This window comes from Streptopelia decaocto, assembly GCF_964273445.1.
Source record: "Streptopelia decaocto genome assembly, chromosome: 9".
Classification (NCBI taxonomy): domain Eukaryota; kingdom Metazoa; phylum Chordata; class Aves; order Columbiformes; family Columbidae; genus Streptopelia; species Streptopelia decaocto.
In genome coordinates, this window is record NC_138664.1 from 6,701,491 (window position 1) to 6,958,865 (window position 257,375).

Here is a 257,375-nt window from a genome sequence, read left to right on the forward strand (position 1 = left end):
TCATTAAAGTCTCAAATACAATTTACTTCTTAATCTTACGTAGGCAGCCCTGTAAAGCCTCCATCAATGAAAATCGGCCACTTGCACTCAGAATAAGCAAAAGGGTAACAACTTATTTAACACCCTCTCAATCTATCTGCTCAAAGGCCCTTTCTTTTTGTATTTACTGCAGACAAAAGACTCTGGGATAGCCAAACAAACTGTTGGTACTTATCCAAATTGAATGAAATCTTAGAAAGTTTCCCCTCTTGCGAGCAAATCCTGGCCACACTGACATGAAAGGCAAAATTCCTGTCTCTTAAATGGGACTTTAGTAATTCAATCCCCATGTTCCCAGCAATTACTCTATGGCCTGATGCCTTCCTTTTTCACGTAATGAATTGTTCCTTCTTCAAGGCACAGAAAGGCCCCAGCACCAAATGTGTGGAAGGAGCACGGGCAAGGGTTGAATGGCCTGGAATAAGATGCTCTGCTGAGCCAGACATTTTCTGTCAAGCTACCCTGCATCGTGCCTGAGCAGGAAATCAGCTTTTTTCTTTCTTTCCCCCAATTCTAGTGTTTGTCACCAAATTAAATTAGACAACCTAAAATAATGATCTAATAAATATCTGTGTACCATATCTTCACAGTATTTTATGAGCAGTAATTATTAACGCATTAAAATAACGTGTACATCTCTTGTTTTTCTGCACAGTGAAATGTGTGAAAGAAGCATCCACCTTGAATATTAATGGATGAATCATTTAAACAGTCTACAGCTCCAGTCCAGGTAAACAATTAAGTGGGTGACTAGGGTAAAATCAGGAGATATGGAAAAAAGATGGGGAAAAAAATGTTTTGAGAGCTGAACGAGCCTGTGTCCTCAGCATCCATGTGTTGGGTGCACAGAAAGGTGTGTCAATTACTGAAAATAAGTCTCTTCCCAAGACTGCCTGATGCTGCCCTTGGCCAGGCAGGCTGAGATCAGCCCAGGATTGCCTTTTCAAATCAGCATTGCCGTAGATTGTCCTACCTTCACTACCCGCAGAGAAATATTGAGGAAATGCACTCAGTCTAACTCAGTCTAACTCAGTCTAACTAACAGAGAAGTCTAAAATAAATCTTCTTGCCAGGTCTGGGTTAACATTCAGTACTTCCCAGTTACAGAAGGATGTTTGACCACCAGGATTCTTGGCATGGGGTTGTTCCAGATGCACCAGTGCAAGATGGTCAGAGGACAACTACCCCAAGATGTGTCCCATGGATGACAAGCATGGGAGATGTCCAGGAGTCATGTGAGTTGGGTAGATTTTAGGGCTTTCTGAGAGAGCCATGAGCCAGAGAAGTCCAGTGAAACAAGGAAAGGAAGGTTCATGTCTAAATATCTGAGAGTATACTACTGTCAGCAGAAGAAGGACCACCATGTGGATCAAATTATGACGAGAAAATCAAGGGCATCCTGCCCTGGAAACTTTATTTGGTCTACTTCCTTGGCATGCAGGTTACAGGCAATTTGAGTATGTGCCAGGAGGAAAAACACTCTGACTGGGGACACAAATCCTGCATTTTCAAGAAGTCCAGCCCCAGTCCTTTATCGGAGCAAGGCAGCTTGAAACATCACTATTTTCAACAGCCCTACAAAAATTCAGCCAAAAGATAAAATGCTCTGCTATAATATAAAGGAACATGCAACAATGAGCTGTGCTGGGAAAGCTTGAGAACAGACTTACAGCTCAGTGGATGGGATTAGCAAGGCCTGGAATTGCTTTTACAACCTGGCTTCTCATTAACCCTGTGGTGCACAGGGGTCCGCAGCTCCTCAGCAGCTCTGCATGAGCACCACAGGATGGGATACAGCTTCTGAGATGGGGAGCGAGCCTGTGAAAATATATTTATCGGCAGTGTGAAGGAAGGAAAAATAAGCTGGCTGTTTTCCCAAGGTGAAGTATTTGTCCATCTGTCTGGCCACAATCTTCTTTCTTATCCAAATGAGGCTGTGAAGCATCTTCCACTAAAAAATACAGTTGCCTAAAGAGCTAGGTAAAGAATGAACATTTATGCGCACACACAGAGATTTGTTCAATAAGCCCATTTTCAGAGCCAATAAAGCTTACAAAGGTTTATTTAATGTGTTTTCTGTCATTGTCCCTAGAATACAGCTCTGTGCAGCGTTTCAGAGTTCCGTTGAGTGAAAGCCTCTACTACAGTTATTAATTTATTAATTTGATACTTTTATTATGTCTAGGTCTTCGGTATTCTGTGCAAATGCTCCCCACCTGTTGGGATGAATATCAGGACATCTGCGTCCTCATCTGTGGGCTGTGTTGTGCCAGTTCCCAACAACAGTCTCACTGCATCTGCATGAGGAGATGCAAGTTGATGCCATGAGCAGTTCTGGTTTATTCACTAACAGGGTTTGTGTTTTTCTGACAGACAGCAGCATACAATAGCCATAGGTTATGAGTTAGGACTTAGCAAATATTTTTAGGAGCAAGAAACCTTCACAAACAAAAGGAGCTTTATTAAACTCAGAGTAAACACTGAAGCAACACCATTCATTATAGTATTTACAATTCATGTGACAACTGCTAAGAGAAGCGTAAGACAAAACATAGGTGTTACTGGATCAAAATTTCCTAAGTGGTATCCAAGATTTCCTGAATACAAGTAAGATCTATCTTGTGCACTCTAATGACCCCAGTGCATTTGCTGTTACACAAACACATCTGAGATTTCCATGTACTCTGGACAGATATTGGACAAAATGAGATTTCAGCTGTGTCCAGTTCACTAATTCCAATAAGGCAAAATTTTTTGTTGAAATAAAAACATATCCGGAAACTGAATTTTCACAAGCTTTTGGAGGATCACATAAAAGAAAATAACCTCTTTTCTCTCCCCTTCTCAGGGATGTCACCCACGACCACCCTGGAGAACACACATTTCTAATTGGCTTGATTAAGACCAAGGCAATGATCTGCTCTGAGAAGGAATTACAAACTGATCTCAGGTGTTGCCTCCAGCCTTCTTCAATTCGTTAGGTGTGAGCAAACCAGCTCACACCACCGTGCTTTTAAGGGCTAGTCAGGGCACACGTAGTTATTTGGGAGTTGTGATCCATGAAGTATTAGCAGGAGAGGAGAGTGCCAGGGCAGAAGCTGGAAGCACTGCTGTATTTCAGCTCTGGTGAGTTGCTCCCATTTATTTTAGAAAGCTTATCCAACAAGTGTTGCTGGCTTAGTACTTTGTTGGTGGTGGTGGTATTAGCTGCAGAACTACTTACTACCTTTCTGGTTCTGTGCCTTATATCTGCACTGAGAAAAGGATAAAAGAATGAAAAGAAATTTATTATTGGCTTAGGGTAGTGCCTGTTACGGGCTAATATGGAGACAGCAGGAGTCACCATGTAGTTGAGAATTTATAGCTGTTACTGGTGCGAGCATTAGTGTTGCTGGAGGGCCCTGTTCTATAGTGGGGCATGTCCATGGGATGTGTATGTGCTCCTGAGTTCCACCGTTTGTAGGCAGAGTATTAAGAGCAGCTGAAATGAGAAGTGGGGTTTTCTTTGTGAATGTGCTGAGGTGTAAACTGCAACAGTTCCGCCAGAGAGGCAGATGGCTGCTGCACCCTTCCCAGCTGTATCTGACTCCAAACATCCTTCATCTCAAACAGTAGTGAAAGCTGCAGAGTGTACTTGCTTAAATTGGGTTAGCTTCTCATGCTCAGCCCTATGCTCTCCTATGGGCTTGGATACAAAATGTTTGGTAGGCTGTTGCTGTAAGGAATGCTCATGAGTGGGTGACATAAACCTTAAACTGAAAGACCTTTGGGTATCAAAGTGGGGGGAAAATGCACAGCTATGATTACAGCTTAATGTAAGTACAGATTTTGCAGCAACAGCATGGAAAATGGGATGGCTAGAAGCCCCTGCCCTACTCTGAAGTTGCAAGGTAGGGGAAGTGGATGGGGAAGTTGGATATGGATGGGACTGATGCCAGAGAGCACTCTAACAGTGCTGGTTTAGGAGCTTTATCCCTCTTTTCAAGCTATTTTATTTCTTAAACTTGTTTTGCTGTGTTTTGAGGTTTTCCTTGGAAAGCACCACTCTTCCTGCAGAGAACAAAATCAGTGCTTAATGTGTACCCTAATGAAATTACCCATTCACTTACTCTGGATATTCCTCCTCTGTAACCCATTGGTCACAGCTAGGGTGAAAACCATGTTTCTCTCTACTTCTGTTGTCACCAATAATAAACCATAGAAGTTGTATTAATGGATCAAATAATGACCTGCTGTGAAACTTCAGACCTTGGAAGGGGATATTGATTTGAGTGTGCTGCCTGCCAGTGTTAACAGGCCTAGGACAGATGCAGTGGTGTTTGTTCTCACCCTGCTTTGTGTGCATGATTTACCCCTTGCAAAATCAGACCAGTGTAGCTGCAGAGAATGGATGGTTTTGGTTTGGAGTTCCAGAGACTGGGATTTAGGGGATTTCTGTGCCTCCCTGGCTGTCATGCCACTGGGGCAGATGTCTGGTAAATACATTGACTGTCACTACCTGCTTGACCTGGTGTCAGGGCCGTGTTTTTACTATCTCCGTATGTACAATGATACTCCGAAGAACTGGAATCAGATCTCATGTCCACATTGTGTGCCTGAGGCTACAAGGCATGCAGAAATTCCTTTTTCATTCTCTTTCGGTTTTCCCTGCCTTTCCTAGCACCAAAGCCTGCAGCTCTGTTGAACTTCACCTGTTCTATTCAGTGGGAGAAAGCTCTTTTAGAATTATTTATGGGAAATCATCATAGGTCTTATAACTTGTCAGGAATAATTAAGAAAAATGAGAATCTGAGCCGCAGCAAAAGGGATAAATCAGTGTAATGGGAAGTACCTAATTTGAGGAAAAAAACAAAGGCCTTTGCCAAAGTTATTTATAAGCTATAGCTCCTAAGTATCAATATTTCCTCTTGAGACAAAAGATCTCTGAGGACAGAGACAGGAAGATGTGAATCCTCTTGGGGCTGGTTAGTAACTAAAGTGCTGGCTGTCTGCTTTCCCAGGAGCTTTTGGGACTTGTGATGGAAGAGATAGAAATTGTGTTTCTCTCTTCAGTCTAAGCTTGACCAGCTTCTATACTGGGTGGGTCCTTCCCATCACCCCCTTGGAAACTTGCCTGCTCCCTATAAGTGAGTCTTCAGCCTTTACAGGCATGATCCTGGCAGAGCAGAGACCCCCAGAAAAGACTGGTTGTGTATTACTCTGCTCAGCTACGTCTGGTTGCAGTGGGAGTAACAGTCCACATTAGATCAGGGGCAGCAGCAGCAACAATGGTCAAAAAAAAAGCTGTCCCCATATTCTGGGACACCCTGTGACAGTTTTTCCCACTTGAAGTAGCAATACTGCTAAAACAATATGTAAGTCAAGTGTTCTCTTCACAATAGGCACACAGATGTGAACTGGTCCTCTTAATGGCGGACAATGTAACCTTAAAAGAATGCAATAGCTGGTGTGTAAATGCTTTACCTGGTCCTTAGTGCCTAAATCCAATATCTTTATCTTTACTCCTTAGCTCTGTCTACATACTTCTCCTAGATTGGCCTCACTGCATATTTTATTCTCCTTACTTGAATAATTGCCCACTGAGCTGTAATGTTTCGTCTTGCTGCAAAGGTGCAGAGAAAGATAAAACAAAAGCCCTCTAGTGAGACATTGAGAAACCTGACTATGAGGAAAGGTCTGTTCTGTGTTTGCAGTGTATATATCAGCCATGCTTGGCAAACCAAGAGAAATGGTCTCTGGCCTTTATAAATATGAATGATGTAAAAGGAGGATTAGATGCAGCAAAATACCCTGGTTGTTTCTGTCTGCCTTGTTTAGTCCCTTTCATTTGCATTAGTAAGTATCCTGTGGAGAGGATAGGAGCGGTTGTAGCTATTACTTTGCAAAAGCATATAAACAGGTTTAAATAAAAATATTAGGGGAAGCTTACTCTAAATTCCAATTTACTGTGGCCTTTGGCTAAAGATGTATATTTATGATGCAGTGACAATGTGGGCATGCATTAGTTACACTACTCAGACAGGAAAACAGATGTGGGGAGAGATTCAGGGTGTGATTTGGTGTTACATCTAACTAGGATCCTGTTACTGAAAAGTGCAGCCATCACCTTTCCCCACCAGCTCTCAGCTGCACCTTCCCCCTGCTTCCCTTTCACCCATTCAGGACAAATTAGGTCAAGAAACTGATCTCCTGGAAGATGTTTTTGTTTTTTCTTCCCCCTCCTGTCAGATCAGCTCACTGAACTGACTCATTCAGGCTCAGCAGCTGAATACCCTGAATCTGATGTCCCAAGCATGGCATTTATTCCTATATAATTTTATTTGCCAGCATAGATGCACCTCCTCGGGAAGCTCTTTTTGCAGTGGAGGGCAAACCACAAAGGAACTGAAAGACCCGGGGATCAATAACTTCCCGTGCTGGGAGGAGTGGAAGCTGCCAGTGTGATGGAGAGGGAAGAGCAGGACAAGGTGGCTGCAAAATTATCCCTGACCACAAGAGGGTGGCCTAAGGTGGCATTTATTATGAAAGGTCTTGTATTTTTGAGGGTAGAAAAAGCCGTTTATGTGCATTTTCGAATTCCAGCCAGAAGCACGAGCACTGGAATATAAGACAGACTGATTTAGCTGTTATTTTCCTGCTGTGATTTGTAGATCAAAGAGGTTTAGATAGTTTATTCGGACAAGTTTTGCGTAAGCTTTCAAACTTTCTGGGTGCTTATCAGCATGATGTTAACTCCAGCAGGAATGAAGGATGCTCAAAATCCTAAACAGTTGGTGAATTGTTCATAATCTCCAGCTGAGCAACAGTGCCTAAGAAGCTCCATTTGTCATCTGCAGAGCTGCAGAAAGTGGGATGCTTTTCTATTTCCACATCTGAAAAAAAAAAAAAAAAATGGGGGGAGAACATAATAGACCAGTTTAATTTCTTGGAAAGAGAGAAGGGGAAAGTCAACTCCCCCCCAAACACTCTTCTGTTCTCTCCTCTGCCTTTATTTGGCTATTATCTTCGTTACCTTAGTTTTCAGACCCCATGAAATACATTATCTTCAGAAGGCAAAACCATGAGATTTTTTGTGCTTCTCTTAACTGGTACAGACATAACTGCAATTAGAGATGACTTCTTTTTGCATTGAACCAACAGCTGAAATAAACCCTTTTGATGGGTGTTCTCTCAAAGATAACTGATGTCAGTCACATCATTATCATGGGCTTTGTTACTTGTTCAACAGCACCGAGCTGCAAAGAATATCCTATTATCCTGAAGGTTTTTGTTAAGGATTGGTTGTGTAGAAATGACTGGGGATGTATTTTGTGCTAAACTAGTACTTAGTTTATATTTATGCTAGATTTATTTCTTATGAAGAACAGCTATCATTATAGCTGATGGGAAAAGCTGCAAAGATCCCGTTTAGCAGCAGGCAGCCTGTAGTTAAATAGAGGTGAAGGGTATTTGCAGGAAAGGGTGAACTTGGTGGCTGGAAATATTTCCTTCAGAAGGGCTACAACAGATGGCCAAGATGTGGTGGGTGATGTCTAAGGATGCCTCAGCTGAGAGGTGATAGTCTTGGGAGAAAATGTAGGAGTCAGGTGGCCTGTGAATTGAGCCTTAAATAAAAGGTAAAGGGGTAGCATTGGTGGTTATGAAGCAAGATGAGAAGTGAGAGTTGCCTTTTTGCACCACAGGGTAACAGTTCAAATGTGAGCTGTGATCAGATCCTCTGTGGAGCCCTCAAGTCAAGCAGCTACACCCTACAATGCTTCTGAGGCTGGTTATGCTCATAGTAACACTTGGCTGCTTCACAAAGCAGCTAAGGCAGATGTTCAGGCCCAGGAAAACAGGTCCTCTGCAGGGGGTTAATTTTCCTTTTTATTGCTTTATTTTTTCCTTTGCTGAAAAGGTGTTTTGATTTGCAGAGCAGAGAAACCATCATGTGCTCTTAAAGGGGACAGACCTGGAGAGTGCAGGTTTTGAGAAACTGTTCCCTGTGGCTTCACAAACAGCTGCAGCCTGTGCAGGGTTTCCATGCCTGTCTGACGATTAGCAGAGTACTGATGAAAAGCAGCTGAAGAGAACCTGCAGCCATTGTACCAGGGAATTTGGCAAAGATGAATAGAGCAAAACAGGTTCTGCTTCTAATTTCCTCCTTCAGTGCCTAATGATTACTAATGGAGAGGTACTCCCCTGGAGCTTGGGCTCTGAGCATCTTCCCTGCAGCTTGCTGGGACTTTTCTATTTGAGGTGAGCTCTGTGTTACTTCAGGTGCAATGCAAATCAAGCTTTGAATGCTAAACACTCTCATTAGGATGGGTAGTAATGATGAGGAAGATGCCTTCAGCTTTCTTTGCTGATGGCTTTCTCCTCTGGGAAACAAAGAGGGATGTTACTGAGCTTGCACCCACATCTTGCCAGCCTTGTCTCACATTTTGGAGTCAGATAACAGCAAGTGAAAAGCTCAGAGCAATGTAATTTGGTGGAATGCTGCATCGTCCCAAAACCTACAGTAAAGGGAAAGTCACCAGTGCCTTGGCTCTCTGTAGTGAGGAAGGATGCTTGCATGAACTGAGCATTGCAACTGCATCCCCTGGCCTGGGGGAAAAACAGCTGCAGTTTTGTGCAAGGACAGGAGGAGCAGGAAGATCAGAGGCTGCTGTGTGGCAGCCAGGACAGTTTGGATTTATACTGCAGCAACTATGTCAAGGGGACTCATCCTTCTAATGCACAATTACGTCACTCTGAGCCTTTTGCTTTCTGCCATCACAGCCCAAAGTGTGAGATAGGGCTGGCAAGATGTGGATGCAAGCTCAGTAAAATCCCTCTTTATTTCAGCTACGCAGAGAAGAAAACCATCAGCAAATAAAGCTGAAGGCATCTTCCTCGTTGTAGTGCTGTGCAAGCGGACTAGAGAGGTGAAGTGTCCTTGCTCCTGCAAATTGACATATAAAACTCCTGCCCCTCATTACACTGACAATTATGCAGAGATAAAAGAATTCTTGAGACCATTGGAATAAAACTTCAGGTCTGCTCTTGTAAGCTCATTGTAGCCTCTCTTGTAGAGGCAGATTCAATTTTTAGGAGGTGAGACAATGTCATAAGGAAGAAAAAACAAACAACAAGCAAACACACACACCTGGCAAAGTGAACATTATGTCCAAAGAACTACCAAAATTAAACACCTTGCCCATTTTGCTTTCTGTCTAGATGTCATCCATCATTGCAGCTGTTCTCATATGCAAATATATGTTCACACCCTACATTTTTATCTTAAAGAAACAAATTCAAATCAGATGTAAATGTGGTGATTGCTCTGAATTTCGTTGATCTCCATGTACTTGCATGAACTGTGAATTCATGCTGGCTGAAGTAGACTTATCACTCGGTCATTAAACACCTCTCTGCTGAAAATGTTGGGGCTCTTAGGCTTTCTTTTAAACCAATATTGCTGTGATCTCATCAATTTTATACACATTTTGCATAATTAGCTTTTTTTATCCCATTAGTGAATATATAACAGCAAGAAAAATCATGAGACAAAAAATATGCCAGTGGCCAGCTGTCTTTGCTTCTCCAGCACAAAAGATCCTGCCTCTTTTAAGTAAAACTTCTGTTTGTCTGTAAGTGAACCTGCTACAGGATTACAATAATGGACTCTTTCAAGGGAAAACAATAAATATGGTATCAGCTGACAGATGCTGTCCTTCCTGGCTGCAGTGTTATATCCATTATTAAATAAGATAGACATGATGTTCAGGAGAGCTGGAGCAGTGGGGTGTAACTGTATCTTTCTGCACCACAGAGGAACCTCCAAAGAGATTAATGGAGGAGGAAGGAGGGGAAATTTTTCCTTTGGGTTTCTGGTGTCTTATGACTGCGGCTCTTGGTTTGCAGCCAGGACCTTGGAGGAGCCTCACTGGATGAAGACTGAGATGCACAGAGCTGCTTGTAAGCTGTGCCACCACTTCTCCAGAAAGTGTTTTCTTTCTTAGTGTTGTTTTTCAGAAATGGTCTGCATAAACTAAAGTCAAGTTGGGTCCAGTTCAGATAATCTTGAGACTATTGAGCAGAAGGAGGAACAGGGATAAAAGCATTGTTACTAACTGTCAGAGTTGAACAAATAGCTGTGATGTAGCTCTATGCTGGAGGTGCGGGATAAGAAGATAAATCAGCAAACGTGGCTTGCTCAAACATCAGCCATTCGTCTGAAGCTGCTAGCAGAAGGTACAGTGGGGTTTTCTCAGGACTGGCTGGAATGCCTTGGAGAACATTAATTCTGGAAAACAGAATGAATATGAAATGAGAATATGTGTTCTGAAAGTAGCTTTAATAGTTAATGAGTGGTGGTGTGACTTAGGACAACAGGTGGAGTGTTTTTGACCAAAGAAGGTGCATGCTTAGCTGTGCTATTTTCAGCTAGCTGAAACTGGGAAGGCTTCTAGATTCTGGGGAAGAGATCAACGTCTCATTTCTAGGAATTGATCTGATACCGGTGGTTTATTCCAAGTAGTCTTCTAAATGAACTGCTAATAAATACTATGGACAGGTGTGAACTAGTTCTTAGATCTGAAAGACAATGATGTTCAGATATTAGATCAAACATAGCAGGTAGTCCATATGTCTAGAGTGGAACTCAAACACATACCAAACCCCTTGGTTCATGCAGGTCAGATCTATTTCAGAAGCAGGCTTTGTGCCTGGCTACTAGAAAATAAAGTTGATTTGGGTCCTTGACAGCAGAGAATGATCCTCACCCACAACCACCCCTGGTTGTTTTATCACAAGCCAACGTACTCCAGGCATGCCGACTGCCTCTGATCTGGCTTTAGGTGTTCAACCGCCAGCAATTGGTCTGCCTAAATCTCATTTCTTGAGTATTACAATTCTAAGGGAAGGGCCAGTGCCTGATTCATAAGAGGGCAGGGGGTTAACATGCTTAATAAATGTTCTGTCACTATAAAAAGATGGATCCTTATCTCTGAAAGCAACATATTCTATTACCCTGGAAATGACTGATTGGCCCTAATGAAGCTCCATGGGGAGAATATACAGCAATATGGCTGGCTCTGGTTACCTTAGCAACTCTATCCTTGAGAATTCGGGGGCTAAATTTATGTAAAATTGGAGATCTAAAAACATCTGACAATATTCCAACAGAGAAAAATGTTACCTACCAAAATTAACCTTGATTAAGAAGGATGATGTTGCTGCAATTGAGTCAGCGTGTGCTTCCAACAGGAGAGTTTTGGATGGTTATTGTTGTCATGAATTAGGGAAAACAGGCAGCTCCAAAGGACCCCAAAGGAGCATCCAGTGCAAATCAGTGGGGAGGCTTGTGGAGTAAAAAAATCAGTGAGATAGGGAGAAACTGCCTCCATGTAATTTGGAGCTATTCCCCTATGCATGTTGTTTAGCTCTTGCAACCCTACAGCCACGTTATATTTTTCAATTACTTCTAGTGCTGTTCTTTAGGTTAAAACTTTTTGTCCATCAGGCAAGGTCTATTGCTTTGCTTCTTGAAGCACATACTTGGGTGTTGAGCTAGACTAAGAGAACTGAAGTTTGTCTGTAATGAATACAAATATTGGACCAGGCACTCTGGTAGTACAACTAGTCATATGTGCATTGACTTAACTGATATATAATAATGTACTTCCCTGGATGTCAGTGCAGGTAAAATCTTTTACAACTGCTAAGCATCAGCATCCACAATAGTGCAGTGTAACTTCGAGGGAAGTTTCTGAGAAAAATGCTTTCAATTCCTTAGCTTTTAACCACCTGGAGTTTGTAGATCACTTTAAAGGCAGATATATTGCTGCTGCTTCTTTAATACTTTAAAGATGGTCTGGACTGACTCAGTTTTGGAGGACTGAAATGGAGACGTCTATAGACTGAGTGGGGAAAGCTAAAGTGGCAGGAGAAACTCTGAGCTCCCACAGATGATGCTCAAAGTGCTGCTGGGAGGAGGGACAGAACTGCTCTGGGATGCAGAAAGTGATGGTGTTAATTCTACTTGTGGAATCTGTTGCTGGGGAGGTCAGCAGGCCAAATACTCCAGTTGGGTTTTAAATAGGGCTGGATAATTTCATGATGTCTAACAACATTTGCAGCTCTGCAAGGCAAGCTAACGAGGTTAATCAAATCTTATGCTTCAGGGAGCTGCCTTGCCACACAGGCTTGCTTCTGTGTAAACACTGCAAAATGGTGCATTATGGGTGTTTGACCAAAAATGTCAGTAATCTAGTTCTTAAGCTAGAATGATCAAGGATTTGATCTGAGATGGAAAAATGGAATACCCCTCATTAATTCTTAGCTTATCGCTCCCTGAAATGCAGTTGAACTGGCCTCTATTAGAAGAAATGAGGGTAAATGTGCAGCCACAAAACCTTGAGGAATTAGCAGTTACACTCTGGTGCTCTGTGACGAGAGAGGATCTTGGTGATTGCAGTCCCTGTTGTACTTAATGCTAATACTCTTAGGGCAGCACTTTCCCACTGCAGTGTAACTTGCCTTTTGCTGGGTCAGAAGCTCAGTAACAGATTAGCAAATGGTGCTAAGAAATGAAGGGCTTGCACAGGTGAGGCAGGGCATGGTGGCACGAAGAATTTTGTCCCCTTTCTCCTTCACCTAGTGAATGAGGATAATTTCAGTATAATTTCATTTAAAGGATTTCCCAGGGAGGTTTGCAAGTGACCCTGGCCCCATCAGCAGACTGAGCTCAGTGCAGGTAGTGGGGGTTTTGGGGACGTCACGGAGCTTGGGACCACCTGGGCCCACTGTAAAGCAGAGTAGATTCCGTGCTGTATAAATGTGGAGTACCGTTTTGATGAGCGCCTGACTTGTTTCCGATTTAGTGATGTAATGGAGGGAAGATCTCAGCCTTTTGTTCCTATTTGGATCATTCACAAAGGGATTATACTGGTATAAATCTATTGACTTATTTAGGATTTATGTGCTGAAAAAGGAGGGCAGGATTTGGCTGGCTGCATTTTGTTTTTCTTGCTGCTTGGCTCCTGGATGCAATGCTAGAAAATGAGAATGGAGAGCAAATGCAGAGAGTTTAGCCATGGAACAGCTTCACTTTTGGTCTCACTGTCTTCAAAGGAATCTGGAAGGAAAATGTTCCTGGCTTAATCATGGCATTAATCCAGGCTGAGCCAGGTGGGCTCAGGCTAAGTCTGGCTCTTCAGCTTCATCTAACAGGTCCAGAGCGGTGAGATGGGGAAGAGCAGAGCTGGAAGGCAGCACCTGGTTCTACATATTCACTTCATGGTGTCTTTCCTTTGCCCTTGTTTCTTAATCTCTCTTCAGCTGGTGCTGGGCATTAGACTGAATGGTGGGTTTGTGATGGTTGAAAAAAGCTTAGGGTTTTCATAGGGTTTTTGGTATTCTAGATGAAATATTTAAAGGCATGAAAATCTTAAGTGATGTCTTCTGGACTTTCTTAAACTGTCATGTCCTTAAAATTCACAATAAGCCAAGATATGTTTGAAGTGGGAAACAAAAAGGATTAAGGTTCCACAAAAACCAACTGCCAGATAACCACCAGATCTGTTTTCTGCTTAATACCCTGTAACCAGTTTTGATTGATGACCACTCACCTGATCTCTGGGTGCCCTTGGTGCTTTTGATTAATATTTTGAATGACATTTGATGATGAGATGCCCAGCTGTATGGCTCAATACAGACAAACCTTTTCAGACAATCCAGAAACTCATCAAGATATTTCAGTTTGCAAAGTAGGTTTTGAGATGTTTCGTTTTGGTATCAGCCACACACATGGTGTCTGTCACCTTCCAGCACACACTTGTCACTCAGTAAAGAGTGTGGAGGAGCAACCTGAGCATAATGAAAAACCCTGGATAAAGAAAATTGAAAATGAAAGTCGCTGGCCTTTGGAATTAAAGGATGAAGCAATCACTGGTTAGCTCATTTTCCTTAGGGAAGTTCTCCAGCCTCTTGCAGCCTGTACTGTAAAGAGGCTTACAGTAAAATATGCATTTCATTTTATTTTTGTTGAGAGGCAGAAGGGCAAATGAAATGACCAGAGGAAAGGCGGATGGAGAGTGGAGTCGGCACTTTCCATTATGTTTCGTTTGTCAAGCCAGTTAGTCTTGCTGCAGAAATAATCTCAGGTTCTCTGGCCTTTTTTCCTCCAGACACCTGCTGCCCTTTTGCAGTGATTTATCTCCTTGCCTTGTTCAGCCTTGTTGAGAGGGAAAGAAGATGGTTTAGGGAGCCTGGCTGGACCCTCAGCTCAGAAACAAGCCCTGTCTCTGCAATTTTGGTTTGAGATCCTTGCTGCTTCTGTGGGGAAATTAAGATTTCTGGTGGGGTTTTGTTTGTTTTTTATAGATGCTTGCCAAGAGCTCTAAGAAATACCTATCCAGATGTGTTTTGGATCAGATTTGTCAGAGTACATCTCAAAAATACTTGGGTACAACTCCACCAGCAACTGGTAGATTGGACATGCTCCAGCTTGATTAAATCGCCATGTGCTGCTCCTATACAATGGAGCTTGTGAAATAATCGAGCTACAATTCTTCCTTTCTCACTGCTAATGACATTTGTCCCCCACATGCCATCCTCAAGGTCTGCTCATGGTGGGTACACTGGTTGCGTTCTGCTACTTGTAAATACCTATATGTCCAATCTGAGCTATAGGCACTGCAGTGTCTTCCCTAGCTGAAGCTTAATACAGTTTTAATAGTTGGCAGTGCTGAACTGCTGTGCTGCTGGGAGAGGTTAGAAGCTGCTATTTACAGAAAGGCTAACAATTAGCAATTTTTGGTAGGGACATGAAGTATATACTTGTACCTGTGCTCCCTGCAGGAGCCAGTTTACAGTCCAATTAAACAATTACAAATCATTAAACTGAATTTTCAGAATCCTCTGGGCTCTCTAAATTGCTATTTACATAATACTACAACAAAAAATAATGAAGATAAAGCAGTCAGGTGGCTGTGGAACATTGTTTTCAAATATACAAAAAGTTAATTGTCTTCACTTTATTCCCAAATGTGCAAACACTGTCTTGTTTGATAGTGACAAATATAATTCAAGGGGTATTTCAGCCACCTGGTGTTTTAAAGAGGGAAGGCTGTACTTAGTTGGAAAGGCATCATCATGGAGAAAATATTATTGCTCTATACAGGTTCACCACCCTGTGGTTTCCTCATTAAGGGAATATGAGGTTGCTGAAAGATGTAACTTCTGAAATAGCCTCTGCTAGACTTGATAGCACAAGGAGAAGGGAAGGCTGGAGTGAACTTTCCACATCTACATCCTGCTAAATGGGAGGTTTGCATTTTTTCTTTCCTGTTGATCGGCAAGTACATGCCACCAATCCAGCCAGAAAAAGCCCTCTGTGCTCACAAAGGCAGCACATTTTCTACAGCTTCACTTCAGATTTTCTTGACTGCAGTTTGGACAGTATTCAACCCAAACTCTGGAATAGGAAAAAACCCACTAAGCTTACCATGCTTTCATCCATTCACTTTGCTGAAGTGGAAATACAAGACTGGAAATAAAAGGATGAAATTTGTCTTAAAGGCCACACTTGATTTTAGCTGGATCTCCCAAGTCCTCAAGTACTTACTTCAACTGATGACTTGATGACCTATCCCATACAGGACATGCTTAAATATTTTATAAAATAGATAATGGCTCAAAGATCTCATTTAATGACTTGCTGAATACAGAGCTAAATAGTTATATTTTTCATGACTCAGTTTCTCTATCCACCCAGAGGAAGGAATAAGAGTCTTGAGCCCTCTCTGCAGCATTACAAGGAGATATATCATGCAAGTGAACCATTGTACAGGTACAAAATACTATAATTGGCATTAGATTTGCTGAACTGTGAGAAGGTCAGATAACTGTTCTTTGCTGTCACTGTCTGTTTCTTCAGCGTGACACCAGTGCAAGAACAAAGCAGAAGTGACCATGTTCCAGGTGGCAGAAAAATGCTGTGTACTGAAAAATAAATGATTTTTCAAATACTTATTTTTCAATGCTCTAGGTATGGTTCATCAAATTTTATAATAAAGTCAAGTCAGTTCTAAATTAACAGTACTGATGACTGGCACCTCAGCCATGAGAAAGGTTTGGGGTTTTTTTGCATTATGTTTCTGGGAAGGAAAAATAATCATCAGATAATTAATGTGAAGAGGACAGATCTGACTTTCCAGTTGTTCCTAGGATTGGCATTTTGGTATCTCTGCAATGCCATGATGACTTATCTTTGTAACAAAGCTTTTTGAACTCTCACAAACTCAGTTGTTCTTGGAGCCACTGGTGCTGGCTCTGGTTCTATGCTTCCCCTCCAGGAGGAGGGTGATCCACCACAGGGAATGAAGCCAAAAGCCCAATTTTCAACACAGAAGCAATCCTCTTCTCCTGACACAGACCTAGGGAAGGACTGACAGACACATTGCTGCGATCTCTCCATGTTTCCCTGATTGTACAGTAAATTATATACTTGATACTACAGATTTCAGAGTTGGTTGCTGCTGTGGTCTTTCTGAAAGTTTTGTTCCTTTAGTCAGTGTGTTTAACTGATCACTTGCAGCACCCAAACTCTCCAGGGCAGCAGGGACCCTGGTCAAGTTTAGAGCTGGTGTCTAGTCTGGTCTGTGCAGAGATCACATGTGGTATAGGACTTGCTGAAGAGAAAACGCTACAGGACTAGATCTGACTCTATTTCCAACCCTTCTTCTACTGAGGGACACAAAAAGAGGCAGAGATGTGTTTCAAAGGAGAGTGAGAGTGGCACAGGGAGCATCTGGAGATTTGATGCTACACAGCATCTGTTCCAATCAGTCTTCAAAGTGACACCGAGTGTACGTACCCCTGGGACACTGAGCATCCCACAAGCTGCATGGCAATGCAGATACCTGTGTGCATCCATCACTTCATCACACCTTGATGCTGGTGAAAGCGGATGGCTGCAGGGTATGTGTATTGGCTGCACACAGCTCTGCTGACAGACGGCAACTCCAAGAGACACAAACACCTGAATTCTGCGACTTCTGAGATGCTTTACTATCCTGAGCTGACCTGTGCTCCTCCTCAACAAGTGACAAACTGCTGCAATTAGAAGAGTGTCGTCACTCCCGAGTGAACTTGTCAGGTCACAGCATGTGAGGTGCCCTATAAATCACAAGAAACAGTAATTGCCAGAATTAGGCAAAGGATTTAGGGTTGTTCTGGGTAAGAGTCTCAGCTTAGGAAAAGCAAGACCCAAGGTTCCTTCTGGTGTCCTTTGCTAAGCCTTTTATTGTATCTTTTGAGGCAGATTTTATGATGATCCAGCTTTTGTCAGAACTTTGACTGTTGCTGGCTGGTAATGGTATCAAGAGGCTTTTCAAACTTGAACAGTGTGATATTTTGTTTACAGCATCCTTCTGCTTGGCTATGGTCTTGAGTGGAGAGCTACCTAACCTAGGAAGTTGGAGTGAGAGCTATGATTTCAATAATGTGAGGTTTTTCCTGATTTATGCACCATTTCAGTAAGATTTTCTTACCTGACTTTCAAGGATAAGTTCAGTTGGCACCATATAGTGTTTGTAAGCACAGCACAATTAGAGGAACAGTGCCTGTTGCCATTTGATAGGGTTGAAGTCCACAAGAATGGAGATCAAATGAGAAAAGGACCAGTATTGCCCTGCAAAATGGGAAATAGCACTTTTTATTTGACCAGTGTAATCCTCCTTGGTCTCACACTTCCAGGTGGATTAGAGCCCCTGAAACACAGTGTATTCCTTGTCTTCTTAACTTACGGAGAATTTAACCTGCCTGCGGAAATGAATATTTGCTCAGTCTTGGACAAGACATAATTTACTGGGGATTCCCAGTGCAGAGATGTGAGTCAGCTGCTGCCCTCAGCTGCCTGTTCCTTCCGAGCAGTTCCAGCTCCCCGGAGATGTGCCATCTGGCCTGCCAGGGAGGATGAATTGGCACCAGTAGTAATAAACAGCGAAAAGAGTTAGTTGTCTGGAAGAGGAATAGGAAACCCTGGTAATGACTGTTGAAATCCCACATGCCTGCTGAAATGCTATCCGTGTCTCCATCTGAGCTCTGTTGAGACATTATTTAAAGGTTTTCAATATTTCTCCCAAAACTTTTCACTTGCAAAAAATCTAGGTTTCCAGTACAAAAATATAATCTCTAATGGAAAACATCTTAGGAATGATTCAGAAATGGCTTCAATAAGCTTTCTTGGGGGAAAAAAAAAAAAAACAAACAACCTGCCCACACCTCCCCAAAAAAGGTCCATTAAGAACCCTTGAAGAACTGATGCAACCTTAACCTCATTCTATTGTGAAATCCTGCTCTTGGTTTTTCCTTCAGTGGAGCTGTCTGAAGCCACTGATGCACTCGTCTCCAGCTGTGAACATCAGCATTGTGTGGCTCACACACCCTCCTGCTTCACAGGGAGCCTGGCTGTGCTTCCACTGGGCAGCCACACTGAGCAAAGACCAAATAATACAGATTGTGTGCTTGACACGGGTCATGGGAGTGAAAGATAGTCTGCCTGTGAGTTATATGGCTAAACTTAGCTCCTGTGCCAGAACATCGTCTTGCAGGGGCTAAAGTGTGAAGTCCTTACCTTCTGTTTAAAAGGCCAGGGTAAATCTTGCATCCTGCTTTCTTGGATAAAATAGCATCCTAAAGCAAGATCCTGTACTCCATGTCTGACCTGCCTGACCCAGGATGTCTGTTGTAGAGGCCATGGGCTTTTTGGTGGGGCTTTCCTAACAATAGGAGAATTTCAAATAAAAGCCTCTGCTCATAGACATGTGTGGCTGAAATTTCTCTCAACTGTTCAAGGAAGGAAGCCAGGCCTTAAGAGGAAAAGTCTGTCTTTGAGTCATGTTTCTTATACTTCCTATGGTTATTGTGGAAGCAACAAAGAAAGAAAGGGGAGTCTGGAAGGGTGCAAGACTTCAGGGTTTTTTGGTGGTGTTTGTTTTTGTTCTTGTTTGTTTGTTTATTTGGTTTGTGAGGTGGGTTTTTTTGTTTTGGGGTTTTTTTTTTTTTTTTTTTTGATCCAGCATTGCTAATGTTAGCAGGGGCTTTGCCATTCATTTCAGTTGAAGTCCTTATCACTGCATTTCACATCTTCAGTTTGTCTCTAGCACTACAAAGCAAACTGCAGTGTGTTTTGCCTTTACTGGGGTGTGCACTGAACCCCACATTTCCTCTTGCTGCTTCTCTTCTCCTCAGGAACAGGAATTTTCCACTTATGAGTTGTGAGCCGACATTGTACTTCATCAATAAACACGGCAATTCTGTGAAGTCTCTGGATTGTAGCAGCCTCTAACTTGTATAGCCACATATGTTCATGTAGGGACAAAACATCACTGTCTGGTGCTAATGTAAAGGACTTGCTGCACAGATATAAAGGACCTCAAGCTATAACACACTGTAGAGTTGTGCCTGTGGTGTTGTGAATGTTTTGCAGTAGTAATCCAAAATCTGTAGGAGTGTTACTAGTATAGGAAACTTGCAGTGGGGTGTACAAGGTCTGTGTTTGAAAAGAAGGAAATTTGCAGTTGTAAATCTCAAGGCAGTTGTTATTTCATGGCAAATGCCTCCTTGTCTTCCTCCAAAAAAACAAACACCTGTCTGCCCTGTGTTGCTGGATGTCTCCAGCCAACAGTGAGGACCCTCTTTAGGGTTGAGGTTAGCAAAGCTGGAAAACTGCTGCATTTTTATCCTAAGCATTGAGATCTTTAGTAGGATCCAGATCCTGAAGTTATAAGATACACAAAGAATGACATCTTAAATTCATAAGAGGAAAGGATATTTTTGAACCTTATGGCTAAGGGGGAAAGCTTGCAACTGTGTCCTGAGGACTCCGAAGGAATGAGTAAAGAACTTGGAAATTGTTTTCAAATCCTGAATTGCTAAGAATGAAGGGGAGGGGGAAACACAACACATTCTTGGTCTCTGAACTTCAGGCCCATATAAACCCCTTTTTGTGCACATCACAAGTCATTCTCCAGCTCAGTGTTCATTGCAGAGACAGCAGGTCCATCTGCCATGGGCTCAGCAGCCATCTCCCACATCTTGCCTCCAACAGGAGCTGCCTGGCAGAGCCATTGCAGTCTGAAAACACTCAAATACAGGACAGATAAGAACTGCTGTGCCCAGGCATCACCCTGACCCCATTCTTTTAAGGATGGTGGATCCAGTTTTCCTTGTTTAACTCTGGGTAACTTCTCTAGCCCTGATAATTTGCTGACTGCAAAGGACTTGTAGAGAAACCTGCAGGGACCAGCTCATTCCCATGTATCACCCACTGCTTTTTTTTTTTACCCTGCTCTAATATTTCTCACCTGTCCCAGGCAGCAGATTCAGGGAAGTCATATAGGGTCCAGGTCTGCAATTCCATTTATCATGTCAGACAACGTAGAAAATTGCGTTGCCTCAGAGCAAACTACTAAATCACACATAATTGCTCTGATAACGATTTAAGGAAGGTGACAACAACTAGGGATCTTTTTCATCTCCCAAGGTTAAACATCTCAGAGGTATTTGATCACCTTCTCTTCATGTGAAAATATATGCTTTCCTCCCAGCTCTTTTCTGCACAGAGCAAGTCGTAGAAAAATGCTTCAAAAGAGGTTTGGTTATTTCCCGGTGTGTAACTAAGGGAGGACTGACTGTCCCATGGTGTGTATGACACTGAGGTCAGCTCCTATTGTGCTAGTCTTGGAGAAAGAGATGGTTCTGCAAAGTCTGTGTCACTGCAGAAGGCAAGTGCAAAACGGTGACTGTCCCTGTGCTATGAGTGACAGGGTGCAGCACATTGAGGTGATGGGTCTTGCTCAAGATCTCCAGAAGTATTTGACAGATGTCAGAGAAGCACCCTTGTCCCTAAGGCTGGCATCTTCCCATTTTGGTTTCACTGATTTCAAAGCCACCGTTTCCGGTAATTGAAATCCATTTCTTTTTGTGTGTGGAAAGTTACAAGTGTTTTATCTGTACAGGACTAGAAGAAAAGGCCATTCAAGCTTTTAGCTGCCCCCCCACACACCCTCTTCTCCAAAATAGCCTTTTTATTGCCCTGCAATAATTAAACTTCAGCAGCTAAAACCAGTCAAGATGCTAAGAAAACCAGAAGAATATCATTGTTTGAGCTTTAATGAAGTTTTTTTTTTTTGTTATTAATATTTTTTGGCACTCACTTTAGCTTGCAGCAGCCAAAAATAGAGCTGCCAATTCAGAGTTGTGCAAGTAACTTGTCCTACTGCTGGTTCCCATTTCCCCCAGGCAGTGGGTGGCAGGGGCACGGACAAAATCACATCTCTGCAGTGAGCTCTCTCCCCCTGGACATGTGAAATCTTGCACAAACTCCCATGAGCAAGTGTGTGTGGTTGCATTGAAAGTGGTAGAGGCATTTGGCTGCTCTTTGTGCTGGTGGCTGGCTGGGCTCCAGCACAACACGCTCACCCTGGTGTGCTGGGGCTATTTCTGAGCACACAAGTGGGGTGGCAAAGCCAGCCAGGGGCTTGCAGCCTTTGGAAATGCTGTTCCCAAAGGTTAGAGACAGGGGGGAGGTGGAAACCCCACCCCATCGAGGCTGTTTTCCTTCATTGTCTCTGGTTTTATGTCCAGCAGTGGAGCTTATCTCAGAGGAAAGGGTGGAGGTTTTGCAAACAGCTGATTCACTTCTAATTTTTCTCACTATTGGGAAGAGGCTGTGCCACCTCCTTGTAACTCTGCTCCATGTATTTCCGAACTGCTCGTGAGAAAGTCTGCAGGAGGTTGCCTGGGGGGAAGTTGAACAGGGGGATCTGCCCCCCATTTCTCCCAGAGAGGGACAACCTAGAAGTCATTTGTCTGATATTTAAAAAAGAAAAAAGTAAACAAGTGGCTTAAGAAAGCAAAAAGTCTGCAAGAAAGAGGTGGGGAGAGCATGTCACTGACTGTAGTGCACTCTGTCTAATTAATCATCTGTGTTAATTAGAGAGCTTATCGCATGGGTAAGGAGAGAGGGTGGTGTAAGTGTAGCTGTGGGCCCTGATGCTGCTGTGTGTGTGCAAGATGGTGCTGGGAGGAACAGAAGTTGACCTCACTTTGGCGTGTATTTCCCAGATTTAGAGAGTGAGGAAGTCAGTCTAAATACAGACCCAGCACTGATGGGACAGTTGGTGCCAATAAATTAATTCTGGAGCTGTCTCAGGCACACAGCTCCCCAGAGGACAACTTTGCTTCTCCCCCAAGGAGATCCTTATATTTGCATCATGATCACATACATCATTACAACACCCATCCCTTACTGAAGGCTTATAACCTGTAAATAACAGGTTTGCATAATACTGGACTAGATCCATGTCCTCAGCCAGGCTGCTGACCCTCAGGGTAGCTTCTCTGGACTCAATTTCCTGATATACAAAATGACATAAATAATACTTTATTCTCAAGATGCTGCAAACCTTCATTTTTGTTTCAAAGCTGCTCTGGGACCTCTGGGTGAAATTCACAGCTCAGCTACAATGTCTGTCTTTGAGTTATGTAATTCTATTTCCTGTTATGATGATATTTGCAATTCTTTATACAGAAAGATGCTTCCCTGGGCCCTATTGAAGAATAGGTGCAACTGTGATAAAAGAATTTCCAGCAGTTATTTATTTGACCTTCTGAATTTTCGTGGTTTATATATGGTTGGGGATTATTTCTATGCCTTCTTTTGCTCTGGGCTCCAAAGACAGGTACTATCTATTTTCTAAGGCTTTGCTAAGAATTACTCTTATGTCTGATTTCAGTCCTGGGGGTAGGGCATAGAAGGTTACTGCAATATGGAATATTTTATGAATAGTTTACAAAAAATGGCATAGATGTATTTCACACTTAAACTAAGAATTTGACTAAAGCAATGAAAACAGTCTTAAAAATGACCTAGGCTGGCAAGACTGAAAGGGATCTTCCAAATCATCAAGTCAGACATGGTATTTCATAAACCCATTCATCCACCTATTAAACTCCATTAATTATATATATATATAGAGAGAGAGGGGGATTTTTTAATTTTGTTTAATTAGTGGCTTTTCTGTGTGTCAGGTACACATTTTTAAACCATTTTCACTACCTGGGTTTTGTTTTGGAGGTTGTTTGGTAAGAGAATTGGCTCCAAAACTGACAGTTGTTTCCCCTTCCAAAGGCAGCATCACTCCAGTTCTGCAGCAGGTATGTGCTCTGTGGGGCAGGGAGGCGAGACACAGGAGAGGCACCTTCTCTTCCTTGAGCTCTTTAGAAAAGCAGCACAAATTTGTACTAATAATGGTGATGTTTTAAATCCCATGCAATTTGTAAATGTACATTTCCATGGTAACATGGAGGTAGCGAAGTAATCCTCAATTCATCATCTTCCATGAAATTCCAGCAAGTATTCCTAAACATTCATCCTTTTCTAATCCCAGAGCCGTTGCCATGGAAATGATCAGATAAGATACAGGCCTTTAGGCAGATGGGTTTATAAAGGATGCTAAATCTTGGCCCATTGAAATCTACAGAAGTATTTAGTGTTTCTTCTTATTTAAAAGCAACATAGCTGGCTGTGAGTGTTTCTTTTGATTGTTTCAAGATTGATTAAATTAACTTCACTTTACAAAAGGATTCTTTTCCAGTGACCCCGGGAACTAAAAGTGTCTCTGGTCACACATGTGTTGTTTGGGTCTCTCTTCTTCTGCCCTGGTGAGCTCTTCAGGGGCCTCTGCTGCTCCTGTTCACTACTCCAGCATTTCTGCTCCTGTCTCCACACAAGCATAACTCAAATTCTCACCGGCATTGCTCACGGTCTGGGTTTTAGGCTTGCTTTTCAGATATCTTGTTCTGCAAAGGAGCTTATTTTTATTTTTTTTTACCATTTATCAGAGCAAAGGACAGCATCCAGGAGATTACATCCCAGAGGATCGCTGCTTTCCAGCGCATTAAATTTTCAATTCCAAAAGCTGTGCAGAATGAGATGTTTACATGTATGGAGGCACCTTTCGAGCACTTTTCCAGGCTGAGCCTGGAGGTGTGTAGGTGACTGTTAAAATGGAATTTGGTGTCTAAATCTTTAGGTCATGAAGGTGTGTTGAAAGCTGTCTGTCTTCTGTTGTCACTGAGAAATTTCAGTGCAAGGAGGAGCCACCCATTTTTGCCTCCTACTGAAATCAAAAGGAGAGCATTTTAAAGACATCAACCACTCTTAAGCACCAATTTTGCTGACTTTTAACATGGGTGGGAGATCCAACTTCCACATATAACTTAAGCACTTTTCTGCAATGTTTCTTTCTCTATGCACACAAAAATACCTGTAAATTAATCTGAACAGAGAATATCTGAATGAAAAGTCTTTTTTTTTTAAATTTTTTAATTAGCTTTTAGGGGCTGGAGGTTGCCTCTTACCACCACACTTAGACAACTGCTATGGAGATAACAGTGGTGATTATGAAGCCCCTTCTCAAACAATCTGCTTGTTCTCAGTTGTTTAGTGGAGTTTATCACCTTGTGAAAGGCTGTGAGCTTAAGCAGTGAAGGGCTACCTGGTGTAATACCTGAGCTGGTAGAGAGGTGTGAGTGTTGCTCATCTGCTCCAGCACAGTCCACTTGTGTATGTGCATTTGTTAAGCCCAAGTGGGCGTTCTCTCTCCTGAAGCACTAATGAGAAGTGGAGATAGGATGGACTCTGCCAGAAGCTGTTTGGTATGTGAAACTCTAGGGAGAAGGGCAGAAAATCTAACAATATCTATCAGTGCCTGCACAGTCTGTTCCTGCATCCCCTCTGCAAGTTTCACTCTCCGCTCTTAGTGGCAGTTCTGTTCTCATTATAGGGTGGAAATTACAGAAATTATACCCCGAGAGCCGCTGCCTTGTCCCTACAATGCTGCTGGCAGTGGCAGCCCAGTGGGTCCCCAAAAGAGCCTCTGCAAATCAGAAGCTTCACTATTTGCATTCTTGCAGACTGGTGTTTTGAAGATTCCCCATGGATGACCTGGGTTGTCCTAGTAACACCCATTAAAAAAACTTCATGCAATTCTTCACAGGGCTTAAAAAAAAAAATCAATAGCAGTAGTTCTGCCTAGGTTTTAATCATTCCCTGGCACTGTTCATTGCCTAATAATAATACGGCATTGATTGCAGCTCCTGTGTGAAGTGCACCACAGTCTGGGTGAGAAAGGGGAGAAAATAAATTCAGTAAATTCTCACCTGAGAATGGCATGTGGGGCAGCCCATGGCCTCCACTGGAAAATCTGGTCAGTCCAACTTATCCTCACAGAAGAGGTGGTTGGCAATCATACCCTGCATTTATATGGTGCCCTGAATCAAAGGGACACATGATCCCTATTTATTTTTTCCCAGCTTTAGCTTGTAAATGAAGAAGGAGCATCAGTGAGGGGCTTAGTCATGAAATCTCATGAACACTGGCAGGAGTGAGACCCAGGTGTCCTGGGCTCTTCTCTGCAGCTGTAATTCAGCATGTGATATTTATCTGGAGATGACCAAGAGAGTTTGAGAAGGGAAGGGCTGATGAAGGCAGAGGAGGGCAGGAAGCAGGGAAAGGCTGGGGGTGATGAGCACAATGGGATGAAAACAGAAAGGGGAAAACCAACAGAGGCAGCAGAGATGTATGCAAAATTGGAAGGAAGATTTCTAGTGTCTTCAAGTTAGTAGGAGCTGGAGGAAGAAAGGAGCTTGGACTAGCAGGGGGAGAAAGAAAATAAATATTGAGATGGTGTTTAGCAATGGTGTTTAGCAAGCACAGCAAAGATTTCATACTGCAGTAGCCAATGACCCCTGTATCTCCCTATCTGTTCCTGGAGCTCAGGAAGATGTGAGTGGGGCACCATCAGAGCCTCCCACGTTCCTGCAGGAACACTGAACATTCTGCAGGGAAGGGAGACATCCATCTCCAGGGAGGCAGTCAGGCTAAAGCCTCAGACAACATCTCAGTCTCTGCCATTATACTTTAAGTAGCAAACTGCTGTGATTTCAGCAAGACTTAATAAGTTCCCTAAAATATCCTCTTGACTAGGCCTGGCCATAATTGCCTTGATTTGCAGATGTGCAAAAAATAGATGAAAAGACAAGTGTGAAACAGGTGCTCTCATGCAAATGAAAGGATAGGAAAGCAGTGGAATTTTTTTTTTCTGGCCTTTCTACTTCTCTTTCACTTTAAAGATATTATCTGTTTGTAGCAGTCCTGCCCAAACACAGTTTGGTGATCTGCTAGGGCTTTCAGGGTGGCTGGAACTGCTGCAGACTGAAATACACTTTTGTCCCTGCAGTGCCTGACCCCTTTCTCTCTCAGGGCTTGGAGAAAAGGGCAACATTTGACTCTCACCTTTCTGTAACCTGCAGGCACTGAAGTTTATTATCAGCTTTCAGAAAGGTTTGTGGTTTTATCTCTAACTGTTGCTTGTGAGAACCTGTTGCCCTCTCCCTCCTCTGTATATTTCAGGGACAATCAGGAAAAGCTGCTGCTCTTTTAAAACCCCCAACACAAAGAGACAGAGGCATCACATCATGTTGAATTAGGGTTTGGGAGAAGCAGCATCTCTCCCTACAATGTGAAAAGTGTTGACCCACAAATGCCACTGCTGCCCACAGACTGACAGTTACTCCTCTCCCACTGGCCACTGAGACATTTGGTTCTTCCACCATATATTTTGATGTCAAACTTCATTTATAAGTGAGGATGCTCAGTCAGACAAACATTAATAACCAGGGTTGATAACTCCCCATGAAGATTCCCTGGAGAGTCCCAATTTCCCTCCTAGCCCATGAGACAGACAGGACGTTGCAAGTGCAACCATTCCTATGGAAAATAGAGGAGGTTCATCACTACAGACCCAGTTCCTGCTGGGAGAACATTGAAACAGTTATGATTTTGCCATTTTCATCAGAGCCTGATGCTATTGAGAGAAATGAAGAAATCTCTGGAAATACAGACCTGGTTGTCAGAGAAGCATACCTGTTTCATAGGTGCCATTTGGTTGGAGGTGATGGCAGCTTCACCACTCAACTGTCTTCATACAGTAAGGCCTCATCCTGACACAGAAGTACCTGCCCTGGGAGGGAGAGGGACATCTCCCTCCCCTATCTATTACACCAGTGCTATTAGCAAAGGCCGTGGAGATTTGCAGGGCATTTTTCACTTTGAAACTTCCAGGCTGCTTGATTTGAGGGACACAGGATCACTAACAGGGTCAAAGATGTAGGAGGACTTTTTTTTTTTTTTACAGAAGGTTCTTTTGTTAAGTATTTCCCAGGTATCTTATTTTCCGATTGTCATTCAACAGCAGGGTACCTTAAAGAGTCTCTGGTGCTCCTGGTGGCACGAAGTCTGGTTGGCAGTACAGCAACAAGTGGCATCACCAGCAGCATCTGAAGCCAGAGCCTTTGGCACCATCTCTCCTGCCTGAGCTCAGGGAACAGCATCTCATCTGATAGCTGCTGAAAATTGTTCTTGTCTACATTTAAAAAATAAAAGTCCCACTTTCTCTGGAAGTAAAACACTTTGGGAGTTTGATAACAGAGGCTCATCATGTTATCTCTGTTTTAAAGCAGACGCATCTGTGTGTGCTCACAGTCAAGTACATGACGGGCTGCCTGGAGTATGGGTCTCTGAGCTGAAAACTCTGGAACAAGTAGCTTATCACTTAAGCTGCTTCGAGGATTTAGAGTGGTTTAAATTACTTAAAGTGCTCCAGGGACCTGATCCTGCACCTATTGAAACCACTGGTGACTTTGGAGACTTACAAGGGACCAGGATTTGACAGTAAAGGCTTAGAGAGCTGAAGTGGATAAAACCCCTACAGTCCTTTAGAGATGGCTAAACCATTCCAAAGCCTTAGACCCTTTTACAGCTTGCGGAGGTTGGCCGGTGATGGAAACACCATAGGAATGTATGCCGAAGGTTTTGCTGCTGTTCACATCAAGCATCTCTTCCAGCCCCTGTAATTGCAGCAACTCATCCTTTTTTTCATTTTGTATTTGACAGCAATGGTCCAGTCCTGCTCACAGCAGAGTCAGCAGCAGAACTGGGCTACTGAAGTCAGTGACACAAAGAGAAATGAGGTGCCTCATACACAATATTGCAAAATCCCATTCTGGAAGTTTGGCTGGTGATAATTAGGCAGGAGCAGAACTGGGCCCTGAGATGGCAGTTCAAGTGTTTCCTTATTTTGACTTTTGCATAAGGACTCTTCTTCAGTCATTTTGATATATTACATTAAAGCACTGTCATTTCCTAAGTTCCTGTCTTCCTTCCACATACCTCTTGGATTATTTAAAACCATATTTAATACTGATCTTTCCCTTCTTATCTAAGAAAGTACCAGAATGAATCCTGGCTTTCAAGTTATTAAAGTACTAGACATTTTTTTTTCTGTGAGGTCTCACATGCAGAAAAAAAATCTGAAACCCTTCAATTTTTTCAGAATAAAATAGTTAAGAAGAAAAATGAAAAGGGTTTTTTATTTTTTTCTACCAAATGCAAACCTTGGAGGAATACTGCTCTCCAGAGATCCAACCTTCCGTTTGTGCACAGGCTTATTCTGCTTTTCATGCAGAAGTTGAATATGATCTCAACTACAGTGACAGGCAGCAGCGTGTTAAGGGACCTCAGGCAATGTCAGTGTGGCCTTGCAGGCACAAGAAAATTATCATTTGCTGAAGACACGTGAAATCGGGGGGCTGAGTCAGACCTTCCCATTAGCACACACAGCACCCAGGGACCTTCAGCAATGCTCTACAACCATGGTATCTGAAAGTATGTTTTTCTTCTGTCTTTCTAGCTTTCTCTCACATCACACCCCCATGGGAGAGAAAAGCAGAAAAAGTAATTTTTTTTTTTTTTTAAGAGAAATTCAGCCATCCAGGGGATGAACTCCTGAGCTACCCCTTCTTGTACAAGACCTAAGAGGACCTGGTGTTGTGGTGATAAGGAAGTTTTAACAAACCTTCTTGGTTCTGCATCCATTGCCTGCTAAGCTGTTCCTCCTTTTCTAGATGCCCCCACCACCTCAGCAATCTCTCCTTATTTAGATTCTCAGATCAAAAGAGAAGAGCTGCAGCAAAACCAGAATGGGGGGGACTCCGTGCACAGGGCACTTTGGCATTATTTCTTTCCCCACCAGCTTCTAGAACCTACTGAAATCTTCTCAGTGGAGTAAAAGCCAAAAGGATTGTAGAGAAGCATCTCAGAATCATCATACCAATAGAGATGCTCTTGTGATATTAAAAGAAATATATAATTTAAACCTTTTTCTGCTCAATAGAAGTCCCTTCATAGAAGACTGTAATCTGGACAGACTGACTAGAAATTTAAGTCAGAGAGACTAATCTGTTTTCATCTATACACCAACTTAGATGTATATATTTTAGATTTATAGGGGGTAGCTCAATAGTGTCTCCTGAAGGATGTACTGTAAATATGAGAGGTTAATAAAGAAGTAAAAACTGATAAAAAAAATATAAGAGAAAGAAGAATAGGGAGGAACTTCTGAAAATTCTTGGGATAAATACTTCCAGCTACTTTTCTTGCAGTGATGACACACTTGTGCAGTTTTATGGGAGATCAATTAGTTGCTGCGGTGATGTCCAATTAGCTGGATTTCATGCTGGACTTTAACTGGTTGTGCCTAAGAAACTTCTCTGCATTTCCAGAGGGCACCACTGTAACAGCAAGATGAGTCTGATACAACTCCCTCTTCAGCTGACCAGGGAGACAATATCTTTCTGCAGGGTGATCTTATGAAAAACCACCAACTCACTGTGCACAGGAGATGCACTTGGTGACTACCCAGGGGATGTAAAAAATCTTGTCACACTGATGCTGAAGTCACCCAGGCGAATCTAAATGGACTGGGCATGGAGAGCCACACCAGCCTCCCCAGCGATGTCCCTTAGTGCCACCAAGCACATCTTGGGATTATTTGGGAACAGATGGTTCTGCAGCATCTTCCTTTGAGCACTGAGATGTCTATGCAGAGCCAGAGTTGCCCTCATGCAGCTGTGTTCAGCTTGAGGCTCTAGTCTCTGTGCACGCTGCAAATTCATTGTGGGAATGCAGCTATCAATAACAGCCACAGCAGGATTAGGAAGTTCCTTCTATTCATTTAACATCATTGTGGTTTTTCAAATAACACCATCAATGAGGCTTTCATTTTTTTTCCACAAAGGAGAAACAATCAGCTGATGATGAGTTCAGCTCTGGGAGAGTTTTCTGTGGGGAATCCATTTGCTGAGCCATTGAGTCCATTGGCACTTTGCAATAATGCCAGCACTCGGTAAATATTGGCCAATGTGCCTCTAAGTACTATTAATGAAGTTAATTAGCAACAAAAGTTTTCAAATGTGAAAAAGCTACAGGCATAGCCATGGTTCATTAAGCTTTTTGGAAGCTTCAAACAAATCTTAACTGTATTTCTCAGAGAAAAAGAAAAAAACCCACCCTATTTCTAGTCTAAGCATTTTAACAGCTCTGTTCTACTTTATCAAAACAGTGTCCTTTATGCCAGTGCTTCTCACCTCTGTCTTTACCCTTCCTCTCTCCATCATTAAAGCAAAAGGATTTACTGCTGGAGATCCACCAGTGAAAGACAAAACAAGAGCAGATGCTTGGGACTGTTCAGCGAGGCATCTTCTGACCCTCATCTTCTCTTGGAAAAAAACAGAAGAGTGGGTGTCTACTCCTTGCCTTACAAAATAGATGCAGTTTAAGAATATAAAGCATTGTTTGGTGGAAAGGAATGTCTTTTGCTTTGTAACACCTGTGGGTATGAGGAAGACTGTTTCTGCTTTCCTGGTATGGCCAACAGTAGAAGAAAGCCTGCAGGCTGTCCTGGGGGAATAGTCACCTGCAGGTGACCTCGGTGATGTACCCTCTTTCCATTCAGATGGAGCTGATGGAGCATTTAAGAAGTATTTAGGAAGGAAAAGAAAAGAACATAATCTTTTTAATAAGCAATTTGCCTATAACAGTGCTGGTCAGTCCAGCATATCCTTCTCACATAATTAATCAAGACCAAGTGCTAGATTTGCTATCGTCCTATTTAATAGCATTACAGCAATCCAAGATTTAAGCCAGTGCTTTAATGTCCCTGCCTTGTTTAATACCATTAGTGCATTATAGATTTAAGGTAGCACTTAGGTGGTAAATTTTCAAAGCCATGCCTGGGATTTAATGTCAACAGAAGTTCCACTGCTAAATCTTCTGCTCTGCTTTGAAAATGTTCCTCTTAAACTCTTACCTGCTGCTTAATACCTGAGCTAAGTGGGATACTTTTAGGGTACTCCTCATGTCAATTAAGTTCCTGGTGAATCAAGCCTCCATGAGAGATTTTTACCCTGATGGTGCAGATCTGAGGTGACAACTGATAAGCAAAGACACTATGCTCACCTCTTAAAGCTTCAATTCTGTTTGAACTAAATGGCTTTCATCTTCATCAGCAGAGAACAGAGCAGGATGTAAGAAATGGGAGAGGGGGAATTACCAGGTAACTCCTGTCCTCTTCCCCCATCCAGGAGATGCAGGTTTGCACAGAACTGGTGGTGTTGTTGCTGCTTCATGTCAATGTTTGAAGTCTTCCTGATTCAGGTACGACAGCCACGGAACAACACGTTTCCTTCTTGCTGCTTCCCGGCTAAAAGCAAAATGAGGTTTCCTTTGCCGTGCCCTGTGAATCTGATTTGCTCTCTTTTTAAGTCTAAGCTGGATGTAGCAAATATTCATCTAAAAACAGGGGTCATTGTACCACTAGCAGCTGTTTAGTTGAAATATTACCTAAACCTTTTCTCAGCTGATAAGTTTGTATCACAGTGTCTAACCAGGAATGACTCTGTTTCCCAAAGAACATCTCTCCTTAAACAGAAACCTAATCAAACGCATTCACCATCCTCATTGGTTACTGGAGCCTATTTTCCAATAATCCATCTTTCTGTGCCAGACTATTAAGTTCAGTAAACTGAAAAAAGAAATTATGTAGGAAATTAAAGTTAGTTCATTGTGGCAGCTATCACTTTCAGCTCAGCTGGCTGCATCATACTTCGCTGCTGTGAAAATTATTTCAGAAGCAAAATTCTGTTATTGCACCCTGATATTTCCCCAGTAGTGCCCTAAAATATCTCAGAATACAGAGCTGTGACATTGTCAAACTAAAGATGCCCAGGAAAAGTTAATATGAGGAGAAGCAATGCCATTTCATGATCTGTGTCCCTAGAGCACTACACACACACACAGAGACACCCAGCAAGTAGATTTTGACACAGCTGGCAATAGTTGTACCTGAAAGTCAAAAATTATACATTATTCTCAGCCAATTGGGAGACAAAGCCAGTATCGTGTTGTCTACATATTCAGTAAGATTTAAGCCCTGTTAATCTCCTTGCAGATGATACACAAATAGTATTCTTGTATATAACAAGAAGAACACAAATCCTTCACCAGAATTATTTACTGAATTACCTTCCATGACCAGTCATCAAAGTAAAAAGCAAAGTAGTAATGAATTGTGAAAGAGGTGATGGGAAGCTAACAAACAATCCATGTGGTTTTATTCCTTTGGGCAAAGCCTTTATTCCACCAAAATCAATGAGAATAGAATAGGATGAGTTATGATTTATTGCTACAGTCAGATCTCATTGTGGTGCCTTAAAGAGGTCTTGATGATTACACGTTTTCTCTCAAAATGCTACAAATACAGCGATGTTTTCAAAAGTATCAGATGTCAAACACTAAACTGTTTCCAAGGGAACTTATAATGCATCACATTACAAAATGAATCAAAATGGTGCCTTGCCCAGTTTTTAGCTTGTTTCCTTTTGGCAAGCACTGATTTCTCAACATACACTAATCCAAATTCTTCTTTGATGCAGAGCAATTGTAGTCAGTTCTGAGGACAATGTAGTCTCACTAGCCTGAATTTGGCAGAGTATGTTGTATCTGGAGCATAAATCAACTTGACTTTGCTGTTTTCCTTTCTTGATCATGCACCAGATAATCAGTGATGACTCAGGATTACTCCAAGAGTAGATATTGCTAGTTCATTTTGTTATCCTCAATGTTGACTTGTCTGTGTTTGCACTAATCATGCTCCAGGGTAGCTGGATTTAATGATGGTGTCATCAGAAAGTGGCAATGTCTTTTTTTTCAATTCTTTGTGACAACATAAGCCAGCTGATGTATCGTTCATGATATTTTTCTGCTTATATCCTTAGCATGAGTGGTACAAAGATGAAAGCAACACTGTCAAGCCTTTTTGATTACAGCTAAAATTCCTATTTGCTATCAGAAGAGATTATGTTAAACTAGCCATACTTGGGCCGGAGGTACCTTAAAGACATACTGCAATGACAAGAAGCATTACCAACATGAAGATGCAATTGCCTTTCATGGGAGCTTAGCTTCCAGGTATGACTGATTGTTTTAGGGTAGCAGCACTGACAGGCTGTGCCAACTTTACCAGCTGGAAATTTTCCTCTATTTGATTTATTATTTTAATTTTTTTTTTTTTAATGTTCTCAAAATGCTGGTGTAGGCATCTGGTATGTTAAGCAGTTTTCTTTGGTAGAAGGGATGTGTCAGGACATTGAAGTCCATCTGATCGTAAGAACAAGGCAGTGACTTTCACAGGGAGAAGAAAGGTTACAGCTCGGAGGACCTGAGTGCTGCTCTCATCAGTTTTTGCTTGTCACCAGGAAGCAAGTGAGTCTGCAGGGTGCTCACAGTGTGTGGACACAAGAGACTTTCAGACGAGCCTCCTTCAGGCTGGGAAGCTCAAACCCTCGCTGCTGCCAATCGCCCACAGCATCTGCAGGGACCTGGGCCGGTCCCTCAGACCTGCCTCCAGAGCACTTCATCTCAACCAGCACCTGCTGCCCATGGATGCTCTGGTACCTCTGCAGAAGAAACCAGAACACAATGGCAGCAGAAACAGAAAATGATCAGGAGCTGATGACTAGCAAAAGCACTGAATGAGGGCACAGAGTGCCATGTACGATCAGTTATGGTTTGTGAATGCTTTGGTGCACCGGTAGAAATGTGTCTCCTGTTAGACAAGAGCTGATGATGCTTGAAAAGATTCTGCGTGGCAAAATAAGTGCATAAACTTGTATAAAGGTTTGACCTGAAATAAATTAATGAACAATTTTATTCCCTTAGGTGGCTATTTTATTTGGAAAGCTGAGTTCCTTTTTTTAAATCCTGTAAACTGTTTACAGGGTCTTCTCAAGCATCTTTTTTATCTGAAATATACCCAGATGTGTGTGTGCATGGTTGTTGGGGGGCATGATACAAGGACCTTGCAGAGCAATGGGCTGCTAGTGGGTTGGCATTAGACACGGGGAGTTTCTGTCTTCAGAGTCTGCTGCAAATCAATGGGCAAAATTTGTGTGGTGCCGAGTAAGGAAACAAGGGTTTGAGTAGCTCTTGGCAGAGAGATGTACCCAAAGCCCACAGGCACACTGGTGTGCTCATTAGAACTCTGGAGAGATATAAAGGGTGGATTATTTCTCCTTTTCCCTGAGGAAATACTTCCAGCTCTGGGCTGGGACCCTGCACAGGCTGGACATGGTCTGGAGGATGCTACCCCAGCTATGTTCACAGCTGTTGACTGAGACTGAGCCTACTTCCCTATTGATTCACCATCTTTAAAATTAAGGCACCATCTGTTCCTAGGGTGGAACAAGGGCTGCTAAACTAAGTGGCGCTGAGGTTGTGTTTTACAACCATGGGACTATTTCCCTGATGTCACAGGCAGGTGTTCAGCCTGTGTTCCTCAAAGCAAGAGTTAACCTGTCTGAAGCATTGGGCATGGACTCACTGGCTGCCCTCTTCAGATCAAATATTTCAACCCTTTGATCTGCTTATGCAGTGTCTCCTGTACATGGCTGAGCATTTTCTACTGTTGTTAGGTAATATCTACTGGTATTTTGAACAACACATCCCCTTTGTGATCTTTGCAAGGGACCAATATTCAGTAAACTTTGTGCTTCCTAAATGAAGAAAATAGTTAATCCTTGAACAATACAATGCAAGAAAAGTTCAGAGATCTGCAGTCACATGAAGAAAGAATAGAGGCTGAGGAGAATTTTGCTCAGGCATTTAATTATCTGAGTCTGCCTAAATAATTGGTCATCCTAGCAGACAGCTGGGATCCGGAATCACAACTATCTTCAGAGGTCAAACAGCAAACATTGTCGTCTCCCAGTTAGTGCTGCTCTGCTGGCGTAGAGTCTCTGTCTCGGCCTGAAAAGGGGCCTTCCCTGGAGATCCAGTGAAATATTGAACACAGGGTTATAGATGACAGAAAAAGAAACGTATTCTGATATAGTAATAACACTGTGTGTCTATGCAGTAATGATAGTGCATATCTAATGCTTCACAAAGATACCACAGCGTTTTATCTGGAGAACAGTGATACTCTCATTACAGGCATCATTAGCGGTGATGTTCATGGAGAAGCTGCTGAATGGTTTTCCTCATAAGACCCCTTCAGATCAGTTCCTGTAATGAGGGAAAATGTAGCTTTTACTTATTCAAAATTCATATGTATAAGAGGACTCAATTAAGATTGGTTAGGCAAACTGAACTCAGGGCATATCTTACACATGAAGCACCTGACTATACGGTCTCTATGTCCTCTTAATGCTTTTTTTTTAAGACAATTTCACAGATGAAGAATGAGGAGTATGAAGAGCTGTGTTCATGGAGGAACACAGAACAAGTCAGCAGCAGGTGGAAAGCAGAGGAGACAGCCAGAGGCAAACTTCTTCAGTGAGAGAAGTCTCAGGTTAAATCCTGATGTGGCTCAGCTGCAAAAGATATGCCCCACAGTACTTTCATCTGGGAGGAGAACTTCTATAAAAAATGAGCTGTTTCCACTCTGTATTGAGCTTGATCTGTTAAACAGAGTGCTAAGTTTGAGGTCAAACTATAGAGAAATACCCTTAGATCCTTTTTTAAAAAAATTGCTTTTTAGAGGCAGATTAATTTTGGGAAGTAAAAGAAAGACACTGACACAACATTTTAAGGAAAGATGAATTTGATTTTCAAGGAAGAAGTATCTTCCCAAGTTCTTCCTTTTTCCATTAAAAATAACAATCAGGAAGGCTGATGATTACCTGTGGTTTGTAGCTCTCAGACACTAGACAGCAAGGAAAGATTGCCTTTGCTACAGGATGATAATTCTGACACTTGGTTACATGTCAGTGGATTATAGATTTTATCCTAAATTAAATGAATCATTACATGTTCAATATTGTGCACTTAGCGAGCTGTAAAACTCTGAAATGAATTTAACAATAAAAAAGAGAAATTATCTAATGAATATGGGAATGTAACAGGGTTGCAGAACTTCTCTGTCCTTGCTGGTTTGCTTCATGAGTAATTACTTTTTTCTTTCTCCCGTGCTTAGTTACCTTAGGCTCTGATAACAGTGTGATCGCCGTGTTACAGCCTTTAGCAAGCCCATACAGGGTTTTGTGTAAGAATTCAGATGACGATAGCTAGCTGAACTTCCTGCTGCTGTTATTATAATCAACTAAATAGAAACTCCTGGGAGAAGAAGGCTCATGCTGGGCTGTAATGTAGACACGGTCTCTGTGCAAGGTGTCTTCTGCTGGTGAGAAGTTTTGGATCAACGTGATGTCAAACTCCTTCTTTGCATTTAGAGATCAAACACAGCAGTTTAGCTCAAGATTAACACTGACTTCCTGAAGACTGCTGGATGGAAACTGGTATTTTCGTTTACCCCTTTTAGCAGCAGTCTAACCACAAATAAGCACTTGCCAGTGGCCAATGTACTGATCCATGGCTTAGTGATCAAATCTCTCCATGACTCTGTGTATGTGTGCACATGTGTGAGATCGGGGGCGTATCATTTAAATTTTCTGTATCTTAGGTCTCCATCACTAGGCAACAGTTAATATTCCCTTTGGTACTCTGATAGAAATGCCATTAGGCTGACATTGTAAAGGCACCCATAGCCAAACTTTAGAATTACATATGCCTAAAGGCAGCGTTAAATTTCCATGTTCTCTGCTTCTTGCAAGCTCTTCTGCAGAGGAAAGGTTTTAAGAAAAAAAAAAAAAATGTCATTCAATTTGCCTCTTTTTGTCTTGTTTTGCAGACACTTCCAACAATGGGAAGTTTCACAAAAAGTACACCCACAAGAGAGCAAGAAGGAAAGAGAATGCTCTAAATACATCTTTTGCCAGGAAAAAAAAATGAAGTACGTACATCTTAAAATACTTGTATTTTAAGTTTTCTTCTTGATCACACTGTAAAAATCTTATTCATTTCAACGGAATTACCCACGTGTAACTTCAAGGAGAATTTGGCTTTCGTGGGCTTGGAGCAGGAGCTCAGGAGTGGCGGCTGGCGGGATGCCAGAGGTGTTGCATTCCCTCTGGCTCCTTTTTCTGGGAAGGAGACTGAAAGGGAGAAAACCCCACAGCATATGTACTCAAAATATTTCATCAGATAGACTGCTCAATCAAACCATAGTCAAGGAGTCTGTTCTCCATCTACTGTGATAAAATACACAGAGCTCTGACCTAACAGATACTCTCTGCATTGGAAATCTGGGGCATCACTGGATGTGGTTCAAAATGAAGTCGAGTAGACAGAGACAAGAAATAGCATTTCAAGGAGGGGGATTTCTGATTGAGTACTGGTGGGTCACTGTGCTGCCTAATGACACATGAAGCATCGAACCAGTGCCCCTCTTCAGCTCCCAGTGCAAACCACAGCCTGAGCTGCTGAACCAGCTCTGCTCAAGTGTGGCTGCAATAAACTCCTGATCTCTGCACTGTATATCAACCAGTGGATTAAATATTCACCACCAGTACCTAATCTACAGCTAGAAGTTATCACGGCTTGGTTACACATCTGGCTGACTAAAGCCCTCAGGTGGTTTCATCCAAACCTCCCACTGACAATAGCCAGACGTGGTCTCTGTGTGGGGTCAACTGAATCCCCCTGTGGGTGAAAGATTACAGCAATCCAAAGGATTAAAGCTAAACTAGCAGTGCTTATGGCACTGGGTTCATTGAAAGATTTATGAAGGTTTGGCAATTGCAGCCTGCCGGTGAAAATACATGTTTTAACAGTACAGTGACTAAAACTAATGTTGTATTTCTGCTGGCTGCTGCCCACACGTTTGCTGATGTATTTAGTTTCCAGGTTCAGGGCTAGAAGACCTTACTCATCACAGCTCTTAATGCTCCTGTCCTGTTGCAAAGCCTTGCACCTGACTTGATGAATAGTTACTGGTATTAATCATTGGAATGGACTAGTATCTTCTTTGTACATTTTTCTGAAAAATCGCTCTCTTTGTGGAAACGTTTAATGGATTTCTCAAGTCTTTCTCAACCGTGACACATAATACCTGAAATTCAATGGCAGCAACAAATGAAAGGGACAAAAACTGAGATGGAAGCATAATTACTGTGTATCAAAATAAAGTGCTTTGGTAACTGAAACTCACAGGTGATGTAGCATCAGTTTAACATTGCCAGGCACTGGGGGTGACAGTTCCCTTCCTCATGGCCACCCATGCTGCCACCCTCCTCTCCCTTCCCAAACTTAATTGCCTTGCAATTATTGGTTAGGAAAAACAAAACAAACTGTAATCACTGGAGATTGATTGCATATCTCTGAAACAGCCGTCCCTGGAACTGACAGGGAGAATGGTCTGAGTGCTTCTGTCCATAGCATCATTTAGCAGCAAAAGTAGAGTGAATTTTTTTTGAAATGTCAGGGAGAAGTTGCCAGCTCTTCTCTTGGGCTTGGACAGCTATGGGAGCATCATGAGCACTTTGCTCTTTCCACTACAATGGGGCACAAATAATCTCATTTTCACTGGCAACAATGAGAAACCACCTCTGGATCTGCAAGAGATGCTACGTTGCATATGGCCCCTGTGGAGAGGCAGGAGCAGATCCTGTCTTGTTAGAAGCAATAGAGGGGAGAAATGATGCAGAGCATTCACCTGGGTGGGACTCCAGCCTTTTTTGGAGAACTTTGGGTTGGGATCTTACTGAACCTTAGATCTTCTTCCTTATGGCATTTATACCCTGGACTCCACCACAATTCACAGATCTACTTTTCTTCTGTTCAAAACCTGCTTTGGTCTAAGCTAAGGTTTCAGGCTCTCTCTGCCCTCTCTCCCAAATGACAGGTTCTCACCACAAGCTCAGTTTGGCTGAAGAAAATCTTTGAGTCTTTCCTAGCTACCTTTTAAAATACCACAGATGACACCACTGTTTTGTTGGCCAGCCAGAAATATGGGGGACAGATTTCCTTTTAGGTCATCATACTCTGGGTATTTCTAATTCCAGCATAGAGGAGCAGACTATAGCTCTTTGCTGTATTTCTATACCCATTCAATGCAACCTGTATTTTAATTTCACACCTTACAAGCCCTTCTGTCTTTCTGTATGTGAAGCAGTATCCAGCATATTGTCAGTTATAATCAAGCAATTAGTATTGCAACAATTGATGCAGGAAAGCCCTGTGTCTGATTCAGAGGTCTCCAAGCGACTGGGGAAAATCTTTACAAAGAATTTTACCAACCACACATACAAGGATCACATTATGGGAGTTATGGAAACAGAGCCACCACATCAGTGCAGTAGCATAATTTAGAGGCTGAAATTCTCATTCTGGGGTATGTGCCATAATTTTTAATAAAAACAATTCTAAAATAGAGCTGCTGCCAATAAAGCATTACCAGGGATGCCAGAAGGCCTGAGGTGCCAGCCCAGCAGAAAACCAGGCAGTGTTTAAACATGAGTGGTAAGGAAGGTTTCTTCAGATACCTGGTGGGCTTGAACAGGAATTCCAGCAGATTGGGGTACTGCTTCTTCACTGGTTTGGCAAACTTCTGATGGGGGAAAAAACTGTGTCTGAAAATTTCTAGCCTGCATTACTGTGTTTCACACAGCAGCTGAGAACAGCTCATCCAGATGGTTTGAGGTAGGAAAGGAAAAGCACATTTGCCATATTACACTTGAAAGTTCACAGAGGTAGATGATAGAGGTGAACCTGGTTTGGGGACAGGACTCAGTAACGATACATGGAAATCACAACTTTTCCCATAGCACTTTCTGGTTTCTGTTCCAATAGCATCTCACTGTTACTCCTGAAACAGGTAAAACCTTCTCATGGGAGTCTCTTGTACTAGAAGATATCCAGACAATTAAAACCAGACTACTACAGTACAGAAAATATATAAACATTTCTAAAACGTGCACCAAGTGCATTGTCAAGTGCTTAAATCCTGCAGCTTTTGTTCACGCCAAGCCCTCAAGTAATGCTAACTGGATACCAAACTAAAGAAAAGTCTTGTATAATATTATCTTTAGTCTGGTATACTTGCTGCCTGTATTGAACACAAAGTCTGTTCTAGAGAAGGTTGAGAAGAGTTGGTGACAACAAATCCTGGTGTAAGCCTCTCTGATTGCCCTGTGCACTGGCTTTTTTATCTCACTTGCACATCGCTGAAGCTGTGCATTGTTAAATGACTGAGACCAAAACATATATATGATAAGCTACTGGGCCTCTCTTTTGTCTTGATAGTTTATGTTACGTGACATGATTTTTCTCCCTGCTTTGCATCTTAAAAACGAAGATCAATGTTGTGGAGATTTTTAAATTGGCTCACATAGCAGAATAGATTTCATTACCTACATATCAGGCCTCAAGGTAGATAGTAATTCTCTGCCTTACATTACTGGAATTTTTTGCATCTTTTCTAGGAACTAGGTATTGATCCCTGGAAAATGAACAACAATTAAAATAAAATATAGACAACTGCAGTCCCAGTGGTCCCATTAAAGGATGAAATGCTTCATTAACACCTCATAAGACTATTCAGAACATGAGCAGAGGGCAACTTTCCTCTTTCATCACTGGTGCATGGTATTCAGAAAGGAATGGCTTTTAAACTCCCCAGGATTAGTCTACGCACAAATTACTCTAGTGTAACTAAGACAGCTATAAACTGCAGTGCTCTTTCCTACCACCTCAAGACATTTTTTCTACTTTGAAATTGTTTTCTCATATTCCAGCCTAAATCAGTTGCTTAGCAGTTTAATCTTAAATGAAGGAAATGTAAACCATCACGGAAACCATGATTAGTTTGATAAAACTAGGTCATACTGTAAATTAAAGCAACACAACTCCATATACCCATATGCCCTTAAACTTCTAAACTGTGCAGAACCCATACCAAATTGTTGGACGTGATCTTCCTCAAAACTTCAGCTCTGAGGTTTTGACTGTGAAAAAGCTCTTCAGTTCAGGAGAGGCAGCAAATCTGACTGCCACTTGAATGTCACAGAAATACTGAGTCTCTTTGCATGACTACATAGTTTTCTTATGTTTATTTAAGAAATTATGGGAAGAGAAAACTGAGCCTTATGCTATACTCCTGCTGATTTCCATGCGGCAAAGTTACCTCTGAAAACTGAGACCCATGCTATAAGAGTCATAGTTTTCACATTAAGTGGTGCCTACATGGAGTGACTGGAAACACGCACTAAGTTAGCGTGATCCAGTAAAGTACAGGTGGTTGCTGATGAGGAAGCCAAGAGAATAAGCCTCTGACACTATTTTAGGTGAAAAATAAACTGTAATCAAGCCCAAGAGATAATAATTCAGCATGCAGACAGGATCTGACTAGCTAGAGTTTCCCATGTTGTCTCCCATGACTGTGAGATGTGGAGACTGTCCTAACTCCTCCTTATCCACCCACACAGGGTGTAAATGATGCTTGTATCACATCCATCCTCCTGAATGAAAGAATGTCCCCCTCAAACACTCTCTCAGCCCAGAGAGACAGAAAATGGATCCAGTTATGGATTTGGCTTCCTAATGCCCAGAACAATCTCATTCTGTATTTTCCACCAGGTTTCTTATTGACTGTTTCATCCAGCTAGAGACTGATAACACCTGAAACATCAATGGTGTTATGTAAATATCTGTCATATAGAATCAGGGTTATCCACCTAAGGCTTCTGAGGTTTCTAGTTGACTTCTGAGAGGTTCATGAAGAGTAACTCCAACTAATGCTCCTTGTCAGCAGGCTTAAATTCCTCAGCTGGGAAATGCTATAGGGGGCTGCAAATCCAGAAAGGTTGAAAACCGAGGCAGTCAATAGACAGATAATGTCAGTCAGTCAGATACTGTTAGTGTCTGACAGAAGAAATATCAATAGCTGGCATGACGGATTGGGAATGAAGGAAACACCACCCACAAACAAAAAGGATTTGAAAGCTCTGTGTTGCGTTCATTTTGAGGCTTCTTTTTTCCCCCTGATTCAATTTCACTCCTCAGTGTAATCCTCCGATCCAGGCATCCTTTATAATAAGTAGATAAATACATAGTGGCCCTTATGGCAGCACCATTAAAAAGGGTGCTGTGACAGTTATTGTGTCCCCCTGAACATGAACCACCACGGAGGGGCAACCTCTGTGTAATCAAGAGTGTGTTGCTTAATGCTTTGGAACCATGTAAAGAAAAAATAAAGAAATTAGCAAATTATTTATTAAAAAATGAAACAACAACAACAACAAATCCTGGAGCACAGGAAGAAATTATGGGTAATTTAATGTGTTGGCTTTTTGCGTGTGTGTATGTGGTGTTTTTTGTTTTACGTTTTTTTTTAAGTCCTTTTTGTACATGTTCATATCCTGGTGTTTGAGATTCTGAAGTGTTTAGCCACTTAAAATGATAGATAACACAGAGTTTTTGGCTGGAATCTGGGTCTTTCAGTTCTGCCAGGCTATAAATAAACATAGATTGATTTACATATTTATTAAATTCCTTTTTACTAGGTTGCAAACATTTTAGACTTTCACATACTGTGGTCAAAATGCCAGCAAGGTCATTCTAAGAAATACACAAATTCACAAATACGTTTCCCAGTGCCAGAAATGCATCAGTTTAGGAGCAAAGGAAAAAGAGAGACAGTAACACTTGGGGTCTGTTGTGAGTACGTGTGGGGAGGATCTGAAGGAACTTTGTGGATGTGTTATATCATTAATAGGGAAGATATTGATGGATATGTCTCAATTGCTGTCATTGGAATAATGTGACCTAGATTAGTTTGTGGAATAGCAGATTAGATTATATTGAAGACCATGCCTGCTGCCTCACAGAAGCATAAGGAACCTTAAGGTGGAGAAAGGAAAAAAGAAAGCATATGAGTCCAAACATACACAACTATTGTTTAAAATGTGGCCCTTCCAGGCATGTTTGAGAAAATAAACCCACCTGAACCATGAGTTCAGCTATTGGTGGCAGCTACGTATCAGTTGCACAAAACCAAACATTTCACCAGGAGGTTTTAAGCAAGAACTCAAGATGTTATTTCCAAAGAGACTGAAGCATAAAAGGGCACCTCATGGCTTTTTTCCAAGGCCCTGTATCTCTCCTCATGTGGAATGAAGTGTTCTGATTTCTCCAAAAATCCAACTAGAGACTACTTGCATCTTTAGCTGGCTTCCAACTAATAAGAATTTCATGGACTGTAAGACATATCCATCGCAGCTTGGGCTTTAGCTCACATTTAAGCAGGTCTTCAGTATTAACCACATTGTCTCTTTAGAGCCTGCAAGCTACCTGGCTGGCTGAGTGAAGACACTTGGGTATCATGAGAGAAGAGAAATACTGTTATACCCTCAGCAGCACAGCGGTGAGCAGATTGTGCCACGCGACGTGACAAACTCAAGTGCACACTGGTACGTTTAACAGGGACAATATAAACAGTGCCAACACGAGTTATGTTGGGAACAAGTGATGCAACTTTCTGTTGCTACTTTTTTTTTCACACCTTCAAGCCTTTTGACCAAGCTGCGCCACAAAAATGTGAGAAACATGTCATTCACTGGAGGGGTGAGGAAACACTGCTATTCTGAGCAGAAAAGAACAAAGTCAGTCACCGAGCCAATATGTAGATCACTGAAGAGTTTACATATTGTCATCAAGTATGGATGCCAGAACCTGATGTATTTGATGGCACATCAGCAGTCTCATCAGCAACATGAAGCCATCTCAGAATGGAAATTGTCACACTCTAAAAGACTGACACTTGACATCTGCTTTGGCACATTATGAGGCATCACAAAAACGCCCTCATAAATGAAGAAATTCAGTTAATCCATCAGAGCCTACAAACGACCCTGCTGTGATCCCAGAGGCACTGGTACTCTCAGGAACATCTGAGGGCTCTGCTGCTGCAGCAAAGGTGAATTTGGCCAGTTGTCCCCCAAGGCCACCCAGCATGCTGCCACCCCAGTCTTCACATCAGGAAACAGAATTTCTAATTTCTTTTCTACTTACACTTCTGAGAACACCCTGAAGCCAAAGGATCAACGGGCATGAGGAAATAGAAGAGTAGGTAAAAAATTGACCAAAATGTACTGTGATCAAACTACCACACATAATGGTAATGCGTCACTACAGTGGGACATAAATCAGTCAGTCATTAGTATACTCTTCACTGCAAGATGCTTTTAAATACTGACTCGTGTAGAAGCAAATGGCTTTTCAGTACCAGCCCTGGTGTGACTCGCAGTTTCTTAGGGATGTAGGGACTGAGACATAGTTTAATATCTGGTGCTACTGAGAAATATAAGAACATGCAAAGCAGTGAAGCACTTTGCAATAGTTATCAAGAGATAAAGGCACTCTGCTTGGCAGCCATAAGAGAGCAACAAGGTTATGCCTGCAAGCACCAGTTCACCCTAATTGGATTATATTTTTCTTTGAAAGAATAAAACACTCGTGCTAATCTCCTGGTTGTGTGCAGGTGGTTTCACAGCACTGCAGTATGCAGAAAAAGCTCCATCCTCAAGGTCACTGCTGATTTTGTGTCCAGGGATGTTCAGAAGAGTTTTGATGGGGCAAAGACCTCAGAATTTTGCCTCAAATCAATTGCCTTGATAGGAACTCGCACAAATGGCTGCATGGGATGAGAGCAGATGTCTAATTCTGTATCCCCTTCCTCATCAGGATGAAAACCAAAAGATATGCTGGGTGCCATGTGATAGCCTTCCTGAGGCAGAGTCAAACTCAAGTACATTTGCTTTGCACTTGTGCATCAAGAGACTCAGATTCTGGGTAAGTAACAGGGGACATATATTAAAAGCTGGGGGCTTTCCAGTAATAACTCCAATAAACCAATCACACCCATTTAAATCAAATAGGCATGCCATTTAGTTGGTGTTTTGATAAATTATAGCTCTGGGGTGCACTAAGGGCCAGGTTTTTAGAGCTATTCAGCTGTTTAACTCTCATTGATTCCAGCATAATTGATTTCAGTGGGAGTTAGGTGCCTGTATTGCTTCACACTTTGGGGCAGTCCCTTCTATGGTAACTGTACCAATTAGGCAGGGGAACTATTTATCAGGAGCCCCATTAAATAGAAACAGTGGTGCCCAATTACATCTAAATTACCAGTTCACCTACCCTGATGACTGAACAGGAGGGGCAGCTGTTGCCGTTACAATGGCACCAACATCAACAGGGAGAATCTCTTCTATTGTATCCCACTTATAGTAATGCTCATCCAGGAAAAACATCCTGCTTCTTCCATCAACCCAGGATTTTTTTTACCCTCCCACCAGGTCATTCTGGTGTGACAACAGACTAATGGTGTAATGGATACTAGGAAGAAAAGCAGGCTGAATCCAAACCCGAATTAGTGGGTTTTACATAATTAGAGGGTGATAGGAAGAGAAACTAGAATTAGAGACATAGTCTTTTCAAGATTTCCAATGCAGCAAGTGGCTGCTTCTCACACAGCATGCACCACAATTGTGTTTTCAATTCTACAGCACCAGTTTCCCCTGTGATGAGGAGGAAAAAACTCCAAAAAATGTGAGTGCTTTTGAAATGATACAGAGAAGGTCTGGGACATTATGCTCCACATGAGTAGTTGTGGTAATATCTTCATTTATGTGATATCATCTACTGACATTTTGTTCCATTTGCAGGCAAGTCATTTGTAATGTTACGTACAAAGGATTCTGGTGTCATGATCTTTAACTTTTGCCCTGTATCTAATACTGAAGATCATTCAACCATGATGAAACCAGCTGGAGGAAATTCCTCTTCTGCAAGACATGAAGGCCAATAATGGTATGAAAGATGTGGGGCTGCTTTGTCATTTATTGCTCCATGTTCCATATGTTTGTCTGATTGGTGTAGGAAAAGGTTAATTTATTAATACAGCAGTTCATGTGAATCACAGACAGATGAAAGAAACAAACAAAACAACAACAATAAAAAGAAAGAAAGAAAAATCCAGCCAGGAAGGCAATGCAATGACAAAGGCAATGCTGCTGTGCATGGTAGGTCTGGATGGCTAAGCCTCCCCTAGCACCATGCTTCAGGCAATTATCTTGGGAGAAAGGGCTTCCAGCAGGGGAATAGAAGAAAGACCCTTTTGGCAAAAACACAGAGAATTTCTGAAAAACTGTCAGAAAACTAACAGGTAAAGCAGGTGAAGAAGCTGACTCTAGGAAGTATAGGAATATTTCTCTCGACAGATGGATCTTTCTATATAGGTCAAACTTTTGTTTTCCGCCAGCCTTCCTTCTCACTCCTAGGATGACACCAGCTGCACCACACTGTACCGCTGGTTCCTCATTCTTGAAAGAAATTATTTCCAGGTGCCAAATCCAATCAGAACAATGTAGGTAGCTCAGGTGAGGAGAAGGATCCTGAGCCAATGTGCTGTGAGGAGTAAAAGGCACAGAGAGCATTCCCATAATCTATACCACCAGGAGACAGACCTCCCGGCCAGCCGGTACCACCAGGTTTCCCAGGACATCCTTCCCAGCTCAAGCAAGCTTCCCATCTTTCCCAGAAGTGTGTGAAAAAGGTAAATGCTGATGAAAACTGCTTTCTTTTGAGATCAGCCTTTAATGGGAGCTCCTTGTTACCCACAGCCTTGCTTTACTATGAATGAGCTAGTTAATGCACTGATGGTATATCAGTGCCTCATTGTATTACAATTCAGTATCACACGCTTATTACTGTTAGGGAAAAAAATATTAATAATAACTTAGCTAGATTTCATTTCCTTACTCTCTGCAAGGTCTACAAATTAATTCCTTGGTGGGCTTTTTTTTCCCAGCACTTAACCTGATCTTTTCAGCTGCACCAGTGATCATTTCTCAGTTCCTGCCATATTCTGTAAGAAAATAGCTTCACACTGCCCTGCCTTCTGTGATCTACTCTTGGTAGAGCTCTCGGGCAGCCATGCCAGACAGGTCAGAAAACAAATTCATGTATTTGGGTGGAATTTGTAATACCACAGTGGTTGGTTTTTACCAGAAAAAGAAGTCCTTGTTTTTCACAGGAGCAAGATCAAGTACCACCACTGTGGGATTTCCCCCAGCAGGCATCCAAGCACTCACCCAGCTTCAGCTAAAGCCAGGGAAAATAATAAATATGACTCATTTCTGTTAAAAGCAAGGGAGAAAATAAAGAAACTATTCTTTTTTCCTCCACCATCCAACCCCAATCTATTTCTTCTCTGTTCTTTACCCAGCTAAATTGTTCATTCACTGTTGAGTCCAACTGACTCTTTTTATAATGTGCTGGTCTTGATAGGTGTGGGAAGGAGGGCATGGAGGCCAATGAAGTAATTACTCCAAGCCTGTTACTTGTAGAATCTGGTACTTAGGAAAACCTTCAACTTTTTTTTTCTCTTGTGATGAGGAAACAAAAAAAAAAGTGGTGCTGCTTGGCCAAAAGCTTAGTGAGTGAGGAAATCTGCTCCAAATATCCATACCTCAGGGTGAAAGCTGGCTTTCTCCTTCCTGATTAGCTAATGTTTTCACATGTTAGGCTGTAAAATCGCTAAGTGGAATATTAAGGCTTCTGGTTTCTCACTGCGAATGACACATAAGGGTACCTTCTTGCCATGGTAACAAGCAAAAAACACAACATTATATATATAAAAAAAAAATCATGCAAAAGTAAAGTTAAAACAGAAACAGTACAGGTGGATAGGAAATGGTTTCTTCATCAGGGAGCGTTATCAAGATTACAGGTAGGAGGAATGGGAAAAAAATCACAAAGTCATCAATATTGCCTGTTCTCACTGAAGTAAAACATGCCAGGATCTGGTGTTTCCATAGATGTTGGAGTAGAAGCAAAATGAGGCTCGGATTGCTGAGTCCTGCCTCTAAGGTTGTCTCAACCCGGAATCTTGCAGGCTTCTTTCCTCAGACATTTTTTAATACATTGTCTTTTACAATTGTAAAACCTCTCATCTATTATCCTTCCTCACTTACTGAATTTATCCATTTCTCAAGCAGTTTTTTCTACCCCATCCTCCTTAAGATAACACTATCTTGAGACGTCAATATGCCTGTTTGGTTTTTTGAGATCAAACTCCTATTGCACTTAATGAGCACTTGGCCCAAAACAGGAATGGCACCCGGTCCAGGAAATCTCCAAGCAAGACTTCAGCCCAGGTTAGCACTTTTATTTTTACTATTAAGTATGACTAATCTCCAGTGCCTCCAATGGAGGAGTGAATGTGCTAGCCAAGAGTTTTAATACTTCCCAAAGGGCTTTTGCAGTTGGTCCAGGCTGGCTAATAAGCCTATAGCTTGTGTACAAGCTTTTAAACATCTGCTCTAAGTGCACCATTTTAGCCCTTTGAGTTTGGCCTTACACGTGTTATTTTTGGCTTGTGCTAGTGACTGACATGTTGTCCTGCTGACTGTGTTATTTCACATCCTGGAAACACTGCAGGCTGTGAGCTATGGGATTCTCAGTTTGGGAAAAAGACGTTTCTTCTTTAAATCTCTGTAGTCTGTGTGTGTCCCAGTGAGAGTCACCTAGCAATGACAAGAAGGGGGAGAAATGAGAGGGGTATTGAAAAGCATCAATACATAATAACTAAAACAGTGTCATAACAGGCAGAATTTGATCAGCTGGAATCTCAAATATTGGTGTAGAAGAGGAGTATTTATAGATATGGGCTGCTGCAGCCCTGTTTAAAAATACCGGCAGAAGTTAGAGGGAGAACTCAGATTACTGCACAGGGTGGAAATGGCCAACCTACAGTGTAACATTTGCGATTCTCTGGAAATCTTCGGGATTTCAAGCAGCTTGGGGCAAAGGATACTTCACACACATGGTGCCTGCCATGTGTTCAGCCCTCTCTACTCGGGAGGCCAACTGCCAGGATTTGTGGAGCATGTGTGAGTATGTGTTTGGATAAAGCATTACTGGAAAGGGAACTTATGCAAACTTCTCTTCGTTGAGGTCATCTGAAAATTTTCTACACACAGCTCTAACACTGTAGCTGTTTCATAACTCAAGCCCAAATAATGCCACTATAGAACTTTTAACCTTTGTGACTGTCCATTCATTTCCAGAGAGGGCATTTTTTTTTTCCTGTACTTCACTAGCTAAAAATTTAGGCTTCAACAAACAGAATTACCTATTGCATCTATTTCAGGTTCCCATGTAGATGACTCCAACCCAGAGCATACAACACCTGCAGCAATGATGTATAGGTTGTCCCTCAGTATTTATCACTAAATAGCTCCCATTTTCTCAGGCACATGCAGCAATAAAGTGCTCAGAGTATTGGAAGGACAGTTGAGTTTGACACAGGTTTCATTGATTCAGAGGATAATAATCCTTCCTCTGGCAATGTGAATAGCCTTGGCAGTGCCCAAAATGTCTCTGTGAGTGCTGAGGAGGTGCCAGCTGCTGACACGGTGGGAGATTGAATTCAGCCCGGGGAAGGGGGAAAGATCATTTCTGGTTGTGGCTGCAAAACAATACGGGGTAAAAGAAGTGCAGGAACATCCATCCAGTTATGTGGGTTTTCCCTGAGGTGACCCCTATGGATACATTTGTTCTGATTTCCCTGAATTTAGCATTTGTTTGCTTTTTTTTTGTCTTTTTTTTTTACTGTTCGCTTCTTGCTGAGCTTCTGAAGGTTCCTGAGATCATTCTGTCTGCATATCCCTATATCTACATGTCCCCCTCTAACCTGTCATCAAACTATGAAACCTGTGGGTCAAATCCTGCCAGATTTTAGCGGAAGCCAAGTTTCAGCTGAAGGAAAGGCTGAACTGTGGTCTCAGTCATTTTTAGACCACGAGGCAATGTGCAGAGAAAAGAGACACCAAAAGATCAGACCAGAGTTCAAACCTCTCAAAATGCTGCAAAATCCAACTGCTACACACACCATTGTAGAAAGCCAAGTTCTCTTAACGTTGTGTTTGACTTTATTTAAAAATGCAGATGGCTGTACCGCCCCGTCTGTCCAACCTGCCAGTGAAGATGAGTTTGAGGAGGTACAGCAGCCACCACACAACAGTGCTTTCATTATATCTGGTTATGCTTCAGCAGAAAACCTCAAAATTAAGCCTGAAGATTTAATGTATTAATGAAAACTGGGTTTGCCTTTCACTGAAGGTGCAGAAGAAGATATAAACACTTCTGTAAGTGCAGAGGAGAGTCCTCACAGTTACGTTTGCAGACATCTCCGAAGATGATTAACGAACAGCAGTAATGGGTCTGTGTTCAAGCACAATGCTCCTGGAACTAATATCCAGAGCCTTCCCTGTCTGAGAAGGGCGTTTTCTAGGTGTTTGAATATGGGCTGGTTAATCATCAAAACTGGAGTCATTCAAGCAAGAGTGTCAGTGGAAAGGAAAAAGGCTGCTGTGTTTCCTAAAGGTGACAGGAGCTCCTGTGGCAGGCTCAGGGATTTGGGGAAATAGAAATCATCCACGGAAGAGAGGGAGAACAGAAAGAGCAAGAAATGGTCAAACAAGTTAGCAAATTTCTCTGTTCAGTCTGTTAGCCCCCAAATTTCCAAAGACGGGAATAAAAACAAAAATTAAAAAATCCCAAAACAAAACACACACACACACACAAGAAAAAAAACCAACCCACACCAATAAAACACCAGACTTGAAATCTAAGGATTTGGTGGCTCCAGGGAAGGATCCAGCTAAAGTATTTGCAAGAAGAAAATTTCCCTTAAAATAGAAATTCATGTGGATTGAGACGGTACAATTGAGCTGACTTAGGCTAACAATGAAGGCTGGAAAAAGTGAGGGGAGCAGTTATGTGCTAACTTTCATGTTCACATTTTTAAAACAAAATACCTCACTGCAGACGTGCCACTTGCAGGAGTATATTTTCAGGCTGAAAAGATTTGTGTCTTCATGCTGAGACAGGAATTTGTACTGAAAAATTGACCTAGAACTTCTTTTTCAAAAGGGAGAAAAGTTTATAATGGTAAAAAATCCAAGCTGAAAAAAACTAATTTTTTTTTAATATCCATTTTTACTTGCCCTAAACTGATTTTCTCCAATGCTCTTATTTTCTATTTCTTCCATTAAATCCAAAAGTCAGGGGTTTACTGTGCTTGAGCCATTTGGGCCATGCTGTTCTGACTCCTCAGCACTCCAAGGGTCTTTGCGGGAATTAAGTGCATCTCACAAAAGGACACATTTCTTAGGTGAAAGCTGAATTTTATTTTGGACTGTGTGACTGTGAGTGGCTGAAAAAGTAAACAAGAATTTCCTTATGCCTCTATACCAGTTCTGTTAATCGGAGCTTTAAATGAGTTGATTTGCTCGGTTACGGGTGGGAAATGAACTGAAGCAATCCTCCACTCGCCAGATGTCCAGCCAAAAGTAACCCAGCCAGGTAGGAAATAAGGAAAACAACGATGTCCTGCTGGTCCAGGCCAACCATACACTCTTGTCCTCCTCAGGCAGAGAGGTAATATCATGAAAGTTCAGATCAGCAGGAACTCCATGGCACCATGCTTTAGTTAGAAGAGCTAAACAGTGAACATAAGAGTGCTTCTTGGTTTAGACAGATGGGATGGCCATGGCTTTCTGGTATAGCATATTCAATTTATAGTTGTTTGAACTTATTCAGAGGTACAGTGAGCTACTTGGCAAGTTGAATATCCCACAGCCTTTTCCTTTTCCTTCTTCTGAGGAATCCTTCAGTGGTCCTTCCCTACTGGACCTGTCCAGTGACAGCCCCACAATTTATCTTCTTGGATCACAATGACAGATCCCCAGAGCCTATATTGTGCTGGCAGCTCTGCAAACATAGGCAAGGGAACACCCCAAGGCAATCTTTCTCAAAATGGGGAGGCAATGTTGCTATCCCAGTCAGTCATCCCTCACAGAATCCATCTGAAATAGGTTAATGCATTTTTTTTTTTTTTAATATATATGGGTACGCTGGGTTGAGGTGGTCATCTCAGGGGCACATTCAGAGTGGGCTGTCCTGCTGCACAGAATGTACTGAGCAGAGCAGAGAGGCCAAGGTGTGACTCCCAAAGCTGTGCACTCACATTTCCTGATATCTTTTAGTCGTCTTTGTCAGCTAAACTGTACTTCTGTCCTGGGAATACCCCGGTGATGTATAACTTCAGCTGATGAGCTAGGATTAGAAGGACTTTATATAAGGCCTCTTTGATTAAGTGGCTATTATCAAATAAAAACTTGGTGCTTCCCATTAAGCACTCTCAAGTTCGTGTCCTCATTTTACTTACTCTGTGCTTGCATTATGCTCTGGAAGAGGCAGCCTGGCCTTTTTGCCTCATCCAGGCCCACTTTGCCAACACTAATAAGATGCTCTGTCTTGTTGAGTGCTGATGTAAGAAATGCAATGCCCTGATGGAGCCTTTCCTTAACGGTGTTTCTCTAAAATCACCACATCACCTTGTAGTTTACTGCTGTAGTTTACTGTACAAATTAGCCCAGCCCCTGTGCATTTTCTGCTTCACCAGATCCTTCAGTGCCTCCTCACCAGGCAGCTCTCTGCTTCCAGCAGAACAAAGCTTGTACCACTCACAAAAGACTAAAACAGTAGCACTCTCACCTTTTGTCTTTGTTTCTATCGCTGTGCCAGTGCAGTTTGATTTGTCATCTTCTGCAGCATCTGTGCTCAGGCTTCAGTGATTTCCCATAATAGCCCAATATACTTTTCGTGATCCATGTTCAATTTATACGCACACCCCACTTTAATCCTTCTGTCCAGATCAGTTATTTCATACTTTTGTACATGAAATTGCATTCACCATCTGTTGGCCCAGTTGCCCTACATAAGCCAAACCCTCTGAAGGTATAATTGCAGTATTGTTCATTATTTGCTCACTCCCTTTCCTCCCAATATACATAATGACAGCAAAATTGAAGAAATATTTTAAATCTAATTTGAATTCCCTTCAGGTTTTTTACACTGTGCTGATCAAAATAGTAGCTAGGGTCTTCAAAAGAAGAAGCCATCCATCTCAGAAGAGCCTTGATGCCCTCAGATAGCTATCTGTGAAAATGAGTGAATTTTTGTAGAACTGGAGCGTGGTGTACCAGCATTAACTGAGCTGATGGCAAATGCTATCAGCACATCAGCATGCTGTTAAATCATTGCACAGAAGAATTCCAATCTGGTTAATCAGGATCTGATTTTATACTGCCACTTCCATGAATTAAATGTACCCAAAACATTATTTTCTTCTTGTCTTATCTATTCTGATCTGTATTTCAGCCAAATCCCGTTGTTCTAGGACTCTACACTATACACCGTGATTGGGCAGTTTTTCAAGCATCTAGAAAGAAAGCTTGTAAGCACCAACCATCTTCCCCAGGGATAACTATTCCTTGAGCTTTGATTTAATTTTTCCTGCGGTCAGGAGGCCACCCACAGATCTTCAGTTCTGCCTGACCTGCTTCATTTCTGCCTCAGCATTAATAGCAAGGGCAGGGGGATGGGAATTGTTAAGACTCCTAGGTTGGTCCAGACCTGGGTTTGCATTTACCTTTAGGACTTACGGTGGGGAGGAAACCGCTGCAGAGCCACGGGGAAGCACCTCTGACAAACATCAGAGGCACACGCTCCAATGCAATACATTTCACCTCCTGGAGGAGCAGCTTCAGTGGAGATAAATAAGACATGTAATTTCTTGTCAGGCTGTTGCATTTCCCACTGCTCGTTTTAACAATTACACTCCGTGAATTTTTTTTTTTTTTTTTATTAAGCAACTGGAAAGGATAGATTCTTGTAACCTAGGAAGAAAAATTGCCTGGAGAAAGGAAACATACCCAGACTTAATTTTCTCTCTTGTGCTTTTTGAGGTGTTTGCAATGAATGTGTTTTCAGTACGGCAGCCAGTAACAAGACCTGTGGCTTTGGCACTTCTTTGCCACACTCACCTTTTCAGCAGCCAATTTCCTTGCAGCCAAACCCAGGTGCAATAAAAGGATCCATCCAAGCCATTACTTTGATTTTTGCTGTTAAAAGGAAGAGCACAACTTTCTCCCCCGAAGTCACTGGAAACACCGCCATAGATTACAACAGGAATAGTTAGAATCCCATAATTATTTCATATGCAGCTTTCTGTAAATCTTATTTTTAAAGCAATTAATGAAAGAAGTGATTGCCCTTTAGTGAGAGGTGTCCCAATGTGAATTGTAATCAATGCTTCTTCTGAGTGCTTCTTTGCACTGCTATCTGTAGCAATTAGAAGCTTCTTCTGTAAAAAGGTTAAGCAAACACAATTTTAGTTCTTATTATTAATTATTTTTCAGACAGGGCCAAGTTTTAAGAGTGTGTCTGGACTTACAGCTTTAGTATTGGAGTTACTCTCATAAAGAAGAGGCTGCCTTTAAGACTGACCTGGAAAATATATATTCAAGGAGCACAGATGCTAAATGCTTCAGCACTTCTCTTTGCTTTCAAGACCAGAAGGTTGTACATAAAAGACACTTCAGTATTCATGACTACAACTTCAATGCTTTTTTAAACAGTGATGCTTCTAAACTCTAGAGCAACTGTTGTAAACAGATAATAAGATCAATCTGAAATCCTATTTGTTTGCTCAAGCGAGGCACCTTTGAAACCAAAATAAAATGTAGAAGAAAAAAAATCGAACTGTCTTTGAAGAGCAAATAGAGAAGTATACAACTGAAAAATAGATACTGAGACAGACATCAATCTGCCCTCAGTAAACATCCATACTTAACTCTGATTCAACAGGATGTAACATAGTATTACAGTGACAAAGATTATTGAAATTGCCAGTGATGTATTTGCTTGTTTTGGTGCTGAGCACGTTAAAAATGGGAAGGGAGAAAGGACAGGGGGAATAAAGGCTTTTGTTCCACACAACATGAGAGTCATTAAAAATGCATCTAGCTATACTTGGAATATTTCTCTCGTGAGGGATAGAAATACAATCCCCTTGACACAGCTACAGCAGTTTTGTTGGGGATATTTTTTTCCAAGCAGAGCAACCTGTATCTTCCCCAGTATGGCTATTTCTGCTGGAGTCGGCGCCCGAACAGAGCTGGTCCCTCAAGGAAGGGGCAGGATGGCTCAAGGTCTCCAAGGAGGAGACTGATGCTCAATAAATAAAGTACATTGATAAACCTGAAGAAAGGTTTGCAGGAGTAAGTGTTCAGCATTGCCAGCACTACTGAGTTTCAGGGTGATATTTCAAGGCAACATCCAGGTTACGAACATGAAAATATGGCACCCCAGACTCTCAGCCATCTGAACACCGCCGATGGTGAATGCTCATTTCTAACATTTCTCACCAGGGTGAGTATTGATTTCATTTCTCACACTACACTAGTCACTCAACCAAGCTGCAATCCAATGTTTCATGTGTTAGTCACACAGGCTTGTGGGGACTTGCGGTCTGTAGTCTATCATATGGTGACCTTTATGACTGGCATAGTCTTAATCATGATAGAAAAGGCTGATATAGAGCTATTCACATCATTATTTCCAGCAGTGGGCAATGGGATAGTTGAAGAAGTAGTAAGGTATGAATAGAGTGGCATTTACTGTCCCCTGTGGATGAATGTAGTGATTTGTTGTACAGTTAAAATGTTTTTTTAAGGACAAAATATTGGCTGGATAGGCAGCTGAGAAGAGGTAAATGCTCTGTTTTAGGTGGAGTGCTCAGAATAGAGGCATCAAGCCTGAAATTCCTCACATTAACTGCTCATACATCTTTTCCCAGCATCCTCATTCCCCTCCAAAAGCACAGAAAGTTTGTACCTGAAAATGAGGGATGAGCCAGTGACATCCTGGAGTCCTGTAAAAGCTTCATGTTTGTTAAGCTCAACATGGAAGATGCTCAAATACTCTAGCAGCATATAGACATTAGAAATGACCAGGAGAGTTCAGCCCACGGGGAGTTTGCAATATAAGATGCTGACCTTTGAGACGGAAGGTCTCTGCTCCCATGAGGAGCCCTAATAGCACATTATTCTGTATTCTTCATCAAGACTGTTCTTCACTCAATGTCCTCCCCACAAGAAATAAATAAAAGGGATCAATATTTCTTCATTCTAATTTTGCTATTTGCTAGATTTCCTTGTAATTTTTGACCTCTTTCCACCTTCCAAACTGTCCCTACTTTCTACGAACATTATCACCTGTTCAAAACATTTTCCGGTTATTGCACGAGTTGTATCAACATCCTTCAGAAGATGCTGTGATTTATGATGAGATCCACTCCACTGTGAAGGGTTAACCTGAACCTTACATGCTACTCAAGCTCCCAGGCTGACCCTCAGTGAAAATTAATAGCTTGTGTCTGTTTAATATTCTTTTCTAGTACATTCTCAAATCATTTCATCTGTGTTTAAATGGATCAGTGGTTTTCATATTCAATGTTTCCTCATTCCTCTTTCATTTTTTACTAACCCTTTGCTGTATGCAGGTGTTTTTAAAATCATAGAAGAAAGTCCTTTTGTTCATTGCTTTTATTTGTACTTCATAAGATTATTATAAAGTTGAAGGTAAGGAAGATGCATCACATTAACAGTTCTATGTTGTCTTGCTCCAACTAAAATGTGGACCACATCTATCCATTTTATGAGTTACATTACAGACGTGGTAGTGTCATAATTTGCTGCTAATCAAAACATGCCAGTTGGGCACAGATTTCCTAAACACATGCATCAGTATTATTTGTCATGTAAGTCATTCATTTAAAACTGATGCATCTGTTACAATCAAAGGTGCTCGAGATAGAAAAGGTCCTTAGGGAGGCTTTCAGCTTTCCATTTAGCACTAAAGTGGAACTGAACTCAATCAGATGTATTATTATTGTCATTATTATTTAATATCCCACTCTGCCTCCCCTGTGCGCTAGCCACTTAACGGAAAATGTGAGTACAAACCTTGTTTCAGATTGCTTGCCGTTTGAGCGATGGACTAGAAGTCCAAGTGACAATAGAACACATATGACAAAGAGAATGGCAGGATCCTGTTGGAAAGGCTGTGCAGGTGCTTTGGAGAGGCAGTCCAGCTCGTTGCTGGTCATAAGGGATTTAGGGTTTGGGTTTTTTTCTGTTGAAATATAAACATGGTGGTACAGCTGTGAGTTTTTAAGAATGGCATGATGGTGAATGAACTCAAGGAGTGTATTTGAGCATTGATACTTTATTAGCACAGACACTAAAGCTCGCTAGAAAGAAAGAACTACAATGCAATATAATGCAGATGCTAACTAACAGAGAGATGGTAAGACTAACTAAACTGCGGCTGTAAATTCCCTCTTTCTTACTGGGGTCAGATGCTCTGCAAGAATTGGGCAGTGTCTAAGTCTTGCATGCCTTCCAGCTTGTATTAGTCATGCTTACAAGCTCAGGAACTTCTTGATTTCAGCAGTGCTCATGACATCTCCAGCTTGAGGTCTGCCCTTGTGCTGTTTCTGCAGGACTCGCGTGCCTGACTTTGAAAAAAATCAGTTTGGAAGCCAAGGCTGGGACCTACATGTCTGTAGGAATGTACTTATTATGCTTTGCAGGTTACAGAACTGCAGAGATACTGAGTTTCCAAGAAAACCTTACGTACGTTAACCTTGGGCAAAGGCAGGGGACACTCTTTGTGCTCCCAGGTGACCCCTGGGCCCAGTGATGGTCACATTCATCACCCAGCCAAGCTTTCCTCAGAAAAGCATATTTTGAATTTGTTTGGATCTTATTGAGTTATCTATGAACTACCAAATATTTCACATTGTATGGGGAACATTTGAGTTTCTTAAATGACACCATCAGCTGGGGTGACTGCAAATATCCTAAATAATCTCCCCAGTTTAGTGAGGAAAGGCTCGTCTACCAGGTAATGAGTTGCAGCTTCACTTTGTTGTAGATCAGCTGAGACACTTGATTTTCTGTGAGGACTACCTGTATTAAAACTAATCAGAGGCTATGTAGGAAACCCAGACAGATCCAACCCACCATAATTTAATCTTCCCCACAAACAAAATGTACTCATAAATCAGGGCAAGCATGTAAATGTGCCCCTCTAATGCTTCTATTAGAAAAACTGAAACTACAAAAAGCCCAGTAGGATGCGAAAACCGTGGTAATGTCAGCAGTATTAGACTAATTCATAACGCACAAGGAGCTGTGAGATACATTCTGCCCTTACAGCTGGCTAATTAGTCAAGATAGAGAGAGCAATCTGACAAAAATGTTGATGTCTCAGTTTCCATTTTGAAACTTAAAACTGACATATTTTTACATCTTTTATTGAACTTCCCAGATAAACACGGAGAAAAAGATAGAGAAAAGGTATTAAAATCTTCAACATAATTTTAACTTACTGAAAGAAGCATTCTGACAGAAAACCAAGTAAACAAAATATAGTGCTTTTGTTAAAAATTTGCATAAAAAGCTGAGTTTCACATAAATATGCATATTTATTACAGGGAAAGCATCTCTCTTACTAAAACACAACAGTAAGGAAATTATGATAGAAACAGTTTGATCAGATCTGGTACCAAGATATTGTCGGGCAAACTACAGCTACTACAAACTACTAGTTCATGGATGGTATACTCAGCTTGGTCAAGAAAAGGCATGTTCATACAACTGAATGACTACAGTAAAAATCACCCTCTTGAATGATCATTATCACATCACGTTTTCCAGGTGGTAAATAAACGTCCATGCAGAGGAGAGTGGAGACCCAGACTTTGTACTCAGAAGTGTGGCACCTCTAGAACTTCAGTCCACAACAGGTCAGTTCAGCACTGCTGCAATTTATGTAAGTCAACGAAGTTGAATATTATCCAATCCAAATATTTTTTAAGACCTTGATTCTCATCCTCTTAGCAGATGTACAACTTCACTACTCTATCCAGAACTGTATTATTTTTTTATGCTAACAGAGGGAAGAATCAAGCTCTTTCTCCTTGTCAAAAGATTAATGATATATGTCCATATGGAGGAAGTTATGCAAGAAAGTTCTGTATAAGTACACTGGTTGTCTTAAGTTTGTGTGCTCCATTTTGCTTCAATGTGATGTGCATAGACTATTAATAATAGTAAATTATTGCATTTAGGACAAAAACTCAAGGAAATAATTTATAACAAAATCTGCATTCAAAGCCACCTCTCAGCTTCCACATACTGGTCATAAATCACTGAAGAGACATTTATGATTGATTTACAAGAAGATTTTTATATTACCATAGATATATAAAAATAACAGTCGCCTTCTGAACAACTGTCCTTCATCCTAATTATGCAGCCAAACATACCCTTGGTAATTGATAGTTAGGATGTTTTCAGAAAAGAGACTTTGAAAGTCAAAAAGGAAGCTAAGGTACAGCTGCAAAGGTTGATACTGGATAATATTTACAGGTGGTTGTCTTTATTCACATACCTCCCGGGCAGATCACAAGAAGAAACTACATTGCAGGATGATATGAGAGGTAGAGTAGGCAATGGGACACAGTTCCCACCCTTCTGGTGAAAATATTGGTTGTGTTGCCTTTACAGCATCAAATCCCACTAAGCCCCAGGGAGTATCTCTGAAAACAATGTCTCAAGATCGTTTCTTTCTTTGGGTTAGGTGCTATTTGTAATTTTCTTGTTTAAGGGCATATGGTCTCCTCTGGGAGAATGAACAATTTTAGTGGAGGAGTGAATCCCATCTCTTGATGTCCCATCACTTGTACAAGAAGCAGGGACCAGTTTCTCAATCTAAGGGGAAGGGAAATTTAAATGAGTTGTGAAAGATTAATTATCTTTCAGTCCATTAGAACTATCCATGCTGTTCTCTGCTGTGAGATAACAACATCCAAACTTCTCCTGCTAAGCTCTCAACATTAGCAGAATGTCATTCATGTCTTGCAGACAACCCTGCATGCTTTGAAAATGTAGGAGACAGAAACTATGGCTCTTTCTCAATGAAAAATAACTGCTGAGTGCTCACCTGTGGGTCATTCTAGCTAAACAGCAAACATTCACATGAGAGCTTTCAGGTTATTTTCTGCAACCTAATTATTTTCTTTTTAAAATAGAAATGAAAAGTAGAGCAGGATATAACTTTGATAAGAACTTGTCAGGCTTTTCCTCTCCTTGTTGCTGCTCTTCATTTTGCTCCATTTTCTCCATGCTCAGTAACACCTTCCTCTTCCACACCCGGACTTTTCTGCGGGGTAGGGCATTGATGGAGGGCTGTCCTGTTACAGCAACCAAAAATGTGGGTTTTGTTAGCTTTGCAATAAGTACATGAATTGGGCATGTTTTCCCTGATGGCCTTGCTTATTTCAAGGTCAAGTACAGCAAATCTCCACTGCCTTACTGAGGCGCTATCAAATTATTTGTTTTTATTTTCTGACCTCTAATTGCGTTGCCCTGTTTTTGTATCGGAGGTCAGTGCAAGAGCAAGCAAATTCTTTTTATCTTCTACTGACTTATCTGAGTTCCAGTGAGGTCAACAACTCCCCTCTCCCCTGCATTCCTCCATCCTGCATTTTTATCATGACTTCAGAGATATTAGACTCCTTCATACCAAACACTGCAAGAATCCTTCACAAGAGGAAGTTCCTGCTGCTAAGAACTTAACAACGAAAAAGATGCAGCAAGACTCAGGAAATCTGCAGCAAGTTCTGCAGCCAGTCTATGCAGTGACTTCAGTAAACGTTCCCCTTACACTTGATTAAGTGTTTATACCAGACGACCCTTGCGTTAAATGCCAGTTAGTATACTCAGGTATTATTTATTACAACAAGGTGTTATAGACATTTCAGTTTCATGTGATTTCACAGATCCAGAGTAATTTAGGGATCCTGTTAATTTTAAAAGCTGAACCAATATAGCACAGTAAGGGTTAATCAGTGTTCTCCAGAATAAAATAAGTTAAAAAAAAAATCCAACTCCTCTTCTGGGGGCTCCTACTTGTTTCCCTTAGTGTGTGTGCAAACCTTTTGAGGACCAAAGGCTGTCAAGAATTCTGCAAGTTAATTACCACAGACTCTTACAGAAGAGTATAAGACAGAAGAAAAACATTTGATTTGTGTAAAAATTCTCACAGTATTCTCAGGTTTCTTCCAGTTTTCAAGGGCACATTGTTGCTCATTAATATGAAGCCAAAAGATTACTATTCAACTCAGGGATACGTGTCCAGTCGTAAAGATTGTGTCTGACCTTATGGTACCTAAAGGCATCGGTATAGCTAAGGTGACAACAAGGTGTTCTTTTACAGCAAGCTAGCTCAACTGAAATTACATAAGTATATAAAGTAACACCCAATAATACTATTAGCTGCTGCTAAGAAGAAGCTATTGAATGGAACTGGCAACATGCATCAGTTGAAAGGGTGAGAGAATTCAGTTCTGGCCAAAAAAGAGGCAAGAAAAAGGCTGTTTTATGGGAGCTGGTTTTGTTTTGAGAAGTTACCATGCAACATCACAACACTGTCAGTGCAGTTCTCCCTTTTCTATCTGTATTGGTCCTACTTTGTGTCGGCTAATTGTCTTGATTCTTTCGCTGACAGCATAGGACACTGTTTTAATTGTCATCTGCTCAGTATTTAGCTTCAAACTGTCCCATGAACGCCTTTACAGAATGCCTGACAGAAGTAGCAACCTCCACAGTGGCATTTGGCAGGTCTTTCATCTGCAACTACAACGTGTTACAGAGACTCTAGTAGTACAAATTCACCACAAAATCACACAGGAAAGTCACTTCCACTGAGAAGATCCTGCTAATCCAGCAAAGCCCTAAACCAGGTTTTACCAGCTCAGAGGTGTTAATGAAATCTTTTCTTCAAAAAGATGCACCAGTAATTTCAACAAACTCAGGAACGAGTATCATGAGACAGACACAGGCTGCACATCATGGCTACAGAAAAAAATATGACTGTGTTGAATAAGGCAAGCATGAATGGTAGATTGAAAGCATTCACACAGAAGTCCAAGATCCACAGAAAATACAGTCATGGACAGTAAACAAACAGCTCGATGGGAAGTCAGTCTGTGTATACAGGGCTAAATTTCAAGATGCCATTGAGTATCTCTGTAAACAGTTTCTTTTTTAAGGAAACAGTTCGATTTACAAGTATTGGGTCTGTAAAGTTATTATCGAGCAAGATGCGTCAGGGTACAACTGTTCAGTGTCTGGCTGGAACTTCGCTCACTCACAAAGTGCTTACAGCCCCCTTGGTCCATAGCACTTCACAAACTTTCACATAAAAGCTCTGCTGCATTTTGCTATTATAGGAAGGTACTTACGAGGTGGAAAGTGATTGGTGTTTGACAGCATAGAGCATACTAAAGAACCAAATTGCGTCCAACTAGCACAAGAAAAAGCAAAGTAATGAAATACCAGGAATGAAATTTGGGCTGACCCACTAAGACTAATGCTCAGAGTTGGGCAGAAGTGTCCATGTGTCACCAGCAACTGCGACTGTGTGAGAGCTTGCTGTGGCTTCCTACACAAAAGATGGCACCATCACTCCCTGTCCTACCCCACCACCTGGTAGACAAATTCTTACTGACTCCAGGGAACATTCCCTTCTGCTGCATCATCAGCCACGGATGATTCTGGCCAAGAATGTTTTCCAAAGTGTGACAGTGTCAGGAAAACAGAACATTTGTAATAAGGTGTTCCTACCACTGGTATCTTAGTTTCATAAATGCACATCAATTTGTAAAATACAAACAGATGAAATTATTTTTTTTTGATTGACTAAATAGAATTATCTTCTAGAATTAGAGCTTCAAGGTCTCATTCTTACCATAAAGAAATTATACAAATATTTTTACTGTATATTGACTTATAGTTTGGACAATCATTGCTTTATGAGAAGCTGATTAACAGTCAGGAAAGTGGTAGTCTACTGTCCAGTAATTTGCTTTTCATTTTCTGATTCTGCAAATTAACTTTCTCACTAAATGAGGCGTTAGGCTGATGTCAATATTTGCAGGTACTCCACAATTATACTGTGTTTGCTAAATCACATTGCTTTAATTCCAGAGTCATTCTGATTTCCATTCACACCATGGTCCTGCTGGGTGCTTAGCTCTCCTGTAAAAGTGTCGCATGCCCTCAGGTCTCATGGAGTCAATGACATTAGAGATTACTCAGCTGCGTTTAGATCTGAGTCTCGTTTGTTTGGGAAAAGCATAATTAGAGGTTAGGAGCCAGGTTTACGCAATGTAGATTGTAGACAAGTCATCCAATTTTTGCATTTAAGAACCTCCTCTCTTTTTTTAACTGTTTTCATAGTGAAAGATCTCAAGGTGAACCTGCACCTCTTGCTAAACTAATGTATCTTAATTTTCTGCAATTTTTAGCTTCAGTGAGGTGTTCTCCAGCCTTTCATCATCTCGGGGAAGGAAAGCTATCTAATCAGCTTGTCTGAAGGAAATGCCTCTTTAATGAGTCCAAGTCTCCAGCAGGACTCAAAATAGCAAGGCAGTAAAGTCGGAAGTGTTTATAGAAAGAAACTGCATTAAAACTGTTAGCATTGTGGTATCTTGGATATGACAGCTGCTGATACATCCACAAGCTGTCCCAATCTGAACCCTCCTTACTGCTGCACACCCTTGACTGATGTGAATACTTATACTCCCCATTCTACACTGCCAGATGATTAAAAACCTTTCCTGTCACCTCCCTCCTGTACCAGCTGATCTATAGGGTTCTGCACCAGACACTCACAAAAGAGAATTTCAAAGCTATCCCAAGGAAAACTGTCTTGCCTAGAGTCCCAGCATTTCTTACTTATTTATGTGTACTTCCTTGCTCTTTGAACATATGTGAAGTTATTCTTCGTTTTCTTAATATGTAAGCCTTCCCTCAGACAAATGCACCAAGTAGGACCAGACAGGGGTGTAGATCTGGTGCCGAGGAGACATGATTGATGCTGCATGCAAATCCACCTTGGCAGCACATGAGATTTTCTTTCATCCAAATGGCTTAAAGCAAATGAAAACTGGCCTCAACATGGCTGGAAAGAAACCCAAATGGGTGTAGTCTGAGAGTGATATTTGAGGCAGCTGTGCCTGTTTTTTAACTTCACTGGCATAATTTTGAATGGAGCAGAATACAAACCTCTCAGCAACATTATTTTCCAGCACTTAATGCAGCACTGTGACATTCTCAGAGCCAGGTGAAAAGCATCTACTCCATGATCCAGGAGCAGAACAAGTGTCAACCTGGCAGACTGTAGCAAGCAAGGTGGCTCTCAAGATGATGTTCCTCAGTCATTCTTGTACTTACACCAGATTAACAGTGATTTGCAGCTGGGTTGGCACCCAGGGCCACAGGACAGAAACCCTAACGCTGCACTGCACAGTCACCTGTCACAAAACCATGGGGAAGGGTGAGAATGCAGACACTTGGGTGAGAATCAGACTCTAAGAGCTGCTCCTGCCCTACAGCAGTGTAGAGCAAGAAAACACACAATGGCCCTGTAGAAAATGTCCAGAGGCCTCTGGTGAGCAGTTTTGGTGAGAGAAGGTAATAGTTATGGTTGCAGCACTGCTTTTGTTGGGGTTTTTTATTACACACCACAGGATCGATATGTCTTCTGTGAGAACATCATCTTCTCTTAGCACCTGTCCTTGATTTCCTCTGCTGCATCCTCAGCAAGTATAGGTACAATGGGTGCCCACCACCGCTCCAGTGCAGCTGTACTGGATGAGGCGCACATTAGCTCCCTGGACTGTAAAATATGTCCGGAAGGTTTGGGATTTTGATTCCAATAGCAATTATAGAGATGCCTAACGACACAGATCAGCTGCTTGCCTTGGCATGTTCCACAGAAGAGGTTTCCACCAGCTCTGCTTAAGGAAAATCATCCTCTGCTGTTTCTCCTCCTGTTACCAATGGTGCTGATGGCTAAGCTCGGATTTTAAGTTTGCACTTTTGCCCCTTGAGGTGTAGGATTTCAGTTGAGTGCTTCACTGAGGTCCTCACCTTCATGGCCCTCCTTCAGGCCTTCTTCTGTGCCAGCCATGCACCCCACATCCCATAGGCCCTGATTCTAGACATGGATGAGAAAAAATTATGCCTGTCTGGTATCAAAATGCATGACTACACAGTTAATTTTCAATAAAATTAGCCAGAAAGAGGAGGAAAAAACATGAACTAAAGCAGAAATTGTTTTAGGATGGTGACAGATCAAGAAAACTCCGCCTGCTAAGGTTACCCAAAGGTGAATGTTGACACAAGCCCCCAAGTACTCAACAAGGAGATGTCCAGCAGACAAGATGCAATTAGACTGTCTCAAGGGAGCTGACTTGTTAAAGATTGTAGTGTCCAACCTTATCTGTGACAGCACGACACCTCCCAGCTATGAATGTTCAAGTGTTTATAAAAATCTGACAAGGTATCTGCAAGAAATTTAATACAAATTATTGTGAGGGAAAAAGTTGCTATGCTTGCTTTGGTTGTCGAAATAGCTGAGAATTGTGTTGGCAAAACTACTGAGCCCTGAGAGGAAGGGACTATTCAAGCTATAAAATCCCTTTTCATTGAAGGGTGACGATAATCCAAGAACATTAGTATTCCACACATTAGTAGTTAAAGCTGGGTCAATTTGGTTCAGAAAAACTGTTTGGGTATGGCAATAATTAACTATTAAATCCAAACAGGTCACTTGTCCATCCCTGAAGCACTTTGCTGAGATCCTTCAGGAATGTGGTATGTTGAAAGCAAACTCAGGTCTACTGACATAGGACTGGAGGTGCAAGACCCCCATTCTGTCTTTCAGCTGAGCAATCCAGGAGGAATTTTTCTAAAGGAAAAAAATGCATGTTTATAATATAAAGAAGAGGAAAAAAAAAATCCAGGCATTCCATCTCTTCTGGACAGAAATTTAACTTATAACTGTATTCTGCTGCAATAACCAACCAGATGCTTCAGATCATTAGTATTAGTGTCAAATTTTTCTAGCAGCCATTTTCCTTGTGGCAGACAAGCAGTAAATCTGCTTCCTCAGCCTGGACAAACTCTTCTAATGGGATGTCTAAGTTGTGATCAAGACACATGACGGCACTCGTGTATATTAAATATATTCAAGAGCTTTAAAGCACTGATGTGAATATTGGTAACTGTGGTAGCACATGCAGAAGTTTACTTGGGTCTTCAGATACACATTTGGTGAGTTATATGAGTTTGCAGAGCTTTGCTGCCTTTAGCACCCAACATAGAGCAGACAAAAGCTGACTGGAAAGACCAGCATGCCCCCCCCCAAATTTTTCTTTTTTCAAGGAATTCTAAGACTTCCCCTGCCATAATTCTATATGCTCAAAGTTTTAAGATACTCTGTTTTCAGCTATTGAAAAGCCCGTTAGATTGTCCATCCTATTTATAACGCACCATAGCACCCATCTGGAGCAAAGCATCTGTCTAGCCATGCTAATTGAATTAGTCTGCGAATCTATCCATCAAGACATAGAGACCTCGCTAGCTTTGTAACTTCCGAATTTTTATAGCAGAGGTCCCTACATAAACACGCTACGAAGGAGATGAGCACTTTTGTAGTCTAAAGAGATTTCCGGAAAATTAGCTTTTTCTAGTTTCTTTTGGCAGAAGAACCAGTTTTTCCTGAATGGAAAACAAACACCTTGCAAACTGTCAGAACCCTGTAAGGACGAGCCAGTTTTTCATGACCTGATGCAAAAACATCAGCATTTGAGGCCTCAGGTAGCTTGTAACGTGCATCTTGTGAGGTGAACAATGTCTGAAAGACTGATATGTATCTCATTAAAACTGAGACTACTCAGCTACAAGCACCAGATTGTTCTCCCCACTAATTGTTTGATACTGCTGCCTCAGGCCATCTATGCTGGAGACGGTGTCCCTGGGGTAGATGGAACTATTGACACCTGTTGATAAGGCCCAGACCTGCTGGAAAAGCTGTGACAAGTCAAAGTTCAGGATGAGAAGGAGCTGCTGGCAGCTGATGGGCAAAGGGCAAGAGCTGAGCGTGCCAGGTCTCTTGCATTTCTTGCCAGTAATGGTCTGAAGTTCTGCTGGGGCAATGGGCACCAGCTGGGCTTGGTAAAGGCTCATCAACCTAGGCAGAGACTCTGCTCAGGATTAATTTTCAGTATCAATTTATTAAAGGTACTCATAGGAAAGAAGGCCAAAATAAAAACCCCCAAAATATGAAAATATTCTGGGAATAGAAACTCAGAAAGGGTGCTGGGAAAAAGAAGGGCTCATTTAAAATGTCTGGGCTTCCTGGTATGACTGGTGATGACTGGCTTATGCCTTGAAAAATTAGGATGTTCTTAAGTTCCATTTTCAAAACCATCTTCCTATGTATTCAGGAGGTTTGAAGCCCCAAACACCTTTGAAAAATGAAATTTACCATCCAAATCATGCAATTATTTTTGAAAAATGTAGTTCCTGTTTCTACAAAAAACTGTTCCTCTCAAAGGCCACAGACAACCTAGTATTAAGTGGATCAAGTACCTAAACTTCCACTTAACTGGAAGTTTAATAACATAAGGAAGTCAGGCAGCAGCCCCAAGTGTGGACCCAGAAATGAACTGGAAAAGTGCACTTGAAGAGCAACGCAGATCAGGTTTGCTATTACGCCAACAAGGAATGTGATCTGTAATAGTAGAAGTGATGATTAGTGGTTTTTAAAAGAAGATATCTCCTGAAATTAGAACTGGAGGTGGGGTGACAACAAAAGGCACCATCAGAAAGACGCGTGGCTGGGGACATGGAGCAGGGGGCCGAGAGCTAAAGCTCACCCACCTGGCAGCGGCAACGCACGACACCTCCTGCCGTTTGATTTTTCTGAACGTGCAATTCTTACATTTGCCCTTTAAAAGGGAGCAGTTGCAGCAGTACGAAATTAGGGCACCCAAGCGGGGGGACTTAAGAATTAGATGCGAGCCAGGCTCATTTGGGGACATCACCCTGCGTGAGAAACTTCCAGCCCCGTGCGGGAGCGCTCTCCGCTCAGAACTGCGTCCCACGGGGGGGCAGTTGCGGTGGGTATTGCAGCGGCCGCCCCCTCCCGCGGCGCTAAGAACCGCCGGGCAGCCTCGCGCACCCTGGGACGGGACCGCCCCGCCCGCCGCGGAGCCTCCGCCGGCGCCAGCCCCGCGCTTTCCCCCGCCCCTCGCCGGCGGGGGCGCGGATCCGGCCTGCGCGGAGCTGGCGGAGAGAGGGAGCGCGGCGGGGCGAGGGGAGGAGAGACGAGAGGAGGCGGCGGCGAGCTGGCCATGGCAGCAGCCCGCGGGCGGAGAGGCAGCCGCCGTGGGCTGCCGCTGTGATTGGCACCCCGAGGAGGAGGAAGGCGCGGAGCAGCCGCGGGGCCCGCCATCCCGCGGCGGCGGTGCCCGGGAGGATGCCGGGGAAGCGGGGCTCGGCGAGCGGCGGCGGCGGCGAGCTCCCGGGGGCCGGCGCGCCGCGGCAGCGGAGGCGGCGGAGGAAGGTGTCCTGCTTCTCCAGCATCCAGCTCTTCCTGGTGTCCGAGTGCGCCCTGATGCTGGCCCAGGGCACGGTGGGAGCCTACCTGGTGAGTGGCGGACCGGCCCGCAGCCCCCCGGCGTTACCTGCCGAGCCGGCGCGGCGGGGCTCGGCCGGCGGCCGCTGCCGGGCGGGGGGCGCGGAGCGGGGGATGCGCTGGCACAAGTGGAAGTTTCCCCGTGGCCGGGGCAGCTCGGGGGGCAGCCCCCGTACCCTCCCCGGGTGGGTTTGACACCAGCCCGGTGTTTCAGGGCTTAAATGACTCAGCAGTGCGGAGGGGTTTCCCTTCTGCCGTCTCTCTGGCGTGTGCGGCGGTAACTTGGGCAGCCGGTCCCCCGGACTCCCGAAACGCCGCTGCCCGGCCGTGCATGCGGGCTGGCGCGTCACTGCTGCTGGATGCCGAGCTGGCCGGTAACTCGGATCAAGTGCCAGCCTTTCCAGTTTATACCGAATAAACAACAAGAAAATCTGGTGGGGCATTTACTTCATGCCTCCTGCGTTTACTAATTTTCCTCGTCCTCTTGAAGTGATGCAGTGGTGTTAAGTACACCAGCCCCGTAAGTCTTGGTGTTAGGTAGAGAACAGTCAAAATAAGACTTTGCACTGAATCTGCATAGTGAGATCTGGTGTCAGAGGCAGAACTGTAGTAGAAGAGTTGGAAAGATGTCCATACGGCAGTTCTTGTGCCTTTGAGTACACACTGAGAGAGAGGCAGCCTGTGAAAATCAAGTCCTCTTCCAGCAGATGTAAGTGTATAGTTGATTTAAATTTCTCAAAATAGCATGCTGGATTTGAGAATTATAGTTTCCATGGAAAAGAAATGTATTCATAATCTCTGAGGCTTTTTGAGGCCATACACGTAATATGTTATACAGTAACACATGTGGTACTTTTATTGAGTATTTAACGCTGCTTCTCATGCTTAAACTGCTTATGCAAATTTGTACTGAACGTGATCTATAATTTTTCAAGGTACGTGGCTAAACTAACCGTGGTTAATATTCCCTGCTAATATGAAATGGAAATTAGCAGTCAACTCCAGATAATAAAACACATAAGTTTAGTTTGGAACGTATTTTAATTGCAAAGGCAACTACATCACATCTGTTGAGAGAAAATCAGGAATTCTATACCCTGTGTGAATGTAGGTGGATATCACTTAATTTGGAGAAGCCAGACAGGCACATGCGTCTTTTATGTGAGTAACACCTTAGTAAGTAAATATGTTGCTTCTAATGAGTTACTTGCAAAATGAGCCGTCAGCATGAATGAATGTGGGATAATCTTCCGTCAAAGTAATGGCCAAGGAAGAGCCCACTGAGGTGATGTCACCCAGTGGGCACCAGTGTGCTGGAAATGCATAGATCTGCTACAGGACTCTGTACTGGCACAGTTCGCTACAGCATCTGAGCATTGGATCAGCAGTAATAGTCCCTCACATGGCATTTTCCTCTAACTCCTTTGCATCACTCTCTCCTTGCCAATTTAGCTTTTCTTTTCCTGTTTTCCCCCACTCTTGCGGCATGCTCCGGACTGCGCCTACCTTCCCTCATGCACCCCAGCCCCACCGGATGGAAATCCCTGCTGTCATCACCGTTCCTGGAGTCCTGCCTCCCTCCCCGGAGGGATTAACTTGACCGAGGTGCTGCTGTCTTTGTCCTCTCTCATTCTCCAGGACTGTATCCTGACCAGCCTGACATTGTGTCCCCATGACCAGCCAGATCCACAAACAGTAACAGACAACTGGCCAGTGGGGGGGAGAAAAAAAGGAAACTAAACTCAAAACAATCCCTAGCATGCATAAGCGGTGGCCCAGCTGCACTGGGCAAGTGTTCCTCCGTTCGCTGTATAATTTATCTTCCATCATTGCAAATACCACGCAGCTCTTCATACAATGAACAGATGCAAATGTGGAATTATCTTTGGAGGATAAATCTGTGCTTAGAGTGAATCTGAACGAGCGCTGCACTTACAGGTGTCGTGGGGGAGCGAGAGCAGGAGCAGGAAAGATGCTCAGTGGGAAGTGTGGAGGACCTGATCATTTCTGCAGAGCAAGTGTCCTGTGGGGCCAGGTGTGGTTCTCAGGTGCTGTCTTGGGGTGAAATCAGTGGAGACACTGCAGAGTTGCCCAGGTGTAACTGCAGGTGGATATTCATTTACTCGGGCTCCTGGGACGAGCAGGGGCTGTTGGGCTCAGCAGTGGAGTGCCGGGCTGCTCCCCAAGGGACAAATTAGCGGGTGTGACAAAGCGGAGAGCAAACAGAAAGACAAATAGGGAGATGCTGCACAGGACAGACACAGCGTGTAGTTCTGGGCAGTTGAATAAACTGCTAATTTTAGCCTCTCAGCAGTGAGCTGCGTACTGTGGTCATGCTTCTGCTTTGCTTGGCCACATGTGCGACTTTTCCTGGTTATTTGTAACTCAGGAAGAGACATTTGCCTTATACGGTGACAAGTTGGTTTCCTCAGTTTTGATCTGTCTTGTGCTGCACAGGGAGACTTTGAGGGTAAAAACTCAGCTTATTAAGAAAACAAGGCAAGGGCTTGGCTGCTTAGGAGTGGTTGAACAGTTCCATTTTGATTGGCCTTGGCTTTCATGTCAGTACATTTAAAAGTGAATATTGCTACTTCTTTTTAGATATGTAAAAACTTCTTTTTTCCATGTTCTCTGCACAATAAACTAGTGGCACCCACTTGAATGTATGTACAAAGTAGACATTAATTCATTCATTATGTGGTTTTGAAGCACAGATCATTCACGTTTATTTGTTCATAAGACATTGTGCTTGCCAAGAGGACTTTATAAATAATAAATGCTGATAAAATCTATAAAGTCCAATTCTTTTCCCACAGAGCTCAGCAGTGAAAATACCCCAGGATTCCAACAGTGAAGGTTTATGGTTAATTAGTCCCGTGTCTCTGAGGTTCTTCATGTGAAATTTTAGGGAGTATTTGATCAATGTCGTGTTCCAAAATATTTGTCAATTTTGTTTGCAAAACGCACATGTTCCAAAATGACTTGGTGCCATATCCTGCATAGTTTATGCAAATGCGAGTCTGTGCTGCTGCCTTCATTTCTGGGGCTGCTGAATACACCCTATTATTTGCATATTCCTGTAAGGTTTTGTGTATGCATTTATTTGGCTTTATCTAATTACTCCTGCGTGCTTTTGGAAACTTGAATTTCCCAGCAACTGCAGTGGCAGCGGGGAAAATGCTGCTTGTAGTCTGCAGGCGTTCCTGCTGCAGAAGTTACTCAGGGATTTCGCAGCAACTTTTAAAAGCCCAGATGATTTCCACCCCCGGTTGCTCTCCTGCAGTGTGGGTCCGTGGATTAAAGAGCCGAGCGCTACTGGTGCAGATGGCACCGGGAGGGAAGAAAGGCTGCAACCTGTGTTTTCCAGCCGGAGCCTTGTGCCTCTCAGGCGAATGCAGCAGTGTGATCAGTCATGCCGGCCGTGCAGCGATGAGGATTTCGATAAGGCTGATTCACATACCTTGGCAACACTTCCATCCCTGTGTCCCCCCCTCCCAAGTTCCTACATGCATTATATTTTGAAATATTTTAACTGGTAGTAACGTTCCAAGTGCTCCTGATGGTTTATCGCTGAGGCTTTTCGTCACCCTGCCAGTCAAATCTTTTGCTTCGCCAGTGGTGAAATCATTGCTTTAGCAGAAGGCGAAGAGCTCTGGGTTTGACAGCCATAGTTTGTGGAGCAGGAGCACAATTTAATTATTTTCTCTCCCTAGCCTTTAGCCTCAGCTCGCTCCGCTTCAAACTGACCTAGTTGCGAGCATCCAACATCTGCCAAAGTCACGGGCTTCTTTAGATAAAGGGCATGCATATGGGAAGCGTGTTGAGAAACAGTTTTTTGGTGTGCTCGGGATAGCTGTTTATACAGAGCTTTACTGAGATGTCTCTGCTGCAGCTTTGAATGCAGCTATTGATGTGTTTTATCCAGTGATAGAGGATGACTGGCCTGAGCATGAGATGGAAAGGAAAAGAATTGGTCCGTCTCAAGGAAGGTACATTGGTGTTTGCATGGGAATGAATGCCAAATTGCTTCTTGTTTTGCTGAATGAAAACTTTTGAGCCAGGCTTAACTTCCCAGCTAGAGCTTCGCCCATGCAGCAGTGTTTGACTGCAGCTTGCAAAAGCTCTCTTAACTCATCTGCAGTAAAAATAGTTCTGTGTAAATCCAGGTGAGATTGTATGTGTGTAAGTGGTCTCTGACCAGGTTCCTTCTGTTCAGTTTTTATTGCTATTTGGGTTTGGGATATTAATGAAAACTGTAACATTCAATTTTCAGGAAAAAGTAATTATCAGAGATAAATACAAAAGTTAATCATCAAAGGGTTTCTGCTGGAACAAACACAAATAGAGGTTTTGTTAGACGGACACCAGGGAACTGAGGGATTAAGAGCAGAATTTGGCTTGTGTTTAAGTTGCTTTGGTGTGCGACCCTTTCCCCTCCTATGTTAAATGAGGCAAATACAATACTGTTTTCCTGTTACAGAAAGCAGTTGTCTCCTCTTGTAGGGACGTGGTCAAACCCTTCTTGAAGTCAGTGGAGATGTCTGTATGGTGGATGTCAATAAAGACAATTTTAATATAGGAGTACTGGAAAGCTTCAAAGCCTTCAGTTGTGCTTGGTGCTGTACAATAGAATTTGTTATTGAGTGTTTGCAATCTGAGTAGACTGGCTGGGAGAAATGTCACAGGTGGGGAAACTGAGGCAGGGATTAAGAGCTTGATTCTGTTGCTGAAGCTATTGATAAAGCCTTTTGCTTGATTAACAGCAATAAAACCCAGATGGCTCAGGCGTGGGCAGAGGAAGAGCCTGGTAGAGCAAGGAATTCCATTTTCAGGTGCTTCAGTCTAATGACTTAGCTGCAAGAACAGTATTTCCCATTGAATTTATTATTGTTTTTATTAAAGTATTTATTTTCCTAGAATAAGAATCAGCTTTAAAATACTGCTGTCCTTTTTTTTTTTTTTCTTTCCATCCTCAGCAGTGCTGAGTAATAAATTAGCTGTAATGCTCATAATTTATTTGTCACTGGGGTATTTAAGGGGAAAAAAAAAAAGCATGGAGTGAAAATAAATGTTTTAGTGAGGATGAAGATTGCCAAGCATTGGCTGGTTATTGCTTACAGTTCATTTTCCCTTAATATATCTTTGCTAGCAATGTTATTTCTGGAAAGTTGTTTCTAGTATGCCTTTCCCATTAGAGAATATTGTCTGTTTTGCAGCTGAGTTGTGTGGAAAGTTATTCTAAACTAGATCTTTTGACTGCATTCATATTTCTTCTCTGAGAAGCCTTTTGATGGTTTTTTTGGGTCTCTAACTGCAGGGTGTAGGAGAAACAAGATCCAGCTCTGGGTTTTGATGCCTTCAGCCTCCTGTGGGGCTTGGGGCAGGAGTGTGCCATTGACTCATTAACGTAGAAGCTTTATACGAATTAGTAGAAACTAATTCTGATCCAGATGTAAGTTTGGTTTATTTTTAATACCTGGAAGACTTGTGAGTAACTGACATTTATGCCTTGGTTTAAAGTTTTCTTTTGTCTAATACTAACAGATGAAAAGGTGTAGAGATAATGACATGTTTATCTCTTACATGTTATATTATGTGCAATTTGCAAAGAAAACCGAAACTTACGATCTGATGCCTTCTTGTTTAAATGCATTTAAAGACAAAATGCACTTGATGTATAAGAGTGTGGACTAATCGATTTTAGTGTTCAATTTTTTGATTATTTTCAGTGGAAAGTTTGGCCGTTCTTCCTTTTCCCTTGCAAGCCCTGAAAGAAAGAGCAGCCTGTTAGAAATGTTATGATCCCTCATAAAACCAGGGTCTCATTTATTTTGGCCGGCCTTCGCTTCCAAAATCCCTTTAGCATTTGCTGTGTGCCTGTGTCACAACGAGCTCTGCGAGTTTTAACTGTCTGCAGGACTAATGCTGCTGAGGTTTAGAGGGATCTTGAACTACATCAGAGAATGCCTTGGTTTGAAGGTCTGTGGTGTGCTTCCTTAGGAACTGTTGCAGCATGACTCTAAATTGTAGCATAGCTGCTGTCCCAGAGAGAACTGTCCCTCTCCTTCTCTGCAAGGGAGAGCAAATGCTCCAGTAAAGGACTGTCTCCTCAGTTGCATGGGCTTTCTTTTCCCTGACTTTCAGGATATTGTAAAGAACCAAAAGCCAGCTTCTGTTCTGCTACAGCAGTGTGAATTTATCACTGCAAAAGAGTTATTCTGCAATTCGTCAAGAAGAATTTGTCCTCTGTGTATAATAACCCAAAATGTTTCCTTACTGTACGCTCCTTGGTCTCTAGTTATTCCTTCGCGGTAGCAAGATTAAACAATGGCATACTATTTCGTGGGTGAGGTCGCAGCTTGGATGAATCAGTGTAGCTTTGTCTTCTGATCAACACCAGATGAAGCTGCAAGTGATATATTTTAAGCATCATCCAAGGAGGTTTAAATAAACGCATGCTAATATTTTGTATAGTAACTCCTTTAAGTGCTCCAGTGAAGTTCAGAAGAATTAATTTTTCCTATTGCATAGAAAAATGGGCCGCTGATTTTGATTTACAAGGTTTCATTATAATTCTGCAGCAAAACCAGGACTAGAACCCCAAGAGGTCCCGTCTCCAGGTCACCTTGGAGCAACCACTAGACTCTGACTCTTTGTACATACATACTGCAATGCAAATAGTATCGCCTGCTCCACTGAGTAGAGATTTCACGCTGCCACTCTTCATATGCTATGGATGCAATCAATAGCGATAGCAAGCTGCTCAGGGAGTTCCCGGAGTGTCTGGCAGTTCTTCCATCGGTGTTTGGAGGACTCGTTGCTGAGGAGGATTTGGTAATGTTTAGAGAGATGATCCTTGCATCCAAGATGTTTCAGTTTGAGTGGATGGAGCAAAGCATGGGGAAAAGGAACCGTTCCTTTTTCCATTTTAAGTGGGGATGCAGGTGTAATCATGTAGGATGATGTACAGCACAGGTATGACTGGATCTGCCCCTCCTCACTTAGCAAATCTAGGAAAGATGTCATAACTAAAATAAGATTTTTTTTTAAGCTCTCCAGTTAGCACCTTTCTGTTTTTCAGCCTTATTCTGAATATGATGTGCTTCTGCATTTTGATACCCAAATATTTCTTACTGAAGTGAGGGGGCAGGTTTCATCCTGCTGTTGCACGGTGTCTGTTGTGTTGAAGCTGCAGATCTCTTGCTGGGGCTGGTATCGCAGCAGTGCCTGAACACAGTAATTTTAGATGACCGCTTGCAGCATAAAAGCAAAATATTTATTTCACATTTGTTTGAATATTTGTCGTCATTGTTATTTATTTTCCATGGTTCAAGAAGAAGAAAAACAACTTGCCGTGGTTTGGAGTTTGTTTTTCCTTTCTGTTGCTTCCCCCTTCATAGTATCCATTCCTCTCACCAAGCAGCCAGTTAATGTCTCTGTGATTTTTTTTAACTTCTTAATCTTTTTGGTGACTCCAGCTATCTCTTGGATGACTTCTGCATGTTTGCAGCCCCACTGACTTTTAGATAAGTAGCTGTGATGGCAGGTGTGGGAACACAAAAGTTGATTTCCATGCTACGTAATCTGTTTTCTGGGCAAGGATTGCTGGAATTGTCTTATTTTTAATATTAAAATGTCCTTTCAAAACGCTTACCATGCTGTTCACCTGTATAATTCATAATGTCTTAGTTTACTGGAAATGGGAAAAAGCCTAAAATTCAGTTTTATGGTGATCCATAAAATGACAGTGAAATGTTTGAAGGAACACAGATAATTCAGTTGTTTTGAGGTCTTCGTGACTCACTCCACTTTATGGTTTCTGAAGCAACTGTGTCAAATTTGCTTTCAAGTTGGTGGTGGTTTGGGTTTTTTTGTTTGGTTGGGTTTTTTTTGAATGCTTTGATGTTTGCATCTGAATCCAACATTTTCTCTAGTGTTTTGTTTGTTTGTTTTTCTAATAAAAAGGCAACTACGAACTCTGTCAAAAAGAGACTAAAAGAATGCTTGGTTGTTTGGGAAGAATTGTGGGGCATGGGTGTGCAAGAATGCAGAAACCTTTCAGAAATTTTGCACTCTTCATTTCTAAAAATGTATAGTGGTATATTTTTTTCCCCCACTAAAAATTAGATTTTTTGGCTGAACTGAAATCTGCATTGGTTTCGGGTCAGTATATAAGAAACAGTCTTGAAGTGTATGTTGTATGTGTGTATTTTAAGGCGATAATTAACAGTTTAATGCCTGAGGGATTGAATGACAAGATTTGGAATTGCTTTGCGCTCAAGGTGTCATGTAGTGGTGCCCTCTATGTTCCTAAAACAAATGGATTATTCTACAGATGTATGTAAGGTGAAAAGTAAGTATTTTTCCTTGGAACCTGCATTAAGTGGAGCTTCGCATGCTTTCAGCTGGCAGGGAACACCTACACTCAAATGCAGGATGGGCAGAGCTCAGCAGTGATGAGTATATTTGCCATATCAGGACAGAATTCTGAGTTTTCTGTAGTTTCACATGTGCTTCGTCCCTTTATTTCTCCAAAGGGATAACGGGGAGAGAGAAAACACCACAACTTCATAGGGTTGCAACTCATCTTGTTAAAAAATGACTGGTTTTTGTTTTCTGCATTAGAACTTCAACAGGAAGGGCTGCAAGAAGGTCGTTTTGGGCTTCTTGTTTTTTATTTCTGAAAAGGAGGATGTGAAATAGCTGCTACCTCTTTCTACTTCTCTCCTTGGCTTCGTGCAGACGTAGGTGGGCACATCATTATCAGTAGACCAGAGGGTTGGTTGGGGGTGTTATGATGCTGGACTGTGGGCCAAACTTCATGCTTTGGCTGCAGGAAGACCACAGAACCATAGAATAGATCAGCATGTGCCTTGCTTGATGAAGTAGCAGGACAAATCCCCTTCACCTTTGAATAATACCAGATGCATGTCTATATTGAAAAATGTCAATGGAGATGAGGGACAACATTTGGAGCTTCCAAAAGAGAAACTAGAAATACTGATGAAGTGAAAATTATTTTGAAAAATTTGAACAAGAAATGCCCCCAGTATTGTCCTGCTGCTTCTTTGCCCTGCTGATGACTTTCATCTGCTGGAAACATGCTTACTTCTCTTCCTGATGTGGCTTGGGTGTTGCCTGATGGACTGAGATGCCAAATTAGAGGGTTGATCCTTTCTTTCCCTGTAACTAGGAAACAAGGGAAAAATAACAATATGTACCGAGGTCTTGATTTTTAGAGAGGAAAAACTTCAGTTTAGGTATCCAGTTTTTCAGTCTTACAGCTTGGTTCTGGTCGTTCCTCTGAGCTCCAGGAAAAGCTGTAATTGCTGTGGTTGAGTAAAGCTATTTTTGCCAAGTTTTTCTTAAAGCTTTAACTTTTCTCTTTTAAAGAGTATCCATCTTGCTTTGTAAGGTGTTATGGTGGGGTTAACCTTGGACTGCATCCAGCTGCTCTCTCACTCCCCTCCTCAATAAGGTGGGAGCAGAAAGCGAGATGGAAAAGCTTGTGGGTTGAGATATAAAGACCTGCAATTACTGTCAGGGGCAAAACAGACTTGACCTGGGGAAATTTAATTTTTAATGCCAATTAAAATAGATTTGGATGTTTAAAACAAAGGCAAAAATGAAAACACCGCCTTCCCCCCATCCCACCCCTTCTTCCCAGGCTCACTGGGAATGTCTCCATTGGATGCTCTCTGCTGGGAGAGCATCTGCCCTCACCCCCAAGCTAAAGTGAAGTGTTAATCATGGTTGAGCACCGATGTGCTCTTTGCAGAAATGTTGGCTGGCATTGGGTAAATGGTTTTCCCGTGCTTGGGTCCTCTCCGCACTTGGTGGTCAGTGGTGTTTTTTTGTGGTTTGCTGCTGGGCAACAAGCAGGTTCAACCCAAGGAGAAACACGTGTCTGTGTGACTAAAACATGGTGATATTCCTTCTGTCCTGCAGGCGTTGCCTGTAAAATTTGATTATTGTGGGGATTAACCTTCCTCATAGCTTTGGCTAAGTGCTGTGGTTTGTGTGATGGGCAGAGAAAGCGCTGGACATATAGGCCCTTTATGAGAAATAGTGGGCAGCTTTTTTAGGGCTTACCAGCAAAAGAAAACTGTGGTTTTTGTTTTTGTCTTGTCCAACGTACAGGGCTGAGAGCAATTAACTACAATGGGCCTTTCAGCCCCTGCATGAGATGCACACTTTGTTTCCTGCTGCCTATGGCTCTTTATAATGCAGGTCCTTATGTCTGAAGTCAGCGCAGCTGCTGGTGGAGGGACAGGAGCTTCAGTTGAAGAGACGCCTTGTCTATGGGTGCTTGTTTGTGAAGGGTGCTGATGTTAGTTTTGTGATGTCAGATGGTTTGGGTGATCCTGTGGTCGGTCTTATCCGAGGTGCTCAGTGCAACGAATGCCCACTGAGTTCACTTGTGTTCCTGCAGGAACCTGCTGCGTCTTGTGATCTTGGTTTTGGTCCAAAGAGGGCTGCTTTGGCCCCAAGTTTGTATTTCTGATATTGAAAGGTGGTATTAAAAGCCACAGGGCTAGCTTGAGCCTTTGGGTTGCAGTGCTATGATGCTAGTCTAAGGTTGGATTTTGTTTTTTGTTTATTCTCTATCTATAACCTGTGATATTTAATACTATTTAAAAAAAAATGGAGCTGGCTTGGGGTTACTCAAGAGCTTTCCCATAGTCTTTGGGATTCAAACCTACCAACTTTAAAGAATTTGAAAACAAAGGCTGAAAAGGGAAGATTTCAAGCATTCCATGGAGCTAGATAAACAATTTGCTTCCAAGAGTTTATTTGCTCAATCGAGGCCACTTCTGCATTAACAAATCTCTGTGAATGAATGGATTCCAAAAACAGCTTGGGAGTTATTCAGTGGCTATTGAAGTTAAGCCACAGAAGCAGACCATGTGCTAGAGGCACAGCTTTGTGGGTTTGCTGTGTCATTTGGCGCAACTGTACAAGCTTTCTCAAATGCTGGCCCTATACAGAAGTCCAGTGTTTTCTGTGGATTAGGATGTGTCAGGGCTGCTGTGTTGCTCTTAATCTCAGTGCTAGCCCTGACCAAGAAGGCAGAAGTTTCAAATTCCTTCCTGCTGTGTCCCGTGGAAGCATTTGGGGTTTATGGTGTAGCCTCTCATAACTGAGATGGCACTTATTGATTTGAATCATTCAGCTTAATTCAATGCTGGACAAGCTTCTTGCCAGATTTTTTTATTTTGCCTTCTTATTTAAATAGATCCCTATTGAATTACTGTAGTTGTTTATAATGACTCTGGGGAAATATTGGATGCAGCCTCTAGAATCGGTTCTGTGCCATTTTCAAACAGCAAACTTTTGAATTATATCTCTAAACAGTGCCCAGGGTTCCTTGTTGTTATCTGAGTTTTCAAGATGCTCCCATGTTAATATGCTGCCTCTTTGTTGTGGGCAGGTATCCAGTGAGCAGCTGGTTAGCAGGGTAGCAACTCAGAGGTAAATCTGGATGCAAAGTTCTCTCTGCTTTCACTGCATTGCTGGGATGGGAGGTTGCTGGCAGGAGAAACTGGCTTATTTTCATCCAGGACACAAAACTTATTTCTTAAGGGTCAGAGCCTGAAACCAGTTGAGGGCTCTGCTTAATTGGGATTTTGAGTCAAGGGAGGGAGAGTCTGGGATAGATGAAGGAGGGCAAAATTTAACTTCTTGGGGAGCTCCTTTTACATATGAAGAGAGTCCTTCAAGTGGGGCTGCAGCAAATAGTCACTATATGGCTTCATTGAATTGGGTTTCTTTCTTCTGTAAGCCATAGTGAGTCTGAGAATCAGTATAAGGTTGTATGGTCTCATGACTGGAACATTTTTCCCAGGCTCTCTTGTAACATCCCAGCTCAATACTTCTGTGTCCCCATCTTCAAAATGACTTCTGAGATGGCATTGCTGTTTGGTGGGGGTGGTTGGCCAAAATGAACAAGAATGTTCTGCAAATGGCCTGTGGTGAAGTGGGGTCTTCTGGTTTAGCTAACAGTGCTTTTTGGCATGAATGGAGTGTGTCTGGTTCTCCAATGTTGAATTTGTTTACTCCAGTGTTGAATTTGACCAAAACATTGTTGATTTCTGTTAGACATCACACTGAGGCTTCAATGTATGGCATCTTTAAGAGATGCACACAACTCTGCTACGCTGGAAATGCAAGCTGAAACTAAAATGACCTTTGCTTTCTCCTTTATTTGTCCCCCATGGTGCACAGTGTATAGATTCAGACACTTTCAATTTGATTCTCAGCATCCCGATTACACTCACAACTCTTGGTATCCAGACAGCATCACAAAAAAATTAAATTCATGGAGTGTTTCCAGGAGCCTATGTCACTGTGTGTTTCCCTGCCCTTTCCGTCGGCCCCGCTGCTCTTGCAAGTGAGAGATTAAATGATGGGGGAACAGAGACTTGTTTCCTCTGAGCCAGGACTGGCTGGGCAGAGTCTGTTGATGGTGGCATCTTGGCAGGGACAGAGGAACATTCCTGCCACATGTGAGTAATGTTTTCAAGCCAGGCTCTTACTTTGCAGCTGGCAGTCAAGAGCTGTTATGTCCAAAGTGACTCCCTTCATCAGTCAAGACTAATGTTTGTGCCCAGAGAAATCTGTTTTCGTTCGTGTTTGGACAATGTGACATGTGGCAGACTTGGGAGAGGACAGCTTTACCCATGGGGTGATGCTTTTTGGCTGAGGAACAACTACTATTTGTATTTTCTAGTGAAGATGCAGACCAGGGGTGTTTGAGCTTGTTTCCTGGCTTTGTCATGGACTTCCCCAGGCTTTCTTTGGGCTTTTTCTCGCTATCAGCAAATGTGCTAGCTATAGTGTTGTCTGGCTTCATGGGCATCTGGAATGATGAGCACTCAGCTGCTGCAGTGATGGTAACTGGAATGAAAAAGGCACTCTGGCTTGGACCCTGAACCAGGTGACCATCGGCTACTTAACTTTGTGTTCATCCTACCTGTGGTTTATCTGGGAGGGTTCTCCCTTCACCCTGGGCTATGATGCAGCCTTGTTGCCAGCTGAATGACATCTCTGCTTCCTTCACACCTGCCTGAAACCACAGGTTTGATGCATCCAGCCCGCTGATTTTTGAGTCTTCACAGGAAAAGACCACTCAGGGCTGCTTTACTTGCTCTTTGGTAGTGATGGATTTTAAAAGAGCCCAAGGGTATTATTTTTTAAAGATCCTTTCTGAGCTGTACTGTCATTGACAAAAATGACTTTAAGTGTCTCTTTGAAAATGAGACTCATGTTCCTAAGCCACGTAAGTGCTTTTGAAAAATCTCCTTCCCTGTTAATGACTTGAGTGGACTGTTTCAGTGGTGTCTAGCTTTGTTTAAAGCATGCCACATTCAGAGTCTAAATGTTATGTGCCTGGCTAATAAACTGTGTTGTAATTGGTACCTTGGGGAGGTGGGAATTGAGGAGAAGCTGTGTATAAAGTGCGTGAACTTCATGTAGAAGCTGTCTGCAAAGGATGAGTGAAGAGCTGTGGAAGGAGATGAAAACATGGGATTTGAAACAGTTGCATAGGCTATGTGCCACAGAAAGAAAATGGGCATGGAACCATAAGGAAACCATAAGTGGGTTAAAGAAGACAAAAGATCTAGCGTAGCAGGTAGTGAGACTGAATGAAGAATGATCCTTCCACCAGTCAAATCAGTTAATGCAGGTGCCAGTTTTCCAGCTTCCCCCATGCAAGCTGGACTGGGCTCATCCCTGTTCTCATCACAGGTCCACTAGTGTCATCTCCCAGTTTGAGAAACCCAAGCTCAGGGGCTGCATGGGCCACTTTGAGATCTCAGAGGTCTTGCTTGGTTTCACAAATATGTAGTGGTCCTCCATGGGAACCTCTCATCTTGTGCTTTTGCTCACATTGACCTCCAGTATGTAAGTGGAAGAGGTGGTGACTTCTCTTCTCTTTGCATGTATTCATTGAATTTTTGCAGTGTCTGGTGATGCTACAGTGAGGGGACCCCATCAGCTGCTGTTGGGTTCCTGTCTGTTACACGGGTTATTGTTAATCCTGCAAACACAGGTGAAATTCAGCTGTGTACAGCCTCAGCACGTGTGTTTGTTCATTGGCTTTTTGATGGCTTATTTCACAGTGAATCCCAAGGAACAGAGCTCCCATCATCTGGTGGGACATCCCATTGCCTGTATCTCCATTTTACAGAGAATATGTTGAAACAAGTGAGATTCTGACAAGTCTGTGAATTCTAGCCAGATCTCCCATTTAATTTTCCTTTAACTGTAAGAACTTTTTTATTCCCCGTGTTGTGTGTGTTATTTTAAAAGATACCCCTAAATCACCTTCTATTCAGGAGGAAAATGGCTTTCTGCTTTAGAGAAGTGGCAAAACAGGGAGATTATATGGGATATAAAGTTGCATGTCTTGTGTTGCACTCAGGGCTGCCAAACTTAACTAAGCAAATGTCACAAGTCTGCCCTTCCTGACTTCCACCCCCAGTTCTTCACACAGGAACTGTTCAGATAATAATCAGGTTCTCAAATTGGAGTAGATTTACAATCACCATCAAGCCCTGACTTGTGTGTTTACACCCAGACCCCCTTGTACTTCCCTCCCAACCTGCCTCATTCTTCAAGGGGAAGTTTGGCAGCTCCTGTTTGTACCCTGTTTGTACGGAGACAACGTGGAAGGAGAAACGAGTAGTTTGTGAACAGCTTTGTAGGCGGGTGTTACTTAGCAAATAAGCAGGATGACACGGACAGCTCTTGTGTGGGCTGTAGAGTGTGAGATGGGAATAAGCGAAGCAGCTCATGTGGTTTTGGGACAAGCTCGGAGTGTTGCTAGTTAGGTGCTAGAGAGACCCTAATTCCACACGCAGATGCTGACAGCAATTTGTTATTTCTTTTATGAGTCGTTAGGAAGTGCTGTGGGTTGATATTACAATGTGGCCGTTTTGTTGGTTCCCTTTTAAATGCCTTCCTTCCTCCCAAGGCTTACTAAATTAAAGCATTTCATGTACTGGTTGATGAGAAATGCCTCTAACTTCTCCCTAAGCCGCGTTCCTGTTTTCTGTAGCTGGGCATCCTTGCAGCTGGGTTGGAGTGGAGATATCAGCAGAGCCAGAGCAGATGAGGGGAAAAGTAGTGGGACTTGTCAGAAAACGTCCTCTCTCAGTATATAGCTGTTTTATAATCACCGTTGTCCTCCAACCATGAAAATGGAATTCAGCTTCCATCAAAGCTTTTATTAATGCTGCTTTAGAGTGTCCTGCCAGTGTCGCTTCTGCCCTGGTTCATGCCTGGCAGCTGGGAATGCTTTTGCCTCTCCTCTTGATGTGCCCTGTGGCATAACTCGGATGCAACCTTTAGCCCTGAATTCAGCTCTTGATCGTAAATTAAGATAACATGAAGTCCTTTGCCTGACAGGTTTTCCTGTCAGGCTTGCACTATGGTTTCTGCTGCAGTAAGTAGACTTCTTTATCATAGAAAGCCTTCTCTGCAGGCATGAAAGTGTTGTGTTAGGAAATATTTTATTAGATAAACAAGCAAACTTGCATTGATTTGGGGAGGTGGGGAAGTGTGGTGCAGTGTGACAGGTCAGGCTCCTGCCTCTCCAGTCCTTTGATGGTTCATAGGAAGGGGCTTTTTTCCTCGTAAGAGTCTTCCAGAGATGAGAGTTTCATCACCTCTGCTGGAAGTGAACCCAGGATGGTGACGCCCTGTTCAGAGTCCTGGGCTGATGTATGAATCTTATTGCTAGTCCTCTCTATGGCCAAGAGCATCTTTGGTGTTGTAGAAGCCTACATTTAAGTTATATATGGCTCGAATTCCTCTGTAGCTGGCTTGCTGGCCACAGGAAAAAAATGAAATCTGTCTCCGAATGTGTCAAAGATGCTCTTGCTGCTTTCCCTTGGCTGTTTGCTTTGACAGAGCTGAGCGGCCGCTCCTGCCTGTGAGCCCCTGAATGCTGCTGCGCGCTGATTCCACGTGGAATTCTTCATCCTCCAGGTTTGAAACGTGCACGCCGATTCCATGTGGAATTCTTCATCATCTGGGTTTGAAATGTGCTGGCAGTGCTGTTTGGTGCTACAGTTTTTAAAGCGAGCAAAAACGCACTTACAGTGTTGAGGTTTGTGATTCTTTGCATGCTTATGATGCATTATTTTAATGCCAGTGAAAATGACATAACATTTAAAAATAAATAAGTATTCAAATATCCACTAGCTTCGTTTCATGTGTGCTACTAAAGAGAAGTGTAGGCTACAAATGGATTCTGGCACTGGAGGTATTTATGTAGATACCTTGTCAGAGACTAAAATATCAGCTGCTTTCACACAGTGGGGTGAATCTTGAACAGCCGGCTTGGAGGCAGAAGACTTGTGTGGACACTCAGCCTGTGGTTGTGATAATATCACCATGGATCTGGGCTTCAAAAGGTTAAAACAAAAATGCAGATCTCAGCTGCGATCCGCATCCGTTTCAGAGCAGCAGATAAAGCCTTTTAAGTTTTGCTGGGAAGTTCGCTGTGGCCTGGTGCTCTGTACCTGGGTCTATTTTGAGCTGTCGGTGACTCACGCGAACTTTCCGTGATGGATGTGAGGGGGCTGGTTGCAAATAACACCTCTGATGATCTTTTTGTTCACGTCTCTCTAAATGGGGCAGTTTTCATGCTCGGAGGAGGCAGGGAAAGAGGGTCAGTCCCTTGCGTCCCGTGCAGGATCCTCAGGCAGCAAATGGGGAAGGTAGAGACCGCACAATTGCAGTGCTGTTTGCTGCAATGATTGCCTGGATCAGAGGTTAGGTTTTTGTTGTGTATTTGATCGGTATCAATCCCAGTTTCACTAGAATAGTGGAAAATACACTTGTTTAACTTCAGGAGGCACGTGACTTTTTGTTGTTGTTGTTTTGTTGTTTGTTTTTTTTTTTCCTTTTCTAAGCTCTTTGGAAACAAACTGTGGCTTTGCACGGGTGTATCAACTCCTGACCAAACAGGATATCTTCTGTGGGTGCCGACTGCTCTTTACTCTGTTTGCAGCACGCGACAGCATGTGGCATTGCTGTGTTTGTGGCGTAGCTGTGGAACCCATCAAAAAGGTTACCCAGTTACGTTTGCTTTGTGTCCTGCAGTGGCGAGTGGCACAGGATGCTGTGACTGCTGAATGTGGGGAGGAGATGCACAGTGGGGTACAAGAAAAGGCAGAAAAGTTTTCAGTGTGATGCCAGAGAAAGGCTTTGCCAAAAATGCATGTCTTGCCTTGGCCAGGAGTGCGGTGTGCTGTTTCTCTTGTGCACAGTGTAATACCTTTTCTACTCAGGCCACTGAAAATACTGACCTTGAATGTTTGGTTAATTTAGACAAAGTTCTTGGGGACATGGTTTAGTACTAAAGTTAAGTTAGGTTATGGTTAGACTCAGTGATCTTGAGGGTCTCTTCCAACCAAAATGACTCTGTGATTCTGGTTTGGACTGTGTCAGTCATCTTGGATCTGGTCACTAGAATATAAAAGGTATTTTTCACATCAGTGAGGCATAGATCCAATTTGCAAACTCCTTGTGGCACCAGTACAGTAACTTGCAGATTTTTCCAGTACTGGCCTAGAAACAGCATAGGCACATGCAGCAACAGCCAAGCTAATAACACCCTACTTCTCAGCAGTGGAATCTATTATCCCTGTCATGTGAATGCAAATTTCTATGTAGAGATGATTTCCAGACCTTGAGCAGAGCCAGCTTGGGTGTGTTCGTATCACCACCCTTTTTTTGGCTTTCCCTTATGCTCATGTGCCCAAAGCCAGCGCGAGTGTCGGCATCTGCGGTGAAAACAGTTTTTACGTTTCCACTGACTTCATTGGGCTGGGAATGGTGTTGACAGGAGCGATCAGCAGCCTGCGATGGGAGGTCCTGATGCCCTCGCTATTTCAGTGGGGTGGGGAGCAGCAAGGAATGCTGATTCCTGGGGCTGGGCAAAGGGCATGAGGCTTGTTGCCCTCCTCCCAGCCATCCGATGGGGAAGGAGTGAGCAAAATGCTGAGGGAATTGTCTGCATTTTTAAAAAACTGGGCTGAACGACCAGTGGAACTGTGGAGGAGAGGAACGTCAGAGCAGAGGATCAGCATTGTTCCCTTGGGCCCTGAAGGCTGAGGCTGGCGGGGGTAGCACAGGGGGCTAAGCCCACGGGTACCAGCTCCACAGGGAGGAGGGGTTGCCTTCAGCTGCAGGATGCTCTTTGCCCTGTCCCATGTGGCTGCTGGAAGGGAGGGCAAGGTGATGTCTGAAGAAGTGGGTACAGGCACATGGAAGCAGTGGCCTTTCTTCTGTGATGGTCTTCAAGGAATTTTGTGTTTCCCAGCTCTGTATTGGAAACTGTGGGAGATGATTTACATTTGTTTTCCTTTGGGAACATAGTTGCCGGGCAATTATTTTACACCCTGTAGCACTGCAGACATGTCTCTTCAAGTCTGATATCTTACCACATAGCTGAGAAAATGTATTTTACATTAAAAAGGAGCCTTTTAAAAAGGCCCTTCAGGCATAAAGTCAATGTGTTTTCTATATATAACCTTGTAGTATTAATACAATGAACTTATCTGTAGACTCTGTAGGTGAATATGACTTGATCATTGGAGATATGAACAATATGATATTCATTTTCAATGCACTGTGTCTCTGACTCCATAACGGTGCCCCCAGCCTTCAGTTCATTTCTTAGTGATAAAGTGGGGCAATAGTGTGAAACAGGTTTGCGGATTGCATTTTTGCTGAGCATTAATACAAAATAAACAGTCTACAGAGAGAACAAATTTACTTCAGTTCAGAAATGCCGAGATGTATAGATTTGAGGCAGACAGGAATGATGAATGTGAGCTTGTGTTATTGAAATAAGTCCAGAATGGCATGGCAAAAGCTTCCCTGGGTTCACTTACAGGGGTTGCAATGTAAGTTGCTTTGGCTGGAAAATCTTAAGGTAGTGATTGGTTTCTTTTTTGTTGTTGTTTATCTAGGTTATTTATCACTGTTTGCCTTACGTGTGAGGTCATTTTCTTTTTCCAGTCACCGAGGAGTATTTTAGGGTGGACTTACAAGGCCCCTTTAGAGTAGCAGACAAGGCAGAGCTGTCTTTAGCATAGACCCATACAAAGCTGTAGCCTCACTGCTCTTCCCAGTGTCCTGGTCACTGTCACTTGCCATGATGACAATGCTGTCCCTGCCTCTGTCCTCTCCCGGGTTTGTCTGGTTCAGTGGGTGGTTACACACCACTGACTCTTTGGGGTCAAACCACACGTGTCTCTCATTCCCATGCACTTCACCCATGTGTGTTACCTGTATGAATCTTAAGGGTTTCTTGTAATAGCCTCCTGGTAACTGTTCTCAGGTTAGAAGCTTCTTTAAAACTGGTTAGCCTCTTAATCTATTCTTTCCAGCCCTGGCAAAACAGCTGCTTAAATTGACAGAAGCACGGAAATAGCAGTTTCACAGTTAATAACGTGGGCTCCTCGTGTTCCCTGCACTACTCCATCCCTACGCCATCCCTGTGGGCTGCACTCCTGGATGCTCACCATGGTCCCAGCACACTGGGACTTTTTATAATCCTTGCAGCCTTTTCACATGACGTCGGTATTTTACAGGGACCTGTCATGTCTTTTGCAACATTTTATGTAACTCTTAATAAATCAAGTCAGCGTCTAGGAGCACTGATGGCTTATCTGCTGGCTTGTGAAAGGAAATATGGGCAGTACGGTGCATTTTTATCTAACAGTTACAAGGGCACTGTGAGCATCCCGTGTGTAAACTGCAAGTGTTTTCCCAGGTTACACCTTACATGCAGGAAGCCCCGTAAAGGTGGAGTGTAGAGGAGGGTGGGAGAACAATTCTAGCCGTGGGCAGAGGTTTGTTTTGAATAAATGCAGGGAACATCTCTGCTGTGCTAATGCTGGTTTTGTAGTTGGCCTGTGTATTTAAGGTCACTGCCAATGTCAAAACAAGAATTTGGGCTGTGCTGTCTGGGCTGCAGCCCCTGGGATGTAATGCGGTTGTGTTCCTGGTGTTCTCTGGCTAAAAATCTGCATGTTGACAGTTTATTCCACAACCCTATTTTTATTTTGGGATATTTTTTTTTTTCTTCCATGACTGTTAGTGTTTTGGAGGCTACTCTGCTGATGCTGGTGTCAGCACTTTGTACTCAGATGCTGTTTTCCTCTGGATGCTCAAGGCTGCTATGTTGGTTTTGTTCTTTCACTATGCCCCCACTGCACCCCATGCCCCACTTAATAAAGGCAGAGCTGGTAGCACCGAGTGGATAGTGTTGGAGTTTGCTTTGCATCGTCCTCTTCCTCGTTTTGTTTCAGTCTCTTCACCAAAGCAAGAAACTGGGGGCATGGTGAGACTCTGTTTCCTTATTATGAGGGGTTTAAATTTTTGTATAAAGAAAAGAACAGCTGAAGTCCCACTGATAAAAGAGCAGAATGAGAACTGGGACTGGGTTTAATTCCCAGCTTTATTTTTAATTTACTGTCCCTGTCACTGTGAATTGCACCTAGAAATGGTGCAGTTTTGTATCTGAAATCCAACTGTCCAAAATCTTACCCTTGTAATGTGTGTCAACCAAATGTTTCTGAGTACTGTCCTGCTTTCTAGCCACTTGTATGTATGTATATATGGTAAAAGCCTGAAATTTGGCAGCCAGGTTGAAATGTGGGAGAGGCTTCCAAAGCTAGTTAATACCAGTTGGCCTTGGGAAATCACTTCTGTCTGATTTCAATCTTCCAGCTGAAATTACTCCATCAGAAATTGGTTATGTTGACTCTACTTATCTCATTAATATTTGGCTCTCTATGCCTCAGTTTACACAGCTGCAATGAGTAATTATGAGTTTCCTATCTAGATATGGCTCAGAAATGAGCACCATAGATGTGATTTCGCATGCTCAGAGTTATATACTCATCTTGGAGAGGTTCACCTTTCTGCCAAAATTGTTGTTCATATATAGCTGAGTTCCTCTAGGGATGTACTGGAGGTGACAGCTTGAAGGAGGTCTCATAGTAGGGGCTTTGCATCGCTTAGAGTTTGTTGTATTTTGCTCTATGTTGAAGTCTGGAGTCCCACCAGCCCCATTAGATCACACCGAGCAATAAAAACTGTCCCATGTTGTGGATAATAAATGTAGCTCTGTTGTACGAGTACCTTGTGGGGCAGCCTGAGATGTTGTCCATGTCCCTCCACCTTGATGTGTCTTGCTTTGAAAATAGCAGTGTAGTGTTTTCTAGCAGTGTCTGTCCCCATCTGCTCAGTTCTGGCTCCCACAGAGGGCTGGGAACAGTGACATGGCCAAGGTTGCTGGAGCGGGGACAGGCTGCGCTGTGCTCTCACAAAAGAGGACGTCGTTTCCCCTGATGAATCACAGCACCACTTCATCCCAACAGGTACCTGCACCTGGTGTTTCAGACAAAGTGGTGGTCTCCTCTCCCTCTGCATGCACATCTTCACTTGGCTTTGGTGTGTGAGCAAGAATTATTGCTCTTGTATTACCTTCAGTCATAGGGTTTGTTTTTTAGTGTGTGTGTGTTTGTGTTTTTGTTGGCTTTGTTGTTGTCTTGTGCAGTTGTTGGCTCTTTAGTGGGGTAGGATCACAATAGTTGTACAAAATTATAACCGCCTGAATGGGATGAAGGCTGAATTTTCAAAAGTCACAAAAACATTACAGTTTTGGGGATCTGACTTGGACACATATCGGGGTCAGGTTTGGGAGCTTTTGCTTATGCAAAGCAGCAGAAGTGGGTTGTTTCCATTTTTCCATTTTGTTGCTGATGGGCCTGTCTTTGTCCAACTGTGCCCTGGTGTTCCCTTACAGAGCCCAACTGCCCCCGGAGAAGAGCTGCTGTCAGAATACTTTAAATTCGGTCAGGCTGGCTCCTGCTTCATGAGGTTTATCAGCAAAGATTTTCAGTGCCTCCAGTGGGAGGCTATTTTTATTCTATCCAGGGGCTACCTTCTGCTCTGAGGTCTTTATCACAGTTTTTTTTGAATAGAGAAACCTGCCTGGTTTAGGACAACCTTAAAAATCTTCATCTTTTGCAGTCTGAAAAACAAAATAGTGTTTTATCCAAGGTAAAAGTGTTTGGCATTTCTGTGACATGTTCAAGATTTTTGTTATTTTTTTCTTGTATGAGGGGGATGCTGCTATAGATATGAGAATGCACTGAGTTTTCTCCCTTGAGCAGGGATGACAGCAGGTGAGGTACCTAATGTTTCATCTTCGCACTCTGATCAGTGCCACAACTGTTGCAGAAAATCCACATTGTGTTTCATTGCACTATATAACCAAGACTGGAAGACCTCTCAAGAGATCATCTGGTTCATTTTCCTGCCCTATGGTGAGATCAGTCACACCTGTGTCTTTCCTGACAGATGCTGGTCTATGCTCTTTTAAAGACCTCGGTAGCCTCTCCAGGCAGCATATTTAAATGCTTCACAGTCCTTGCCAGTAAAAGTCTGATCTCTCCCTGCCTTGTGTTTAACCTGAATCGTCTCTGCTGCAGTTCAAACCTGTCACCACATGTCCTGCCCATTTTAAATACAAAGAACAGGCCATTCCTTTTCACAGCAATGTTAAATATTTGAAGACTATTCACGTATTTCCTTGTTCTTAGTGTTAAATAACCGCTATTTGTTAAATCTTCCCTTCTTTGTGGTGGATTTAAATCTTCTGTGTAAACCTTAATTGGCCTGTCTTAAAATTATTCTGTAAGCGAAGATCCCAGTCATTAACTAATCCACAAACAGTTTAAACCCTTTGATCAGCATTTTATTTATATACTTTAATAGAAGCCTTCTATGCCAGCCAAACTGCCTATTTGTTCATCACTGTCTCTGACTTGATGGCCTCGTGCTGGTGTAGAAGCAAAGTATCCGCAAGGTTTTCTGCTGCTCGCGAACTGCGGTTCGTTTCAAGAGAAAGACCTGGGTGACCAGCATCATTTGAAGCCTTGATGTGGTTTGTGCCTTGGTTTTGTGGGATGGTGTTTGCAACATGAAGGCTGTGTGTTCAAATGGAAACGGCTAACTAATCATGGAGTCTGTAGGCACCCAAAATATACATTGGTGTACACAGGAATTTGTAAGAGAACATGTGCTCAGACAGGTGGTGGGTTGTGAAATGTCACTTGGTATTAGGACCTTCTGAAGTGGCTGTATTTGAGTAGTCAGATCATGCTTGGAGGTCAACTACTACTCTGCTGTGATTTAGATGTCCTTGATGTGTCTGGCTCCAAGGGAAGGTCAAGGAAATTTTTGCTTTAGCAGGATATTTGGGGTGGACAGAAAACTGGTCGTATTCCCTTTCAGTAATTATCTCTGGTGTTCTCTGTTGTAGGTGAGTGTTTTAACCACCTTGGAGCGACGGTTCAACCTCCAGAGTGCTGACGTGGGTGTCATCGCCAGCAGCTTTGAGATTGGCAACCTGGCCCTCATCCTTTTTGTGAGCTACTTCGGAGCCCGGGGACACCGGCCACGCTTGATAGGATGTGGAGGGATAGTCATGGCCTTGGGCGCCCTCCTTTCCGCATTGCCTGAATTTCTGACCCACCAGTACGAATATGAATCGGGAGAAATACGCTGGGGGGCTGAAGGGAGGGATGTGTGTGCTGCCAACGGGTCCACCAGCGATGAGGGACCAGACCCGGACCTTATCTGCAGGAATAGGACTGCTACCAACATGATGTACTTGCTGCTCATTGGAGCACAGGTCCTCCTGGGCATTGGTGCTACCCCTGTCCAGCCCTTGGGAGTTTCCTACATCGATGACCACGTGAGACGGAAAGATTCCTCCCTGTACATAGGTAAGGCTCTCGGAACTGCTTCTCACTGAAGGCTTTCCTTGCCGGCTGGCAAGGAAAGGATGGGAAGGATGCCTTGAGGCCTCTTCTCCATGTGCTGCTACACTTGTGAAGGTAACTTGGCACAGGTCCCTGCACCAAGTGGTTGTAAGCAGCAGGGAAACACAGTAATATTTGCTTTTATTGTAGCAACGGTTAAGGTTGACAACCATGGTGATTATTACTCGATGATTAGAAAGATGCTGACTCCTCTAATTGTTTTTGCACAGATTGGTTTAAATTCTCATATTGGTGGCTTATGGTTGAGTTTTAGCTGAAGAATTTCCAGGTGGCATATGTGATGATGACTTCTTATTTTTCCCCGAGATACCCTAGTTTCCTTTCTGTTCTGAAGCATTTGTCCATGTCAGCATTGCAATATAAGGAGACTTGAGAGGAGACACATCTCGTCACTACCACCATCACATTTTAGCAAGGAAATATCTATCCTGGAGTAGGTGCTGTGACCCAGCATGCTGTGGCAGGACCCCAGATTTTGTGATCCCTGTAACAGAATGGGATGCAGAAGCTGGTGAGGTCTATTTTGAGATATGGTGAGCCTGAAGTAGAACTCGTGTTTTGGATGGTGTTGCAAAATTCATCCCAATGATATGATGACTTTCAGATAAGAAATTTGGCTTCAGTTACCGAATGGAACTTCCCTGTTATTGGGGTAAAGTGCTCATGTGTTTTGGCAGTTGTCTCCTCTCCGGCAGATTTAAAGAGGATGTTGTGGGTGCAGTTGTTCTCTGAAAAAACTCACTGGCTTAGTGAATTCTTCTTTCTGCAAGACTTGTTGCTAGATAAATGGCTGCAATGCAATAAATCAGTGAAGTGTGTGATCCTTCTGCACTTGTTAGTATAGTTTCTAGTAACCAGCACTCTGTGCGCTTTTGCCATGATTCCGGTCTTGACTGTCAACTGAATGGATGGTCCCAATACTGGTCATTCTTTTTTTTTTTTCCCAAGATGTTTTTATCAACTTTCCAAGCATAACTGAATGCAGCTGGGGTTTGACCATAGGCAGCAGAGCTGAACAGCCCTGCTGACTTTCTGAATGGTGTTCGGCATCTTGGGATAGCATGGAGGCCTGTTGGAAAGACTAACTGTATAGCATTGCTAAGGCATTCCTGGATGTATTGCTAATTGACTTAAAGAGGTTCTTCTGTGTATTTAAAACATGTCAATGTTTTCCTGTAACTGACCGTAAAATCAGAGTATTTCAGCATTTAGCTTTGTCCTTGGATCGTTATTCACCTTCACTTGGTTCTGTAAGTGTTTGTGAGGAATCCACTGGATAAAGCGGGATGATATATAAAATGCAAGATACTGTACAACCCAAAGGTGAATAATGAGACTAAATTTACAGGAGCCACTTCGCCAACATCGTAAATGATGGGCTGGAATTAAGAGTGATTCTGAGATTATCTATTATAAGTAACTATATAGAGAAGCAGCAACTTCTTTCAGTCTGTTCCATGGGCATTTTTTAAGCAATGCTTCATTTCTGAGAACAGGATTGAGGAGGATGCATGAGAGGAGTATGAGAAAGAGTGATTCTTTTTGTTCCTGAGATATATTCATCTTGGATGCTAAAATAACTTCTTTAAAGTTGGCAGTTCAACTGTAGCTGGGAAAGTACTGCCAGAAGATTATTTCTGCTTACTATATGCTGCTTCATTATTTTTCCTTCAGACATATGGGTCTAACCATGTTCCTTTTTATATGTAAATTTAAAAAAAACCCCAAGCATTTTGGGGTTGTTTGCTTTACTGGCTTCAGCTATGAAAATCATAATCTGTATTTCTGCGTATGAATTATGGGTTGCAGAAGAGTGCATTAACCAGAAGAGTACACTTAACCAATCAGCCATACCAACAATGAAATTTAATATCTGCTCTGCCCCAGCCTATCCATCATAAGCAGGTTTTCAGATAACCTGTAATCAATTTTGCTAGTAAAAATAAAAGCTAGCAAGAAAAAATTATAGGAAAATAAATCTATTCTGTGAATGAAAATAAATGGAGAAGCTGGTGGGAAGTGTATGTGTCTCCTCAGATTTGTGAATACTTGAGAGGTCAAATTCCTCCGTTCCAAATGCTGTTTGAGAATGATTTGCTGAGATTTGTCTTTAACTGAATATTTTTGTTGATGTCATCAATGCAATTTTCAGTGGCCTTAGAAGAAAGTTGGCTGAGCAGTTTACTCACTTCATTCTCCTCTGTTTCGCTGAGGAAATAGCTGCAGAGTGCGTACTGTCAGTGTGCTATATTTATATCAGTTTGCTTTCTCATAATAGCACGCTCACTCAATAGGGGTTACGCTGTATGTGACCGGATAAAATGTTTTTGGGTAAGTTCCCTTGTTTTAAATTAGGAGCGAATCTGGCATAGATTGTTCCCTCAGGATAGAAACTAATTAAGAACAGCGGTAATAGTCTGGCTGAAGTTTCCATCATGGCTCGCTGTGGTTGAGAAATGATCAGATTGACCAGTCCGTGCTGTCTTCAGTATATTGCTAATGTTGAGTACGTATATTCTGCATTTGGGCTCTATTCTATCTGGGGGGAAGAAGCAGTCTCTCACTTGACAGATAAGTACTGGTAATTGTTCACCTGCTGCAATAAAAAGCCTCTTGTGTCCCAAGGTAGTGAATTAGATAGAAATAACAATGTGCACTGAGAGGTGTTTTTCTTTCTGAGTTGTACAAGAGTTCTGTGGAGTAACTTCATATGGTATCTAATACAGCCACTTTGCAGTGAAATGATGGCACAGGAAGATTCCTTTATTGAAAAACAAACTCCAAACAAACAAAAAACCCCACACAAACCCTGCGCAAACAAAAACCAAACAAAACAAAACCAAAAGCCCAACACCAACCCAAACACAACCCTCCACAGTCCTTCTTTCTTTTAACAATTTTATTAGTACTAATAACATGTGTGCAGAAGAATGCAGATGTGATACTGTATGGAATTCAAAGTGTAACTTTGGCTTTAACGGCTAGTGCAAGTAATGGTACGTGTAGAATATAATGCATTTCTGGCCATAAAGTCCATCAAATCTGGTCCATTGTAGATTCTCTGCAATGACAGGCACATGGGAGGTGGTGGATAGGGCAGGTCAGTTGTGCATCCTTTGAAGGCAGAGGTTGCTCAGGCTTCTGCTCTGCCAAGGAGGTGGGGAGTTTCATAATTAGAGAGATGGAGATGAGATATTACAGGAAGATATTTCTGTGGCATGGGCTGCTGACGTGTAATTTCATGTTTCATGAGCTAATAGCGTATTTTTTTTTTAATGTCTGCAGTGTGTTGCTACCAAACTCAGATTCTGTTGCTGTAGTAACCAGCTCTAGGAAAAGGCCTGTTTTGTGTTAACTGAGGGCAAATCAGATAAAAAAGATGCATGCGTCAAAGTACACACCAAAGGATGTTCAGAAGAAAACCCATCAGTGTCATAACAGAGTTAGAAAGACAGCAGGACCATGCCTGCTCATGCTAGTGATGGGAAATACATTCTCATCCCCTTTCACCATCCGAGTGCCTGCTTAATATAAAGGTTGTAATGTTGGCAATAGTGGCCAACAGATAAACAAATTCCTTTATTTTTTTCAACTGTTTGAAGTTGGGGAAATCTGGTTTGGTGCTGGTTTGCTTGCTTCTCTCTCTGAGTCTGATCTTGTATGTAAGATCTGAACTTGAATCTAGAGATTTCCAAACAAGCAGGTTAATTTTACTTGTGTATTTTTTGGCATTTGGCATAAGTAATCCCTCTGACCAGAGGAATTAATCACTCCTGCAGACTGTGTAGGGCTCGTTATTGCTGCAGCTTCACTGATGTCAAAGGATTCCCTCAATTTGTGGCATCCTTTATTTTAAAGGAGGAAAAGTATGTTGAAGACTACTTACTACACAGTTCCTTTCTCTACCCACTAATGACTCACTTGACATTTCCCTCTGTAGTTCATTTTCTGCTAGGTCTTGCTGAGTGAGTTCGGTTAAAATCAATGAAGACTGTCATTAGGAGGGGGATCAGAGGCATTGTGTAGTTGATGGTGGGGGAGAGCCTGACCTGATGGTGGTTGTATGGATTTGCTGCCTCTCAGATGAGCAAGAGCTTGCAAGTGTGTTCTGGTCCCTGGAGTACCCACTGTGCTCTCAGCAGTGGTTTGTGTGTTCAATTAGAGCCCGTACAGTGGTGTGGTATATTAATGTTATTAGCACTCTTCATACACACCTTTTTGGGCTTCCTGCAGCATTAAACATTTGCTGATAAAAGCTGTCGCATCTTGTCTACAACATGGTTACCTATAGAGCAGAATAAATAGCCCCTGGGAGCCAGTATTTGATCTGGGACAATTAAGGGCTGCATTATATAGAGGAAGTTGCTATTATTGTGTCTCCTGTTGATGGAGGAAATTGATATTGATGTTGGAGGGAGTACTGCCAGACTGTGTGGCTCATTCAGAAGAATGCTGTGTTGATCTTCAATGCGTTGGAGATTCTCTTTAAGTTTGCTGAAGCTCCCTCAGTGTTTAACTGGAAACATATTCCACATGTTGAGGAGCTACCACTTCAGGCTCCTTGCTGACTTGCAGAAACTGCTGCAATGGAAAAAAAAAATCAAGGAAATCCTATAAGGGGCAAGTCTTGAGGCAAGGATTAAGTGATGAGGAGTGATGAGTGCTCCTGAGTTATTGATGGTGTGAGGATGTGCATGAGCATAGTGTGCTTAGGGGAATAGAGCTGTTCTTGGTCTGATGTGTGGCAGGGTAGAGGAATGGAAAAATGGAAAACTCAGCACTGCTGGATGTGTCTGTTTAGTTGCTTTCTTTTGTCTCATCTCCTAGTCTTCTCTCTGGCCTTCCCTGTGTGTATTTTGGTTTGTCATGCCATCATTCCAGCTGTTAGCCTTGGTATAAGAGGAGAACTCGACAGGATGATCTCTGTCCCCATATGCCCAGATAGGACTAACCTGGTAAGGGAGACAGGACTCTGTGTTGTCACTGGTGACTTCGACCTTTACAGCAGTGTCGAGTTCTGTGTGGAATGTGTGGAAGCACTTTTTGTTTTAAGTTGACAGTTATCGAGAAATGCTCACTGTCACTTCTGGTGCTTTCTTGCTTACTTTAAGCACCAACGCAAGATTTGCTGCAGTGGAAGACAAACATGCCCAGTTTGAGATCTTGCTGTCTCCAGGGATAAATTTGTCCATTTGAAAAATCACTTATGGTAGCTTACGTCAGTCAAAATGACAGCAACCATTGTGTTTTGGAGAAGCAGAAGCATTTTCTCAACTGACAAGAATTAAATCTGAGAGTTGGTATCTATGGTGGTGAGTTAATAGCAAGTTATCAGCATAAGATGCTGAAATTGTCAGAGTTTGAGTCAATGTTTTATAAGCGGTAATGCCAAAAAATAGTACTTGAATTTCTACTAAAAAGCTCAGACTGTTAAGCTGGGCATTTGCTATGAATTGTGCGACTTCATCTACTGTTTATCCGATATTACCTATATTAGGGTTCATCAACAGATACTAAAAAAGGGAAACAGACTTTCTGATTTTATAAGCAAAAGTGAATGTGTTCAATGCCGTTAAAGTTGAAAACCCCGGGCTTCTCCAGGATGTATCCCCATTGTCTTACCGGGACTCGTGTATGTAACTGATTATATTTGAAGGACTGTAGAATGGGCAGTCAGTGACAGCACCTTTCATAATAACAAATGTCTCCATTTTTATTTTTTTTTTAAACATTTAGAATTCTGTTTCCTGGAGGATGCACCACATAATTTTGAGAAATGTGAATATTTTGGAGCTGAAAGAGCAGATTTTGCAGGAGTTTGGCTTTCAGACTGGAAGTCTTCTCTTTACATAGCTTGATATCTACAGCATAATAGGCTCTGTGTAAAGATGGTGAGGACCCTGGGTACCCACAGAAATGTGTTGACATGGTCACTGTTTCTGTCCCTTCCAGATTCTGTAGAATAGTTTTTCATTCTGTGATTTTATTTATTTTTTTCCCCCTGTTCAGAAATTTACTCAGCTTTCCAATGGCTGCCTGCCAGTGTTGTCTCTGTGACTGCTGAAAAGTCTCTTGCGTGGAGGACGAATTAATTTTGCTGGGTGTTGCCCTCTCTGAATTTCTCCAGAATTTCTTGAAGTATATGTTTGAACCTACATTTCTAAGCCATAGCAAATGGAATAATTTTTTGTTGATAGCATACAGGTCATATCACCAGCCTCTTGAGGCCTCGGTTGATATATATTGATTGGAAGGTCTTTAGGACCCACTTGGGAGGTCTGTAGAGCTCTGCCTGTCCTGGCTGCTTTATCCCTTTCACTCCTCAGCCTTTCCCACTTGGCCATACTCCTTCCTTGCATGCTCAGTTGTGTTTTGCAAACAACGTGGGTACTAAATTCACATTAGCCTTCTTGCTGGAACACGTTTCTCTGAGCTCACCCACTTAAGGCTCTGCCAGTCTTGTGCTTTCCTTAAACCTTTTCCTTTTAAAGCCTATTTCTACTAGGACTTTTCTAATGGATCTTAACTGACTTGCTATGTGTTGTATTTCACCTGCTCGTGACCCATGAGCTGCTTGGTGAGTTTACTCACCTTCATGTGGTGCACTCATGGAGCACGACCACTTGCTCCAAAGAATCGTTTTTCTCCTTGCTGTATATGTATGCAATTTTATAGGTATGTAATATTTTTAGCCTAAACTTTTGACAGAATTTTGTAATCGTTTTGTTCGGTAAATGCGTCCTCCTACGGGTGATTTGGACAGCCTTTCCTTTCTGTCACAGTCTCCAAGGAGTTGAGAAAGACATGGCATTAACACTAAGCTAAAAGCAGTGCTGTTGCCAGCGTGAATGCTGCGGTGCCTGTGCATTATTGAAAGGTGTCTTTGCATCAGATGCAATAGAATGTCTTCCTTGTGGTTTGTGATTAGATTAAATCACATGACTTCATGTCGATATACTGGTATTAACTACATTGGCCTAACCTGCTGATCCATTGGTAGCCTGCAGCCTTTGTAATTATCGCCCTTTGGGGCAGAGATCAGTGTTCTCATTTGCTGTGTGTCAGTGGGACTGGCTCGGTTACACGTGTCCCCTTTTACAGTGTCAGTGGTAATATCCTGGAAAATTAAATGGAAACATAAACAAGTGTGTAGGGTGTATTAGAGCAGTAACAATAATCAGTTAATGGGTATAACCTTCCCCACTGCAGGCAGAAAGGCTGAGTTGTGAAAGGCGGTAACTGAATGGATGTATTTATTCAATTAAATGTATATATGCACAGAGTCGTAACTGCTATGGGCTCCATTATTTTACAGCAATTGCTCCAGTTACCTTAACCTTCTGCTAATAGCTTTTTTTTTTTGTTATGAGCTGAGTAAATAAAGCTTGAGTCCAACACAAATGACTGTGTGTGAGAGCATATCGAGGGTGGGAGCTGTTTCCATGTTACTCTGTGCACTCTGCAGCTGATTTTTGTCTTAGTTGGGTGTTGCTGACTCTGTCTTTTAAAAATAATTTCACTTTCTGAGCGTGTTTTCTTTCTGTAGTGCATTTAAGCCAGTCATCAACTGGGGAGCCTAGAGAGGTGTGTGATTCCTTGGGCAGCCTCTTTAAAGCCATGTCCTTGTCATTTAAATGGCAAACATGTAGAGGACAGTACATATTAGTACTAAGGTTCATAAAATTAATTACATAGATTGGAAGGTGATGAGTTGGCCATGTCAAGAGCTGAAGGCTCTATTGTACCTCTTTGATGGTGTAAGTGGGAGTGAGGCAGCTTGTGCTGTCTGTCTTGGCCCTTCTCCTGGGAATTCAACTGAGACTCCCCAACTCATTGCACATAGTTAGTCTCTGGATGTTTTGGTCCCAGTTTACAGGCTGGTACTGAGGACACTTGGAGCTGTGTTTTGCATGTGCCTTGCCACGGTGGAACAAGGTACAGGATCTGCCCCTTTGCCAGCACAGATCAGAGCACTGGCCTCACGGCAGTGGTGAAAGTCTTGTTGCTCAATAGAGGGGCTTGTGTTGGCCTCTTCACCTACCAAAACAAAGAATTTGTTATGGAGGATATTTTAGGACTTGTCAGAAGTGATTATCACACTCATCCTCAGCTGAGTGAGCAAGAGATGGCTTTCGTGAATTTTGCTGTACCACTGTAACCTTCCAATAAAAAAGGGCAGTGACCTGAAGTGTAGTGTTAAAAGAGAATCGCTGCCTTAAAGTTCCGAATAGTTGCTGCTTGATTATATATCCTGACACACAATTACTGCCCAGTGCCAGCAGGGCGTCAGACCCTTGTTGCCACTGCTTAGGTGACGTCTAACATGTTGTGAGCTGCAAGGAAAGCTGGCTGGTCTGGCTACAAACCTCCTTGCCTGCAGCTGGCTGTTCCTTGGTTATCTGCAGGACAAGGTGCTTATTTAAGTGTATAGAAGAATGTAAAACTTTCACAAAAGCACCTGCTTTCATGCTTTTCACAACTGCTGCTTCTGTTGCTGGGTGAGGTGCTCAACCAGATTTTTTTGCCCCTTTGAGAGGTTGCTGTGGGTTTGGGCTGGATGCTGGGCCAGATGATGCCCACACCCTTTAGGTACCAGATAGGTGTTATCTGAGTGACCTCCTAAAAGTGTTTGCTTTTGCAAAGTCCCAAGCACTGCCACAGCACAAACATACGGGTCAGGCAATGGTCTGTTGACACATGGGTCCTGGCAGTGCTCAGCTGCCAAAGCTGCTGTTAAATTGTGGTTTTATCATTATTCCTTTGCTGTACATTGGTGGCTCTGCACCTGTCACTCCTCAAGCACCTTCAGAGCTGAGCTTTTTCCAGGGGCTGTGAGGGACATCAAGGAGTAATGGTAGATCAGGTCTTGGATGAAACTTTTTCTTCAAGGCTGCATGCGTGACTGGCACGAGATGTCCAGAAGGTGCCTGACCAACATGACTGGTTTGGTGCGTGCACCTAAGTAATTAAAAATTAATGGCGTTAACACCAGAAGAGCAGCTGGGACATGAATCAAAGGTGTGAGACGACCCAATAGTACCTGTTTTGTGAGCTGCTGTGGAGACATCAGTGCAGTCTCAATAACTACTAGTGCTTGATTTTTCTCTGGTGGACTAGCCTGGCGGAAAACATGTGGACACAAGTGGTTATGCACCTTGCAAAACAAACATAAAATTCCTTGATAATGCTCCTTGGTCACTTCATAAGCCATGAGAAGAGTCTGTGGAGTGGGTGGTGCACCTTCCCTGGTGTGGTGCGTGGACTTGGGGGGGAAGGCAGCGTGTACACGGGATCAGTACCAAACTAAAACCTCTCATCTGGCAGACTTGTCATCAGGGGCCATGTGCTGGGGTGTAACCTACTGGAGATCTTCCTACTGGAAGTGGAGCCCTGTCTGCTCTGCTGCGGGAAAGCTGCGGCTGTGCTGGTGCCAAGGTGTTTCTCCACTGACTGACCTGTCCCGTGATAGCTGTCAGTCAGCTGCATCTTCCAAACCAGCTCGGCTGTCACAAGGAAGGTGCTGAGTAAAGGGCCCAAACTAAGCTTGGGAAAGGAGAAACTGACCATCATCTGCATCTCAGAAGCTCTGGCTGAAAATGGTACAGGGCAACAATGATCTTCTTCTTTCATGCATAGGACCTTGGCTTGACTGGTCTGCAGTTATTCAGCTGGGAGCTTTTACTTTGGTTTTGGGCAAATAATTCTGGCTTTGCGTTCTCAAAGTTTGGGGTTTGGTCCCAAAATTGCTCCTTTGAACTTTTCTCTCTTGAAAGCACTTGGAAACAATTTTTACAGATTTCTTTTTGCCAAGGTAGAGCCATTTCATTAAGTGTGCTGCTAATGAGGCATTTGGCTTTTCCTTAGAGGGAGGCCTACTCTCACTAAGTCCCCTTTTGATTGCAATAATAGGGACTTTGTCTGGAGGAGGCTATCCGAATTTGGCGCTTTATGAACCGATTAAAATGTAAGGATTTAAATAGTTTCTCAAATGGATGTTAACAACAGGTCACGTTGCTCTTTCACTTAAAACCTCAGAACACGTCACTGCAGCTAAACAAGACTGGCTCTATTACAAGGTGCAGGATCTGGCCAAAGGCAGTGGATCAAAGCAGTGGCAGAAATTCAAGAGTTCAAACAGGTAGAAGAACAAGATGCACTGTGCACCAATTCTTCCCTCACTGTCTCCCTGTGCCTACCTCGCTTTTCCTGTGATTTTTCTGTACATTCCTATCCTCAGTGTTGGGCAAACCATTCCTGCTGTATTTCTGTACAAGACAGTGATACTGCTTATTAGAGTTGGAAAGAAATAATATTGGGGGGGCAAAAGACAGCTGGGACAAGTTTGCTGTATTAGTCATTGCTGCAGAGACCAATTACCCTTGTGATGAAAGACCACCTGTATCTTGTTAGCCATTAGCTAACAACATATGGATGTCCTAATTCAATCAGACTGATCATCAAAAGAGTAAGAATTTTTAGAGAAAGCTTTCCCTCTGCAGAGTTATAAAACATCTGCTAGAGGACTGAAAGGGGTGGTGGTAAGCAAGAAGTGAGCTATAATTTACCTTGGCCATGCTACCAAGGTGTCTTGTCTTGAGCACTGAGCTTTACCATTCTCAGCTGTGGGTTGCCTCTCTAGCTTTCTGTTCATTTTGGGCACTCGGTGGTGGTGTTGTGTGGGGGGGAGTGTGTGTTCGATATCGCCCCTCTGTGCTTTACATAAAAATTCACATTCCTGCAATGCAAGTGTAAAGATGCTTTACTGTACTTTCAGTTTATATCAATGCATATCTTCATTTATGTTCCATGTAAAAGCGTGCTGTTCTGGTACTGGTGGTAGACAAGCATGCTGCATTGTAGAGTGCGCAAGAAGCAGCATTGCAAGAAACTGAATTATTTGCAGTAGTTCTGTGTGAGCTGTGAAGAGTTTCCCACGGGTGCCAGAGGGCAAGAGGTTTTCAGGGAATGATAAGACCTTCTAATTCATCAGCTGAGGCAGCTGGAGAACACACATGTTCTTGCTTGGTGCATCATGTTCTGAGCGGTGTGACTACTCATACTGAAGGGTTTACTTTTTGTTTCCCAGCTTCACCTGATCTAGTAGAATATACTCCTTGTCTCTCTAAACCTTGCCTCCCTTCCTGCGTTGATGAGAATTATGTATCAAGTGGAAAATTGGTCTGGATACCACACCTCATCAGTTGTTTAGCATCCTGGAGGTACTTGATTTATAAGTAGAAGCAAAACTCAAGCGTGGGTTAAACGAAGACATTTACTCCAGCAGTGTCTCCAGGGTTATGAAACAGGTTAGCAGGAGGGTGAGAATAGACCCCAGCAATTTTGACTCCGGTGCCCTGCAATTGCTCTGAGACCTAAAACCTTTCACTGCCTTCCTGCAAAGTAATGTATCTTCTAAAAGTGCAGACATTCCTTTTCAGTGTCAGAGGGGTTAATGGTCCTGGTTTCTTGTCTGCTAGCACCAACCTGCTCCACCTCTGTAGATGGTGTTTAATTTGTCTCCAGGAGTTGGAGGATAAAGCTGAGACCAACACTGTCTTTTGAAGAAGCGGCTTGAGGACAGTCAGACTCCGTGCTGCTCTATAACCAGCTTCCAGAAGCCACCAACACAGGGGACAACTGCCTTGGGCTTGTCCAGTCACTTTTGAAGCTCATTTAAGCTTATGGCCCACACAACAGAAATGGCAGTGAATTCCACAATTCCTTGTGGTTTTTCTCGTCTGCTTGTGCATTTTTGTCCCAAATCCGTTATTTCTTGCCTTGATGCTTACGTTCGGCTTTAGGGCTGTGAAGGTGATGAAGATATGTTGAAAGTGGCATCTGCCTGTCAAAAATCTTGTTGCTGCTAGAGATGGCAGTTGTGCCATCACCCTCACCTTATGACATCCCAGCACTGATAAGAGTGCTCCAGTAATTCCTTGGACTGGTAAGAAAGTGCACTGGGACTGCGCAGATTTGGGCAGCTGGCGAAGATTAGGGCAGGCCATCCCACTAGGTGAAAAATGTAGTCTTAAATGGGTTTTGCTGATGCGTGGAAGACCTGTCAAAGTGAAAATTTCTGATAAACAAGCAAAATGAAAAGAAGCTGTGCTGCTCTACAGCGTTACTGGATAAAATACTCCCATGTGTAGCTCCTTGAGTTTGCCTTGCATTCTGCACCCCCCAAAGCCGTAGTAATGTGGAGACTAGAGCAGCTCTAGCAAATCTTTTTGAATAAATTAGTCTCGCTGTCCTGTGGAATTGAGAGTCTGAGTAAACAGATGAGACTTACTCTGTGCCTTAAAATCAGCAAATTTGGGCTTTATTAGCCCTGGAGGGGCAGTAAATTTTAGAGCTGAGCCAGAGGAGCAGAGGGAGGTGAAGGCAAGCGAAGAGGCGTAGCACTGGGTAAGGATATGCTCCAAAAGGCCTGTGCTGCTTACTGCAGCCCAGGAAGGCAATTTGAAATTGAATCTACAGTGCACAAGGCAGCTGTTGGAGGTGGATGGGGTAAGGATTTGGGAAATCCTGCATTCAGCACAGGCAAGAACAAAGATGTTGGCAAAAGGTGGAGAGCTGGGGTGGGCAGCAGCATATTAAGGCTGGGGAATGCAGGTATTGAAGCAACTAGAGTTAACATGGGAGCTATATTGATATAGGGGAAACATGGTATGGACTATCTCCATTAAGTCTACATAAGCCTGGATCCTCACATCAAAAGGCTCTTTGATTTCTGTTAAAATTCAGGCTCTTTTATTTTAATCAATAACCATGGGAGTTAGGTGTCTAAATAGAATCTGGGCTAAACGTTGCCTTTCTGGATCACAATTGTTGGGTAATTCCCAAGGGTATTGCTGTGTGCCTCTTCTTGAACCACAGGACCCATGTAGTCTCCATTTTCTTGCAAAGCAAGCTGTTTTTTCTGAATAAACTATGTATTGATGGTGGGTGTGGGTGGTATCAGGGAAGCAAGTGTCCTCAGAGCCTTGTTCCCAAAGAGATTCCAGTGCTACTGAAGATGCTAATTACTGCCGTCAACCCATCATTATTTGTCTTCTGCCCATAGAATACTGATCAAAGGTGCTGATAACACTTGCATTGAGTAGAAAGCTTGTAAGAAGAAAAGATGCTCTTGAATTTCAGGAGTACCACTGACTACTTTTTTTACTTTTTTGGCTGTCACGTTTTTGGAGGGATTTTTGAGACTGGAGGTGGCAAAGGAAGGAAATGCCTTTGTTTTCTGAATTTTTTAATGCCCCATATGGCTGTTTTATTAACTAGAAAACCTCCAACTGTGAATTGGATGAGATTACACAACTACAGAGCAAAACATTCCCAGCTGTATAGCTGAGAGCCCTTGTGCCTCTGCCCGTGATCCATGCCTCCCCCATCTAGGGTCAGGGTGAAAAATAAAAGCTGCATTTGCCTTGTTTTGCTGACCCAAGGAAAACATTGTTGCTTTTCATGCTGGGGATGTTGAGCTTTTCAAACAAAATGCAAACCTTGAACAAATTAGTTGTCACCAGCTCATCAAAATGCACCTCTGTTTGAGTGGAGGTTCTGGGAATGGCAGGTACAGGAAACCCATGAGCTTGGGTTTTTCAACAGTTTGCAGTGAGTTTATACACCGCAAAGTTAGTAGTAGGATTGCTAAACTTTAACATTCTTCCCTGCTTGTTCGAGTGGGGTTTTCTACCATGGTATGGAAGAACACATTGCAAACCAGACCTCTGTGGCAGGGATCTGCACTTCCTGAGCGTTGACTCTTTGATTCCTGCCCAAGGAGCATTTCTTCACATTGTCTGTTGGATTTCTGTCCCATCTGCCATGCGGAGACAGAGAAATGAGTTGCCACGTGTAGCACGTTAGTCGGCAAGAGAGATTGAGAATTTAGAAATGGCTTTTAGTCGTGTTCCTACTGTATTCTATGAGTGTATATTTTTACATTACTACCTCAGTTTTCTGTCCAGGAGACTTGGCAACAGAGCATTTCTCAGACCTGCCTTTTCACTTGTGATTTTCTGTTGTGCAAAGCAGTGAAAAGGAGGGTTGGGACCTCAGCCTTTGCTATGAGGGTGTTTTGGTTCTTCCACGTTGTCCTGGAGACTTTATTTCTCTGTGAGATGTGCCAGAGGGAGGAATGGGATTTATTTAAATGGATCCCTTTGGATTTCAGGTCTTGCTTCATTGTCAGCTGTGAGTGTAGAAATGGGATTTGATGTTCAGGAGTGGACCTTTCCCATTTCACATCCCTGAAGCTGTGCATCTGGTCCTGCTCCTCGCAGCCTTCAGTGCTGGATCCCGCTGTTGAACGGTTGAATCCACGCTAGCATGGTCACAAGTGAATGTTCAGCAGATGATTCATTGTTTTTCTTGCCAGCTTCTCCCTGGAGCTGTGCTGGGTAGCACAGAACTGCTGTCTGCCTGCCAAAGGTGATGTTTAGAGCTGAATGAGCTGGTAAAGTTGCCTGGCAGGTAGGCCCTGGGAGATTTCCCTGAGTGGGAGACATCCCGCCAGAGACAGAGCGAATAAATACTCTGGGCTCTGGTTGCAGCAGGTGGATAATATATCAGCAGGGACCTCACAGCAGCGGTGAGGCTGTGCTGCCAGCTGGGCCAGAAGCTGAGATAACCTTTTGCTGTGCTGAAGCTGCAGGAGCAGAGTCACGGCTGTGTCCTGCTGTGTCACTCCACATACCACCCTGTGCCTCTGGGGACAGTGACAGTGCCTGGCAGGCATCGCTGGGGTGACGCTGGCTGGCTGCTGGGAGGTGGGGAAGTGGCACAAAGCAGTCACAGGCCCGATTTCATAGAATCGTTTCAGTTCAAAGAGACCCTCAGGATCGAGTCCAACCATAACCTAACTCTAGCACTAAACCATGTCCCTAAGAACCTCAACTAAGTACCTCCAGGGATGGTGACTCCAACACTTCTCTGGGCAGAGTCTGCAGCATCTGTTCTTTGTAATCTCTGGTCCTTCACAAGAAGGTGGTGGAAGAGGAGCAGAAGGTCTGTTGAGACTTACTGCCTCCAGCCTGGGTTAAATCCTTCTTAGTTGCAACCTGCAATGGGGTTTGGTAGAGACCATGGGTTGTGACTCCACCGATGCCCCAGGCTGTGTTGCTGCATGTGAATCTGTACCATTTTCCAGCCACTTGTGCTCATAACTGCTGTGTTACAGCTGACGAAAAGGGAGATTAAAGGTGATGCTATAATTGTTGTAATTCAATAGACTCCTCTGTGCAGCAGGAGGATGAGCTGCCTCCTGTACAGTTTCTGTTCATCTGGAGAGGGAGTTCAGATCTAAGCTCACCTGTCTGCATGGAGTGTCAGCATGGCTGAGTCTTCCTCCCCTCTGAAATAGACTTTGTCCTCTATCAGCTGTATAGGAAAGAGCTTAGTGTGATGGTTTAGCAGCAGGTTTGTGTTTCTTGTGCCTACTTCTGCTCTTGCTTAAAGAGGCTTTTGGGGTTTAATTAAAGTTACAACTGAACTTCAACTCCCTGGTGTCCTTGGGTTCACAGCAGTCGAGGGAGGGACAGGCAGGAGCTGGGCCAAGGGACTCAGGGCTCGTCTCTGGAGATGCTGCTCTCCAGGAACTGCTCCTGCATCGAAGGATGCTGTCATCTGCCCAAGTCTCAAGCTTTGATGTTAAGGGTAGGTGGTGAGAGTATCCCCTTTACACACACTTAAAACACAGATTGTGCAGGATTACCGCTGGATAACAGCCAAATCCCAGGCAGCAGAGACTGTTTAATCACACTCCTCTGTCTCTACTGGATTAACGTAATTAATGTAAGCCCTTTTGGTTGGGAGACCTGTTATTTGTCTGGCACAGCTCTTCATTTGTTCAGTGCTGTGCGTATACCCATGATGCCGTAAAAACGATGATGATATAATCCCACTTGCATACAACTGGTGACCAGGTAAATCTCCATTTACAGACAACTAGTTTACTGCTCCCTTCAGGGGAAACTGTGGACTATTTAAAAAAAAAAAAATTTAAGAATGCTCAAGGTTAAGTCAGAATGATCATTTCCCAAGTTATTTCAAGGAAAATTAAAATGACAATTTTTAAAATTTTTAATGTAATCTCTCTAGGGAACAAAGAAATGTATTAATAAACTGGAAGTTCATCAGTGCCTTATGGTCCTGGCCCATTTCAAGGGTGATATAGAGCTTAACTTGCAGTGAAGACATTAGCAATTGTCTTTGCACACCCAGCCTGAGCACATTGGGGCAGGAGGTGTGCCTTTATCTTTTGTCCTTTGTGGCATCTGGAATCGTGGCACAGAGACAAAAAGTGTTTTTCCCAGACCTCTGACATCCCATGGACCCAAAATCCCATTGGTCAAGTTCCTCCGTTTTCTTTCTCTGCATTTCTTGTGCAGCTGGACATGATCTAACTCTCAACAGGATGCGATACCTCCCTTTTCTTTTCACTGTTTCAGGACTTTCTAGCAGCAAATTGGGGAGAGTTTATCTAAGAAAGAAAACGAAATAGGAAAAATCAACAGCAACAACAATGGAAACTATAAAATGACTCTTCCAAAAAATTGCAACAAGTCAAATGCTTAATTTGAATATAAATTTCTGAATAGAGGAATGCCTTTATTGTGTTTTTTGTGTGGCAGAAGTACTGGCAATTTTCTGGTTTCGTTTTTCCAAGTTTTAACTGTAACCTTTTATATTCAGCAAAATCACAGATACAATAATTTCATAAGGAGTAAAATGAACTTTCACCAGCTCTCATGGATTGTATTCTAGATCTTGGCTGTACCCATCTGTGCAGGAGGCAGAGGCTTTCTGGAGCATTCTCTGAAAAAAGCCAAATGCTTGTGTCCAGGCTTTAAAATTAGTGGCATTTTGCGTTTGGCCAGCAGCTAAAAAGCCTGTTATCTTCAGTGAGGTTAAAAGCAGCCTCAGCTGGGCAGCTCTGGTCCCCAGGGTCCCTGCTCGCCCAGGTCTGTCAGGCAGAGCATCTCTCGGGCCGTGGGGACTGGCCGTGCCCCACAGTGGGCAGCGTGTCCCGAGCTGCCCGTCTGCCCCCCTGCTGCTTCCACATGCCCTTTGGAGAAGCAAGAAGCCCTTTCCAAGGGGTACATAGGGTGAAAAAGCTTGCTGAAAATATGAGCTGATGATTTAACAGGCAATACGTGGTTGTATGCTGCCTCTGATTTGTATTCAGTGCTGGCAAAATGCACTCATCACCCAGTCTGTACTCGCGAGCCATAATATGGCTAATTTAAAGGCATTTTCTCACTGTTTTTCTCCCTGGAGCCACGTGGTATTAGGACTTTTGGATGCTGTGCAAGTCCAGAATGCCTTGTGGGGGACCACAGACTGGGGTGAATGGAAGAAGCCAGGAGCATCAGGATACCTGGACCAGAAATCCGCCATGTGTCTATTTTTCAGCAGCAAGAAGCCCCAGTGTTTAAGGTTCACGTATGCATCATTTGCAACAGAATAAATATCCTGGCATGTCACATTTTACAAAGCAGAAATGCTTCTGACTTTCCAGCCCTTGGTATCTGTAACTCGCTTGAAAGAGTTGCTGACGTCTGCCCAAATGCTGATATCTTCTCAGCCGTATGAACCTTAATATCATGGCTTAAGCTTTAGTCTTCTAGCTGTGCAGCACAGCTAAAAGCAAGCTCTGTTTCCAGCACTGAGGGAGATCCTGACTTTTAACCCACTGGCTTTTTATTTATTTTCCTTTGTTCTGTTTGTTGAATTGCAAAGTCAACTTAATTCCAAGGCTTCTAAATGGCGTATGATTTCTACACAATGATGGCAAATCTGCTTTGGGCTGTTTATACTGTGCAATACTGGTGACCTGAACAGGGGTAGGTCAGGACAGCAGAAAGCAGGGCACTGGTGTTACCTTTCCTTGCTATGCTCTCTTTACCCATAGTGAAAAGGCAGGTCACAACACTGCTGATCCCTCTTTTCCTCTTAATTCTAGCCCTCCCTTGACTCAGTCTTCTTTCCTTTATGACTCCCTGCTGCCAAACTCTCTTCTTTTCCACCCCAAGCTGGTTTGCATCCAGCCTCACAGCGCTTCGGTGGCTTTATCATTGCTTTCTTGGATAGGTGCTTCTGTCTAAGGGTCTGGCTCTGTTTCTTTTCTGGCCATGGGTAACTAATGGGGGATGTCGCATCTCACCAGGCCTCCCAGCAGAGTTTGTGGCACCACACCCTGTTCAGTCAAAAACATCCAGGTTCAGAAGATCAATTGTATAAAGCATTAAATCTGGTATGGCTTGTTTTAGCAGAACTGGGTTGGGGATGGTTGTAGTAGGTGGTTTTGAGAGGTGACCTTAGGTAGAGAGAGATGAGGAGCAGCTGGGAGCACGGACAGCTTCTCTGGGCAGCCTGTTGCAGGGCCTCACCACCCTCATGGGGAAGAATTTCTTCCTTTTACATCCAAGTGAGAGAATATGGAGCTGATCCCATTCACTGCAATTTATTCTCCCTTCTCCAGTCTTTCCGTCCTTTAAGGGCATGGTTTGAACCTTGCATTCTTTGGTTTTGTGGTGATGTTTGGTGTGTGTGTGGTGTCCTGCCCTCCCGAATGATGAAAAAGTACCTTTTTACCTAGTAATTCACCTCATTAAGCTCCTAAGCGTTTTTAAGAGTTTGTGAAAGCCTTTTGCGAACATGCTTACATGTTGTGAACGTCACTCTGGCTGTGATTTGTAGTATTCAGGACCATGTGCTAGAGCAGGAGTTTGGGATTTGGTACCAACCAGTAGGGACCAGCTCACAGCAGAGCCTTTTGCATGCCCTGGAGGGCAGAAACCATCTGTGGGTTTGGTCCAGGTGCCTAAGGTGTAATTCGCCTGGAGCCACACAAGGAATTGCTGCTGCTGTTCCCTCCCATCCCTCCCACTTAGTTTAGCGTCAAAAGCAACATCTCAGAAAATGAAATTAATTTCGTTTTGGTGCGGCTATTAATGTTACGTGCTGCGGGAAAACTCTTTAAGGAGGCCAGCGACCTTCATCCATGTGGAATAAGTGCTGAATAATGGAGAGCTTTCATGTTTCCGCAAAAAAGAAAGTGGCTTTTAAAATCAGCTGGAGATGTTTCAGATGTGGAGAAAAAGAAGAAAAAAAACACCGACAAACTGCATTAATAAACAGTGGGTAGAGTGATCATGGAAAGAGCAGCAGCTTACACTGTCTGGCAGGGGCTGCTGTTTGCAGGGCCTCATGTGAAACTGCACAAACCCATCTCACCTGCCCCTACTGGTGGTACCTGGAGACCTTTGTAAGTAAGTGTTGTCCCTTCCAAGTGTGTTCAGCCTTTTCTCCTCTCCAGCCCAAAGACCTGCTGGGTTTCTGTATCGCCAACCCCAGTCCCAGGATTTTCTCTCTCTTTCCTTCAACTGATTCACATTACATGCTTCTCTGGTCGCCTCTGGCAAAGTGTGATGCACTTCAGCCATTCATTTATGGAAAAAAATGCATCTTGAACCATTTATATATAGCCTGTCTTGTGTCTCTGCCTTTTCCTGCTTCAAGAAAGCATCATGTCCTGGGAGCAAAGTTGTTCTTCCCCTATGGTCTATTTTCTCGCCCTTTCCATCCCATTGACAGTCCAGAGCTCGCTTTTAATGAGGCTGTTCAGAGTGTTAAAAGGACCCTTCTTGCTCACCCTGTTTTGCGGGGGTTTTCCTCAGCTCTTCCACCCCGTTGGTGAATGGGCGCTCCATGCCTGAGCTGCTTGGGAAGAATTTACCAGATTCATATCCTGCTTGATTTATCATCAGCTAAATAATCACAAAGGTCCATTTGTGCCTCTGTATCACCCAGATGAGCCAGCAGGAACCTGCCACTTGCGATAGGAGGTGGAACTGGTGATTTTAAGGTGACTACGCAGAGCAACCAAAAGCCACTGAGAAAGGATGGAAATTAAAACTCCCACCCATCCCTTTTGAAGCCAGGTTACTATGAGACAAGTTTGAATTTTTTGGGGATCCTTGCATTGAAACTTTGTGACACCAGTTGGTCCTAAACCTGTTCCCTATTTATTGCAGTCGCTCTTTTTTTTTTAAGCTGTATTTGAATGGTGAGACTTGCCTTTAATCTGGGAAAAAAAATATAAAAGCCAACAAACCAAAAGCAGTTGTGATGCTTCTGTTTGGCTTTTTGTAGTATTTGCATGCTCTTAGCAGCATGACAAAAGAACAAACAGTTTCGTTAGTGCATGGTTATGTTGAAAGAGGTCTGAGAGAATATGAGGCTTCCTTGAAAAGAGTTGAGATACAAAAATGGGATCTCGTCACATGAGAAGGAGCTTATGTTTGTGCCTTGGACAACACAAGCTATTAAAATTTTGGCTTCCTGACAAAGTAGGAACAGCTACAATGTCTTAGCAATACTTGATGCATAAGTAGTAAATATCTCAAAGTTTCAGAGGGCCACTTGTCACTGTATTGTCTTGCCTGGCACAGAGGGATCTCCTGTTCCCAGGCTGCTGAGTGTGTGGGATTGGGGAGACTGGTATGTCTGGAGTGGAGCTGGGATGTCACAGGTTAGGAGAAGAGTACAGTGTCCCGGGTCTGTCCTGGATGGACATTTTTTGCACCACTAAGGAGGTAAATAGGAGCTGTTCCTTTTGCTGAGCTCATTTGCAGCAGCAGAAAATCTGGTTTTGGCTCGTTTCCCACAAGTCACTGAACTCCTTTTTGCATCTGTTTCCACAACATGCAAAAAGGAAAAGCAATAAATATTTATTACTCCATAGCTTGGATGCCGGTTTTATTCCTCTTAATATTCTTTCGCTGCTTCTGTGGCAGCTTATCATGTGGCTTTGGTGTGTCCTCAGCATGGGGGAAAACTGAATAAGGGCTTGCAGGAGGTTTTGAAGGCGCCCACTGTTGTTCAACAAACCTTTCTAGTGCTTGTCTCCTGGAAGATTTGCATCGTTCTTTCCGCTTTGCTTGTAATTAGAGCGGGCAACAGCAACTCTCTGTCACATCAGCCACTGCTCTGCATTTATTTGCACGGCTGCGTGAAGTGCCAGGAGGAGGTTTCTGAGATGTGACCGCTGCATCCAGCACTGCATGTTCAGCTGTGGCCCCGTCTCCTGGAGAAGTTTAAGGAGAGGGAAAAAAAAAATATAATGCTTTATTACTTTGATAATGAGTCATTCTTATGAATTTCATGGCGTATTAGTAGCACCAGCATTCTCAGGAGAGAAAACCAAGAGAAGTGAGACTCTTTACGCAGTATTGACCTTCTGCCTTTGTTTTTCTCCTGGAACAAACAGTGTTTCTTTACATCATATAGAAAATGAAATTAAACAGTTTGCATTTAAGAGGAAAGTACAGAAGGCCATATAGCTACCCTTCATCCATATGTACCGGTGTGATTTATTAGTTTGGATCCAGACCTCTGCTCTTGGGCTGAGCGCTCACACTTTCACCTTTAAACAGAGGGGGCAGTTTGTTTTGTTGAAAGTCCATAGGAGCTTCTGTACACCCATGTTTTATGGAAAAGCAGTCTCAGATTCATGGTCCATTTTGCTTTTTCCCTCTGGGCAGCATCAACAGCAGGGAAGTAATAAGATGGTGATTTTATATATTTATATTTATATTTTTATTTTTATTTATTTATTTATTTTAACCCTGGAAACTGGGGGCAGTTTGTGTCCATCTTTCTGTGGTGCTGCTGAGTTGTCCTTCCCTTCACACACACATTCATGCCGTTTGTACTGGCAATAGTTCAGGGATTTCTATGCCACATTAAGCCTGGGAGCAGCTGTGGCCAGAGTCCCTCTTGGCCTGCGCCCTGTCTCACATAGTAACCGATAACAAATGTTCAAGGGTGGAAGAAGCAACAAACGTGAGGATGATCCTCTCCTAAGTGTTTGCAACCAGCTTCTGACTATTCGGTGGTTTCATTTGGAGTTGCTGTGTTTAGCGAGCATATACTTCCCACAGTTATCTAACCTGACTTATGTATTAGGCCTTGCAGCATCTTGCAGCAGTGAGTTTCACCAGATCTTCTGCCTGGGCACCCACAAGCTCTGAGAAAATAGTTGGTTTTTGTTCCCCCCTTCCATGCAGTTCAGTCATCTCTTGTCTTCATCTTCCCAATTCAGTGTCTCTCTCCGTCCGTATTACTATTCCATATTTCTAATTTCCTTGTCTTATCTTGTCTCTCCTAGTCCTGTTATTTTCTATTGTTTCTAAGGCTGGACAGCTAGACATACACATTTGATGTAAGATACAGGTTTGCTTCAGAGTTTAGACAGTGACATCGTGGCGTTTTCTTCTCAATTCCTCTTCCAGTTTTGCAGAACACACTGAGGGGTTTTTTTGTATTGGGATGGAGTTGTTTTTTTGTTGTTTTTTCTTTCTTTTTTTCACAATGGCAGTGTAATTTACAGCCTGAGCATTTTCTAGCTTTATAACAACTTGGCACTGAGATATTAAAGCAGTATACTTGTCCAGTGATCTTGACAGCCCCACTATTGTCTCACGGGGTGGAGCAGGTTGACTTGATTCCAGCGATACTTCTCTTTTCTCATTGGACTCAAAACCTTCTGTAACATGACTCATTTCTTACCGAGACTGATAAGTACTTAAGAGTTGCTAAATTGGGATGTGGTTCGTTTGGAATGTCTGCAGCAAGTAGCTGAGAGCAGGATTTGTGAACAATTGGACTGGGAATCCTTAGGGGTTTTTTGATCAAAGAAGGAGAAATAGAGAGGGGAAAAAAACCCACTGTAGGTACAGGTGCCTGTGTTTATGTAGGTATGTCTCTGAAGGAAGGTATTAAAGCATTGTACAGTATGAAATTAGTTATTATTTTAAAATCAAGGCACTGAAAAGGCAGAGCCTCAGAACTTAGCTTTACACCTGTGTTCCTGCTGCAGTAAATATTTTTGTAAAAATCAATGGAGGGAGCCCACTCAGCAGTGTAAATACTATGTAATTATTGAGCAGAGAATTATAGTTGTCATGTATCGATTCCCCCTGCTTTGTTAGAGCTTCCTCCTTTCCGCAGAGCTGAATTGCAGTCACAGTGTCGGCGTTAGAGAACTGGAGACACAGTGTGCTGGTGTTGATCAATATATGAGTAAGGGAATGCATGTAAAAATGCATGTATGTACATTGATTGCTCCAAGAGCATCTGACTTGCATAAGCAAAACTGCTTGAGGACTGAAATTTCCTTTTCTGACCCCAGGAAGCTCAGCTGCTCCATCAGTTCACGTGAGCTAATCTTGAACTCTTGCTTTGGGGATGGGTCTGGAGATCAGAGCTTGTACACTAGTGTTTCTCTCCTACTCCTCTGTTGAAAATGTTATAGCAATGTCTTGTCCTCAAAGTCATGCTACGCTGCTTCTACGGGATGTTAATCTGCTGCTTCACGTCACCATAGAGATGGTTGCAATGCAGAAGTGGGTAAAACATTTCCTGGATTGTGTTTCCAGAGGATGACGGGACCTGAAGGGCAATGTCCCCTATGTGGTTCGGTTTGCTTTTGTTTTGAAGCCAAAGGATTACATGTGTCATCTTGGGATGGGTTGTTAACATCACAGAATCCCAACATTTCCAGTGATCCATCCTGAGGAGCTACACAGGATTATTCTGCTTTGAAACAAGCAACTGCAGCTGCTCAGGGGAGCATTTTTCCTTCAGCCAAAATACATGCCAGAGCAATTTAAATCCACTAAACGGAAATACTGAATAGGGATTTGTGACAGAGCAGCAAAGTCATCCATATTTTAAGTTCTCAGGAAGGGCAGGTGTTGCTTGCTCAGAGAACACATTGTCCTGAGCTTCAGGTCACCCTTTGGTTTAATGCTGTTCCTTCTGAATACCCGGGTAACACCGGCGGAGTTTCAAACTGATGGGAGCAGGGTGGTCCAGGAGAATGAGCGTTTGTGGCTGGGGATTTGTGCAGGATCAGCAATTCTTTCTGAGTAGGAAGTCAATATTTCAAGGGTTAAAATAAAGAAGGAGCAAGAAGGCTTCAAAAAAAGATTGTCAACGATTTGGTTGCTTAGGGTGTTCTGAGGTAGTTGCAACAAGAGTTTTCCTGACAATTGTTTCAAAATTAAATATAGTAAGAAAGGGGACAATCTCAGTTCATTGCACAACGATAGATGTTGGCAGATCTTTTGTCAAAGGGATGGAGGGGCTGCCTCGCTGTTGCCATTCCTCACACCTGCATCAGCCTTTGCATGGATAGAAATGTCACCATCTCCCAACCCCGCAGCCCTCGGGCTGAGCTGCGGCCTGGGGAGGAGAGCTTTGCCTCCCAAAACTGTCCCGCTGACTTAGGGCCACCTCTTATTCTGATTGCATGGGTCTGTTGTGGCTGGTGAGATGGGGACCTCCAAGTCCTCCTGGTCCCTGGGGTCCCAAACAAGTGCTGAGGTGACTCCTGCAAGACGCAGCATCCCTGGAGCTGCTCCCACCTCCTGCTGCTGGGATGCAGAACCAGCATGGGACTGGCATGGGGAAAGGGATGGTGTGGGAGCGCTCTTGTATGCCCGAGCTTAAAAAAAAGTTATCACCTGACCTTATGATTTTTACCTACTCTGAAGAAGTTTTTAAGTAGCTGCTGTCTCTAGGGCACTTGAAGCAGAACTAGTTTGCGGTTAATAAGATAGACAACTATTTTAGACAAATATTCTGTACTGCTGGGCTGAACACAGAAAATGCTCCGGACTGTGTTTTAACTGAAAGCCAACTCCTGCCTACAGCATCTCATCCCGGAGTGTAGGACAAAGTGGTTATAGATGCACTTCTGTCTGTGAAAAGTGGCCGGGGAAGGGAAACCCTCATGCTGCACATGAAAGGATGGCAGCAAACTTCCTAGGGTTCGTTTCTGATTCATGTGTGTTTTTCTGAACTGGCTGGGAAGAGAAGAATCCTGCTTTATAGCACTGTCTGCAGCTTTTAACTTTTCCATTTGTTTTCCAATGTAAATGTCAGATGTGTGGAGGATGTGAATTTAAAAAAAAAAATCAATTGTTTAGTTTCTTCTTTATTCCTGAGGGAGTGCAAGCAACCTTGTACAGGACTCAGTATCGCTGTGTTGAATACTGTGAGGTATTTTGGGAAAGGAGGAAAGAGCAGCTTTCCTATGACTGCAGAAAACAAATGTTTACCTTGTGTACAGAAAGGCACAGATATCTTCCTCTCTTCCTCTGATTGTGCCAAGGTAAAATTGTACCACTTGTCTGACGGTTTCTCTTTCGCCAGTGTGTTTGGGTGTAAGCTGTCTGCAATAGAGAAAGCCACGTCAAGGATAAAAATCCCATGCTAATCCGCTGTCTGTTTAATTTCAGCTAAACCCACCTGTCTTTCTGCCTTTTTGCCTCTGCCGGGTCAGCAGGGAGGCGGCTGCTTTACTGTCATGCACAGAGGGAACTGTCTTGTTCTTTTTTTAACCTGATAAAATACCCTGCATTTCTGTGACAATCTGGCCACATCTTCTCCCCGTGTTGCTGCTGGGCTCCTTCTGCAGGGTCACTCCAGGTAACTGAAATGCTGTTGCACAGGAAAGTCAAAGCAACATTTGTTGGGTGTTTTGGCTTTGTCTCCACGTCCAAATCCCTTTCTGCCCCTTCTCAGCCCTGAGGCTGCTTCGCGTGCCTGCTGTGGTCTCGCCTGTGGCAAGATGGTCACTTATTCCTTATGTTTGTTTATCTGTGATTCCTCTTTTCTTTTCCTCAAAGCTGTTGTTTCAATATTTGAAAATACAGCCTTTGTATAAAGTCCCACAGTTTCCAGTCTTGTCCTCTGTGTTTAGCACAGAGTGGTGAGACTAACTCCCTAAAAATCATTCATGCCCTATTGCCCCTTTCAGCTTTTCATGTGCCTTTTACTGACTGCTGGAAAATACAGATTTTAATGATGTCCAAGTCTGAAAACCTCCAGTATTACTTGGTTGGAAGAGAGAAATAAAATGAGAGGGTTTTGTTGTTACAGTGTGCAGAGCAAAGCAGGTCACTTACATTTCACTGAGCATTAAGGGTTATTGCAAGAAGGATCTTTTTGGGTATAATATTTAAATGTGAAGTAATTGAGCTCAGTACTCTAAGAGCAGGACACACTGAAACAGCTCTGCTACCAGATTTTCATCTCAAACAACTCCGAGGCTATATCCAAACTGCTCGGCAAGAAAACTTGAAACATGCTGACATACAAGTACCACCTTGGTAGAAAACATAAAGAAAATAACAAGTTTTGTACTCATTTATTTAGCACTCTTCCCCACGCAGACAGTCAGAATGAGCTGGAACAATAGAATCAGGTGAGTAGGAACAGGCTGGCAGGGAGTAAGTTGCCTCTTTATGGACAGCAAGAAACAGAGGGACGAAAAATTAGAAAGCCAGGCTAATGCATTTGGAGGTCAGCAATGTGGCTTTTACAGTGACCCCAGGGAGCCTTTTCTCATGCAGAGACCATGGAGCACATGCTGCTTTCTCTCACCCTGAGTTGCTCATCCCTGCTTGCAGCAAGTAAACTGAGTCACAGAGATGCTATGGGCTCGGTTTGGGAAAATGCTGTCTGCGTGTTAGCTGTTTAAACAGTGGCTGTTGCCTGAGCAATAGCTGAGCAAAAATTTAGGTCTTACTCCATGTGCTTCTGCAAATCCATGTGTGTTACTTTGCATCTTGACTCTCAAGATGAGTCTTGTAGTCAGTTTAATATATCTAATCTGTTTATGTTTCAGCAGTAGAAGGAACTAGATTCTTAGTATAAATCAAACAATAATTAATTTACTCTTTTCCTTTCTGTCCCCACAAATAAAAACTCTGTCCTAACTCAAAGCTTCATGTACTGGAAATGAAAATGTGGATTTCTGTTTTTCTGTGTTGAAAATGCTTCGTTTTTGGCTCTTCACCTGTGATTTCTCTGCAGCTCCCTACTGTAGATCACACCAGTGCCCTTGTGCTGTAATGCAAAGTCATGCTGGATAATCACGCATCAGTCTAGGAAACACAACTTGGCCCATGATCAAACCTGTTTCACAGTTCAGTATACTCTGTACAAAAGGGTTTTGGCTCATATAAATTAGCCCGTGCTGCTCTTGAAGCACTGTTTGTTTTGAGTTTTTATCCTTCCTGACTTTCAGATGTGTCCCTGTTTTCTGAGGTCTTAAGCAAGCAAGAACGCCTTCTTTTTTTTTTTTTTTTAATGTTTGTGCTTTTTAATAACTAATCAATTTTTTCTAGAATATGTGGTTTATTTGGATTTATAAGGGCAAGATAATAAAACGCCCAGCCCAAATTCTTAAGTGTCCTTGACAAAAGTATTCAAAACAAACCAGACATGAAAAAAATGTAGTGACCAGCTCTATTGTGCACAGCAATAGGTGAGCGACTTGGCACAGGGGAAGAAGCAGCCACTGTGGTCTGTCCTGGAGAGCCCTGCTGGGGAGAGTCAAAGCTCCCATCCCAGCCCTAACTGCTGTATCAACAGTTTGCACCTTTGGGATTTAAGGGATGAACTGTTCACAGGGAGAGTTGGCATGGTGCTTGCTGGAATACTACGCAGTGTCTCCTGGGAGAGAGGTGCTGGGACCCATCTCTTGTTATACTCACCGAGCAGCTCCTTACCAGTCGCTGTTACGTGGGAGCCCCCAAGCACAATTTACCTCTGTCACATGAAGAGAAGTATTAGGAATTGTAAGGAGCCTTAGTATTGAGCAGAAAACCTCATCACTGCCTACATGAAGTTGTACATGCCCTGCTGCTGCAGAACCCTGGATATCTAACCAGACTTGCAAGTAATAGAATAGTTTAGAGGAGGAGTTCTCTATTACACTTTTGGGATGCTCCCCTCCATCCGATGCTGCCTTCCCTGGGTAATCACTGATAAAGCACTAAAAATCCTCCAAGGGTTTCTATGAGGACTGAAGCTAACAAAGCCCCTTTTCCCATGGATTTGGGACTGTGATTCATTGACTTTGTCTACAAAGTTAACATGCCCAGTTGAATCCTCTCCTGTCGGGATGGCTTTATAAGGTTCTCTCTGAGTCCCTGGTGTTTGGTAAAATACATGTTCTCACTGCAATTTTTCTCTCTTAGAGAGCGAAGTTAAGCCTTTCAACCTTTTCTGGGAAAACTGGAGGAACTTAATTGTATTTCGACCTCCACCTCTGTGTCGTATTTGGTTAAAAGTCTGCGTTGGGGTCAGTGTGGGGTTGACAGAATTTGAGGCAGGATTCATGTGCCTTTGCAGCAGGTGTCCTGCTCGGGAGGTGGGATTTTTGGGGCTTCCCTTGTCCCAGCTCAAAGACGTGCACCATGCAAGACACCTCTGCTTTAAAATACCCTTCACAGCCCCGTTCTCATGGCTGTTACCCAGCTTGTCAGCTTGCAGACTGACGAGCTTTCAGCATTTTAAGGAGCTTCGGAAGCGTGCTGAAAATTCCCAGTTGCAAGATTTGTTTTCAGTTTTCCTAAATTAAATCTCAGACTGTACTTTTTCAGGATTTTCTTTCCAAGTATAGGTTCGAGGGGGTGAGTTTCCATTTCAGAATGCAAGTTTGCTTGAAACATCATGGCTCTTTGGAGAAGACATTTTTGCCTCGTAGTTGTTGTAATCTACAATATGCCAGCCTTGAACCACTGACAACATACATAATTTTCCATGTGATCTGTCTCAAACCCAAGCTGTGTTTATCAGCTTCCATGCCTGTATCTTGGTGTTGTCTTTACCCCATGTAGGTTGTTCATTTCATAGGAAGGAGCAAGTCAAGCAAACAGCATCTCTTCTGAAAATTGGTTCTCGTCTTGTCACAAAGTTTTAAGAACTTATCTGGAGGTGGGTTTCAAGTCCCTGAAATCAGGCAGAGAACACATATGCTGTATCTCTTCCACTTCCAAGCGTGCAGGGGGATTAATTTTTCCTAGTTTTCTGTCTTTCTCACCACTCTTGGCCTATTAAAATAGAAATTACTTCCACCCACCATGTTCTGGAAAAAGCTGTTTGCTGTTCTAGCCATAAGGCTCTCATTAGAGTCAATGGGAGGTATATGACTAAACCTTGGTGTGTGCCACTTTAGGAAAAAAATGTAATTGCTAACATGGCTGTTGTGTGGAAAATATTTCTGGTGTAAAAAGAGGACTCGGTTTTCTCCTTGATCTATAACATATTTATGGGGGAGTTTGTGTGTTTCAGTGTGCTTTGTATATCCTGGAAGGAATATACCCAGATCTCCTCTTAAAATAGTGATGGATTTTGGCCAAAGTATGACAACTTTGCAGCTTCCTATTCAGTGTGCACGAAACAGAGCTCCCTTGGGGCAGTACCTGGAGCCCAGGGAGATTGGGGTTTGATTGCTTCCATGTCCTGCTTGAGTTTCCTCAGTTCTCTGTTGGCTCTTCCCCTTGGGGTTTTGTTTAGTATCTCTGTGAGGTACTTGCTCTCCAGCTGCTGGGACACTGGGGTCGTCTTCTTTCTCTGCTGCTGAGTGGACTATTGTGGCTTCTCTCACTTCTAGATGACTTTGTGTGCCTCCTAATTTCACATTTATCCCTATGGAGCAGCTTGCTTTCCGATCTACCCAAGACAAGGTAAAAACTTCCAAGCCAAAGCTGTGGCTTTGCACATAATTGACCTCCCCATGTGGCTGAACTGGAGTAGCCTCGGTGGGTGATGGCTTTGCTGTGTATGCTCAGTGACCCTGGCACTGGTTGATGGGGAGAAAGCATGTGATACTGATACCAAAATGGCTATTGGAGATATTCCTGGGTGACTTTGCAATGATGCACCTCAAGAAAAAGTGTCTGCCTACAGTTCTGCATGGATCTTTGGGTCTTCTTTTCAATAAAAGGATTCAGTGAAGAGTATGATGTGTTAATACTGAGACCTAAAAAGAAATCAAGGGCCATGAGAGGGCTTAGTACTTCGTTAGGGACTTACCTGATAAAGGGTATAGCATGGCCACAGCATTGAGGTACATGCTTGGAAAGTCACCCTCGCTGGTTAACTCGTTCCCCATTCAGAGCTGGCAACTCTTGTGGGAAGAAACCTTTCCCTTGTCTGCAAGGTGTGATCGCTGGTTGTGGTTTTATGTGGTTTTGCAAGTTATTGTTTGTTTACCCAGGCAGACTCATGACATGGGAGCAGTCTGTGCAGATATTGGGGTTTTAGCATTGCTGGCTTTTGCTGTTCTCTTGTGGAAGCTGGTGGCTGACTGGCTTTTTAAATATCTCAGTCGTGCATCAATATCTGGCACTGTGGAGGCAAAAAATAAGCCTTTCTGTGAATGTGAAATGTGCTGAACTAAAGCCAAAGATCTTGAGAGTTTTTAATTACTAAACCATTCAAAACCTGCCACTTTTGAGAGAGATATTTTGACACCACTGGAAGGTTTTAACATCTGCTCTTTGTACGGAGCTGAGGCACTTGGTGGAATCTGTTTGATTTTTCATTGTCAGATATTTTCCTTTGTGTTCCTATAACAACAATAATATAGTTTGCAGAATGGGAGCTCTGTCAGCAAAGACAGCTAGGTTTTTGTGGTGCAAAAAATGAGGTTTTATTGAATTCTCAGCAACTGAGTATGAGCTCATGTTTGGGGAGTAGGGCTGGAGAATTACTTGGATTACAGTCCAGTCGAGACTACTGTTGCCAAGACTTTGGATGAATGATTTCAATTATGCTTTCCCCATTATAAAACTTTACTGGGTGTTGTGGTCTTTGAGTAATATTTTCAAAGAGGTAAAAGCAACCATTGCTTCTAGGATGGAAATGTCTGTAAAACAGCATGGAGCTACCAATTGTTCATCATGGGCTGTGGCTGAACGCTTCCTCTTTTGAGTGAAGGTTTTATTCGTGGTGGTGAAATGCTCTCATTTGGGATACCATCAAATGCTTTAATGGTCATAATAATCACTGGTTTTCAGCTTAGCCCTGTGTTTTCTACTTGCAGTCAAGGAAAAAAAAAATACTGAGGTGCTGTGACATGTGGCACTTATTTGAAACCAGAGATGTACTACTTGATGTGGTTTGGAAGAGTTGTGAAAGTGGGGGAAAGTCCAAGAAATTCTTGTTTGAGGTACCTGTTTTATACCTGATCCTTCCACTCATTTCATACAGGAACCAGAACTAAGGTGCTGTGCTTTTTGCTGGGCTTTCTGGGTGCTACAGCTACAGCCCTGCCCTGGGGAGAAGGGGGCACCTATTGTCACCTGCTCAAGAGGCAAATTTCCTAATGCCAAGTGAACCGGTGGCACAGCCCAGCAACTGCAGTGGCCATCCCCTATGCCAAAGAGGCACATCAGTCATACTTACTGGTTTTTAATTGTCTTTATAGCACAGAGACCGAGATTGGAGCAGAATTCCTGTGTCCTCCCTGGGCTTAAGTAGCTGCTTTGTCCCTCCTTGGCTTTCTACAACTCTACCTCCACCCAGAGCTGCCAGCCAGTTTGGTTTCACATGTGGTGGGGTTGAGACTGGGGTTCTGGATACCAGGTGGGATTCTGCCCTGCAGGTTGGAGCCTTTCTATTGTGCTGCAGTGTCACGATGGTCCTCTGATAGCTGTCCTGTAGGTCTGCTATGAAAAGAGTGTGGAAGAGGACGACGATCAACTGGGAGATTACATTCTCCAAAGTTTTGTGGAGCCAGGCTGTGTCTAACTCCCCCATCTGCTTTGCAGGAGGAAACTAAAGCCGTTGCTTCTTTGTCTGTCTGATTTTTACGTGTAGGCTGCTTGTTTGCATGTGTCATCCTCCTGCTCTGTTGGTTTGAGAGTGACTTGCTGTTTGATGTTGGTCTAATCTTTTCAGTTAAATGAGGACTGAGCTTGAAAAGAAGCTTGTAGCCTTTTTTCCCAGCTGTTGCACAGAAAAAACAGCCCCTCCTTGCTACATTTCCAGGCATCGCTCCTCTACTTGAGCTTTGGAGAGATTGCCAGTTTAACTCTGGCAGCAGTTTTAGTTGGTGTCACGACAAGACTTCAGCACCACTGTGCGTCTCGTTTCCTGCTGTGACAAGCCCTGGAGAAAGCAAGCTTGCTTTTCCCGGAGATCTAGTGATAAATTAGACTGGGGAAGCAGGAGAGTTGTCTGTACTTGTGGAAGAAGCAGCTGATAATAGTAATTTTATACCCCAAACTAACATAACCCTCCCTAAAAACAGAGGGTCAGTCAGAATAGAGAATTAAATTATCTCATTATTAAAACTGAACTTGAGGAAGCTCTGAATTGGATTTTGTATATATGGCCAAAAATATTTTAGCTCTGCAAACAACCATGTTCCAGAACAGCAAAGCTGATGATGTGTTTCCTGCTTTTTCCAACTGCTTTCTCATCAGGACACCCCCATACAGCTCCGGAGGTGATGTGAGTACTGTGCAAAGGGCTGAGTGCCTTCTGCGTAGATGGAGGTGTGATGATTTCCCTTTCTATGACAGCAATTTCCAAATGTTGTCCCTGTCGTTAAGGACAGCGTATGCAGCTGCTCAGGGTAATCATTGGTATTTAGTATTCATTGGGCTTCCATGGATGCTACAGTGGCATTGGCATGGGTTTGCAATCCTGAGTTGCTCTTCAAAACAATGTGCATGACAGAGAGAGGATCCTTTGTCTTCAAAGTGTAGCTGAGCTGCTCCTCTGGTGTTGGCTGCTGTGTTACTTTTCTCATTGTATTTTCTTGTCTTTGTCTCCTGAATTGGTTTTCATCATCCAACCAAAGATTTTGGGATAAAAAGTACTAACTTTCATCTTACTCCTAGGATATATATCGAGCTTTATACAGGCGAGCCCAGATGCAGAATAGAGGCTTAGAGCTTTGGACAGGCTGTTTTACCCTGTTACAGAGCCTCTGTTTTCAGGCACCATCAGTATGCTTATTTCCAGAGATAATTTTTATCAAGCCTGGCCCTGATCTCAATTTTATAGAATGTTCCCTGTTTCCTGCCACTCATAGACACTAATCAAGTTTAGGCAGTAAGCTGGTGATTAGATTTAATTTGGAGTTGGTCAGGAAGGCTCCAGTTAGGATAGGCGCGTGAGCATCCTGATGAATTTCTGTAGAAACCAAGGACGGGCTGTGCAAAGTCAGGCAGGTATCAAACCCTGCAGCAGAATAAGGTGAGTTTGTGGCATCCAGTGCGGAAAATTGAACTGTACCCAAATTTTGTCTGCCCTTTGGGATCTGATGCCCATGGTGTGACATGATGTCCATCGAAGCCAGGCCACATCTGTTTGTATCTTTAGACATCAATGGAGAAGTGTACAGATGTGTCAGTGAATGCAGTAACTTCTCAAATATCATTCAGAAACATCTGCTTGCAGGAAGCAAAGGTGGTTGCTGGAGAAGGGCTGCACAGCTCTGCAATTCCCTTCACCCTGATCCAGGGAGAAACCTCTTGAAGTGCTTATGGGGGTCTCGCAAGGCACGATCTGTGGACAGACCTGTGAAGACAGGAGGAATCCACCATAATCGTAAGCTGTCAGCTCTTAAAGTTAGTGCTTCTTAACTGTAGGGAGACTGAAGAGGAGAAGCAGGTCCTTGAGGCTGGAGAAGTGTCTTGTTGACATAGCAGCCATGGGAGAGAACTGCTAGGGTGGGTGGAATAACTATTCAGAGATGGGCAAAACATGGAGAGAGAAAGGAACTTCTGCACGGCTTCCTGCCACAAATACAGTCGTAGACTGTTAGTCATGACAATAAAAGAAAATTCCATTTCTCTGGGTCTGCAGGTAGTCGTGCTGTTTAACTAACCTTTCCTTTGAAGTCTAGGCAGACTGCTGTTCTTTCTAAGAGGCTTTCGATTGTGATTAAGCACAGAGCTGAACTGAGTGCAGCTCCCAAGTGTATCCCAGACAGAGATGTGACCACAGAAGTGGGGCTGGTACAGGAGCTGGAACAACGCAGGGTTGCATAGCAGTCCTTATAAGGACCTTATTGCAACAGCATAGGCCATGTTTGCATTGCCTAGTAGACCTATAGCCTGAGTCTGTAGCTCCGTTGCAAACTTGATTCAGTTGTTCAGATGGCAGATCTGATGTAGAGCAGATCCATCATGATCTTCAGGCCATACCTTCCCCTTGGTCAGGAGTAGGTTAGTGCGGAGGGATGAGCTGTGTTCATTACAAGTGAGTTATTGCTTATAGTTAGTTTTGTCAGAGCTTTTTATCTTATATGGGAGCTAGACCCTATGTTGGATTCAACCAGGAGGAAAGCAGATAACAGGCTACGCTGAGATTCTTCAGGATTCTTCAAATCCAAGCTGGTTGTGCCAGCAGGGAAGATGAGTCAGTGTCCTGTGTCCTGACTGTACGTTTGATCTGCTATTAATGTAACCATTAGATACAGTCATTTCTGCACTAAAATCAGTGGTGATGAAGAGGCTCCAGATTCTCAGTGATCAGGCACAAGGGCAGGGCATCACCGAGTGGTTTCTGTGCTGCTGTGCTTCCTGCTGCACGTCACAGTTTGGTGACCTGTGAGTGATGTGTAAGTGGTCATCGTAGTCAGAAATGGGTCATTGTGAAGCCAAGTATTTGGGCCAGCTTAAAATGCTACTTATTCTGGTTTTGAAGTTAAAAAACAAACCAAAACAAACAGAAGAAAACCTCACATGCAATTGCTTGAGATAACTATTTCTGCCCCCAGTGGGACATAACAGCAAAGCACAATAAACTTCATCTTCTGGGATGAGATCAGCTGTAGTGTATGAGCACTTAAATATAACTTTGGTTTTACAAACATGCTTAGAAATATGCTCAACCAGTGTTACCTTTCTGGGCCCTGAACCAGCTATCATCTGGCTCTAGAGGCCATCATATTTTCCAGCTGAGTCAGTGTATATAGAGTTTATTAATAAATCAGAAGGAGCAGAGTCACCGTGAGTGCCCCTTGGCAAACCACTTCACCTCTGCGGTGTCTCAGGTTTCCAAGCCTCCAAACCGGGAAACGATACAGATTTCTTGTGAAGGGCCACTGCCCAGAACTGTCTGTCATTCATAATGATCTGTCCCCTTCTGCCTTTTGCTTTTCAGACTCAGGCTGGTGAAAATGTTTTCCTTTAAGCAGTGCTTAGCCCTGGCTTTGAAGGTATGATGGGTCCTCATGTCTTCACTAGCAAAAGCTCCTCTCCTGTCTTGTGCAAGCTGGAGCAGTGGTGTACTGGAATAATTGAGTGCCAGCCCTATTTTAAGGAAAGAGGAGAGAGATGAAGGAATCACTAATGCAGAAATAATAGTTACCATGAGGGCTTGTGTAGGTCATTCTGGCAATCAGACTATTATTTGTAATTTCTTCATATGGCTGTCTCTTCTTTGCATGGCTACAAAGCCTTTATATTTTTTTGAAGTGATATCCAGCTTCAACTATAAAAATGCCAGTTGGTCAAAATGTGCCAGAAAACAATATTCTGTGAGAAATACACGAGAAATAATTTGTAAAAATATGCCATGTCTCTGGTTCTTCAAAAATTCCAAGAAATAAGGTGACTTCAGTTACTTTTCAAGAAAGTATGTAGCGCTATTACTCTTTAAGATAGCTTATTTCAAAAGCATCATGTTGCTGAACTCAACTTCTAAGATGCATTTTAAGATTTAGATGGCATCTCCAGATATATGTGGAGAGTTTCTGAAGGAATATATAAAAGCATCCTCTGTAAACCAAGAATGCCATTTTTGTTCATTGATACTAGAAGGAGAGGGGAGAGAACAGAAGAAAATTCATGGCCTGGACTTGAAACAGAAAGGCAAGTTATTTTCTTTAGCTGAGAAGTAAGTATTTACTTCTGTGTTCTGCCCAACATGAGATATAATGCCTTTTTAATTGGCTATGCACATTGTACACATTCAAAACCCTATTATAGGGCTCTCCTGATGTAGTGCATTTGAAAGCCCTATTCACATGCATTTGCCTAGGGTTGGTTTTAGCTTATATGTCTCTCCAAATCCCTATTTTCTCTTTCATCTGCAAGCTGGTAATAAGATTTCTTATTATCTTCTTGCTTATGACTCCTTCAAGGCTGCTGACAAAGAGGCCTCGGCTGCTCTCTTGATATTATCTGGGCAGATATCAGTTGAATTTGAAAGGGTGGATTAAATAAGGGCTTCACTAATGTTGCCAGGCCTAACTTCATTATTGTGATCCTGCAAAGGAGGAGAGAGGAGAGAAATGAGCTGTCTGAAGAAAACTGAGTGCCAGAATAGTGGAGTATTGTGCATGTGTATATTTCTGTGCATAAACAAATATGTGTATGTAGACATATGGTACCTAAATTTGTAAGACCTTGCCTTCTTTCTTTAAGGTATATAAACTATTTATAGATCCAAGTGATATACAGTACCTTGTGTTTTGGAAGAAAACACTGGAATTGAAAAGAGGAGTGACTGTTCACATATACATTTTTCTACACATTTGTTCTCGGGTTTATGGTGGATCTGTCTCTGTGCAGGTATTCGAGCCTTGGTTATGAAAGAGATATCTGGGAGCCTTTTTTAGGGACCAGAGAAATAAGTCTCTGTTCTTCTGCTTCTCATGAGTCAAAGTTCCTTTGGCCTCTTTTGAGCCTTTTTCTCCTGTCTGTAGTGTGACGATATTGTGCCTCTGGCGTGGGGAGCTGCAGTGTTCATGGTCTGATCCAGTCAGTAACACTGAGATGCAGGGAAACAGAATTGTCTTCATAATCATCTCAGTAGGTAATTATATACAAGTTCTTTTGCCTTGTTTTCCTCTGGTGCACCTTATCTATCCAGTCTGGTCAAACCACAGTCTTCAGCATAGGCATGATGCTCTTTACTCTGTATCAATTTCCTAATGCACCGAGGCCCTTCACTCTCTTGAGTCCTCTAAACATTAACAAAACAAATGCTCAGTGTTGAGTGCTTTGACTATCTCAGATGAAAGGCAAAGCATTACAAGGAAGAATTAGCATCTCCTTCCCCTATGCGTCGATCAATGGGGAAGCAGTCCCCTTGGAGGCTGGAGATTGGAGACAGCCTTGTGGATGTACTGATTTGTTCTGCGTGATGATTTCTCTTGGAGTAATTGCACTGTCAGAGTGTTTATCAGCTAATGAAAACCTGCTTCAATAACATCAAAAAGCAAGGATAAGTGAGCCTGGGTTTTCTTTTTTTTTTTTCCCTCTGAGCATCCGTTATTCATGAGCTGGTTCTGTTCACCGCTCTGGCAGGCTGCAGAGCATAAGAAAACCTCATCCACCGGCCTAATAAAACCACATGTAGAAATGTGTACCTAGATAAAAAGAACATCACTTCTCCAAGAGCAGATGGGGTGGAAGGAGAAACCACAGAGGAAGTGTAAAGTAATTTGAACCAAGCTCAAGTTGCACAAACTTTGCATTAGCCCTTTCTGTGTGCTGTGGTAGGCTCTGCTGTGCAGACCAGGGCTCCCTCTGCTCCCCCAGCCCGGTTTTGTGCACATGTTGAGTCTGCCTGGCAAAGCTGAGCTCCAGGATTGCTGCTGCAAGGGCAGTGTTGGAAAGGCCCTGATGAAGGACTGATGTTCCTTGCTGGTTTTGGGGAGGTATGAGCTCAGAAGAGCTTTCAAAAACCAACCATCTTGGCCCTCTGTGACTTGTAGATATTGCAGCTTATGGCTGGAGGAAGAGAAGACCAAGAGGTGAGCGCAGGAAGGACAGAAGCTCTGTGCAAGGCCAGACCTGTCCAGCAGGCAGGACTTGGATGCTCAGGAGGTTTGGATGGTTTTTGCAGTACACGAGCATGCCGTGACACTGAGCCGCGATCCGAGTCCTCATGCCGTGTGGTGTATAAACCGCGCATTTCCTAACCTATATCATTAAGCTGCAGACTAATGATAGTGCTCCGGATCCAAGTGACTAATTACATTATCTAATAAAGAGGGTGGCTTTCTGGATCACAGAAATGTACAGAGCCATTTAAACAACAAAAGAGAAAAGAAAAGCGGGATGATGTGTTGTCTGCTGGCTGGGTTTCCTTGGGGAAAGGCAGAAGCGGCAAGGGGAGGTTTGCATGAATCCATGAAGCCACACCAGGAAAATAAATACCGTGGATCTCTTTAGAGAGAGAGAGGCACTGTAATCATCCAAAATGAAGTTGTCACTTGACATGAGATGAATCCCACCGCTCTGCCCGGCTTGTAGCAGTGCTGCCTCCCCTCCCTTTCTGAGCCAGAGTGAACCCCTAAAATCTTAGTGTGATAGTCAAAAAGCAACTTCCAGATACTAAACCAAGGACTGCCTTTTGGAATATTTGTTTACTTGTTAATTTCTATTTTATTTGAAGTGTCTGAGTAGAACATTGTGTCAGACTGGAAAAGATGATATTGTTCATTTTTAAGGCATCCTGGGGGAAAATACAGGGGCGATTCAAACATGGCAGTGGTTGGAAGAGAAGGGACTTGAAACTGCCCCTATCAGTTTGCACTATGAAAAACTAAGTTTTTTTGAAATGAAAATGGTTCCAATAAATTGTTTGCTGGGGCTCTACTAATATTTCGCCCTGACCAAGGCTCAGAGCTGAATTAAGAGCAGGTGTTATTGGGAATCCGGCTTTGTGCCTGTGTATCGTGCAATTAGTGTTAAGAAATTGGTGTAAGAGGAGCAAATTTCTGTTAAAAAAGTAGTCTTGACTTAAAAGAAAATCTTATTATGCTATGAGGAAAAGTTTTCTTTACTTTAGGAGAGTCTTTTTCCATGTAGAGCTGATTTGGAGGTGATACAGCACTGAGTGGAAAAGATAGTGGGATGTCAGCCCGTTTCCTCCTTACCTGGGGGAAAATACATGTGAAACATCGCTGCTAAGGCACTAGTAAATCACTGCAATTTGGAAAGTGAGGTATTTAATCCTCTCTCTCAGTTCTTTGCTCACCTCTTGTATCTGTTAATGTGTAAATACTTGCGTACACTGGAAAACACAGACGGATAACCATGTTGTCAGAGATGTGATTTGATTTTTGTACTCATGGTTTTCCCAGTGCAGGGCTAAAGGGAACACTCTCTTATTTGATAATAGATTATTTTGATTACAGAGGCGAATAAACTATACAAATGCAATTATTATTATATGCACAACTGCACCCATATTGAGGTATGTGGCTGGGCAAGCAGCATGACATTTTAACCACCACAGGATAGTAAAAACAGCAAAGTTCCTAGCACAGGCAAGCCCTTAAATTGGATTGTCTGATCCATGAAATGCTAGAGCTCTGTCTAAAATTTCCTGAGAAAGCCTTAAAACCCTGTACAAGTTCCATCAAGGTTTTACAGTGTGATAGTGGTGGATTAGTTTTTAAACTATAGTTAAATTTCCTGAGTTCTCTGTGCATCTAAGTACTTTTCCTACGTTGATGCTGTCTTGTCAGTGATTGAACCCTCGGAGCGTGGATGTTCCTTTTCTCATGAAAGAGTAATGGTAATGGGATGCTTAAACCAAAATACACACTTGTGAATTTGTTTTCCTTAGTTGAGCAGCTCTAGATTCTGATTTTCCTCACTGCACATACCTAGTCAAGAAGATGCTGTGATAAAAGCAACTTTTTTTTTACCTTACTCAGCAGGTGGGGGTTATTGTTACTTTGGCACTTATCATGGAGCACTGTTGTCAGAGCAATGGGGAACGGGAGGATTTGTGTGTTCAGGTCTATCACAAGGTAACTCTAAATCCAGAGGTCCAAATCAGGATGCTCTACACATGATACATAGTCTTCCAGGCTCCAGTGGTGAAATTTATGGGGCAGAAAGGGGCAAACACTACAACGTTGTGAACAAATACAAATGAGAAAACTTGCAGTAGGTGCTGTCATGGGGAATCTCATTTTATTGCACAAAATCAGGCAAATACTTAGGATTAGGACCTGACTCAGCCTCATCCCCCTTGTAATCCTCCAAATCTTCAAGATTTTAGGCCTTTCATTTAGCTGCAAGCAGCCAGCCCGTGTGGTGACGCTGGTTGATGTAGGTCACCACGTGGCACTGGGCTTTATGCAGAGCACGGGGGTCGGGGCACATCCCCACCGTGCCGGGAGGTGCTGGGGTCTGGTGCACGTTGTCCCCCGCCGCAGCTGAGGTCAGGCAGCAGATTCATCTATGGATAATGTGGACTGGAAATACCAATGTGCTGAATATGGGGGGCTGCTCAGGTAGTGGAAACTCTAACAGTTTCGGAGCTCAAGATACGAATGGGGCTTCTTTGCTGCTGTTGGCCATCATCTGCGAATGCAACACCTGACATGATAAATCCCTGACCGTTCATCTCTGTCGTCATCTGTGCCCATCACTATCTATTTATATAATTACTGGTGCTGTAATCTTATAGCTGTAATTTTATAGATCGAAGTGGCTGTGGTGTCATTAGTGCATGAATGTGGGAGTAGAAGCTGGAAGTTTTACCTGGGATTTTTGTGTATATAGAAGCCTGTTTCAATGTGCTGCTTCACTGCCTTTTCTGAGGAAGAGAATGAAGTTTTGGGAATACTTGTGCCAGAGGATTGCAAGGTGGAAATAACATTTACTCAATGCCTGAGGAACGATGGTGTGTTCCTTGCTGACTCTCTGCAAGTCCCTTCAAATACTAAACTCACTTTTTGGAGCAGTAGTATTTAATGATACACGTGTTGTGCAGTGGGTTATTGAGGGCTGATTGTTGAGGTTGACTGTTGAGGGTTGATTCTGTGTTTTTTCACTTACATGGCAGCCAAAATCTGCCTGCATCAAGGCAAGAGGACAGTCCTTGTTCTGTTTCCACCAGTGCCAAAGCTCCTGCTGGTGCCAGAGATGGTGAGCCTGGCCTGGTGGTGAGATAGGGCAGGACAAAATGATAATATTTCCAGTCTCCCAAAACCTGTAGTGTGGAAGGACTTGTTTTCGTGATCCTGTATGTACAGCTGTATGTTAGGGCTGATAGTGAACCATTTCCCCAGTTACTGCTCAGGGTCACAGCTGCTAAAGCTTCAAACAGGGTTTTTTCCCATGACCTCCAAAAAATTCAGTATCAAGGTCATCAGAGACATCTGCCTCTGACTGCCAGTGCTTAGGCAGTTATTTTAGGCAGCCTGGATCATCCCATGCGTGTGTGCACAGACATATGCAGGCAAACCTTTCCCATCCGTAGGAACCAGGCACTGAGGCATTTGACAGAGCCTGTAGAACACCAGAATCACTGGGGCAAGTTTCCAAATGGTTTATTTGGGTCTAATCTGCAAGGCAAGCACTTTATTTGTGGATGGCTTAGAGTCTTCCTTCCCTCGTGGCCATTGCAGCAGCTGGGACCTGTGCTTCATCACACTGCGCCCACACAGCGGGACCAGGGAACAGATATTAATCAATGAGACCCTGAACGAGAACAGATTTTACACTGACAGTGGAGCTGCTCAAAGGACAATGTTGTTAGCCATGAAGGAAGGCAAAATTTTGCTCCGTAACCATCTGGTGCTCCATCAGTCCCTGCTACTCTCCGCAGAGTTGTCTGCAGCCTTTCTGTCCGTCTGTCTCGCTTCACATCAGCGCTCGTCACGGTTGCTGTTCTTCATTCTGCTCCCGGCGCTGGCTGCTGAGCAGCACTCTCCAATCTCATGGGCAGATGCCGAACTACTTTGAGAGCATAATTCAGGCACTACCAGTTTGAATTCAGTCTTTGCATCTGAGCATGGAAGTCACCACAGCATCCTCAGGCTGTTTCTCAGCATCATTGAAGAGAGGTGGCGTCTGCACTGGGCAGCGACAGTGTGACCCCCCAGTCCTGCATGAAGAAGAGAGCAGCTGCCTGTTTCTGCATGTGATGCTGTGAGGAAGGCTGAACTTGCATTTTGCTGTCAGTGCTCTGCAAACAGCCTTTGAGTGACTTTTCCGTCATGACTGTTCCTGGTACGTACCGTTTCCAGGAGATAAGAGCCTTCTGGTTTGTGATCCCTGCAGATAAGCTGCTGTTTTCAGTTTTGCTAAAGAACAGAACATTGGCAGAAGTGACCATGTGTTACCATAACGTGATATTAGGAAAAGGGCAGGAGTGGAGCTTGCACGTAGGCTGTGGTGGGGTTTTTTTTTTCCATTATTTTTACCTGTAAAATGGATGCCATGCAGGTTATACCTGCAGGTTGCATGTCCCATCTGTATTTGCAAAGCAATCCAGTTGATGTCTCTTGGCAGGCTTGAAAAGGGAGCCAGAGCAACAGATGTCTGTGAGGTGCTGCTCCAACACGCCCTTGGGCAAACCTGTCAAAAGGAACTTATACAGGAGGAAACTAAGGAGTCTTACAACAAAGCTGTGCAAAGGGGTTGTAAATGCCATTTTAGCAAGGATCTTGGGAGAGAGGAGAAGGAAGAAACGTGGGGGTTATGAGCCCAGGTGACCTTTACCCAAGCTTAAATTTGTAGCTCTTTCCTTCCTCATGTTTTTCTGGGTTATGAAACCATTAGTACTTTTTCCCTTTCCAGCTCTAAGTGATGCTTATTCCCCTCTCCTGACGTACCTTCTCAGACAATTCAGTGCATGGAAGGAGCTGTTCTCCTTGGCCTGGTGATCACTGCTTGGCTGATCTTGCTTAGCCATTCTGATAATGGTGTGTCTGGGAAGATACTTGCCTGAGCAAATTAATCCAGTTGTGAAACCCTATTTTTTTTTTTTTCCTATTTTTCTTCTCTTTTCTTGTCCCATAAAGATAACATAGGGAAGAAAATTACCAATTTATCAGTAAACCAGGTTTTTGATACCCCTGCTGCTTTCCTTGCTTTCCCTTGAATTGATTCTCGGAAATAAGGTACTGAGTCATTTCCTCCAAAGGACCAAGCTGGTTCCTGTGCTGTTTGTTCTGATACCTTGCTAGCTACAAAATCCCACTGGACCAGCCACCTTGGGGAGCAAAATGGCTCTGTGCTGTGTAGTTTGCAGCATCATTTACACAAACATGCTCAGTGTTAGAGTACATACTACTCTGGCCAAAGGTGTACCCATTAAAACCAAAACAAATGTATTTCTGTTGTTGTTCTTGGAAATCTAGGTCTTTCCCCCCTATTTAACTCATAATTATGATACTATGGTTTTACTCTTAAACATGAACTTGACTTGCTGGGTGTGCATTTGGCAGCCTATGGTTTTGAAGTTTTGTGGTCATAATTTAACATTTGGGGTTGTCCAGAACCTGTCTGTCTGAAGAGGCTGTACTAAGTTTATTAGTACAATTGTAGCAGTTTTAATTTTTTAAATTAAAATAAACATGTACACCATATTTAGATTCTTTTTTCCCTGCTTTTAAGGTATTTTCGTTATCCTTTGTTTCTATGGCTTTCGGTGCATGTTTGTACTCCAGCTGGGGTCTCATCAGCCAAAATACAATGAGAAGAGTATATTGTTCTCATACAGCAAAGTCTACTGCAGCAGCACCTACAGACTTGAGAGGGAATGAGAGCCTCGATTTACCACCTTACCCTCCTGTTCATGTGGTTTGCTCCCGCTTTTGGCTTTACAAAGAAAACAAAAGAAATCTGCTCTTGGGTTTAGGGAAAAGTGAAATTCTGCCTCATTTTTGAAGCTCTAGCTGTGGAGTCTTTTATAGCAGTTGGGTCTCCAGGGCTATTTTTCCTTATAGGGAGCGTTCATGAAGTGCTGTTCATCTGCTTCAACTTTGAAGAGACTTGGTGACCTGCAAAGGGACCCTTTAAGTGGGATCCATGTCCCTGCTGTTGTGAATGCTTGGTAGAAGAATATAGCCTGTTTTTTTGCCTTCAAAAAGCATGTGAACAAAACGTGGGGCCCCAAGGTTGCCTATAATAATACTGAGAGGCAGAAGAAGGTATTGTCTGCGCATAAATGGGAGAAGGAAAAAAGTCCTTTTTGGCAAGGTGTTGAAGTGCGATGGAAGGCATGGGATTTCCTGGGCAAAAGAGCAAGTGGTTAATGAAAAGACTTATTAGCAGCTTGCAGCCGTCAGGGCTGAGTGAAATATCCTACCTGAGCAGAGGTCTCATGGCAATGACCCGAGCTTTCCTCAAATCCCGGCTGTGCGCTGGACCAGCTGGCCGGCATTAGGGATGCAGGTTTTCCCCGTATCTTCATAGCGTCGCCAGGCTGGTGTCACCTGCTCTGCGAACTGTGAGATGCTGATACAAGCTGGATAACACTAATGCTTTGCATTTATTTGGCCTCTTGGAGGAATCAATCCATCACACTAATTGGGTGCAGTGCTTTTGTGCCAGGTGGTTGTCTTGATTCCAGAAAGTTGGAGCACATATGGTCTGCACTGACTTCTAATAAAGAAAAGAATTAGTGATGGACTCTATTTTTTTCTTTTGTCCACTTGCAGATGTTTAAGAGGATATGCTGAGCCATTGCTGAGTGTTCTGGCTTGCATCCTTTGGAAATCATACCTCAACCCTTATGAATGTTTGATTTTGGAGATTTAGGCTGTTTTTTATGGTCCGTATCTCCAAAGAAACGTTAAATGTGTACCAGCTGCAAGCACTAATTAACTGCCCTGATTTCTTTGTCCATTGAGCAGCCGGAACAAAGACATCTATCCATATCTTTGTGTATCGGCTTTGTCCTTTTGTTGTGGAAGGAGCACTTGGGACAGAAAGAAGGACTTTGGGTTTTGGGGAGTGTGACAGTGGTTATGAGCATCCAGTTTGTTGGGCTGAGGCCTCCCAGTGAATTGCATCATGTTCCCACCATGGCAGTAGGAAGGCATTAGACTGATTCTTATTTCCAGCACTTAAGCAGTTTTTCACAATTACCCTTTCCATCTCAAATTTCCTCAGAATTATTTTTTCTACCTCTTAAATAAGCTTTTATTGGGAGAAAAAATGATTACTTGGAATTTTACCTTTTTTTCCTAGAAAAACTGCTTCTTAATAAAATAAGATTTGAGAAAATTTTCACCAGCTCATAGCCTGTGTGTTTTTCAACCCACTGCACTGTCAGTGATGGTGTCGGGTGACAGTTTGACCATGGCTGGGAGCAAAAAGAGGCTCCTCCACAGTCTTGAGCATGTGGTGGCAGGAGAGGTGGTTGGATCTAATTGCTCCTATTCTATAGAGATCCTGCCTATTGATGAATGACTGCCATACCTTCCCCTGTGAAATTAAGCCCAAGAAGAGCCTACATACACCAGTGGGGACATCTGTGAATGTATTAGAAATGTCACTTTGAGGAATCCTATTTTTTTGTAATATCAGACCCTTAAGCCAGCTATTCCTTGGTGTGTGAAGAGCAGTCAGGTGATTGCAAGCAGCTTGATGTATGTGCAAGATGAATCACCTCTCATGTTATTTGGCCATCAGCATTTTAAAACCGATGGAAGCGTGTTGGAGCTGATTGCTGGGTCACAGCAGTCCCTGAGTAAATAAAAGCTAGGAATGCAATTTGTCTCTGCAAAGCAAAACATTTGATTAGAAGGGAATGACAAAGGAAAGAGCTTCTAACCACAGTGGCTGCAGCCAGAATCCACTTCAAGCTTTTATGCTGATATACCTAAATTACTGGATCGAGGATCCTTGGGCTGGGATGCTGGTTGTTGTCCTGCTACTGCCTCTTGTTTGTGACCCTGTAGTTCAATATCTTTGTTACCTCTGTGTCTGATCCTATATATATTTATGTGAAATTACTAATGCTTCTTTTTTCCTGAAAGGTGTCGGGAGGGTTTTCTTGGAGTTCTGCAATGCCAGTCAGAATCAGTATCGACAAACTTGTGACTCAATGCCATTAATGCCAGCTTGGACACCAAGAGGAGCGTAGGAGCTCCTGCCTGTGGTCTCATGTTTCTGTGGCTGTACCAGGACCTCTCTGTGATGGAAAATTCATGGGCCAAATGTTGAGCAAATATAAAACAGCAGAATACACTTGGGTCTTATAAGTTGAGTGTCTTGACTTTTCAAATTCATATGCTGATCAGGGCTGGAATTTTGAATGCTGGTGGTTCAGCATGATATTAACTCCTCATTGCATCGCCCATTGTCCTGTCTCATAGCAGGTTAGGTGAAATCCTGCTTTCTTCTGTCCGCACACACATACAGTAAGAGACATTTGGTGTTTTGTCCAATTGCTTTCTGAATCCCTCTAAACTTTTGATTCTCATCACGTGGCACTGAGTTCCACAACTTACAAATTAATTGGAGGAAAAAAAGGTATTTTCTTCCTTTTTTTTTTTTTTTTTTTTAAGCATTTTGGGAATACAGTAATACACTAATTATTACAATATTACATTTTTCCCTGTGAGCTATCTGCAAGAAGCAGCTGACTCATCCATGGTCAATTACTTGGTCTTCGTATTCTTAGTTAAGTGCTCTAAAATACATTGCTGAATGTATAACCAGCATTATTATATAATTACTTTTCCTGGGGAGGAATTACTTTGGTTGGCACTATGATCTGATGGGAGGGACGACAGGCTGTGTGATCACAGGGGTTGGGGTCATCTATCAGGCATCTGAGAAACATTTCAGCAGATGAAAACCCCTGACAATTGTCTTAGCTGTTCTCTCCTGAATAACTATCTGATTAGGGAATAAGCATGAGAAAATAGCAGGCTTCTAGATCCTAAATTAAATTCTATAGATTCACTCAAAGACTACTTCTGCTCATCGAGGGTACTGTATTTCCAAAGACACCATGGCTTAAATAAAGGCAGATCTTCTGGAGAGGGAAAGACCCACTTGAAAAACAATCAAGTCCATTATTTTATAGCCTTCTATTGCATTGTATTTACATTCCAGGATACTTGACCTGGATGGATCAAGCTGAGCATTTTCTGCAAGTGGCTATTTTAAATCTGCTTTTTCTCTTTTATCTTTTTAACAAAAATACATTGAGTGAAACCAGAGAAATGAGAGTTTGGAAATATTTATTGCAACCCTGTCCTCTCAGGGTTGAGTGCAAGATGATTTCCAACAGTATATATGCTGATGGCCCATCCAGTTTTAAATGGTTTGTGTGATAAGGTCTCTCTTGGGAAATCTGGGCTGCAGACTGATAGATTGTGATTGACAAAGTGTATTCATGCTGGCTTTCCCCTGGGAGTCGAGAAAGGGGATTATTCCATTCCATAGTTAATGTACAGAAGAAAATGGATGTTAATTTAAAACTATGATCCTAAAGTATTTGAAATGAGGTTAATACTCATGAGTGCCAGGTTGTCTTTGCTGAAGAGCATCCTTCTCCATCTAGAGAGCTTGAGTGGTGAGGAAACCTCTCCACATGCAGCTGCTGATGCTCCTCCACATGGTCCTTCAGTGGCCATCACAGAGCAAACTACAGCTTAGCATCTCTTCAGATTTTTTGGCATTGACACCAAATTTTCAGCAAAGGCCTCAGATAAAGCCACTCTGGGAGCAGCACATGGGGCTGCGGCAGGAGACATTTATATGTATTTTTTGCTGCATTTTTCATAAGGATATTTCTAGTGATGACATTATGCGTTCTGTGTTGGTGTTGCTTAAAAAAAAAGAAGGGCAGTTTTGCAAGGTTGGCTGTCAGGTTTTCCAAATCATCAGTAAAGCAATTGAACTTCTGTGTTTCCTAGCCAAGGAAATACTGTAACTTTCCAATTACCCATGTAGAAGATCTGTGATTTGACGTTTACATCTTCTAAATTTTTTGTTTTGTCTCTGAGGAGATAAAATGGTCAAAATAAATGTGTGTCTTTTTCTCAGCACTACAAAACCATCAGTTTAGCTATATTGAAAATTGTTTTGTGTTACCAATAAAATTCCGTGGTCGAAGTCAACTCTTGAAACATGAGATCAAGACCGATGAAGCTCACTGTACTTGCTCCAGAGCGAGATATCAGTTGCTGCAATTCCATCTGAAAGGACTTTATGGATCTCTGGTGTGTAAAATGTTTTTTTTCTATTGTATCACAAACAGAGTTATCTTCAGGGAGAAATGGAAGTATATTCTTTCTGACACTTTTTTTTTTTACTGACAGTTTTACACTTTGACATTTCTCTATCCCAACTTGTTTTCCTACTCAGTGACCCAAAATATCATAATGGCCTGGTTCAAAGGCTGCAACTAGCCTCAAATTTTGTGCTCTGTTGAGCCTTCATTTCAGTTTAGTTTACTGAGTTGTCAAATATCTACCTATGAGAGTCAGAGAGAGATGGAAAGACATCACTAGAATTCTGATGACCTAGAAACCGTGATTGAGGCAGAAGGCAAGTTTTCATACTGCTGCTATTGCATTATTCATGAGAAAATTGAACACATTTTGACCTTGAAATTAGGGGTTTTTTTCTTTCTGCATTTAGGGTTAGATATCTAAGCTGTAGCCATGCGGCTGTTGCTAGGATGCTGGATCTGTCATTCCCATGCAAAAATTTTGCATAATTTCTGCGCTGTCGGTTTCGCTGGGTTCTGGGGTCAGTCTCTGAACTCGGCGGTGTGGATACAGCTCTGCCCAGCCTGTGGTGCCCCTTGGAGGAGAAGTGTGAAGCTCAGAGCAGTGACTGCTGCAGGGTGTAACTGCCTGAAATATCTTTTTGTCATGGTCTTCTAATTGTTTTATTAGGCTTTCTCTAAAAATGAGTTCTAGTTTCCAAAAGAAGCTTGCAGTGTGAGAGACATTGACACGTGATACCTGACTATTGCGTTTTTTTCCCCTGGATTTTGGCAGCATGAGGTGGTGTTGTGTTTAAAACCGCATCCTGGGAGGCTGCAGTCGCAGAACCCTGCCAGGGGTATGGGCACAGTGTGGGAGCACCCTAATGTGTTCAGGGCTGCAACATGGAAGGGACAAAAGTGAAAACAAATTCTGGCTTAGAGAGGTGCTAGAATTTGTAATGTGCTTCCATAACACTGCATGAAGGATATTAGAGACATGCAAAACTTTTTTCATAGACCTGTACCTACCTGCCTTTATTCAACAAATGACTATTAAATGTATCATTGTTGTTCTAATCAAATGCAGCAACTGTGGCCTAAGATGATGCTCTATTATGGTCAGATAGATGAGCTCAGAGTTGCAAGTTTGCATTAGGCCAGTCATACTTTTAAAAACTAGGGTGAGGAAGGCATGGGAGTCTGTATTGATTATGGAGGGGTGGGTGTGAATGGACAGCAAGCATTTGTGATTTCTCTCATTTTTTTTTTTTTTATCTTCTGATGCAACGCGTCTTTTTTTCCAGGTGTTGGATGCAACAAAGGGACTGGAGGTATCTCCAGAGCCCTTGCAGGTGGGTAGTGGGTGAGCTCTGAGAGGACGGGCAGCGAACAATGAATCCTTGCAGTGGTGGGCAGGAGGTTTCTCACCTCCTGGGCTCTGCTGTGCTGCTGGCAGGGAAATGTGCTTTCAAAGCACAAGTTACAAGAGAGCAAGAAAACAACATGCAAATTAGAGAAGAAATAAACTTCAGAAGAGTTTCCTTTGTGACTTATGGCTCAGTTGTTCAGAGAGGCAGACAGCGTAGCTTTTGATGCATCAAAGGCGTGTCACTGTATCCTTTAATAAATTCATCTCTTTCAACGCCCTTGCACATATAGAGAGGCCACGGATTTACACGGCACCAGCTCTGCTTGCCCAAACACTAGCCTGTTGCTAGAAGTAGAGAAAACAAAATACAGAAGCCTTCTTGCTGCTTTTCTTCGCTCCACTAGAGATCAATGCCTTGTGGTCACTTCTGTTTCAGTGGTGGATCTGATGAGGTGCAATAGGTTTTTCAGCTTACAGGTAAAGCACAACGTGCTTTCCTGCTTTTTTTCCTTTTTTCCATCTGGAAATACAAACATAGGGCCTCAATTACATTTGTGTCACAGGAACAAGCAATTCTTTCCTTCAGACACCTCAAATTCCCTCTGATTCTTTTGGTTTCTTGTATAGGAGAGAGGAATTGCTGAATTTCCCTACCCACAGTTGCGTGAAGTGGATAGCTCTGCTTCTTTCTGGCATAATGCCCTGGGTAGGCTTGGTTGCAGATGTCTTCCTCAGGCCTCCATCACTTGTAGCTGAATAACATTTCAGCTTCTGGATGAAGCTGTAACATCGAAGGTTAGAAACTGGTCTGCCAGACTGGTAACCAGTGGGCCAGGACATGATGGACAGCTTTCCCGCTAAATAATATGTCATCTTTGCCAGTGCTTTTCCTTCCAGTGTTCTACAATTGACCTGTGAACAAACTTCTCGACCTCTTGAAGTCTTCAAGTCAAGACTAAGCACCTTTCCAAGAGATCGTATTGAAGCACAAGTGGTTGGTGTCTTGGTGCACAGGGGAGTTGGATGAAGGCGTAGATTAAGCTATTGACTCCGCAAATCAAGCTAAGATGAGCTGATAGAAGGATCTGTTCTGGCATTAAATGCTGAGAAGTGCGATTCTGCCATATCAGAAGAGTCTATTTACTTGCAGTCGTTGCAGCTGGATGTCTCAAGTTGCTCCTAGGCCATTCTGTCCTGGTAAAATGTTAAAGCTGAAAAGAAAAGCCCTGAGGCAAGTTGTACGAAATGAAATTTTCCTGAGCTGCCTCCTAGAGCCCATGTGTGAGGTAGAAATAGTGCGAATGCATCTCCCGTCTACCCAAGTGCAAACGTCTGGTGCTGGTTATATGGGAACTGTATCATAGTGTACATAGTTTATCATGGTGTATTGCTTGAAGGAGTCTATTGAGAAAATCGAGGCTTTTTCAGGTGTTGTTACTGTGACATTTGAACTAATCTGTCAACAATTTGTGTGGCATTGAAAATATAGCCAGCCCAGGATGTAGAACAGAAATAAATGCTTATTTTTCTCTTTCCTTCCTATTCTGCCAAAGTCTAAGTCAAAGCACCTACAAAAAGAGTATTTAGATATGTGCTTTGAAAGACACCTAATTCTGGTTACTTTGACTTTGGCCTTTATACCTTGTATTTTGTGGAATCACACCAATCTTGCAGTCAGGGCTGTGGAGCCCAGTGAGAGAAAGGCAATATCCTTTGGACAGTCCAAACAGAAGCATCTTTCGCTTTGAAAAATCTGTAATGCCCAGCACTTTTGTCAGATGGTGCCACTTACTGCATTGGCTTAAAAATAGATTGATATGTTCAGTGCTTTTCCCTCATTACGCCCAAATCAAGGGAAAAACCAAACCCATAATTATTACCAGCTGCTGTCAGAGTCCTGTGGCAACCTGCCAGCGTCATGGCTTGTTGGTTATTATGGACAAATGAAAAACTGGAGGAATTCCGTTAATTTATGCATTTTGCTTGGGTGGTCCCTGGCCTTTCATTGGCCCTAAGGCTTTCTTGCCCTCATTTTAGCAGAAACCAGTCTATCTCTTGAACATGCATGGATCTTAAAGATCTTAACTGAGAAATGTGATTCAGGAGTGCAAGAAGTTTGAGCACAAAAAGGCAGATTTACTTGCATAGGGCTGCACTGAAGGCCAGTGGCAGGGCTTGGAACAGCAGCTCCATTGCTGTGTCTGCTGGATCCCATTTCCTCCCCTTTCTTTTACACTGAGGGTTGGTAAAACACTGGCCCAGGTTGCCCAGAGAGGTGGTGGATGAACCATCCCTGGAGACATCCCAGGCCAGGCTGGACGGGGCTCTGAGCAACCTGAGCTGGTGAAGATGTCCCTGCTCATGGCAGGGGTGGCACTGGATGAACTTTGAAGGCCCCTTCAGCCCAAACTATTCTATGATTTGCCCAGCAGTGCAGTTTGGGCTCTGCTTGTCCTTGTGGAATAACAACTTGGCTGCTGTGCATTAACAACAAGTTCAGCAGGGATGCTGGCAGAGCAACAGAAGGCAGCAGGAATTTGGAGAATCACTTACTTCAGTCCTCCTTGAACCAATATGATTTAGTTGAGGTACTAATGGAGCAGGAACAGACCTATGTAAACAGTGTCGCCAAGTAATCTCTCTCTACTGTCTATAAATACTCAGTCCTGCATTAGTGACTCTGCCGTGTAGACCTGCTGTCCGACGAGCCAGACTGTACGTGCTTTTAAGCACTCTGTGCATGTATTGTAAATGTTAGCTGTGTATTTTGGTAGTGGAACAGCTGGAGACCATTATGGTGTGACAACATTTCTCCCCTGCACTTCATAGGAAATTCAGTTTGGTCGACCTACATTTATCTCAGCCTTCATGCAAACCTGCTCTGTAATCTCTCACTTTTGTTGTTGCAAATCTGAAACACTCAATCAGGAAACAGAGGCTTGCCAAAATTGTTAAATAAGCGGAACCCATGTTATTTGGAAACTGCCACTGTGTTTTCTTGCTCACGTGATCCTGGAATGTGTCTCCTCATAGGGGGAAGGGAGCATTTGTGAATGTAGTTCTCAGAATTGAGTCAATATGGTAAATACTGATTTTTTTTTTATTTTTTTTTATTTTTTAATATATGAGTTAAGATTAGATGTTTCTGAAATAGTAAGTTAGGACCAGGCAAAAAAATTCTGACATGGCTGCTGGTACTAGCCAAGAGGCCCAATGCACATGTGGTATGTAAACTGGGTAAAAAGCATCCTTTTAAGGAACGCTATTTTTAGAAGTTAGAAATCCTACTTCTTCCCTGTACTGTCCTATTTTTAGCCAGGAGTGCTTCCTAGCTCTCAGCCGTGCTCCCAACTGTGGTCTGCAGGAGCTTCTGTACAACATCGCTTTGTTAAGAGCTTGTTGCCTATTATGAAACATGAACTTTGTGGTAATTGCACTGAGTTAACCAGTGACAAAATGAGTATATATTAGTTTCCTCTTTCTTTCAGCATCCCTTAGTACCGCTCTCAGAGGAGGTGGCCAACCTATGAGCAGTGTGCGAATTTGGATTCGCAGGTGGTTAGACCTTGGCTTGGCTGGAGCTGTGAAATATTTGGGGAGTAATGGAAAGGACCAGATGCCACACAGTGCTCCCCTGCTTCTTCCTCACCCTCAAGAGCTTTCAGTCCCTGCAGCAGCCCTGACACTCCTGCTTCTTAGGACCAGGAGAAAGCATCACATAGAATATAAGGGCAAGATTTCAATCGTCAATGAAGCATGGGAACAGGACAGCCCATGGCCACAAAGAGGTGCAGTGGCAAGTGATACAAATTCCTTGGCTGTTGACAAGTGAAGGAAGGCAGTATGAAAGAGTGATAAGCCCCAGCCAATCTGTAGAAAGATTTCTATGGAAAAAGGGAGGGCTTTCTGTACCTAATAGCTGCTTTTTACATATATGAGAGTTGTAGCACAATGATGCACGGTTTTGCGGGCAGATGTTGCCTATCGAGAATTGGGTCAGAAAGGTTGCACCTGCAATGAATGTGTGATTAGTAATTACCCTGAATGGCCCTGTGTGAAAAACTTGCTGATTCCTGCAACTCGCTATTTCCTAGATGCTATTTAATCGCACTTGTAAGCTTTTGAAAGTCTGGCTAACAAAGTCCCTGCAGGTGTGATGTAATGAGTGTCTTATAGAGTTGAGATCTGAATAGATATGATAAACACAGAGCAAGGAGGAATGTGATATACAGGCAGGTGAATGGTGTCTGTAGAAGTTCTGGTTGAGAAGGAGTTGGGGAAAAATGAAAGGAGTTTGGCTAAAAGTGAGAGAGGAGGGTATAAGATAACAATACTTTGAGGGAGGGAGAGGATGGTTTGAACAGAACTTGAACAACAGGCTGGAAAAGCTGCTGTCACAGATTGCATGATCTGCCTGGACATCTCTGCTTGAGGGGTTTCTTGCAGATGGTTCTTCTCACTTTACATCTCCACCTGATTTGTCCTTGCTTTCTTTCCTAAGGGGGCATCTCAATATGCTCTTACTCTGACCCCAGGGCTTGGTCATCTTAAGCATCTTGTTGGACTATAAGTGTCTGTTCCCTACCAAGTCTGCTTGTTGCCTGGGTTTTTCATTCAAATGGTCTTAAATGCCCAGGTGACAGCCTGGCCCTGAGCAGTGGAGGAGCAGAGAGTGGCTGGGAAAGGGGTGGATGAAGAAGGAGACCAGGATGGTGGCATTCCAGGGAATTTGGACCATTCTTTCCTGCAGAGTTTTGTTCATTTTGAAGGAGTGAATGTTGGGCTCAAGGGCACTGCCTTTTCCTCACTTTACTGGTGGTAATACATGTTTTATGTCTTAATAGTTCATCACTTGATCTTCACCTTGGTTTAACAGTGAGGGAAACTGAGGCACAGAGTCAAAGCAGCCTGTCTCGTGTCACCAGCAAGCCATGGGCAGAGCACAGCAGAAACCTCTACTGAAGTGATGCTACAAGCCAACTTGCCCTGTCTCAGCCTGCCACTACCTGAGGCAGAGCAATGCCTGCTTGGAAAGTGGGTGCTGCTTTTAGCCCTGTAACCGGTGGCATCAACAAACTGCTCATTCGTGCTGCAGAGCATCCGCATCTCCCAGCCTCAGAGGTGGGGTCCCCGCTCCCTCCAGAGAAGGAGCTTGAAAGCAGCAGCACAAAGGCTCCCGAAGTTACTTAACAGATTTTATGAAGTGCTGTTTAGCCCTATAAAGGAACTTGTGTTGAGCTGGAGTGTTGTTTATGTTGAAGCCGATTGCTGGCATCGCTCCCCCAGTGCTGTGTGCCTGGCCAGAGGCTTGGGACGAGGGCAGGGAGTGCTGGCGGATGCCAGCTTTTCCATCTGGGGATTCCCTGTCCTGTCCCATCTTCTGCCTTTTTAATTTTCATATTCTATATCACCTATTTCTGTAATATACAAGCACCCAGCAAATAATTTAAACAGGATAAATATTCAATAGAAGTAGATGCTTTCCCTGGGCAGGAGGTGGCTGAAAGAGGTCTAGTACTTGGAAGCTGAAGTTGGGCATGATCAGATAGGAAATAAAGGATGCTTTTTTATATATATACTGAGGTTAATTAACCATTGAACCAACTTGCTGAACAATTCTCTGTCATGGGAAATCTCTCTAGTCCAGGCCTAGATGTTAATCTAAAAGATCTGCCTTAGCTCACTCAGATGCTCTGGGGTAATGCAGAAATTGCTCGCTCAAGTTGTCTGTGTTCTTGCAGGCTGTCTGCTGTATGTTCATAATGATCCCTTTTGGCCTTACATGAATTCCCCCCAAGGTGTCATCAACTCTTTTTTTAATAGCTGTGCTCTTTTATAATGAGCAAGAGACAGTAGTCTAGGAAATTTTGGGGGGAGGAAGGAATGGGAAGGAGGCAGTAGACACGGTTTTTAACTTTGCATTTCCTCAGGTTTGGTCAAGAACTGCCCTGTCAGTGGCTGGATGCTCTTTTGTCCTTCCTGGTGTCTCATGTCCCTCCTTCGTCACACCTGGGCTGGATCTCTCCCGCCTGTCCTCCCTGCCCTTTCTCTTGGTTTGCACAGATAAATTGCAGCCATGCTTTTCTGGAGAAGAGGGAGAGGGTATTCACCCCAATGAGGATGACTTTTTCAAATCTGATTTAGCTTTTAGGTCTTCTATGTGAAATTGTCCTCAAGAGAAGTGCTCTGATGATAAAATGTGTGTTTAAAAGTTTCAAATGACATATTAGGCAATTTGGACTCTTTTTTTTTTTTTTAAATAAGGTTTTTTGAGAGTGATAATGCCAAAGTGATATGCTTTTTTCACTCCATTCACTCCCGCTTTTCTGTTGCTGCGTGGCCTGGGAATACAATATGTTACTCTGCGATGGCAGAGGCTGTTCTCACAGTGTTCCCATCACAGTCAGAAATAGGAAGAACAAGATGTACCACGAACAAGATTATTTTTGTGAAACTCCACTCCAGCTTTGCAATTCCAAGTGCTTCAAAGACACGTCTGATCTTTGGCATGTTTACGTGCATCAAACGAGCTTCGAGGCTCTGCCCATCGCTGCCTGTGCAATTCTGCACCCTGTTTCCCACCTTCTTGTTCCAAAGGTGTTTTGTTTCCGACTCCCGAGCTTGGTTAAAGTTGAGAAGAAGGATGGTCTTGAGACATCCTCATCTGGAGGGACAGTTCCAACATCTGGCTCTTTTCAGAGATATAAGGCTGACTGTGGAGCCTGTGGCAAGAGGCAGGCATTGCCAGAGGATGGTTTGTGTCTCAGGTGGACTGAATTGCCTCTGAGCATGTTTCTCAGCCCTTGGAGGACAGAGTAACTATAAATTAGGTGCATCTAAATAGGAGGGATGCACCTGAGCTGGAGAGAGGTAAGAGATATTTGGCCAGTTTGCGATTCAGTCGTATCTGTTAATTCAATGCAGATGAGTTTCTGTCAGCAGCGAAAAACACAGAAGTGCTGTGTTATTCTTCGATTTCAAAAGCTCCAAGAAAGAGGTTGCGGTATGTTGGCAGCATCAGTCAGGAGCTGTGGCTGTTGTCCTTTCCAAGAGGCTGCCCTGTTATGATACACTTGAATTATGTCTCAGCGGGAGATCCGGACTCAACGTGATGGGGGAAGATGGCCTCTTCTAATTTGGTTGCTAATTTTCTGCCTTTAATATAGTTCAGGCACTTGAAGCTTTATTTTTAGAGACCGACTCCTTTTTGTAATTAGATACAATGGCTGAAATAGCTGTTCTTCAGTGACCCAGTTCTCATCAGGACTGACGCTGGAGCCGAAACAAACGTTCTTATCCTGCTTTGTGTTTCTGTGTTTGCTTTTTTTGAAGTGTGGGCAGCCCAGGTCAGCATCAGCAGAAGAGATTTCCCTTTAGCATCCCCCTCTAAGCAAAGCAAACCATATGTTATTATAGCACAGTTGCATTTTGCTCCTTAATGACAGTCTTGAAATGCTCGCAGCCCAAAGATGAATCCTGAGAAGGAGTTTGTCAGCCCAAGCATTTTCTGACTATGTCTATTGACCTAATCCCTAAGTAGGAACCTGGGCTTCTTGGTTACAAAACACTGCAAATAATGATGCCAGGAGCTAAGCTTTATCAGCTGCCTCTTCTTAAAAAAAGATTTGTTGTATAATGGTGTGTTGGGTGTTATTTTGCTGTGATTTAAGGGTCTGGGTCTGCTCATTGATTTAAATATTTTCCAAGAGCATTATGAACCTGGATATTGGGTCAAATTTCTGGCTTGAAAACCTCACAGTTCAGTAACTCACAGGCTCTTTTTAATAAAAGCCCTCAGGAGATGTGCCAGGGTGCAGTGAAATATATGCTCTGTTCACAAAGGCGGCAGCAGCTGCATCAAATGATTAATATTTTGTACATCCTGACACTGAAATGCAGGGTTTGGCTGAAGGATCCAGGTATTGTTGTGTCACAACCATATTTTATTACATTTTAAGCTACATCAACTGAAACGGCACAGTCACTTCCACATGATAAATAATGGAAATAAAAGCTGATTAAATAACAGCCCTCCAAAAGAGCAGAAGCTGGTAGGAGCTTTCAGCCTTCTGATCTTCTGATGTGCTTTGTCTTGCCTTTTTTTTTTCTTGAGGTAGTTATGGTATACGGTAAAATATTCCCTGGGAAGTGAATTATAAAACTTTCAGCGGTGTTAATGCATGATGAAATGAACACTGAGCCATTCAATTAACACGGCACTATTACTTACACTGATATACACAGACATATTAATGGCATCTGCATTGATGTTGGTTGATCATAAAAATACTGCCATTGTCAGCGGTAGAAATTGCTGGGTGGATGTGCGGAGGGGTCCACATGAGATGCAATGAAATCCTGGGGATGCTGGTGCTGGGCTGACGACATTCCCTTCCCATCAGGGACCCTCTCAGCTTTTGCAGTTCTGTCAGCAGAATAAACCTCAGATGGGTACTTTCTGCGTTACTGAGTAGATTTTTCAACAACTACTGTGTTTTTCTGGTTTTGGTTGTATGTGTTTGGTGTGATTTTGTTTGGTTGTGGGTTTTTTTTTCTGTTTGGCTGGTGGGTTTTTTGGGGGAAAGGGTGTTTGGTTTTGTTTGGTTGTTTATTATTCCCGTTAAATAAACAGGAGGTGTCAAACCCATGATCTCTGCAGTCCTGTGGTCCATCTGTGAAGGCTGCACTACTGAGGCTTCAGAGGAAGCCCAAGGAGAGCTTGACATTTGTATTAGGGAAAGCATGAGCTGTACAGGTAAAGAGACATCTTTAATTCAGTGGGATAAATGGAAGGGAAACTCAAACTGCCTTGTTCCTCTCCAAATTTCCATGCGTGTAAAGAAAGATATGTGATAAATATGCACAGGATAACTTGTCTCTGATACCTGGTTCTCTCCAGCACACAAGGGCTTAAGGACAGCTTGAGTTAAGTAACCCTTTCCATTTTTTAATTTAACATTAAGTTCTAAACCAAATTTTGTCACGTCTTTGAGTTCCTTCCTTCTGAGAACAAGGAACAAATTGTCCTTCTGCATTTAAGTACAAAATCCTGACACCAGGGGCATCTGAAGCCCCATCGCAAAGGTCTTGTATGGCCATAAAATGTAACCCATAAAGTAATAAGCTCCCACAGGCTGTTGGGTTTTGGCTGAAATGCACGCTTGGTAGATCTAGCAGCTCTTAAACAGCTTTTTAAAAAAAATATATATCACCAGTGCTAGGAGGGGAACAAGAAAGAAGGTTCTCTCCAAAGCTCCAGTTGCATGTGTCATGTTTGCATAACTCCCCCCAGGGGTTTATGGAGTTTATGTTCGCAGATTTATGGAGCTGGCTTGGATTTATGGCAGAGAAACAGAACACGAAGGCCCTGGGGGACAGTCGGTTCCTGCCCCAGAGCAAAGTGCTGCCCTGATCAGTGAGCTCCCAGCCAGGTGCCCAGCTGCGGAAGAGCAGTTGGAGCTCATTTGCTGTCAGCTGCATTTTGTGACCCTGTTGAACAAGAGCACGGGCTGCTCCTGGCCCAGCCCCGCTGGGTTATTTCGGGTGCAGTCCCAGCAGAAATGTCAGTTCCTACCAGGGGTTGCTCTGCTCCTCTTGCAGCCTCACCTGCCCTGTGACCCTTGGAGTCTGGTAGGAAAAGCCTGTTTGTTTCTTTCTTTTAAAAGTGTCATTTAAAAAAAAAAGTGGGAGAGGTTTGCAAAAGAGATGTGAGTAAACATAATGTCCAAAGTGCTGGCGCTCGTCCTCTTTGATCTGTTGTGGAGGTGATGTTTGCTTGTCTGTGGTAATGATTGGACTGCCCCCAAATAAGCAGTTAACACCTGTAAGTAATTTATATTGATATTCATCACCTCAGTTTCAGTATTTTAACCCTTGTGGTACAGGGATGCTGAGCCACAGTGCTTTATCATCAGCGCACCACAAGCTGCCCATTCCATAAACCAGAGACACCACACTGGGAAACCAGTTACAAGCAGCTCGGAAACCTTCCCAGTTTGACTTTACCTCTGTGTTTGATGACTGGGTTTAAAAGACACCGTTTAAGTACTTTAGGCTGTGCAAAGAGTTGGCTGGTGTGTCTGATGTCCTGTTAAATCTGGGCCCTGCAGTGCTGGAGATGGAGCAAGCAGCATTGCCACCTGGTCGCACCCCTTTGCATGGGGTTGGTTTTGGTGATTGCAACTTTGCCAACTTTCAAAACTTGACCCCAGGTTTTCCGTGAAAAGTGTCTCCCTTGGGATTAGTTTTTAGGAAAAAAACAACTGTGGCTCAGTGGTTTTGATTAAATAAGTGTTATTTTACCCTGTTCAAATAGTAATGCAACTCTTACAGTACTCTCATGCCTTACAGTCTGCGAGGAGATAATTCTGAAGTGGCAGAGGAGCCTTTCGTCGTCACCACAGCAGTGTACTTAACCTGGAGCTCTGAAAGGTTTCATTTTGTATATGCTTGATGGATGTCTGGATAATGGAGCTTCTCCGGACTCTTCATCTGTGCTGGAGATGCACTTGCTGTGGCTGCAGGAGCTGACCAAGAGGCTTCTTATTCTTAGTATTCCGTCTCCTGTCTCAACGGCCGAGGGACCGGGAGCTGAGTCAAAAACCCATTCACCTCCTTGTGCAATTTCTTCAGCTTCTAGTTTGCATTTCAGCCTAAAAAGCACTTGTTTTTCAAATCTTCCTGCATGTCAGGATCAACTCTTTCAGTACTGCTTTTTTGAACTCAAGTCTGTCTTGTTTAGTATCAGATTTGCCTGAAATAACCTAGTTCAGACCAAGCCAAAATGTTTTTGTCATGTAAGAACAGAGAAAGATGGATTATTTTTTTCCCTGGTAATATAATGAACTGTAAAGTGATGTGTGCATCTGGACATTGTCTCTGCAATACTGTATTTTTTTTTTCCTCCAGAACCACCTTGGCATCATGCCCATGTAATTAAGTCAAAATGAGTAAGCAACACGTGCTTTGACTGTGCCATGTGGCTCCCTATTGTATGTGTTACAATGGAGCTTCTCAGAACATGCGGGTTAATTAACATCTTTTAGGGACCTGAATAATAGATAATGGTGCACAGGGCTTTAACATGTTGGGCTCTAATCAGTTTATTAGAAGACAGATGAAGACAACACAGCAGGGCTGTGTTATTCTTGCCTCTAGCCCTGGAAATTAAATTGCATAGCATTTATTTGAAATTAACCAAATGCGATCTGTTTAAAAATGTACTAGGACCCATTATGTTCAGGTCTATACTTTACTTGTTTGTTTGTTTTCACTGTTTCTGGAGGGGAAAGACATCCACGTTCAGCGCCTTCTAGCGCCTTGTAGCACTCATCAGTATTGCTTTCTAAAACCCCTCCTTAGCTTAATTAACGTTACAGTCTGTACCCAAGCAGCATTAATTAATCAGTTGCAAATGGCAGTTTGGAAGATGGCAGTGGCGACTACTGTTAGCAATCTGCATCAGCTTTGCTGCCCACACGGCAAGGACGGCACAAGGGAGCTATGAGTAAGCAGCAGGCTTTTTGCTCTTTTTTTTAAAAAAATTATTAATGTCAGAGGTGGAAATCCTGCTTTATTCTGTGGTGACACATCTCTGACTTCACGGGGCAGAATCCAGCGGTGGGACAGGCTCTGGCAGTTTGACACGCTTGCGTGAGGGCTGCTGCGTTGCCTGCTATCCCACATCTGTAAAGCATTTCACAACCATCCAGAGATACCTGAGTGTTGACCTACACCACCTCTCATTTTAGGACAGAGACTGCTCTGCAATGTGGTGGGTAGCTGGGCTGCTTTTAAACTTGCCTGATGCATGCAAGAGCCTCATTTAGAGTAAGGTTTTACTTTTACCACTTATTTTGCTTTGGGCATGGGATATGTGACCTTTTGCGCTGGAAGCCAGCCAGAGTGTCTGTGTTGTAGTCACAACTTTGTCACAGCCCGGTCTCTGGTGGCAATACCCCCACCTCGCGCACTGGTCACCCCATCGTTGAGGTGACTCGCAGAACCTGTGAACTAACTGACAGTACCCACCGTGTCCTCATATACAGGGTATCCAGTGAATCTTCATACTCCAAAGAATAAGGAGGAAAACTGCTTTCCCTCCAAAGCTTTGAAGGACTTCATTAGTTTTTAGCCCCCTGTGGATACCCCTCTCTCTCTCCATCACTGCTCGGTGGGCTGACAGCCTGGCAGGCTTTAGAAAGCAGACTCAAAGCTTCTGCTCAAAATCCTGGTGCTTTCTGGCTTTATCAGAATGCAGCAGCCTCTGTTCTTGAAGGGCTTTAGTGTGTTGAGTGAAAGTAGGATGCCTTGGTGCTGACAGTGGGATGAAACAGGAGCTTCCATGCAGGGAAGGGAGAAGAGAGCAAGGTTGGAGGGTAAGAAAATAACGTGTGATGGGGCAGACAGATCGTCAGCTTGGCTGCTGCTTTCCCATCCTCATAGGAGAAGCAAAGGGCAGATGCAGCACAGCCAGAACGTACAGTGACATGGTACCCAGCACAACGTGTCTGAGATAAGGTGTTTGGTGATGGAGTGCTGGGGACAGCCCAGAATGCTTGCCTTGTATCATCTCCTCTGCCATTTACCAGCAGTGGGAAGTGAGGCAGGTATATTTGGCTCCATTTCTTCTGTCTTCAGAGGGAAGAAATGCAATATTTTGACCTTTTTTTTTTTTTTTTAATCAAAATACTTTGGGATCAAGGACTGTGGAATGTGCAGTCCCTGAAATAAGTGTTATTGCTAAACTGAGGCCAGAGATGTGACCTTTTCTAGCCCCTACTGTGTCAGACGCAGTCTATTCCTCTAGTTGGTATTTAGGCGATGCTGACCCTTGATCCCAGCAGGCACAGTTGCTCATCTGATTCCTTCCCCAAAAGAAAATGAGCCAGGTGACTGTGAGCAGTATAAACAGGTCTTTGCTAATCTGGTTCCTCTTGACTTGAATGCGGTGGGGTGCCTTTGCACCAGCTGGCCTGCTCGTACTGCTTGCAAAAGAAATAAAGAGAAGCAAAAACAGGACATGGCTGCACTTGGAATATTTGTCTGTGGCTCGAGTCTTACAGCAGCATTGGTTACTGCCGGTGGGCAGACGAGGTGGTGTGGACATGGAGAACCACTCACCAAACTGTCCGTAAATAGGCAGGGAAATTTCAGTGCAACTTCTCCGCTGCAAATACAGCCCCAGGTAACTGGAAGCATAATATGGAACTGTCTCCTCTCTTCTTTATTCATGCCAGCTCTTATTTTTCTTACAGTGACAGGTAAAGGGAGAGGAATTTGCATTCATTCTGCCCACAAAGATTACACGGGGCCAACAGGTAGCGCAGAGGCACTTCTCTGAAATGACAGTACCTTGTTCACATATATTAACTTATTTTGCTTTCTGCCTCTGGATTATTCACTGCTACCTAAATACCAATAGTGAGTAATGAGGATTAAGTGCTACCTCTAATTCCATCGTTATGAATATTTCAGAACTTCCTGTTCAGGCTTGGCTGCTATTTTGGTGTAAAAAGGCGAGTCTTGGGAGTTGACTGCAGTTGGCTGTGACATCACAGCGCTGTGATTTGGGTCTGGCGTGACACATATTCCAGAGAGCTAAGCTTGCTCAAGCCTCTTATGTAGATGTGTCTGAGAACCTCTGCGCTTGTTAGTGAAGGGGGTAGATTTTTAGATTGCAATAAATGTGATTTTTCTGACTGCTGCTACTACTTTTTTTTCCTTTCCAGTTTGTTTCTTGAGCTATAAAATTCAGATCCCGAGCCAGCGTGTGAGTTGGGGAGAAGTTTGGGAACCTGTGGCTATAGTCACATGTGAAATTTGGGATCAGACAGGGAGTGGGGCAGGTACTTCTGGCAAGGGAGGGAACTGAAACGTGTTCTCCTGGAGGAGGGTGAGGGAGGAATACTATGATGCCTGGGCTAGCAATGGCAGTGCTGCCTCTTTCTCCTTTGACAGGTTTGGAGTGAGGGATGTTAAGTATCTGTGATGATGATAATGGGGCGGGGGGGGGGGGAGAAAAAGTAGTTCTCACTGGGAATTTTTCCTGCACGTGCTGGGTCAAGAACATCCAGGCAGTTTGGAAGTGGAGTTGCTCAGTCTGAAGCGTTTTTCAGATCTCGTAATCACCCATGACAGAAGTTGTGAGAAGAGAGAAATGAAAGCAAGCTCCCCCATGCAAAGGGATGGGCTTTGGGTGCCCATCTCCTGGGCCGAGTGAGGTCCATACATGTTGTATCTGTGATATGCACGGTGTCTCTCATCATGCTTCATTTCCCATTTCAAAAATATTAAAACCTTTGTCTTGGACACTTCAGTGCAAGCCCAGAATTATTTCAAATGCCCACATTTAAGGTCTACAAAGGTTTGTAGGAAGGCTTGTCTCTATGGACCGAGAGGTGCCCTGTTTCTTCCACATTTTTTCGTGCTGTGACAGGACCACAAGTGCTGTTCACAGCGGTCATAGTGGAGGAGAAGTGGCACAAAGCGGTGGTTCGGGGACAGGGCTTTGCTCGTCGCCTGCTATTGGGAACGGGGTGGTTGCAGCGTGGTTCTTATCGAGCAGGATCAGTGCCTGCAAGAGGTCAAAAGGCAGGATTAAACACACCATTGGCAGCGGCACCTGTGTCCTGTTGTCACTTCAGGATGGGTGAGGGGCCCTTTAGAAACAGTATTATAGATCTGAGTGTCCTCAGAAGGGTCTTATGATTTCAGACTGTATTGAAAGGTATAGTAGTTTTCACATACAACATCATGTATGCTTTTTTCTACCTTACTTATCTCCACTTTTTCACTAGTTCAGTATTAACAATAAGCGTAAGTGCTCAGTTTTGCATAGTAAAATTGTATATGTCGACATCTGAAAATTATCTCCTTGCAGAAGCCAAGAAGAGCAATCCTGCACTGAGCATGGTGATAAAGTAAATCTGACCCAGCACAGCTTTGCCATAACACAGCTGGGCAGTGGTACTTTCCTCTAGTACTGAACTGGATGGACTCAAGTCTGTTTGGACTCTGAAAATTGTATATTGCCAAACCGTCCTTTGTGACACACGCTTCAGTTACCATTCTGAATTGCTACTACTTATTATGTGGTTAATGGTCATTCAGCAGTAAAGAAAACTTTTCTCTTTCCTAAGTGGAAAGGTAAAATAATAATTTGACTGAAGGCTTCAATTAGTGCATTGGAGACGAATGGAGTCTATGATTTCAGTGCCCAGGTAATTTGATTTAGACATATATCCTGCTACAGTCTTGTGCATAATCTTGCCAAAATGCAATGATGAAATGATTAAAACTTCCTGTTACAGCTTCCATATTTGAGGACCTTCATAAAGGTCGCTTTCAGATCAGAAGCCTCTTTGGTCATCCCTGCGCCTTTCAGCTGGGAAAACAAGACACGTGAGGTTTGCACAGTCAAACTTGCAGGGTGGTTGCTGAGTTGTGTCTGCCTGATGCTTCTCACTTCGGCAATTCATTCAAATTGAGGCATTTAGCAGGATTGCATCAAATTTATCCAATATTCAACAGCAGATTGTCAAAATTATGTCATTCAGATGGGGTAAAAGATTTTTAATGTCATAAAGAGATGAAACAAACTCTTGGTAGCTGTTTTTCCCTCTATGAACACATAATGTTTCAATAATTTCAGTGAAGCATTTTGAGAATGTTTATTTTGGCAAAAAAAAGGCCCAAGCTCTCATGATTTGTCTCAACATTGGACTAAAAGAAGTATTTTCAGAGGGATGGAAAAATCTATTCTTTTTACTGAACTGCTTTGCCAACCTTCCCAGAGAACCCAAAGCCTCCAAAGCTGAGGATTGCGTGCTTTGCTTTTCCTCACCGTGCAATATGCACTGAGGACCCGCTGTGATGTTTGTAGATGTTTGTCTCCATGAAGTGCTAACCAGATTAAATAATGGTTTTGACCACAAAAAGGAAAAAAAAGTGATGAGGAGAATTACCTTAAAATGCTTTAAGAGTTGCAGCTTCATTGAGAAAAGGAATGCAAACAGGATGATGTAAAATAACAAGTCCCCTTCTCTTCCCCACGGTTCAGGTTACACTGGCAGAGATACACCTGCTTTGCAAAGCAGAAATGATCACAATAAATACCAAGCACTTTCTATGTGTCCGCTCTGGATCCTTTAAAAAATATTGCTGGTTTTTAAATAAGAAATAAAGTATTTATAAAATAAAAGAAAACCTTTCTGGGAGTTGATAAAAGAACAGAGTGAGACTGAAGGCTGAATGTTCTCCTGAGATGACCATTTCATTGGTGATGCTTTTCCACAAAACTAAGTTTGTAATTTCTATATATCGTGTCCCCTGCAGGGTGTGGATTTGGTGGCATGTGGCAGAGTATTGCATTAATTTTTATCATGATCCGGTGGGTAACTTCATTGAGGGCTGCTCAGAGGGAACCTGCACGGCAGCCCCTGCAGCTGCAGCCTGGGAGGATGCTGTGGAAAGCCTGGCAGGAGACTGGAGGTGTCAGGGAGCTTGAAACAGCCTGGGCAATATATACACATGACTAAGTCTACAAAGATATCTGCCATTTGAGTGGTCCTAAATCGGTATAAGTGGGGGTTTTTGCTGGGTTTTAGTTCCTGTGCACTACATCAGCAATGTTTTCAGTCATGTTTCCTGTAAAATTTGGTACCTGCAGAGAACAGAAATTCATGTTGAGTGTAACCGTGATTACTTGCTTTGGGACTGCTGCTTTGTGGAGGTACCAGGCATCTGTGTCCTCTGTGCATGCGATGTGTGCCAAGCCCTTGACTTGTTTCTGTGCTTGATGACTGACGATAAAATTAAGACTTGATGATTATTAAAAGGAGAAGGACATATAGTTCCATGGGTGATTGCACAAACTATCGGAAGGGATCCATCAGAGCAGAGTGTAAAGTATCTAATGTGGAATCTGTCCTGGAGAAGGGAGATTTAGGATTAGAGATAAGAAGGCTCCGAGGAGAACTTACAGCAACTTTCAAGTATCTAAAGGGGACCTGGAAGAAAGCTGGAGAAGGACTTTTTACAAGGGCATGTGGTGATAGGCCAAGGTGTGATGGCTTTAAACTGGAAGATAATAGATTTCTATTAGATATAAGGAAGAAATTCTTCCCCGTGAGGGTGGTGGGGCCCTGGAACAGGCTGCCCAGAGAAGCTGTGGATGCCCCATCCCTGGGAGTGTTCAAGGTCAGGCTGGACGGGGCTTTGAGCAACCTGGTCTAGTGTAAGGTGTCCTGCCCATGGCAGGGGGGTTGGAACTGGATGATCATTAAGGTCTTCCAACCCAAACCGTACTCAAACTAAGATCCTGGTTCCCTAGAACCATGGGAATATCCTTGGTCACATCCTGTAGCCTCTTGGTGTCTCGATCTTCTCTCTTTAGTGAAGAAAACACCTGACATGTGTGATACATAGTGGCAGGAGCCTCTTATTTCAGCAAGACAGAGTGCGAGTCTTCCCCATGCAAGGCTTGATTTCGCTGTGTCAGGAACCATCATTTCTTTTTTGGGAACTAGGAGGTGGTAAAAATTAGAGGGTGGAAATTAGAGGATGGAGGTAATTAGAGGGTTTTTTTGGACTGAAAGACCTGTTCTCCTGCCCAGGCGGGCTTGCTACTTCCTGCCAACCCACAGATGAACTTCTGACTGTGCTTTGAGATCTCTCTGTGATACCACATAATAAGCGTTTACAATACCTATAAATACAGATGTTTGTGGCCAGGCTGTTGCTGCTTGACCTTTGAAGCTAGCATGGAGCTATTACTACTCTCCATGACCACATATTCATGCCAGTCCTAAGAATTTAGTATGTTTGAGACCCCTGCTCCCTGTCAGATATAAATGGGTCTATGAAGCCAGCATTTGTTAGGGAGGACAAAAGCAAATACCATTGTACAAAATCTCTACAGTTTCAGACCTTTTAAATTTCTGTCTTCATTGCTTACAAAGTATAAGTGTACAGGTATTTCCCTTTTCTTCTTTTAAGCCTACATCTCCCTGAAGCCAGATGGGTAACATAACCAGAAAGGGTGCTTCTTGCAATGGGTTTCAACAGCACATTAATAACTAATCAAGGCTGGAATCATAGCAGGTGGTTAAAAAGGGCCTGTTGGTCATCGTTTTGAGCTCTGGCAGAAAGCCTGCCCTGGAAAATGTAATTACTCTCCAAAAGAATATGACAGACTCTGCCAAAAATAATAAAAGTAGATGATCATCCAAAGCCACACCAGCTGAAACATGTGGCATTTCACGCGGTCCAGCCAAGTGAGATGCTGCAGGACTTGGGGCTCACTGGAGCGAGGCAGGAGATGGCAGCTCTGCTCCCTGCGACGTGCTGGGTTTTCATGGAACCCGGCCTTCATTCCTCCATGGGGAGGAGAGCACGGCAAATTTTGAAATTTTTCACAGCAGAATATTTTGAGAACAAAATGTCGGAGAGAATTGTGGTTTTAGTACCTCTTCATTTTTTTTTTCCATATGGCGGTATATCACACAATATGAAAATCTATCACATAAAAGTGACAATTTTTTTTCAAACCTAAAAATAATAATGTGTTCCATTTTGAAATTCTGAGAGAGAATTTTCAACATCCTGTCCTTTTTTCCCCCTTCCTAAAAATGAAAATAAGGATAAGCAGCCACAGTCTCATAAAGCCTCCTGACTTCATTCTCTGCATTTTTCCAGTGGCACATTGGTTAGAAAGCCTTTGACAAACCTATTTCACATACCAGGACTTTGCAATAAAGATAAACTTTATGAAATGATGATATAAAAACATGCAGCTCTATTTGCTGGTCTGGAAATTGCTATTTCCAGTCTCCTGTCACATGCTCTGTAGGATTCCTCCCTATAGCAATTCTTTCAGATGGATTATTTTAGAAGTTATGGGTATCTTAACTTGGGTTGCTCTGTGGGACTGGGCTTGGAAACGCCCTCGCTGGCAGTTTGGCTGGGAAGACTTGCAGCATGTGGGGGTGACAAGCTCTTTAAACCTCTTAATCCAGCTCAGGTCCAGCCAGAGTAGTTTGTTTGTCGGAAACTGGTTTCATTTTCTGAGTGCTTACTTGTGCAGTCTTGAAGGGTTGACTTCTTCCAGGAGGTGATTGCTGGACGTGGGGTAACAAACAGAGGAATGAGAGAGTCCCCATGAGAGCCAGTGGGTGACAGTACCAGGGTGACTTTTAGGAATACCACTCTGAGACGTTTGCAGCTACTTGGTTGAGTACAACCCCTTCTTTGTCCAACCAGGATGAAGGGATGCTTACAGAGGAAAGCAGCTTGAAGCCAACGGTATGGAAGTGTAAAGGGCTTGCATTATTTTATTTTATTTTTTTAAAACAAAAAAAACCCAAACCTGCCCCTCCACCTTCTTGAAAGCATGAGCCCCATCACAAAGTAGCAAATCCAGAGGTGCACATCTCTGAACAAAGTGAAAAATTAGCGTTTATCATTAAGCCATTGCTCCCAGGAGAGTGACCTTGCAGAGCCAGACCAGCTCCTGAGAGGTCACTGAGCACCCAGGAACAGGAGCAGTCCAGGAACAATTTTTGAGGTTCTGTTTCAGAAACAAGAGGGTAATGTGCCCTTTCGTATGTCCATCTTACTTGGCCCACCAGGGTTGCTTCCTTCAGGCAAGTCCTACCTCCCACTGAACACCTTTAACTGGGCCATTCTGATGTCTTTGATTTTAAATGGGATATTCAGGTGCTTTTAATTCACTTCCCAACTTAAAAGGCAATCCTGGATCTATTGTGAGAGAAAATTTCTGTCTTCTTCCAGACCTTCCACCCTGTCCCTTTCCTGCAGGGCTGGAAAAGGGCTTTGTTTTCATCTTTCGGCTGTGGTTGTGGATGCTTAATTAAGGGAGACAAGCCCATAATGATAGCAGCAGCTGTTCTCTCCCCTGGGGAGAAAGAGACTCTCCAGGGACAGGGTCCTCCTTGGCACAAAGGAAAATATTTTTATGAAAGCAGCCCTGGAGAGGCTGGCAGGTCCCCACAGCTTCTGACTTTGTAAGAAACCTCAGCAACGCATCCACACGGCGGGTAGTTTTGGGAAGAGCAGGGAAGGCTGGGCACTAGGGATGAAATGCTGAATAACACACACTGTCAGGAATACAGTCCTCTGGGTCCAGCCTCTGGGGTTCGTGCTGTTAAGGCAGCTGAGCTGTTAGGGACTGCTAGAAATTATATTGGAAGTGATCTTAAACTGGGGGATTATCCTGCATCCAGCCCACCTCGCCATCCCCTGGAACTGACTAGCATCTGGTATCCCTCAGACTTCAACCCACTGGGTTAGTCCTGAGGATATTTGGAGAAGATTGTCAGGTTAGGTCACTCCCCCACTGCCTCCTCTGGGCTGTTTTGGGGGAACGTAGTGCTCTCCCACACATAAACACTATGTATTAAGACTTCCCAAATTTATCTTGCTGAGATGTTTGCATGGAGACTGTGCAAAGTCGGCTTGCCAAGAAGCAAAGCACGTCTGGAGCCACAACCCTGCGTTGCCCACAGTGATTCCTGCAGATGGTATGGGGGGACCTCAGATAGGATGGGGAGACCTCAGCATACTCTTGCCGCCATCCCAATGAAGCAAGTGGAGCTGCCACTTGTGCACGGCCAAGGGCTGAGCAGTGAGGGACCTCGAAGGGTGGGAAGAGGCACAAGGATCGCAGCATCAGGCCGTGGCTGCTCACTAGTACAAGTCTGGCAGGTCCCAGGTTAGCACCCTCAATGTCTGGCCATCTTCCATAAGAAGCAAATGGTGGATTTGATCCAAAGCCGGTGGAAGAGTTCTCATGAACTGGAGTGAGATTTGGATCAGTGCAAAGAGTGACTATTGTCAAGAGCAAATATTTTTTTCTAATGGCGCTTGCAATATAAGGAAGCAGAATAACAGAAGTTTCTTTTTTAATTTCCTTTCCTTCCTGACAGCTCAGCCATTACTGGACCAGATTAAATCTTTTCAGCAGAGGAAAGCACAGCACTTTCCTAAATGACAGGTACAGATAACTGTTATCAGCACTATGTTCCCAGCAACTTGCCTGACGTCATCGGTGATTCCCAGGACTCTCCTTGCTTCAGGAATTCAGGATGAGCTTACCCAGCACTAGCTACCCTGAGTCATTCCCCACCGTGCAGCATGGTCTCCACCTGAGACACAGCCAGGCAAAGGGAGTTTTGAAAAGCCTTCATAAAAGATGCAAAAACTGCTTTTGCTAAAAGTGTAAGTTTTGCTGATGGATTTAGCGAGGGCAAAGGGTTGCCCAGGTAATTCTTGGAGGAACTGTTGCTTTTCAGCCACTCTCTTGTTCCTTTCTTTTACAGGGAGCAAACCATCTATTGCTCTTTAATTGTCCTGAGTTTTTCCTCACAGACTTTTTTTCAAAAGCATGAAACAAAGGAGGGGGAAAAAAAATGAAACCAGCTAATGTTCCCAGGTTGCTGTTGGCTGAGCTGGCAGCTCTGGAGCAAGAGCGATAGGGACTGCAGGGCAGTGGGAAGTTTTCCTTGGCACAGGAGCACCTGAACAGCAGAAATAAGAACTTTCCACTTATGCTTTAGAGGGCTGGACTCTGTGGCAGGTACAATGTTTGGGATAGATAACTATATGTGTTTGCATGTGCAACAGTTTGACCAGCTGGGCGAAGCAGGGGATTCAGGGAGCTGCAGCTTGTCGGGGTCTGCAGCTCCGTACCAGACCGAATGAATCTGCATCCTCTGATCTTGGAAAAGAGCTTTTTTTGGCTGATGCATGGAGGGGAGGCCTTCAAATCCCAGGTGTTGCTGGCACAAGGAAGAAATGGCAAACACTTAAGAGGCGTTAAAAGGAGTGGCAATGCAGCAGTGGTCCTCTGCTGCTGTCAGGCAAGAGATGGGAAGGAGGAATGCTAAGGAAAACCTTTCAAATGGTGAGGCTGGCATGGAAGAGGTCCAGTTAAGAGGAAACAGAGCTGAACTTTTCTTCCTGACTGCATTTTCATGTAGAAGAACAGCAAACTGTTTGTATTGACGTGATATGTCAGTTAGAAACAGGACTCACCATTGTCTCATTTAAGGTGTGTGGGATGGGAAGGGATACCCCCAAGACTGAGGTTAAAGTGAGAGGGAGGCAGTCCTGGCAGCCTTATCCTCAAACAAATGTGTTATGTCCGTGCTGAACTCAGTGCTGAACACAGCTTAAAAAATAAATCAATAAAAAAGGAAGGCAGTGTTGCTCCAACCTCCAAACTCACAAATGCTGAAATTCAAATATTTCAGGCTCTGAGATTTGGCGTGTGTGTGTGAATAGCTCATTCTCCTCTAAGTCATAGGATCCATTGTTTGTTTGGGTTTTGGTTTGTTTTTTCCTAGTGTATTCTGGCATACAAGGAGGATGAGAGGTGCTGACTGTTACGGAAATGAAGTGATGGAGATGAAAATGTACAAGACCCTCAGAAGGGTCTTGTGTCCCCATTCAACAGACACAGGTTGGGTTAGACACTTGCCCGAGCAGGTGGGAAGGATTCTGTGCAGTTATCTAAAGTATCCCTAAACTCCTATGTTGAATTAAAACCACCCAGTGTTAAAGGAGAAATTGGTCAGCAAACTCAGCGGAAAATTACTGTCCTGTAGAGAGGGAAAAGTGCCCTGGAAGTGCATTTCCATACTAACCCACTGTTGGCACAATTCCTGGGAAATAACGCAAGGAAATCTGGCTGCCTGTAGCTAAAGCAGCACCGCAGATTTGGTAAAACAGGTGTTTGTGTTTAACGGCTGGGAGGAGATGAACACAGCTCGAAGGCATGCGACTCAAACCCTTTAAGAAAGCGTACTTGGCATTTGTGTGCATTTTTTTTCTCCTTTCAGAGTCTCTTTGGTGGCTGCTTACCAAGGTAATTAGCACAGAGAAAATGTGCTTGAAAGGTGGAAATCGCTAGTTCAAGCCCAGGGCTATGGCTGTTGTGTTTGCACCGTACATTGAAGGTGTAGAATCCGTGCTCTGGATTTGCATGCTATAGTTAGGTACATTCTTATACCCGCTTCTTCAACTGAGTTGGCTTCTTCTGATGTGATAACAAGCAAATTTCAGGGACAAGAATGTGAGCCAGCAGGGTAGGTAGAGCAAGTGACTTGTCCTTATGTTTCAAGGATGCTGAAGAGATGTTCAGCATCAACTTTGTATGATGTACCTGACCGGACAGGGCATGGGGTTTTGGATGGATGCCTCATCCGTGGGAATGTTCAAGGCCAGTTTGGACGGGGCTTTGAGCAACCTGGTCTAGTGTAAGGTGTCCTGCCTATGGCAGGGGGGTTGGAACTGGATCATACTTAAGATTCCTTCTAATCCAAACCATTCTGTGATGCTCTTTTATATATAAATAACCACCATGAACATTTTGGCAGAGACTCATGGAGACAGCGTTGTACAGTGCAGGGAGATCTATTAAATCACCACGTGGTGCGTGGTTTTTTATAGGCAGAATGTCTGACCGGGATGCTTGCATGGACTGATGTCATTCTGCAGGTTGTTTATATGTAAAGTATATGTAAATATTAGGAGACAGGGCATCAGAGTGATTGCAGTTTAAGTAGGAAAACACTGCTACAACAATACCACTGCGTTCGTAATCCTCCAGGAGTGTTCACTGCTTTAGTTAAATATGCAGAGACTGATGGAGATTGCTAGTGGATTAGTGTCTCATATGACTGGTGCCAGGGATTGATTAGCATAAGCAAATTTATTCTCCAGCATCCCATCAGCAAGGAGAGAAATGCAGCAAACAGTCCCTCTGTGGCCTGGAAAGATGCTCGGATGCTACTGGGGAAAACTGGTCAGGAGTGGGAAATATGGTCCCAGTGCCAGCTGGTAGGGATCAAAGTAATCCCAAGACTTCTGCATTGGAAGCATCCCTGTAGTTTACCTTGCACAGGTCACGGATTGGGTACTTTAATTTTTGTTTTGCTTGCAAATGCAATTCTGAGGGTTGTGGAGATTATTGCATGATTTGTTTCTCTGCAATCTTGCTGATGATCCTATTTTAGCAACCAGGTAAAGTGGTGACCCAAAGGCCAATATACACAGGGCTCTGGGCTGGATTTTTGGTTGGTTTTGGTTGTGTTTTGTTTCATTGTTTGGGGGTTTTTTGCTTGTTTGATTAGTTGGTTGTTGTTTGGGTTTTTTCCCCTGGGTTTTCTTTATTTGTTTGCTTACCAGAATGAGGGCACAAGCCGGCTACTGGCTGTGGTTTTGAGCTGTCAGAAATGCACCTTATGGAAAATTCAGGGTTGGACACCGGGCTTGTGCTCCTAATGCAGAAGTCCAGTCACTTTTTGTCCTGCTCTGCAAACGTTATGTGTGTGCATCAGGATCCCCTGGGACTGTCAGTTGTTGGTATAACATTGATCCTTTCAAATGTAGCCTTGATAGTGCTGGGAACAGGGATTTGCTGATAAAACAAACTTAAGGCTTGGTAATAATTGAAAACATGGTAGTTCAGCAGGCAAAATACCTGCTTATAGGAGTCAGATTTTGTCTCAAAGTCAGCAAACATCTCCTTGGAGAAATCCTGCATTTTGATGGAAATCAATATTTAAAGGGACACTGGTAATCTGGGGAGAAATATCCATGTAACATACCTTCACGTCCTAGCAGCTTCTTCAGGGATTAACATCTGAATGCTAAATATAACAAAGAACTGTGCTGTGAAGAAGGTAAATAGTCTTTTCTACCATGAGCGCTCTCAGCAGCCCTGCAAGAATCACATTAGAAGTTTGTTGTATCTGTAGCATGGGTTCATTTTTTTTCCTGCCTCTCGATAAGTAAATGAAACCCCCCAAGCAGCTTTAGATACAGACATTAAGTCTTATTAAACACAGGGGGAAATAAGTCGTTCTGCAGCATTTCCATACAGTGCCGAGTAGCTGGCATTAAAAAAATAAATCTTCATGAAGCAGGAGCTGATTTTACAGGCTGCAGAAAGTGATTTGGTAAGTTGATGGAAAAGTTTGATTGGAGAAGAGAAGAAAAAGCTGACAGGAGGTGTCCAAGGCTGCCTGATCTCAAACTATGTAATAACTTACTTCACTGGTTAAAGGCAGGGCAGTCAAATACTGAATCCCTCCATGGGGTTCCCATCACAAGTGGCCCCATAGAAATGGGAGAAGTCAGATTCAATCCAACGCTGCTTCTTTGCAGAGTTGCTGCTTGCTGGAGCTGTTTCACTGGCCAAAAGCAGCTGCAGGTCTGACAGCGAGAAATACACTGTCTGAGAACTGCTCTGTTGGTTGTTTTTCCAGGTGTTGTTTTGCACATGTGAGTGCAGACAAGAAGCTGTTATGGTGGAATCGATGATCAGAGCTCAGAACCAAAATTCAGATGCTTGTTCTAACTCTCTGTGTCCCTGGCTACTAACGCACTGCATGATGTTTGTGTATCTTACAACATTTAACAAGGAGGGACTAGCCTTTGTTAAAAGGTGGGAAAATGGTGAGATGCGGTGAATGGTCCTCAGGAAAGTCATGGCTGAGCTGGGAATTCATCCCTCACTAACCTTGGCAGTGCCTTCCCAGTCTCTGCCATCACTCGAGCAACCCTAAGTAGTTGTCCCCATCTGAGTGTTTTTGAGCTCCTGAAGGCTTGAAGGCAAAACTAATAAGTAGTACATGTGTTACTGTACAGATGGCAGGAACCCACCAGCCTTTTCCTCCCTCCTCACCTCATCTCATGCCAATACAGGGCTGGAACTGCTTTGATCCCCATCAGACCAAAGACTGAACATTAAAGTGAATTATCCCAAAGTTACTCCTCATTAATTGACAGCTGCAGGCACTTTGAAACATTTGTCAGGTTCATTCTAACATTCCCTTTGCTTCAGTGGTTGCACCAAGCAAGCAGAACAAATCAAAACATGCCATCAGTCCAGTGCCACCTATTTGAGTTTCCTGCAGTCGGGCACAAATAAGCAGGAGTGATAAGGACGTGGAGGTGGTGATGGGCATCTGGTTGTGTAGACAAGGAGTCGAGCAGCAGGAAAGATCACGTCTTTCCATGGTAAATGAGCATAGCTGTCTCCAGGAAAGCTGGGAAGGAGAGACCGGGAGCTGAGCGTTGTTGCTTGGAACGGGGTGGCTGGTGGGCACACTGTCTGCCAGGGAGGATGGGCAGCGCCGGGTGGCTCTGGTGGGGTTTGCTGTGAGAAGAAGCCATCTGGCAAGGAAAACAGCCTCCCCCTACCCTTACTGTGCATTTTCGAGGTTACGTCAGCTGATAGAAATCAGAGAAAACCCACTGAAGTGATGGGCTGTGCCCACTGGATGTGAGTGCAAAAGCTTTATACCACGTCCTTGAGGGCCAGTACCTCGTGTGCAGGAGAGCACAGCATCTCCAGTCTGTACTGGTACGCCTCCAGTTCCCGCTGGCTGTGCTGGGGTGGTGTCTCTTTAAGGGCAGATTGCAGAGCACATGAATTACAGTATTCCAGTAATCCCTTTGCGTCGGCCTGCCCCATCCTCCACGCAGTGGGAAATGTGGGACAAGCAGGGTTTTGAGATTATCTCATGCTTTGCAAAGCCAGTTCCCTTTGTGCTTTTAGAAAGAGCGCTCTCCTGCAGCAGGCAGGGGGCTGGGGATGACGTCCCCGGCAGGATGCTGTCCCATGTGCGCAGCAGCATCCCCAGGGCCATAGCATCGCTTGGTTTAGCGCATTCTTCTGTGTTCCTGGGCCAGTTCCTTTGAAGCCAAAGACCTTGATTCAGGTGTATTCCTGAAGCTGGCCTTAACTTGCATCTAAACGTTGTGAGAAGTCAGAAATACATATCCTGCTGTTATACATTATTGCATAGTCTATTAACAGGCAAAATATGTGGCAGATGCTGGTAATGCTTCATATCAGGACTTAGGAGGAATGTGAGATAGGACAAGATGACAGCTTAACAACCTTTTTTCATTTTCTCATTTCTCCAGGTTATAGGGTACTTCTGACATTCCTACCACTATTCACTAAATCTCCTTACAAAGTACCTTAGTTCCTTTATAAAGCAAAACAAAGCCCAGACTCCTGGGCATTTTGCTTCAGGGTTTTATGTAAGGAAACGTAGGCTGTAGGTAGAAGAGGACAGACATAGAAACCACCACATCGTAAGGAGATTAGGAAGTAGAAATGGGGCTGTGATGGGAAACGTGTGACTTAAATCAGAGGAGTGGCTCCTTGTTGGAGCGATAAAGGACTCAGCAAAACAATTCGATTCAATGTGAATCACGCTAAAGCCATTTATTACAGAAACAAGCCTCCTTATATATGCAACTATATTCTAATCACTCGTCCATGCTCCAAGCATGGATTCGCTAAATGAGTATCGTTGGCTGTCCATGAGCTGGAGTCTCACTGATGATATGTGCGATGATTCACGCCACGCCAGGACCCCGCTGATTGTGGAACGCCCCTCTTTCTCACAGCAGATTCTGTTCTCAGCTTCTCGAAGCGGCCTTGAGATTCCTTTGAGCCTGACTAATTCAGCAACAGATCTTTATCTATCAAAACCCCTCCACAGCTCCTGCTCCAATAGCCCTGTGTGCTGACCCACTGTGGGAGATGCTGCTTTTCCTCCTCCTGTCTCACCTGCCCAGCTCACCTTCACTTGGCGCTTGTTGGCAGCTCTCTGAGATAAATTTCCTCAAGTCCACAGCCCCTGGTGGGGCTGAGGCTTTGAAGCAAAGTGACTTGGTGTCCTTTAGCTGCCTGTGTTCTTTTCCTCAGCCCATGACTGTGCACTGAACCTGCTCTTGTTCCCTGGTGGACTGTACCTGCACTGCACCCTGGCGAGGCTGGCAAGCCAGGAGTGTTTCTGCTGGGAGTTAACTGGCCCCAGTTAATTCATTACAGCTTCGCTCATTTCACACTGTGAACAGCACAAGTTGTGTTTCAGGATCCTGTTGCTGCTGGAAGGCAACTTGGATCACCAAGGGACAGCTCCTTATTACTGAAATATTGACTTTTTTTTATCCCTGCCTTTGCAACTTGGTTCTTGGGCACTTTGCATGACGGACTGAGCATCTCTCATCTCTGTGCCACAATCTGTCTGCAGATGTAGTGGTACCTGCAGCTGTTCCTTCCCTTTGCTCTAATGGAAAACTGCATTTTGTGTCCCGGGCCTTGCTAGTGATAAAACCCCATCACAAAATGTCACATCTAATACTCCCCTCTGTCCCAATCCTTTCCTCAGCCCCTGGAAAATGTCTGTTAGTTGACAGGACAAAGTAGGATTTGGCAAATTGTTCCATTTGAAAAGATGGGGAGGAAGATATTTCTGATTTCTCAGTCCAGCCTGGCTTGCTGCTTTTTTTTTTCCTGCCTTTTTGGGAAGCAACAGAGACTGCTGAAGAGGATAGAGTAGGAATGCTGAAAATTATTAGCTGTTTTCAAAATAAAATGCAATTGTGCTTTAAAAGGGCCCAAACTGAAATTAAGTATTTGTGAGTTATGAAACAAAATGTTTGAATTGTCCCAAGGCAGGGTCAGTTTTGGTTTTGTTGTTTTTTGTTTTTTTTTTTAATTCACATCTCCCGAGTATTTCTAAGAATTGCCATAATTTGTTCAGAGTTAAAAAGAAAAAAATCTAAGATTTAAAATAAAAATTCCACCAAATTGCACAAGGGAGAAGCCTTTTTCATCCCAGTTGTCCTACACTGGTGACATGCCCTGCTTCTCCTTGAGATGCTGGATGCAGGACCAAGCACAGACCCTTTGAAGAAATACATCCAGCCCTGGAGAGCAAGAAGCATTTGTTTCCAGGACAGTATTTTCGGGTAGACCATTAGTTAATCTGATGATGTGAGTGATAGAAATAAATTTTAAGCTGAGAATGAAAGAGGAGAGGCTGCAGTATCCTATACTGATCGCCAGTTTTGTTGCCATCAGTGGGAGTTTTGCAAGAGGCTGATGGAGCCAGGATTAGACCTTTGATCAGTTTGCTACTGCTATTAATGCCCTCTGGCTCTATCTGACTATGTGATCTAAAAGTTAGAGGGAAACACTGGAAGACACCTAGCAAGTGGTATTAAAGCTAGCGACAAGTTTAGCACATCTTTGTCCCTAGCAGCAACCCCAGGACCGGGAAAAGGGATTTTGCTATAGACCTCCTTCTCTGCTAAGCAGCAGCTTCGTGGTCGAGTTGGAAAGTATTTTCCTAATAACGGGGGTGACTAGCAATTGTGTAGAATTTCTCGAAACAGGAAGGATGTCTTAAGCTAATTGTAACTTGGCTAATTTCCCCTTGGGCCCTCAGTTCCATGTAATGTTCAACCATAGGCACTGTCCTAATCGCTTGAGGGCCTAATTCTTGTGCTCAGCAGTGTGTGCCATTGATCCTTGAGTATGGTCCGGCTCTGTACAGGCCCTAGACTATCCTTTGTGACAGTCCTTGCCTTGGGTTTTTCCAAAATTTGCTTGATTTGTGAGATAAATTGTAAAATAATATTACTGCAATGGTAGATTTCGTTAGAGTCTTAAAAGATAACAAAAAGGGCATGGGGTGAGCCAGTTGTTTTCTTGATGTTAGAACAAACAAAAAGTAAAAACACAATTAAATGAGGGTTTCTTAAGCTAGCCTAGAGGATAATAATAATTTAATATCGTATTGTAAGATCTTAGATACTGGTTTTACTGTTCAGCGGATGCTCTATCCCACATTGCCCTCTAGCGAGGACATTGCAGAACAAATAATCCTTCCAGCTTGCAGTTGCCAGGATGTGAAATGTGGTATTTTAATAATTGAGGCCATGACTTGTTTCTGAGGTGCTGATTTGCCATGTGATGCAAATAGTGCGAGGAGGAGGAGCAGCGCTCACCTGTCGCAGGTGCCGGTGCCTCTGTACCTGCACTGACCACCCATTTCTTTGACATTTGATTTTGTTTGAGCTAACTGCTTCTGCAAGCACCTCGTGGCTGCTGAGGGATCACTAGCCAAAGGTCTCTGCTCCTTCTGCTTTGCAAAAAAAGGGGAAAATACCCCTGGGGTTATTTTGGTGAAGGATGATCTTTTTTCATGTTCGTTGTCTAATGCTTTGCTCCATAAACTCTTCAGTTCTGTGGTTTTGCCTGTATATGTGTGGTCTGACAAGCCTTCCTGTGGTTTGGAGATGATCACGGGACAAACTTCTGTCCCTTTTCAACCCAACACTGGTACATCAAAGGTGTTGCCTAAAGGGTTAGAACTGGTTCTTGTCCTTCTGCCTGCTTAGCTGAGTGAGCGTGCGTCGGTGCCAAATAACAATTCTGGGTGTTCACAGTTCTTCAGAGCTGTTAAACACTTTCAGAAAATCATCAACCATCAGTAAGTTTGTAAAAACTGGAAAAGAGGAGGTGCTAAGGTCTGCCTGTTTTTTCCTTCTCCTTCTTCCTTCCAGGGTGGGGAAGTAAGACCAGAGCCATGTTCAGAGTCCTGCTGAAATCCAGGGGCTCTTCATCCAAATTGTGGGCTCGGTTTGTCACTGCCCCAGGCTCTGCTCCAACCAATACAAGGCCCAGTGCATCCTTACATGCTTGACCATAATTACGTAGAAATTCATAATGAATGTTCAGCCATCAAAGATCAACCCGGTCTTCGATTGCCAGCTTGTTCATCAGAGTAATGGCCGTGGCCCTTCCTCTGCTAGGTGCTGTTTAAACTGCTTGGCTGAAAACTTGTCAAACAGTTTGTCCTAAAATCTGCCATTTCCTGCATGCAAACAGTCGAAGGACACAGCCTGATGGCACGTGTGGCAGATCCGTGGGTGCAGACAGCACCCTGCCACCCGTGCCATCCTCCCAGGAGCCATGGGACCCCCCGTAACGCCATCACATTTGCGGAGCTGGGATGGGCTGAACCATCTAGCCTGCTCCTCATGGCACTTGTGGGATGAACAACAAACACTAATGCCATCTAGTGACAAAAAAAAAAAAAAAGAGTCAATGTGGAAATTTTAAAGAATGCCACTGGAAATTTAATAGCCCCAAGTAGGGCAGACCTTGGAGCTGGTAAGGAGAGCAATGGTAATGGGAATGCTGGCAAAATAAATCCCTTTTCCCTGCTCTCCTGACCTGCCTCTTCCCTCATTTCACAACCCACTAAGTGCTTCCGCAGGTAACCAGGGACTGGGATCTTCCACCTGAGGCTTTATAGATCCCCAGGGGAGCAAGACATTGGCTTCCTAAGCAGCTCTGTTGATTCAGGAGCACAAATTCCACAACTTACTGCTGGATCATGGAGCACAAACCCAATGGACAAGGTGACTCAGGGAAAGGAGATGGCTTTCTCCACCACTGGTGGGCCGAGACTCTGGGGACTAATTTAAGCTGGCGGCATGGACTGTGAGGCGGTGCTGCTGCTGCAGCTTTGAGCTTAGCTGAGATGGGGCAAGGGGTCACAGCTTCTGCCACTGTCCTACAGCAGGGACTTGTTGCTCAGGCTCATGCATCCTGGCACATTTTTGAATTCCCATCACTTTTGTTTCTGCCTCTTCCTTCTGTAGGTGATAGCTGTGAAGGCATTAATGTGCTGGTTTCTGCACATTCGAGTGCCTGGATGGAGATGCCATTGCTTTGTACGTAGTTATTAATCCAGCCAGGTTATGGTGCCATGAACCTGGAGGAATAGGTTTGCACTTTGTATTTTAAAAATGAAGGTGAAGTTATTTCTCACCATGCCAGCTTATTCTGCTTGGCTAAGCTGCCATCGGCAGGTGCGGTTTGCCTTGCATAGGGCTGGTAGTGTCCTGGGAACATCTTACAGCTCTGATCATTTCTCCAGCTCCTGAGAAATGCACAGAGAGACAACTTGGGAATTAAAAGTTTCCAGTTAAGGAATTTGAGGGCTGAGATAACTGTGAAGTGCATTATGAATGCACCGAGATGCCAAACAGCAACCCCAGAGAGATTTGGAGCGAGATGTGGGATGTGCCCCACTGCCAAAGCAGCGTGAGCAAAGCACCCGGATGCGAATAAGTTCCTTCATGGGATATTTCTGAAGTGCAACGACACCAAGACTGGTGCCAGCACAGGCTGGCATGTCTCTGGCTGGGGGTTCCGAAGAGCTGCCCCCCTTGCTGGGCACACGGGTCCATCAGCAGCGCTCTGTAATGCTCAGGCTTGTCCCTGCATCCTTCAGAAAGCCAATTACTAGGGTCGTTGGGGACTTTTTGTTGTTTTTTCTATCCCAAATGTGGAGGTACCAAATATGTTCCTATTGTCTCATTTACAATTGTTTTGTGTTATTGTTGCTGCTTCTTTTTCCGGATTATCTTTGTGTCCCCCTGCCTTTCTGCCCTGGATGATTGAGAGCTGGCGGTGTGCCTGTAGCATTCCTGTTTCCAGGCCAAAATGGGAGTGAGAATAAATGCTGCTAAATATTGTATTGAAGCAAATAAGTAATTTACTCATAATAGCTTTTTCGCCTGGCATTACACTAGCGATTTCATGCAGGTTTTGCAGGAGGAGCGAGCAATTGTGAGAGGCTGGAAGAGCCGTATACCTTGGGGAATACTTGCCGTGTGGGTATGATGGGGAGAAGGGCTTCACAGATTTGGAAGAGTGCCCCTGCTTCTGTAGAGGGACTTTACCCAGCAGTCTGTGACAACACTGCGTTGCATAGATCTGCTGGCCCTAAATTCTCAAAATATCCCTCTCTACCAGGAATTTGGCTGGATGTGGTGAAGGTAAAGACTTCCCTGTGGAGAGAAGGCAGGTCTGCTTTACCTTGTAAGACATCTTTTAGACCATCCAGCTAACCAGAACACAGTATCCATCCACACTGTCGTGTCAGCTCAGTAGAAATTCTTCATCATTATCACAGCTCCATCTATTCTTTTTCCTGAAGAGATGTGGAAAAGCAAAAAGCATTTAGGGTTCTCTTTTCACACACAGATCACACGCTTTTACCTGAAGCATTTGACACAGAGACATATCCCTTATCTATTTGGCATCAATAGCATCGTGCAGGAGACAAGCAGAACAGCTTCCAATGAATAACCTGAGCCTACTACTAATTTTCTCTTTTCTCTTTCCTTATAGGGATCCTGTTTACGATGCTGGTATTTGGACCAGCCTGTGGATTTATCTTGGGCTCCTTCTGTACCAAAATCTATGTGGATGCTGTCTTCATTGACACAAGTGAGGAGAACTGGGTTTGGTTTCAAATCAAATATGCTAATGTTGTATCAGCAGGACAAAAATGTTGATGTTCACAAGCAGGAAACTGCTTCTCACTCCATCTTGAGTGCCTCTTGCATATATGGCTGTCACTTTTAAAGGGGCTTTATGACTGGGATTTAAAAGTTTTCAGCTCTCTCCCCATAGGTAACAGATTCTGCGCTTGGGTTAAAGTAAATTGTTGGCAAATTGTCTTTTTGTTCATTAAGAAAAATATTTTATTGCTACCTGCACTATGTGCTCTTTGCCATTAGAGGGCAATGTGTCACAGGCTGTTCTTTGCTGCTCCCCAAGCCCTTTGGCTATAGACTGCAAACCTGATGCTTCATTCTTTTCCCTCGGTGGTTCAGATGCTTCTTCTACAGTTCCCAGCTCTGCCTGATCCCACAGGCTCTCATCCTGCCGCAGGGGTGTTGGCCTCTTTGAGGGTGCATTCCAGTTCTGTGATGTTGCAAATACATGTTCACAGGGTGCATTTGGATGGAGTTGAACCTGGCAGGACTCGGAACAGAATTGCGCAAATCTGGAGGAGTGTTACTGCCTTTTCTTGGTCTCGCATCCACAGGGCAGCTGAAGAAATCTAAATAATAGTGAACTAGCAGGAAAGTAGTATCTTATTTGATCACTGAGACTTTTAGCTGTGGCTTTGTCAGATACCACATGACCCTTTTTCATTCCTTGGCTTTAGCAAGATATGCCAAAGACTCACTTGGTCCTGTAGGCAGAGGCGCTTGTGAGAACCCTGTTATATATTTGACCTCTAAGTATTATTTACTCCAAAATATGAATGTGCAGAGATCTTTGTCTCACAGTAGGTGAAGCTGTGGAGCCCCTTGAAATAGGGTGTTAGAAATCTACAAATTGATTCAGAAACAATTAGATGAGTTTATAGAAATAAAAATGAACGTGATACCATATCTAGCTTAGAAAACCCCTGAGCCACAAATCGCAATAATAATATTAGGTGTGTGTCGACTTTATTCTTGCGGACTGTCTGGGTGTCTGCAGCTGGTTACCATCAAGGCAAGATGCGGGCCTCGCTAAAAAGTTAATTTGATGTGATCTGGCCATTTTTAACATTAGACATTGGTCTGTATTTAGAGCTCAAAAAGCCCCAGGAAAAATATGGAGCCACAAAGGAGAACGATGAAGTGTTATCACTGAGAAGCCTGGAGGGCTGTGGCTCAGCAGGTCATAGGGACGGGATAACAATGTCCAGCTGGCTTTGGTCATGGGCCATCACTGTCATGCCAAGGCTGGGCCACACATGGTCTCCATCTATTTTTGTATGGAAAAGAGTTTCCATGTTGCAGCTGGCTCTGCCTTGCAATTCGGGGTGGCATGAGGAGACCAAGCTCCAGAGGGACCTGGACCTATTTTAGAAAGGGAATATGAATAAGACCTTGGTTCACGTGGCTTTTCATGTGGCTCTCTTCCCAAGAATCTGAAAAAAAATGCACTTCAGGCAAGAGGAGATAACAGCAGAAGAATGCAATCCCTCCAAAATACTATTTTTCAAACTTTATCTATATTTGAGAGCTATGTGTTATTTTCCCTAAGGAGAAAAGAGTTTCCCTCGTCTCTGCTTGAGAGACAACTTGATTGCCTCACTTGAGACAGATTTTTCAGAGTGGTGGTAACCAGACAGACATTGTGAACCGAGGAGCTCGTTATTCCAGCCCCGCGGAGCCGGGTCTCCCCCGGGACTCAGCTCCGCACCGGGCACCCTCCACCGGCTCCACGAGTGGCTGTGGCAGCGAGGAAGCTGTTAAAAACACAGTTTCTTCTCTCGTGCTGCTTATTTTTATCCCCCCAGCCTTCTTTTTCTTTATCTCTGCTGAGTGATGGCCTACAGGACACTCTTGCCTTTTACTTTTCTTCATAATCTGGTGATTTCTCTACCTTTCTGGGCCCATTTGATATAGCAGATGGGTTTCTTTTCCAATATTTAGGACTGTTTCACTCTCCACACAGTCGCAGCTGCCCGTAAAGCCCAAATACCCATTTCTCCTTTGCTGGTAAGGGCGGTGAATTCAAAGGAGGGAGAGCATTGACCTCCTGGAAAAAAAGTAACCAGGATGGAGATGCAATGTCCTTGTCCTTGCTGCTTCTTCTCCATGCAGGTCTTTGTGCCAGCAGTTATGTCAGCTGTGTGTGCATGTTTGACATGCTGGGACAGCGATGTCCAAAACCTCAGTGCCAGCACAGGGGACACTGACTGGTACATGGCAGCTTCCGAGAGCTGGCAGAGCCAAAGACACTGGAGAGAAGCTCTGATTACAGGGTGTTGCAGAAGCTGGATGTACCATCTAGATAGGCGAGGTGATGGGTTGCTTGTCCTAAGGATCTCTTGGATGTGGAGGTCATTACGTGCTGGTGGCTCACACGGTATGGGTGTGGGATGCATTATGGGTTCACACCTTATGTCTGGGAGCCCCTTTCCAGCCAACAAAGCCCCTAGGGACTATCTTCCAGCCCACAGGACCTTTAGGATGGGAGGAAATGGCTTCAAGATGTGCTAGGGGAGATTTAGATGGGATATTGGGAAAGGCTGCCCAGGGCAGTGGTGGAGTCACCATCCCTGGAGGTGTTTAAAAGGCACGTAGATGAGGTTGTTAGGGGCATGGTTTAGTGACAGTGTTAGGTTGACAGTTTGACTCTGATGATCACAGAATCGTTGTGGTTGGAAGAGACCTTCATCGAGTCCAACCATAAAATAAATTTGGCACTAAACCGTGTCCCTAAGAACCTTGTCCAAACACCTTTTAAACACTTCTAGGGGTGGTGACTCCACCACTGTCCTGGGCAGTCTGTTCCAATGCCTGACAACCCTTTTTGTGAAGAATTTTTTCCTAATATACAATCGGAACCTCCTCTGGCACAACTTGAGGCCATTTCCTATTGTCCTGGCACTTGCTACCTGGGAGAAGACACCAACACCCTCCATGCTACAACGTCCTTTCAGGTAGTTGTAGACAGTGATAAGGTCTCCCCTCAGCCTCCTTTTCTCCAGGCTAAACAGCCCCAGTTCCCTCAACCACTCCTCACCACACTTGTCCTCCAGGGTCTCTTCCAACCAAAATGATTCTGTGATTAACACCGTTGTCTCCCCCTCCCAGCACTGACATGTGTGTGTGCCCTTGCAGGTAAGCTGGACATCACCCCGGATGACCCGCGGTGGATCGGTGCGTGGTGGGGAGGCTTCCTGCTGTGTGGTGCCTTACTCTTCTTCTCGTCCCTGCCGATGTTCGGGTTCCCGCAGTCCTTGCCCCCGCGGCCGGAGCACGGCGGGGAGAGCGAGCAGGCCATGCTGCCCGAGAGGGACTACGAGAGACCCAAACCCAGCAACGGGGTCCTGCGGCACGCCATGGATGGGGAGAGCAGCACGAGCTGCTTCCAGCAGCTGCGAGGTGAGACGCTGGCCCTCGGCACATTTTCCGTGAGAGTCAGCAACAGGTCGACAGCTGGTTGGATTTATAATTGCTCTCTGATTTGGGTTATCTGCCTTTACCCCCCCCAAAAAATCCCCAAAAACTCAGTAACTTGACATTTCAGTCCCTAGTTTCTAATTATCTCTGGAATTGTCCTCATTTTAAAGAGAGACTTTGTTCCACTTGAAAGGTTTGGGTTTTTTTTTTAACCACAAAGCTTCAGAAATGCACTATAGTCCTGCAGAGCCAATAAAAAAATGAAGGGGAACACAGTCGCTGGAGAAATTTGTGAACTTCTCTCCAGTCTACTGACCTGCTCCCCTCTGCCTCCTGAAACAGAGAACGAGCCGGCAAGGGCGGTTAAAAGAAACTGGGAGCTCCTGGCGTCTGCGCTGCAGCTTAGTGCAGTCCCAGGTACAAAGCGATGAGCTCTGGGCACCACCGCAGCTTTTAAACTGGGATGGGGAAGGGGTAGGTACCAGCCCAGAATAGCAGCAAAGTGGCAGGGCAGAGCATGGCTTGTAGCAAATTAGACTAGAAAACCCAAATCGTGTCCTGCAGTGGCTCTAATTAACATCGGCAAAAGACCTACATTTTTGGGGGAGAGATACCCTTTATATAGCCTGCACTAGAAAATTCTTCTTATTCTTCAAATTCTTCATAAGAGAGGGTGGTTCTGTAGCACTGGTGGTTGCATCTCACTCTGTGTCGCTGGTTACGTTTCCGTCTAACGCATTTAGAAAAATGAGGACAAAAATCACTTACTCCCTGTGCTGTCACCTTAATTGGGAGTTGAATGAGCTGCAGGTAAGAAGGAAAAAGACTCTGCGGAGAAAAGTGTTTTCTTAAATATAAAAATGCCTTGAATAGTTGATGGGGTTGTTCATTAAGGAAAGGTCAAAGATGTGAAGTTTTGGCTTGATGAGAAAATTCAAAAGAAAGGTAAATGGATGCATTGTTTGAAAATTTGTCAGTAAAATTAATTTCTTCATCCTTGGTACGTCCATCTGGATAATTCTGTGGCTTTTGTTGTGGACTTACCAGAGCAACTGTTTCTGGCCACTGAATTTTTGGAATGGGCACTGGAAATTTTTGCAGGTTTTCACATAGAGGAATTAAAGAATGCAGCGTGTCCCTGCTGCACAGAGGGGCAGCAGATTTGCCTGAGGATGATGCTGAACAAGCTGATTTCTTGCCCACAGAGAGGCTATGGGGAGGTTGCTAGAGCATCTATTGCTCGTTGAAGTAGAGAAATTAAACTGCCACGTCCATGTGCTTCAAAGTATCGATTGCATCAGGAGGCACCACGGTCTTCCACATTAGTCTTCTCATTGCAGGTAACCCCATTTCGGACCCGTCAGTATTCCAGAAGTCTCTTTGTAGATGGACTTTGAAATACAATTTACATCACATCAAATGAGACAGGGAATGACCTTCTCAGTTTTGCCTTTGAGGCTGTCACAGACAACACGGTATTGATAGTTGACATCTCCTTTGAAGTCCCTTGCCAGTATTGTCACAGTTGGAACGTGGTCAAGAGTCCTGTTTGCTGAAGTAGCCACCTGGAGATCTTCAGACATGCACAGCCAGGGTAGGCAAACACGTGCACTCATTCCCAGTGAGCTGTGTATGTACATTATTTTGCCACCAGCTGAAAAATATATATACACTCCTGTGTGCCAGGACCGTGTATCCTTAATCTGTGTTGATTGTAATCTGTGTTGATTGTGTACAGTTTCCTTTGGGGGAAGTTAGACTGTTTAGCCTTTTTCCTAGGATAAAAAGAACTAGATCATTATACACAGAGGTTAAAAGTTATATATGTGCATGCATAGCCATGTCTTCTGTCTTTGGGGTTTGCCTGTACTTGTGAAGCTGAGCACCAGAAGGTCTACCTGTGCATGGCGTTGTGGGCGGAAATGCTTATCGAGGTTTGTGTGGCCATAACTCTGACTCCTTTTTAGCAAATATTGTCTCTGCAGCTCGGCCCTGGGCAGGTATGTGCCGGGCACAAGTCCATCTCTGTGCAGAGGTGTGGGATTGTCCATCTCTGTGCACAGTATGAGGGGAGAGAGTTGTTTTTCTGGGCTGATTGTGCGAACACACTGTGTGTCAACAGTGCATCCTTAGAGGCTGAGCAGAAGCTCCTTTTTGGGTGTTGAAGGGATTTGATTTGATATTTTTTATTTTATTTTTATTTATTTTCTTTTTTATTTTATTTTATTTTACTCGAAGCCTTGCAGTGACTGCCGCGGGTGAGCGGGCATGGTGGGAGCGGAAAGCAGGGTGGTGTGAGTTGGAGACGTGCTCCCAGCGGGGTCACGGCTGTCACTGGCCCGTGTGGCGCGGCTGGCACGTGGGAGGATGCTCGAGACACTACAAGATTTGCCTGAAAGACAGTGAGATGCAGGGCTGGATGAGATTCTTTGGCTTTCTCTGGCCTTAAGTGCACAGAAAAGCTAAGACTAATGTAAAAGAACCTGCTCAAAGGTTTGGAAAGTCTTTTACATCTCTACCAAGGTCTAAACAGGAAGGAGGGCCCAGCTTTCGGGGAAGCCACGGCATCTTTTTATGTGGGGTATTTTCATGCTGGGCAAAGAAGCATCCTTAAGAGGAGCTTCGAACTTGAAACGAAAGCCGTGCCTTTGAACGGCGCGAGGTGAAGAGCCGATCAAAGGCAGCAGAGGCTGCGGGCGGCTGCTGTGGCAGCTCAGGAGCGGCCCTGGGAGGTGCTTACCATTGCTAAACCGGCGTATGAACACTGCACTGCTTTACTTGATTAGTATTTCAGTTAATCAATGCAAATCCATTTGGGAGCATAGGGAAGTGAAGTATTAATAGCAGGAAGGGGATGGATGGGTTGGGTAGATGCTGCCATTGCTCTTGGCTCTCGGCTGGCAGCCTGGCAGGGTTTGTTCCAGCCCTGCGCGCTCTGTACGGTCTGTGAAAGCACTTCAGGCGTGGGCTGTGACAGTCCTGGCTGTCCTGGGGACACGGCTTTGCTTTCCTACCTCTGGTCTGCCTTGGGGACCTCTCTGATGTTTGGGGCCAGAGATGATGCTCGGCTGTGTCAGGTCACCTCTGCTCATGTCTGTGAAGCACCTGCCCTCTCACTCAGCGTGTTAACACGCTGCCTCTAACTCGTCACCTGCTGCAGGACGTGCTTGGAAATATTTTGTTAAATAGTTTTTCTTTTTTTTTTTTTTCATACAGAAATGTCACTTCTACAGAATTGAGCGGTCAGTTCTGTTGAAGTTTGGTTTCAAAATGCTTCCTTGGCTTTATCTTTACCTCCCTTGAAACATTCTGCTTTAAAGTCATTTTGGTTTTCAATGATTTAAACCAGAAATTCATTACATTCTGCCTGTCTGTCTAGCGAGAGAGATTAAAAACCTAAAAGGATTGAAATTGATATGGAATCCTTCATGTTTGGAGAGAGAAGCACATTCATAAAGAATAAAAAGAAACCTCACTGTGGAATTAAATGAATTTCAAAACTGCAAATTCCCTAGGTTTGGAAACATTTTGGTTTGTGTCCAGCTTCATTTCCAAGAGCGTAGGAGAGCTGGGATGTACATCTGACAGCTGTCTTGTCTTCTGTTTGGTTCCTCCCTGCTCTGTGTACCAATCTGCTGAATACTTAGAGAGGGAGCTGCTCAGAATCCTGGATTTCTCTCCCCAAAAGCGCTCTCTGGGAGGAGACGCGTGGCGCTGCGCTAGAAGCGTCCAGCTGTGAAAGGGTGTCCTGGGCCATGGAGAGCCTGTTGTCCTCAATGGGCTTTCATAGGATTGAGCGGGATTAATGGCTAACACGAGTAGTTTTAAACTCATGGCTCTAACGAGTGATAGTGACAACCTTTAGAAGAAGGCTCCATCTGCACCTTCATTAATGTCCAGAGTGGTGAGTCTTTCCCAGATCCAGACAGGTATGAAGATCTTAATGCCTTTTTGGATTTGGGTCTTGGCTTCCAGCCAGCATCTACGAGTCTTGCTGAGAAATCCTAGTCTTAGGTAAGGAGATGGTGGGTGATCATAAAAGGCCCCACATCAGGTCCTGTTGGTCTGCAAGTTCCCTTCGGCATGGATTTAATGAGGGTGTGGACTTTATTGCCAGGTTTTTCTTGGCCGTTTCAAAGCCAGCATCCTTGTTATCAGAAGCACTGATTTATTTAGAAAGGCCTTCAGCCTGCACAGTTCAAGGCAGAAACTGAGGTCAGGCAGAGTGCATCTGTCTCTGAAAAGATACTGTGCCTTCCTACAACCTCCATGAGGTGGGAGAGGGAGGTTTATGTCCCCTTTTGAAGTTGAGCAAAGGCAGTTGCTGTGGGCAGAATGATAAACTAGAACTAGGACCTGCTTTCCATCCATTAGAATGTTGCTGTTGCTTCAAGCTTGTATCTGTCGAGAATCCTCTTTGACGTAGACATGTCATCCTTTTACTTCATATCCTTTGTGATACTAATTTTGCCAAGGCCGCATGGACTTTGGCATATTAAACTCACCTGAGATATCTTCAGCACCTCCTGCCTTACTCCATCTTCTCTTTTAGAGGAGCTGCCTCTTTCTAGGAGGTGTTTTCTTCTTGCTACATGCACTGTTTTCTTCATCCCTTACTCTTCAAGCCAGGTGGAGATTTTGCCTTTTGGTTTCTATTAATATCTGAGGCTTGCTGCCTACATTGCTATTAGAAAATAGTATTTTGGCTCAGTGCTATATTTTACCTTTTCCTCACCACACTGTCCTAAGTGGACTGGGCTGTAAACCTCCCTCTAATTTATTACTTCGCTTTCTGTGTTCCTCATCTTTACTGCAAATTGAAAACATGTCTCTGTAGGGTGCTCCAACTGGAAAATCGGGCCTTGGTGATTGTAATGTTCCAAACAATTCATTTCAAGCACCAACGTGATGATTATAGTTTGTCGTTTCTGGAGAGTAGTTAAACCCATGTAATGAGGTTGCCAATTATCCCCGCTACTCCCCGATGTTTAGTGACAAATCAAAGCTACTTGGTGTACATAACTATGTTTGCTTGTCAAGCCTGTGGAGTGTCACCTACAGCTGGCCCACAGGAGGAGATGGAGAGGATGCTTGATGCCTTGGCACAGGTGTTGCTTGGGGTGTTAAAAGGTGAGAAGTCAAGGGATTGGCAGGGGTGTTGGAGAACTTGGGGACATCCTCACTGGGTCCTTTACAACGTGTGAATGATCCTATGACCAGTGCTGCTCATGGATCGTCTGACGAGTTGGATTTTAAGTACTTCAGCAGTGAAAAGAGGCTGAGGTTTCTTGTTCTTCTCAGTGTACCTTGCCATGGCAATGTGAACTGCTTTTCTGTCATCGTTTCTGTAGCATATTGGGTGAGTCGGGATAAGGATGTTAAATGAGCTGGTCCTTCTGAGCATGGGAGGATGAGTCTTACTGTGCCATGTCTGATACAGCTCATGGGTTCTCCAAGGAGAATTTTGAGACTTTCTTTTGAATCCAAAGACTTTTCCCTTTTCCCATTTGGCAAGTGGACTTCAACTTTATATTTATAGCTCCAGAGAGCTGCTACAAAGGGCTCAGCTAACATTTAGGCCAGCCAGCAAGGTACAGGGTGATGTTTATCATGACTTCTACTGGGATTGGCTCCAGTGAAGAAGCACCATGCTTCACTGTTGTGTTCCCCAGGGTTTTGCTGTCCCTCATCAGACATTCTCCATTCCCTCTTCATACCCAGCACCATATGCCAGACAACAGAAAGCACATCACTCTAGTCTACTGAGAGATTTTTAAACTTCACTGCTGACTTTTAATCTTGTTCCCAAAGATATTTCACCCTAAGAACTGAGACGGATAAGGCAGAAGCAGGTGTCAAATGATTCATCTTAATGGGTGGCAGTAGCAAGATGAAAGTATGTTCGTTTCTATGGGGAGCCTCCTGTCATTTTCCTTAGAAAGTGAATGAGAATGAGCTGGCCCTGGCTGAGGAGATGATGGAGGCTGCCAGGCGTTGCCTGTGTTGCCTGTGTTGCCTCTATGCTCTTTGCACTGGGTTTTGTGTTCTATCCTCCAGCCGGTACAGAGCCCTTTTGCAGTAGATGGTGGTCAAACATGCAGTGTAGGACAGGATCTATCCCAGAAAATTTGCACCCAGACACAGTGGGAGGAGAAGGAATGATGGAGTGATGGGACTCGTAACCCAGCACTGCCAGGCAGTCACAAGGGGCTCATCTCTTGTGTGAGGTGGTGCAATAACTCTGCAAAATCTTTGCTGTCCATCCCCAAGTACGAAGGATGGATTTTGACCTTGGTAATGCATGATGGTTGGGTACCGGCCTTGCCAACATCAGAAATAAATGTCCATGATCTTTAATTCCCTTCTGCAAAAGACAGGCTGTCATTGTTATTATTTGGTGGATAAAGTTAGAGCAAGAACTTTGTGTCTTTGCATTTCAATTGGCACAAAGCTGTATCTCAAGGAATCCATTAAACTTGAAAAAACTGAACTTCAGAGGCACAACAGGCATTAATACCTTAAGTATGGCTTTTCAAGCTCAACACTGCCAAGTCCACCTTTGCATTTTCCCTCCTTTTCCTGGCAAGAAGGCGAAATTCTGTAGGTGGCCACCAAAGAACTGAAGGAGGCAGCAGGTGGCTTCTGAGATCTGTCGGTGTCTGAATCCCCCCACCCCCGTTTCTCCCTCCCAGTATTTTTTCTCTCTTTTTTATTTTTTTCCCCTGTTCCACTAAAATATACTATGCCTCCTGCACCTTCATTATGTTAAGCAAATCCTCAGGAAGCAAGAATTTTATCCAGCATGGAAAAACATTTGTGATATAAAGAGACCTTAAACTGCAGAGTGGCCCCTTCCAAAAAGGTTAGATCAAACCTAATTATAACAGTTTTTTTTCTCCCCGCTAAAGAAGGAGCCAAGGGGACCCAAGCAGAGCCTTGACAAAGAGCTGTGCATTCACTTGCTGAGGCCAGTACAATTAGATTTTGCACCAAAAAAAGCCCTCAGGGAAGACTGAAGCTGACACCAGAGAAATCTGTTATCTCCTGCCAGACCCTGGTGCACCATAGGGGATGTGGGGGATGGATTTTCAGAATGCAAATAGGGGGTCCATTGAGGCTTGTCTACACTTCAGTGAGGTAATTTTCGAACTTAATGATTTTCACATTTAATTCAAGGAGAAATTAGTCATCAGGTATTGAGACAAAGCAAGGCTCTCTTCTGTACTGGGATGCTCTCCTCTTCAAGCTGTGTTATCTCGGCAATAATTAAAATGTTCGCTGAAGTAGAAAATGTGCTATCTGATTCATTAGCTAGATTTCCTTTTGTAAGGTAAGTCGTGTTTGCTTATCGGAAATAGAGACGGCCTTGGAGAAGAGGACTCTGGACACTAATGATTGAGAAGGGAGAAGCCGTGGGATCATGAAACTAAAGCAAGTGTGTGTGCATCTTACAAACCAAGTAGCTCAGCATGTCCTCTTCCACCTTTGCAGCCACCACGGTGCTGCTTGGCTAGTGAAGTTCTGGGTTGTGGGAACATGCCGGCTAACATGTCCCAGGTGTGAGGTCCCTTCTGCTTATGTGTGGCCATGGCCCAAGTCTAAGCAGGAGAATTTCAACTTGCACCCAGATGTTCTGCAAAGTGTCCTCAGCAAGTGAGTCAGTGTTACTTGGGAACAAGAAAATGAAGCAAGCCTGGGTGGCAGGAGAAGGAAAGTCCAAGTATGTGCTGGGGTGGCTTGTGTCTGAAAGTTTGCAAGAATTTATGCAGTGCTGAGTGTGGTACTTGTGACACCCATTGTGTGGCTCAGAGTTGTTCATGGGGAGCAGGTAGGGAAAGGAGCAGGAGAATGAAAATGCTGAACTTTGATTGACTTCCCTATGGGGGAAAGAAAAGCAATACTGGAAAACACTTATCCTTCGAAATTTCAAAATCATTCATAAGATGTAAACGTAACGATGGGTGATTTCTTTTTGCACTTGTTCTGGTGTTGCCACATTTCAACCAGCTTGTCTGTGCAGAACAGAAGATTACTCCTGTTTTGGAGTGAGTTGGTCCTGCAGGAGGGAAGCAGGGCATCTTCAACGGAGCCTACGCAAAAACACTTTTCCCTTTTTTCTCTCTCCTAGTGATCCCCAAAGTAACTAAGCACTTGCTCTCCAATCCCGTCTTCACCTGTATCATCCTGGCGGCCTGCATGGAGATCGCGGTGGTGGCCGGCTTCGCCGCCTTCCTGGGAAAGTACCTGGAGCAGCAGTTCAACCTCACCACCTCATCTGCCAACCAGCTCCTGGGTGAGTAATCATGGGGGCCACCAAAGTTCCAGGATCTAAGGGCAGGTTCTTCATTTGTTTTCTCCTGCTGCTCATTCCCAAGCAGACCCAGCGATTTGCTTATGACAGACGTTCTCTCAGCAGCACCCAATTAAGATATCTGCCAGCTGATCTTAGATGATCTCCAACCATATCTCGCCAGGTGGGCAGCTGGCAGTGATCTGTCAAAAACTGGGACATCATGAAATGGGTGGGTCTTAATATCAAAATAAGGAGCTTGCAAGCTGCTCTTCTGACAGTTGTTTTTTTCATTGGACTCATTGATATCTTCTGGATTTCCAAAAGAAACAATCCCCTGCAATCAGTCTTGCATCTCACAGTTTAAGAACATTCTTTAAGGGAGACTTCATATTTGCAAATGCAACTATTTCCTCATCTCTGAGATCAGACTGCTGTGAAGTACACCAAGCAGGGCTCATCCAAAGCCTTTGGATACCTCAGAAAACTCTGTATTTGTCTGCCAGCTGTTGCAGATTAGAGATGCTGCTGCTTAGATTAGAGTGGGCCAATCTCAGTAATTTTGACATCTCCCTCCAACATGAACAAGAACTGGAAGAATATCCTGGTTCCTCTAACTTACTTTTCCTCTTACAGGGATGACAGCAATCCCATGCGCATGTCTGGGCATATTCCTGGGTGGCCTCTTGGTGAAGAAGCTCAGCCTGTCTGCTCTGGGAGCCATCAGGATGGCCATGCTGGTGAACCTGGTGTCCACAGCTTGCTACGTGTCTTTCCTGTTCCTGGGATGTGACACAGGACCTGTGGCAGGGGTTACTGTTCCCTATGGAAACAAGTGAGTCCCCAGAGAGTTTTGGGATCTGACACAACCTTATAAACATAAATGCCATATTATTGTCCTTGACAGGCAGCATTCAGACAGCGCTGGCCCTTAGACAGCCATATAGAGCAAGCCTATAGAAGGCTCTTAGTTTGGGGTGTTTTCATGCCACTCGTCACTATGAGAGTTGAGTAACCACAGCTGACAATGGAGTTTTACTAAAATCAGACAAACTGAATCGAGAGGTGCCAGATGTGATTCTGCACCCATGGGTGCATATCTTTGGGTCCATCCACCATACCATCTGGTTACTCCTGGCAGCAAGGAACATGCACTGCTTTGTCTGTTTATTGAGTTTGTAGAACCAGGTTTTAGATGCCTGGAAATTCAGATGCGGTGAGGAAAGAGAACGCGTGGCTCCAGGCCCATTTTAGTGGGAGAAATGAGGCACACGGTGCCCTGTAGCATTCACGGGACTTGGAGAGAGTTGTTCTGTATTTTCTTTTCTGGTGCTTCTCAGTATGCAGTGGCATCTCTTTAGAAGATGACAACTTCTGGCTTTCAGCTCCGCATGGTTACTGTTCTAGGAAAACACAGAATAATCTCTGCAGCATCTCTTTGGATTGCCTTGGGAATATTCACTGGGGTGACAAGGCAGCCCAAGCCTCGCGTTAGGTTCCCTGTCACAGAGGGAGAGTGGCCATGGCATTTCTGTCCCCAGGGAGAGGCTGTAGCCTGGATTTCTTAAAGCTGGGACCCAGACTGCCTGCCCACTGCTTTTTGTAATTTGTTTGCCTCAACAAACCCCCTTCAAAGCCATCTTCATGTGGCAGTGATTGGAAAAGCTGGCTGATCTCACCGTACTGCCCATTAACTTCTCTTTCTGTTTCTCTTACAGCTCAACTCCAACCTCATCTCTGGACCCATATTCCCCCTGCAATAACAACTGTGAATGCCAAACTGATTCCTTCACTCCGGTCTGTGGGGCAGACGGGGTCACGTACTTATCCGCCTGCTTTGCTGGCTGCAGCAGCACGGTGAGTGGACTTTCCTGGGGACCTCTCACCTGTAGGAACGATTCTGTGAGCACGAGTGAGTGACACTAGTGCGTATCTGGTCGAGTAGCTCATTTACAGCCCCAGATGGGACTGAGCCGCTGTCGTTTTTCACTCTGTCGCATAAATGCCCGCTGGCTCAGGCGGCAGTCTGCCAGGGTGAGCCATGGAGCGGGATTTCCCATCTTCCTTCTCCTCCTCTGGTCTTTCTCCTCAGCGTGGAAGGCTCAGGAGAGACCTTATTACTCTCTACAACTGCCTGAAAGGGGATTGCAGCACGGAGGGTGATGGTCTCTTCTCCCGAGTAGCAAGTGATAGGACAAGAGAAAATGGCCTTGAGTTGCACCAGGGGAGGTTTAGATTGGACATTAGGAAAAAATTCTTCACAGAAATGGCTGTCACACCAGTAGAACAGGCTGCCCAGGGAAGTGGTGGCGTCACCATCTCTGGAGGTGTTTAAAAGACATAGAGATGTGGTTCTTAAGGACATGGTTTAGTGCTGGAGTTAGGTTATGGTTGGACTCAATGATCTTGAGGATCTCTTCCAACCAAAATGATTATAGGATTCTATGAAGCAAGGAACATGAGAAGAGCAAGGTTGTCCACTGGCAGAACCCAGATCCCCTGTGAGAGCTTGTCATCCCAGGCTGTGTGACCAGCTTCTCTTTTTCTTCTGCAGCCCCTCATCTCGTCACTCCTTCACCTGCCCATGTTTGCCTTGCCCAGTCCTTCTGTTCTTTATTGTCTCGCTCTTTTCCTGAATCTGCTTCTTAGACACATATGACCAGATCCTGGTTTTATTCACACTTTTTTAAGCTCTCCTTCCATTCCTGTTGTTTCTCTCTCTTTCCCTCCTTTGCTCTGAGGCAGTGACAAGAGCAAGTTGTCAAGGAAGCAGAAACTCCATCCAAAGACATTCTGCGTTTTTCAGTTCTCCATATCTCAGAGTTTATTTCCTTTAGAAAATTCTTAAAGACCAAACCATCTCTGTGTACAAAGATGTGAGGGATTTTTAACAGTATCTTAAAAGCTTGCTTTTCTACTTTTTGCTGCTGAAATGCTAACATCTTCTGGGTTACACTGAAAATGAGCGTTTGCCGCTCCTGTGGTGGGTACTGTTGGGGTAATTGCGTCCTTGCTCCCTGCCCGGGGCTGTGCCAGGTGTGGTGACCACTGCCACACTGGCTGTGTGGAGCTTGTGGGAGGTCAGCCTGGTCACAGTGACAGTTCATGGCTGCAGGGACAACTCACCCCTTGTGATTATCCCTCCACGGCCTCATCCTTCCCTTTTGAGGAGACATCAAACCTCCATTCCTGCCCCAAAGAGTCAGGCCGCCCGTGAGTGCTGGTGAGCGGAGGTGCAGGCTTGCTGTTGGCAACTGCAGCCTCACAGCCCAGGTGACCCGGGAGCTCATCCTGCTTAAACCTCTTCTCAATTCCCACTCCAGACCATGAGACACAGGCATCCCTTTGAAATACCACAGTTTCAAGGTGCTTTCAGCAACCCCACCAGGGACTTCATGAGCGTATGGCACATACGAAGGTGTTACCATCTTCCCTCTTCCTTCTTTTGCTGCTAACAAGAGACAAGGCAACACCTGGGGGCAGCAATATGATCATTTTAACAAGAAGCCAGCTTGTACAGGGCACATGGAATGACGTCTCACCAGCTCACCAAGCCCTTAGCAAGAGTGCAGCTGGTGTGGTCCATGGCTGGAGTGCAGGAGTGACCTCCTCGCTGTGTGGTTCAGGGCGAAGCTCTGGCTGCTCTGGAAGGAGCACGGTAATGAAAATTCAGCTCTGCCCCTTCAGTCTGCAGCTGCCTGACCTCGTGCCCTGCAAGAGCAAACCTCTGAGCAAAAACTTCACTGTCCCCCACCCTCTCTCCTACTTGTTCTTTCTTATTTTGCCTTTTCATCGTCATCTTGGGGTTCTTTTCATCATTTTGTTTTGTGGGGTTTTTTGCAGTGATGTTTTGAACACAAATTTGTGAAGCAATAGCAACCTCTGGAAAGGGCATTGTTGATAATTATGGGCTGGTTTGGCCATGTAGTGGCCCTGAGGCAAAGCCAAATTGCCAAACCAGGTTTTAAACCCTTAATCTAGGTAACAACCTATCTAGAGGGTCTTGTGAATGTTATATGCTCGTGATGAGCCAAGGGTTGCCTTTTACTGGGACGTAAAATTCTCTGAATGCTTTATTTAACTTTACAGCGTTGGATGTTTCTGACTGCTTCTTTCTTCTTTTCCTCTGTGAACAATTTCTAAAAGCAATGTGTAGTTCAGTTAGTTTTTTTCTTTTTAATTTCTTCTTTCTTAGTGAGCCGGTTGCAGAGGGGCTCCTGTCCAAAAAGCTGTAAGAATATTGGTGCTGATAGGCAGAGATCTGGCACCCTCAGGAATTTATCTTTCAAGCCCTTTCCTGGGGGTGGCCCTTGCATACAAAATCTTTTGGCTGTGCATCTTGTTTGTTTGATGCCAGTGTTTCTCTCAGTGTCCCCTTTTGTCTGGAGACACGTGAATTCCAGTCTGGCATTACCATGTTGGCATCTCACAGACTTGCACTTAAATACCAGCTTGTTCCTTCCCTGTCAGAGCCAGGGTTTAAAAAAAAAAACCCTAGTAATTAAAAACATGGGTAATTTGCATAGGTAACGACCCCAAACTCATGATGATGTTAAAGGTGCAAACTCTGCATCTGTGCAGCTTCACATGTACACAGAAAATCTGGGTTTGCAAGCTGCTGGGCAGCGGAAGACTGTGATGATGTGTGGTTGAATGCAGTGGGGTTGCAGACAAGGGAATTTAATAGCAATTTGGCACACACAGCAAAAAGTTGCCTCTCTGCAGGACGAAGGTAAAACTCCACCTTTGATGTTCCCTTGTTTGATGTCTGTGAGTTGTGTAGTGTGTCAAAGATCTCCCAGGTACGATGAGGTGCAGCACTAAGCAAGCGGACGAAGTTGGTACAAACTATGCGCAGTGCTTTGGGCCAGAACCATGGTGCAAAGTGGTCAAAAAAGGCAGATTAAGGGGCACAGTTTCAGGCAATGGAGGTGGGGACCTACTTCATGGTTTGTTAAAAGTCACACCAATGGGAGGAGAATCTGCACCACTTTGCCATAAACAAGTACTTTCTTTCCATTGATGAGAGCCCATGGAAAATAAGCCGCCAGTTCTGTGGGTTTGCTGTGATGGCAGTTTTGTCCCAGGATATTTCAGTGCAGGTATGTACTCCCCTTGAACTTAGATGGGTTTTAATCTACAGGGCTGTCTCCAGGCTGGTTGCTAGCAATGCACTGCATTAAGAGCCAGAACTGCAAATTCCTGTTGTCTCTGTGCAAACCCCACTGCACTGGTGCTAATTGTCACCATCTCGAAGCCTTCAGGTGTTAGCTACTAACCCACAGCACAGGAATTTGTTAATTATTGCTCGCCAGCCAGAAAGGCACCTGCATGTCTGTTACAGCTCTCCTGGAGTTCTGCGCTGCAGTCTCGCTTGCCCTCTGTGCACTTATTTGGAAGAAAATCGTTTGACTCCTATGCAGACGGAGGAGATTGGTGTCAGAAAGGCTGGAGTAGCATCCCCACGGATCCTTATATTTGGAGGCAGTGAACCAGAAAGTGTGTTTTTATCTGTTCCTAAGGGGACCCCAGCAGAAAAGCAAAGGGATTTCTGCTTCAACCTGGTAGAGGCGAAGGAGGGGAGATTTAGCTGGTTTTCAATATGTTTCATTTTATGGTGTTACTCCTCTTACAAACATGTGACCTGCAAACCCAGCGGGCTGATGAAGACGAGCCATGAATCATTTATGATTGTTTCGTTCTGTATTCGTTAGGGGATTTCTTGTGTGCTTTAATTGCACTGACATCCCCCACTCAGAAAGGGGCAAATTGGAAAATAAGAGGAAAAAAAAAACACCCTAAATCTGTGACTGGCAAACAAAGCTTCTTTTCACATCCCGCACTTACTGGAGAGAGCAAAGAAAAATGCAGTCACTTCACCCTCCTTCTGATCACATGTTGATAAAGTTTATCTTGCCTGACTTCAGCTTTTAGCTTGACACAAATCCCTCTGAACCAGACGTCATTTATTAGCCCTGTAGTGCGCTTGAGTCCAGCAGTGTCTGTGCCGCCAAGCTGTGCTAGTTCAGCTCTTGGTGAGCCTCAGCACCCATTTTGGGTGGCTTCTTCCTGGGATTCAGGGTGCCAGAAACAAGGACTGAATCCACAGCCAACAACAGGGCTGCAGATTTACCAGCTTTTAATGTACTTCAGTTTAATTGGAACAGCCAAGAGAATGGAGGTAAATAAGAAAGTAATTAGAGTTGTAATTTGGGGATCTTCCTTGTCACAGGGACACAGATCGTTTCTTTATTCTCCTCCGAAGGGGTTTAACTTGGTAATAATTTTGTTGCAGTGACATTTATGGGAGAGACTTGAAAGGAGCAGAAGAAAAGAAACAAGCCAAGGGATGGCTCTCCCTTGCTGGTAGCATGCATCAGAGCTGACGTGGTTCTGAAATCCTTTCCAAACCCCCCGTCAAATAAGCACTTAGGAGTTACTTAATTGACCATTAGAGGATTCCGAATTGCTGTTGGCAAGCCTTGGTTACAGAGGGCCCGTGGTGGGAACCGTGGCTCTCACTTCCCCTGAAACCCCTTTGCTCCTCCACAGAACCTCAGTGGCTGTTCCTGCCTCACCTCGGTCCCCGCCGAAAATGCCACCGTCGTTCCCGGCAAATGCCCCAGTCCCGGCTGCGAAGAGGCCTTCTTGACATTCCTCTGCGTCATGTGCGTTTGCAGCATGATTGGGGCCATGGCGCAGACGCCGTCAGTCATCATACTCATCAGGTAGGACCGTGGATGCAAAGGGCTCGCCGGGGGCTGCTTTCGGGATGGGAGCAGGGCTGGGGGGACATTGAGCGAGCTGAGGGTCCTGCACAGCTCCTGGCCGCTGGCTTTTTGGCTGTGTGTGCCCATATCAATGACTTTGGCTTAAGCAAATGTTCAGTGTATCAAAAAAATCCTCCTAAGCACTCCCTGGTGGAAACACCTTGAAAGAGCTGCCTATATTTTCAAAAGATTTTGAACCTTCTCAGCAAATGAGGAGTTACAGGCACAGGCTTTCTTGTACCTTACTGCCTTTGTGTGCAGGCAGGAGTCAGTGATGTAAAAGCCCGAACAGTCCTGCCTGAATTTCAGCTCCATTGTTTCAAGTGCTAATTAAATCATTTTCTCTCTAAGCCACTATTATGCTTGGTAGCACCTGTTGCATCCATGGCATGGCCCCTACAGTACTGGCCTGCTAGAGAGAATACGGGAATTGCACAAGTACAGCTTTGTAAAATGGCAGTGAGGAGAGACTGGGCTTGCAAGCCAAGAAGATCCCTGCAGGGATGCTGCAGAGAAAGGTGGCCAGCTTGTTCTTATCAAGACTTACCAAGTTAAGGACATTACAGCTGCATCAGGAAAGGGGCAGAACTGCAGCCCCACATTCTCAGCATTGCATGGCTGAATAAGATGCCTTTAGAGATGGCCTAGAGGTCTTAGACACCATGGTAAAATGAAAGGCTTCAGCAAAGGCTGTCTTTGGTCAGTACTCCCCTGGCTAAAGTTTAACTTCCCTCACTCTGGACCAAGTCCAGGAACAGAAGGAACTTGAAAGTCTGAAGGACATCTCTCAGTTGAGCCAATGTGAATAGGTGGACAGAAGTAGCTTATTCAAATAACTGACCTTGTGTTACTTCCAGACACATGGAACATTTCACCTTAAAATACACGTATATATCTGGGCCCACGTTTATCCAGAATTACTTATCTGTCCAGGCTGTCGCTTACTGAGAATAATAACCAAAGACATAAATAGCAGATCCATTCTGCTGCCTGGAAAATTCCAATAAAATTCAATCAATAAGGTCTGTATTAGAAACACGCGCCTGAGTGGATCTTGGACAGAACAGCTCTGTGAGGGCATGTCTCCCTGCAGGATACAAAATGAGATATTCCACCTACTACTTCATTTCTCTCTTTGCATCTACAGTAGCTAAAGGGAAATCAAATTTCTCATGACAAATATTGTGGCAAAAGTAATTTGAAGTTTGAAGAGTTCTTTGTTCAAGGGAGCTGCCGGCACCTGTAGGATCCTGAATGGAGACGTCTTGGTGTCAAATTCAAATGAAATAAGCCGGCCACCAGCCAGAAAGAAAGAGTACAAGGGAATAAGAAAAGCAAAGGGAATATTGAAAATATTCAGCTCACAGCTGTAGGAAATAAACAATTCACACATCCAAATTAGTAACTAAGCTCCCCTCCGAAGTACTGATAGCTACTGCTCTCTTGCAACTGCCATCTTGCGTTGCTAAAAGAAAGTTTTGGCATATAAGTGTGTCCCTGGTGTCTGTGGCAGTGACATGTGACGTGGGCAGCTCCAGTGGTTAATTTAAAAATGAACTTCAGTCTCTACAAATTAGATGTCTTGTCTGGGCAAATCATTTGTTCACTGCTGTAGTTGGTGAGAAAAGGAGATGTCTCCAGGTGGCAACTTTTTCTCCACCCTACGGTATGGGGACTGACTTTGGTCTTATATACAAAAATGTGGACCGATGGACAACACCACTGATTAAAAACCCACTGTGACTATTTCACATGATAATAAATACTCTTTCTGTTTCCTTCATTTCCCACCCAGCTGTAGAATCCTATTTGACCCAAGCCATTAACCACTAAAACATTTTTTCACGCGTAGATACTTCATGGCATTAAGTCTTTTGTCAAGCCTGGGTATCAGCTTGAAAACCCTGCTGAAATTCAGCCAGAGGTCACAGGCTCCATGCAGGAATCATGGTACGAAGCTACACGGCCAGTGTAATGTGTGAGATGAGGGCAGGTGGTCAGAAGGGTTTTCTCTTGAATTAAAACCTATTGCTCTTTCTGGCTGTTTTATCACTTTTGTCTGATTCCCCCCAATGCGTTTGTGCAGAGGACGCCACTGCCACCATGGGTGCTCACTACAGACCTCTCTAAGGAACTAATAGAAGAGTCAACTGAAGCCTTTAAAGTTCCCTTGTGTGATGAATCTGCTCATATGGGGATCACTGTTCTGCTTTCTCAGCCTTTATATTCTGTGAGAAGTAAAATGCTATTATAAGACTTAAGACCAAATTAATGACTTCTGAAATTTCAAAGGCTTTGCTGAGCCTACCCCAAGAGGATGGCTTTAGCCAGTAGCATCCTTGAGCTAACCAAATTAGAAAGTCATGAAACATACTTTAAAGCACCTTTGAAGGATAACACTAATGCAACAGAGTGGGTTGTGTTCATAGCAAAAGGCAGCACAACCGTTGTCTTCCCAGCATAAAAAAAATTCACGTATTAAACTCTTGCCCATGAAAACTAGTCTTCTTGAGCACATCCTCCTGGGGTGCATGATTTAACTGATTGCCTGAAGCTTTTGGTCCATCTTCCTCCTCCTCTCTCTTGTTCCCGGTAGCCTGGGAAGTCTTAGAACAAAAAGTTTTCTCTCCCACCAATTCGCAACATCTGGAGGCTTGAAAGCATGATGGGGAGCTTGTAAATGATGATTTACTGGGCTGGGAATTTCATTTTTCTTCATCTCATGACAAGATTAGCTGTTGTTATTAATGACTTAGCTAAATTCCCGAACCTGTCACTGATGCAATTACTTTTGGGGCTGTAGGCAGTTCAGGCAAAGGGAGAAGAAAAAGCCCATTAATGACTTTTTGAAGAGGCGGGGGTGCCATCCTGCCTGCCTGCGCGGAATGGCCATGGGCTGTGTTAATCAAAGCAGAACAAGAATCGATTTCATTTTCTCTCCCTCCTTCCTTCCTACAGAACCGTGAGCCCCGAACTCAAGTCTTACGCTTTGGGGGTGCTTTTCCTGCTTCTCCGTTTGCTAGGTAGGTACAAAAATTTCACGTACTTCTCTCCCATCCTTTCCTCCCTCATGGAAGGCTCTATTTTTAATGTGCAAAAGTTGATTTCTGCTCCATGTAGTGCTGTGGTTGTCATGAGTGGGGTCTGACACAACAGAGTCCGAGGCCTCTCTCTGAAAGAGCTGACATCGAGGCTCCTAAAGGCGCTTTTCCTGCCGTTTGAATTGTGCTAATGGAAGAAAATGTGGTGTTGCATTAGAAATGACCGTTTCTGCCATGGTCCCACGCAACCGGTTACACTTCTGTAGCTGTTATTAACATGTCAGCAGCTTACAGAATTCCTGCTGTATTGCATATTGCTGAAGTAGAGGTGTTTTCATCCTTCTTTGAGGGACAGGACTTGTGTTACATGGTGTGTTTGTCCCTTTGGGTCTCTTGAAAGGGAAATGGTGAAATGAGGCTGAGCCCTTGTATCCTCCTGTGGGTCCATATCCCATTAAAATACACATGGCTGTTCCTTGGGACTGGTGTCTGCTTCTCATGTATGAATCAAAAGGAACAGACTGGGCTGTTGTTATCCTGCTTCTTGTTTGTGGATGGAGTGGTTTTATTCCCCTTTTGAAGAAATGTCTCTTATTTTAGAGCTCCTATATTTCAACTCATTAATCTCAGTGATTCCGGGCAAAATCCTCTCTGATCCATCATTGTGTAGGTCTATCTCATGCATGTGATTTCTGCATGTTGTGCAGGTGGAATTTACCTTTTTTTTCAGCAGGGCACAGGTGTGAGACCCCCCAGTCTCAAAGGAACGAGCGGGAGAGTAAAATGCCATCTCCTAGGGTGCAGAAAGGCACTAGGAAGTAGGGGACCAAAACTCCCACAGTCCTGTACATTGCTTTGAATAACTGACCTCATTTATTTACTTAGCTGGAAGGAACACAGTGGTCCCAGAGCAGTTTGTGATAAAGCCAGTTAGATTTTCATTGGTTTTGGTGAAGTCATACAGAAAGCTTCATCGAGCGATCTTCTCCAGGGCTCAGATAACTCCAAGGGAATCTTCTGGGTTGACTCGGGCCAGCTCTGGTCCAAGCCTTGCAAAGACAGCATTTTCTTCAGCTGTGGGTGCTGCTTGCATGTTTTGGTCTCTCTTCAGCTCTCGCTGGCCAAATGCGGAGTGTCAGCCGGCAAGTGTGCCAGGGGATGGCCGCGAGCTGGTGTTTCCAAAGGAAAAAGTACCTCAAGGGGAGATTTTTTCTCTTTTCTCTTCAACAGAGAGAAACCTCCTGAGATAGCAGCATCTCAAATTCCTCTTAAAACCAGGCTCAGACATGTATGCTTAATTTAATAGATTTTTTTTTTCTTCCAGTAAAGAGTAGTAAGAACTTAAACTCAAATCTTTTTATGTTGCTCTGTCACAAAGGAATTCCCATGAAATAAGACAATACAGCCTGAAGCATATCAGCAATGTAGCCTGAACCCACACAAATGAAGAGAAAGGCACTTTTCTATATGAGCAAGGGTATCCAAATCTTGCCCTTAACAATTTGAGGTTTGAGAATAGCTTTAGTGATTTATTTTAAAAGCTTTTCAGTTCACCTTTAAGCTTTGACTTAAGAAGAGAGTGATAATAGCTGCTTCTGGAACCAAAGGAGAGTATTAAATACAGGAGGTATGAGACCCAGAGGTGCAATCGTAGCTAATAGATTTCAGTAAGACAGAAGCAGCTTTCTTATACAGCCCTACAGTTTCTGCAATGAAATATATATATAGCAGAAATTTTTGCAACACTTTGCAGTAAGACGTAAAACATGATTGAATCTCTTTAATATTCACTGTAATAACAAGAAACACAACTGAATTCTCCCAATATCCTCCTGGATATATTATCTCATTCCATAAGAATCCTGCTGTGAGAGGGCAGCATAACATTGTCTTCCTATAAAAGTGTTACTGCAGTTTCTCAGAGAAGTCTGTAAAGCGATGCTGCTGGGGCCAAAGGTTTTGAATGGCAATGTCTGGAATGGCAAGGAGTTTTAGATGTGTAAGACCCCAGACACATCCTTTCTGGGTGATGTTCGCCGTGCAAAGCCTCCGCTTACTAGAACTCTTCCTTTGGTTTTTCCTGCCAGTCGATGTTGTTTGCCTCTTGTCTTCCAACATGACAAAAACACAGTGTTTTGTCTCAGAAAGACTTTACAATCTGCAGTGCAACCCCTCAACTCCCTTGGCTCAGAGGGCCTAGGCACAGAGTTGTTCCCTTGAGTCTCTTGTCCTCTGGTAAAAATGACCTGAAACCCTCACTGGTTGCTAAATGTTTTTCATATATTTTTCTTTAAGGTTTCCATATCCACATCTGCGTTCAAATAGGTGTAGCTTTGGAGTTCGGTGTAACAGGTCCTTCTTCCTGCAGAGCACTTTCCAGGCCAAATTATCTTTAAAGCTGGAAAGCCAGCTGAAGCCAGCAGATGGGGATGACGGATCTCTCTGAAGTTCAGCCTGTGCATCTCCAAAGCTTTGTTATTGACATCTCTCAGCATGTTCACAAGTAGGGGCTCACACCTCAAAATTATGATCCCAATGTAGTTTTCTCTTAGTCCAGAAATCGTGCAGCTCCTGCCTCCTCGGTCGCATCTGGATGTCACCCTTAGGTGGCACCCAGCACCAGTGCAGCACTGGGCGCACAAGCTGCAGCATGGTATTTTTGCTTGTTTCTGGTAGGAGCCCAGATGATGTCTTGAATTCCAGATTGAGTGTGTGGTTGTCCACAGGTTTTAACAAAAAAAAACACCAACCAAAACAAAACAACAACAACAACAACGCATCTTCTAACTTAGAAGCAGAACCACCCCAGTCTGAAATTTCCAGTCATTGAAATGACAGACAGAGATCTGGCGCTGATGTTTTTTCCAGAATATATCCAGAATTTTAGATGCGATGACTGAAACTAGTGTTTCCAACAGATTGTCTTGCTTTTGTATAATCTGTTTTTATTTACTATGTTTGTGCTATTAATGACTGGTTAAAATGACTACCAAAAGCCCATATAGCCTTTCTTAACTCCTGCGTTTATTAACATATAAGGAAGATCAAACAAAATCTGCAGAGCTCTAGTCATCGACAAAATAAAATAAAGAGATCTCAGTTACCACAGGGGACAGTGAAGACAACCAATTTATTTGTAGTCTTAGGATACATGTCATGAATGTCTCTATTTCGTTCATGACAAGCTGAAGGAAGGTGTCTTTTTTAAGCCTGGAAATCCAGGTTAATGATGAAACTGGATCCAAGATTAAACACTTTGCTGTCTAGAAACTGCAGTCCTTGTGTCTATCTACGCATGTATTTATAGAGTCTCAGGCATTACAGCACCTACAGATGGAGTGATACTGTTGAGGATATGTCGTGCCTACCTGCTGTTGGATTTCAGTAAATACGATGCTCTCCTTTGCTTGCTATCTTAACCCACAACAGTGATTTTATGCACTGGGTTTTTTTCTGTGGTTTATCTGCTTCCAGCCTCCCCCTGTAAACATAGCAGAAGGAAGAGAAAATGGTTTACATTTTGTAGAATATCCACATTTTCTTCTGAGTGCTGCATGCTCGGTGCATGTGTACTGGCTGGGGAGTGCAAAGCTGGAACGTGGATGTTCTAACCACCATCGGGTAATGTGAAACGGGGGGCTCTACAATATCCCTGTAGGCTGGGGAGAATAGAGAAGAAAAACATTGCCTTTATTAGTCAAATGAGACTGGAGTGATTGCCTTGCTTTAAGATTGCAGCTCTGCTGCAAACTGTGATTGAGAAATGCTCATCAGTAGTTAGCTGCAGTGGCTGTGGGAGAATCCTGCTGGGATATTCCATTTAATGATGCTCTGAAATTTTCTATTCTTTTCAGATTTAATCTTTTTCATCTATTAGAGGCCATTGTTTCTTTTCCTTAGACCTGGCAAAAACATTCTGTGTCAGAGAAAGGTCCAAAACTCAATTTCAGTGCCCCTGCTGATGTCAGGGTCTGAACTGGAGCCCTATGACACCCTTTGGGTGAACACCCCAGGGTGCAGAATTACCAACATCTAAACAGAGAGCTAGCTGCAAGGCTGTCCTTCTTCGCTTTCATTTACCCCTCCCCTCAGTCTCATTGGGCAAACGAGAAGCTTAATAAAAGCTGCTTAAACTGGAGTAAAATCCTTCCTGCATATTGATATCAGAGATCTCTTCCGTAGACATTGAGTCCAAGCTAAAAACTCATCCACAGACTTTATTTAGGTTGATTTAGAACTTAAAAAATTAGAATCGCAGGCTGCAGATGGGACCATTAACCTTGATAAAATATCCTCTCTTTCCTTTCACTGCAATCACGTCTTCTCTCTTTATTGTAAAGATCATAAAAGCATGATTTGTCTCTCTTATTTTGACAGGTTTTATCCCACCTCCACTGATCTTTGGGGCTGGAATTGACTCCACGTGTCTGTTCTGGAGCACGTTCTGCGGCGAGCAAGGAGCCTGCGCACTGTATGACAACGTGGTCTATAGATACCTGTATGTTAGTATTGCTATAGCCCTGAAGTCTTTTGCATTCATCTTATATACAACCACCTGGCAGTGCTTGAGGAAAAACTATAAAAGATACATCAAGAACCACGAAGGTGGTCTCAGCACTAGTGAGTTTTTTGCCTCTACTCTCACCCTAGACAATCTGGGGCGGGACTCAGTGCCCCAAAATCAATCACATAGGACAAAATTTATCTATAACCTTGAAGATCATGAGTGGTGTGAAAATATGGAGTCTGTTTTATAGTGACTATGGAGGGGTGAACTATATTAATAATACAAGGGTCCTTTTTAATAAAAACAAGAAGAGTGAGAATGAAGAAACGCAACTGCAAAACAACAACGGCAACACAGGAAACTTTTGTCTTTTCCTCAAAGTCAGACCCAGCCAGGATTCTTGAGAACAGCATCTTTTAGTGGGATCACTTGTGAAATCCTGTGGGGGTGATGGAGAACGCAGGGAGCGCCTGTGGCTGGGTACCAGCCCCTTTGGTGACAGCACGAGCTTCCAAGAAGGGCATCTGCAGAGGTTCATCGGAGAGCTCGGCAAACAGAGAGGCTTGGGCATGAGGCGTAGAGAAAGCAAGATGCTAACAGCGTTTGTGGTTGCAAACAGGGTCCCAGGGATAAGAGGAGCCCACAGAATGGGCTGGAGGGTTGGTTAACCAGTCTGGGTGCTGTTCAAACCCTCTGTGATGGCAAAGAGGGCAGCGGTGCTGGAGTCGTTCCACCAGTCATGCTCTTGTCACCGGCCGCGAGTCCACGATAAATACCTTGTAAGCTGCTGGAAACCGTCCAGGTGGCAAGTGATGCTATCAGAGGTACCCGAGTCCCTCCAGCCCAGGCTGATTCGCAGATCGCAGCTCCGTGGCCGTCTGTGAATAGCTCTGCTCAGATCCCTCAAACCCAGGAAAGTTCAAGACGTTTGCTCGCACTTGCCAAACGTGCTGTCATTTTTAAAGGGGGATGAATTCCAAATTCTTGTCTGTGTAGTCCTCTGATAAAATCTTTTTTTTTTTTTTAAACTTATTTTCGAATCTATGTTAACCCTTAAATCGCTGACACTTTTCCATAGGGAGGATTTATTTATGCTGGTTTGGGGAAGGATCCTGTTTAATTCACCCAAACATAATGTGACTCAAGAGGTTTGTTTAATCCTCTGCATTTTTTATCCATACGCCTTCATTCTAATATGCTACCAAGCCAATGAAGACACATAATACGTTTTTAAAGAAGAGAACGAATGCACTGTGTCTCTATAAAAACAATTGTCAGTTGGAGAATTATAGATAATATGATGATTTACATAATATAGTTTTTTCATATTCTATGTGACTCAGTGAATACATATATATATGGAGAGGGTGTTTATGTTCTCTCCAGTTTTTAAAGATATATATATATATATATATATATAATTTGCAATCTAGAAATTGTGTGGTGGATGTTTTCTTTAAAGTAAGTGTGAGTGTGTGTGTGTGTGTGTGTGTACGAGATGAAAGGAATACTGACCTTAATCCTGCAACGCTCATGCTTTTTTTTTCACCTGAGAAATTCCACTGACTTCAGTAGAAGCCGTGTGAGGAAGGTGGGATAATCTCCCCTCCTGGGGGCCACGTTTTGCGCTCAGATGTGCAAATAATGTTCCTATGGAAGGCCGGGTTCTGGGAGCAGAGGCTGACCGGTACTGAGCACCTCTGAAATTTTCATTCAGGTCTTCAAGAGGCACCCATGGAGGAGCAGGTTTGGCTTTGCTTTTGCAATGCAGTCTTATCTAAGCCTGCAAAAATCATGGGGAACCTTTCATCTGATTTCAAGAAGCATTGGGTCAGGCTTATTTTGCATGCTTATTTTTCTTTTCCAGAACATTCCTGCTGGGAAGCAATACAAATTGGTTGTCTTTGATGAGTTTTCCCCAGGAAGCAGACCCATTTCCAATGGACTAAATGTCAGAAGGGTTTTAAGGGTTAGCATCATAATCAAAAAGCTCTTTTTTTTTTTTCTGTTTGTATTTTGAAGCTGTTGTGAACTCGCAGGTGTTCAGAGAAGTAACTTGGCATGCTGAACCAAGTGCTGGACGTCACTTCCGTGCAGCTGGTGGAGGAGCTGATCTTCACGTCCTTGTCCGTTGCTGGCAGTGGACACCCCAGAGCTGGCACAATTATGGGGGGGTTGCTAACTTGCCACTCATGTTCGACACCTTTTTGGCAGACTTTGCTCTTATCTAGGCATTGAAACGTGGGTGTGGGATGTCAAACTGCTTCCATTTGACTGACTTTACGTGTGTGTGTGTGTAATTTATGCACAGCATTATATGTTCAGCAACAGTAAGGGCAAAAATAAAAGGGTGTATCAAATAAACTCCACTGTGCCAAATGCTCAGCAAATATTGTAACTGCAGATATTTGATTTTGGGTTTTCAGCCATGTTAAAAATCACTTGATTAATGAAGGAGTTTAAGGAAAAAAAAAAGTTACTAAGCTATGCAGTGCCATTGTTATGTTGGGTGGTAAATGATGCTTTTTAGACCATTAGTATATCCTATCTGCTAAAATAGAGATACTACATCCATAAAACAATGAATTTAAAAGAGGCACGGGGTGCATAACTGTCTCATAAAATATGTATAATTGTCAAGGATAAGCCTTTGAAATCATTCTGTACAGTTCTCTTCATTCTGCAAATTTATTACTTAGACTGCTGTCTTTTCAAATGTTAGCTCATAATTTTATACTGTACACATACATTCAGACTCGATCACAAATGTCATAGAATAGAGCCTTTCTAAAAGCCTGATTGCTTTAAATTCTATAACCCCTTTCACAATTGCATTTTTTTTCCCCTCTGAAAGTCCAAGGTGAAGGAGAAGAGCACGCTGACATGATGCAAAACAAACTCTCAGTGTTGAAGAGCCGCGGTTTGTCAGTACAGTCAAAAGTGCCCCTTGACCGGAGTTATAGAAACAGGATTCTAGGGCACTTCATGTTTTCATTTTTATTTTTGGTTGCTTTTTTTTTTCCCCAGTTAATCTCTTTTCTTGGTATGTATGGGAGATATGGTTGAATGGGGTTACTTACTTTATTTTTAAGCAGTAACTTAAAAATCCTGCATGATTGTTGTTTTATTTCTTTTGATAATGTGACTTTCGAAAAGCTCTCTCCCCATTTTTTTTAAGGATGTATCAGATCCCTGCATCATGGAAGGGCTTTACTGTCAGTGCTTTGGTACAGATTCAAGAACAGAGGTTTAGTTTAAAGAAAACATACAGACCAAAACCTTTATCCATCCCAGCAGGCTCTCTGCTTTTTTCTGATTTCAAAAACCACAAGCCAGTTTTGCCTGCAACCCATTTTTTGTTATAGAATTACAAATGAAGAGTCTCAGACATCCTCCTGCTTCCCAAATTGCAGCATGGGCCCTCGCCTGTCAGCACTTCGCTTCCATCCCGCAACTGCCTTAACCACGCAGGAAACTTAAGAACAAGGATGGAGTTAGAAAATTGCCCATTCCCGGAACAGAAACAGGGCCGGAGCTGTGCTGTCCAGATATAATGTTGGAATTTTTTTCTCTATATTCAGGGGCATTGAAATTCAGGGGTTTGTTGAGACCTCAGTCTCAACAGAAATGTTATTTTGATGTTTCCAAGCACTGTGTTCCCTGCATGGCTATCTGCTAAGGAATGGGGTGTTTGAAAAAATAAACTACTTGACGTTTAGCAGTCTCTATGGGATTGTCCAGTTGCCTTGCATGACATCAGGTTGGGGTTTCCTTTCCCCTTGTACAGACAACACCTTTCATAGCCCTAAGGGAATCGAAAGGGGACCCCAATCTAAAATTGGTGCAGATGACACTAGAATCAGTTTCTTTGCAACCTTGTTAACAAAGGGATGTAATTGCAGAACCCTCTTTTTATACGTAGTGCAAACATACATTTTTCTGTCTTTGCCCGGCACATCTTGGATGTATAGTGGGACCGAAATGCCATCACTTGAATTATCTAGACAAACCTTCCATTCTTTGGGAATTCAACTAATAAGGACCTCACAACTGCCATCGCCCTGTGAGATGCACCGAACTACTCAGTGCTGCTACTGTTAATCTCAGTTGGGTCTCACCTTGCTGGGAAGGTGAAAAGGGAAAGACACAGAGAGGAATTAGCTTCAATTAGCTGAGTTAGCTATGCTTCAAAATGCTTCAGAATTGAACTGATGGTCTGCAGACATTTGAAAAGTGATTGGAGTATTTCCAAGTGGCTGAGATGCACTGGCATTTTTTTCTTGAAAAAAAAAAAGAAGAATTAATAAGGATTGGAGTCCATCCTATCCTCATCAGAGTCTTATGTTCTTCAGGTTTAGCTTTGTCTTAGTCACACACATATTTTTTCTTGTAACCAGCAGTTTCACTCCACAGCAAACCCAAGACAATGTGAAGGCCACCAGCACTGTGAAGCTTTAGCCCCTGAGTCAGCCGTGGAAGTTGCTGAGAGTTTCTCACAGCTGGGTGTGTTGGGATCAGTGTTTTCTTAAGGTTTGGATAATCTTGGTGTGATGTTTGTTTTATTCTTGGCAGGTGATGCAGGGAATTGTCAGTATTAAAGACATATGCAAATGCTTCACTGGATTGATGTGATAACAGCTTTGTTCCTTTTATTCACAGGGGTTTCCAGACTTATTCCCGTTCTGCCTTTAGACACAGCTGTGCTTACCTGTCCCCCTAATTTCACATGAACTATCTTTGCAGATAGAAGCAGGTTTATTGTTGGTCTCTCTCTATAGCTGATTATTGCCTGCAAAGTTCCCAGGCTTTCTATGCATAGAGCAAAGTACCCCTGGATATAAGCAATAATACTGACCTGTTCCCATTTGCATTAGGAGTTTTTGCTTTTCTTACCTAAATCTCCCAACATCCCATGCTGCTGCTGTGACTCGCCTTTTTTGTTGGCAGTGGCTCCAGGAGTCAGGCAGCCAAAAGTCAATTAGTGTGAACAGGCAGCAGTTTATTAAGATGGGCAGCTGTGTGATGGGAGCCTTTGGATTGAGCCAGGCTCAGCTTTTGGTCTTTGGGTGATTGAGATTGATCCAAGGAGGAAAGGAATAACCAGGGTGTTGTGGCTGAGCCCCCAGAGTCCTTGGAAGGATTATCCAGCCTTCCATGCTCTTGGATACACCTACCTGCCCTACCTCCCTGAGACTTGCTGTTTGTGGGCATTTCTTCCAAATTAACCATCATCTTCCTTTCTCCAGTTCTTCCTTCCTCCCAGTGACAAAGCACAGCTCGGCTCTACCAAGTCAATACGAGGTGTTCAGAGTTAGTGACTGGCATTTCAATTTGTCTGGGATGCCAGCACATCTCACTTAGTATTACATATGCTCAAATTATTATCGTTTGTTCTGCTTTTATACACTAAGTCTAGTCCTTCTAGGCTGCAAATGATGTTGTCTATCATTCCGTTGACATTTCTAGCCAATCTGAGTCTTAATACAATTGCTTCACTGAAAAAAAATAGCCTTTTCAGCAGTTCTTAGACATTAGGTATTTCTTTATTAACTAGTGATGCCAAATAAAATCTTTGGCCATTGTCTGTTCCCTGAATCCAGTGGAGCAGAAGGAGCCTCTGTCTCCTCAGAAGCAATACCAGTGATTTCTTTGATAGACTACGAACCTGGACCGCTTCTCTTTCAGCTTCAGTCTTGCCACAGCTGCTCAGCTATGAGCATCCCTCAGCCCCAAAAGGATACAGGGAATTTAGGAGAAGCCACGTGGACAGAGAAACCCATGTAAATAGCTGCAGAGTCAGACTGTAGGATGTATGTAGTAAAGCAGCTGTTTTGCTTATCAAAACCTTGCTTTGGTCTCTGATGAATGAAGTGACCCTAGGGATGGGTTGTTTGGGATACTATGAGTTCGTAATGTTTCCCTTATTTTCTTCAGATAAAGTGCGGCAGAGCAGAGCATCACACTCTGAGAAGGAAAAGATTAGCAATACTCTCGACAGCTTGTGGTGCTGGGCTTGTTCTACAGGCAGTTGGTGTCTGCAACTGGCAGAAAGCAATAAGGAGCTTGTCAGGTCCAACTCAGCAAATAATTTATAGCAACTTCATAAATTAATTTTCCCTTTTATTTCTTCCTTGTGATTGCTGAGAAAACCAGGGAGATGCCTCCAGTGTATTTGCAAGGTCATTTCTGCATATCATCAGTGGTCTGGAGGGGTTTGCAAAAGCTTTCTTATAATTCATGCATGTTTGTTTGTTCTGCGTGAACATAGAAAAAACGGGGAGTATTTCTGCTCCTTGAGTTCCCTAGGCTGGAATTTTCTCATCGGTACAAATACTTAATTCAGAAGTATATGATTGGGAATTGAGTAAGAGGATCCTCACTCAGTGCCGGTGGGCAGAGCACCACGGGACATACACCGCTCCAGGACAACCAAGGTGCTGGCTCCCAACCCATCATCCTATTTCCAGGAATATTCTGTCACATACGCTTGAAATTCTCTGCTTCTCCCAGCGTTCCTTCCAGGTAATGCATTCATTTGAGTAATTACTGAGAGCAAACACAAAAAGGGTATGAACCCAGACAAAAACAAATTGATATAAAGGTGAAGCAGGTGGTGCAGATTTTATTTGCGATGTTTGCACAGCCCGTAGATTGGAAGCAAAAATCTCTCAGGAATCAGAGAGTTGCATATGACTTAACATATCTTAGTTCTTCTCAACTGAATTGCTAGTTGGTAGGACAGCAAAAGGCTTCATTCCCTGCCACCAGTATCCTAGCCCTTCAAAACCCTTTTCTTTTGCAGTACGGCATCGCACAAACACCAGTGCTTTTACCCTTCAATGTAAACTGCATCTCAGTGCTACGTTTTCGGTGCCTCACAACTCGAACTGTGTGAACTTGAAGAAATGACCCCTGTTCTTCACCCATGACACTTTCTGCCTGAACGGAGGATGATGATGATCCCTCTTGAAGACTCACAGCCGTTTTCCTAAGGTCTTACGCACAGGGGGACCAAAACTGTGCTCTGTTGATCACAGGTGGCCTATAGCTGTGCTCGGGGGTCTGTACCTTGTCTACAGCCCCACGTTGCCTTCACAATGTTTTCAGTGCAAAGCACAGTGATGAGGCTATGCATACCTGTCCCTGACAAACATTCAGGGTTGCCAATGGTCTATGACCACCAAAGTTTGGGGAGTCTCCATGTTAGCACATGAAAGCAGCTCCTATCATCTACTTTTTGGGAAAGAGCCATCTCAGAGCAGGGTTCAGCAGCAAAAAGGAGCTCTTGGTTCTCTTTGGTACCACATACATAGGGAGGAGGGGTGGGATGGGAGCAGGGGAAGAGCTGTGACCTTTTAAAACCCATAGTGCCTACCACTGCAAACGGAACGCTGTATTGTATTATATTATATGTGACCACTGTGTAAATAAAGTACAATAAATGTGGTGTTCATTAGGACTTTTGATACAAGTCAAATGCAGTCTGTAGAAATGTTTGGTTTTTTGTTTTTGTTTTCCCTGCTGTATGTACTTATATCACATTCCAGGCATGGGAACATTTGGGGTCGTGCGAGCTAGAAATGCATAAATGGCATTAGATTGGAAATGTTTGCAATAAGGAAATGTTAAAATTCCATTTGCCCTGTAGAGATGAGACACAAGCACGATATGAAAACCAGACACTGCGGAGGGAGGGAGCGGGGGGGGACAGCTTAAATAAGCAGGAGGAGAGCGGCTCTTGACTTGAAGTGGCTTGTGAGCAGAAGCGGCCGTGCTGCCCAACCATCCTTGGCCGTGCTTCATTCGCAATGGAGGAAAAGCAAAGTTTTACAGGGTGGTTCAAAAAGATGGACCCAATTTCGAAGGGGGATATTTCACCACGTGATGAAATATGTTCAGGTGAAGGGAACATAGAGCATTTATAAAAAGGTTACTAAAACTTGATAACCTGTTAAACTGTTTGTAAATTTTTGTGGAATTGTAACATGTTGCTATTGTGAAATTTACTGCTTTGAAATTGCATCCATCTTTTTGAAATACCCTGTAGTTTGGCTGATTGCTTGTGTTCCTGATGCAGAGGTTGGTCAGGAGCCTGTGTAACCTGGTTGTTCTCCACCCTTGAGATCCCTTAGCAGCAGCTACAGCTGAGCAAACTTGAGAGCTTAAAGTTCAAAGCAGAATGGGAAAGAAGTTCTCCTGTCCTTAACCAGCTGGACCCCCTGTGGCTCTGGCAAACATTGAAGGGCTTTTTTTTTGGTGATAATAAGAATATTAGGAATTTAGTTTGTTTCTTAACGCACTTCCTTGTCCATCCTCGTGTTCCTCCATGGTTTAATAAGAGAATTAACGCATTTCAGTGCGGCAGGTGCCACATGCCCTCCAAATCCTGATGCATCTCATAACTGGGTTGTTGGTGAGAGTTTCTCCAGCCTGCAGAAGCTCAGGACTTCCCTGGCAAGTGGTTGTGGTTGGTGCATGGATGTAATCTTCCATCAGTTTGTGGAGGCTGATTCCACATTGACTGTCTCATTGGAGAAACAAGACCACCCCATGCGGTTTGTCACACCTATGGCTCAAAACTCCCCCACTGCGCTCTGTGCAGGGTCCACGATATTGGAGGAGCATCTGCCTGTCTCCACAGCAGGCCAGTCAGTGATGTTTGTCCCTCATGGCATTGCTGTTCTTCATAGTAACCTGGGCAGAGCAGCATTTGTGGGTGGTTGCATGTGAAGAAGGTTCTTGCCACATAGGACATCTCCACAGTTGATCTGTGGTAGCGTGCATGGGGCCTGGATGAGCCCAGGTGCCTCTCCCCTGCCTCAGGCTGTAGTTTGGTCTTTTCCTACAGTACCTAAAGGAAAGTCGTCCTCAGAAAGGTCTTTGAAGTGTGCTGGTTTGACTGCTGGGAATTTTGCAGATGTTTAGCAGCACTTCCAAAATAAACCAAAACCTGGTTTGGAAAAATGAAATGTTTCACTGTACAATTGATTTAAAAAAAAAAAAAAAAAAAGGAAAAAAGAAAGAGAAACCACATGCTCGATATATTTTGAGTACTGTGTTCTGTATTTTTGCAGCTTATATTTTCCAGATGAGCAGTTTAGAAATATGTGATGTGAAATACATACTGTAAGTTTGCTGTAAATGATATTAAAAGCACTATTTTCATTCTTCTCCTGTCTCATTGGATGATCTCTTTGGTTCTGCCGGCTTGGCTGGCTGGGCTGGTACTTTGTCTCTCCCAGAAAGTTTTCAGTTTCAGTAGAAATGGAGTTGAGACTCTGGGTTGGAGATTTGATGTTGAGGTTGAAAGTTTGCTAGGAATGGGGGTGGGGCTGAACGTGTTCCTGTGTTTATGCAGAGGAGAGGTCCTGGTGAAGAACTGGTTGTGACAGAAGGTAAGGCAGATTTTTGGAAAGAGGGAAGCTGAAATTTAGTTAATGGTTGTAGAAAAGGAGAGGGACCAGGACATTCTAGATGGTTGTAAAGTGGGAGAACTTGAAGGCCTGGAAGGCAGTAGGATAAGGAGGAACTCGGAGGGAACACGAGTCGAGCAGTGAGGAAAAATGCTGGATGCCTCATTGATGACAAATGTGTCTGATGCTCCTTGTGTCAGTTCAGCTGTGGAGAGAAAAAAAAAAAGAAAAAAAAGGAGCTTTTAGCTAAAATAGCAACAGCTCGGTGAAGGGGCTGAGCCCTACAGAGCACCCTGAGCCCCTACAGCTGTTTTCGCTCCAAGAGCTGCAGAGGCTTCTCCCTTCATCTCCATCAAAGCACCCAGTGCCGTGGGGTCAGGCCAGCACAGTGGCAGATTGGTGAGCGTGTGACAACAGCCATTTCCACTCATTCTGACTGCTGCATCAGCCATAATAAAAGTAAGCACTTATTTGACACATTATTTTTAAATGTTTCAAATCTGTTGCATGAAAAGAAAATCATTTTCTCCTGGGCTTCTGTAAAATGATGCTGAATGAGGCAATTGCATTCAAATCGAGGTGAATATTCCTTGTTTGTTTTTCCTTGTTTGTTTCATTTTTTTTATCCTTTCCTGTTCCAGTTCCCTCTTCTGGAAGGTGGAGGGCAAAACAAAAATTAAAAGTCAGAAAAAAAAAACCCTTCTATTTTACTGCATACAACTTGAATCCAACCACTGTTGCCTCGAATTCACTTTCAAACAACAGAACCTTTAGAGAACGGTTCAGAAGGAGGGAGCGAGGGAGGAAGGCTAGAAAAAATGTTTTGCTAAATGTCAATAGCAAAGAATCTTTTATTAAAGTAATTTTATTCTTTCCCTCAGCCTAGCTGCAGCTGGTGTAGGAGCCTACATAGAAACCCTCTGAAGGCATCACTCCTGCATCCTCCACTGGCTGTTTCTTTCAGGTCCCCACTGTCCCCATAATGGACATGCACACCAGCACACATCACACCAGCTTTCCAGGACCTCCCTTCAGCTGTCCTAGACCTTGCATTTTGCTGCAACCTCTGGCAGAACCCAGTTAACTGCATATTTACTGGGCTGGATTCTGTTGTGAATGCAGATTATTAGCCTTTATGTCACCTGGAAGATATTATACCTGGTTGAGTTAATGTTTTGAGACCAGGAGGTTAATGTGTCGGGGCTCAGCCCTCCCTCATTAGCAGCAGGGCTGTGTGTGGCTGTGCTGAGAGCCCTGCTCTCATTAGAGGGGACTCACAGGTGGGTCACATCAACAGCATAAGTTTATTTGCCTCCTTCAGCCCTCTCTGATGTGTTTTTTTGCTGTCCCTGGATTTTGGGTAAGTCTTGCTGTTATGGTGCTATTCCCAGGGAGGGTGTGATCCTGGTCCCAAGACCAGCATGACTGTGGTCTTCTGAGCCAAGGCAGTGGTTGGTGATAAAGTCTGGGGAGCTCCAAGCTGAGAAGGTCCTTGTGTATCCAGGAACGTGCTTAGCAGAAGCTCTTAGTTCTGTGCCAAGTTTGCTCAGCCCCTGAAGCCTCAGGTGATCTTGAGGGTGCCTTTGAGCTGGCTGAATGACATGAAATAGTTGTTTAGGCTTAGATGAACTTGGTTTGGTTCTGTATTCTGGTGTTCCTGTGCTTGTTACCAGAACGTGCCCTGGCATGTGCGCTTACTGGGGTAAGGATTGTGCAAAGAGCAGTCTGGAGGTCAGGGAGTGGAGAATGTTGGAAGGATAAAACATGTCATGGGAATTATGAACTTTTGTACCAGAAACCTTCTTGGAAGAGCCCTGCTCAGCCAATCAGGGAAGACAGATCCCATGTTGTTCATGAGAGGGTAAAATTGAGCGTTTATCCTTTTGTCTCTGGTTTCCCATCCCTCCTGTGATAAACACGGGCCAGGCAGCAGCATAGGTTTGTGCCTTGCAGGACAAGGAACTGCTTGTCTTCAGAGAGCTGTTTGCCTATGTCCTGGCTGACCCTGGGCCATCCTCTTCCCCACTGCAAACCCACAGAGGTCTCTTTGCCAGGAGGAAGGGGCCGCTCCGCAAGAGGCAGCTGCCTCCTGATCCGCGGCTTTGCTGTTCGTACCTCCTGCTGCCCATCTCTCAGCTCCTCGGGGACAGGCCCTGGCTCACATGGCTGGTACGAGGTAATGAGATCAGACAGGTACTTTCAGCAGGTTGGGAGCCTGAAGGTTTCTCTTTCAAATCTTGCTTTTAAGCAGCAGGTGTGTTCCCAACAGTCACATGCTGAATTGTGTTCCTGTGCCGCAGATGCTGAGACAAAGGGCTTGGGCACATGTGCTTTTTGCAGATACCTAGAGGTCCTTAAAATACTACTGTGTTACCCACCATCTCGTTATTGTGGTACTATTGGCCATTGCTGCTTCCATGAGATAAATTTGCCGCCCATTCAATGCTCCCAAATGGGCTCCCTGCTTTTTTTGTGGCAAAGGACAGTTAAAGTCATGCAAGTACTTAAAAGGAGCCTGTAAGAAAGATGAGGACAGACTTTTTAGCAGGGCTTGTTACAAGAGGACAAGGGGTAATGGTTTTAAGCTAAAATAAGAGAGATTTGGGCTAGACATGAGGAAGAAATGTTTTACACTGAGGGTGGTGAGACACTGTCCCAGGTTGGCCAGAGAGGTGGTGGATGAACCATCCCTGGAGACATCCCAGGCCAGGCTGGACTGGGCTCTGAGCAACCTGAGCTGGTGAAGATGTCCCTGCTCGTGGCAGGGGTGGCACTGGGTGAGCTTTGAAGGTCCCTTCCAACCCACACTATTCCGTGATTCTGTGTAGCAGGTGGATGTGCGCGTGGAGCTCAGTAAATACAGGCACCTGTTGTAAAGCTGCTTTTGTGCAGGGCGGAAGGAAAGTGCTCAATTTGCTCCCAAGTGATGCTGTTGTCTGTGAGCGGTGCCGCAGCAACACCTCCTGTCACCCAGCAAGCCAGAAACACAAGTGCTCTGCAAACTTTATCAACAGAAGTGCCTGTGGTCTGCACAAAGATAAAGGAAGGGTAGAGGGGAAAATGGCTGCTCTTTACAGCCTGCTTGGCAGATGTGTTGCACACCAAGACCTGCCTTGGTTTCATGGGTCAACCTTCAGCAGCACAGGGAGGACTCTCAGTCCCCAGCAGGTATCTCCTCTGTAATGTGGATTTCGGTTCCCTCATGATGTGGTGCCTGTCCTTCCACACAAACACCTTTGAATTGTGAAGGCAAAGTGCAAAGACAAACTGCTAAATACAGCCAGTCAGAATATGCCCCATGAGGAAAAAATATCATTTCCTCAGAATTATGACCTTTTGCGGGAACATCTCCATTTCAGTGGCATTTCATTCAAATGATATCTTACGAGCTCACAGTATCTTGTTCGATTCGGATCATTTTGAATTTTCATTGGGAAACTATAGCTTGAATTCTATCAGCATGTAAAATAAATTAGAGTATTTGGACTTTTATCAAAATGAAATGTTTTGATTGCCTTCCAGCAATCTTTTCTGCTTAGCACTACACTTCTGCGGAAATTTTGAAATTCAATATTTTGTTCTGTTTTGAAATACAAGTGCATATAGACCTTCTGGAATTTTTCACAGGTGCTTCTCACTAGGAGGACCTTATTGTGGCCTTTCAGTACTCAAAGAAAGATGAGGACAGACTTTTTAGTAGGGCATGTGGCAATAGGACAAGGAGTAATGGTTTTAAACTAAAGGAGGGAAGGTTCAGCCCAGATATGAGGAAGAAATTTTTGACACTGAGGGTGGTGAGAGCCTGGCCCAGGTTGCCCGGGGAGGTGGTGGATGCCCCATTCCTGGAGACATCCCAGGCCAGGCTGGACGGGGCTCTGAGCAACCTGAGCTGGTGAAGATGTCCCTGCTCATGGCAGGGGGTTGGACTAGATGAGTTTTGAAGGTCCCAGCCCAAAATGTTCTGTGATTCTTGCTGCTCCAGACCCTCCCCTCTTAGTACATCACCAGCCTGATGCTTACATGGTCACTGAACAGCAAGCCACACTCTTGCCAGACAGTGTGAGGATAAATCCCATCTGTAAGCAAGTAAAGGGTTATCCATCACTCAGCTGCCTTTTTCCATTGATTTAGTCTTTGAGAGTAGAACTAATGTATTTAAAAATCAAAGCCAATGGTGCATTTTCACTGTTAGTTTGAGGCCAACATTCATTTTAAAATTGGTTTTGTGTCTGCTCTTTTGCAAATTTGCATCTCCCCCCTGGTGTTCCCAGCAGGGGCTGGGAAGATGCTGCCAGTGCTGTCCTTCCAGTGTGATGCTCAAACTGGATTCACCCTCAGACTGGGAGCACCAAATCTGGGGGCAATGCTTGCTCATGTCCCACTGCCTCTGTGCACAGGTGGGAGGAACACAGCACTGGCTGCAAAACACATCATAGCTGTACCCTGTGTTTTGCAGAACACAGAGGTCTCAGTAGGAGGTTCCCTGTTTTAGAGGTGAAAATCCATGAAGGTGAGGGGCAGCTGTAGAAACCTGCTGTTTTCACTAGCCTTACAGATAGGGAAAAACTGCTTGAGGAGGACAAAGTGCTGATCAGGGGTTTGTTCTCTGTCTGAGGTCCATGGGGCTCACTGGCTGTCATGAACATTAGCTCAGCACATGGACCTTGCTGACTGCCACAGTGCTTTTCAGCAGGGCCGTTCTTCTACCTTGCAGGCTGTTTAGTGCCTCAGGCACCTTCCTGGCCTTAAATAAGAAGGAATTCCAGGTTTTCATTACAAGCTGTGGGCCTGAGGTGAAGATGCTCAGCAGAGGTCCGACTCTCACTTTTAGGAGATGACCAGAAAGAGTAAAAATGGTCTTATTATGAAGCAAGTTAGGAACATTTCTACTGTGAGAGAACATTTCTACAAGAGAGAACAGAGACTTTTATCTTATTCTCAGATGGACTCAAGATGGCAGTGAGGAGTGAAAGTGCCCTAAAAGCTGCAGGTGACCTGTGCAAAATTACAAGGGTCCTCAGGCTGCTTCCAGCAGGCAAGTGCACTAATTTGGCAAATTCAGCAACCAGAAATTCAGAGCCTATGAAATGCTCGGGCTGGAGTGGAGCCTCCTCTGGTTTCTCCCTCTTAGAGGTGGTTTCTGGGGTTAAATTTGTTATCTCTCCAGCTCTCTCTTCACATGCAAGAAGAAAGGGACTGCTGAACCGATGATAGGAATGATTGATATGATGATGATGTTGTGGCAGTCCTTAGAGGACACTGAACACTACTCTTCCCCTTAGATTAATTAGGATGCATTTACCTGAAATCCTGGAGACATCTTTCCTGCAAGCTTTGAGTGTATACAAAGCATAACTTCTCCATTCAGAACATGTACTAATTCCCCACTGAAATCGGTGCTCATCCAATACTAACACCCACACAACTGCTAAATATCTCTGGAAAGGGGCAGGACAACTTGAAAGACATTTCGGTTTCTGGATGAAGCCAGAAGTCAGAACAGAACCCAGCCTTTGTTGAAATGACATTTGAACAAAAAGGTGCTTGATTTTATTTTTTTTCCAATATTGTAAACATGCCACTGACTCCACAAATGCACGTGGAGATTCAGAAGAGGGTATGAGCTGCAAACCAAAGCTTGCTCATTACAGGACTGCACTTGGCAGCTGAAGATGAGGTTTGAGGAGACTCTTTGCCCTTTCATCATGTCTAATCTGTTTTCACTGTGGGTCATAAAGCCTGGTGTGCTGAGTTTTTCAAGTGCCATTAGTTTATGGGCTTGTTAACAGAATGGATTTTGTTACCTTTCAGGGTCTGATTCTCACTGAACCAGAAATACCTCAGTGTAATTTTAATGGCAGAGGAGAATCAGGTTAATGACATCTAGGATTGTCTTTTCAGCAAATATTATTTGAACCAGTTCCTTTTTACCTCTCTCCTTGCCCTGCTCTGTGGTTGCCATCACTGGCATTAGCTCCCCGGCCATGTGTTACTGTAGCTGTATATAATTGTTGTCATCATTTGGGTAAAGGCTTTATAAACAAGTATGGCATCAGCCTTTTGAGGGCTGCATTCAGAAGGTATCTGCAAAATGCATGACTATTTGGTTTTTTTGCATGTGTATCCCTTTACAAAGCTGCAAATGGGAATGCAATGGTATTTAAAAGCCATGGGAGACAAAACAAGTTGGAATTGTAAAGTATTGTTAGAGCACAGGATGCCATGTGATAGTGGAAATGTGAGACAATAAATGGATGCATCAGTGAATTAATTCATTTAGTTAATAAACTGCTACAATCAAAATGATTCTACTGGCAATGCTGCCTTCCAGTGTGAATGGAGTAATTGTCAGAGATATGTGAAAAGGACAGATGTGTTGTGTGGGCTGGAGACAAAGCTGAATGTTTCAGCAAGGGCAGGAAAAAATATCCAGCAGAAAGTCTTCAACAGTCTTTGTACATTTGAGAAGAGCTGGGGTTTGTAGGTAGCTCTTGATCTACATTATATGTGCTGACTTGGACTTCTTGTAATGCTACTTCTGTTGAAGAAGCCTTTTGATGGTTAAAACTCGGAGACAGCGTGGCCTGGCATCGTTCACCTTTTATCTGCTCTTTCCAAGTTTTCTAGTTAAGTGCAAACAAAGCTGGAATGCACCAGGAAGAAAAGCTTTGGGTTATTCCTGGGGCAAACAGTTAGAAGACCCTACTGCCTGCTTTCATTCATCACCTCTCCATCTGAGGGAGAGAGCAAAGACCTTGCTGGTTTCAGGAATACATTTCTCTTACAATGTAACAACCTTTACAGCAGCCTGTACTTTGATGGGACATTCTTAAGATCTAATGCACTGATATCTAAGACCTTTCCTTTCTTTAGAGAGGTGAAAATGAGTTTTTGCCTTCTAGAAGCTCAGTATAACTAAACAACTTATTGACTTCCCTGCTACGAGGTGTCTGCTTTGTCAAGATGCATTGAACATGACAGATATTCCTCCAGTCCCAGACAGTGCAGCATTAACCATGTCTGTGCATCACCTCTACTGCAGCATGTTCTTCCCAATGTCCAAACTGACATAAAGGAACGGAGAGATGCTGTAGCTACACACACTGGAGAAATAGGTCAAAAATAAATGCTTTCAAGAACGGAGTAAATGACTTTGCTATCATCTGTACTCCCTGACATACCACTAACTCATCAATATCTTTCTCTTTATGACAACCTTGAGAAAAACAAGACAATTGGAGAGTAAGAGAGGTTATTTAAACAAGTATGCCGAGTGGCTTTCAAAAGTAGCTCTTGTTTATTATAGATCTGCTGGGATGTTTTTGGAAGCATTCTGTAGAGGAACAGCTTTAAATTTTATTTTATTTAAAAACAAAACAAACAAACCAACACACACACACACACACACACACACACACACACACACACACACACACACATCAAAATCCTGAGCAGCCCTGTTTTTTCTAGCTCAGGTCAATGAGAGCTGCAACTCACCATGGAGGAGCTGACTGAATTGAGATGGTGGGAACAGTCTGGGGTAGGTGTGTAAGGGTGTATCCAGAATCCTTAGGAATGTCTTTTAGACTTCTTCCAGCACAGATTTTATTCCATCTTTAACCATTGCTTTTGGCTGGGCTTGAAGGTGTGTTTCTGAGAACCGTTTTCTCCTTGGTGTTAAACAAGAGTGGCTTTGGCAGATAGGTCCTGTGGAGCTGCTGTCCATCTCATATGGGAAGCGGCTCTGCAAATCAAGACATCTCTGCCATGATCTCATAACTTTTCTGTATTAAATGCTCTGATCTCACTATACCTAAACCTCACTTCTGGAGAAGGTGATTCTCTCTGCATGTGGCTGTGCTCCTGCCTTCTGGCATTTTGACCACCCTCCTGGTAGGTCCAGCTGTCTGGGATACCTTGGGATCCCTTTGGTGGCTTGGCCCCAAGCTTAAGCCCCATGGAAGAAATCATCACTGATGATGCACCTCACCAGCAGAACAAGGTAAAAAGCCCCCACAAAGATGCTCCAAAGCTCAGTAATGTGGAGGGCTCAGCCCAGCCAAGGTCACATCCCCGTCTCATGCCTCTGCACACGAGGACAGAAGTGTTCTACTCCACAGCAACAAAGAAATTGCTCTTTAGCATAAACAACTTCATCTTTTCCATTTTTATTTAAAGGGTCTCAGTTCAAACACTGCCGCAAGCCTAGACAGGTGGCCATTTCATAGTTACAGTAAATAATTTACATGACAAATTCAGACCTGTCTCATGGTCCTGTATTATTCATGAATGAACAGGCTTGTTTTTCATGACAATGTTCCTTATTCAAACACGGTCCATGATGTATCTCGGTCCTCGAGTTCATTTCAATTGCATCTGGCTGTTTGCCAACCTTTCGTTGCTATTTTCTGGTTTGCAAAATGTATTACCTAGATCACATTACTTCCATTTGCTTCCTAAGGGACTGAAACTTTTATACATAGCAAAGAGATTTCTGCATGGCTGTATAAGCCCCTTTGTAGCGAAGCTTCACTCAAATGCATATTTCTGAGAGTCTCCCTTTGCACAATTGTTCTCGCGAACAAAAAATATCGTTTGTATGAACATTCTTGGCAAAGGTCTGAAATATCTCCATGGAAAACACTCAAACATCATTTATATGAAACTTCACAAACACTTCACTGTTGTTTGCTCATTTTGGTTTGCATGTGTTTCACCCGTGGGGTTTATGGATGTGAGAGTTTGGCTCCCTGGTGACCTCTGGGCTGCCTGTTATCTCTGAGCATCTCTAAATCCTGTTTATTTTGGTGGTGGTGAGAGTAAACCTGCAGTTTCCCAGCTGCTTGCTGAATTTCGGAGGTGTAGAGCTTCTTGAGAAGAGGTAAGCCTTGTGACTCAAAGCACCATGCAGTGAAAAAGCAGGATTCACTGCTCAGTCCTTTATACACTTCAGCTTGCCGTTGTTTCCTTAGGCCTTCACTCTTCACCTGTGAAATTAGAATAATAGCGTTGCCTTCTTTCCCAAGTACCATTTCCATGTTCTATCAGCTCACCCTGCAAATGCTACAAGCCAGAGACCCAGCATCCTCTTTATGCCCCCTCATAGAAATGGAATCTAATCCCAACAATGATAAATAAACATGCAGTATCTACCTAACACCAGGCAACTGTGAGAGCATTGAAATGTGACCCCATCTTTTAGTATTAATTTATATATTACTGGAATATATAGGGAGATAACTGACCCTGATTGCTCATATGAGCAATTTGCTCATACACCACTGATTTGCTGCCTCTGTGCTTGATTGAATAATTGACGGTGCTTACTGTTTTCATTCATTCCCTGAAATAGAAATATGTAAAAGTATAAAAATAATTTATATCTGCTTCATCCCCTAAAAACAAGCACATATAAATTAGTGAGTTAGGGGAAATTAAAGAAATGTTATCTATTTCATCTTCTGTGAATGTGTGGTCACAGCCTAGAAAAAGCTGAAATACAAGTGAGAAAACTGATCAAATGTGTTGTTAATGCCCTTTATGTCTTTAAAAAAAATGATTAATTTTCTATGAAGGTCCCTTTGGGTGAAAAGGGTTGTGGGTTATTTAAAAACAACTGGTATTTCTCTAGCTATCATTACTCAAAACTATGGGGGGGGAGAGCAGGAGGAAAGGTCTTTATTGTCTTTACATTTCTTTCTGTATTCAGGGAGGCTCCAATTTGTCAGATCTCTGCTTTTAATACAGAATTCCTTTAAAAGCCAGAGGATATACCAACCTCTCTCAGGAGGTGACGAGACTGCTGATCTAATTAGGAAAGGATTCAGAGCATTGCAGCCTCCTCAGATGACTTCACTAGAAATTGTGGGTGCAGAGACGCTTTTGAAATTCAATCTGCACATACTTTATGTGCGTCTGGTCCAGCGACCTCCAAGGAAGCCCCAGGACTCTGCAGAAACTGGTGGTGTTAGCACAGAACTAGGGGAATTTATTGTTTCTGAAGATAGTTTCAGCTTTCATATAAGACTAAAGGAAATGCCTTGATCACTTACAGTCATGAGCCATCCTCAGTGATTTCTGACAAGTGCCAGGTACTAATTCTGGAGTCCCAGCTTAAAATGCCCTGCAGTGGCATCTGAATAATTTATCTCCCTGTACATGTTCTTCTTTGTGTTTTTGGGCAATGAAGATGCTTTGGTTACAATGGTGCCAAGTTTTGGGGGGCCTGTGGAGCCACTTCCCAGCAAGGCACCAAGGAATTTGCTTTGTAAGGTTGGACAAAACATTTTTGTCCTTGGATAAAATATTGTATGTAAATCCCAAATCCCAGCTGCAATAGTCACACAGGACAACCTAACCATTTGTACATTTTGCAAATCTATATTGCCATGCAGCTTAGCTGATTCCAGCAGCATTCTTCTTTTGGGCTATGAAAGGTGGAAAGGATAACACAAGTCAGGACCAAAGGGCATCAGTAGAGACTTGGAGAATCAGGTCTGGAGCAAGGCTGGGGTGCATTAATATTGTTGGTTTGGGATCCTGGATTTCAATTAAGGCAGCAAATAATTTTGCTTCAAACTTAGATGAATGAGCAAAGCTCTGTAGCCCCAGGACTGGAGGAGGAAGGCGAGCCAGGGAGCAGGGATGATAGCAGGAACAGCCAGAGGGTACGTGTTGGGAGTGAAGTACATCTGCAAGCCGTAGCAAGTGGATGATTTTGCACAGAACTTTATATATTCCAGCCTGTGCTACTTCTCCCTTCATCAACAGCATCCAAGCAGCAAACTCAGCAGGCATATGTGTTTGCTCAAGGCCAAATGCAGCTCTGCTGTCACCACCGGCAGTAAGGACTACCTGCTGAATCCGTATCTAACTGCGTATCCACAAAGCCACTGAAGTTTCAGCAGACGTGAGTTCTTTCAATACCCCTGTGGATTCAACACAGGATATCAAAATCCAGTGCTGTACACAAACACCTTGTGCTTTCTGCTGCTGCTCTGCTAGCCAGATTAAGTTCCCCTGTTACCTTACTCATTTTGCACTCATTCAAGCTAAATTTAGAAATGAAGGCAACTCTTCTCCCCTCTGGGAAAGGTAGTAGGGTGAGCCCTTGTTGCACAAGGAAGCAGAAATAGCATCCATATTTTCTCTCCTTTGAGATGGAGTTGCACGTGACTCGGCTGAGAAAGAGAAGGGAAGTTAGGCCTGGCTTTCTTCTGCACAGGACACACTTTGGACCCTGGATCTAAAGATATTTGTGAAAATCATTGTTGAAAGCATACAGAAAAAGTTTTTTCTGACTCAAATCACAGGTACGAAGCAGTGGCAAAAGGTGTTATTTGCACTGGCTGGGTCTAGTGGAGTGGTAGCTTGCTGCTGAGTTTGGACCTCGGGCTTATCTCTAGTGTTACCCTGGCAGATGGGCAGAAACTCTGAGATTTCAGCTAAAGAGATTAATGCGAAGAGGTTTCTTCCTCTCATTAACCTTTATAGTCAATGATGTCAGCTTCTTATGAAAAAATTATGGTGGTGTAAACTCTTTCTTCAGGTTCTGATGAGTGGGAATTGGCAGACAAGAGGCACAAAGAGAACCAGAGGAGCAGCCACACTGCTGTATCCAACCACACTGGGCAAGGGGAAAGAGCTCATGTCTTTGGGACAGTCGAATACCATTACGATGGCTGGAAACCTCAGAAGGATCTCAGAAATCTCAGTAAATAGGTAAACCTGAGCTTCAGCATAACTGACCATAATGAATCTAGGGGGAAATAATCAGAGGCATCTCTACGTATGCTGAGCTTGGACTAGGCATAGTTGGATTTGCTTCTGACAGTTCTCCAATATCGTTAGTTCAATGTGCAGTGACAGCCAAAAAAAAAGCTTGCAACATAACGGGCATCGTCAGGAAAGCTGTTGGGAACAAGACATTTTACCTCCATAAACCTTGGGATAAAATTTTACCTCCATAAAGCTTGAGACCTTGGGACACCCCCACCCTGGGCGTGGGATACCCCTGGATTGGGGTATGGACTCCAGGTACTTGCAGCTCTGCACAGCTGCTGGGTGCTGCTTTCACACAGCAAAATGAGGAAAAGTTGGGTTAATCTTGGCTTTGAGAGATAGGACAGCTGAGCCTGGAGATGATACCATAGCTTACAGCATTCACAGAGGCTCTGACCAGTAGAAATGGGCTGTCACTAGCTGTTAAACCTCAGACGGTGGAAGAAGCTTGTCAAAATGCAAACTTTATCTGCATCTTTATGAAATCCTGGAAGTCTGGCTGGAGAGGTGCTGCTCCTTTCCCAAAAGACACAGGCGGAGAGCCAGACCCTCTGCCACCGCTGAGGCTTGTGCGATGCACCTGTGCCGTGCAGAATTGCAGGCAGCATCCCTTAGGAGAAAAATGACATGTTTGACCATCACCGGGGAAAAAAAAATAATGAGGAGGTCTGTCAGCACTTGATTAATGAAGTATTTCCCTGCAGAGATCTGTGCACAGCTTTCTGCCAGGGACCCTGGCAATGCCAAGAAATGAGACATGGGATCAGCACCTCTTCCGGAGCTGAGAAATACAAATCCAGCAAACGGAGTCAGTTCGCTGATAACTTCCAAGGGAAATTGCACATATCAGCACAATTGGTTAGGCAGCAAAAGTTACAGCAAATAATATTGTTGGGTGAATAGTGTCTTAAGCCCAGGTTTTAACAATAATTTCCAGTTCATTTCACAGCCAGTGCAGACCCTCTTGTTCGGCTTGTTCCAGGTTTGCCGGAAGGCACATGCTTTGACTGATGTGTAGGAGCAGATTTAAGTTGAAGGCAGCGGCTGGGACCACCTGAGCCTTGTGCCCACCCTCCGTGGGAGGCTGTGTCCCTCCAGACAGACACAGCAGATCACCTCCTGCCACACCACAGCTGTTGGCCACATGCTCTTGACTCACTGATCGCAGTTTCAGGTCACCTTCACTGCAAGGCTGATAATTTCCCTGGCACAGGAGCCGATTCACAACGGGACAGGCATCCCTGGCTTAGTGCTTGATGGCTGGAGAAGCAGTGCCTTCTGACCATCTGGTTTTGATCTGCTGCTGCAAGTCGCCCAGAGCCTTTCAGCAGCCTGAAGTTTTCTCATTGTGTGTTGAACTTCCTCCTGGTTCATTTACACTTGGTTGGCACTGGCCTCTGAGATGGGCTGCAAGTGCCAAAGCAATTCCTTGAAGGGGAAAAAAAATTTGCTTTGACTTCCAGGCAGAGATAGTGATTTTATTTCTAGAAAATAGAGCTATAAACTCGGCTTATGCCAAACACACACTATGCAATGTCTGTATTAAGCTGGGGTGGGGGGAGTTAAGTCAAAAGGGGATGGTATTTGTCACTCATCTGTCTGAGGGCTGGGAAATGCTCCTTTCTTTATGTATTGAGTGCTTGATTTTCATCCTGCCTGCATCCTGGCCTCACTTTTTGCTCAGATAAATTCTGATCTGAAGCCTCACTAGAAAAATATTTCCTTTTCAGCTCGGCACATAGGTCTTTATCAAGAAGGAGCTGTGGGCATAGTTGCCTAACAGGCAAATATGGGGATGTGCTTGTAGTAGTTTGTGCACTCAACAGAACATGTATAACAAGAAAGAATAAGCTAAAAAATCATGTCATTAACTGTCCATCTACCTGGCAGGCACCTAGATAGGACAGTGTGATGATAATTAGAAACCTGATGGGTAAAACAGACAAGGCAGAAGTAGCAGGCTGCTAAATTATATAAAGTGCAGCCACAAATTGCAGGCACAAAAAAAAAATGAAGGACAACTTAAAAAAAATATTGCTTAAGTGTCCATTTCTAGACCAGTACTTGTGATGCTTGCAAACAGATATATCATTTGAGTCCAAAAGAGATGAACTATTTATTTAACGTGAAGATTGCCCCTGGCAATTGTGAATCGAAGGTTATCTAATGCCTTTGCCATGGGCTGTAAGTGTCTGGACAGTTAGCATATGCAAGAGAATTACTCACGGATAAGAATCCAGTAATTTATACAGAGCATTCCAGATAGAAACTTCTTCCATATCAATTTCTGCCGCCTCTATAAACTGCTTCCATTTATCAAGCTGGATAAATTCACAGGCTTGCAATGAGGGTGTGCTGAGATCTGTGTATAGTTTATCAGTTAATATTCACTGAGGTCCCTTTGACATGATTGGAGTAAATCTTTCTCTCCTTTTCTTTGGTTATGACCAGTCTATAATCTTCCAGGATAAACACCATTCCCATGAATGAAGAATAATATTGAGACATAGGGGGGGAAAATAATACGTAGGGAGAATGCATTTCATCTCACTTTGGAGGTAATGAGACAGTTTAGTATGACATGTCATTTAAAACCAGGTTTTTCTTTTTAATAGATTCAGTACCCCTGGAGAAGTGACTGACAGATCAGTGCATGACATATATTTCTCCCAGGAAAAAAAAAATTGAGGTTGACACAAACGGGTAGTTGGCAGAGTCATGGTGATCTTCAGGAAGACAAAGATGAGTCTTTCTCCATCAGGTAAATAACACAGAACTGAAGTTATGCAAATTAAGCTAAAAGTTTCAAAAACAGTTTCTGTTAAATCAGGAGGTGCCTATGGGGACAGACTTTTTAGCAGGGCCTGTTACAAGAGGAGAAGGGGTGATGGTTTTAAACTAAAGGAGGGGAAATTCAGGCCAGACATGAGGAAGAAATTTTTTACAATGAGAGTGGTAAAACACTGGCCCAGGTTGCCCAGAGAGATGGTGGATGCCCCATCCCTGGAGACATCCCAGGCCAGGCTGGACGGGGCTCTGAGCAACCTGAGCTGGTGAAGATGTCCCTGCTCATGGCAGGGGTGGCACTGGATGAGCTGGGAAGGTCCCTTCCAACCCAAACTATTCCGTGATTTATGGTGCCATTGTCCTCTAGCTGCAGCCTGTAACAGATCCCCTGCCCAGCTCTGCAGTGCAGGGAGACCCAGCAATGTGCCCTGAGCAGTGAAATACCCCAGACTCCGTTCATCCTTTCCATGGGCTTTGTTTGCTACCTGCTGCCATTTGCCAGAAATTCCAGCTTTGTGCCCCATTTTCTCTGTGCTGTGGCTGCCATGGGAGTCTCAGCTGGGGGAATGCTTGAGGTTTCCTTTGGCCAGGAAACTCTACTGAGATTGGGAGTCTACTGAGGACTGCGTGGATCCCAGTCACTTCATTTTGTGTAGGCTGCCAGCAGCCCGCTCCAAGGTATCAAAAACAAGTGCACAGCTGTTTATTCAATATTCAAACCAGACAGATGCTCCGCTCCTTTTGAGTGTGAGTGAGGACTTCAGAGCGCATCGCAAATGGAGACGGCTCATTTCTTGTGTAACAAAGGTGTATCACCATGATCCCAGACGTGAGATGTTGCCACATACTTGGACAGAGTCCATACACAGCTCTTAAATAAATAAAAAAAAATAATAAAGGGGCTTATAATGAGTCCTGGCACGTGTGTACTCACAAGGCCATCTGTTCATGTGATCAGCTGCCAATTTGTAGAGCTAAGAACCAGTCTCAGCAGGTCACAAATGCCAAGATGAGACGGGCTTAGAAAAGGCACTTGCAGGATGTACTAATGGCCGCTCTTTATCAGAAAAAACCTTCCTGGCAAGGAGGACCATGCTGCTGTTCAGTATCTGGGAGCACATCAGCTGATACCGGTAGAGCATTCCTGCCATTTTCTGATATCTCTGCACCTCCAGTGAGGACTGGAAAGTTATAATCCTTTGTAAACACTGCAAGAATTGAACTTCTAACCAAGCTGCTCTGTAAGTCATTTCAGTGTATTTCCTTTGCTGCATGACTAGTTTCTCCTGCACGGGCTGAGGCTGGAGAGGAATTGAGGTATACCCGAGCATCCTTAGGACCAAGAACAATGCAGCTTACAGGATGGATAAAGAGCCATTTTCACCTGTGGCAAGCACAAAAAATGCTCTGACCTGTTCATCACCCATGTTTGGAGTCTCACTTGCAGGAGACCCTCTGAGCAGGAGCCTTCCCTCCCCTGCCAATCTCCAAAGTGCAGGACCTAACCTCAGGGGACAGCCAAAGGAGGAGGAATGTACCAAGGTTACAGCTACCAGATACCTTAAAAACCAGTATACTGTTGATAAAAAGGGCCTAAGCAAATCAGATTTATTTCCTAATCAGTGCCTGGTAATGTCATCATCATACATTTGCATAAGCAGGATGTTTTATGCATTGTTTTTCTTTGAGCAGGTACTGCTTCATTTGTGTGCGCTTGCTGATGTGCGCTCTTAACCTGCCACAGGCTTCCCCAAAGCTAGTGTCTGTGAATGCTTCTCAGATAATAATTAGGAGTATCGTTTTTCCAACAAAGACTTGAAAAATGCAAACTGATTTTTATATATAGTTATATATTTTATCAGTTTCATCTCCTTTCTTCCTTGTTCAGGTACTGGTTGCAGGGAGGGAAGGTGCCTTTTATCGAATGACAAGGAGTCGTCTTCTCCTTAGAAAATGCTTATGCATCTTCCACAACACCAAATTGAGAAAACAGATTACCTCTCAGAAAGCCATCTGTTTCAGCATCCTGTGAACTCTCAGGTTGGTTCTTACATCTTATGAGACATATGAATCCTCCTGTGATTTCTCTCTTTCACTTATCTGCCTGGAGGGTCAGTGCACCTATTTGGACACGTCAGCACCTGAGCTTCAAATGTTGTTTTACGGTTACGTTATTTAAAAAACAAACAAAAACCACCTCACCACCCTCCTATTATGATTTAAGGTGGATGAACACAGACTAATGGAAACTGGATGAGAAAATTAGGAGAGGTGGAAATTCAGGATTTTTTTATTATTATTACTTGATGGTAAACCAAAATTTTCAGTCCCTCAGCTGCAGTTTATGAGAAGGAATTGATTTCCACAGACAAAACTATAGCTTTCCAATGAAAACCAGAAATTTTGGAAAGGATATGTTTTGCTGAGAACACAAAGGATTCTTCAGAGAAGGGCTCCAGACTGCCTTAGCTCTCGTGTTTTGCTTGCGTACACACCACAAGCTGCAGAGCTACAGGCTTTTCTTTGGAATACGTTGTTGTCAGGGAATGTGGAGATTGTCCAAACACCAGAGTAGTTCTCTTTATGGTCCACTTTGAGTCTCAGAAAGTTCACTTACTCCAATTGCGTTTTCTTCAACATGCTCATCCTCCTCTACTCTCCTTTCAGAGCCACTTAGTCTCTTCTCGAAATCCAAGTGGACATAAGATGGACTAATGCCAGAAAAGCACTCATTGTATACCAAAAATACCCAATAAATAGCTTTCCCAGCTTTAACACAATACATTTTGTGCAGTAAAATACTGAGTGTTTAAAGAGCAGATGCTGAAAATAGAGTTGTTACAAAGCACAAAGAAATTACTGTTAATTTAAACGTGTTGCTTCTTTTTGGAGTCATTAGTTGATGCAAGGGACATGATAATGGAATAACAAAACTTTCCCCCTCTGGATCATGGGTTACACCGTGATCCGAAGAATTAGTGACTAAAGTAATTAACATCCACTATCTGTTCAGTAGCGTAATGAAATAGGATTAAGCTTGTCCATCCAACTCCAAACAGACCAGTGTCTCCATTACCAAAGCCACCAGCACGATTAGCACTAATGGACGTGTCCTGGACAGATACAGCATGTGCACAGCAATTTTCTCTGTAGAAAAGTCACTTAATTGGTAAATTTTCATCCTGAAATCTAATTGGGTCATTTCTTTGCTGCAAGAGAAAGGCTTGGAATATATGCTCTGTAGTGCTGTAAGGAATAACGTGGTGTGGATGAGGGAGGTGTGGAGAGGTTTTGTGGTCTGGGGGATGCTGCTCCTACCCCCAATGCACAACCCTGGGTGAGATCTATCATCCTCCTGGGGCTGTTTCCCTTCATGGTTTTGCTTTCCTCACATCAGACCGGCAGCTATTTGCATCAGAGACCCTTACACCCTGCACACGCTTACTCCCAACAGGAGATGTTTGCTGTTCAATTTCCTCCTGCCCGATTCAGCAGTGACCGCCTAACAGGACCATTATTTTTCATCTCTAATTGAATGATTCCTCTCTCTCTTCCTTCCTCATTTTTTTAAAGTAAGTGTCAGTGAAATCAGTGCTTTAAAAAGAGAAAAAGAGATGAAGTGAAGCATTCTGAGCAGAAGAGCCAGTACTGTTATTTTTAGCAGGGTCTCCCGAGGCTCAGAGCCACGGCGGGCAGGAGGTCCTAGGAGGTGACCCATGGAATCCCAGGGGTGGATGCAAGCTGCTGGGCATTCAGCAGATATAATGACCGTCAGTCAGCTGACAGCATCTTACTTTGCCTCAGATAAAAATCCACATTGTAGCCTTGCAGCCCTCTCAGCCAGGGAGATGCCAGCACTTCGATTAAGCCACACTGGGTGGTGCCCACATTATTATCTGTTTCACAGGCAGAGAAACTGAGACGCAGGGAGATTAATTGGCTTGCTCAGACGAGGTGAGACCAGAGAGAAACCCCAGAAGCGTAATTGCCTGCACTAGCTCTAATTGCCAGTGCATATATTCACATCTGGGAGAGGCATCTGGAGGAGCAGGGGATGTAGAGGCATCCCCAGGACAAAGCAAGAAGCCGTGACTGGCAGTACCAGCGAGGCAGGAAAAGAGGCTCCTCTTTCTGTATTATGCTATGAGCATAACAACCTTGTTCTGAGACTGCCTGATATCCCAAGCATTGTTTGAAGTATTGGAATAGCAAAAAAAAAAAAAAAATTATTCCGATTATTATTATTATTATTTATTATTTATTATTATCAACCATCCCAAGCCAGCAGTCTCCAGGCTGCAAGCACCGCTGCATCGCTTCTGCCCCTCCAAAGCAGCTTCAGAGCCATGTCAGAGTTGATTTTTCAACTTAAGTGTTTTGCCTCCTCCCAGGTAAAATAGAGGAGCTTTTATTATACTGGCAGGATCCCACTGAGGCAAAAGTGGCATAAAACGCTCTAGCCTTGTAAACACAGCACAGCGGAAGCCGGGTGTCTTCGGGAGAGAGATGTCAGACCCCCAGCATGGCCGCTGCCTGCCCAGCCCGTTGTGCTGGGGAGGTTTTAAGGCTGCTTTGGCAGGATAAGGAGCTTTTGTCACCGTTATTAAGCAAAGCCAATCACCGTGCTGCCAAGCATCTCTGCAGGCTGCAAACGTGCTTTATAACCAATGGGATAGCTAAGCTTACACTTTCACTTAGGGGAAGCTTTTTTCTCCGTTGCTGAATTGAGGTAGAAAGAAAGGAGAGAGGTTTTCTCTTCCCATTCAGCAGCAGATGATGGAAGAGGTGAAAGTGAACATCAATCCCTTGTCCAGAGCAATAAGAAGTGATGGACGGTGGCCCCTCAGTATCCCAGTGGGGAGCTGCGGTCACTGGGAGTTTCACAGAGGTTTGTCCCCATCTGAAATCCTGAGTTTTGCTGTACGAAATGGATTTTGCAAGAGCCCTGCTGCTGCAGGGGCTGTGACAATGCAGGAGTGTTGGTTTTCATTGTACAGTATTATAATGAATGAACAAATCAATAGCAATTAGGGCAGATATTTTATTGATTGACATCCCAAGGCAAGTGCTACATTCACTGCCAGGATTAAAACATGCTCCACCATACACCCCAATAACCACAGAGCCATAATTTGATACTGTTAATATATGACATGGTAAATCATGGCACTGCCTGCTTCCATGGCCCAGCTCTGCACACATCGATACAAACTCTCCCAGAAGATGACATTTGTCTATCTGAACGCAGCAACTGGAACCACTGGATGAAAATTCTCCAGAAGTTTCCCAGAGGTCAAAACATTTCATTATGTGATTGATTATGGCTTTTCAGTACAAGATTTTGCAGAGGAATTTGCTCTTCCCTTTCGCCCTTGCAAACCACTCCCCCTTCTATGCTGTACGCTATTTTGTCTCTGTTCCTTTCAGTTTCCTCTCTGCTGGTTTCACAGTTCCTGATTTTTCAGTCACCATTTGGTTTGGACAATTCTCATCTCTACTTCTCCATTCCCCTGATTTCCCACTCAAATCTGTTACTTCTTTGGTACAGCCTCTAGTAAATCCCTCTGACACCACACACACAGTGTATGCTATCTTTTTTCCCTTCTGACCACTATCTTTTGTCACTGTCCATTCTATTTAGCAGGATATATCTACTTGGTAAGAAAAGTGAGTTCCTAATTTGGGCTTCTTAATTGGAATTAGCCAACTTCAGGTTTAGTTCAGGGAAGCAAGCAGTTTTCAACTCTAGGTTTCTCTGCAGGTGTCTCTACCACTCTCTCATATCTTTTTTCTTCATTTCTTATCAAAGCAAGCCCTGGCTTTTTTTTTTTTTTTTTGTTCCTTACTACAACCTCCCATCTATTTAGTAAAATCCTCTTTTCCTGCCTGACAAAACCCTCCATTTCCTACAGAGCTTTATTCCAGAGACCATTCCCTGATCTGCTCTTCCACTGTCCTGCATCTTCCCTGCGTTCCTTATCCTGATTTCTGCCTTCCTCCATGGATGGTGGCTTTGTGGAGGGACACTCTGTGGAGGTTTACACCACCCCGTGTGTGTGCAAGCTGCTCTAGAGGTGGTCAGTGTATTGCTGGAGCAATCACCAGCTCTTCTTGGCACTGACAAGGTGAAGGCTCTTGGTTGCTGCAGTCTGCAGGGTTATCTCTGCTAGGAGCATTCGCAATGCTTGTCAGGGAATTAATTTGTTCAAAGTCGGGTGTCAGCAATGCTGTGGTGGAACAACAGGACCCGTGCCAGCTGCTTGGCACAGATCGGCAGAGGAAACCTCCTCTTGCCAAGCCCTAGAGCCTCCTGCCCGAGCCGGACTCCAGCTGATTGCTCTGTGACCTACAGAAGAGATGTGAGAGCATCAGCATTTGATGGTGCTGTATCCCAGGGTGAGCCAGGGCTTTGCACTGCTGCTCTTCCTCTCGGGCTGCTCCTCACGAGCCAGGCAGTGTGGGATGTAAAGCAGCAGAAAAGAAGGGGAGAAGTTGAGAACCCGATCAGAAGAGGAGCAGCAAAAGAAGGTGCAAGTGGCCAACTCCAACAGCTCCTTGTGAAAGCACACCCTCCCCCTTCCCTGCAAAAGGGAACATCTGAGAGCCAGAGTTCCTTTACCACATTGAAGGAGTAGGGTTGGGGTTTCATTTTTTTTTTTTTTTAGTTAATTTTTAACAGACACGTTTTGTTTCTAATCTGCTTCTATAACCTGGTGAATCAAAGTTGGTTGGTTTTTTCCTTTGTAATTTCTTGTGTTGTGGCCCCACAGCTGCACACTTGAGAATGGTTCTAATCAGATGCACATGAGTGTTGTCAACTGTGGCCCCACAGCAGCTCACAGATGTATTGCTAAGACTTTGTGTTTAAATAAGGTGCCAGCAAAGAACAGATGTAACACATGCACCAATGAAACTCTGTTCTCCCTGTCCATCTTCTCTCTTATATGGGTAAGCCAAGCTCATCTGCTCCTGCCTATATTTTAGTCTGCTATCCCAGATCAGGTCAGGGGTTCTTCTTAATTTCCCATTTCAGCAATAAAAATTTAGATTAAATGTCCGCAGCATCTAATCCTATGTAATTCCTTTAGCTGGTGCTTGTTCAGAGCCACAGTGAGGGGGAAAAAAATAAAAAGAAAAAAAAATGTAATTCATAAGCTTCATGCCAGGTTTTATGTGCTCTAGTAGCAAATCTCACCTTGAAAGTTAATTCCAGTCTCCGTCCAGGGCATTCTTTCAAGTCTTGGTTGAACAACTCTAGCTGTGAATTTGACTCCACCTCTCCGACTCTGACTGACTTCTGAGCACTTGTTATTTTAGATCAAAATATCAAGTTACTCATCCTACCCTTATGTCTAAACATTGATCAGCTTGTAAACAGATATTCTAAGTGTACAAAAACTCTGTTGGAATAGAAATAAGGCATCACAGTAGGAAAACAGTCAAACATGAACTAGCAGCACAAAGCCGTAGCTAAGAGCACAAATATGAGCTGTAAATGAATAAGGAAAGAGATTATAAGTACTGCAGAGATGTTACATCTAAATGCAGTGTCAGTTATATCAGTTTCGGTACTTTCTTCAGTTTGGCCATCTAAAACTCAAAGAAAGACACTGCAAAAATTGGAAAGAGTTTCAGGAATTATTTAAGATCTCAAAAACCTGCTTTATTCTGAGAAGATTAAACCCTAATCTATCAGTTTATCCACATGAATGCAAAGAGCTCAGTCAGTCACTGTCTGCAGCTTCCCACTTGGGTTAGAGATTGCTCACATTTATGGGTCTTTAATCTTCTCGCAGTGGGAACTGAGCCTGGATAGACTCAGACTAGCAATACAGTATACTTTAGCAATGCAGGTAAATAAGCCTTTCAACAGCTGACCTGCAGATGTGATGAAGTCTCTGTCACTTGAGATCTTTAAATCAAGAGTTAACATCTCTTTGGAGGGTATGCTGTGGCACAGCCAGGACTTACAGGCATGCCTGCAGTAGAGATACTGCTGGAAGAGGTTCTGCAGTCTGGTTAACAAATGCTGTATAAATAAATTAGCACAGTCATTGCTTCAGGCCTTAAAAAATCTATTAATACTTTCAATACGTGATTTTTGAAATAATCATGCCTTCCTCTTACAAACCACAAGCCTGAAACTGCGGTCGGATTATGAGTTAATTATGCTCGTGAACAGCTCTGGATTGTACAACTGAGAAATCTGAGGCAAGAAAAACTTAATTGGCTTTTCCAAGGGCATCCAGCAAATCACTGGCGAAGCCAGGCACTGAACCCAGGGGAGCTGAGGCTTCTTCACTGCATCTCCCACTTCCAGCTGCTAATGAAAGCGATAGCATCGGGTAAGAAGTGAGGGCCTTTGAAATCTCCTGAAGGACATGGTTTTGACTCAGCATTATCTGACTTTGTGCTGAGGGGAATATCTCCCTGGTGACAGTCCATCGATGGTAATTGATGAGCTTGGCTCCTGACACAAATGTGCGGTATCTGATCACCCCACCCCTGAACTCCTGTGCTGATGGACAGTCTTTTATTTGGATGGAGGAGAGAGGGTCATGTTCTGGTCCCTTGCATCTCAATTTTAGCAGCTGAACAGACCTGCCATCTCATTCTACTTCTTCTTAACCATATAATTCATTGTGTTTAAGATTGTTCAATTTATTTCTCAGACCCACTCAGCCATCAAACGTTAAACAGCCCTTGGTTTATCTATTAAAGGAGGCAGCAATTAGTTCCTCCTCGCTGGTCCTGAGAGTCAGGAGGGGACAAGGTAACCTTGTCCCCAAAACCGCTGCAAGAGGCTGGCACAAGCACCCCAATGCCTTCACACAGCTCCATAACGATCATCCACCTTGGAGAAGGGGATTTCTTTCCACCACGTGAGCAATTGAGTGAACATCCCCAGGAGTCCCAGCTAAACATCTACTCCGAATAAAAGCTGGAGGAACAAGCTGCGAGGCTGGCAAGCATGGCTGCGGTGCAGGCGGATGCCCAGGGGTTGCTTTGTGGAAGGACAGTGCTGGGAGCTCGATTAACACATGTTGCCTCTGCCTGGCAAACCCAGCGGAGGAGAAAATGTCATAGAATTGGCCTGTCAAAATGACGAAGCCGAAAAAGCTTCCACAAAGCCAGAGCGGTGCAGAAATTCAAGCTGTCAATAAAATGCTTGAAGGAGCCTGCTGGGACCAGAGCCCATGAGCGTGCCAAACCCTGGGGAGGGAAATCACCCGTCCCGTCCGACAGAGCTTCTGGTCTGGCCAGAAAAGTCCCTCCCATTCATTTGCGGTTTGTTTTTTTGTTTTTTGGGTTTTTTTTTTTAGACTGATAATTAAATTCACAAGTGGAAGTTGCACATTAGGTCCTCTGATCCCTATGAAGACCGTTCTTCTGCTTACCAGTTTTGCCAGTGGGCCCCCACTTTTCCCCAGCACACTGCCATGCACCCACCTGAAAGAGCCAATCAGTCCTTCATCTTTTATACTTTTTCAAATAGATTTCTCATTAATATGTTCTTGCTGTGTCATCATTTAGCCAACACAAGCAGCTCTACTTCATCTGTCACCGTAAATTGCCCTCTCCAGACCTGAATGTTTTTCGCTCCCCTTCTGTGAACTCTCCTCAGTTTATCAATATATTCTGAGACTGGGCTTTAAGCTTTGGTTTGATTCTTTAAGATCCCCAAGCACCACACAGATTCAAGTCCTCAAAAATGTTAGGTGCCTAAAGCCCATTGAATCCTAAAATGAAAGGAAGAGCCCAGTTGCTTTTGGAAGAGCCCAGTTTGCCTTTTGCTTCAGGTTCTCTGTGCCTCACCTGCCCAGCTTGGACCTGAAATTGGCCATGCATTGATTTGGGATTAAAAGCAAATTCCTAAGAGTTTAACCAAGCAACAAGCTCTAGGATTCTCTGTCTGTTGGTGGAGAAGGAAATCGTTGATCATGTGCAAAGAATTCAGCTAAGTGATGAAATGTCCCAGTCTGTATTAGGTTGGATGATGCAAAGTTGTCTTCTGGCTTTCAACACTGCTTCTCCATGAATCTGTAAAATGGAGCTAGCAACAATCCCTTCTGCACAGGGTAATTCAAAGTATAAAGACTGCTGGGCAATGGATGGTAAAACAATCAGGGCTTCTCTAGGTATGTGAGATAGTTAGATTGACTCTGCCCCCGCAAAAGCAGCAGAATTGTTTTGTGCAAGACTGGTGATAAATTGAATGAGAAGGTTCATGCAGCCCATCTATTAACAAGTGGCCTCTGAAAAGGCTCCTGCAAACAAATGCTACGAATGAAGTTGCGAGATAATCTCTTTTCACAGAAAAACAACTTTGTTCTTTCCCTTTTCCCCTCTTTTACACAGAGGTCCATCAAAAAGCAAATATACCAGCAGCTTTTAAAAAGTGCTTGTTTTTCAGAAATTCTAACTCACCTGTTGGCTCTTCAGCTTGTTGGAAATGGGGTTAAATTTAGGAGCTGAAAAACAAAAGAACAACCTGAAACTGCTCTGATTATACACCGGGACAAATGAGGAGTATCAGATGGCAAAACAGACAACATCTGATGTTGGCTCTCCCCTCCATCCTCTTTCTGAGCCAAACAATTCCCTTCAAATTACAAAAATACATGCTATTTTTGCCTTCCTGATTAGTTTGTTTCAGTAAATCCCACTTCATAGATAGACCCAGCTCTCTTTAATTAGCTTTGGCACATTGACAACGAGAGGGAAGAAAACACCACAGGACAGTGCTGTCCAGACACACATCACCAAGCAGTGACAAAAATAAACCATTTTGCTACATAACAGCTAAGTGCTTCCTGACTGCCTGCTTTTATCCCTTTAAGCCTTCTACCTAGCTGGTGAAATTAGTCTGGCCAATCCAACACTTCACTGAACAAAATCTATTTTTCATCTCTTAGTAGTAAAATGTTCTAAGCCCAGCAAAATCAGTGGCCATTTGGAGTTGGTTTTTCTTTGATTTTTTTTTTTCCCTTCACAGTCTCTCCTTGGTTTCTGCATCCCATAGTATATTTTATCTCCTGCCTGTTCAGGGCAATCTGGTCATTGCTAGGCAACACGTCATTATAAATATTCCATCGGCAGAGGAGCGTTCAGAGCTGCAGCCAAAAATCTTCATCTGTAGCCACCTCCCTGGTCCCTTTTGCTCACGTACCCTCAGGGATGCAGATGTGCAGCAGCGTGTACCAGCTCGGGATGCCACATGGCAAAGGGATGACCAAGGCTAAGGCAAGCCAGGAGCATCTTGGGCTTCCCACCCAGCGTCATGCCCCGCTGGGTGCTCAGGGTTTGTTGCAAGCTGCCCTTTAGTTTTAGCAGCTGGACAAAGGGTTGCACCCTGCCCTGTGCAACATCTGGGTGTTTGGATTATCAATGTTGGCCCTCAGAAGCAGGTTTTTGCAATTTGAAAGACTGTTTTGTGCGAGTGTATGCGTAGCTGGGAGAACCGGGGTGGGGAGACAGAGGTTGGGTGCGTGTAGATGAACACCAGGTTCCTCACCTTGCTGAGGGAGCACTCAGCATCCTGCAACAAAGCAAAATACAAATTCAACTGTGCAGTGACGTGGGCACATTTGCATTTACTTCCAGGACTTCTAGAGCTCTGTACCCCAAAATCTCTCACAGCTTTCACTTCCTCTCTCCCTCTCCTCAGAGAAGAATCACACCTGGAAGGTTTCATCTGAAGCTCTGGAGCAGACTGAGCAGCACTCGCTGCGAAGTCGCATCATTTTGTCAGTAGAGCCTTAACTGCAGAGAAAGTTCTCCCTTGTGCAGTTGTCTGTCACATTGTCACTTTTTCATGGTTACCTTATCTAAAATGAACCCGGCCTGCCTGTCCTTCTGTGGCTGATTGTTGCTGCTGTAAGAACTACTGTATCAGTACTGGGAGCCTGGCATTAAAGTGGGACCGCTCTAGCTGGTGGGCTGCCTGTTTCTTAACGGTGCATGCAGAATGGGGGTCGAGAATCCCTAGTGACCCCCAAAAGGATTTGTGTCGGCTGATCTCTGCTTAGAGGCTGCCTGAGACTATGGCAATGGATGGCATGACAAGAAAGTAGCCATATAGTGACATTGTTATGGCAGAAGATATCTACATGTGCCAAAAAAAGAGGGTGCCTTTGGGTGCCAAAGAACAGCCCTAAGGGTGAGAACAGAGCATCTTGGAAGACACGTCAATAAAATGCAGCTTTTTCCAGTTACTGCTGATTTTCACAAGCAGCAAAGGGATGCAACTTGGATCCCACCAGGGTCCAAACTCGGGCTGAGGTAGAACCCAGTGCCTCACATAGAAATATTCTTCATGCTGTATGTAAAGCAAAGTCCCGCTGCCATAAAAATCAACCTGTTATTCACTCACACGGGCCTTAGCAGCTTATCCTCCACTCCTTTAACTCATTATTTGGTAAAGGGTTTTGTGGTCGTGGCATCCTGAAAGGTCTCAGCCCTACTCCAGAGGAAGATGAGCACCTTCCTCCCCTGCTTCCAGAGGAGGCCTGGCATGGTCAGCCAGGACCTTTCCTCCATGCTGCTCTGCAGTAAAGCCCTACATCAGCCTCCCTGCAGGACTCAGTTATGTCTTCAAGGCACCAGCTCATCCAAGATTTGCTCAACACACAGAAGAGCAATGGGAACTTGTCAGATTAACAGAGTACTCTTCTGTCTAGACTCCCTGTCAAGCCAAATACAATCTTAAATGGCTTACCGCAACAGCCTCATGCTCATGCCTGGACATTAACAGGAGTAAAGACAAGAGAAGGGATGTATTTTGAGTTTATCTATTTGCTTTATTCTTCCCCTATAAAATGATCTCGTGGCTGTTTATGTAGATCTGATGGTGCAGAATTTTGTCTGCTAGAAGAGCAAGCTCAGCATTTGATGTGTGGGGGTGGAAAAACCATTACTCAGGCAACGGTGTTGTGCCTTTGATTGGGATGCTTTCATCACATCTGCCTGCGATCATCAATCAAGATCTTTATTTCTTTGCAAGCCAAGAAATAGGTGAGGCTGGAAGAACTCCTCTGGAGATACTGTTAGCTGAAAGAAGCAAGCAAGAAGGATATGAATATATTTCTAAGAACATGGGAAGCATAATGATTTTTGATCAAAATCTCAGTGTTTTGTAGCTCTGTGGTTTTTTTTTATTTTATTTTAAATGCTTTAAGGGAATTTTATTGCTAGATTAAAGTGACCAATACTTAGGCATATGGAAGGGGCCTGATACAAGGTCATATTTTCATTTAGTGAAAGATTTGGAGATAGAGAATTCAGCCTTTCCCAGTCTTTCTCCTATGGACAGTGCCAATGCAGTGGTACCTCCTGGATGTCCCTAGCTAAATGGCACCAGCTGATCCCTGTTTAGCTCGTTAATGAGAGTATTTCACCCTCACCCCACAGCAGGTCAAGCTCTTGAAATGGCAGCACCACAATGAACACGAGGAGAGAACTGAGGTTGCCCCAAGACATGACTCACCTATGCTGCAGACAAAATGTCTCCAAGTGTGGGATTCTGATGTGGCCAGAAAGGGTCTGCTGGACCACCTGCGACCTGCCTGGCACCAGACAGGCTGGCCAGACTCTTGCAGGCTGCTGGGGAGGTGGCTGTGCAGGCAGAAACCACGAGGGACACGCTGCTTGCCCTGCTAAGCTTCAGCCCTGAATACGATGGTGCTGTGCTAACAACTGAAGCTGTAAGTCTGTATTTAATCCTGCTAGTCTTCCTCCTCACCTGCCCAAGGGGAGTGCAGTAAGATGTGTTGAGATGGCACAGTCTGACATGGCTGTTCTTTGCAGTCCTTTATCTTTACAGTTTCTGTGATGAGCAAAGGGGATGTTAGATCTCATCGCCACGTGCTTAAAATTATGCTGAGGTGTGTCCCCATGGCACAAAGGTGCAAGAGACACAAAAGTAGCCCTGTGGGTGAGAAATAATCTGTTACCTTCCAGGGAGCTCCACGTGTATGCAGCTCATGTGCCAATAGTGCAGATGCTGCCTGACTCCGAGCTGGCTGATGCAGCTCTGCAGAGCTCTGAATTATGCTGTACAGACACAGCCACGGTGACAGCAGTAAAATGTCGGAGACCTGGGCAGCTACAAAGCTGAGACAGGCTCCTCTCGGTCTGCTGGCTCGTGCTGAGGGACAGAGGAACCGAGACCCTGAGTGCGAGGAGAAGCACGCAAGGCTACCCTGTCTGCGTAAGGACATGGATGGTGTTGCTAACGGGGGAGTCATCTATCCTGGGAGTGCTCTGGTGAAGGGAAATGACCTTCAGGAGTCATGGTAATCCATTAGGCTGTGGAGGCACTCTTGGGACTAATTGCAATCAGCCAACAAGATGGTCCTTGTCCAGCATCAGTCACAGGCACGTTTGATTATCTGATTAGTTTGAAAATTTGTCAAAATGATATCTAGAGATCCTGAACTTCCCTGGAAAGGACAAATCCATGACCAGAACATTTTTTTTTATAAGGATGTAGGAATCGTTGTGCCAAATAGAACCGAACATCAGCTTTGCTCTGGCATCTGTCTGTAACAGTGATGAGCAGCAGAAGCTTTTTGTACAGGAATAGAGGAAATTTATCTCTGTGTCTTTTCACCTTTAGGCAATAGTAGTGTACGCACTTCTTTGGGCAATGTCTAAGCCTTTCTTTTTAAAGGCTCTTAACAGTTTTTTCTGGCCATTAATATTTTTGGCCTCCATGTAATCATGTGGCAATTTATTCTACAGTTTAAATACATGTACAAAAGTACTTATTTTGTATTTGCTTAACGCTGCAACTTGAGAATTTCACTGATGATTCCTTGCTCTTTCGCTGCAAGAACAGTGCAATAATTGTTTCTCCTCACCCTCCCTTGGGCACACTTTGATACAATGCCAGTTCCCCCTGATTTTCTTGTGTAGTTATATTGTCACCTGGGCAGGTTGATCCAGCCACTCTTAATCTACCTCATGCCAATGCCAGCAAGCAGTGACAGTGGAGGGATGTGGATGTTGCCATGGGCCAGTAGGCCATGAGTTTGTACAGCTTACACAACTGTCCGTTCCGTTGGACCTTTGCTATCATTGTTGTCCATGCTGGCTGCATCAAACCCAGCATAGATATGCCTGCCAAGATTACAGTCTATCTCCATTAGATAGGACAGGACTCCAGTTCAAAGAGTCACTCGTCAAGTGATGGTGGCTGAGATGTGAATGTCTATTAGTGTGACATAAAGGTGGGCTGAAGGCTCAGCCGATATTTGAAGATTCAGGCTGGATATTGATTGCTAACAGCATCTCAACATGGGAATTCTACGCTTTGAAAACCCCTAATTTTCAGAGGTTCCTGACAACTCTGTGCTAACCTTTAGCTGACTAAAAATGAATCCAGCCTGGAAGTACTCTGCAAGCACCCAGCCTGTTATTGCCACCACTTTTTTCCCTGTACAATACCAAGAAGAATTAAAGACACTGGTAGTTTTTTGCCCCAAGCAATCATATATAATATATAGTGCAGGGTTGAAGCCCTGCTTGCCTGCTTTTGTATTGTCAGAACCTCAGCTGAAGTCAACACTTTGCTTTGCAGAGCCAAAATACCCACAGCAATCTGTATGTTGTCATCTGTGGAGTTAAATCCCTCCAGATAGCGAGGGCAATTCAGGGCTGAACCCATCCTGTGCCTCAGCCAGAGAAGCCCATCGTGAATCATCGGCTTAATGAACACTGTGCTGAGGATTATGCATGGATGCAGGAGGTAGCATTCAAATTCTCCACCAGAAATTAACTGATTGCTTTGATATTTTTTTCTTTTCATTTTTTTGAAAGGTGCAAATGAGGGGAGTTCTCCCTGGCCTCAGAGCTCACAGCAATGTTTTTGAGTTGGGATTTCAGTTATGTTACAGCATTTGATTTGGAAAGGCAGTCTCACCTGCTGCAAACTTTTTGTAATGGAGAAATGCAGACTTACAACAAGGTCAATATCCACAAAAATTTCTGTTTAAATTGTCGCCTTTAATTAAATCATTTTGTGTATTTGGAAGACTAGCCAGTTCCAGCAGAGTCTCTTTGAAGGGATCTTTTCCAAATATTAGACAAATGGTTTCATTTTATGCCAGCTGAGCTCATCTCTCAGAAGAAACACAAGAGAGCTTTTTGTTTCCCCTAATTATGGGGCAGGGGAAGGCACTGGGAATGACGTGGTATCGCTGAGCAAGACATGGCATGTGATGTGGGCACCTCGGGAGAGGGCGTTGGAAAAGGATGTGGTCTCTAGTTGTGTAGCACCTTTTCCCTTTGAACAGGGGAGAACAAAGAAATTCTGGATGGAGAAGTGCTCATTGGTTCTGTTGTCCATCTTTATTCCATCTGGTTTGGAGTCATCCTGATATAATTTCCAGTGGTTTTGTCCCTTCCAGTTGTGGGGCTATGCCCACTTCCACCAGTTATAAGAATATTCCTTCATTGACTTCTCCTGTTCAGCTCAGATTAGTTTGATCTCACGCCATCGGCGATTTTCTTCCTTTCTCTAAAGAAAAATCCAAGCAGGGCAGTTTAGGAACTTGTATCAGCAGAGAAGAGACAGATAAGAAGGCATTAAAGCACTAGAATAACTGAGGAGAGAGCTCAAAGCTAATATCGGGGAACAGAGGGCTTCTTTCTGCGACCTTCTCTCAGGCCACTTTAGTCTTCAGCATTTCCCAGGTTCCTCTGGTCTGTGGTGGCCAAGTCCCTCACCACCACCCCAGCAGACCAACAACGTCTAGCAGGGACCAGCGGCTCAGATGGCTGACAAAAGGCAGAAGGTCTTGGAGGAAAAACAACTGCCCTCCATTGCTGCGGAATCGTGCAGGAGGGGTGGCATCCTTGCTGATAAGGTGGAGTCAAAGACTTGGAAAACAAACTGGCTGCCAGCAGGAGAAGAACATCCTTATTTGTTACCGAGAAAGGAAAAAAAAAACTCTTCAGCCACATCAGTGAAGCAAAGTCCAAGTGTTCTCTTTAATCCTTCTTAATCATGGTGTTGCTGATTAACATTTGAATAGAGCTTCTAATTAGAAAGAAGAGACACACACAAGCTCGCCCTGCTGAAGAGGTGAATTCTCAGCTCCTACCACTTGTTCCTGCCCATGCTGTGCTGATTAGGGCTTGAATGGGACAATGATTAAAGAGGCCACTGCCACTTTGCAACCTCTCAATAACATAGCTGCATTCAAGGATTTATTTTGAACTAAGACTTGAATAAATGTTTTGCAAATGTGAGCCACTCCTGCTGAACGGGAAGAGCTTTTAACGACTTCTGAAGCACAATTCCATCTTCTTCCTTGCTTTATCGCAGTGATCTGCCTGTGTAGAACATGGCCCATTTGACCATAATGGTATTTCAATTAGGATTGTGGTTGAAGCACATGTATTTCACTTGTTCATCTATTTCATTATTCAAAAAATCAGCTGAAGCCTGGTGAAAACCTGGAAAGTGTGCTATTGAAAAATTACTTCTACCTTCTCGGGAAGAAGTGTTTCAAGTTCATACACCCATTATATAATTTACCACACTTACTAATTTGCAGTAGGTCTAACCAAAGTCAGGCCTCTGTTGTGCTAGGGACTATCCACAGTCAAAGAAGACCATATTCCTAATCTCCTAGGAGTTTTTGATCTCTGTTTGAGACAGTTATATCAATCCAATTTTCTATACCTATCCTCATTACAGAGCTGAGGAACAAAATTGTCACGATTGACCTAAGCATTTTTGGAAATGAGTGTGCAGCCACATATGAGGATGTCTGGGTTACAGAGCCCTGGTAGATTCATTTCTGCTGCAACAGCATAAGAAATTTCAGCTTCCAGCTGTTTTGCTGCTTATTTTACAAAACTTCTCTCACCTCAGCCTCCTCTGCATACAGGTCCATGTCTTACAACACTTGGTGACAGTGGCTTTGAAAAAGGATGCCAGAACCTGCTTGGGTGCAACTGAGGTCCAGGTACCTGTTCCCCTCTGAGAAGGAGGCAACATCTTAAACCACTGTAGCAACATTCACATGAACCCATCTTTTGGGGACCCTTCTCTCCCAAAGATGCTGATTTAGGGCATTTTGAGACCTCCTGCAGCAAAATGTCTATTTTTTCCTGTAGCTATTAAGTTAGGTGAAGAGAGATGGCAAGTCTTTTGTGGCCTGTAGCATATGGAACAGATGCTCTGTGGACCCCTCAGCACTAAATTCCCTTTGTTGTCCTCATTTTCCTAAATAGAACTGCAAAATCATCCTTTTCTTAGAAGACATTTTCATAAATGGAAACCTGACAATATTTTCCATCAAGGTACCCAAAATTAGGCTTTGTGATACACATGGATTCATTATGAGGAGGCATTGAGCTCTTGTGGCTTGAAATCATTACCAGACTATGTGGAACAGAGGCAGAAGCAGCTGAAAAGGGAGAGGCAGAGTATGCAGTGTAAGATCAATGGATCTGATTCCATTGTGGTGAAGTAAAAAGATTTTACATAAAGATGTGGAAAAAATAATCTATAAGGGATCCTTCACTTTACAAGTGTCTTTTCTGTAGTGCTGGGCCACAGGCACCTAAATAGGCAAAAAAGGCAACTATCCAGCTTTTTTTTTTTTTTTTTTCTTTTCTTAGCTCATCACAAAAGCAGTTTTCTAATAGGTGTTTGGTGAATGACTTGTGACTGGTAGTGCCTGGGAATGGATATTTGGCTTTTGCTGTGCTGAAACTACCAGCTGTGTCCGCTCTACCTGAAAGCTCCGCAAAAGCAGAGTCAGCCCCACATCCCACCCTCTCCCTGTTTGTGGGCAGATGCCAGCAGCTGATGCACCTTCAGGGCATGTCTTGGGGTGCACTAACTCCTCAGCCTGCTCTGGAAAACTCACCTGTGGCTGCACATCGAGCATCTCTCGGCTTTGCAACGAGCTGTGGTCTTGAAGGTGCCAGCACAGACAGCGAAGACCTTGACAGTAAATAACAGTGGTTCACCTCTTTGCCATTTATTCTGTCTGGCAACCCAGAGTGGTTTACTGAGTATCATTCTGTTTCTGAAAGCAGGAAAGTAAATGTTGTCTGGGTCTGAGAGTCTCCATCACCCAGATCAAGCTAAATTCTGAGCACAGCCCTCAGCTACAAACCCCTCCAGGGAAATGTCCGAAGCTGAGTAGGAGGTGATCTCTATGGCAAAGAGACTCATCTGGACCTGCCAGCCACAGTGCTGAGGCTCATTAGAGAAGTAGACAGCACTCCCTTAGCCTGGTCCATCACTTGGTGCCACAGGAGCTCCAGGTGGCCTCAAATGTCTGCAGCTGTCAAAGCAAAATGGAAAATTGTTCAATTGACTTGACATTTAACTTCCCACAGCAGCAGCATGGGAGGGAAAATAAAAGAGAAGGAAAGAAGAGACAGGTAGGAGAGGAAGGGCACAATTTGTTGAAAGAGCCTTTTTGAAGGAAGAAGCAAAAAGCAAAATAAGGTGGCACCCACCCACATCTAGAGTTTATCTGCAGAAGCCTGAGTGCGTGCACTCCAGTAATGATCATCATATAAATGCAAAGACATCTCTGCCATTTACCAGATGTTTCCTGGATTTCAATATAGCTTGTTCCTATGGCCTAAAGAGTGAAAAACTCCTGCACAAGTGCAGCAGAAATACATGAAAAAAGGCCTCTTCTTGGCCCCTGGCTGTCCCCTGAAAGCTTCCCAGCCCTGCTAACTGCATTTACATCCAGCCTCCCAGCTCTGGGACTGCTCATGCTCAACAATCAAGCTGAAAAAGGAGTTTAGAGAGACCACAATAGACTGGAAACACAACAACCTCTTCCAGATGTGCTCTTGGGAAGCTGGCACTGATCAGCACACTGCCTGCCCAGAGAGATCCTGGTAACCCGCTACAAGCAGGTGGATCCCCACTGTGATGGCTGGTGCGATGGCAAGGACCTGCTGAGCCCTGTGCTCAGAATGTTACCTCTGTGTGGCTTTGGGGATCCTGGTGTCCCTGATTGAAATTCAAAACTCCCAGTGACTTCTATCCCCTTCCACTAACTTTCTAATGTCCCCTGTTATGTGCCCTGTCAGGACCAAGAGCTATTCTTGCATTATTCTGCTTATCACACCCAGCAACAGCAGCCTTCACTGACAGCTCCTGCTGCGGCAAATCAAGGAGGGGCAGGCAGGAATAACTTCCCAAGGCAATGTGAGGAGAGCTGCGGCTCTGTTCGGATGATCTGGGTCCAGAGAGCAGCAGCTGAGATACAGCAGCAAAGCAGGGGAAGGGAGTTTGGAGTTTAATGCCTTTGAACGCAAAACCACCTAGAGTTGAAAAACTGACAGAGCGGTGAAAAGTCACTTACTTTGCAATTAGAAATAAGGAGTTTCAGGCACGTGATGAGGTGAAAAGTTTCTGTCTTAACCTTTCTGTGCATGCAAGGATGCTTTTAGTGACAAACCTGCTGTCTTCAGGAAGGAACACATTTCCATCCCGTGCTAACAAGGAACCAAATTACTGTGCACTGGCACCAGAAGGAGGTATGAAATAAACTGATCGGAGGCACCCTTACTTTTAAAAGTCAAAAATAACATGGCATATAATGTAAAGGACAAAGTTAAGCATTGAAGGCTAGTGACTCATACATAATATAAATTCAAGTGTCATAACAGAGCAATAGTGGAGCAAATTGCTGCAAAATAAAAGACCTGGTAGGTAGCAGTAGGATATTGAAGATGAAGCTCACATAATGATTTTAACATGTTTTGAAAACTGCTGCCATAGTTTGTTTTTGCTTGCTGCGATTTTATTTGGGTTCATTGGAGTGTCAGATGCTCAGACCCTCTGTGGAGGCGAGGGGTATATTTAGCTTATGCTTGTTGTATAACCAAACCACCAATAACCTAATAAATAATAACTAATAAAAGCAAGGTTCAATTATGTGAAACCCTGAGCATATTATGAATAGAGCAATCCTCCCAGGAGTGGAGGCAGCCAGAGAAAGGATAAAACAAGAGGACCTGCAACAAACTAGTGTTAAAATAGCTGCTTTGCTGGCATCTCATTGAGCTCCTTAGGTATGTGTGTGGCATGGTCAACTTGCCAAATTGCTTGGTACAAGGCATTAAAAACACAACAAAATGCCTTAAAATGTCTGGAACAGGATTACAGGTGCAGTTCCCCAGCTTTGGCATTTCCATGTAGCCTGTTACAAAGAGAAAAGTGGTTAGAGAAACACCAGTACGTCCTACCTGTCATCAAAACTAGATCTAATGGGAGGAGAAGGGCCAACAAAAGTTACTGTGGGTGACCCTGTTGCACATGGGATCAGTCTTTTCTCTCCCATCCTGCTCTTGTCATTGGTTGAGCTTTGCATGAGCAAGAAATAGCAGGTCTGGTTCTTCCTTCTTCACAACCAGGACAACTGAGTGGTCCAGACTCTGCCTGGCCCCGCTGATCAGCTTCGAAGGGGGAAGGTAACATTTTTATTCCATGTCACTTTACCAGGCACGTTTTCAAACCTAATTAAGCTTAGCGTTATCATTGTTTTTATCACATTAAGATCCCGCTTGGCTCCCAGCAGCACAGACCACAAAGTCAACACTGCATCTTTAAACAGAAACAACAGATTTTGGTTCAATTAAAAATTCATTAAAATGTAAATTAGTTTGTAGGGTTTTTTTCCTTCTAATGCCTATTCAGCGTGGCACTCTAATGGCGTAAAGTGTTAAGGGGAGGTTAACTCAAAGCACAGAGACAAATTGCTCTCCATATACTCACCTAGTTAAAGTGATCTTGGAAAAGAATTTAACTGTTTTCCCTCACCCACCGGGCTTTCCTCCTCAGGATCTCTGCCTTATTCCAACTGTTTGTCATGATCTTTCTTTGTCTTGCCTTCTTAAGTCTAAACTGAATAATTGACCTTGTTCTGCAGCTTTGTTTTCACTTCTTCTTTGCAATTCTCCTGCAGCTCTTGGGGAATTCTTTTTCTCAACAAGACCTATGCTGAAAGCCAATTGTTTCCTCCCAAAGCCTCTTGGATGTGCCAGAATAGATTTCCTGGATGTTCCCCTTCCAGCGGCTGCACAAGCTATGGTCATTTAACCACATACTTTTACAATCATTTGTTGTTTCTAATGTGCTATGAAACCACGTGTGAGCATTATTATTATTATTTTCCTTATCGTTGTAAACTCAGTCACTACTGCAAGTTCATTAGGTGTCATTAATTGCTAACAACACATTTGGAATGTATGGTAAACGCAATTTAATTGAGAACTAATTAACTTGTTATAGTTATCTCATTACATGCCAATTAAACTTTTTAACATTCCTTTTCAGTAGATAAAGGAACAGTTAAAATCCCAGGGACCAAATTCAGAGCTGGTGTAAGGGGGGCAGCTTTGCTGCCTTCATCTGTAATGCATTTGCTGACAAGGGGTTTGCTTTGCGTCTTGCATTTTTGTAAGATTAAAGGAAACCAAGGGAGTTCAGGTTAATTTAGTGTGTCTCTGAAGAGGCTGAGAACTTGGAAAAAAACCCACCTCTGATGGTGGTTTTATGTTTCATGAGAGGAACCAAAGCACCGGGGTCAGGAATTTCTTCTCTGCGGCTGAATCAATCTACAGGTTTTGGTAAGCCAGCCTCCAGTTTTTCCCACATCTGCAAATTTTATGGGGGAATGTTTACTTACTATGCCCAATCCAGAGTCCGTGCAAAGGCATCTCTTGATCGTGAGCTTTGGATCGGTGTCTTTGCGTTACATAATTTCAGGGGACTCTGCAAACAAACTCCAGCTGATCGCACACAAGAGAGTTCAAGGCAGCGTGATTGACTGTACCTGCCCCCTACCAGCTCTGTGATCAAATCACATTTGCCTAGTTTATGTTTCTCCCCTTTCTCTGCAGGAAAGTGTCAAGCAAACAAAGGAGAGAGAAGTAATGGAGGGGGAAAAAAAAAACAGCAAAGCCATGTGAGTACAAAGGGCTTCCTAGAGACACAAAATAAGCAGCTGGAAAAAAAATGCAGACAATATTGTCTTTAATCTCTAAGATAACCAGGTTCAGTCATCTTAGATGTTACTAGTAACATCTGTGGCTTTAAAAAAAAAGAAAATACAAAAATCAACCTATAGCTGAGCCATTAAGTTATTAAGTTCACAATGTCACTGTAATGTTGGCTTCAAACCCAAAACAAAACCTTTGAAAGTGAGAAGAATTCAAGAAGCTCTCATTAAAGTGAGAGGTGACTATTCTGGCACTATTGAAGTGAAGGATAAAGTTGCTGAAGGGACTGATGACTAATTTCCATTTTTATTTGCTCACTGCAATAATTGTGTGAGAAACTTAGAAAACATGTGAAGGGACAAGCGGGCAGGTTCAGTGTGGGCTGTACAAGGATTTGACCTGAGTGGCTTTCCCCAGATAAAGGAGTTGCTGCTTTGAAGGGATGGAGGGAGAAGAAGTCCGAGAGTGCTGCTCATCTGCCACAGATATCTCAGTGCAACACAGTGAAAGTCATCTGACGTGAATTAAACCATTTTGGATATAAAGCAACATTAGTGTGGACCAATACCTCTTATCAGGGTGCAGAATCAACCCCCAGTCCAGGTTCAGGTTATTCATTTATCTACAGCGAGAGCAAACCATGTTCTGCCAGAGCAAGGATATATGAAATAGTGTCAGGAAAAGGAAAATGAAGATAGAGCAGGGAGGCGGGGTGAGCTGTTTGCATCCTTCAAAGGAAAGCAAAGGAGTGCCTGTGAAGATGAACCTTAATTTAAACCACAGGGAAGAAGAGTGTTAATGCAACACCCATCTCATGCTGCTTTTCCGCTAAGGGCTATAATACAACAAAAGTGGCTGAAGAGGCTTTTCTCAGAGAATCTTCTAACCAACTTTGTAAAGCCAAGAAGGCAAAACTCTTCTGGAGACCTTTCATGTTCTTAGTTCACTGAATCCAAATGTTTATGTGAGTCTTCTGCAACTATTGTCATTTAAATAGCTCGCGCTTCTCAAGTGGGAGGGGTGGCTGTGATGCAGTGTTGTGGAGGCTACCAGTACATACCAGAAGCCTCAAGAACTCTTCAGCATTTCTATCCGGGATGTGCTAAGATGGTAATACTTGCATGGTGAATGTGTTTTTACTGTGTGATTTTTATGATGTTTTCATTATGTGTTTTTATTATGTGGTTATAAGCTCCTAGAATGGAAACAGGAGTGATAAAGCTTGATTATTATGATCTCATATATAAATGGAGAGTATTTTTTTTCCAGAAGGAACCTATGAATGACAGACAAGCTTGATTGGGATGCAAGTGCAAGTATTAAGTCTACTCTTGGAGTAATTAAATCCAGCTCCTCAAGTCAAGTCAAGGTTGATGCTTCTGAACCCTCTCGAAGTCATTCAGACCTTCAGGTTTGCATGTCTGGAGAGGCAACTGGGAGACTTGGTGCCCTGTGTCCACACAGGTCTCCAGAACCCTCAGGCCACAGGGGACTCCCTCTTCTGAAATCTCCAAAGCTGAAGCAGAAGCTAAATTCAGAAACAAAACAGAGTGGCCCAGGATTTTGGTTGAGATCTTGTTTCTGATGAGGTCAAATTCAGACATCAGAGTCAAGAACTCTAAAGTGAGACAGTGTTCACATTTAGGGCTCATTGTTTTGTGATGTGGAAGGTCTGATGAGTGCTAATGAACACCCTGTGTTCTCCCTTGCTCTCCCCATGGCACGGTGCAGCCTCCTGCTATTGCTGCTGCTGGTCCTGCTGCTGACTACACCATCCTGATGAAATCCAGGGCTTGTTCCAGTCCGAAGCGAAGGTGAACCATTTTAGCAGCATTTATTTATGGTGGCCAAGGTAACAGGCTCTTCATCAGGAGCTGCAGGGACTCAGCACCTTGCAGAATCAGGCCTTCCAGTGAGTTCAGAGTTAACCTTTGTGCAGTTCCCTTATGCAATGCTGCACTTTATACACGTTCCCATGTGCCAATGCAAGTATTCATCAGGTCGATGAACATTGTGACTGGCTTCAGCTGACACAGATTCTGCTTTTTCCTGTGCTATATTGGAGATCTGTTCTTTGCAATGCTCCTTTCATTGTTCACCTACCCTGGAGACAGCAGCTTTCTGTGAAATATATCTCGCAGGCATCTTGGTGTGAACAGAGCCTTTTCTCTTACAGACCTGAGATGGCTATCAGTATCCAAAATTCCCTGCAAAGGCCCATGAATGAGCTGGTGAGACCAGGGGAAAGCATGGTGTAGGAGTGCTCTGGAAGAGGAAACACCCTGGCTTTCAAGGAAGCAAAAGAATCTTCCTGTCATTTGTTTATAAAAAGAAGCAAGGGAAATCTTTCTTGTTCCTCCAAATAAAACTCTCTCATTCCTTAACTCTAATTGTTCGATAATCCCACAAGGAGTGGAAGCATTTCCTTTGTAGATTTTGTGCCTTGTATTGTTGCTTGCTAAATATGTGCCAGCACACCACTTACTGCAGCGTGCAGGCTCGTGATCTTTGCATGGCTTCTTTCCCTCTAGGAATGCCATAAATAAATCACTAGGTCAGGAAGGCTGTTACATGCCTGGGGTGTCTCTCCCCCACACTGGCTCTTTTTCTCTCTTACTCCTTCAACATTTGTACAGAGCACTTAAACCTGCCAGGAGCATTATGTGCAGTCTCCCCCTTCTGCTGGTATCTTGCTGTGTGAGGTGGAATTCAGCTGCAGATCAATCATTCATATTCCTCACCACAGAGGACACTAATGATCTAAGATCAGAGTAAATAAATAAATAAATCACATTTAGGCACAAGCTGCACTGAAGTTTTCCTTCCCGAGGACCGTGCTCACCCAACTGGCACTTCAGCTTTCCAACAAGGTGGGTTCTCAAGCACGTGGTGCTGCACAACCAGGGCCATGTATTCAACAACTTTAATTTAGGATCCGGATGGGAAGTATGAAACTGAAAATATCCTGTTCCTGCTGTGACTAGGGATAATAATAACCTAAGAGCTTTTTGGATCAAATGTAGGTGATTCCTTTGGTGTTGGTCACCAAGAAACAAACTCCAGGTGAACAAGTTCTGTTCTTGCTCCCACAGGAGAAGCATTAAAGACCTTTTGCACAGCACTTTTTTAGCTGTTAGATAGAGGTGCACAGAAGAAAGAGTTGCATTCTTCATGTTGCCCCTTAAGATTTTCTCATTTTTACTAAATAGAACATATTGTTGAATCTTATGTTTTCCTTGCAAAGAAGTTCTCATTTGCAAAGGACCATGTGTGCATGCAGGGTTTTTTTCCCCTTTTTTCTGGTTGTTTTAATTGCTGTTGTAATCTACATTTTGCAAAGATTTAGATCAAAATTTTCCAGAGGACCACAAGAATACCAGGAAAAAGCAAGACAGCCTTCTTGCAGGTTTTCTCAGGCATGTTCATCACTAAGGTGACAGTTTTTTGAACGGTTAGCAGCACTGTCATCTATATTTATTTTATGACCCTCAAAGGAGGGTCATAAGGATTTCCCTCCTCTTTATCTATTCTTGTATTCTTCTCCAGCTCTTTTTTTTCAGTCTGACTTCTCACAGGCAGAAACAATCTGAAATCTCAAGTTAATCTTGCAAGAAACATCCTTTGTGGTGCCCAGATACAGTTTATTTCTTCACCCTGCATGTAGGATTGTTCAGCCAAACTAGGTAGATTTACCTCCTCGACACAGTTGTGGGGAGTAATTGGGTTTCTCTCAAGTATAGGACAAGATTAATCAAACCTGCCAACTTGAAACAAGCCCAAACTAGAGTCAAATATGACCCCTGCTTTAAGGACCATGAAATGCAGACAGAAGTACTGTGATGAAGGTGAACTCTGCAGAAACAAACCTAAAAGAAATGCCACATTTTAGCAGCTTTGAACTGAGATAAGAGACAAAATTCAAAACATGATGACGTCTCAGTTTGGCATTTGAAACCTTTATCTGTTTATCAGACACTTAAAATCTACCATTATAAGTAAGAAACACTTATCGGTTTGGAATTATCTTGGAAGGATGCGTTAAATTCAAATCACTGCTGGTCAGATGTGAGAAGTGTGCGTGCTTTATATGCACCAAGCACACGTGTGTATTCTGAGTCACTGAAAATACGGCTTTGCTGGGTTAATTATTTCTCTGTGGAGTAGGAAGAACAAGGGTGAAGTGTGTGGGCTGGGGCAGAAACAGGGAACAGGGCAGGTATCTTGTGTCATTTTTGTTTCCAGACTATTAGCAAAGGGCTTCTTTGTTCCTCTGATGACTGTGCAAGAAAAATGCTGCAATTGCAGGTCTGCAGACAAGGCTGGGACAGCTTGGATCCGCCTGGGGTGCCGACACTGGCATTGACCTTCGGGCACTCGGTTCTCCCGGCTGCGAAGTTTCGCCCAGGTCGATGGAAACGCAGCAATTGTCTCCGCTCTTCAAAGTTGAAGTATCTTCCAGCCCTTTCTTCTCCTGCCTTGGGCACCACAGTGGCATTCAGCATACCAAGGATGAGCAAAACATACCCAGGTTTGAGAAATCCCCCCAAAAGTTGGTGTCCCCCCCCATTACATATATATATATATCTATATCTATACATATACACACGTGCACACCCAGCACTGCCACCCAGTGGCATGCTAACACAAAAGGGGGGGGTTGTGCAATCTTATTTTAGTTTTTGGGTTTTGTTTTCCCCAAATGCCATGAATACTATATAAAAACCTCATACGGGCACATACTCAGCTCTGCTGTCCCAGCCATGAGGTGCCCAGCTGGGCACGCACACGGCCAGGCTGGAAAGTCATGCCAGCCGTACAGCCGCAATTGGAAATATCAGCACCTTAGAATCGGGTCCAGATAACGGGCAATTTGCAATTGTCACACATATTCCACCTTTTCCCTTTTTTCTACCTTTTCCCTTTTTTTGTGTGTGCATGGTTAATTGTGAGGGGGAGGACGGCAGACCTTATCTCTTGCGACTAGTGGTGGCAAAACTGAAAAATTGTTTTCATTACCAGGTTGGAAGGCTTTTCACATGCAAATTATCAATATCATTGTGAATGTGGCATTTTTATTAATCCAAACCAGCTTATCTGACCACAAAGAAAGAAAGATCATTCTTGTTTTATATCAAACATTTTGCTCTGACAAGGGTGAGTCATATTTGATGAAATGTTGCATGGATCACATCATTTTTGCAATTTACTGCAGGAAAGAAAGGAACAGAAGGGACTAGTGGATGGTGTTGGATTTGGGGATTTTTGGGTGGGTTTTGGTTTTTGTTTTGGTGAGGGCTTTTTTTTTCTTTTTCTCTTCATCATCAAATGATGCCCGTTTACATCAGCACTTTAACTTCTCTACTTCAACATCAAAGGAACTGATCTGGTTTTATAGATGTATTTTTGTCTCTCTATTGTGTGCACTTCTCCTTCAAACACTGGGAAAATAAGGTCACGTTCCCTACTGAGTCCATCCTTTTCTATTGATTTTACTTTCTTAAAATCCTAATAGAGCTTGAAATTAATACAGTCTGATTCTCTTCTCCCTTTCTCGTGAATCACCTTAGCTTTCTCATTGCTGCTACACCACTCTGGGTATAAAGAAGGCAACAGACTTGCAGTCCTCCTTCCAACGGCAAAAATCCCTGAAAAATCCCAGTTCAATAGAGGGTGTGCCACAGAAAGTTACAGACCTCTCTGATGTGGCTAAATTGAGATTCACTGATATTAGGATATGTCTAAATGCCTCTGCTAGGGCTGCATTTCAGTGCTGTTTGCCTCTCAAAAAAGAACAAACCCTGTCTATGACTAATAATTTGTCCAGGTCTTAGGAGTCCTTTAATGAGACTCACAGCTCCTTCAGGTGAATGTACTTTAGTAATGGACCAAGCTGCTTTGGGATCCTGCTGGAAACTTTTGCCCAAGGGTAAATAAAGCCAGGTGAGGAGCCTGACAGCTCTGGAAGCTGCTTGGTTGCTATCAGTGTTTCTCCATCCATGAGCAAAGATGCTGGAGTGGTGGTCTCCGATCCCTCGCTCTGCTTGGAGACAAGCAAGAGCATTCAGGAGAAGATGGAGGGCATCAAACCTACTGAATCAGCATCCTTCCTTCCTGCTAATGAACTCATTGGGGAGGAAAAGACACTTCATGCCCCTTGGGGGTCACTTGACTTTTGTGGGAGGCGCTGATGGTTTCATTGGAGAAAGCACCTAGACGCAGGTTCGTTACCAATGAGGCAATGAAACATCATGACCCTGGTTAATACCAGCTCCCATTTCTCATGCTCGTTCATCACATCAGAGTACTGTTCAGCTGTATAAAATGGGCCGTAAACTTTGTTCATTTTGGCTGGCAGATATGATAAAGGTTATGTGTGTTTTGCAGCTTTACGAATTTGATGGCGAAAGGTCCCCTGAGACCTCTCGCTGCACAAGGTCTTACCATTCGTCGTAGCACAGCAAAGACCTCGCGGGTCATCTTCTCTGTCCCTCCTTTGCTTGTTCAGGAGCCACTACCTTTCTAGATTAAAAACATTTAAAATATGTATTATTTTTGCACGCTCTGTGTATCTGTGCCTTTCATACCCACATCTTAAATTCATCACTTCTCTGCCCGTTGTTTGTAAATGTCCCTAGGTGTTTAAGTCTTATTCTCTGAATCCTCCGAGCTATTGTTGGGGAATGTGACTATTACATATTCCTGATATTTCTCAAAGGTCAAAAGAAAATGTAAAAATGCCATTTCTTTTCTCTTCTCCCTTCAAAGCAGCAAAATGCAATATTGTTCTGGTGCAGTTACTTTTGCCGTTATGCTAAGATATTTTTTTTTCAGTACACCTTATTGTATTTACTGCAAATGTTCTGGATACAGAATTATTTCCTCAAATTATTAGGAACTAGAGGATATAATAGCCTTTTATTCTGTTTCAGAACATATTACTCTACAACAACAGTCTATTTGTGACAGTTTGCTCTCATCTTCCTGCAACCCATCTTACAAATGAGACATAAAATTGAGGCTTTGGACGCTTACGGACCCAATCCTGCAACATTTATGCACCTGGTTAAGCTGAATCATGTGAAGATTCCTAGTGGATTGAATGTGCAGAATGATTAATACTTGAGAAACTATGGTGACAGTTTGCAGTTCTTTGGGATAAAGAGGAATGCATGAAACTAGGGTGTGTTATCTCCTCCTCTCCCCAAATCTGGCCAGAATGCTCTAAAGGATGGACTTGGAGTGAATGCAGAGTAAACTGTTCTCTCCTGCAGTCAGTACCTATTATATTCATTTCTTTATGCCACTACGGTAAGACTCCTGATTGTGCAATATTTAGCCCCCAGCAGTGCAACAAGATCTCCAGGTTTACATCGCAGAGTCACACTTGGTGATGTTATACAGCCTTGTTAATTGATTACAAAATAATTCAGCGCGCTGCACTGTTCCTGCATCTTCAATGTAGCTTTGCTGCCTCCTCATTCAAAACCGGCTGTACTTCAAGGTCCTGGTCCCTGTGTTTGAAGCCTGAACAGCTGAAGAATGACCTTTCTCTTCGACCTACATCTTTCATAGGAATAAAGCAACAGATGACACCAAGTACGGGATTCACAGAGCTCTTTGTGCAAGCCCCGAGCAGTGGAGCTTTCCAGTGAAGGGCATCAAGCTTAACTCTCAGCTCACCCTGCAAGGAGGGGTTTGGTTTTTGTTGTTTTGTTTTGTTTTTTTCATTTCAGCAGCATTTCCATTGACTTATGCAGGAGCAGAGTCAAATCCCAGCATGTTTTTTAAGACAAGCTACTCCACAGCAGGAGCAGATCTTGGTAGATAGGATGTCCCTGTCCCTGTGGGACTCCCCATCCAGGCAAACCAACTCCCACCACACACTGAATGATTCCCACACTTATTGCTCAGCCTCCATCGAGATTTCTGGTTTTGCACATTTCCATCGTGATTGGCAACTGAAAACAGGAAGATCAGACAAAAGAAGCTGAAACACCACCTGGGATGGAGCTGAAAAAAAAGATGCAGGAGCAGATATCTCCATCTGTATTCTCCAGGATGTGTAAGCTGGGAAACCAGCTGCGGTGCGGTGCTCCCGAATCACAGGGGACTGGTGCTCTGCCCCGCTGCATCTCGGGAAACCCCTGTGTCAGTCCCTGTCCCAGCAAGGTCACCTTAAAGCCTGTTTCCCCATCCTCAGGCCAGTCACACTGCTGTGAAACTCCAGAATAGGGTGAGGAAAGGGAGTCCAAGAAGAATAAAACAGAAGGAAAATGAGGCTTTTCTCAGATTTACGCAGAAGGTAAATTATGGGGCTACTCAGACCACCTGAAATCACTTTCTCCCCAGGGGCCTGAATATGCTGTATTACAAAAGCTGCATATGGGACTGTAAATTTGCCATATATACTATAGTATAATTGTAGCAGACTCACCTATGTTGTATTTTTTACCTATAAACGTAACAGTGATTTGTTTGTCTCCTCTTTATACAGGAATTTCAGAGCCCCCTGGAAAGCACATTGGCCATAACGGGCTCCTTCCACCATTTAATCCAGATAAACGGAAAACTCTTCTGCTAAATATGCCTTCCTGTACGCAAAACTGGTGCTACACACTCGATACGTATGGACGCATCCCCATGCAAAGCACCTCAGCATCCTCGGTAGGAATCATGCAACATTGACAGCATATCACACCCTGAGCAACATACTTTTTGTATTGATGCAAAAAGCCGTGCACAGAAGGGAAAATGGCAGCTTTCCAAGTGGCCCCAGTTAATAGCTCTGTTTTGCTTAATGGTGCCTCCCATTCAGACTAAAGATGCTGTTTTAAATATGTAAGCAATTAGTATCTCTCTCTCTCAACACATCTGTGCTTCTTCTGTCTGCTGCATTATAAATCCACTGCGTCCCTCTCTAGTTCAGCGGTGCACGTATCACCAGATATTCTGATTTTTCAGCAACTTTCTGGTCTGAAAGAATTATGCCTGCATTTGGAGACACCCTGCCAGGCTGGCCCTGCCTAAACCTTGGCACAGCTGGTCTCTCCTCTCCAGGGCCGGTGCAGGACTAAACAGATAACAGGGATGCAGGGAAAGGATCCCTTGGTCTTTTTTTTTGGCTGTTCTTTTGTCCAGCCAGTCCATTTTTCCTTATTCCCAACTTTCATACACTTTAATCTCCTTTTCTGGATAGAAACTCCAGCCTTTTCTCTCCATAACAAAATCTAAGGCTATGCCTGTAGCCTGTAGGTTGGTCATAGGGGCTGTGAGAGTGGCAGAGTTGCCTCCAGGTGCCTCGGAAGCAGAGCCCCTTGTGTGGTTTCTACTTAATAAATCCTACCTTTTCAAACTATGGCGAG

General features: G+C 43.6%; 1 protein-coding gene across 1 annotated transcript; it reads left to right on the plus strand.

The window, feature by feature from the left end:
• The first annotated feature begins 68,384 nt into the window (after nt 1-68,384).
• Nucleotides 68,385-210,210, plus strand: SLCO3A1 (solute carrier organic anion transporter family member 3A1). Its single transcript, XM_082060810.1, has 10 exons — nt 68,385-68,845; nt 92,187-92,652; nt 174,867-174,965; nt 178,151-178,414; nt 186,561-186,725; nt 187,359-187,557; nt 188,441-188,579; nt 193,275-193,450; nt 196,451-196,515; nt 200,911-210,210. The coding sequence occupies exons 1-10, from the start codon at nt 68,675-68,677 to the stop codon at nt 201,288-201,290; spliced, it is 2,124 nt and encodes a 707-aa protein (XP_081916936.1). The 5' UTR covers nt 68,385-68,674; the 3' UTR covers nt 201,291-210,210.
• The last annotated feature ends 47,165 nt before the right edge of the window (nt 210,211-257,375 follow it).

Bases quoted from the DNA above. Each gene is read 5' to 3' on its own strand.
- SLCO3A1 (XM_082060810.1), top strand. From the start codon at position 68,675: ATGCCGGGGAAGCGGGGCTCGGCGAGCGGCGGCGGCGGCGAGCTCCCG. The intron at 174,966-178,150 runs GTGAGGAGAACT...GTGCCCTTGCAG, and splicing joins TGCTGTCTTCATTGACACAA to GTAAGCTGGACATCACCCCG. The intron at 188,580-193,274 runs GTGAGTGGACTT...GCTCCTCCACAG, and splicing joins TTGCTGGCTGCAGCAGCACG to AACCTCAGTGGCTGTTCCTG.